Source organism: Haliotis rufescens, unplaced genomic scaffold, assembly GCF_023055435.1.
Source record: "Haliotis rufescens isolate VD_foot unplaced genomic scaffold, xgHalRufe1.0.p SCAF_7, whole genome shotgun sequence".
Classification (NCBI taxonomy): Eukaryota; Metazoa; Mollusca; class Gastropoda; order Lepetellida; family Haliotidae; genus Haliotis; species Haliotis rufescens.
In genome coordinates, this window is record NW_025964361.1 from 23,264,624 (window position 1) to 23,508,416 (window position 243,793).

Here is a 243,793-nt window from a genome sequence, read left to right on the forward strand (position 1 = left end):
TTCCAGGAGTTAACGTTCCTCTGTTTGTCTGACACACATATCAATAATAACAGACAATGAAAACATTGTGTACCTGTACATGCTTCCAGGAGTAAACGTTCCTCTGTTTGTCTGACACTCATATCAATAATAACAGACAATGAAAACAAAAATAGAATAATTGTGCAAAGGGGCATCGCAAATGTAACTTCACGATCTAAGCGTGAGTGAGTGAGTTTGGTTTTACGCGGCTTTTAGCAATATTCCAGCAATATCACGGCCGGGGACACCAGCAATTGGCCTTACATATTGTACCTATGTCGGAAATCGAACCCGGGACATCGACGAGCGAAAGCTTTAACCACAAGGCTCCCCGACCTCCCTCACGATCTAAGAACCATATCTAAATTCTAGTCAGATATCATAAAAGATGTATTTAAAAAAATAAAATAACATATATTGACATACTCCTAATTAAGTTAAATATACTTTTCATGCCGTAAAGGCACACACGCATAACGTGCATCTTCATTGTATCCCATTGTCAATATCTGTGTACTTATTTGTTTTCACATCGGGACACATGCCGTCCAACTATAGTCCCCATTACAAATCACACAAACCGTTACTTTCCATGTATAGGCGAACAGGCAATGTGTCCATGTCCCGAAGTCGACCTTGATCGATCGCTACACTTACTTTAATGCTACAGAACGAGTCCGCTACAAACTTGCATCGTGTTCTGAATGACTCGGTCTTTTAATTTGGAAAATTGCATTTTCTCATTGCGCCGAAAGCGTCGGTGGTTGGATCCCATTTCGGCTAACCATCGTAATGTGCCAGTAAGGTGTGACTTATTTAGGCCAGCATTCATACGCGTTAAGTCAGACATTCATGTTTCATGTACTGTTCTTTTCTGATTAGATTGCAACGGGTCGGGATGGATTGTCGATGTGTCTTGGCTTGGTGTGCATTTGTTCAACAAAGAAAAGAGACACCTGGTGTCTTAGAATACAGAAGATTGCCGCGTGGCAATGTCTTGGCCTCTGTTCTCCCCAGTTGGGGTCAGCCAATATGGACACGGTAGGATAAGGGCAAGATTTGCGGGATTTCCGTATAGAATACTCGTATAATATAAAAACCGATATAGTCACCAATCCCGGTACTTTTATCATAAAAAGTTCATTTAGAGCTTTAGATCTCGGAACGTTGAGTAATTGCATTGGTATCTGGCACATGTCATTCATGGTGGTCATTCGTGCGGAATTCGAATAGGAATGAGTATCATTAACATTTGCATCACAAAAAAAAATATCAATGTTATCTATATTCACCATACTTTTTTGTAGCACAAAAGAACAAACACTTTGTGAAAGGTTTCACTGATTCCTCGATACACAATTACAATGATGACACCTCTACCATCACAAATTCATGATTAGTAATTAGCACACTTACAATATTGGCAACAGATGTTTGTGACACGGCCCTGTCCCATGGATAGCGTCCATCGTGTGAAGGTCGAGGTCTCTTTCGATTGTCCCTACAGTACATCAAAGTCCTGAAAATAGTGTGTCTTATGTGGATGACGACCTTTCGCAAAGAGTGGCAAACATGTGGACTTAATTGGCAGAGGTGTCCTTTGCCGTTGAACAAAGCAGTTCTCGCACCAGCTGAAGGTCAGACCTTGTAATGGCACACTACACTACCCTACATGTACACATAACGGACACTGCAAATGGAATGTTCAGTAGCGTTGACGATCATTGCTCACATTCATTGCACGCAGGAAATTGACAGCGAAACACACTGAACAAGAAATCCATGACGCGAGGCAGGGTCTATGTTATAACCTTGAGTTACCCATGCAGAGTCAGCTGCGATCAAGTGCTCCAATACGATGTGTCACGTGACGATGTAATCCGGGTAATGTCATTCCCGGACTCTCACGGGTTGTGTTTTCTGGCTCGACAACAACACATTTCACGTTAAAACAACAGATAAACAAATATGGTTTGAATATTAACCTCAAATGCACTATTTTCATATGTTCCCATCGATTTTCTTTCAAAATAAGAGTCACAAATAGAGTACAGCACTTGGTACGACTGCTGATATTGCTTGAAACAAATACCAGGGGAGAGAAACTTGGTTTAAGAGAATGCGAGAATGCCTGCCGTGATCAAAACTACTGATTACTTTCTATAATAGATGTTAGATGTAACCATACGTTATAATGCCCTTAAATAACATTCTAATAAAGATATGCGCTTGATGAATTTAAATATGAACAGGAGTAAGTGTAAGTGACAACACAAAATACTTTTGAATATTGAAGATTGAAGGTATCCCGTCGTCCTGACTCTTTGTGCAGGTATATCCACAATCGAATGACCCTGAGGGGTCCGCAAAAAGATAAATATCCTTCAACCTGGTGAATGTGGTGAATGGCGACGACTGAACGGATCTGATGGACAGGATCGGTGTATTTGTTGATTTCCTGTCAAAGCACCAGGACTGCTTGGCAAGCTGCTCATGATATTAATCACTGGTTTGCTCGGTTCAGACTCGATCTGTTTAAAAACTCTAGACAATCTGCTACGTATTGTTCTGATATCGTTCTTTGTCACAGCATGAAAAGAAATCAAGTTTATACCAGATGTATGTCTCTACACATGTATGTAAATAGTCACAGTGATTAATGTCAGTACATCGTCGTCATGTACGAAGTTCTGTATGACGCTGCTTTGATCAACAATTCAGTTAGTTCGCGGCGTGTCAGCCTTCAGGCCACGACATGACGAGCGTGCGCTGTATACCACTAGGCTACACCACCGCTAAGTCAAGCCTAAAAGCATAATCAGAGTAAATCAGGGATATCAACGAAAGGAAACACAGAACATTAATAACCTCATCAGCATATGATGTCTTTTCAACATAATCGAATTTTATAAGTATTTTCATTCACCGAAATAAATGGGACAAAACCCTTTCATATTCATAAAAAAAATATTGAGTGTGCGAATGCGACTGTATCACGAGAAGAACCTTTAGAAACAACGTCTGGATTCAATGAACCGTTGTCTGGATAATGGCTCTCATTACAGTTTCTTGTACATCGTCAAATGATTTTGATTTCAGAAGTATCACAAAACAAAAACATCGGAAACCCCCATCTAAACACAGGCATCAGAGTACTGAATGCGGAACCCTCGCATCGATGTATGGAACTCAGTGACAGGTTTTCCTGGCGTCCTTGGCATCTCTGACAGATTGTGATACGGTTACTTTAAAGAACATTGCGGCCACAACACGACTTCCCAGGGAATATTTATATTTCCTATAATGCCTCCTGATATATCATCTGTGGCAGATCTCTCAAGCCTATGAAACAAGACCCAAATTTGACAAAAACACAAAAACTAATGAAATATGTATATATGATAAACAAAGTTTGTGTTTCAAACAATAATAAATATTTAACGAACCTGTGATAGGAAATTAGTCCTGATTTTTCGTAAGACCGGGTACTCATGTGAAATTATTTCAATAAAATGTCATGGATGATACATGGTGCTGTTATATTCCAACAATAATGAATGATGGAGTATGACAAAAATACAAAACACAACGTAGTTACAGAGGAATACGTACAAAGAGCTGTCAAAAACACGGGTGATTCTCCAGTGTGTCAAATGAAATTGGAAAACATAACCAACACCAATCCATCTAGTGACAAAACATGGAAATTGTTTACTCACAAACGTTATACTCTTTTGGCAAGACAGTTCCTATAAAAAATGTCCGAGGAAGATGAAATACTATAATAATTCGAATCGTGATCGCCCACCTAACCTAAGTTAAATGATATTTAAACATGCATTTAGACAAAAAGTACCCATCACAAAGGGCACTAACTGTGCATCCTACTTACTGATCTGTTCCTTCAATGTACCGTCAGATGTTTATGTTTAGCGTTGTGTCATTCAAACTGGACCAAAATCAACATATAATGACAGACATATATTGAGATACATGAATATTGTATAATCGAGGATATTATATTACTGAAATATTGCACACAGGGACGTAAAACCTTACTGATTAAAATGAGCTTTCCTACGTTCTTCTGTTCCACCGGGACCTCTGAGCAAATTACTCTCAGAACATGCACCTCATAATTACATAACGCCGTGTTCAACGGCCTACTTATGCACACAGTCTCTACTCACGAAGCCCTGCTGACAATTCATGGCAAACTGGAGAGTGCTACCTGACAAATCCTTTTGGATAATAGCCAATACATCTTTATAACCACGAAACATCTGCCATGGTAGAGAACAATAATTTTCATGCTGAAATGAAACAGTTGAGGATGTCGGCAGAAGATGGCATGATGTTGTCGTTTAGTGTTGGATGGCTCTGCCTTCAACGTTTCAACAGATGATTGATCGCAGCCTCTCTGATTCAAAACAAATCTGATAGCGTTTCATCCTGTTTTCCTTGTCTGATGACTTGGGGACAAACAATTTAATCTTTGACGTCAGTGGCACTTAATTATTCACTCAATTGAAATTGTTAATATTTGATTTTTCTGAACGAAACATACACTTTGCACGAGTTCGTATAATGTTTTATTTTAAAGCTGTCCAACATTTCAAAATATCTGAATGCAAACACGGAAAGTAATCTCGTGTACATTTCATAAAGACTTTGAAGTCTTTGACAAGTTGTCATACCTCTTTAATGTTTGGGGTGAGTGAGTGTGTTTGGTTTGAATTTTTGCAATATTCTAGCTATGCCATGGGTCGAGTGACAATAATCAAAGCGGGCAAGAAAGTAGTGTCGTCTATTTTCGTTAGTTTGTCATGTTCCCGTAAGCACTTTAATAAAACGATATTTAACATGAAGAAACGATGTCAATAAACACGTATTTGCACCACAAGTATTAAATATATAAAGATTGATACCAGCATGTGAGCATAATTATATTGTATGAATAATATCCTCAATACCCTTTCTAGACAACATCTCAGAACCTAACACTAAATTTCGCTACAGCAGAGAGAACTGATCCGTCAACATGGATATCTTACTTTGCGTACGCGTTGTACTTACAAACATTACAATTTATCAAACTCATAGTAGAGAACGTTGCAAACCATACACCTTATCAATCTCGAATTGTACGTGTACTCAAATGCAAAGTGTGCTATATATACGATGTTTACAGTTCGTAGTGATTCGTAGCAATTGTCGCCACCGCCGTGACAGCGCTTTGGCGCGAGGTTTCAAATGTTTAAATAAGAGGGTTTTTTTAACGTCTCTTGTTGTAGTATTTTTTTGTCCCTAGTGTCCATCAAACAGGCAAATGTGGCAGTAAAACATTAACCCATCCCCCCCTAACCTTTATCATTTCGTAGTACTACATGCATTTACCTTTCAATGTCCTCTTTGGAGTTTGCCTCTCATGGAACACAATTGGTCCTCGAGGGCCGCCACATGTCGTAATGTAAAAATTGTTGAATACCACAAATCCGTTAACTAAATCATCAAAAGAATCCTAATGTACAAAGTGCAAGCGAATACGTTCAGTATGACTCTCTTACATGGAGTCTACATTGTGTCTTACTCGGCATACTCGTGGTCAAATGTGACGCGTGTGTGTTTATGTGTCTGTGTGTCAGTCTGTCTGTGTGTGTGCCTCTGTGCGTCTGAGTCCACGCAGTGCAATATATGCAACAGGGTGCGTTGAAATTATATATATTGTTTGCGGAAACGAGAAATGTATTATTTTTCCGTTTCATAAATTGTATCCCAATAATAAGCAGCAGAGACTGGAAAAACAACAAATGTTTATCCGATTGATGAAACCCAAATTGAACTCTAGAATGCATTAATACATTTGTCATTTCAATCGTAAATGTTACACTGCTACTTTACAAATACTGTAGATTTTAATTCAAATGTCTCTCAACAATTGTTAAATGACGTGGTGTCGTCGCTGGAGTGTGTAAATACATTACGACGTCACAACTGTAATTTATGACATCATAAGTACGACGTCATTCATTGTCAGTTTCACTGAAGAGTTGTCATGAGACAGTGAAAGTACTATGTCTAAAATTGATATTAAAAGGATGTTTGACTAACGTGGACTAATGTGGACTTTATTATATATATATATATATATATATATATATATATATATATATATATATATATATATACTCACCGACAAAAGTAACGCGAATACCATACATGTTGGTTAATTTATGAAGAATTACTCATATTCAAGAGATATTAGAACGGTTCGATGCACAAACGAGCATAGTGGTATTTTGTGTGAACCGACGCTCATGAACGCAGTGCAGCATATCGTGATAAGAATAAAGCCGCTCTGTTGTAACACTTGACCTATTGTAAGTTTTGTCATTAAGTGATACACATTGGAAACATCTCTTCCTGACGTACATACTTCTCTATATGTTTCTGTGGTTCATGTTTCTTTTAGCGGTGAGTACATGTGTGTGTGTGTATGTGTGTGTGTGTGTGTGTGTGTGTGTGTGTGTGTGTGTGTGTGTGTCATTAAATCCATGCTTGTGGAATCCTAGCTTACTCTTCCTGCAATGCTTGTAACAGCTGCTGAAGCGTCTGATGTGGCGGTTGTGGTTGGCGTACGTGACCGTCAAGGTCATCCCACAAATGTTCTATGGGGCTAAGATCTGGCGATTTGGAAAGCCGTGAGAGAACTGTAATGTGTCAACAGTCGCACGTGCAGTATGCGGCCAGGCATTATCTTGCTGGAACAGTACCAAATTGCACGTGGATATTGCAAACAGATCTTTCTCCATGACATTTTCATGCAAATTGACACTACCTTTTGCCGAAATGCATCATATCTAAAATATGACCAGCTGAATCTTTTCCATGTACATAAAAGAGCATTTTTAATTTTTTTTTATTGAAATTGCCTCTTTCCATCGCACCAATTCGATTCCTTTTTGGGAGTGTATGTTTGTTACTTTTCTCACTACCGGAGACAATTTTTAAGAATGTTCAAAGGTAGCTGAGTACCGTTTTCAACAAGTTCTACACAAGTGTTTGTACATATACATTTTGATTTTGCTATTCAAAGACGCAATATGTAATCACTGTCCATTATGATTGAATAATTTAATAAATCTGTGCATGAACTACACTTTAACTGTCAAGTGTAAAGCGCATTCTACAGTACTTTAAAACGCCACATTGATGAAGAACGAACATGTCAATACAAAAAGCATGCTGATTCTTCGTGATAAGTGCTCCCCATCAGCAGTAGCACGAACGCTAATGAATGTAAGCCTCATCCTCTCTTGCAGTCGTTGGGTAAGGTATTATCAGAAGTCAGACTAACGTGATTGCAACCATCCATAGGATACCCAAGAATCTTTTATTGTCAGAAATGGTTAAGTTGAGTGACTTCCCATGCCAATGTTATAGTGTTACCGTTGAAACCGTGCTGATAACGAATATAAAAATGAAAGAATTGCACCCTTTTTAACAGTGTCGAAGTCGATTAATTGCCATATCCATTTTGTTGGTTGAACATTTGAATATAGTTTTTCATCCTTTGCCGAGATGGAAAGCTCCAGTCTATCAGGTCTTGCCTTGCTTTTGTTCTCCAGAGACTACACAGGGTTTACACGCACACTTGAGAACTTAATCTCGACAGGTTTGCCTCAGAAGAAACGTCTTGAGTAATCAGTAAACAGATAGCCCTTCTCCCGTCACGTTGTTTTTTTGTGTGTGTGTGAATTGAAATAATTGGATGGTCTCGAGGTCATGTCACGTGATGGAAACCAGCTTCATGTGTATATCATAACACTTGTGTATTGATCATTTGAAGAATTCGTATTGATATTCATAGTTTATTTCCCTCTAGGACGCCCAATACGTCCAGTGCCATCATGGTTTCTTTCAACGCTTCTGGAGATACAATGATCACATGCTAACGTACAAAAAACTACAAAACCCTTTTCATATTCACAAGAAATCTCTGCTAAAGAGTCGATTGTACGATTCCGACTATATCATGAGTATGTGTTTATGAATCACTTTCAATAGTCACTGTGTTAGAAACGACACAATGATATAACCACTTACATTCTAACCTGCCTAATGCACCAATGGTGTCATCACTGTCATCTGTGCAAGCAGGTTTCGTTATTACTTTCTTTGTACTTTGTTCCTGTTTTTTTTATAGTAACAGAGAAACGAATATGAACAAGCCCAATGTGAATTGTAACATATGCTATATTTGGGATAACACCTTCTTAGCGATTAACCTACTCAGCCACCGATTTAGTGCTTCACTCTGGGAGTGTGGGTTCGAATCCCGGATGGGACTCAACCAAAACGGTATTAGAATCTGTACTTTACGAAGTAAGTGTTATACCAAATATAACATTTGTTACAGTTGACCACTTTCTAAATGACATTGTGAATCCAATGTGAATTGTATCAATGTGTGCGAATTTCACATATGTATCATGTATTTCAAGTCATTTAATGCAAAACACAGTTGGTTATATGAAATAGCAGTTGTGTCTGTGTGTCTCAAGATATCATAATGGTTATCGGTAATTAGTACCCTTTGAGCATCAAGGGAACACTGCGGATGGTCTGTTTACGAGTCCTGATACATGGGAGGCGGCAACGCAATTTGCTTTTTTCAGGAATCGACGGGTAACTTGTTATTTAAGTGGAGGCCTAATTATAATATTGTAATGAGGCCCCGCATCAGAGATTGAAATAGTGCAATTTACAAGCTAAATAAAGAAAATCGAGAACAAGCGAAGATGTCACGCCTGATTTTGTTGAAGTCGTGTTATTATGCTGTTATTTGAATTCCTTGAAGTGGTTTGCATAAAACTAAAACATATTGCAAAGATGATCTTTATCTAAATTTCAATTATTGCAACAATCGTTAAAATAAAATGATTATATTGAAGTTTGGGATTTATTGGCATTAATGTTTTATGCATTCGAAATATTTTTGTAGTGATATAATAAATTAATAATAATTAATACACTCAAAGGAAAAACTTAAAGGGTTATTGACAAGTATATTACTATACGTGTAGTAGCATCGATAATTGATTTAGTTATGTAATTAAGTCACAATAAGAAAGGTAATTGTCAACCACAGTATTTTCGCATATTCTGTCTCTAACATATATTATGTCTTACACCGCATAATATAATAACGCCTATATTTCTAATATATCAATCAATGCTCAGTTAAATGTTTATCTTTTCTGTCTAATATGTCCCTTGACAATTGATATTTACAATTTCACTATTAATCCTCATGGCTATAGCACTGAAACAATTAACCTTCCACTTTAACTCAATTAATTGTACACATAACTGTATGGGCACTGATCCTAGTTACAACTGGTGCTGATTATATATTTTATGAGAGCTCTTCTGTCCCTGCATTGCTGTGTACTCAGTCAAGGCCGAAACGATAAACATGTATTAAGGTAGTCAATTACACCAATCGATCAATCTGAATGGCAAAATAACCTGCGGGGGGTTCTCCTGCGAAATATATCTCAATAAGTGGCACTTTTAGGCGATTGAATACGTCATGACCTGTAAAGGGCTCACTGGTTCCATCATTATACACGACGCCAACTGCAGCAGCTGGTGATGAAAAGTCTGCATAGAATAAAGTCATTTTCAACAATGATGTACATTTTGCCTCCGATTCCATGTTACGAAATGTTCATCTTGAAACGACAAATTCGCCTAAAGAATGGTAAAAGGACCTAACAAAAACAGGACCTGCTTGAGTCCACGCTTACATTGTATCCACATACAGTGTACTACCGGCGCCAGTTTGTTGTCTCTGAGTATAACAGATTAACTAGGATTCATGACTGTTCCTTAGTGTGAATAGTATTTCAGTATTAGAGGGGATTTCATAATAGGCGCGCAGAGCTTAACCCAGAAATCGGTTCGTACTAAACTGTGAAATCGGTCCATAAACATACAAGATAAGATCAATGATTACTTAACAAATTATATCGAAACACACACTTTTAGGTTTCAGTCAGAAAAGGCAATACAATCTGTGGCAGCAGCAAGAAACATGCACTATAACAGATATCACTGCACTCTCTTATGGCGAGAATTTCTCACACAGGTGAGAAGTCGTTTCTTCGATGGGTTTAACGTCCGCACTGGACAGGTAGATAATACATTCGTCAGGCCGTAAAATGCCTGGACACGCCCTCGTCGCGCTTTTATACAGGTACAAGCAGACTTCTAGAAGCTGTCCCTCACGAAAGCTATCACGATATAGTCTGTCTCTGTTTATTGACAAACAAAGTACTCGTGATCGCCACTAAAAAATCTACAAACAACACACTCGACATATTACGAGCGCCTCATCTGCTGCCACTTACAGTGAGTCAGTGTGTTTTGGGTTACGCCGCGTTTAGCAACATTACATCAATAACAATGCGACGGACAATAACTATGGGTAATGGAACCCATACCCGAACCCGAACGATCGAAGCCTTTAACCACTATGCTACCCCACCACCCGAGCTGCAGTTACAAACTACTGCCTTGACAATAGTAATATGGTAATATAGGCACTATTTGTTTTCAATGTATGTAGAGGAGAGATTTTGGTTTGTATGATGTTTGTAGAAATGATTAGCATTCCATATAGTATCGATTAATTTAATATATGATCAGTTCAAATTCATCAAACGTGTCAGTATTACGCAAACATGAAATCATTAATGATAATAATGTGTCTAAAGCACTCTTTGACGGATGGACATGATGTGCATCCAGTCCAGTGTGCTTGTGAGGCTCAATTAGGCTGCAAGTATATATCAACTTTTATCATCATCTACTTTCCTGTCAATTATATTCGTTTTTATTTGAACTATGGAACTTTCACGACGACTATCTATCGATATTGGTGATGTGATTGACATTAGCTTGACATTCATCCGTAAACCGATACCGTATCCATCATCTGTGGTATCAGTCATCTTACTTTGGATCGCCAAAGGTCGGTATGATTAACGTGCTACTTTCATCAACGAATCTTCCTGAAATATTCATCACGCAATGAACCATGAGAGTTACAACAACTGAAGTGTCTAAGAAAATGCACAAGAAAACATTAGTGTAGATTACATTGACATTAGCGCCATAGATGAAAGAGTCGCGGCACTCTCGTGGAATGGAAGTCCTATTGGGAACAAACCATAGGCCACAGCCTTGAAGACATCTCGGATGAAATATCTGCTCCTCGTAAGTTGGTAACAATTTAGGTGTTAGTAAATTTCATCTCTGATCACATCTCTGATTCATCATCCATGAGGTGCTAGCGTGGTCCGTTTGTCCGCCTTTTGGTTTGTGTCTTTATTGATCATCGCCAAAACATGTGAACGGAAAAGATGAAACTAAATGTCAGTTCAGATTCTCATTCTTTCAAATAACAAGACCTACATCTGTTCAAACGGTTCCAATCTAGCAGTCAATGTGGCCCTGTCATCTCACATACTGAAATATTTTTTTTGCAAATAGTACTTTTGAAGATCATTTTGTCAGAAAATGAGTGAGCGATTATGGTTTTACGAATTGTTTTTATCAAAATCCCTGCAATATCTCATGGCGAATAAGTCAGAAAATGAAATATAGTGTATAAGTTTAATGAAGTTGGTACACACTGTGTGTTCCGGGTTTGGCTGTGTTTTGTTTCACTGTTTTCGTTCCCATTATGTTTTGTTTGTTTGTTATTTCACTCAGCCACGTCACTGAGCCTGGCCGCCCGATTCCTTCGGTCGCTTCGACCAGCACAGATTGTACGGGACCAACTCAAACCCGAAATCCCAACGGAGGTCCAAATTATATGATTAAGGAAGGAATCTATAATAGTTTGCTCGGATTAGCAAAGTCAAAAGAAGGTCATTTGGCCTAAAAGTTTAACCTAAGCTTCAGATACATCGATGATCTTATATCGTTCAAGAACCATAAAATAGTCAATTCCCTTCCACTGATTGTTTTTGTCACAATTTTTATACATAGATAAAAATATGAAACAGGTGAGGCGGTTTCACTGGCCCCTTTTATTTGACTATGTGATTATTATTGAACGATAACAGATCACCGATACACCTGGAGCTTTCTTTTAAGTTGGTCTGATTCATTCCTATACTTTTCAGAACTGTTTTACCTTTAACGCCCAATGGAATATCTAGACTGATCTGATGTTCATCTGCTATATTTATCTTTTTGTCCAAATTCCCTTGTTCTGATGTTGCAGATCCAAATAGAAATTACGATTCATACGCATAAAGAAGCAGATCAACATGTAGGGCAGCACAATTGGCGCCGATGATGATGCCTACCTCTTGCCTAATTAAATGTCTTACCCCCAAATTTCACATGTTTGATTTCATTTTGGACAAATTGTCCCGAACATTTGAAGATAGAGATGTAACTATATCTATGGTCACCATGTTTAGTGACAAACGCACCATGAATCAAGGAATGTAGTTTTTCCTTAGGATTTTCGACTGGGATAGTGGTGTACACTCAAACACATTCTGTGATTGTATTTAGGATTATGGTTAATCTCTGAGAAAGGGATCTTTTGCACATTTGCTGCACCAAGTAATACATCTCTCTTTGTACGGAGTTTATTTAGCTTTAGAATCCAATGCAAAACAGGAATGGTTATGTCAAGTTTGAGAGTCAAGTCAACGATTTTGGCAGATTTCTTCCTGTTACGCGTCGATTCCAAAATTGAAAGAGTTGTAAACCCAGAAATCTGCACATAAAATAACTTGGTGTGAAACCAACAAACAAACAAACGAATGGTAATATACAATTAACAATTTTACAAATCAACACAAAATACTGCACACCAATTACAATGGCGTTTCACAATAAAGTGGTGGTACAATTTTCAATGGCAGTATATAATATCATGGCAGTGTTCAGTATGAAATATTAGTGATAATAGTACATTCACCCAGCGGCGAGGGTGGTCAACCTTCCGAAATGTGCCTCGGCAGAGATTCCGGGGTCATCTTCAAACGAAAGCTGGCTCGTGTTGTCTTATATAGTCTAACTAACTCCTGGAAAGTTCTACAGAGTGTCCTCACCAGTCTAGCGGCACTAGAACATTACGGAATATTCTGTGGCCCATCGGAAGTTTACACGCCACACTAGCATCATCTGAATATAGTAACTTTCTGACGACTGTTTACATTAAATAATACTACATTCCTGACGACTAATCATTGTCCAAATCCAATGCAATGAGCGTCTTTCGAATCTCAACAGAAACAATGTAACACATTTATAATCGTTGTTCAACAAAAAATACATTGCCATACAACAGTTCCTCAGTTGAAAAACTGGCCTTAAATGTAATATTATTTGTAATGAGTGATGGTTACCTATAATGGTTATTTGAGGCCTTGTAAGTTGGAACAAATACAAACTTTTCATGCAGAGTAGCCTGACATAATCACGCACTGACACAGTCTGAAACACGTTCATGGGCATTCAATTCGAAAATATCCTCAATGATTGTGATCCTAATTGAAAGGAGGTTATTTTTGGCCAGAGTGTGTAAGATATTGACTCGTCCACTCGTGTAGTAAATATGGTATCTGACGAGTGTAGTATTATCTTTATATCCAGGTAAGCTACATCGCCATGCTGCTGTATTTCCGTGTGCGTGCATGATGCCCATATAAACGTTCACAGATATAAAGATGAAAGAAACATGTGACAAATATGCAGTACATAAACAGAACTAGAAACACGTTTTTCATTAATGTATTTCTTTCATGCACACAATCAGTATTAACGTTCATGTTTAGACACACTGCTAGCAGACAGCAGGTATTTTCATTTGTAAAATTGAATTACCTCATCAAATCAATAGCATCTTTTGTGTGCCAGTGAGGTGTGACGTAATTAGGTCAGCACCAATGCTGCATTCTGTAGGTCAGTGAGTCAAACAACGATTCCCTGTTCTTTCTTTGTTTGGTCTGGATTGCCCTCACTTAAAACCATCTGATTCAGAAATAGAGGTTTGAGAGTCCTGTGAATATCAACTGCGGATGCATCATCCCTTCCCCGGTAATCAGTACTGAAACTTCCATCTCAGTTTCCCAAACACACAAGAAAATATTTATCAGTAAAAAAATAATTACTCTTGATGAGGACAATATGCGAAAGCAAGGACCCGAGGATCCGACCCCTAAGGTTGTCTCACCGGATAGAGGCCGCATGCAGGCCGAGGTCCGATCAGAGTGGTCGGACCCGAGTAATCTTTTGTTAAAACTTTTGTTATACCGAAATTCTCATTAAAGTTTAACCGTGGCATGTTAGTACCAGACGCCATCTTGTTTTTTCAGCAGACGAGTCAATATTCATCACGTGTCCGGTAAATACTGATCATGTAACGAGTCAATATATGAGGTCAGTGTCAGATTTGGGGGTCTACATTTAAATGTATTGTACGGATTAACCAATGGGATTTCAAGATTTGTAATAGATGTATAACAATTGATTTTAGATGCATTCTGTTTGTATGTCATTTGGGCATGAGATATTACGTCATTCATTGTATTATGACGTCATATATGTCCAGAGTGACGTCATGTTTATTACCCACGTGGTGAAGATACGCGTGGTGAGATACTAAATCCGTACGCCAAACGTGTGTCGTACAAGGTTGACCTCGTTTTACGCGTTTTGGTTGGATAACCGTGACCTCTGTTACACCGGAACTACCTCTTTGATACATAAAAAATCACTTTCACTTTCACAAAACGTTAACGTTACGAAACAGAACTAAAGGAATCTCATGACGAGACATTTACAAACACTCCATTAAACCAAACAAGATAGTCACACGCATCAAATTCCCTTTGCAGTCTATATAAGTTATGAATAGAGCTACTACAAACATTATATAAACGAGTTGTATCAATTTGCAATGTACGAATATCGATAGATCGCGTGTTTAACGTAAAAGGTTACGCGTTGTAAAAATAAGTCAGTTTCAACTGTCTCGACAGATATCTAGTCTTACGTTGGATGCTCCGGTTGTGCCATCAGTGTCCTCTTCGAAGCGTACTTTGTTACATTGCTTTCGAATTAAGTGTTTGTTCATGAATGAACATACACGACCACACGACCAGATCACTCAAAGTGAACAGTTCCGATACAAATCATTTGAAAACTCTAAATGTGAACAATAACATTTTCCTATTGATCTCTAACGTAAAACGCTGTGAACAGATCACAGTTGTCTTTTCTTATTCCGATGGTGACCTTGTCCTACGTTCGAAACTGTCACTAACATGCAAGTAGACTAAGTTTTGTTGATTTTCACGTCTTCAGTATTGAGTTTTACAGTTAACATAAACGTCTCTGGTGAGCACTCTGGTTACCCTCTTCCAAAGCGGTACTTACAGGATATAAATTAAGCTGATAGATCAAAGAAACCGCCCCAATTTAAATGAGCAGACGGGATCCCAGTGGTGCGAGTGACAGACTGTTGGTCCGAGATCCAAAGCGCCGCGCTGTTTGACGTTTTAAGTTTTCTTACAGTTGCCCTGCGAGCTAACAACAATGCGCCTGAATTACCAAAAGTTCTAAAGAAATTCTAAGATAAAGATTTTGAGCACTGGTGCTGCCAGGTTTGCACACAACAGAAGGAACATGTTCTTAATGCGTATGCATAGAAATGTCAACAATGCCCATGTTTGAGCATATATTAATTTCAAGCGCACCTAGATTTGCAACCGCACCGGTTTCAATTTGGCCTGTTGACAAACAATAAATTGTTATGTATTTACACTTAATTACATATTTAACGTGGGTAATAAATAAAATACCACACCACAAACTCGTGAACTTTCTATGGTTCAGAGAAAGTCAATTCGTTTCGTAAAAATGGTATCTAACGAGAATGAATGTTCTCTATATATCTGTTTGGGTGTACGTACAGATACAGTGCTACTGAAAATGCCCAAAACTTTCATGAGATTTTTTTTAAAGGGACACCGTCTGTTTCAAACGAAAATCCCAAATAACAAGACCGATCTGAAACATTTATTGCTTATCTCCTAATTAACAACCGCCATAAACGACAATTGCTTGAATTTGATGAACGCACATTTACAGATAGTGATGGGTCGAGATCGCATGTTCGGATGGCGTGCTTCATGTTTTTCTTGGAAGGCGGTTGTGAAAGATGCTTAATCGAAAATGCCACACATTCGAAGTAACACCAGGGAGAAGCCTATTTTCGACAATTGATTCTAAATTGTGTAACCTTTTGGTGAAAGGAAGGACTTGTGCCGTCCGATTTTCCTAAATATTACACTCTTCATTAGATAGTGATTACTGTCTTAACCTTTAAACACCACCTGGGAACTATATAATCAGTGACGATCAATGCAGCGGAAGGATATCCTTTCTTTTGTGGTGCTGGTAAATGCTGTAATGAGGCTTAATTCCCTTGTCAAAGATACATGCCTTAAATCGGACATAGTAAAGAAAGATCTTCCGCCAGCGAGCTTAAGTGTGGCCGGTTTCTTGGTCAACCCAATTGCAAATCAACGTGTATTTGCGTTCACTAACAACATTACATCTCAACATCTACGTTTTCAGTCCAACGGGAGACGTGTCTGAAACACCAAGCACACAGATTGAAATGTGACAGTAACTTCACAGATGTAAACTTACAGTGAAACCACATTAGTTCGGAACCCAGACTGTGTGGGGACATAACACTAAACAGTGATGCGTTAATCAAGATGTTTTTATTATCCGGACGATTTCACTGGAGCCCGTTAGAAAAAGATGATTGCAGTTTCTCTTGTACTTGCTTGTGAAAGTTTCATCTTTTCCTTCACAGGATGTACATACATGCCCATCAAGAGCCGCAGCTAAATGACACCGTATGTTAAGCGCACATACATTGACCTTAAGGAATTTTTTGTTATCAGCTATTATATTAATATGAAGGGAAACTACAAACAAACGTCGACCGACTGGTTGGCTCTTCTATAACACTTACACGAACTATCAACATATGACTTGTGAACTTTAATACATGTTTTGTCCCATGGGGATTCCGAATGTAGGTCCCTTGTACATCAAGACCACTCTGATGGGGATCAGGTGGTCAGGCTGTACTGTGATCTGACGGATTGTTTGTCATCGTTGCTCGTGGTCTCAATCCCTTGTTGTTTGGGACGCTAGCATTAACAGGTCGCCCTGGCATCGACTGCGTGGCTTGAAATAGCTGATTTGCCTTGATATAATCGTAGGTGTCACCAAAACGGTAAACGGCTGAGAGGTGCATCACTTCAGTCTTTCCTTCCACAAAGAAGTGGGACATAAAAGAAATACAGACAATAGTTCAACCACGCCTCAAACACACTCACAAAGACACAGTGTACCATTATCATGAACATAAGACCCAACTGAGAGAGAAATGCTGTTGAAAATGTATCGTTGGAAACATCTCGGTAACACTATGTGTCACTGTCATCAGCAGGTAATGTTTTCAATTCATTTGTTATTCTGTTTCACTTAGTATAAACATATAACATCGCTCGTTTTACATGCCTCACCTGTTTTAACATTATCGCATATGATACAAAATATACACCTTGTATAGCTTTATTAACATAAATATGCCACATGACCTGTTTCTGCTCTGTTTACAGGACTTTTGTGTCCTCAATGTGTTAAGATGACCTTCTTTCAGTTGGGTGAACTTATTTTGCCCACTTCAGGTATAGTAAGATGGTACAGTATAACTCGTTTCCTCATACTGTTAGAGCCGTATTTCGAATGATTGTTTATCCTGATGGCTGGAGCGTAGATCAGATAACAAATGCAGTCATTTGTGTCCTGTGCAGAAGAGTTTGATAAATTTACCAATTCTCATACTTGATTGAAGTCATGACAATAAAGTCGTAATTTGTCCCTCATAATAATTGGAACATATAACACGGTGCTTTCAACTGAAGAGGATATCCCGCTATATTGTGAGGCACAAGTAAAATTCCACCATATTGATCTCAACATCATCCAACTTACAATATGACTATCATCAAAAAGGATTGAAAAAAACAGTAGTAGCATATGGAATGGAGGTACCAAAGATCATTGATGGGATCATTCTGCTCGTTTCAGCCAGACAGCTATCAAATATGATGATATCATACGTCGGTGATGGTTGTCAAATGTAAACATTAAAAGTGCAAGATCTGAAAGTTAAAAAAGTTTGTATTCGACATATGAGAGACACACACATCAAGTACAAACTATACCATGTCTCAGTGCTCCTGTAATAAAGAACGTAATGTCGATTGACCTCAAGGAAGCAGTTGATGAGATAGTCTCGAAGACCTCAATGACATTGTTGAAGTTGAGACATAGTCAGACTTTTCACGTCATGCTGTTGCCATAGCGTGTGCGTAGCTTCGTGTGCATGTCAAGTCCATAATGTTTCATCACTACAATCACGCGTGTGTCAAGCGGGGCTATTAACCCATAATGAGTCCAGAGTTACCCATTTCCGCTTCAGTAGCGATGTCTCCGTGAGTTTCCTCATCCCAGTCCGAGGTTCTCCTTGCCACCAACCGGTTTTAGCGTGGGTTGTCAGCAAGGCCGCCCGAAGCCAACTCTTTTTACACGCAAATCACAACTGTGTACAATGATCTATGTTTCGCGCAGTATATATCTCGCGGCATGTATGCATGTATATAGTAGTGGGCGTTGATGTCAAGCATTTTTACGCTCATCTCGCAATATACCTTTATCTCGAATCGGAAACGTTAATCTGGCAGTAAACACACTTCATCACGATATCCATGAGTGTGCATTTGTGTTCATCCAGCGGAACGTTAAGGTATGCATACTTTGCGGGGTGTACACATTTATCTCGCAGTATACATACATTTATCTCGTAGTATAATACATTTATCTCGAAGTATACATACATTTATCTCGCAGTATACATACATTCATCTCATAGTATACATACATCTATCTCGCAGTAGACAAACATTCATCTCGCAGTATACACACATTTATCTCGCATTATACATACATTCATCTCGCAGTAGACATACAGTTATCTGGCAGTGGACAAACCTATATCTCGTAGTATAATACATGTATCTGGCGGTAGACCTACATTTATCTGGCAGTAGACATACATTTATCTCATAGTTGAAATACATTTATCTCGCAGAATACATACATATATCTCGCAGTATGCATACATTTATCTCGCAGAATACACACATTTATCTCGCAGAAGACATTCATTTATCTCATACTATACATACATTCATCTCGCAGTATACATACATTCATCTCGCAGTATACATACATTTATCTCGCAGAAGACATACATTTATCTCATAGTATACGTACATTCATCTCGCAGTATACATACATTCATCTCGCAGTATACATACATTTATCTCGCAGAAGACATACATTTATCTCATAGTATACGTACATTCATCTCGCAGTATACATACATTCATCTCTCAGTATACATACATTTATCTCGCAGAAGACATACATTTATCTCATAGTATACATACATTCATCTCGCAGTATACATACATTCATCTCGCAGTAGACATACATTTATCTCGTAGTATAATACATTTATCTGGCAGTAGACATACATTCATCTCGTAGTATACATACATCTATCTCGCAGTAGACAAACATTTATCTCGTAGAATACACACATTAAACTCTCAGAAGACATACATTTCTCTCATAGAAGACATAATTTATCTCACAGAATACACACATTTATTTCACAGTAGACATTCATTTATCTTGTAGTATAATACATTTATCTCGTAGTAGACATACATTTATCTCGCATAAGACATACATTTATCTGGCAGTAGGCATACATTAATTTGACAGAAGACATAAATTTCTCTCTCAGAAGAAATTCATTTATCTCACAGAATACACACATTTATCTCGCAGAAGACATACATTTATCTCGCAGTACACATACATTTATCTCGCAGTAGACATACATTTATCTCGCAGTAGACATACATTTATCTCGTAGTATAATACATGTATCTGGCAGTAGACATACATTTATCTCGCAGTATACATACATTTATCTTGCAGTAGACATACTTTATCTGGCAGTATAATACATTCATCTTGCAGTATACATACATTCATCTCGCAGTATACATACATTCATGTCGTAGTATACGTACATTCATCTCGCAGTATACATACATTTATCTCGCAGAAAACATAAATTTATCTCGCAGAAGACATATATTCATCTCGCAGTATACATACATTCATCTCGCAGTATACATACATTCATCTCGCAGTATACATACATTCATCTCGCAGTATACATACATTCATCTCGCAGTATACATGCATTCATCTCGCAGTATACATACATTCATGTCGTAGTATACGTATACATACATTTATCTCGCAGTAGACATACATTCATCTCGCAGTATACACGCTTTTATCTCGCAGAATACACACATTTATCTCGCAGAAGACACAATTATCTCGCAGTATTAATACATTCATCTCGCAGTATACATACATTTATCTCGCAGAAAACATATATTTATCTCGCAGTATACATACATTCATCTCGCAGTATACATACATTCATCTCGCAGTATACATACATTCATCTCGCAGTATACATACATTCATCTCGCAGTATACATACATTCATCTCGTAGTATACATACATTCATCTCGCAGTATACACACTTTTATCTCGCAGAATACACACATTTATCTCGCAGAAGACACAATTATCTCGCAGTATAAATACATTTATCTCGCAGTATACATACATTCATCTCGCAGTATACATACATTCATCTCGCAGTATACATACATTCATGTCGTAGTATACGTACATTCATCTCGCAGTGTACATACATTTATCTCGCAGAAAACATAAATTTATCTCGCAGAAGACATATATTTATCTCGCAGTATACATACATTCATCTCGCAGTAGACATACATTTATCTGGCAGTATAATACATTTATCTTGCAGTAGACATACATTTATCGGGCAGTAGACATACAGTTATCTCGCAGTAGACATACATTAATCTCTCAGAAGACATACATTTATCTGGCAGTATAATACATTTATCTTGCAGTATACATACATTTATCTGGCAGTATAATACATTTATCTTGCAGTAGACATACATTCATCTCGCAGTATACATACATTTATCTCGCAGTAGACATACATTCATCTCGCAGTATACACACTTTTATCTCGCAGAATACACACATTTATCTCACTGAAGACACAATTATCTCACAGTATTAATACATTTATCTCGCAGTTTACATACATTCATCTCGCAGTGTACATACATTCATCTCGCAGTATACATACATTCATGTCGTAGTATACGTACATTCATCTCGCAGTATACATACATTTATCTCGCAGAAAACATAAATTTATGTCGCAGAAGACATATATTTATCTCGCAGTATACATACATTCATCTCGCAGTATACATACATTCATCTCGCAGTATACATACATTCATCTCGCAGTATACATACTATCATCTCGCAGTACACATACATTCATCTCGCAGTATACATACATTCATGTTCTAGTATACATACATTTCTCTCACAGAAGACATTCATTTTTCTCGTAGTATACATACATTTATCTCGTAGTATGTATGCGCCTATCTCGCATTATGCATAAGTTTATGTCATAGTATGTATCAAAATTAGAACAAGCGCCATGTGCGAAACGTGCTGTCGAAGAAATCACCCAATGGGTCCAGAACGTCATGAACATCTGGCATTGACAAGTTGTTAGAAAAGCCAGACCCGACATTCCTTTGTGCACACCACCACCTTTGCCGTCTGTGGCCGTCTCTCTACAATCATACAGAAGTGTTCATTACGGTGTGTAAATGTCAGAAGATGTCGTCCACAGTTCCAAGCTCTTGTTGTTATTGGGCGACGTTTCTCACCGAACACCTCAGTTCGTTCCAGCTGCTAATGAAATCCGTTTTGTAATATTGCCAACATGCACAACAGTAAACGTTTGGCCCGTTTCCAACGGGTGAAAGGTGGTTTGCATAATATTGCCGTCTCATAATTGTATGACGTCTTTACATGTTCTATTAACTCAAGGACAATACTCATTGTGTTCGTCAGAAGCAGTGTTAATTGATTTGTATTTTTGTAAGCCTTAAGAAAGATAAAATTGACATTTTGGTTGTGATCATTATTCTGGTTTTTTTTTTTTATCAGAATGATATTCAATCAACAGAAAGCTTGTGCCAAAGGAAATGGACACTAGATACATAAAGACATACCCTGAAAATGTATTTTCTGATGAGTTTTTTTAGTCACGAGCTCGTAAGTACACCAACAACATCATCCCAGTGCATCATCCCCAGGAGGCATGCACCAAGTCCATATCATAATTTCTACACCTGACGTTCAATTAGTGCTTCTTCTTTTATCTCCGGCAGCACGCGCAGCGACACCGTACAGGAAACAGAGGTACTTTAAGTTACCATTAGCAGCAGAAGTATAAGACATAAACATCTTCGTCACCCAAAGTGAGTGAGTGAGTGAGTGAGTGAGTGAGTGAGTGAGTGAGTGAACTCAGCGTTCATAAATATTAGCCATATCACGGCGGGTCCACCCGGCATTGAACCCGGCTGTTCGGCCAGTCAAGCAAACGCCTTTACTACAAGGCTACCCCACCGACTCCTTACAGTGAAGACATGAGTTTATGGAGGAGAGCTCTGACATGATGAACCCTACAATATCATATTTTCAAGTTTCGACATTAAAGTTTCGATTTTACGTTTTAAGCCACTAATGACTATTGGCACCCACGCACGCACTATTCCGCATAGACCCATATAGTAACCGAACCGGTATTTTCACGTCTCAGACTCCTTCACCACATCTGAAATACATGGTTGGCCCAGTTGTCTAGGAAGCCATAATTCGATGTGTTTCTATTTAATGGGTTTGAACCCCGTTCACTCTGGTTGTATTGTTTGTCAGTTCCATACCCATGATCATAGGTTTCGCAAAAGTGGATTTCATCTCCGTCACATCCGACTTTCCTCCCACATCAAATTGACACGCCGTGATATAAATGAAATGCTATTCAGAGCGACGGTAAACCCCTGGCTTACTTACTCCTTACGATTGAGATAATACCGCAGACACTGCTGTCATAACGACAGCCTATAGGTACATCTTTAATTATGTGTGTATCCTGAGGCTTATACATTTAAATCTGTATCCTCTCTGGAAGACAATATTTGATATCTTTGTCAACAGATGGATAAAAGAGCTGTGTGCATGCTCCTCGTTTCCAAAACCCCAATACCTCCAACTACATGTACTTCCTTACACCTAAAATTCGTTAAGGCAGTCTCTGTATTCAGATAAGACGACGTACATGCAGACGGAGTTCCCACAAGCTCCGTCAGACTGACGCACGTTGCAATAATTTGTCGCTCTTGAAGAAGGAATATTCCACCTAAATAAGCATGCTGTGACCATAAAGTCAGCTTGGACCTATCCAACAACCAATAATCAAATTACTAACAAATTGGCATCGCCAGGTCCAGACGATCCAAAGGGCAGACCGCGGCACAAATGACCCCTTATATGATAAACTGGAACCCTGAGTGTCTTGTTAACAAATATATGGCATTCCTGAGTGCTTGTACTTATAATGACGAATGGATGGACATCGTTCTGGTTTTCGTCCAAGACCCTGTACCGTCTCATAGATTTACATGCGACAAACATACACTCTTCAAAAACGCACAGGTAGTATGTAATTCAGTGAACCTGACTACACACAAAATCCGGCATATAAATTGGATATATGTTATTGGAATGTTGGTGGCCTGTCAAAACGCAGCCATTGTCGATTTGCAATGTCTTAAACGGCATTGTTTTCACACTTGTTCAAAAATGTCATGGAGGAAAACAGTAAAGCAAAATGCACGTGCTATAAAAAAAGCAAGCATAAGCCAATAATTTGTCATTCAATTGTCAACATATTTCAGGTTCGAAAGTGCCGAGACTCAGCACTGCCGATCGGAACATCGCCATAGGAGGGGAATCGCAGTCTTCTGTTGCACGCCACTTTAATATCCACCACAGCATCATCTGCCGCCTTTGTGACCGACACACACAGTTCAATTCCACTGCAGACCGTACGAGAACCGGCCGATCAAGAGTTACCACCCCTGCACAGGATCGCTACATTCGACTGTTCCACCTATGTCATCGCAATGCCACAGCTTCGGAGATGAGTGTGGCTTAGCAATGAATCACGATTTCTTCTTCACCGGCGAGATGGAAGACAACGTGTTTATCGACGTCGAAATGAGCGTTTGCCCCACATTGTGTACGTGAATTCGACAAATTCGCTGGCAGTAGTGTCATGGTGTTGGGGGCCATATCCTACACCTAGAGATCTGACTTGGCTGTGGTTCAGGGAGATTTGACAGCAAATCGTTATATGGATCAAATTCTTCAACCTCACCTTCTTCGAATCATTGAGCACCAGAGGGAGCTGTTTCAACGTTCCACCGCACACAGCTCGTTTCACGGTAGACAACCTTCATATTGCCAACATCAACGACTCGCCCTAGCCGTCGAGATCTCCAGCTCTCAACCCAATCGAACTCCTCTGGGATGAACTCGATCGACGTGTACGTTAACGTCAGAACACGCCGCAGACACTCTGGCCAACGCGTTACAAGCAGAATGGCGCAGAATTCCGCAGGAAGAATTCGTACTCTTATCCAGACAGTGCCGAGGAGATGCAGAGCCGTGATTGCTGCCCGGGGCGGTCACACGAGTTACTGAGTTCAGCGCAACCTTGTGGCCTTATGTGAAATGACAATGAACAGATTTCAATGCTTTTATACAACCACAACATTTTACTATCGAGCTCCAAAATTTCATATGTGTATCGATGATATTAAATGAAATATATTGACTTTATTACGTACAATAAATTTACTAAAAATCTACCTGTGCGTTTCTTTTTTTGAAGAGTGTATATGCCATCGTTTCAGTGGGGATTTTTGTTGTCAGAAAAAACGCCGTTTGCGTTTTCGTAATTACAACTGTAATGACTCAATGAAGTTGTGCACATATCGCATTAGCGTGTGGATTTTTGTCTTTCGGACCTCACAATAACAAAACGGTACAGGATGTGTCTGGAACTCTTTGTGGAGTAATTTGTCTTTGAAGATGAACAAACGCGTGTCTCCCTGTGTGCCGGTGCAAGCCGAGAGGCAGGGAGTGCATATGTGGAATTCCTTGGGAACATTGTCATACATTGTCCCACGACATTATGCATTGTGCATTATGCATTATGAAGTGACGTCATTGTATATTGCAACGTCTAACATAAATATAAGGGTTATGGGGTATAGAATAGATAAATCATTCTGTGGTGACAGGTTAACCCGCACTGTATTTCGTTACAAATAATCGTTATTCGCAACCGTTGGGAAATACATAGCTTGGCCGAACCACCGGCCTTCTAACTGCGTTCTAACACGCTCACCAAGGCCACCGGCTTGATGGCGTTTTAATGCCCACCGGGGTCTAAAAAACTCAATTTTTCTTACTCCTGACATTGCAGCATAACCTACAAAAGAACACACGATAGCAGAGCAGATTTTTTATTTGACAAATGTGTTTAAGGTTTTTTTAATTTTTAAATCCGACTGTTTAGAAAGCGAATGGATTTCTCCTAAATCCAATGAATGTATAAAAACCTAAAATCGTCAAAGAAAAAAGTATTCAGTTCCAAACTTCTAAAACATCAGGATCAAAAAGAGGGAAATGACAGTTACCTTTGCCTCACAGTACGTTAAACACCTTGAGATTCAAGGGATAATTCGGTTAACTTTTTTACGCTCTTTTTAAGTCATATAAATCTCAAAATAAAAACTTAATAAAAACAAATTCATGAACAATCATTGTTCCCGGAATATAATGAAATGTCATATCATGACAGAAGGAGAAATGTAGTCTGTCTCCTAGACTCTAGGGAATATAATAAATTAAGGAAGAAACTCAAACCTAGAATGAGTTGGCAAGTCCAGATTGCCTCAGATGAAATTAAACATGTTTCTAGGTTCCATGTGGATTTATTTTATATTTTTGTAGATGTATAAGACTCATGTATACTTTTAAATAAGACTCATGTATACTTTTAAATAAGACTCTAGCTCTGAGACTAAATGCTAGCCTGGTGACTAAATGCTGGTCTAGAGGAAATGTAGTGTAGTCATTCCGTACGACTTGATGCAGTTACCCGTGCATAGTGTAACCATATTAACGTGTATAAACAAAAGAAATGTTGAACGAAGTAATCAAGATAAACAACATAAAGTGCCGGACAAAACACAGCATACACCCATGTTAGATGATGTCTAAATATGAAACAAACAAGAAATGTTTATTCAAATCTCGTGTATATGATAAGGGTATCACAGTTGTGGTTTAGACTTTAAGTTTACAGTGTTGTAATGTTTTACCAGTAATTTTTGGGTCAAATCCATCAAGTGTATACTTTCTTTTGCCAGGCAGTTTATTTGTTAACTACTTTTATCCGTTGTTCTTTTTTACTGATATAAATTCCATAACAATATTTTTCTTACAAGTTCACTTATTTTTGAAACAGTATTCGTACATTCAGACATGTCGAACCTCCAGTGGCCGGGTGGCATGTATCAAGGCAAGATTTCTTCAAATGCAAAAGAAATAATATTTTGGTGGTTTCGCGTTTTATATATTTACTACATTATATTAGTTTTACATTCAATTGAAGAAACATATCATGAATAAAAAAGGCAACCATTCGTATGATCAGTGTCCTCCCCCCTAACGCCAGCCTCGATCTATTCTCCATGGTAACTCTTTTGACTGTCCCGTTATGCGCATATATCTTTTGGGGTAATATTCAGTTATTTCATTTATTTCATGCAATTGTTTTATCTGTTGTTGCAGTGAAACAACATCAACTTGCTTTTCATTAAAAAAACGCTTAAAGTGAGTTTGGTTATTTCTGTTAATATCAGGACTACCGTGGTACATACATGACTGGTTCACCTTCAAAAGTCCATCAGCGCCCCATATACATGACGTCATTAATGCAATGAATACAGTGACATCACGAGATGTCCGAGTAACTCTCCATCAAAATAATCGAGGCCCCGCAGGAGGTTACGGATACTCCCTTTCTTGGAACAAATCCCTACTTTGACACTTTGACACAACATTCTCTTGTGGAAATAGTTGAAACCTAAAGAAAACATCTTTGTAGCCTGTATTTATACTGTGTGACTCGCAATGTGTCATGCACGGGGACATGTTCTTTGTCGCACGTGCACCCAGCTCCTTTGTGAGCGCCTCTTTACAATGTATGGCACATATTTTCATGGGATTCTAGATGGTTACCCTATTAAGCACTAACACGTTTTAAACATGCTAACGGGAAGGTGTACATTCAAAAATAGGGGAGTATATGTGTATCTGGGTGCTGTTGTACAAAACAAGCTCAGCTCTCCAACTGCAAAACCCTTTCCATGCTCATAAGAAATCTCTGTTGTCCGTTTCCGACTACATGTACATCATGAACATGTGTTTATGAATCACTAAGAAATGGTGATGGTACCTGGTGTTCACGAAATGATGTGCGTATCCTGACCCACAAACCTGTCACAAACGCATGCAAAGGCAAGTCAAAGTACTGAAAAAATACGTTTCAATAGCAGGGTTACGGGATCGTACTATCCTGTACACCCCTCGACCTCAGACAGTACTATCCCGTACACCCCTCGACCTCAGACCGCACCATCCCTTACATCTCATGAAACCCCTTGACCATAGACCGTACCATCCTGCACACCCCTCGACCTCAGACTGTACCAACCTGGACACCCCGCGATTCTCAGACTGTACCATCCTGCACACCCCTCGAACTCAGACCGTACCATCCTGATACCCTTCAACCATCGTTTAATAACATCTTTCGGTAGGACGCGGCCGGGGGTCGACACACCGACCTTCCGCTCTCTAGACAGACGCTCTATCCTAGATCACGGAGGCGGTCTACAACTCGGCATCTCATCCTCCACCCCTATATTTGTTTTTGTAAATGGTTTAGTATTTGTAGCTAAACGTACTTAGGCGTCCCTCGTTTGTCTGTTAAGGACTTGCTGGTTATGATACCACGTGTCGGTAGCTCAAGGTGATTGTCCTGGGAAACATAGAAATACCAGTACCAATACTCGCTGACAAGGACAGCCATTCAGTATTTGACTCTCCAGTTCTTTCTGATGCAGTGACCTATTTTCTAAGCCGACTTGTGACAATATCTCTTTCTCAAGTAGAGACATATGGCGTCATTTTGTCGCCTTCACAATCGGGGATGGAGTTGGGTCGGAGTCTAATGTCCGCAACAGGAGACTATTTACCTGGATGACTTAGTTTGATGCATATATGTAAAAAACGGTATGTTGAAAATGATGTTGTCGTAGTCAAAGATTCGCTAACATGGTTTTGCACTGTCACCTGTATACATTTAATCTCGCACGATAAAAGAAAGCATATTTATGGATCGAGTAATCTGTATTTTTAAACGACACATTTGTCAACACTGTTCTGCTGATATAGTAGGCAATTTCATATTAACTAAGTGAAAATATCATTCTTGATAGTAGTAATTTTTACCAGCATGTCTATTATTTCATAATAATTATTTCACAACACTTCATAACTTCATACTGTAAAATCAACAGAGACCAAATATGTCAGAGATTCTCGCCCTTTATATGTTTACCAAACCTGACTTTTTAAATCTAATTTTGAAGACATTAAATTAAAACTTGATTCAAAAGATTATTTGCTTTTATGCACAGAAACAGAGTTGTTGCCTTGACCATCCCCCGGATGCCAGTGCTGGGGAGTGACCCAGTGTCCTCAATCATGATGCAAGCCATGACCTATCCGTTCCTCCGTCCCTGGGGTAAAGCGTAATAACCCACTCAATCACATATTTGCAGTCCATCATGTCCAATACTTGTAATGTGGCCAGAAATCCATTCTTGTTCTGATTTTCCATTACTGAGCATTCTTGAGGTGGCGCCATGCTCGACACTAAATCACACCATTGCTACTATGTCGTATTCGTTCTTTTATTACCTTATGACAAAGAAGAGTGTAGCTAACTGTACTACTAATAAAGAGTGGCCTTGAACGAGCAATCAATTAATCGATCAATACTCAGTGAATCGTAACACAAGATCTGCCGTTAATCACCAATATACCCGTTCTCGTTGGTTTCACATCAGGTTAACACGACATTTTACATATTGACTGAAATTCTGACAGTTCAAACGGCGTAACATGCAGCACATGCAGGTCATCTCTCGGCGCAACAAGGAAACTATGGGTACCGTTCACAATGTTGCTGCTTCCCAAAACCAAAACCTGTTATTTCGATACCACGTAGTGTCAGTGAAAACTGTGTACATGTATGTTCTGTACTTGGCTTGAGCACTCCTATACTAGATATATTGCAGATGTAAAATAATCTCACACAAACATCCCCTTTCGTGTCAATTTTACAAATACAGACTAATAAAAGCCTTTTTTGTAGCATTTTCTTACATGTAATACCTGAGAAGCGCATCAAGTCGGCATACGTTAATGACACATAAACAAAAACAGAAGAAGATTGACATGACAAGTTTATAAAAATCCCGAACCGTTTCATACTTTACGTGTGGCCCTGTCGTCGAAAGCGCAGCAATTCGCTGTACAGAATGGCGTTCCAGAAACCTATGATTGTGGATTCGAATCCCTGTTCGCACCGATTATATTTCCAGTTTCGTCAGATTCAAGTGTACATTAACTGAATTGCGTGTTCAATAAAATGCAATCATGAATATGTGACAACCAACACTCCATTCCAGAAAGTACCCGTAAAGATCCGGGGTAGAATAGGACTTCAGCAACCCATACTTGTCGTAAAAGGCGACTATGCTTGTCGTAAAAGGGGACTAACGGGATCGAGTGGTCAGGCTCGCTGACTTGGTTGATGCATGTCATCGATCCGAATTGCGTGGATCGATGCTCGTGATATCAATCCAGACTCGATTATTTATACAGACCGCCGTCATATAGCTGGAATATTGCTGAGTGTGGCGTTAAACAACAAACCAACCATTCCAGAAAGCAATGGAGTGATAAAACAATAGAATTACGCCAGAGATGTACTTTTAAACATCATAAAACCTAAACACATACCTCAAGTGATTGCAGAAACCAACGGATGTGCTTAGACTAGTTCGGACTCGGACTTATACTGCTAACACACCGAGATACCATGACGCAGTTTAACATGTTTAACAGACGTCGTGGGAGATTAATGGGTCCCATTAATGTTGTAAACCTCAACGACCTTCTTTACTTTGTACTCTTCTGATACAATTGAAATACACTTCAACGCGGCATTCATTTTACACTCAAATGACTAGCACACGTCTTGCCATAGGACTGCCTGATCAATTGTCGACAAAGCCAACCTCTTGCTTGAGAAAATGAATAAGAATAATAATATTGGTAATGCATCAAGCTAAGTTTTTCAAGACCATGATCAAATCACCTATGACAAAAGAGAAGCAAGCTGTGCCGTATTTAGAACATATAATCCTAAGTGATTAAATAATTGATCCGTTATTCGTTCGGTCATTTATCCTCAATAATGAAATAAGATATCTCATCTGTTCTACACGCTACTAACGATGAGAAGGCCGTCTTTTCAGATCTTCGTTACAGGGGAACGGAAGATACTGAACCAAACATTTCATTCATTTCAATTAGATATTTTAATAAAGGATCTACTTCCGAAAACAAAACTAACATAGTTTTATCTGTTGGTAACAAATAGAGCATAGCGGCATTGCTTTGTCAACTCCCTTGAGAGGGATCGACCTGCCATGATAAGTGAGTGAGTGAGTGAGTGAGTGAGTGAGTTGGGTTTAGCGCCGCCTTTAACAGGATTTCAGTTATGTCGCGGCGTGTCAGCTTAATGTGGGAGGAAAGCCCGAAGTGATGCAGGTCCCGGAAGTTTACCACTTCGGTGAAACCCACGAGCACGGGTATGGTGCTGACAACATAATCGGGGCGAACCGGGATTCGAACCCACAATCATAGGTTTCTGGCTTGCCAAAGGGACGCAACAGTCGCGGCGCCTTAGAGGACTGGGCCATCCGTGCAACACACCCCCCCCCCCCCCCCCCCCCATGATAAGTGAATAAACCCTGCTCCCAACCCCCCCAATCCCCATGAAGAAATCGGTAATCAGTAATTGATATTCGTGATTCACATGCAAATGATGTAGTTGGAAATGTAAAGAATACTTCTTATGATTATGGAAATGGTTTCACAGAGAGTATAGGTGAATAATGAGTTATGATTATCTGGCGTACTATGGCGAGAAAGACTTTCAAATACCCCTGTTGTTATCGATGTAAACACAATGACCGTGTTACACCTGAAGCTACTATGATGTTTTTCATCCTTGTATCAACTGTCTGTGGAACCTTTCATAGGTTTGCCTCCCGTGAACGGAGCACGTGATGCAATTATGCTTGCATCACTGAATCTCTTTGAAATGTTATTCACTCGACTTCCATGGTCTGCCCAGCGGGATCATTAATTTACGATCTGTGTAGTTTGAGAGAACTTGACATTAACACTGTAGATGAAAAGCAAAGCAACACTCCTATTAGTATGAAAGACCCGAAGGGAGCATCATCAAGGACAAAGGACACCTTAGAATACTCTTACTTTACACAGGGCCATTGACCTTGACCTTCACGAAAGGTCGGTTGGTGAGTACAACGTGTTATCATTTTTATTTCACAATTACTATATCAATGTATCATTTTCTTTTTGTTTGAAAAGTATGTTTGTCACATGACTGAGATCCTAGTTTTGTCGCGATCCCAAGACACACCAGCGTTATAACCTCTTGGTTACATAATGTCATTCTAATTATGTCGTCGATAAACCTATTCTCGTCTCATTGATCTTAATCACAGGATTGTCTGGTCCAGACTCGATTATATACAGACCGCCGTCATATAGCTGGAATATTGCTGAGTGCAGCGTAAACGACAAACCAACCACCAACTAATGCAGTTCCCCTTGCGTATAGTGACGTTTAACCATATTAACGTGTATAAACAAATGGAATCATTAGCTTGGCGGTATCCACAAGTCAGCAAGTTCAAGTCCACATGATCGATACAATATAGCTCCTCCAATGACGCAGGAAAGATCGGTTATTCATACATCTCCTATCCTGATAGATTGACTTATATGGTTGATAATTGGATTTACTCGTCAGCATATCGTAAGAAGAGCCTTCTGCCGTCTTGAAGAGGCTTCATTCACTGATAGTTTATAGAAGATTGAAGAGGAGTTAACTGAAATGTACCGTCATAGGCTTCATGCACTGATAGTTAATAGAAGATTGAAGAGGAGTAAACTGAAATGTACCGTCATAGGCTTCATGTACTGATAGTTAATAGAAGATTGAAGAGGAGTTAACTAAAATGTACCGTCATAGGCTTCATGCACTGATAGTTAATAGAAGACTGAAGAGGAGTTAACTGAAATGTACCGTCATAGGCTTCATGCACTGATAGTTAATAGAAGATTGAAGAGGAGTTAACTGAAATGTACCGTCATAGGCTTCATGTACTGATAGTTAATAGAAGATTGAAGAGGAGTTAACTAAAATGTACCGTCATAGGCTTCATGCACTGATAGTTAATAGAAGACTGAAGAGGAGTTAACTGAAATGTACCGTCATAGGCTTCATGTACGGATAGTTTATAGAAGATTGAAGAGGAGTTAACTGAAATGTACCGTCATAGGCTTCATGTACGGATAGTTAATAGAAGATTGAAGAGGAGTTAACTAAAATGTACCATCATAGGCTTCATGTAAACATGTATATATGGTCGAAATGCATAAAAGGGATACTGCGATATCTCAAAGAGATGATAGTCCGTATGTGTTTTGTGCTGCCTTCATAAAGCGTCGTGATGAAATGTTTCTCGAGTTTCGGCACGTCATTTTAAACCGGTGTGTCAGGCCTGTCTGTTTCTTCTTATAAAAATATGTTTCATTTCGGGCATGTTTATGTTTCTGTTTGTGTTTCACTCCCCGTTTGCTAGGCTCAGTAGAGAATTGATTATATGCTGCAAACGTTTCAACTTAATATGTACTATATATGTAGAATACGTCAACCTCCATCGTTGCGTTTCATTTCAAAACATTTTCTTGAAGTCATTGAAAAAACAACATGTCCGAAACACAGTCATGACATCAATAACTGATGCAGTCCTCGAAGAAGTAAATTTTCGTCTCAAGCGAATAAATAAAACTAAATCTTGTAATGGAGATTATATAATAATTATTTGATACTGATTATGATAATTATGGAATATATCGATAAATGATTTATCTGTCTTTTACATGAGGGGGCACGGCTGGCCCAGTCGTCTAAGGAGCCGCGATTCGCTGTGCAGAGTTGCGTCCCTTGGGCAAGCCAGAAACCTATGATTGTTGGTTCGAATCTCGGTTCGCCCCGATTATGTTTCTAGGTTTGTCAGCACCATACCTGTGCTCGTGGGCTTCACCGAACGTCTGAGACCTGCATCACTTCGAGTTTTCCTCCAACATTTACCTGACACGCCGCGATATAACTGGAATACTGTTAAAAGTGGCGTTAAACCCAACTAACCTTTACATGTAACTATGTCCAAAACTTCCAAAGGCAGCCCAGGAAGCCTGGGTATGCCTGATGCCATTTTTAATGAGAATACACTGAAAACCTGAAATTGATTTTTTAAACTTGAGTTCATCTTCACAATAAACATCAATACACATTTAATATTAAAAAAACTATATAGGCCTTGAGCTGTGTGCTCCTAAAACACCATATGATAAACCATAACACTTCGACTTTATTGTATCTATTTTTGATTCATACATTATGTTGACAGATCACCAATGGATTGGGTGAAGCCTACATGGTCGTCCCTAATGTGCAAGTTTCTAGATGGTGGACCTTCATCGCATGCCAAGACGCCATCAGGAACACAGCAGCTAATGCCCGATCATCCGAATGGTACCGCACACCAGCTTATGACATTGATTAAATCCGAATGAGCTATAATGATTTTTGTTACTATCATTGTTGCACATGTTCGCAAAGGTGCTTAAGTAAAACATTCTGCCCGTTCAATGTTGTATTGCGTGAGTACAGGTACATAAGGTGCAGCTGATCTTTTGAACAACTGCAGGACATTTATTGTCCAATTTTCCAAATATTTTAGACAGTGATTACGAGTATGACCTTTACACACCACCTGGGATCTTTGTGACAGTCAGCGAACCAGCGGACGGATATCCTTTCTTGTGGTTAACAGGAGTAATGAGGCTCAATTCCAATGTCACGAAGAGGACTGTGTGACGCTTACTGGTGTCTACTTACATTGCAAATGTCGTTGGATCGCTACATCTTTGCATGGGTATCTTATAAGCGAACTGTTTTAACATTGTTTCAAAACTGTCACTAAAATGGTTTGCTAACTTCTAAATGTGCACATAGATACATGGACGTTTTTGGCAAACTTATGACGCGTTTAATTACTTGAGGAAACGGTGTGGGTTAGCAACAAAACGTTGAATGATGCCAAACAATAACGGGAACCACTGTCTGTAAACAGGTCATGACACAATAGCACTTACAGCTATCTTTATACAATAACCTTCACTTATGCATTGAACAATCTGTGCCAAACCATAATATTCTGTCTGTGTAACACTCTGAGCTGAATAATAACCTTTGCTACCGTCTTTCAGCAGGTTTCCAAACAGTCAACGTCATCACTACCTTTCAGCCTGTGTCACTAAAGAACCACTTCTGAACCCTGATGCCCCGAATTTTATTCACCCTACGTTTCCGCCTTCTGTAATTCACTTGCAATGGTGTAACTGTGGGAAGATAACATCTGTGATTTCCTTCTGAAGACATAGCTCCTTAAACCGATTACATGAAAATTACCAAATAAGAAGTTTAAAATACCTAATTACAAAAGATTTGAGTGATGCTTTGTCTCTTCCAGCTTCCATTTGAATTCATTTCCTGACACATGCTATGCTCACCTGCTGAGGAAGAATGGTGTTCTTTATGTATAAAAGCATAGCAGCTGCTTGTTTAGGAAGTAACACAAGTCAGTGTTGTACAGAAATGGGTAACATTATCCACTTAAGTTATCATCGGGTCAGATGACAATCACAATCCCAGACTAGAAAACATGATGTGCCTAGGAGTATTGCTAGATGCGGCGAAAAAGAACCACCAAATACTTTCTGTGCACATCGGGTGTGCGGCATGTACTACCAGTGGAGCAGGACATTTTGACCATCTTCGAAAACAACTGGTGTTATTACTGATTTTCAGTGATCCATTCATATAATTTTCATCACTTTTTTGCCTTTTACGCTCATGAGAATCTGTTTCGGTAGACTAAGAACTGGTTATTTTGGGGCATTGACGTTTTGAATTGATGTCAATCTGTCTTGTGACCTAAAGCTTGTCTGCTGTATTATGCATACAGCGAAAGATGGAACACATTTCCCGTGGTATTTATACCCTCACTGCTGTTTGCAGGGTCATGCTGCATGATGCGCTCAGACTGGAACCCCAATCCCTACTGTAATCATGTTTACACTACACAGGCCCATGTATAATTGGTACGACTAAAGGGCCGACACTTGGTGATTTTACAGTTTTGTTTTTGCGCTCATGAAACGATTGATGTCCTTTTCCACAGTTCCTGTCAGTTCACGGCGTCATCATCCCATCTGCTGACCCCTAGGCCCTGGACGCATAACTACATTTTCGTTGGCTAAAGAAAGCCTTCATCCTGAGGGGTTGTGTGACCGAACGTGCGAAAAAACAAATTGTGAACAAAAAAAGTTCTTATTGTCTACAAAGCATGCAATTGCCTGAGGTCTTTTCGTATCTACCGTAGATACGATAAAGTATTGATCGTCTATAAATACAAGCAACAAAACTCCATAATCATACGAAAGAAATCGTTGATAAAAGTCCATTATACGATTCCGACTATGTCGTAAGACTGCACATGTATGAAGCACCATCAAATAGTGATGATACCAGGCTGATGGTGGGTGAGTGACTGAGAGAGTTGGGTTTAACTCCGCTTTGAACAGTATTCAAGTTATATATCAGGGCGTGGGAAAGCCCGAAGTGATGCAGGTCTCAGTCGTTTAGCACTTTGAATAAAACCCACAAGCACGGGTATGGCGCTGACAAACCGAGGAACATAATCGGTGCAAACTGTGATGCGAACCCACAATCATGCATAAGTTCCATTAGCTGTGTAATCTCTATGCTCAAGGAAATGAACACTTTATTTCAGCTTCGTTATATACCCTCATTTATTTAAAAACACAAGAAAAGTACACAAAGTAGCAGGGAAAGGGGCCCGGGAAACATGACTCTTGACCACTGCTTGAATTTATTTATTTATTAGCATTTCAATTTATGTCAATAACTCATGTCATTCATGTTCTGTTGTAATAACTTTTCACTTCTATATGTCGATTTCGAATCTAGGTTTACCCTGGACCAATAATTAATTTGTAGCCTGTGTGGAACTAAGACATTGTTTCTGCATGGGTACGGCAATCATTGACTACAGGATTGACCTGCATCATAACATCAGGCAAAACTTGTTTTAAATGACTTGACCCAAACATGTTACGACTAACAATTGGTCTGTCCCTCCACCTCTTTGGTTCTCGTGTAGTCTGGGGCGTGCACTTCCTCATTCATTAGGCATGGTAACGGTTCTTTGTCTACACGTAATGGCTGAAGAGGCAGGATAAACAACCGCATTTATACTTATTTTGTTGGCGCAGTTAATACTGCATTAACTATATCCAGTTCAGGTCTAGACGGTGTTATTGGGTCCCTGTGAAGATGAGACATTGTTTCTATGCATTTAGAGTAACCATTAACTGCTTGAATGGTCTCGAACATATAATTTCACTTAGCACCAAGCAAAGTAGGATTTTAAGGAATCAAACTTGATCTGCAATGTATTACAGTGCCCAGTCTTATTTGATCCCTTTACAGAGAATGAGATTATGTTTACCTTTATTTAGAATGTACACGAACTGTACATTACGTGATGGTGTACAAGAAGGGTATTGTCAAGAGTGTGGTAAACAGTGAGAGGTGAACTGGTGACGTGTGCCACCTTTATCTGGTCTTACCTTCACACGACAAAGTAAAACCCCGTTCCCCATGCTGTTTGAAGTTGCATTTGAAGTGAAAATGGTACACCACTGGTTCAGGCTTTCCCTCAACACGCTGCAGATGAAACAGCTCTAGATCTTGCTTTTTTGTGTGGTGAGTTTGCCCAACCATTTCTTACGAATTGTGATAATACCAGCTGTTGACGAAGGTGAGCATATGCTGCCCCAATGGTGGCACCCATCACAACTATATTTACTCACAAGCAAATTTAATTACTGAATCACAGGAAATAATTATTATTTCAGATAAAGGCCCCCAACGAATATAGAAACAGTGGTACAAACAAAATTAATTTTGACCGGGACTGGGAGGAATCAATGTTGAAAATTGTGCAATCATGTGACTATCACTTGACATAACCCACCACAGTCGCAGCTGTGACCCTTGTGTAATGTTGGAGGCACTTCTACTGGTGTCCACGTCGAAGTGTTCACACAATGTCTGATAGCATACATTATTGTCGACTGGTTTAGTTTTTCCCTCAACACGCTGATGACCCGGGATCCAACCGGAGATTGGGGTTTCATGTCATTACATTATTGACCATGTATGTTCATATATTTTCATTCTTTTGTGTGTGTGTGTTGCATAAGCATTGTATTGAAAGGAGATTGGGAAGGAGAATGATTTACAGGTAGCAAACTGACTAAAACTGTTCATTTGTTTCCCAAATGCTACTGTTTATACATACTCCAGTATATTCCTCCTTATTTTAACGGGCACAAAACCGTCATACATCTGATTCATCATAAACAGTTTATTAAATATGTAATAGAGTACAGACACGCATGGATGATGAATGAATGTGTTTTTAACAAAACTCTAATTAACTCCCAGATATTTGCATGCCATGGTAAAGTATTGTTGCTACAGTTACAATGTAAATGGAAACTTGTTACACAGTGTCCATCTCAGATGAACAAAACCTTAAGAGGATATAGAAACTGTAATGACAACGCTTGAAGGATCCGCCCATGTTGATGTCTCCTACAGACGCCTCCTATATTAGAAAGTGTTCAAAACACGTGACTACCGCGTGACATAAAACTACTCAGGTGAACGTTTCATTGTTTCACTTCTCCAGGTAAAAGTGTTTCCCTGTAGCTCACGTGTGTGAGGGGCACAACTGACCTCTATGCGGCACGTTCTGGTAATCAACGGATCAGAGTTGTGTATTCCTACGCCAGTGCCTCTCGACTTGTAGATGATGTAGATAGCGAAATAAACCGAGTGACATCGATGTGGAGGACGTAAGGGAGAATCTCTGCAGCCCAGTCATGTGACTGGCACAAGGGACTGCATATTCGTGCAGCCCTTGGTTTCTGCGGTTCAAATTTCCTTAGACCTTTGGTATTGCCCTGGTCAAACCACCAACAGAATATAAATTGTCAATGCAAGAGAATAACCCGTCTACACTACAACGTAAAGGTTTGTTATCGTGTTCTGCAGTAACATTGCGAATAATTCGCGAATAATCCGCGGATGTCCGCGAAAACTATTTTATTGTTTTCTGGCACTAACTATTAATTTTATGGGACCATCACGCCGCTACGCGGGCAGGCCCTGGCAATAACCTCCACACATGGACAATGTATAGTATGATGCTACGCCGTGAATGGATTGCAGGTACATTTGATAAATACATGTAAACACCAGTTTGTAAAATATTCCTGCTATAATAACGATGTCATTAAATATTCTTGTCTTGTCTCTTGTCTTGTATAAATCTGCATGTATACATGTATGCACTAGCATATACTTTTGTCTATTAAGTTCCATACAAGGGTCAGATAAATAATCTTTATGGTTTTGTCTAGATATTAAACAGCGCAGTATGTTCAGAATGATCACTTCAGTGTGGCAAAAACAACACAAACAACATGTATAATGTGTACAACTCTCATTTGAAAATAATTGTATAATGATTAAAATTAAATGTGCGAGCAAAGTTTGTTAGTTTATCATAATAAAAAAGGTTTGATTTTCTGGCCATTTATCATCACCTCCCTTATATGAACATTTGATTTCCATCCATGTTCATTGTGCTGGAGAAATTGCGCACTAATCATGTGTAACCGAGTCCCAGACGCAGGTGATAAAAAAAACTCCAACAAAATGTACACTGGGGTTTTGAGGAGCTATGAAATGTGAGTGAGTGAGTGAGTGAGTGAGTGAGTTGGGTTTAACGCCGCTTTTAACAATATTCCAGTTATATCACGGCGGGTCAGCTTAATGTGGGAGGAAAGCCCGAAGTGATGCAGGTTTCAGACGTTTACCAATTCGGTGAAACCCACGAGCACAGGTATGGTGCCGACAAACCTAGAAACATAATCGGGCCGAACCGGGATTCGAACCCACAATCATAGGTTTCTGGCGTGCCCAAGGGACGCAACTCTGCACAGCGAATCGCGGCGCCTAAGATGACTGGGCCACCCGTGCCCCCAGCTATGAAATGTAGAACTTTAAAGATAAAATATATACCATGAACATCGGCAATGTTCGGGTGCGGGGATGCTCGAAAATGGGTCACATGATATTCCGCAGATTGATGAAAACTTGAATGAATACATACTGTGACACGAATGCAACTTTAAATGCATTGCCACTTTTGGTTTGAACTCGGGAACAGTTCGGAAAAAACAACAGCCTTCTCATGATAACCCATATTATCCCAATTACATTGTATAATGTCTATTAAGTATATGCCCTGTTGCTATTAGAACATATAGAAACAAGCTCATTAATTGAGATCCTTAAGAGTCGATATTAGTGTATATATTTTTTAATTTTGTTTACGTTTATTTCATTTTTTCATGAATACACGTACATGATGTTAGTAATCGCAATTCAGTGTAACTGTCCCTTTTTATGCGGATTTAATAATACATTCAGTACAATCTCTTCTTATATAACTCTCAAATACACAATGTCACTCGCCCGAGAGAAAGTTGTATCTAATTACAAAGTCGGCCTAATTTACAGGTGAATCCACAATACCTCCTCTCGTTATCATAATGTTCAATTTCAACCAACCACACAACCCGAGAATAAACAGTTATGCAGGTGTTGCTATAGGCAAATACTTAGATGACAATAAAACCGATCGCCCAAACGCATCACGGCAAGGGTTACCCGATGCACGTGAATTCCGTGCAAATTGAAATGCACATGCGTTCCCCCCTTTCTTGCCCTATAAACATCTTCCTAGATCGAAAAACATTCATTCGTTATTGAATAGCTACCACATGCCAAGATTAACAAGAAATCAGCGACACCAAGCCCTTGGACGATTGCAAGCTGGACAAACCGCCCGGCAAGTAGCAAATGCATTTCAAGTCCACGTAAGTGATTGAGTTAAAGTTAAACGTCACATCGGCAATATTTCAGCCATATCGTGACGAAACAAAATTGGACATTAACAATATATATTAAGCTGTATAAAATTCTGCCGACGAAGGGCAGTATAAAAACTATCATATCGCCGATTTTCCTAAAACTAGTTTGAGAACATGTTAAAATAGATAACTTACTTAATCATTCGACAACACATTATAAAAACGGGCTATAGATCGCCACCAACTGAAGGTTGATCACCGCGCTTGGGACCAAGGGGATTTACAATACCTTTGCTACCTGCATGGACCTCAGTCGGATTTACATCATCCCTCCAGTTGTTAGCGACGACTGACATAATTTAGCCAAACATTAAAATAACATATATGCTACGATTAAAAACGTAGAAGAAATAAATATATACTCACACGCAAAAGAAACGCAAGTGGTTTTAAGCAAATAGGTAACAAACACGGAACCATAAAGTGATACGAGTTTTAGTATGTAGTGAAGCCTGTTGGTGTTATGGATATTTTTGGTTGCATTTTGGGTAAAACGCAACATAAAAAAAAAAATCGCAAAAACGCACCATTTCAATGAATATGTGGGTATCATGCACCCATTTCTCGCAAAATCGAAAATGCACGAACTGTCACGAACTGTCACGAACTGTAGTGGGTATAAAACTGTGGCCGATTCTTGGACCTACCACTCCTTGGTCAACAATGCCATGCCTAACTCAAATTCAGAGAAATCGGGCTATCGGACGTTTGGAAGCTGGAGAGTCTGTCCAAGATTTTGCCCGTCATTTCAACGTTAACATAACCACAATTTACCGTCTCCTGCATCTATACAATGCTACAGACCACAGATGACCTTCCTCGGAGCGGTCGTCCTAGGGTCACCACACCTCGACAAGATCGGCAGATTACCCGTCAACACCGGCGACATCCGTTCCTAACTGAAAGTGAAAGTGCTCGACAGACCATAGGGACACATAATCGACACATTAGCCGGGACACTGATCCGACGTCTCCGTTCCAACAACCTCAGATGTCGCCGACCAGCACGTCGTCCTGTTCTCCAACCACGGCATCGACAAGCACGACTTCAGTGGGCACAGGGTCATAGCAATTGGCGTCATTTGATGAAAGTCGCTTTTGTGTCTCTCCAGTCAGAATTTGGCGGCGTCGAGGTGATCGTTTCGCTGACAGAAACGGTATGGAAAGGGATCCATGGGGTGGACCTAGCGTCATGATATGGGCAGGGATTTATGCGAGACTTGGACCCATGTGCTTTCTGAATGTTGGTCAAGGTCGGGGACACGGCGTCACTGCTCAGCGGTATATCGACCAAGTGATCAGACCCAAAGTTGTTCCCTAGGGCCTTCACAAACAGTCTGATCCACTCAATGTACAGGAGATGTGTGGCAATGATCAATGCTAATGGTGGTCACACCAGGTATTGACTGACATTTTGTGTATTGGCACGAATCTGTAAGCCCTTAACATATGAAAAAAACAATTATGCCATCTGCCTTTTAATCCATTAAACTGTCTTCAGTCAAATTTGTCAATCTAGCCCTATTAGTATTTCTTGTCTTCACTGTTGAAAATACATAACATGTATACTGCATACTCGACTTGCGTTTCTTTGTATACTTTGAAAGAAGTGGTCTTACATACCCTCTCAGGGGGACAATAATTTTACACTACTTTAACCCCTTTCGAGGATATAGCCACTAACAATCTCAGTTACTGATTTACTCAACCAATTTATAAAAAAAATATTTATTTACAAAACACAATCAAAATTTATGGATTAAGTGAATTTCTTTTTTATAAACCCAACAAGAAATAAATGAGAACTTACCTGCGTAAAAAGATCCTTGATTCCTGAGACTTTAAAATATTGATTGTTGTGATGGAAAAATCAAAGCAGTCAAGCAGGACATGCTTGACCGTGATTCTTTCATCACAGGGGATGCAGAATGGAGGATCCTCACCTTTCAACAAATATTCATGAGTATATCTAGAATGGCCTTAATACGACCTCTTCAAATATGGACTGACAACCCAAGTAGGTATAACCGATATTTGCTTTTATTGCATGTAATTTATTTATACCCACTTGGATGTCCCACTTCTGCATTAGATCTCTGAAACATCTAATAACAGGTTTATAACCATGCTATGGTCCATTGGGACTAAAAGTACTTTTGCTACCTGCATGGACCTCAGCCGGATTTACATCATCCCTTCAGCTGTTGGCGATTAATGACAAATTTAGCCAGATTAAACGAACATATATACTACGATTAAAAAATGTGGCAGAAATAAACATACTTTGAAAGACGTGGTCTTACGTACCCTCTCCGGGGGACAATAATTTTACACTACTTTAACCCCCTTCGAGGATATAGCCACTAACAATCTCAGTTATTGATTCATACTACCAATTGTAAAAGTTATTTATTTATTTACAAAATACAGCAATCAAAATTTATGAATTAATTTAATTTCCTTTAAAAAACTAAGAATAAAATTAGTGCTGTCTTAGCAGCAGCATCAGCCATTGTGTTACCAACGATCCCAAAATAGCTGGGTAACCAACAAAAGACGATGTCGTATTGGCCAGTAGCAAGATCATTAAATTTTTTTTTTTGTTTAACGCCGCACTCAGCAATATTCCAGCTATATGACGGCGGTCTGTAAATGATCGAGTCTGGACCAGACAATCCAGTGATTCACATCATGAGCATCAATCCACGCAGTTGTTGTTGGTTTGTTGTTTAACGCCGCACTCAGCAATATTCCAGCTATATGACGGCGGTCTGTAAATAATCGAGTCTGGACCACGCAATTGGAATCGATGACATGCGTGAAGATTCCGCGTCAGAACAGGTCTTCAGCAACCCATACTTGCCGTAAAAGGCGACTTTGCTTGTCGTAAAAGGCGACTAACGGGTTTGGGTGGTCAGGCTCGCTGACTTAGTTGATACATGTCATCGATCCCAATTGCGTGGATCGATGCTCATGATGTCAATCACTGGATTGTCTGGTCCAGACTCGATTATTTTTCAGACCGCCGTCCTATAGCTGGAATATTGCTGAGTGCGGCGTTAAACAACGAACCAACCGAGATAGGATTTGGTAAACTGTCCATCCAAGAACAGCATCTTGTTGGTAATGGTGAAGAATGGCGATCCGTCGATTCCCCGGTTGTCTACGATCCAACGAAGGATGACAATCTTGTCGATTCTCCGAGGTACGATATGGTGAACTGTCGACATGGTAGTCCATCGAAGAACGTTAACATGTCGATAATGGTGAAGCATGGCGATCTGTCCATCCCTCGATCACTCGGTCGTTAACGATCCAGCGAAGGAAGACGATCCTGCGAGTGAAGGTCCGTCCGTCGTCAGTCGGCTATCTCTTACTTGCCGACGATTGTCCTGTTTTCGGTCAGAAGGGTTGTAGCCCTTAGAAAGCCGGAGAGGTGTAGCTGTATCATCAGAGCGCTGCAGAAGCGATGACCCGAGTAACAAGCGTGTTGGGGGAAGAGGTAACGCTCAGTTGACGTTTTGACTTCCCCGCTGAGTAAAGGGCCGTAGTCCTGCACGATGATTGTTGAATATTGTTATTGTATGAGAGGAAAAAACAACAATCAAGGGCAAAAGTGAGCGTGGCTCACTAATAACCCCGACCCGCCTAGTGTGTCGGTAGTTTCAAATTAAATAATGGATAGCTAAAGGGTTAGGGTTTGAAAAAATCATTAAAAAAAATGGAAAATTAATAAAAACATTTTTCTCTCTTTTTGACTGCACCCCTCCATATGACACAGATTATATGTACTAAGTTTGAGCTGAATCCACTGAATAGTTAAAGAGAAATCGCGCGGACAAAGTTTTCGGACGGACAGACAGACGGGCGGAACCTTGGTATAACTATATACCCCCGATATAAGCCAGGGAGCTGACACGTGCACGGCGTGGTCCGCACAGAGGCGGGAATCGCGGCAGTCAAACGAGACGGAGGGCGATCCTCCTCAACGGTTGGTTGGTTGGTTGGTTGGTTGTTTAACGCCGCACTCAGCAATATTCCAGCTATATGACAGCAGGTCTGTAAATAATCGAGTCTGGACCAGACAATCCGGTGATAAATATCATGAGCATCGATCCACGCAACTGGGATCAATGACATGCATCAACCAAGTCAGCGAGTCTGACCACCCGATCCCGTTAGTCGCCTTTTAGGACAAGCATAGTCGCCTTTTAAGGCAAGCATGGGTTGCTGAAGACCTATTCTACCCCGGAATCTTCACGGGTTAAAAACTTAGGATTAATGTTTACTTAATGTCTATGTTTCTACACAAATGTTTGGCAATACTTATATGATAACCCTTTCATTTACTTAAAAAAATATTTGACACATAAATAAGCAGATTTGGGACAGTAGTATACTGAGGACTTGAGGTACTCATACTATCTTTACATATGACTTTTTCATTAAGAGCATTTACAACCTTCTAATGTTCATTTACGTTTAAGTATATACATAATCTTCTGTGATTTTCTCCAGGACGTAAAATTAAAAATATTACTTTTGTTATTTCATAACAATAAAGATGAAAATCAGTACATAAATTAGCAAAACACCACCTTGCAATTATTGCTTTGGAATATGACTGAAGCACTACTGATTTCGGTATAAAAATCACTTCAAATCTTAGTAACAAAATCACTACCAGTACATTTCCCCACACCCACATAAACAAATGATAATCTTGCTAATATTTGTCAGAGTATTAGTTTAAAGTTTGCGTCCAAATTCTATTTAGTCCAGTTTAATCTACATGTAACCTAGCTCTTCGTTGAAATCACAGTATGTTTATCATGTATGTACTTTTAAACTTTGATACAATACAATACGATATGATACAATATGAAATACTTTATATGGTGATATGAATTACACATGTACGTATACATGCGTTAATTGAAACTATACAAATAATATCCAATAAAATAAAATCGTGACGTATAGCGTTCCGGCTCTTTTACATATTTAGCGTCATGATATCAATCACTGGACTGTCTGGTCCAGACTCGATTATTTACAGACCGCCGTTATATAGCTGGAATATTGCTGAGTGCGGCGTAAAACAACAAACCAACAAACCAGCATATGTAACTACCACGAAAATAGGTGACGTGACGGACAGAACGACGAGCATAATATTTCATGTTGTGATGAATCAAATCTCGTAGACGGCGATGCTTGAGGTTAGTCATCGCTGCTGCAGAGTGTAACAATTAAACTCAAATCTTTAACATACGACATTTTAAACCTGGAGAATCTTACCTTTCTAAGTCTTAAACGTCCTTGCAATGCTTCTCTTCTCTATGGGCTTTGTTGGCGCTGTCTCGCTGTTAGAGCTCCTCAAAGTTATATCTAAGCTCCTTACAGCGATAGCGCGCAGCTGCCACGTGCTGGTAAGGAGCTTCAGTCTACATGTTTACTGAGCTCTCCGTGGTTTGATGGAGCTTTGTGGTCATCCGTGGATGACGTTAGAAAACAACTCAGATTTCGGTAACAATGTTTTTATTTATCGGATGCAGCTTACTGTAGTGCTCATTGGCTCAAACTGCCGACTATGGCTCTCGCTTCATAGATTCCACGAAATAACGTTAATATGTTCAAAAGTTTATTAATAATTGCTAAGTGTACTAAAAGATGACAATAAAACTATCAAATAAACCAAATGTGTGCTGACCAAGATAACTGATTAACTAAATCAGAGCAAATACACATGCGGCTCAGGCCACATTTGTTATATTTCTTGGTTCATGGATTTCAAACTCAATTCAAAAGTGAAGATCCGGGGTAGAATAGGTCTTAAGCAACCCATGCTTGCCGTAAAAGGCGACTATGCTTGTCCTAAAAGGCGACTAACGGGATCGGGTGGTCAGGCTCGCTGACTTGGTTGATGCAGGTCATCGATCCCAATTGCGTGGATCGATGCTCATGATATCAATCACTGGATTGTCTGGTCCAGACTCGATTATTTACAGACCACCGTCATATAACTGGAATATTGCTGAGTGCGGCGTAAAACAACAAACCAACCAAACCAAAAGTAAGGTAGGCACACACAAAAAAAAAAAAAAAAAAAAAAGAACTATTTTTTTACTTGACTTTTGTCCTGAAATGTTTGGAAGGTATAAAAAAATATTCTGAAGTAACAAAGTAAAACGAACTCAATTTTAATTATATCACTGGCACACAGCATGTGCAGAAATGGCAATATAACAATGCTCGTGTATTTGCCATTTTCGCAGCATGGGCGACGATTAAACTGGTCACTACTGCGTTTTGCGTTGACTCGCTTAGTTTGGATAAGCGAAGGATCCCAGCGAGAAATATCAAAGAAACTTCCCTTTGCTTTACACTCGACTAAGAAACGAAATGTTTTATGTTTGCATTTTCTAAAATAAATATCGGCAGTAATAAAAAAGGAGTAATTTTTATTTTGGACTTTGAAAGAGCGGCGCATCCGTAAACCAAGAAACAAAAAAATATGTCGCCTAAGCTAAGCTTTGTTTGTTTCTACATTGTTTCTATGATAACTTTGTGGAACGGACGCCTGAATTCTACAAGTTGGCGGTTGTAAGGTATACAATTAATATGTGTCAACGTTTTACGTGTTTGAAGTTAATTCTGTTAAACTCAATTGGACTACGTTATGGATTGTGAAGGTGTCTGCCTATTCATACAGGGCAGTGAAATTCTAAAAAAAGTTATAAATGGCAAGTAATAAATAAAATACTAAACGAGCCCCAGTGTGATGCCAATTTTTTTAAACTCGTGAATAGTTCTGGTATCTGACTCGCTTTCGCTCGTCAAATATCAGAACTATTCACTCGTTTCATAAAATTGGTATTGCACGGGAGCTCGTTTCGTATTATATATGTATTACAGTTGTAAAATGAGAGAAGATAAAAGAACACTTTGACAAGATACAGACAAGATGCATAAGTATCCAATTAAATCGGTTGCGACCAATTAACACCTGAGTCTAATGAGTGAGTAACCTCGGCTGGCTTCAATAACTATAATGTTCAGACGTGTCAGTTTCCCTAACATTCAAAAGCAGTTTGGAGCGAAAAGGCGTGGCAGCTTCCCTCTGACCCATGGGGATTGGTCAGTCGAGTGGACCGTGAGCCACGGTAACGGTATAGCGAGACAGTGATAGAGCTATAGCGCGGTAATTGAGCGGCTGGTAGCGTGCTGCGCCCGGTACATTGCCTTGTTGCCAAAGTAGTGCGTAACCACCCACACACTAATTCCTTCAACCGGCACTGAAAATAAGAAAAAGATAGGATAGGTAAGCAGTGTTCTCGGCTACAGCTGTTGATACTGTCGGGTAATGGGTGCTCCAATATTGCCAAGGGGGCAAATAGAATGACCTCCCTCAGTAATGCTTAACTGAATAACCGCCAAAACGGACCATTGAAAATATCATATTGTTAACAATGATCATATCATGTTTAGTAGTGCACATATTATTCCTGACACCGCATTAATGTGACTTATAACACAACGGGTTTAAGCACCTTAATGGTAATCCCCTAGGGACATTCAGAACTCGGTTCCTTTTTTTTAGTTATCTGTGTAACCAGAGTGAGAGATTGTGAATAGACCTTCATGAATTTAATCCAGGATCCGCTACTTTATCTCGGTATGGCATGGAGCCCTACATCGCTTCTCGCATCTATATTTCAAATTGTAGTTGATGTACTATTGAATACAACTTGATTACTAAAACTGGTTGATATGACTGGCACTTAATTGAGAGCTATTTGCAGCAAATTGTAGTGGTAGTACTATTGGATACAACTTGATAACTGAAATTGGTTGCCTCCTATTAATATGATTGGCAGTTTATTGACAGCTTTGATTTATAGAGATGACATACATGTAGTCAGTTTCTCTAATTTATCTGCTAGTTAGAATTTTCAATTGTCATGTAATAGCAGTGTTACTAAAATCTGGCACTTTTTTTTCATCGGGTAAGAAAAGTTGATTCGTCTCGTCAAACATTTTACGAGTCTTACCCCATCGAATAATTGGCACCATACATTCCGGCAGAGAATTTTGTTTTACTTTAGTATCTACATGTACTGTTAATTGTAGTAGATACTTACATCACTGTATCTCAGAACGAAGAACTGACAACATCCAAACATGTAATAAGTACACAGAGAATTGTTACATGGCATTTCCTGTATATTCCTGCTTGAAGAAAGAGCCTACATGTATGCTGTATGTATCGGTGCAATGTGTGTCCAAATGTACAGTCTCAGCTGGCTAACGGCATAAAAGGGGCAATTGGTTTCGTATATACCCCGCAGTAGCTCCAGAATGTGTTCCGAGCTACGCAAAAGCTTTTACAAACGTTCTACGTAGTCATGGCGTATTACGCACAAAAATTACAAACATTCTGCGTTGTCACTGCGTAGCTACGCAAAATTTGTACAAGCATTCTGCGTAGTCACCGCGTAGTCCCCGCAGAAATTTTGCGAAATAAAGTAAAAGATTTTAGCGTTTTAGTGTATATGATCCGCCGAAACAGATTCCATTTGGCGTAAAGGGAAAACTAGCTGTGGAAAGTATATGAAAGGACCACTGAATATCAGTGATGATGCCAGGCACACCCAAAGGCATCCCAACAATGGAAGAGGTACACGTTTTTACCCATAAGATCTAAATCCATAACAATGTAGATTTCTCATAACTCCCGAAAACTTTCAAGTCGAAGGTGTGTCAGTCCTCACTCACACACTTGCTACCGTTAACCACGCGGATGATGGTTTCCTGGTGGCGAGCTTAAACTTCCGCCTGTGTGTGTTGTGTGTGTTGTGTGTGTGTCTCTGTGTGTATGTGTCTGTGTGTGTGTGTCTGTGTGTGTGTTCATTGCGTGAAAGTATGGCTGGTGTTGTGTAAGTAGTCTCAGCAGTGTTGAATCCTGCAGATGGAACCGTTCTTAGAAGTTGCAATGGAAAGGAATACCATCGTTTGCTGACTGGAAGGGAAGTCGATGCTGTGACATGTGAATCATTGATAATCTCAGTGCCTAAGTTATCCATTTTACGCATATGAACCTGTACGAATATGAGTATACATTATATGTCTGGGAGAATGAAAGGTCCGAGTTACATGGAACAGATATGTGCCTTTTTAAACACGTCTACGAAAGTCACGCCTTACTGACACATCACCTCCACAGGCAGGTAACTTTTCACCCTTTCGGTGCAATGAGGAAATTCCATTAACCAGATAAGAAGAATCCTTCAGATCGAGACGATGCCTGTATCATGTCCAGATCTGGTGCTACTACAACATCCACACAGGAATGTTACATGCCGTACGTCCTTTATTGAGAAGTACTAAACTTTCATATTTGTACAATGGTAAACCTTATTTCAATGAGGTCAGTTAAGAGAAGTTTTTTTAATATTGACTACCATACCTAAAATTATTATTTATGTTAGTGTAAGTGCATGCTGTTTTACGCTGAAGTACCTGATATGACAGGTACATTAATATCACGGCTGCGTGTAAAACTAGTCTGTGCCAGACAGATCGCTGATTTAAATTAACGATCCCGGGTCGTGCATGGCGACATACATCGCCCTCAGCAGCCTGCTCCTTACAGATGAGGTGCTGGGAACCATATCTGTCGTGTATACTGTGAGAGTACATGTATATTTCTGATTGTAGCTGAATAAAGAATATATTGATGGGATCAAGTATCAGGGAAAACAGCACGAGATTTGATTTACGAGAACATGGGGGTTTACATAAGTTTTCAGATTACTTAGTTTATTTGTGAACCAGTACTTAAGTATTATTTATTTTGTTTTATTGTCTCTAAATGTGAATAGGAGTTTCGTGCAATCAGACAAATGTAAACACAATCAATTTTGACATGTGATTCCTGTAACTGATATCACAGATGTGAACACAGTTACACATTCTCTAAATGCCTATGCACGGAGGTCCATGCTGTCCGCAGATATCGGATCTCATACGAACTCTCATAGGATCTGAAAACGCCGTGGCTGAATTATCTAAGTGTTAATGTTATTTGTTTCATGGGGAAGGTATTGCTATCGAAATCAAATATCAATGTATAGTTTTCTTTGAAAATATGTGTAATGTTATGTATTATTTCGTTAATGCTGTATCTCATGATATATTATGTTATAATATCCTAGGATATCTAATTATCGAAATGTAACATGATGTGATGAATGTACGTATGATGTTATTCATTACATTAACGAACGAAAAGATGGCTTCCTGTGGGAATCATTGTCGTGACGCCACGAATGACATCTTGACACATTGTTTAAAACTTTTTTCGTGAAGCATATTTGAACAACCATTGATCAACACTGTTCGAGCCATTATAAAAAAGATATATATCTAGGCCTCCAGTTACTGCTGTTTCTCACCTATATGGGAAATATGTAACAATTCATGAACTCTCAAATGAATGTGGGTTTGTTGTGTGTTAGCGCGGAAATTTAAAACTAAAACTAAATAAAATACCTGAACCTTTGTTTATTAATCGTTGAATACATATTCATATTTTGATATATGTAACGTTTTCTTATTTTTTCTTATAAATGCGCTATAGAGTGACTGGAGTTCTGGTCCATCACTTAATTTAATGTCTTGTTTGGTTACATGCTGCTGTCCCATGGCAGGCGTTCTGCTGTGCGATGTCATACAACAAAACGTACATTTTTATGCAAATTGTGTGAGTGGCACCGGAAGGACAGAACATGCTTAACCTTTTCGCGAACACCTGGTGTCATCACTGATTTTCGCTGATCCATTCACATTATTTTCACCAACGGTTTGCCTTTACGCCCAAACGGCTTGTGGATAACCGAGACTGATTTTTCTCTTGCGAAGACGTTGTATATTACAATATGTATACAACTAACTATCCACAAGACTACAAGACAAGACAGAGAACTTAAACCTTCGAATAATCAACTTTACCTTTATGTCGAGCAATAGTCTAGACGTTCAAACCTTTGGTCACAACATTTCACAACCTTTGCCCTTTCTAAGACGATTTCAAAGACCATTAGACGACTCTCTCTCAATAAATCTTTGATAAGGGTTACAGATTTCAAGGTCTCAGTGAGCTTTTTATACGTTTTATGGTTAACATGGGGGAGGACATTTCCATATTTGACCCATCGGTGACCAAAGTGATGTCCGATGCGTTCGTAGTTTGACTGAAGTTCTATGCTCCCGTATTGTTCATGTGAACACTTGACTTGCCTTTGCATGTGTTTGAGACGGGTACCGCCGTTTTGGCAGGATAGGCTCATCTTTTATCTATTTGATAGTGATTCTTATGATGAAGTCGGAACCGTACATTGGACACTGGTTTTAGCATCTATATTTATTATGACCATTGAGAGCGTTTTGTCGCTTTTATTAACATGTGCATCCTCTATTGTTTTCAGACTTAATATAATCAAATTGTATGGATAATGCTGTTTTGGTAACATGTTAACAAAGAAGTTGTCATACTTATGCATTTCAACACATGATCAGTAAGAACAAAACTATTCTTGTATATGCCAGTCATATTTGAAATGCTGCATCACCATACAGCACGTCCATTCAGAACAAAAGTTCAAGTGTGCTCACAGTTCCAGTATTCACAGCACGAGATAATATTTGCCCGAGGTTTCAACATATTAACTGGCTCTTGGTCGTAAGAAATTAAGCATCGCCGTGAAGCTCGATTATGCCTGCTTAATGTTCATTTCATTACTTAAGAGATCACATCTCGGACCTACGAGGAAAATGTGTACTTCGTGAAGCATGTGCGTGTGCTTAGTGTCTGGAACATCTCTCTGAAGGGAAGATCTTGTAGTTCTTTGTCACATCGCCTGAAAACATAAGACCGAGCGCAAATCAATAACATATGATACATCTTTGCTTTTGCAAAACTTGTCATCTTTTTGTGATTTTTGTGTCCATGTGTCTCAATAGTTGTGTCTTCAAAATTGCGCCTTTTGAGACGTGAATCAAGTCGCTTAGTATCGCCGTCAGTCACTCCATAACTACATGTGAGAATATGCCCTCAAACCAATGATTTCGCAGAGTAGTTCAGAAGACGAACAAAACAAAAGTGTCGTTTATTGAAGATTAAGTCTAATGGCCATGTTCAGAGAGGGTACATCAGTTGCAAGACACTTTCTTTATTCAAGCAGCATTTAAGTGCAAGAATTACGTGAATGCCTGAAGTACAAAGATCATCATGAAAGAATAAAAAAGAATGAATAAAATAGATTGCATATTTAGTCAATGTTCTACTGAACTACAAATCGAATTCATTGATAGTGAATGTATTTATATATCCTGAACGGTTTAACATTACAAGTGTTTTGTATCAACTGAACCTCCCATTACCCAATACAACTTAGCAAATAACCCACTGTAGTGAGTGAACCACTTCAATATTCAGGCAATATCGCGATGGGGGACACCAATAATTCGATTTGGCCCTACACATTGTACCCATGTCAGAATCCCGGGTCAATTTGGCTCCGCACGTTGTATCCATTATCAAGATCCTAGGTCGCCCATGCAACGAGCATTCGCCTTAACTACTCAGCTAACCCACCGACTTTGGCACATCGGAAATGACGGTTCAATTAGGAGATCACACCTGTGTTTTTAAACTTGAGGTAGTCTCACTGTTAATTCGATACCGCTTTTATCGACTTCTTTAGCATCAGTATTTCTGATGAGCTATCAACAGCCAATGCTAGGTGTATTGACGAAGTCATACGCACGGGTTTTCTGTGAAAAGGCTCGTCAAATTAGAGGCATCAAAATTTGTTACAAAATTCTAATCCCGTCAGAATCAAGCATTCTTCAATGAATGTCATGGTAGAATTAACTATAACAACAGTCATATACATCTGCAGTGCTGTAATGCAGATACAAATATTCGATATGCATGTTCTCATAACGTGGAATGTGTACAAATACATATATCTGCAAGCCAGTGGTCTACAACCACTGCGTCATGACAGTTATGACTAATTTCATTGACATGTAGTGGCTCAGACTTTGATATGCAGCTTATGAGTACGTGAGTGAGTGAGTGAGTGTGTGAGTTTAACGCCGCTTTTAACAGTATAACTGTTATATCGCGGCGTGTCAGCTTAATGTGGGAGGAAAGCCTGAAGTGATGCAGGTCTCAGAAGTTTAACACTTCGGTGAAACCCACGAGCACCGGTATTGTGCTGACAAACCTAGAAACATTGCCCAAGGGACGCAACTCTGCACAGCAAACCGTGGCGCCTTAGACGACTGGGCCACCCGTGCCCCTTATGCGGCTTATGACAGAAACCAATCCGACAGGGGAAACTAGTGATAACCGATCATCGTGCAGATCATTCATCACGTTAATTATTGATATACTCTCAAAAAACAGTAGAAGAAAGATCAGCATCGAAAAATGCTAAAGATAGAACCAAAACCTAACGCCCCAACACACCCGAGATATTGCACGTGCACCATGCAATTCCTCCGTGAACGTAGGTGGAGAGTCATTCTTGATTTTGACACTTCGGTGAAAGGTCATCGTTCTGAGCCATAAGTATTGTTGATTTTCATTATCCACAGTAACACTAAAGCTCTCAAATTTGGGTTTAATTCAGTATTTGGGGATCAGAGTCGGAATAGTTGTTTACAATGCAATGGCCGCCTTTGCGGATTGGCATGCTTTAAACTGGTAGAACTGGTAGAGAGAGGTAGCCAGTATCGCCAATGTGTCAAAGTCTGTGACTGGCGAACAGGTTTCTGGAGACACACAACGTTAATGTTCGGCCCTGTAAACAGCACAAGTCTGGGGTCGATTAATCAGAAACCGGGCATAAGACATCGAGCCCAAACAACCAACCACATCGCTGTTCATTTACGTCACCTGAGTTCACGTTACTGACTCGACGATAAGAAATCGTCTGCATGCAAATTCACTCTAGATAGACGTGGGCGTGTCTTCGGGCTTCCTAACAAACGGCAACGTAAAGCAGCATGACAGGTTTGGGGTGGGTCCGTAATGATATGGGGCGGGATCACTATGACTGCCGGAACGCCACTGGATATTGTCCAGGACCACTTAACATAACCACGGAGATAACATACTGATACGAGTATTAGCGCCGTTTGCCCGCCATGCTGGTCCACGTTTTGTTTGTCAAGATGATAACGCCAACCGTGCACATATCGTAACTGACTACCTCCAATTAAAAAGACAACACAAGAATGCAATGGCTAGCCATGAGTCCTGACCTTTCCCCATTGAGCATGATCGGATGACGTGTTCTCCTACGCCAAAGGCCTACATGCTACGTTAGGAGCGGACAAAACACCCTTGTCGTCTAGGGATTGATTCGAACCATGCCACGCCGTATAAACGAATGTTTGACCAATGTTGAATTATTTATTAAGTCATCTCAAACGTTCATTTTTTTCTATACACCCCTGCCACCCTTCTTGGTTGTTGGCACATTTACAATAGTTTGTGTACGGGCTTACCATAAAGGGAGACAATTTGCGGGGAGTTAACTCTTGTATGAAAATGAAAAAATAACTTTTCTCAACCTCGTAAAACTCAGTCTTTATCATTGAAGTATATAATAAATCGGACAGTCTTGCATGTGTACTCAGAATACATCCATGACGAACTGAAAATAGTAAGCTTTTTATGTTCGTTTTAGACATCACACGTAGGTTGATTAGATCTATCTCTTGCATATCGTGAAACATATAAAGAAATGTGTCGAATGAAAATCATCAGGCGGAGCCAACTGTAGAATTCTCCATTCACAAAAACATCTGAAAATTATGATGAAAATTATGATGAAAATTATATTCAATTCTCTACACATGGTAACACGTAACAGAAACATGGATAAATGATAGTGGAGACTGCCATTGAAAAATTGAGACAGTAAATAATTCTTCTCCCAAGAAGATTAGGGAATCAGTTTAACTGACTCCGACTTCTTTAGCGCTTCCCCATCACCTTGAGGGGTTTAAAGGCGCTCTGAAAACGTCAATGCCTGTCACTCCGATCAGTGCATCTGACACGAAATCCCAAGACTCTTCCTGTCCTTGCTTCTATTGGATTAGTGGAATAGTTTCTAAAACACTCGACACATAGCAATAAAATCTCCAAATATGATAGATACGTCTGTCAAACCCCTTGCTAAGGCATATGATGAAATGTCTTGAAGTCGTGTTACATTTTATTCCAACTGCATCCAAATATCCCAAGTGAAATGTCTCGACTGTGGGACAAGTACTGTCAAACGGTAGCGGTTACAATGAGACCTTGGCGGGGCAGGCCTACAAAAGGACATCAAGATAAGTTCGTCTCATTACATTAACTGCACTAAGCACTAAACCGCCTCCTATTATTCCCTTCGGGCGATTTCAACATCTACCGCTTAAAAGCGGCCTGAAAGCAAGGTGTCCTGTGAAACTTGTGACCCAAACAGCTTACCCCAGGCAGAAAAGATTGGGGTGGGCTAGGCAACACCAATGACAGGCTGTGCTGTGTCGTTACACCATGTATATAGACTATTAAGGCTTTGCCTCCGATTCGTAGATGGCACAAAACGTTGTTGACGACGTAGCCTCGGGCGATATGCAAGGGCAACAGTTCTTGACCATGATGGGTATGGAGGCAGTAGTGTCATGGTGTGGGTCGGTATCACACATTACAGTAGCATGCAGTCTGGTGGACAGTAGCATGCAGTCTGGTGGACAGTAGCATGCAGTCTGGTGGACAGTAGCATGCAGTCAGATGGACAGTAGCATGTAGTCAGATGGATAGTTGCAGGCAGTCTGGTGAAAAGTAGCATGCAGTCTGGTGGACAGTAGCATGCAGTCAGATGGACTGTAGCATGCAGTCAGATGACAGTAGCATGCAGTCTGGTGGACAGTAGCATGTAGTCTTGTAGACAGTAGCATGCAGCCTGATGAACAGTTGCACGCAGTCTTGTAGACAGTTGCATGCAGTCTTGTAGACAGTAGCATGCAGTCTTGTAGACAGTAGCATGCAGCCTGGTAGACAGTAGCATGTAGTCTGGTGGACAGTAGCATGTAGTCTGGTGACAGTAGATTGTAGTGAAGTGGATAGTATTTAACAGTTGGGATGAGAGTAGAGTGTAGTTTGCGGACGGTTAACATGCAGTCTGAAGCACATATTGGCATGCAAACATTCCGTTAGTTTCCCTCATCTATGGCACACTACGGCGGATGCGATGAACGTACACACGTTTACATTAGCGCATTTACAATGCAACAGTAGCACGCTATCGGGCATCAATTTATCAGTTTGTCAATTATGTTTTTAATCCTGTGAAATACGTTGACAAGAACTTAATCACGTGTTTTTGTATGATCCTGGTAAAAGATGTATTCTGTGACGGGGGAGAGATGGTTTCAATATTGTACTACTTAAGAGAGTCGAATTCCTGTTTGATAACCAAACCTGAGACGTGCTCGCTCCTCATCAACCCCAAAGACTGGCACCTTGAAATGATTGGATTATGGAATATCCAATAGGCTCTGAATGTCAATTAATAAAAAGATAATACAAAAAGTTATCTTTGCAGTTGATAACCAAGTCCAAAAATATATGTCTTGCATGCAAACAGACAATAAGAAGTCAACGCTGATTCATATCTGAAAAATAATAATAATAACAAGGGTCTGATGATGTACGCCTCTCCATGGTGGGCCTAGATAGGGAGGATTTATTCTCCTGAACATCACCCAGTTAGGGCTAACCCCGCGAAGCTGGTCAACTACTGGGTTACAGAACGCCAAGAAAAAAACATTGTTCAACTCCACAGCCCAGTCAGCCTCCCTCCGGCATACAAACCAACCAAACTGGAGATGGGACTTGCCCCAGGGTGAGGCACTGCTCTTTTCATGACATTAACTGTTGCGTTAATGCTGCTGCTGCTCGCACACTGGAGGAACGCCATACAGTTTCCAAAGAAAATGAACAACAAAAGGGAAATAAACAACAACAACAAATACAATAGAAAAACCGCTTTCAAATTAAATTGAATGAAATTAGGAAAGATGTGTCCTGGAAAAAAAATTGCGTTCTTCAGGACAATCTATGTCAAAATGCCAGAGATCAATTTGGAAAATATTAAAAACAAAACACAAGACAACAAAGGAGAAAATTCTCAATCAATTTATTTATTCTCTAAAGGCAAAGTTAAAGGTTTGGTCAGAGAGAAAAAGAAAGTGGGATAAGGAAAATAATTTCATGAAACAAAATAAATTGTTCAAATAAAAAAACACAATTTTACAGGCAATTAAATGCAACGAATGAGAGTGATGAGAAAAGACCCACCATGGATTCCAGTGAAAGGTTTTGGAAACAGTTGTGGTCTCTACCCGGCAACTGTAACCCCGAGGAACCATGGGTAGAGGATTACAATAACAGTGTACATGAAAAAATCATTGGTGAAAAGTTGTCATTAATAATTCCAAATCTAATACGGCGCCAGGACCTGATGGTATTCGAAACCGGTATTGGAAACTGTTCCCTTGTGTCCAAACGCCATTACTTCACTGTTTTAATTCTCTTGAGGATGCAGGGGATGTTCCGCCTTGGTTCTGCAAAGGGCAAACAATACTTCTCCCAATGAAAGATGATCTGACTGACCCTAAAAACTCTCGCCCAATTACTTGTTTGAACACACAGAACAAACTATTTACAGGGTGTCTTACAGATTTCGCGCCATTGCACTGCGCTTCGAATGACATTATCTACATGGAGCAGAAAGGAGCCAGAAAGGGATGTTGGGGCTGTAAGGATCAATTGCTGGTTCAGAAAATGATCCTTGAAGAGGCTAAAACTTACCACAGAAACCTCTAAATGTGTTGGATAGACTACAGAAAAGCTTATGATTCTGTACCTCACGAATGGATTTTGAAGTCACTGGAATGTATAGACCTCCCCGAGCGACTACTTGTTTTACTCAAGTCATTAATGAATTGCTGGTCAGCTCAACTTGAGATGTCTTCGCAGGGGCGGTTGGTGACTTCGGAACCCATTTCTATTAGAAGAGGAATATTTCAGGGCGATTCTTTCAGTCCTTTGCTATTCTGTTTGTCATTAAATCCTTTAGGCGTTTTGCTTACTGGCAAAGAGGAAGGTTATCGTCCTGGACCTCCTAAGCACAGATCCCCAACACCCCTTACTCACCACCTTTACATGAATGACCTTGAACTTATTGCCAATGGAGGATCCACAGTCACATCCACATCTTATCCTTACCGTTTGATGAGTACTTGGGTCTAAAGAAATGACTTCTCAAAGCTGATTTCACTTTCAAATGTCTGTGCAATTCTAGTAGGGAATGGATTTTAAAATATTTTTTTCAGATTCGACCTTTCACGTTTGAAACGTCATCACTGATTTTCAGCGGTCGATTCATAACATTTTCACAGCTATTTAGCCTTACACCAAATAAAATCTTCTTCGGCGGATAATCTAGATTGGTTATTCTCTTGCATGGACAATTTATGATTAAGGTGACCATTACTTATCACAAATAAGACAAACACTACTTGGCAGAATTTGAATTTGTTATTGTTATGTGGCAGTATATTAAGTTTATTTCTGATGATTGTAATTGGCAGCAAGGTGACTGAGGCGCTCGTATAATATCGAGTCTTGTAGTGACCTGGAGACCCAGTAATTGAGAGTTACCTCCCTTAGTTGTGGTTGTTTGTAGTCCAAATTCAATCCTAGCGCTTGACACCTTCGTAATACATTTACATCAAGTACATGACGTCAAATGGCAGCAAATTGACCGAGGCTCTCGTATAATGTCGAGTCTTGCAGTGACCTTGACGCCCAGTAATTTAGAGTTACCTCCCTTAGTTGTGGTTGTTTGTAGTCCAAACTCAGTCCTAGTGCTTGACACCTTCGTAATACATTTACATCAAGTACAAGACCTCAAATGGTCGACACAATAAACGTGACAGGAGAAATTTACGAAGTTGTTAATGAACCTGTGGCTATTACAAGTGTTAGTCATCACTGGTCAATTGGCCGATCAATGAAAGATGATTGTACAGATGTGTCTAATAGACACTAAGGTAAATTCATAGATTACTGTAGACTGCCACTGTAGTCTAGAGCCGGATCAAGTCGATACTACGATAGTAGAGATGTCCTTTTCTTCGTTTTGTTCTATTGGATGGGCTGTAAAGAGGATATCCTTGAACGGACACGCAATCAAACTCTCTGACTTATCCTAATGTATGCTAAAACGCTAAGGTCAAGGTTAGAGGGTCTAAATGATGAGAAGCAACGCTTCTGAATTTATTTATGTTAGGGAATTCCCCGGGGCTTTCCAAGGAAGGTGGAACTAGTACGTCAGTCTTCACGCCGTTTCAAGAATACAGTCTCGTGAAAAACGTATGAACGTCAAAATGTGTCGTTCATTCAGTTTTGCGGCAATGTGACCGAGCTCTCGTCCAATGGAAACGCCGTTTATCGTGTAAGCTTCAAATTAAAACAATATTCTATTTTATACCTGCATATCTGCTTACAATCTTGACACTTACGAGGAAGTGATTGTTTCAACATCTCAAAGATTTCAGTACTTACTTCTCGTTTGATTTACATATCCTATCAGCTGCCCTTTCCTTCCTGTTTTGTCTTCAATTTCAAATATTTAGCAACGCCGTGTCATTAGTTTGCTAAATTGCTTGTGAAAAAATGAAATATTTAACATGCCAATTCAAAATCGGTCTGATCCATCATCGCATCTCAAACCGCTTCCATTTACACCTTTGAAAACTAATAAGAGACAGAAGATGCATTAGGAGATGAAAGTCTAGACATCAAGTTGTGAAGGCGGTTGGCTGGTCACTGATTGATGCTGGGAGTGGCAATGGCTTTTCCTCGTCTCACGTTGCTGGCTAGGCTTCCGCAAGTACTAGGTGTAAATACGGTTCTCACTGCGCTGCATCGGGCAATGAATAACTAATAATAACCTACACTCAGCATATGGAGACACGTCATTGATGCCAATCGTACACAGTGAGCAACATCACGTATCACTGACAAACCTATTACCTCCTCCGTGGTCACACACACATACGCACGCATGCACGCACACACGCACGCACGCGCACACACGCGCTCACACACACACACACTAATGCGCGCGCGCACACACATACACACGCACGCACGCACGCACGCACGCACATATAATAATCTTGAACGCGACGTTAAACTCCATTTCACCTTGCTTCACCTCCCCTTATGTACACATTTGGGTGGCATTTTCAAATTTGACGCATACATGTCAAATGGAAATCATCGCTAACTAACGAAGGAACTAACATAGTGATCCATAAGTATATGTTTATTATATAGTCGGTATCGTATTGTAGACTCAGCTATCGGAAGAGATTTCTTATGATGATGAAAATGGTTTTCTTCGTTTTATGTCCGTTCCATAATTTGTCTCCTACGTCTTGAAAATATGTTTATGATGTAAGACATAGGACAGAAAGACAATATTTGGTTGATCAGTTGGGATATAAGAAATATTATATTTGGGATCACACTTACTTAGTAAAGTACGAATGCTAATAGTTTTTTGGGGGTTGAGTCCCGTCCGGGATTTGAACCCACACTCTTAGAGTCCCGTATTTGACTCAACCCCCAAAAGTACTAGAATTGTAAAGAAAGTGTGATCCCAACTAAACTAAAATAAAGTTTTCACTTTAAAAATAGTTGTATAAAAAGAAAAAAAAGCTGGTACAGGTTTGAACCCCCGCTGAAAACATTCGCCCAAATGCAACATGACCACAACCACAACGCAGATTTTCGAACGCAGCTTTCCAAATCATGCATTGTTGAAAACGTGCAAAACGTGATTTTGAGACATTGGTCCAAATGCACGTGCGTGATTGTGGCATAAATACCGACGTTGGGCAGAGCAGATATTCAGTAAGCAAAAACCACCAAGAATATGCTCAGACTTACACAAGTGCAACGAGACTATGGGGGTTACTCAACGTCAGCTAGCCAGAACCTTCAACTGTTCCCAGACCACCATCAGCAAGTTGATAATCCGCTACCAACAGACAGGACAGACTCAAGACCGGCCAAGATCGGGAAGTCCGAGAGTGACAACACCGGCCGAAGACCGCTAAATCCGGCAGATTCACCTCCGAAACAGATGTGTGACGGCGACGTCAACAGCGGCAACAGCACTAGGGCATGCCATCAGCAGACGAACAGTCTGCTGACTTCGTACGGCTGGTATACGAGCCTACCGACCCTTCCGTGGAATGGCCTTGACCCGTCTACACCGTCAACGCAGACTGCAATGGGCACGAACTGTATGTCGGTGGCAGCGACGTGACTGGGCGAGAGTGCTCTTTACAGATGAAAGTCGGTTCTGTCTGTTCAGGAACGATGGCAGAGTTCGAGTTTTTCGACGGTGGGGAGAGCGACTGGCGCCAAAATGCATTAGAGAAGTTCACCCGTTTGGAAGTGGAGGCGTCATGGTATGGGGTGGCATTTGTGGTCAGATTACAACACGGTTGGTTATCATCTGAAATCTTAAATGCTCAACGATACAGGGATGAAGTGTTGAGACCTGTTGTGGTGCCGTTTATTCATCATCATACAAGAGGATTAATTTTGCAACAAGAAAACGCAAGGCCTCACACCGCCCTAATTGTTCAAGACTACCCGAACAACGTTAACGTCATAGTATTGCCCTGGCCACTTTGTTCTCCAGACATGAACCCCACTGAACATCTCTGGGATCATCTTGATCGTTAGCTGAGACAACATGTACCGCCTCCAGCGAACCGACAGGAACTTGAACAGACTCTTTTGAACTTATGGAACAGGATTCCTGTTGACGTTATCCGCCGACTGACGACGTCAATGAGGAGGCGTGTGTTGGCGTGCATGGATGCCCAGGGTGGTCACACTCGCTATTGATGACGTGTTACCTGACTACTGTGTCATTAATGGACTCTTCATGCACTTTTTCAATGAACTCTGATTTGTGTAATTTAAAATTTGGAGCCCTTGTCTCTTTCTTTGTGTATTGCGGAGAATGCAATTTCGGCATTACAATGCATTTTCATTTTAATTCATGGAAAATGATTTCTGTTTATAAATTAATCATCATAAATCTCACATATGCCTTTGTTTTTGGTGTTTGGTCAAGTGAAGTCGGTGAAAACTTTCTTTTGCCCGGTAGTTTATATAACATTTGTAACACATGACCACTTTCTAAAAGGCATTGTATGTTCACCGTTGGGATTATTTGTGTAATCGCTCTTCTTCCTTCCTGTGTCCTAAGAATCCATCACAATATTTAGAGGCACTCGTGAAGAGCAACCTCCCCGTGGTGAGTGCTGGGTAACGCTAATAGCTACGGGGGGTAGAATGTGTCCACAGCACCTTATTGCTGGTCGTAAAAGATTACCAAATTGTGCAACCTGTTTGCCGTGGGTTGCGCCCCTGTGTCGGCGGCGGACGGGAGTCTGGTGGTTGAGGGCATTGGTTCCAGGAATAGCGTTCCTTTGCCCAATACACCACATTGACCCTTACTTCGCCTAGACGGGTGGTAGGATGGGCCCGGTCCTATCAATTGGCTGGTCATGTCGAGCCCTGTGCATTTAATTTCATTTGCACATTTTTGGAAAGTATGTGATGAGCTATATTTAATGCTTTTGACTTGATCAATTTATTTCTAAAGTTATTTGATAAACAGAACAGTGATATTTATTACACTCATACATGTGTAGACTTTTGAAATGTATTGTTAACTATTACTGAAACATTTCTATATTTGCCTAGTATCCCAATGCCCAGAAGGCAGTGGCTCATGGGCCAATCTGGTGGAACATTTTTTATGATGTTTCTGCTTGAATATACTCTCTTGGTATACTTGGTGTCGCCTGTCGGAGGCCCACGGGCATATGGCATTGTCCTTGTTGACACTCCATGGTGGGCAGGGAGCCAAGAGGGTTAATCACAATTACTACCCCTAATGAAAAAACGATCTCATGAATCGCATGAATGTTTCGATAATGAAAATGATAGTCTGAGGACACCAACTGTAACATTCGAAAACTGGCCCAGATTCCTGGTATTTTCAACTTTGGATGGCACTCCTCTGAAACTCAATCCATTTGCCGTTGAAAAGGCTATACAAGGCATAGCAGGGGATGTTGAAGATGCCAAAAGACCACGCAGTGGATGTTTGTTGATAAAATGTAGGCGATACAAGCAAGCCGTTAGCCTTCTTTCAATTACGACCCTTGCAAATGTCACTGTTGTAGTTTCCCCACGCAGGTCCCTGAACAGCAGCAATGGTATAGTGAGAGATAGAGGTCGTTTCCTTGCTGATATGACCGAGGATGAAATTTTGGAAGAACTACAAAACCAAAATGTCATATCTGTGAAACGCTTTTCCTCCAAGAGCAATGATGAGGTCATTAAGACCAATACATACCTCTTCACTTTCGGCCTCCCAAAAATCCCAAACTCAATCAGAGCAGGATATTGTAACATCACTGTTGATATGTACATCCCTAACCCACTGCGATGCTACAAGTGACAGCAGTATGGTCATGGTTCAAGATGTTTGTCATAGATGTGCTGGCAACTGTGTGGACAGTGCCTATTGTAACAAAGATCCTCTAGTTGTCAACTGGGGCGGAAACCATTTTTCCTCGTCCAGAGAATGTCCTACATTCAAACGTGAATCAAAAATTGTAAAATTGAAACATGAAAGAAATATTTCATTTCAAGATGCAGAGAAGATTGTTATTGATGAAGAACAGTCTCCTAGCGGTTCTTACTCCGCAGCCGTTTCCAGAACAATCTCACAACCTGCTCCTCAACGTGTTAAACAAGCTGTTTCATGCGTAGATGTTGGATGTCAAACGGACTACACCTGGACCAAAACAGATTCTCCTGAAGTAATTTCCCTATCTGCGGATTCCACAACCGTTTTAGAAACCGCCGGTTCACAAACTTCTCACGACCAATCACCATCTCAGCCGCCTCCAACACTGCAATCAGAAACAAATGTAAAACAAGTGGTCAAAAACAAGGCTTGTCACCCATAAAGAAAGGGCGGGGTAGATCCCCAATTAAAATTCCAAATAGATAAATGTCTTCCCATATTGTACAATGGAACTGTAGAGGACTGAATTTAATGATTTACAACTTTTAACTCAAGATTTCACTCCATCATCATCATTATCCCGAAACCCTGCATTATCATGGGAGATTTCAATGACCACAATCCACTTTGGGGCAGTAATAACATCAACACAAAGGGTAAGATACTCGAGGATTTCTTGTCAAATAATGATTTATGCATTTTATATGATGGCCCTAACACATATCTACATCCTGCAACTGGCTCATACTCTTCTCTGGATTTATCAGTTACAGATGCCAATCTCTTTTAATGAATTCGAATGGTCAGTCCACAATGACCTTTGTGGAAGCGACCACTTTCCCGCGGTAATTTCAACCATAAATCCAACTGATGCTCCACCATCATCTAGATGGAATTTTACAAAGGCCGATTGGTCTTAATTTCACACAATTTGCACTGAAAGATTACTGCCTGAATTATTTCTAAATGTAAATGATCCTATTCCATTTTCTGATGAATTAAACATAATTGCTGATGAATGAAGCCCAAAGTTCTCTATGGCTCCACATATCCGTAAACCATGGTTTAACACTGATTGCAAACAAGCTAGAAAGGCTAGGAACAAGGCAGAAAAATATTTTCGTCGCCACCCCACTGTCCATAACTTATATCAGTTTAAAATTTCAAATGCCAAGGCTCGTCGCGCCTTTATGCAAAATAAACGACAGTCATGGCAAACATATGTTTCTAAATTAATTCACGTACACCTATCTATAAGGTTTGGAATATGGTTCAGAAAATTAAGGGAAAAGGGTAAAAATCCAGTGTTCGCCACTAAAGGAGGGTGACACTCTTCTAACAGATAAATCTGATATTGCTAATAAATTAGGTGAAACATTAGCTCAACATTCCTCATCATCCAATTATGTACCTAACTTTCAGAAATATAAGTAACAACAAGAAAAAAAAGAAACTTAATTTTAACTCAGATAATGTTGAATATTATAATGAAGTATTTCCCATTCATGAGCTCCATACTGCCCTTGGGCAAGCTCATGATACTGCTTCGGGGCCTGATAATATTCATTATCAGCTCCTTAAACATTTACCTTAACCGTGTTTAGAAACAATGCTAAATATCTAAATATTTGGACTTCTGGTAACTTTCCATCATCATGCCAAATGCTACTGTCATTCCTATACCTAAGCCTGGTCGAGATCATACTGATCCCTCGAATATAAGACCAATATCCCTACTAGATGTGTTTGTAAGACCATGGAACGTATGATAAATAATCGTTTAGTTTGGTACTTGGAAACCAACAATTTCATTACTAACATTCAATGTGGTTTCCGCAAAAATCGTAGTACCATCGATCATTTAGTACGTTTAGAATCTTTTATAAAAAATGCCATAATAAATAAACAACATGCTGTATCAATATTTTCGATCTCGAAAAAGCATATGATACGACATGGAAGTATGGTATTTTAAAAGGTCTACATGATTTTGGTTTAAGGGGCCGTTTGCCTCTATTTATATCTCAGTTTTTAAAAAATAGACAATTTCAAGTTCGTGTGGGTTCAACCCTGTCTGACCATTACAATCAGGATCAGGGTCTCCCACAAGGCAGTATCTTATCGGTAACATTGCTTAGCATAAATATTAACAATTTGTCGAAGGTTTTAAACGATTCACTTGATGGATCATTATTTGTGGATGATTTTAATATTTCTTGTCGTGGTAAAAAGATGCATACCATTGAAAGGCAACTACAATTGTGGTTTAAACAAAATCCATAAATGGTGTCTTGAAAATGGCTTTGAATTTTCAAAAGCCAAGACCAACTGCATTCATTTTTGTAGAAAGTATAAGCAACATAAGTGCCCTGATCTAGTTTTGGATGGTGCTCCTATCAAAGTTGTCAAAGAGATTATTTTTGACCACCACTTGACCTTTATGCCACACATTAATTATTTAAAAACTAAATGCCTGAAGGCTCTTGATATAATAAAAGTAGTTTCAAACGCAAAATGGGGAGGGGATCAGAAAACTCTCCTCCAACTGTACAAAACCCTCATCCGCTCTAAACTTGATTACGGCTCCATCGTCTATGGTGGAGCATGCAAAAGTAATTTAAAAGAACTGGATTCTATTCATCATCAGGGCCTGAGGCTTTGCCTTGGAGCCTTTAGAACTTCTCCAATTCATAGTATGTACGTGGAGGCTGATGAGCCTTCACTTAAACAACGTCGCGTTAAATTATCTTTGCAATATATTTTTAAATTACGTTTTTTGAAATCCAATCCATCCTATGACTGTGTTTTTAACCCTCTTTACGAAGACCTCTATACAAAAAAATCATCACTTATTCCACCACTTGGCCTAAGAATACAACCTTCTATTTCGGTTGCTAAAATAAATCTTGAAGATATAGCCCCCACCCTACTTTTGACTTCTCCGCCATGGCAGTTAGTAAAACCAGAGGTAGATCTAACCTTAACTAAATTTAAAAAATCTGTAACAAATCAACTAATTTTTCAACAAGAATATAATCATTTGCGAAACAAATATGATACAAGTCTATATTTACAGAGGGATCCAAGGATGGTGACGCAGTTGCTAGTGCCATCGTCATTGGATCCAGGACTATATCATCTAGAATACTAGATGACTGTTCCATTTTTACAGCTGAATCACAGGCCATATTAACAGCACTAGAATACATTCATAAACAATCAAAGCATAAACAATTTATTATATTTTCCGATTCTCTTTCCTGTCTTCAGGCAATTACAAATCAATCTACCAAACATCCACTTTTAATCGAAATTCTTGAATTATATAATGAACTTGCTACTGGCCAATACGACATAGTTGTTTCCTGGTTACCAAGCCATGTTGGCATCATAGGTAACACAATGGCCGATGCTGCTAAGGCAGCACTCAACAAATCTGTGACACCACTTCTTATTCCATACACTGATTACAGGCCTGTGATTGGATCATATATACGAGATGCAAAAGAAGTGGGACACCCAAGTAGGTAACAATAAATTACGACATTAAACCAAATATCGGTTACACCTACTTGGGTTGTAAGTCCAGATTTGAAGAGGTCAGTTTACGACGATGTCGTATTGGCCGTTCGCGTTACACCAATGAATATTTATTGAAAGGTGAAGATCCTGCTTGACTGTGTTGATTTTTCAATCACAAGGGATAAATATGTCAAGGTTAAATCTATGAAGGATCTTTTTAACACCATAAGTTCTCATTTAATTATTTGCTTTTTTAAAAGAAATAGAGCTGTTTAATAAATTTTGTTAATTTGCTTTGTATACAATAAATGACTTTTTAGCATTAGTGGAATAAATAAATATCTATGATTGATCGTGGCTGTATCCTCAAAGGGGTTTAAAGTAGTGTAAAATTATTGTCCCCCTGAGAGGGTATCGTAGGTCCATATCATTCAAAGTATGTTTTTCCAACTACAGTTTTAATCGTAGAATAGGTGTTCTTTTAATTTGGCTAAATTTGTCAATAATCCCCAACACCTGAAGGGATGATGTAAATCCGGCTGGGGTCCATGCAGGAAGCTAAAGTACTGTAAGTCCCCATGGTCCCTAGTATGGTAATCTACCTTCAGTTGCTGGCGATCTATAGCCCGTTTTTATAATGTAATGTTATGTATAGTGCCATTGTTTTTATGATTACATATTATTTTACTGTCCCTCGTTGGCAGGTTTTTATATAAGTTTCAATATATGTATTATATTTAACTATTGATAGTCACGATAGTGCTGAAATATTGCCGATGTGACTTAAAATTTTAACTCACTCACTCACTCTACTAAATTGAACAACCACATTCAGTTTTCTGCTGAGTAGATCATGTCAAGTAAATGTTTCTGTCTTCAGCTCTTGGAGAACTTATTTCACAAACAATGCGGTCGTCATATATGTTAACTAGTGTTATAAACTGACGTCCAAAAGAAACTTTACCAGAGTTTGAAATCACTCTTGCTCAAAAACAACAAAACAGACATGCACGAAGTAATGTGTATTGAGAAGTTCAATATATCAACATAATCAACACTGAAAATGACAATCATAGCGCGACCGAGAATGACGCCAGAGCCCCCGAAAGTCGGGTGTGGTACAAAACTCGAGCTTTCAGAATCATGGACAATAGGCAGAGTACATAAACAATCGCTCACGTTCAATAACGAGTCATTAGTAGCATGTGTGACCACCAAATGCCTCAATACACGCAAAAACTCTTCGACGCACAGAAAAAGTCAGTCGTCTGATGAGGTCACGTGGGATTTGACGCCATTCGTCTTGGAGGGCCAAGATCAGTTCTTGCCGGTTGGCTGGAGAGTGTGGTCGTTGTCGAACACGACGATCCATCAAGTCCTTGATGCGTCTATAGGGGACATGTCGGGTGAGCGTGCAGGCCACGGCAGGACGTTGACGTTGTTGGCTGCGAGGAAGTTAGTGACAATTCTGGCTGTATGGGCTCTAGCGTTGTCATGCTGATAAATGACACCACGTGGCTGCTGTTGGAGAAATGGTAGGACAACCGTACCGCTCAGCTGTCAAGTTTCCGTCAACGATGACCAGCGGTGTCCTCTCCTGCCCACAGATCCCTCCCCACACCATGACACTCCCTCCACCATATGGTACGACCTCCTGCACGCAACACGCCGCCGTTCGTTCACCCCTTCGGCGGTAAACACGTTGTCTTCCATCAGCCGTAAACATACAGAATCGACTTTCGTCAGTGAAGTCAACCCTCTGCCAGTCACATCGTTGCCAACGTCGTACAGTCCGGGCCCATCTCAATCGCAGACGACGATGTTGCGCTGTCAATAGCTGTCCTCTGTATGGCCTAAAAGCCCTGATTCCATGAGCCCTGAGTCTCCTGGCCACTGTCTGTCGACTAACCCTGTGACCTAAGGCATTTGTCGCCGATGACGTCACTGTCAGGAAGCGATTTTGGAGGTGCACGGTCATCATGGGGCGTGGTCACCCTGGGTCTGCCTGTTCTTGGCCTGTCAGCGGTCCGCCCTGTCTGTATGTAACGTTGCATCAAGTTGGTAACGGCAACACGGGAGCAACCGAAGGTTCGTGCAATATGGGCGTGGGTGGCTCCCCTCTGTACCATACCCAAGGCTCGTTCACGTTGTTCGACTGTGAGTCGTGGCATTTCTTTTGTGTTTTTTTATCGCTGTGGATGTCTGACTTGCCGTTGCAATCGTTTTATACCCTTACCCGCACGTGCATTTGTGTATTTCACTTTTTCGCGTGTTATCTCGCAAACATGTAACAGACGATTAACATTTTCTGCATACACTATTGTTGTATTTAGGTTATGTGTTTTAGACAGACTTCATCGGAAAAAAAATTATACTTTGTCGGAAATTTATATTTTCAGTTGGTAAAGTTTCTTTTGGACGTCAGTTTATTTTATTAATAGCATACAATGTTTTCTTCAGGCCCGACACATCGACTCGTGTTTGTGGTGTACTTTTCAAAAGGCTGTTTGAGAAACGTATTGTAATAAGTGGCTAAATAATTGTCAAATAAGATCAAACGAATATTTACACGATGCACTTCGAAATCATTGCATTCAGCTGATAGGCGGGTGAGTGATGAGGGTGATGTTGCACCGCTATTAGCAAGAAGGAAAATCGAGTGCATGTTGATCAAATGACCAGGGCAATAATGTAACGCTTGGAGCATGCTTCAGGGTGTGGATGTGGCGCATTATAGATATCCACATTATTAACAGTCGAATACCAAAATACCATGGCGGGGGGACCAGAAATGGGCATCAAATGATGTATCCATGTGGAGATTCGAGCCCTGGGCCTTTGGCGTGACAAGTGTATGGCGATTGCTTAAGTCACTACATCTCAAAAAAGTTGTGTCCAAGGTATATACGTGCTTAGAAACTATGACCTGTTCTACCAAATAATGATAACACTATTGTTGGTGTTTTCACCGAGTCCTGGACAAGGGAGACTGATGACAGCATCTGTTATGGATTACCGTCGTCACATAGATCTGGACTGACTGCAGGTCAGCTCCCATCAGCTTCACACTACTATAATTGATGATATGTTTAACGTCAACACCACGACAGGGACTTGGACGCCACTTACTGTTTCTATCGGCCGTGACAAAACCAGTCAGCGAAATGTGCCAAACATGTCAGACGGGCGTGACAAGGATGAAGGGTTACAACACGCAACAATTGATTACAACATACAACGTCACCATCATGCTGCCAGCTTCCTGGATCCTTTCTTCAGCATAAATATTACGATATAACAGTTTAACACAATCTGCCAGACGGAAAACCTCTGGATGGGCTTATTCCATCATGCCACAGGAAGCAGCAAGCTTTCAGAAAACGCATGAGAAATGTCAATATTGTTTACATAGTCGTTAACTTTCATTCCTTTATTATGGAGTCGCTATATGACTGAAATAAAGCTGATGCGACGGTAAATGTTAACTCACTCACTCTATGTTGTGGTTTGGTTTTTGTAGAACTATATGATGAACTGTTCATTGATGGCTGGTTCTGTGGAAGGGCAAGTAACCCAGTCTCCTGATGTATTTCAATTCTCTGCGCACAGTTAAGTGGTTCAGGACCGATGGTGGGTTCGAATCCCATAAGCGACTTGATAATGTTTCTAGGTTTGTCGGCACCATACCCGTGCTCGTGAGTTTCACCAAAGTGGTACATATCTACTTTCCTCCTACATCAAGATGACACACCGTGATATATCTTGATGATCCAAACTCACCCTCGCTGTGCGCTGTTCGCTTTGATCAAAGGCCGTTTCCTTTTTTCACGTAAGGATAATCAATTTCAGACAGACCCAAAGAGGTAAACCTGATAACTTCATAAACGAGCGATAAGCATCTCATGCAGGACAAAAACCAGCATCCCATTAACACCAATTGTGTCTTCATGTACTTGACCCGGAATACAGACTATATGGAGCTTCCACTCACAAAGAGCTGTGACTTTCATCTTCCGCTGTCTTAGCATTATTTTGTTCTCGTTCCTTTGTTGCCATATAGTAATTACATTGTTCATCTAGTAATTACTATTTTATAGAGTGTGCGGAAACAGAATTAAGTAGTGATGATTGGTTTTAAGGAGTAGAATATTAACACACAATTCGATGTAGAAAGTGGTCAAATGTAACAAATGTTATATTTGGGATAACACTTAGTACAGATGCTGGTTCTTTCTGGGTTGAGTCCCATCCGGGATTCGAGTAGAATATTATATATTATTTCAGTACAATAAAATTTCTATTGCAACAGTCGATTAGTACTAACATATGGAAAATAAGTAGAATATGACATTAAAATATGTGCATAAGAAAATAAGACACTAATATAACCACGGGTAAAGGCATGTGGAATTAGACATTATCATAAGGAATGGTATTTAATAACAAATGAATTGGAAGATGTTTGTATATATTGTTGAACAGTGTAAGAGTGGAAGTGGGTCAAGTCTTAAAAGTCATTTAATAAAAAAAATACGTATCAGGCATTTCATAGGCATGGTCGTCAAAGCAATGGCTCGGTAATCGTTATTAACAAAAAGATTTGGAATTTTGAGTGATGATAAAAGGACCTCAGTTACATTCGGAAGTTTAATTTCCAATGCTAGACTGAACCTAATTTAACATATTTGAAAATAGTCTACGTCTGTATTGAAATTAATTAAGACTAAGATACAATTTTCATTTTGAAGCTTGCGTGACGTCATACACGTAACCATAGCATAGCCCCTTAGAAATAGTAACAACAAATTATACGATGAATAAACAATTAATGGTATGAGGATGTATATACAACTTTCAGGAATGATATGAAATAGTAGAACAGTAGCGGCCAACTTACGTATGTGGTTGATACACGAAGATGTAGTTATTATTGATTTATACAAAGGTACAATGTGATGGTGGTATATAGCCTCACATCTGATACATGGAGATGTAGCTATTATTGATTTATACCAAGGTACAATGTGATGGTGGTATATTTATACCAAGGTACAATGTGATAGCAGTATATAGCCTCACATCTGATACATGGAGATGTAGCTATTATTGGTTTATACCAAGGTACAATGTGATAGTGGTATATTTATACCAAGGTACAATGTGATGTTGGTATATAGCCTCACATCTAATACATGGAGATGTAGCTATTATTGGTTTATACCAAGGTACAATGTGATAGTGGTATATTTATACCAAGGTACAATGTGATAGCAGTATATAGCCTCACATCTGATACATGGAGATCTAGCTATTATTGTTTTATACCAAGATACAATGTGATAGTGGTATATTTATACCAAGGTACAATGTGATAGTGGTTTATGTATAATTAGGTACAATGTGATATAAGCCTATAGCCTCACATCTGATACATGAAGTCATAGTTACTGTTGTTTTATACAAGGTAACGATAAATAACATCACATCTGATACACAGAGATGTATTTGTTTTACACCAAGGTATAATGCATGTCAGTAATTGAAGTCTGGAAATATTGCATAAATGTACACGTATGGTCATTCAAGATTTGGAAGCACCTCAGGTGTATATTCACTCCTTGGAAACGCCATAGATGTCCATTACAGAGTGGCATAAAGACGGAAACGTGACATGGAGAACATCCAAATGAAATGGTTCTTTAAATTTGGTTAACACTCATTTTTTCCGGCATATTTCAAAACTGTTTCACGATTTACCAATCTGTCTCCGATCAATATATCCTCTTTCTCTTTGGAAAACGAAAAAAGTTCAAATCATCTAATATTTTCATTATCTCCGACCGTAACTGTGGCGTTTTTAAAATGCATTATTTGCAAACAATCAATACTCAGGATTCATGTGATAGTTCATATGCAGTTATGGTATTTCCATGTACGTCTCTGATTTGTCGTTGTCAGGCTTAAATCTCTCTGCTTCTCGAGTGTTATAAGTTGACTTGCAGCTCCAGACTGACACATACACTATTCATTACTTCAGAGAGCGCATCTATAACTTGAGCGATAGAGTGAACGATCAGAAGCATGTTTAGCCGTCATGGTCTACGATGTAATATGCAGTGTTAATTCTGGCATCCCCCGAGATGTTAGGGCGAGCTCAATCAATATAATATCATATAAGGGCATCTATGCAATGGGCATATGTCGTGACTCATTATGAATTCATTATGAAATATAACAGTTCTTTGGTACAACTAATTTTGTCCATTGTCAAAATTACTAACGACATTATTAGATTTATCGTATTCAGGTTGCCATAGATAATATTGTATTGACGATTACATCAGCTGCCTTTCCTAGACACTGTATGGTTTGTTTGGTATGTTGTTTAACGTCCATATTACGGCCTAGACACTGTAACTATTTGATGGCGAATATGAGTCGCAACAACGTTTTTTAGAGTATAATCGTCAACTTTTATGTTTTACAGGAAGGTTTCATCGTGACGCACTGGTTAAATGATCAGAAGTGAGTGAGTGAGTGACTAAGGTTGTTATTCCGCTTTCAGCAATATTCAGAACTACTTCACAGCGCTAGAAATGGGCTTCACGCAGTGTACCCATGTGGGGAATCCAACACGGGTCTGTAACCAGTAGCCTACGCCAGCTCCCCTGAAAGGTACATGAAGTATTGCTGGTTTCCATCCATTTGTATAGAGTACTGCTATGTATGTTCATCAATCACTGTCGCTACGACTCTTTCAGATTTAGTGTATTAGATGATATTGTTGACAATTAAAGGGTGGATCTGTTGCCCTTCCTAGTGACTGGGCAGGAATTAAGAATGTAGATATCTATAAGTTTGTAATGCCTACATTTGTTACAAACATAAGGGAGATTCGTGTATGCATTACAGAAGGTGGTAAGATGGCGTCGTGTGGGGCTATATTGCGACTTTATGTGTGTGTACGTGTTAGCGGGCGTGCGTGTGTGTGTTGTTTGTTTGTTGTTTAACGCCGCACTCAGCAAAAGTCCAGCTATATAAAGGCGGTCTGAAAATACTAATAATCGAGTCCAGTGATTGACATCATGAGCATCGATCTACGCAAATGGGATACGATGACATGAAACATATTTTTATAAGACGAAACAGACAGGCCTGACACCCCGGTTTAAAATGACGTGCCGAAACTCGAGAAACATTTCATCACGACGCTTTATGAAGGCAGCACAAAACACATACGGAATATCATCTCTTTGAGATATCGCAGTATCCCTGTTATGCATTTCGACCATATATACATGTTTACATGAAGCCTATGATGGTACATTTCAGTTAACTCCTCTTCAATCTTCTATTAACTATCAGTGCATGAGGCCTATGATGGTACATTTCAGTTAACTTCTCTTCAATCTTCTATTAACTATCAGTGCATGAGGCCTATGATGGTACATTTCAGTTAACTCCTCTTCAATCTTCTATTAACTATCAGTGCATGAAGCCTATGTTGGTACATTTCAGTTAACTTCTCTTCAATCTTCTATTAACTATCAGTGCATGAAGCCTATGATAGTACATTTCAGTTAACCCCTCTTCAATCTTCTATTAACTATCAGTGCATGAGGCCTATGGTGGTACATTTCAGTTAACTTCTCTTCAATCTTCTATTAACTATCAGTGCATGAGGCCTATGATGGTGCATTTTAGTTAACTCCTCTTCAATCTTCTATTAACTATCAGTGCATGAAGCCTATGATGGTACATTTTAGTTAACTCCTCTTCAATCTTCTATTAACTATCAGTGCATGAAGCCTATGATGGTACATTTTAGTTAACTCCTCTTCAATCTTCTATTAACTATCAGTGCATGAAGCCTATGATGGTACATTTCAGTTAACTCCTCTTCAATCTTCTATTAACTATCAGTGCATGAAGCCTATGATAGTACATTTCAGTTAACTCCTCTTCAATCTTCTATTATCTATCAGTGCATGAGGCGTATGATGGTACATTTCAGTTAACTCCTCTTCAATCTTCTATTAACTATCAGTGCATGAGGCCTATGATGGTACATTTTAGTTAACTCCTCTTCAATCTTCTATTAACTATCAGTGCATGAGGCCTATGATGGTACATTTCAGTTAACTCCTCTTCAACCTTCTATTAACTATCAGTGCATGAAGCCTATGATGGTACATTTCAGTTAACTCCTCTTCAATCTTCTATTAACTATCAGTGCATGAGGCCTATGATGGTACATTTCAGTTAACTCCTCTTCAATCTTCTATTAACTATCAGTGCATGAAGCCTATGATGGTACATTTTAGTTAACTCCTCTTCAATCTTATATTAACTATCAGTGCATGAGGCCTATGATGGTACATTTTAGTTAACTCCTCTTCAATCTTCTATTAACTATCAGTGCATGAAGCCTATGATGGTACATTTTAGTTAACTCCTCTTCAATCTTATATTAACTATCAGTGCATGAGGCCTATGATGGTACATTTTAGTTAACTCCTCTTCAATCTTCTATTAACTATCAGTGCATGAAGCCTATGATGGTACATTTCAGTTAACTCCTCTTCAATCTTCTGTTATCTATCAGTACATGAGGCCTATGATGGTACATTTTTTTTAACTCCTCTTCAATCTTCTATTATCTACCAGTACATGCTGTCTATGATGGTACATTTCAGTTAACTCCTCTTCAATCTTCTATTAACTATCAGTGAATGAAGCCTATGATGGTACATTTCAGTTAACCCCTCTTCAATCTTCTATAAACTATCAGTGCATGAGGCCTATGATGGTACATTTCAGTTAACTCCTCTTCAATCTTCTATTAACTATCAGTGCATGAAGCCTATGATGGTACATTTCAGTTAACTCCTCTTCAATCTTCTATTAACTATCAGTGCATGAAGCCTATGTTGGTACATTTCAGTTAACTTCTCTTCAATCTTCTATTAACTATCAGTGCATGAAGCCTATGATGGTACATTTCAGTTAACTCCTCTTCAATCTTCTATTAACTATCAGTGCATGAAGCCTATATTGGTACATTTCAGTTAACTTCACTTCAATCTTCTATTAACTATCAGTGCATGAAGCCTATGATGGTACATTTCAGTTAACTCCTCTTCAATCTTCTATTAACTATCAGTGCATGAAGCCTATGATGGTACATTTCAGTTAACCCCTCTTCAATCTTCTATAAACTATCAGTGCATGAGGCCTATGATGGTACATTTCAGTTAACTCCTCTTCAATCTTCTATTAACTATCAGTGCATGAAGCCTATGATAGTACATTTCAGTTAACCCCTCTTCAATCTTCTATTAACTATCAGTGCATGAGGCCTATGATGGTACATTTCAGTTAACCCCTCTTCAATCTTCTATAAACTATCAGTGCATGAGGCCTATGGTGGTACATTTCAGTTAACTCCTCTTCAATCTTATATTAACTATCAGTGCATGAGGCCTATGATGGTACATTTTAGTTAACTCCCCTTCAATCTTCTATAAACTATCAGTGCATGAAGCCTATGGTGGTACATTTCAGTTAATTCCTCTTCAATCCTCTATTAACTATCAGTGCATGAGGCCTCAATTAACGGTACATTGCAGATGATACCAGACGGCAGATGGCGCTTCTAACCATAAATCCTGACGAGTAAATCCAATTATCATACATATAAATTAATCTATCAGGAAAGGAGATGTATTGATAACCGATCTTTACTGGTCATTGGAGGAACTGTATTTGTATCGATCATGTGGACTTGGACTTGCTAACTTGTGGATTTCGCCAAGCTATTGATTGCTAGCTGATGTACAGGGCTTGACACAATAATAATTCTGTTGACAGATGTGTGTTTGTACTTCAAATGTCAATGCTTGTTATGTTTGTTTGTTTTGTTGTTTAACCCGGATTTAGCAACAGTTAAGCTATATGATGGTGGTAAATGATCGAGCCAGACATTCATTGACTGAAAGCATTAGCATCGGGTCGTGTGTGTGTGTGTGTGTGTGGGGGGGGGGGGGGGGGGGGGGGGGGGGGGATATGTGTGTGTACACATTATACTGATACATTAATGTAGAGGCCAGGCAGGGTAACAACGAGTTCATGTTGAGGATTTAACCTGTGCTTGCTGTGCTAAATAAATAAAGATGAACATATGACCATGATAGATAGCCCTTGGGTGATAAGCATACATAACTCTTAAGGACAGATCACTGAGGAATAGACATTTGATATTATCATATAATTAATTACAGATCAAGGCCACATTCGAGTCACATATTCATATCATGAATCAATTCCGCATATAATATAGAAGAATGTTGTCTTGGGAGGAACTACTGTCACATTATGTTCATATAGGACAACACTGACTTAACCAATATACTAAGGTTTGTGTTTTTAAACTATACTGAACAAAAAAATTAGATCATTAACATGCTTTGATATATTTTTTATGAAATTGTGCACCCAGTGTTCACTATTTCACTGTTTGTTTGTTCACTGTAAAAAAAGGCATATGATGAAACATGCAGCTCATTTAGTATTTACTACGGGGCGTGTCCAATTCGTCTTGATATGATGAAGAAAGAGTTCTTAAAAAGCTACAAAGCAAGACAATATGAACACTAAACGGCCATATCACGGGTAGATACGTACCTACAGACGCATTATATATGTGCACAGTATTCGGCAGAATTGGTTACTGGAACTAAACATATATTGTATATTTTGGGGGATTATTATCGCTACCATCTGCTCAAATATGACAAACAATGGTCAATGATCAAATATTGAATAGTTTGACTACGTTTTCACACAAAAACTGAAATTTATACAAACAATTTAACTTACAGACCAAAAACTCAACTTAGATCTCTGGCTGCACTATGGACATTCTTCATTAATAATAGCTTGTGTTCAAGAAATAACACTTATACACTGAGCTCACCTTCGACTGTGAATATGTGAAAATTACATCAATTCCTTCAAATGTATACAAAACGTCAACGCCAGATGACAATAAGTCTCATTTTTTTAACGAAACAGAAAACACAATGGAGCGGTGAAAATGATATGAATGGACCACTGAAAATCACCAGGTGTTCGCGAAAAGGGAAAACAATTCTGTCTTTTGTTATTGCATGTGCTCAATCAAACAAGGCTACATGAGTTATCTCCCCTAGTCTTGAGCAGCACAAATGGTCGCTTCCAATTCGTTTACTTTTGTTCAGTTTAAACAGTTTATTGACTCAACAAAACAGGATTGGACATAAGTAATTCACATACGAGATCCTCTCCTTATTGTAATATCAAGACATTGGCATAAATGAAATGTACATGTCTGGCTTCATTTCATAACTATCAAATATGTGCAACTGTGCACAATATGGAACTGATATGTAACAATTTGAAAGCTATAGCAGCTATTTGTTAAAATAGCATATGTAACATTATGTCTGCATCCAGCAACGTGTCACTTCTTTTAATGATTTAATCTGAGAAAATATTGCCTTCAATTATCTTTTTCTATTCTTTGCCGAATTCAATCAGCATTTCAAACCACGCGAGACATTGTGTCATGCCAAGAGTCTTTGGGGAAGAAAAACAGATCCTCACAGCCATCATTCCACTGGGATACAAGACCAAATGTAGTACACGAAGGATGCGGAGTGACTTGTGACTTGTCTATCGGAGCAATCTGACACTTACGATGGGAGCTAAATGGGTTTACTCCCAGGGCATTTGAATAATTGAATCTTATGAGTGCATTGAAAGAAGTGCGTATGATATATCTGATAAATCCTCAACATGGGCTTCCACAACTAGTAAAGATCAAAAGTGACTTGGTTTGGTTGAACGTCGCTTTCAACATTATTCAAGTTATATCATGGTGTATCGGCTTGATGTGGATGGAAAGCCTCAAGTGATGCAAGTCTGAGACGTTTACCGCTTTGGTAAATCCCACTGGTATAGTGCTGGGGAACCAAGAAACATAATGAGGAAGAACTGGGATTCGAACTCACTATCGACCATTAGAACAGGCCTAAGGGAGATAGCTCTGCACAACGATGTCAGGCGTCTAACACGACTAGGACACCCGTATCTGCGTAAAGATAAAATGTGTGTATATATGTATATGTACTAGTGTGTACATGCGTACACATATAAACAGATCCAAACCACTTGCGCCCTACACCATACACTAGCAGTGTTGTTTATTTTGTTCTGTGTTTGTTTGTTTGTTTGTTTGTTTATTTGATTGTTTGTTGGTTAACCCCACACTGATCAATATTACAGCTATATGACGGCGATCTGTAAAGAAATCCAGTTTGGACCAGACAATCTAGTGATTGACATCATGAACAATAGGGATAAAATTGACCTGGGAAAAGAGCCTGACCCCCCAATCCCGTTAATCGTCTCTTACAACAAACATCTTACAACAAACATGACCCGTGAAGATCCGGGGTAAAATAGGTCTTCAGCAACCCATGCTTGCCGTAAAAGCCGACTAACGAGATCGGGTGGTCAGGCTCGCTGACTTGGTTGAAGCATGTCATCGATCCCAATTGCGTGGATCGATACTTATGATATTAATCACTGGATTGTCTGGTCCAGACTCGATTATTTACAGAGCGCCGTTATATAGCTGGAGTATTGCTGAGAGCGGCGTTAAACAACAAACCAACCAACCAACCAATACAACAAACACGGGCTGCTAAAAAATCAGTTCCACCCGGATCTTCACGGGTGAGTGAGTGAACAAACTTTCGTCGCATCGGCATTGTTTCAGGCAAAGAGAGACCTGTCAGGTCTATGCACTGATTTGGTCAAGTGAGAGCTCTTGTGTTTACTACATCCACTTTATTTTGATCTTCAGCTCAAGTCTCAAGACTGAAATACGACACTGATAAGCATTGCTGTACATGTGTAATGGTACTTCTGATTCTGGTCTAACGTATTCCCTGTCTGGTGTTCCTGAATAAGCCCAGGGGCGTGTGATGTTTATGTGTATCTACATCAGATGTGCAGTCACATTTCTGCCAATCGACAGGAACCCGGATAATATCCTGACGTGCAAACGTATCAAACACAGAGCTGCATAGACCATCATTTCAGCAATTCGAGCTCGCTGTGCTTCTATTACATCATTGCTGTGCTTATCGAGTCACAATATTGTGCGCATGTACTTTAACGTCTATTTCTTCAAAGGCAGCAATTGCCGAACTGTTGGAATTAAACTTGCTACGTACAACCCGCAATTTTGTATCTCGAATTAATGATGAAAGACGCCATTCTCCTGACATACATGTACTCCGAATTCAATAGATCTAGGGGAATAACATTTTCCTGTCGACTGTTATAAAAGCCTAACTGTGGTATTCCTACCTATTAGGCCCGAAGCATACATGCATAAGACATACCTGCGATATACTTAGGTGTGCGGTAAGATACATTCGTTGTCCGCCGGTCACTCGGGTGACAACTTATAATGTCCACAGATGTCAGTGAAACCCTCCATTCTTTAATTCTTTCATTCTGAAATCCCGCTTTTCGGCTAATTACTGACAGGCACGCCAGTCAACATGACGTTGTATACAAAATAATAGTGTTACATACGCCGAAATTCTTTACCCTTGTCATTTCACTGTGAGAATATTATTTCAAATTGGCTCAACATAAGAAACCGTGCCCGGGTTTCAGTGAACATAGTTCTTCCATTGCGGGACATTCTGAGTGAGTGAGAGTGAGTGCGTGAGTGCGTGAGTGCGTGCGTGCGTGCGTGCGTGCGTGCGTGCGTGCGTGAGTGAGTGAGTGAGTGAGTGAGTGAGTTAGCAATATTCCAGCAATATCACGGCGGGGGACACCAGAAATGGGCTTCACACATTGTACCCATGTCGGGAATCGAACCCGGGTCTTCGGCGTGACGAGCGAACGCTTTAACCACTAGGCTACCCGACCGCCCCAGGGTCATTCTGAAGTAAATATATTTTAGCCAATACCTGCGCATATTTCTACGACTGATATCAGATTCACAAACGTCATATTGAGTTAAATGAAAACAACACGTGCACTGGTATCGCGGTAGTAGGTCACGTGTTTTACCCTATGGAACTGTGGAAATATATAACGTCAACGCTAGGGAATAACAAGTCTCGAGGCGAAACAGCGGTGGAATGTATTTGAATGGATCACTGAAAATCAGTGATAACACCGGGTGTTAAACAGGTGAAACAAAGCCCAAACAACCATCACTGATACGTCACAAGTCCGCCACTGATTCGTCATAAAACGTCCAAGTTGCCACGGTGGACATTTTCTTCGTTATCGATTGGTATGTACTTACAAGTATGCGTTTTCATCCATAATTTTACACTAACTGACTACATCGATCACTAATATCTGGAACCGAACGATTATTAAGAACAAATATCACCTGCTCACAATCTGAATAAATAAGCAAGTATTCTTTTTTTACTGGAATGTGTTCTATGAATAGTTTATAAAGTAATAACTAAGTTGATTCTTAAAAGTGCGTTCGAGACAAAATAGTGTTAAACTTGTACCTTCTGTCCAAGGCCATATGTGTACGTTTTGCCCTAGGATAGAAGCTCAGGGTGGAGATGGTTTGTTCTATAAGACTACTAATAAACAACCCCTTGCACATGATGTATCATGAAAACTCGCAACTTTGTTTCAAGCCAAGAATAGGCTTTTACCACGTATTTCCTTATTGAAGAACACGTGTCCTCAGACGAGGAGATACAACATTGTACGATTTGGCTCAGAACAAGTTATGGAAGCTTAATGCAAAGACGCTGGTTGTATTTATTACATAGTTTTCGGATCTGCAGAAAATTAAGATGTCAGATCATTCGTTTTTTATTCCCAAAAGAGGCACTCATACCAGTGTTGCGGACAAAAGCCTATCGTTGATAGTACGTAACAGTTGTTGCCTTTACTGGTTGGCACGGCAGATGTCTCAGCTCAGGAATGGCTGTCTTGTAAAACTGGCCATGCTTTTACTCATTCCACGTGCGGACCCGTGAAGATCCGGGGTAGAATAGGTCTTCAGCAACCCATGCTTGCCGTAAATGGCGACTATGCTTGTCGTAAAAGGCAACTAACGGGATCCGGTGGTCAGGCTCGCTGACTTGGTTGATGCATGTCATCGTATCCCAAATGCGTGGATCGATGCTCATGATGTAAATCACTGGATTGTCTGGTCCAGACTCGATTATTTACAGACCTGCTGTCATATAGCTGGAATATTGCTGAGTGCGGCGTAAAACAACAAACAGACAAACAAACATTCCACGTGCGACGCCTACCTCTGCCGCAGCCTTGTCAGCTTTGTTTTTGGCTTTGCGGTGTATCAGAGTGAGTGAGTGAGTTGGGTTTAACGCCACTCTCAACATTATTCCAGTTATATGACGGCCTGTCAGCTTAATGTGGGAGGAAAGCCCGAAGTGATGCAAGTCTCAGACGTTTACCACTTCGGTGAAACCCATGAGCATGGGTATGGTGCTGACAAACCTAAAAACATAATCGGGGCGAACCGGGAGTCGAACCTACAATCATAGGTTTCTGGCGTGCACAGCGAATCGCGGTGCCTTAGACGTCTTGGCCACCCGTGCCACCGTGGGTATCAGAACATTCCAAGACCTATAGTCTGAAATCTGATTCATCCTATGGGAAGACAATCATTAAGGCTTATGATGGTTATAACCGTTACTGACATTCGTTGCCCTTTCTTCACGTGTCATTTGTTGTACACCGCCTCATCCCTTTGTAATCTTAAATTACATGTGTAACAGTGCTTTGCTTGCGCTAATAAATAAATGAAAAAAGATCATTTATGGGTTTCTTCTTTTTGGAGTAGTATATTTTGTGATTAACACACATTGTTTATTGGTTTAGGTTTGGTTTATTTCGACACATTCCATGTGTTTGACGAAAACATCGTAAGCCCAATAATAAAATAGGCCTAATGAAAAGTCATTTGCTGAAGCTGCAGCTGACCCGATCCCAATTAGATGCCTTTTTAGTGAGGGGAATGCGGTAATGCCTTGTTGGCATAGATTTTGGAACTCATCTCTCATTGACAGATTTAATGTTGAATAAAATATTAATAATAATTCCCTTTAATCTTAAAAAAGAAAAGTTTTGAACACAAGTCAAACAGCGCGTGTAACGAAATCAATAGAAAATTCTACAAAATTCATTGTATGTTTCACTGTCACGGGCCTTCCTGAATTATTAAGTGAGTTATCTTAGGAGTGTTTTTGAAATAATTGTTTTACGGTTAAACCGACCGTAAAAATCAAGAATGTACACAGAAAAAATATAAGTGTCATATTTTTTATTACCACCATTTAGCTTTAAAAAGCTATAAAAAGCTATTAACTCTACACGGCCTACAAAACGTGCACACGGACTCTTTGCGACAGGCGATTTTCTTCGTTATCGATTGGTATGTACTTACAAGTATGCGTTTTCATCCATAATTTTACACTTATTTACTACATCGATCACTAATATCTGGAACTGAACGATTATTAAGAACAACTATCACCTGCTCACCATCTGCATAAATAAGCAAGTATTCTTTTTTAACTGGAATGTGTTCTATGAATATTTAATAAAGTAATAACTAAGTTGATTCTTAAAAGTGCGTTCGAGACAAAATAGTGTTAAATTTGTGCCTTCTGTCCAAGGCCATATGTGTACGTTTTGCCCTAGGATAGAAGCTCAGGGTGGAGATGGTTTGTTCTATAAGACTACTAATAAGCAACCCCTTGCACATGATGTATCATGAAAACTCGCAACTTTGTTTCAAGCCAAGAATAGGCTTTTACTACGTTTTTCCTTATTGAAGAACACGTGTCCTTGTTTACTCCCGCCCTTACAAACCTCAGACGAGGAGATACAACATTGTACGATTTGGCTCAGAAAAAGTTATGGAAGCTTAATCCAAAGCCGCTGGTTGTATTTTTTACATAGTTTTCGGATCTGCAGAAAATTAAGATGTCAGATCATTCGTTTTTTATTCCCAAAAGAGGCACTCATACCAGTGTTGCGGACAAAAGCCTATCGTTGATAGTGCGTAACAATTGTTGCCTTATGGTGGCACGGCAGATGTCTCAGCTCAGGAATGGCTGTCTTGTAAAACTGGCCATGTTTTTACTCATTCCACGTGCGGACCCGTGAAGATCCGGGGTAGAATAGGTCTTCAGCAACCCATGCTTGCCGTAAATGGCGACTATGCTTGTCGTAAAAGGCAACTAACGGGATCGGGTGGTCAGGCTCGCTGACTTGGTTGATGCATGTCATCGTATCCCAAATGCGTGGATCGATGCTCATGATGTAAATCACTGGATTGTCTGGTCCAGACTCGATTATTTACAGACCTGCTGTCATATAGCTGGAATATTGCTGAGTGCGGCGTAAAACAACAAACAGACAAACAAACATTCCACGTGCGACGCCTACCTCTGCCGCAGCCTTGTCAGCTTTGTTTTTGGCTTTGCGGTGTATCAGAGTGAGTGAGTGAGTTGGGTTTAACGCCACTCTCAACATTATTCCAGTTATATGACGGCCTGTCAGCTTAATGTGGGAGGAAAGCCCGAAGTGATGCAAGTCTCAGACGTTTACCACTTCGGTGAAACCCATGAGCATGGGTATGGTGCTGACAAACCTAAAAACATAATCGGGGCGAACCGGGAGTCGAACCCACAATCATAGGTTTCTGGCGTGCACAGCGAATCGCGGTGCCTTAGACGTCTGGGCCATCCGTGCCACCGTGGGTATCAGAACATTCCAAGACCTATAGTCTGAAATCTGATTCATCCTATGGGAAGACAATCATTAAGGCTTTTGATGGTTATAACCGTTACTGACATTCGTTGCCCTTTCTTCATGTGTCATTTGTTGTACACCGCCTCATCCCTTTGTAATCTTAAATTACATGTGTAACAGTGCTTTGCTTATAAATAAATGAAAAAAGATCATTTATGGGTTTCTTCTTTTTGGAGTAGTATATTTTGTGATTAACACACATTGTTTATTGGTTTAGGTTTGGTTTATTTCGACACATTCCATGTGTTTGACGAAAACATCGTAAGCCCAATAATAAAATAGGCCTAATGAAAAGTCATTTGCTGAAGCTGCAGCTGACCCGATCCCAATTAGATGTCTTTTTAGTAAGGGGAATACGGTAATGCCTTGTTGGCATAGATTTTGGAACTCATCTCTCATTGACAGATTTAATGTTGAATAAAATATTAATAATAATTCCCTTTAATCTTTAAAAAGAAAAGTTTTGAACACAAGTCAAACAGCGCGTGTAACGAAATCAATAGAAAATTCTATAAAATTCATTGTATGTTTCACTGTCACGGGCCTTCCTGAATTATTAAGTGAGTTATCTTAGGAGTGTTTTTGAAATAATTGTTTTACGGTTAAACCGACCGTAAAAATCAAGAATGTACACAGAAAAAATATAAGTGTCATATTTTTTATTACCACCATTTAGCTTTAAAAAGCTATAAAAAGCTATTAACTCTACACGGCCAACAAAACGTGCACACGGACTCTTAGCGACAGGCGATGGACCTGCTGCCGAAACTAGTTTTATTGATACTCTCGGCAGTGTGTACATATTTTCGAGTCCTTGTATCCAGCAGTGTATGTATTACCTTGTATTCAGTAGTGTATAAAATACCTTATATTCAGCAGTGTATAAAATACCTTGTATTCAGCAGTGTATGAAATTCCTTGTATTCAGCAGTGTATGAAATACCTTCTATTCAGTAGTGTATAAAATACCTTGTATTCAGCAGTGTATGAAATATCTTGTATTCAGCAGTGTATGAAATAACTTGTATTCAGCAGTGTATAAAATACCTTATATCCAGTAGTGTATAAAATACCTTGTATTCAGTTGTGTATAAAATACCTTGTACACAGCAGTATATAAAATAACTTGTATTCAGCAATGTATAAAATACCCTTGCACGAACGAAGTCGTCAGTTCTCAATACCAGCTCTTTCAATAATGTATGTTGGCCTTTTGCCCCACTCATATTTGTTACTTGCCCTCAATACAACTGGCCCCTTGACCTTTTGCGATTTGTTGTACACTAAAACGTATAGCAAGGAACATTAAGTATGCATGCGGGAAACGAATATCAATAATCTTTTTTTTAATGTATCAATTTTAACCGGAATCTACAAATCGTCGTACATAACTACACAATTCACTTCAATATTTAGCTGTTCTCTGTCAACGGGACAATTATCTTTCCAACGAGTATAGCATCTACTCGCCGTTCCATAGTTAAACTAACAGGCTGTCGCTACAGCGTTTTACAACAGCATTTAAGGACAGAGATATTACCACAGCTAAATCAAGTGATTATTTGATGAATTGACGGGGAAGGAAAGTAACTCGTCCCGATAAGTAGGATAGCTGCAGTTGTTCAAGTGTTCCGCTCGTCACAAACAAGATTCAAACATGACTGACATTGCTGAAATGTTGCTGAAAGCGGCAAAAACCCACAGACACTCACCAATATAGCTGGTTCGACAGTTACCCCGACGGTTCGAAAGTAGGTAAAATATTTTTGTTGAGCCACTCACTCACTAATATGATTCCAGTTTGTGATTAGTAGATAAAATAGTAAAGGAATTTGTCCTGAGATTTTAAGAGTTTCTCATGAACTGACATTACACTTGTTGGTCGAGTGGTCTCATTGTGTCTTTAGTTCCAAACCTTACAAGACCGCCTCCGTAATCTTGGGGATAGAGTGTCTGCCTGGAGTGCGGAGGGTCGGTGGTTCGGTCCCCTGGCCGCGTCACTCACTCACTCACTCACTCACTTTCGCACGCACGCACGCACACGGACACTAACGTCGCTGTCTAAGGGCAATAACCCTGAACGCGACGAATTTTCACCTCACCCAACCTCCAAAGTCAAGCTATGTTTCACAATTCAAAGAACTTTACACACACGTGTGTACTTATTTCAAGTTTACATCAACCTCCTACTGTGTGAGTTCAGGGTTTATACGCCATAAGCATAGGTTTGAAAGAAACATTTAATTAATCTTAAAAAAGTAACAAATCCATTTGAAATTTAAGTGCCACAGAGTGCTAGAGAGAATTCCCCGTGTGGAGACCGTCCACATGGTAGAATAGCCGCATGGCGTCAGTGAAGAATACCAGGTTCATCTTGATGCAGGTGAATGTCGGAGTCTGGTGGGTAAAAAGACTGATGAATACACGGGGGGAACAAATACTCCATAATTCGTTTACTAGACATGCATATACCGAGGAAATGAACATAATGAAGATTAGATGGAGATTACAAAATAGCATGCACCAATTTACATCCAATGCCAGTGGTTTTAATTATAATAATATTGACATATAACTTTACAGAGAACCAAATTACACTACAAAGGAATTATTAATAAAGATAAATAAATTTGCCTCGGGTTGATTTAGAATTATTCCATTTAAATGTCAATGATACGTTTTTTCTTGATACATTTTAATGAATGTCAGAGGCAAGCCCCTACATGTGTTTCATCATATATTATGACAAAACAAGTAGAGGATAGTAGAAACCATCAAGACATATCTCCTGATCTATATGGTATTGGCAAATGGAAATGATATATATTTTTAGAGGTTGTAGAAAGAGGGGATATATTGTCACCATATCTCTTCCTTCTCGTGGCTGAGGTTCTGGGATGCATGATCAGAAATAACGACAAAATAACAGGAGTAGTAATAAGAACATGAGAACATAAGAACATAAACTAGGTCAATATGCTGATGACATTCAACTCTTCTTAGATGGTTCCCTCGAAAGTCATTACGCCACATTTGATACTTTAAATATATTCTAAGAGTCAGGCTTGAAAGAGTCAGGAAAGCAATATTGATAAGCGGGTAGCTTAGACAAAAAAGGTAACGATCTGAAAATTGTATGGTGTAATGATGAATTTGAGACACAATGAATAAGGATGAAACCAGATCTAAACAACTCAGGTGTACCAACATTACGGGGGGGAAGGGTTTTAAAAAGTGCCATTCTTGTCGCTGTCCATGACGGTGTGGACACGTGTTCATGCCATCAGTCTCGTGGTTGTCTTGTCGTGTATATGCGGACCGCCGAGTTATAACTGTAATATTACTGACCGCGTCTTAAACCAAAATGTAGTCACTCAATCGCTTTAACCAACAATGTAGATTTTAGACCCCCGCCGCCCTCACCCCACTGACCCACACCTAACTCCACACAGAAACATCCCCCTCCCCACACCCTATCCTCAGCCCGCACCCAACCCCACCCCTCTCACCGCATACCCAAGCACCACATACATCCGATTCCCTGGGGACTACAACTATATTACACGCAAATGTCAAGATTTAAAGCTACTTGGTAGGTTCATGATAGTTATTAATACAGAATGAAGTAAGTAGTCATATATACAGAATACAATCTGAAGTCGAATTATCTGATTGTGTATATCCATAGTTATATATAGATGTATAATCCCTGTTATATCTTGATTCATTGATTCACTGTTCATATTTTTATATATCATAAATAATATTGTTGCTTGTGTACCACTGAAGGTGGTAAAAAGGGAAATAAAAAATCTGAAAGAATCCGAACTTACCATGCATTACACCATCGGTATTAGTATTGCTTATACATGCTACAGTTACCAGGAATAGGAAGAAAATATAGCTCGATGGAAATATCCTACAACTTTTAGAGTTTGGTATGTAAATTGGAAGCGACAAAGCTAAATAGTATAAGCAGGCTGTGACAAAAAGTAATTGCAGCGTACAGACGACTAACCGCTTGCCTTCAGTTGAATGACAGCCATGTCAAGTGGGAAATAACCGCGGATACCCTACACTGTTTTTCAAAAGCTTCGAAGGCGGCCATGGAGCCGCCTGGGAGCATTCTAACACCAGGAAGTCTCGATATCTACTGAAATATATATTACTTTTCGCGTTATTGCTCAAACGTTTAGTTTTTTTAAAGAACGTATTACCGGCATGTCAGATGCTGCTAAACACAGTTAACTAAAGTCACGCATACATCGATATATGATTGTGACACCGCCACTGCAGACGTTACTGTAGGCAATGAATGTTCATGGGAGAACTACGTCCCCATCTACGAGGAAGTAATGCTTGAAGGTAATGTGTCGGATTACATAAACATATTAAAAACTGAAAAATAACTATTGTTATGAGGGCGTGGACTGCATGACATCTCTAATCGATCTGTCTTCTAGCTTGCGACAGTGTACACAACATACCGCTTGTAAAACACACTAGCTACATTGTAGCATGCTCAGTCTGGTCAAAAAGCTCTACAACTCTAATGGTGGGAAAGCAATTTTCAAGACAGTTTACTACAACTTGTTTGTTGCCGTTTTTAAATGATTGTGAAATTGAGGATAAGTGAGCGTGTGAGTTAAAATCTAAAGCCACTTCGGCAATATTTCAGCCATATCGTGACTTTCGAAGGTTATATATAATAAATGTATTTCAACTATAAAAGCCTGTCAACAACGAACAGTAAAATAACTAGGCTTATCACAAAAGGATATTTAAAACTGGCATGGAACCATAAACATACATTACTATACACGACATTACATTATAAAATGGGTTATAGATCGCCAGCAAGTGACGGTAGAACACCATGCTAGGGACCATGTTTACCTGCTACCTACCCCAGCAAGATTTACATCATCCCTGCAGGTGTTGGCAATTACTGGCAAATCTAGCCTAACATTAAAACAACACATATTCTACTACTTCCACCCCCTTCGAGGGTACAGCTACTAAAAATCTCAGTTATAACATTTATTCTGCCAATAATAAACAATCCTGTATGTTATACACAACATATAATTCAAAATTTATGAAACAATTCAATTTCATCTAACAAACAAGTAACTAAATGAGAACATATATTAAAAAGTACCTTGAAAAATTTATCCCTAGTGATAGAAAAATCAATACAGTCAAGCAGGACATGCTTGACTGTGATTCTTTCATCACAAGGGATACAGAAAGGAGGATACTTACCTTTCAACAAATACTCGTGTGTATATCTGGACTGGAAACCCAAGTAGGTGTAAGCCATAGTTTGTTTTATTTCACGTAATGTATTTATACCTACTTGGGTGTCCCAGTCCTTCTGCAATAGATCTCTGATATAACATCTGACGACAGGTTTGATATTGCTGTGGGGGAAAAGAAGTGGTGTCACAGATTTCTGGAGTTCAGCTTAAGCTGCAGCATCAGCCATACCTGTGGTTCCAACAAGGCTGGGTAACCAACAAAAGAAGATGTCGTAATGGCCACTAGCAAGTTCATTACATAATTGAACAATTTCGATTTAAAGTGGATGTTGACATGACATGAATACACAATGCCATGACATGTTATGAATAGCCTGTAGGTACAAAAGAGAATCGGAAAATATTATAAAATTTATCATATTTCGACTGTTTAATGATATATTTGAGTGCTGTTAAAATGGCACTGGCTTCTGCTGTGAAGATTGAACAGTTATCAGATAATCTGGACGAGATAGTCCTGGATCCAATGACAGCACCAGCATGCTTGGATACATCTGTAAATATAGATTTGTAAGTATCATATGTGGGTTTCATAATAAAATATATTGTTGTTGAAACATTAGTTGATTTCTTTAGTTTAGTTATTGTTAGGCCCACCTCTGGTTTTTCAAACTGCATGGTGGAGAAGACAAAAGCTGAGTTGGGCCTATGTTTTCAAGCTTTATGTGAGCAGCAAAAATATCAGATTGTATTCTGTTTCCAAGTTGAGGAATAAGAGATGATTTGTTCCTTATAAAGAGGATTAAAAACACAGTCATACGCTGGATTGGATTTAGTAGAACGTAATTTAGAAACATACTGCGTAAAGATAATTTAACGCGACTTTGTTTTAGCGACGGCTCATCAGCCTCCACATACAAACTATGAATCAGCGAACTTCTGAAGGCCCCTACGCTAAGCCTAAGGCCTTGGTGATGAGTAGAATCAAATAATTTTAAGTTGCTTTTACAAGCCCTCCTGGAAATGATGGAGTAGTAATCAAGTTTAGAGCGGATAGGTGCTCTGTATAGTTGGGGGAGGGTCTTTTTCTTATCCCCATCCTACTTTGCATTTGAACTTTCATTAGGTCCTTATAGCCTTCAGACATTTACTCTTTGAGTATTTAATATGAGGAAGAAAGGTCAATTGATGATCGAAAATTATACCTAAGAATAAGGTTTCCTTTACAACTTTAATAGGATTGTTATCTTAAAATCATTCTGGTTATTTGTGAGGTTTATCGTTTCTGACTTTGAAAATTTAAAACCATTTTCTAAGGACCATTTTTGGATTTTATTTAAACAGAGCTGAAGTTGCCGTTCAATAGTATGCATGTTTTGCCACGACAGGACAAATTAAAATCATCCACAAAACATCCATAAATTGAATTATGTAAAACTTTTGATAAACCATTGACTTAATGTTGGATATAAGTTGAGGCAAACGGTCACGCAACCGAAAGTTGTGTAAATCTTTTAAAACACCGTGTTTCCAGAGGATGGCGTCGGAAATATTGTTCAGCCTTTGTCCTTGCTTTCCTAGCTTCTTTGCAATCATTGTTGATCCATGGTTTACGTGTGTGAGGATTTGAGGAGGACATCGGAATTCATTCATCAGCTATTTTATTGAGTTCATCGGAGAAAGGTTGTTTAGAGTCAGGAACATTAAAAACATTACATTTTAGTTTGTTAGTACAAAGGACTTCATATAAAGCCAAGTTGGCCTTAGGAAAATTCCATCTTGATGACGGAGGAACATCAGATGGTGTCACAGATTGTAAAATTGTCTGAAAATGAGTAATTTCACGGAATGATGTCATCGTGGACTGACCATTCAAATTCATTAAGTAATAAAAAGGTCCAGACAAGAGTAGGTACCAGTTGCAGGATGTAGATACGTGTGAGAACCATCATTAAAAATGCATAAATCGTTTTTTAAGAAAAGAATTCTCCAGTAATATCCCTTTAGTATTGGTGTCACGACTTCCCCAAAGTGGGTTATGGTCATAATCTCTTATAACACAGGGCTTAGGGAGTTAATAATACAGTGCCTGAAGATCAGACTGACGAAAAGAGGAGAACGGTGGTGCATACAAAGAACACAAAGTAGAAACACATACTGCAATAGCTTGAAGAGGTGTATTGAGAGGAACAGGCCTGTGAATGACGCCCTGCCTCATTATAACAGAGGATCCTCAAGTTGCTTTATCACCTGGAAGGGGAAAGCAATGGTAGGAATCCTACTATCATAGATCAAAATTATCTGTTGTTTTAAGGAAAGTTTCTTGTAAACAAAATGCTGATGGTCTTAAATCCTGAATTAATACCTGAAGGTCATTAAAATTGCTCCGAAGCCCTCTACAATTCCACTGTATTAAATTGGGAGAGCAACTCATGGAGACTCAATTGGAGATCGTGATCGTATGCTGTAATGGCAGCGATGGAGTGACCTCCAAATCTAGTGGTTCAAATGGGATGTGAACCTCCAGAAGGACTGTACATGGTGAAGACACATCAATATGTTTAAGGGCCTTAGATTCTTTTCTCCTTTGTTGCTTTCTTTCTCTTTTAGTAAGGGGTACATTTCTTTTCATTTCGTTTGCAGGTTCAAAGTGAGTTTCGGGTTGAACCGGTAGGGGTTCTGTTTGTTAGGGTGTTGAAGAAGATTTGGATGAAGTGCTGGTGTCTTCAGCATTAATTTGAAACAATTTGTTTGTTCATTTGACACCCAGCTAATAGCTGTTTGGCATCCGTTTTCAACTTTGACAGAAGAGGAGACTGCATCAGGGTAGGTCAGTGAATGATCAGTTTCGTAACATCAGAGAATGATATATTATTGGTATATTTTTTGTCTGAGTCACAAAAGAGGGGCATGGATTAGAAGAGGGCATGCGGTCACCGCTGCAGTTAGCTTATTTGATGTTATCTGTGCAGTTAGTGCCATCATGTTTCTTACTGCAGCGGGAGAAAACTGTTGGGTTGTGACAGGATTTTGTTTGCTCCATATCCGAACTGCTGACATTTAAAACATCGGAGTAGATTTGGTATATACACATCCACACCGATGTTTAAATACCTGGCTTTCATTGATGAAGGATCTTTAAGAGGGCAAAAGTAAAAAGGTATGTATTGGTTTAAAAAAACCTTTTCACTATCTTTTCTACTGAAACGTTTGACAGATGTAACACCCTGAGGCTTCATTTTTGCTACAATCGCCTCTTCAAACATGCCTGAGAGGCAATTTTTTCACGATCACGTACAATGCCTCTACATGGATTCAATGTATTATTTTCTGAGAAAACAATCTCAGTATTTGCAAAATAATGTGCTTGTAGAAAATTGAAAGATTGTCTCTTGGCACATTCCACAATCAGGGAAACGGACCGGAGACGAGCAACGTTTTTAACAGTACCACATATTCCTTGAATAGATTTTGAAAACGAAAAAGTGTCTCTCCGTCAACATCCAAAAATAGTGGCCAAGATTCTACATTGAATACTTATTCATCATCAGAGGACACAACAGTATCTGTATCAATTAGACTTCTTTTTGTTATTGTGAACTGTGAGGTAGCAATAATGAAAAGAAAAATATTCAACATTGAGGATAAGACAGTTAGGCATCCCCATGGGCACCAATTGTGCTCCCATTCTGACTTATCTGTTTTTTTTATGCATCTGAATCGGAGTTTCTGCTCGGTTTGGCAAAAAAAGCGAATTTGGCCATGATGTTTAAGCTTTAAGTATATCGATGTGATATCGTTCTATAATGATCAAATAACCGTTTGCCTTCAAATGATTTACCCACCTGAGCCAGAAATAAAGGAGACTAGTGAGACTTCCTCATCTGTTGCATATTTACTCGTAGATCTATGCGGGACAAAACACTCTCCACAAGACTGTATGACAAGACGGACATCAACCTTCCAGGAATTATTTTTCTCTTTATGGCGAGCAATGTTGCAGCAGCTCCACCTTTGATGTATACATATCACAATTTTTGAGGTTCAATTGAGCACGCTCTTTCTACGAAGAACGCCATACAATTCTTGCTCAAAGTTGTTTGATAAAAGTAACACCATCCAAGGCCTTAGTGAAGCTTTCAAAATGTTGTAAGGTAGACACATTGAGGATGTCAATATTTACGCATCATTGACAAAAATTATTTCCGAAGCAATTCCTTTATTTTGACTTGTACCAAGTGTTCCCCTGATCGCCTTTTCGCTAACAACTGGTGTCATCACTGTTTGATAATGATTCATAAATACATTGTTTGTAACGGTTTTGTGTGGTTGTTGGTTGCTGTTAGTGATTGTTTGTAATTGTGTGGTTGTTGGTTGCTGTAAACTAGTGATTGTGATTGTGACTGTTTGTGTGTTTGTAGGTTGGCGTTGGTGATTGTTTGTAACTGTTGGTGTGGTTGTTGGTTCGCGTCAGTGATTGTTTGTAACTGTTTGTGTGTTTGTTGGTTGGCGTTAGTGATTGTTTGTAACTGTTTTTGTGTGGTTGTTGGTTGGCGTTAGTGATTGTTTGTAACTGTTTTAGTTTTGTTGTTTGTGTTCTTGGTGTCTTTGTGATATTGCTGGAATATTGCTAAAAGCGGCGTAAAACCATACTCACTCAATCACTCTTGGTGTCTTTGCTCAAGGCGTAAGGCTGTTTAATAGTAACTCATTAGACTTCATGACTATATAGTGGACAAAGGAAAGCCTCGTGTATATGTATTCATCTTGTATTCACTGTTTCCCGTCACGGTTATAATGTATTTATTGTACTCGATAGATTTGATTTACTATTCATACAATATATGAGTTTCACTGAAGCAATGAAACCTATTTTCCCATGTTTCAAAGTAGATGTTCTGTGTTCACTGGATTTCATTCTGGTCCCATTCATCAGTAAATGTCAAAACGAGTTATTACCTCCCTCATTATCATGATGTTGATGAAACACCGTGGACATAAATGTCTACTTCATCAGGAGTACCAGCTGTAGCGACAGAATGCACACAAATATACATTTACAAAGATAGAATCTTAGAAGCTGCTTTCGGAAGCAGACGTCGTAGGGTAAAACTAAAGGACGCTAAAATTATCAGTTGTTCATGTGGAACATGGTATAAGTTGTTGGCAATATCAGTGGAATCAGCTGTCAAAGGTATATTCGCTTGCCAGAAACCTATAGTCAGTTTCAACATGGGCTCCGTCGTCTCATGTCTAATGGACAGGGGATCTGCCTCGCGAGCGGTGGTTCGATCCTAGTGACGCGCCATACCATTAAACGTTATTAGATGGGATTTATAGGGATTAAACAAGGACTGTCTCTTCTGTTCCATCGTAGTTGCCTTATTCGACAATCATAGTGCACTACGGTGTCTTCTGCTCCATCGTGGTTGCCTTATACGACAATCATCGTGAACTACGACCTTGTCTTCTCCATCGTGGTTGCCTTATACGACAATCATCGTGAACTACGTCCTCTTTTTCTCCATCGTGGTTGCCTTATTCGACAATCATCGTGAACTACGTCCTCTTTTTCTCCATCGTGGTTGCCTTATTCGACAATCATTGTGCACTACGTCTTCTCCTCCATCGTGGTTGCCTTATACGACAATCATCGTGAACTACGACCTTGTCTTCTCCATCGTGGTTGCCTTATACGACAATCATCGTGAACTACGACCTCTTTTTCTCCATCGTGGTTGCCTTATTCGACAATCATCGTGCACTACGATGTCTTCTCCTCCATCGTGGTTGCCTTATACGACAACCATCGTGCACTACGTCTTCTGCTCCATTGTAGTTGCCTTATACGAAAATCATTTGTACTACGACGTCTTGTGCTCCATTGTAGTTGCCTTATTCGACTATCGTCGTGCACTACGTCTTCTGCTCCATTGTAGATGCCTTATTCGACAATCGTCGTGCACTAATTCTTCTGCTCTATTGTAGTTGCCTTATACGACAATCATTTGTACTACGACGTCTTGTGCTCCATTGTAGATGCCTTATTCGACAATCATCGTGCACTACGACGTCTTCTGCTCGATTATAGTTGCCTTATTCGACAATCAACGTGCAATACGTCTTCTGCTCCATTGTGACTGCCTTATACGACAAACATATACACTACAAGCATATATTTCCCATAGCCAACGACCCCTTCTGTCTCCTCATATATGCTACTACAATTTTGAGAGGGATATGTGTATCTTACATTGATACACAAAATGATTCTCATCATATGCCAAGTATATATTGAAATCGAATCACGTATATAATTATCCCTGTTAAAGATTGAGTAGCAAATTCTCTTCACCGCTATTTTGGGTCCGTGACTTATTTCAGTGTCGTCGATATCTTGTCCAGGGACTAGAACGCCCAGAGAAATAGAAGGTAGATCATTATCAACCTATAAATAGCTTAAGGAAGCCAGTAAATGATTTATCATGTTTATGTGCGTACATCCTTGTCAGATAAATATTTAATATTTACTCAATATTAGGGGAAATATTGAAACGAGTTATAGTTTAAACAAAGGCACGAGGCAAACATTACTATTCTGTGTACTACGTTGCAGCCCAGCGTTAGTATACCACAGAGACTATCGTTCCAGTCAGTACCAAAGAATAGTTGTAAACAACAACATAAATGTGCTTGATTTTCCATATGCTATGCAGATATCAGGTAAGGATATGTTATACGTATTTTGTTTATACCTGTAGACTATACATTGTTTTTCATTGTTGATGCGATTATGATATCCTATATTGTTCAGACGTCGTATGATGTTACAGTGAATGTAGAAATTTCACTAAATGCAATTTACAAAACGCCTAAATATTTCTTTGACAATGACTGAAAAAATTCCCATTTATCATTTACTTTCCCGTGGTTGCATATGGTTATTCTGGGATTCTTTGTGGATCCTATGCTTATTTCGTACGATTTATTGGTATTGATTTCTAAACCAGAGCATAATGCTTAAACGTCTTATATTTCTGAGGTCTTCTGAAGACATTCTTGTGTGCCGTCAATGATCAGACTTGTATCTTGTGCAAATTGCGATACTAGATAATATTTGTCAACTATACAAATACCATTAATTTGGATAAACCCTTAACATATTGTACAACCATTTCGGCACATAACGAAAACGTGTAGGGGCTTAGAGAGTCACATTTGCCTAAAGCCTCTGTTTCTGCTGAAACATTAATAAACTATGATAATTATTGTTTCGAAAAGTTAAAGATGCTCGTTTACGATGTTTGGTAAACAGGTTTTATTCTATCAATGGGAATCAGCTGGGGAAAGGGAGAAGTTGGAATCGGAATCGGCTGGGGAAAGTGAGAAGTTGGAATGGGAATCGGCTGGGGAAAGAGAGAAGTTTGAATGGGAATCAGCCGGGGAAAGAGAGAAGTTGGAGTCGGAATCGGCTGGGGAAAGAGAGAGTTGGAATCGGAATCAGCTGGGGACAGAAAGAAGTTGGAATCGGAATCGGCTAGGGAAAGAGAGAAGTTGGAATCGGAATCGGTTGGGGAAAGAGAGAAGTTGGAATCGGAATCGGCTGGGGAAAGAGAGAGTTGGAATCGGAATCGGCTAGGGAAAGAGAGAAGTTGGAATCGGAATCGGCTAGAGAAAGAGAGAAGTTGGAATCGGAATCGGCTAGGGAAAGAGAGAAGTTTGAATGGGAATCGGCTGGGGAAATTAGGGAAATAGAGAAGTTGAAATTAGAATCAGAATTGAGATTTCGAGAGAATAATAAGAAAGCCTAAGAGTTGAAATTAGAATCAGAATTGAGAATGCGAGAGCAAGAAGTAGAGCAAGAAAGGCAGTTAGAACTAAAACAGAATGATTTGGAACGGGTCAAACTGGAAAAAAGGGTAAAGCCGAGAGGGGGTCACGATTTGATGTGACAAAGTTTGGCAAGTTCGTGCCTCGCTTCACTGAAAGTTCAATGGATAGTTATGTAACCTCAATTCGAGAAGGTTGCAAAAAATTCTAAAATGGACGACAGAATATATTGGACTACATTATTACAGAATGCACTGACAGGGAGAGCACTTGGGGTGTATGCGGCTATGCGTATAGAGCAGAATTCAGAGTATGAAGATGTTAAACAGTCCGATTCGAGGAGTTTCTGTATCACGTTGAGTATTGTTACTACGTGGAGCTAAACATATTTTCTTACTTTATTGATTCGCTTATCATTTCTGATAAAATGTCTTTGTTTCGTTCATAAAGTCATCGTCAGAACTTAAAGTTTCTTCTTGTTTTCCCAGTGTTCTTATTGCTTCATTAAAATGTTGGTTTGAAAAAAATGTATTATGTCGGTTTGTAACTTTTTTCTTTCCGATCTGTCATACATAACATTAGACCTTCTATTTAAGTAGTGTTTTATGTTCTCAAGCTTTATATTTTTCTCTTCTTATCTTCATCAGTTTCATCTTATTTCATATTTAGATTGTCAATTGTGACTCTAGTCTGATTTTAAGTTTTCTCTATTTCATTTCTTTTCTGGTGAATACTTAATCGTTTTCCTTTAATCATCACTGTTTAGAAAAAGGTTGGTCATCTACTTCAAACGTTGATTTTTTCCAAATTCATTACGGTCAGTTTTTATCTTTTGTTGCCATTCTACATATTTCTCATCTGTCATAAGATATCTTTTGTTTCTACCTTTAAAAAAAGACTCGTCTATATTTTCGTACAAAATTGGCCTGAAAGTATTAGATGCTCTCACTTACTTTTATATTATGTTTCCATTAAATCTGTGTTTAAATCTCTGCATCTCAGATCAAGGTCAACCCTAAGATCGTTTTTGATTTCAAATAATGGACATCATCATGGATGGACTTGCTGCCTTAGCCACCATCAAGCGTTGTCCTGGCTCGCTGACATTTTAAGTGATCGACCTCATAAAGGTTTCAAGTTTGATGGCTACATTATTAATGTTCTCAGTGAACGTGTTTCGATGTTCAGTCAATTCTTATTCATTAGTCATGACAAGTTTCAGGTTAAATCTTCCAGTTAGTTTCTGTTTTTCATTGTCCGAAATGTTTGTTCACCAATTTGAAATATCACTTTTGTCTATTATACAGGGCAGTACATGTATGTTTGGGTTTTTTTTAAAACAAATACGTTCTGTTGTCTCACGCATGGTAAGTTTACTTACCAGATATAAAAGCAGAGTTGGTGTGAGCTATTGAAAAGCACATTCCCTCCAACCCACATCTCATCTGGAGGAATTCGCATATCTTATAATTCATATATTATAGAGCTAGAGATCACCAGCAACTTAAGGTAGGTCACCATACTAGGAACCATGGGGTCTTACGGTACTTCTGCTACCTACATGGTATCCAAGCAGGATTTACACCATCCCTCTGGCTACTAGCGATTGTTGGAAGGTTAAGCCAACAATTAGAATTACAAGTATACTACGATTAAAACTATGGTACAAATAAACGTATGATGTGGTCTTACATATACTCTCACAGGAGGACAGACTCTACGAACATTCAAAGAGCGTCACACGGCTCTTGCGCAAAAGTTGTTCTATCAAGGTTACAACATTCAAGGTCACAGCAAAGCTTTCAAAAGGTGTTATGGTAGAAATGTGGACACATAATTGACAAAAATTATGTCCGATGTAATTCCCTATTTGATACGCTTATCTTCTCGAGAACACTTGGTATCATCACTATTTGATAGTGATTTATAATTATTCTTATAAAACATTCGATATGATATGTTTTTCGTCGCTATTTTTTACAGACGAAAACTCACATTTTTAGTATTGACTTATTAAATACACATTTATCGCCAAATTTAATCATGAATGAAATAGTCCCCCCTTTCTAGTGCGTAATGAACGTGGACAGGTGTTGGCAGATTTTTTTTCATTTGGGAATGCAATGTCGTCGTCATTTAAGAATTGACTGTCACTTTGTGTGAGTTCATTGGAGTATGAACCTTCATAGAGTAGAGTGAAGGCCAAACTGTATAACGTCGGCGCTTCATGTTTACACTGACAGCCACACAACAACCAGCTGTATCATTGAGTAAAATAGTTCCCCCAAGTGGAGACATGAGTGTATGTATGTTCAACTTGCTTTATAACTAGCACTAGAAACATATAGGTTGTAGTTTGTTTACAAGAAATGTACTCACATAATATCATCATTGGGTGAGAAAGGTCTGTTAAGAACTACCTCAATAAGTCAGTCACAATGACAGCGCGTTGTAATACATTTGCATCAAGTACAAGACGTCGAAATGGCCGACACGATAAACGTGACGGGAGAGATTTCCGAAGTTGTTAATGAACCTGTGGAGGTTACATGTGTTAGTCATCAGTACAGTTGGCCGATCATTAAAAGGTGATTATAAAGATGTGTCAGATAGATGCTGAGGTAAATTCATAGATTGTTTAGACTGTCACTGTCAGTCTAGACACGGATCGAGTCGATACGACGATAGTGGATGTGCATTTCTGTGTTTTGTTTACTAGGATGCGTCGTAGCGAGGATATTCGTGAACGATCATGTATTTTTTGACGTTCATCAATGTATACCAAACGCTGCGTTCAAGATAAAAGGGGCTAATTGATCAGACGCTTGTGTATGTATTCGTGTAAGGGAATTCCCTAGGGTTTCCCCGGGAATCTGAAAGTAGTCCGTCAGTTTGACGTCATTTCAAGAATACAGTCTCGTGAAAAATGTATGAACGTTAAATTGTGTCGATCATAGGCTTATGAACGTCACTTTTGCGGTCAAGCCGTATATCGTGTAAACTTCACTTTTAAAAAAATATATATCATTGAAGGGGCCGGGTACACGGACGGAGCAAGGCCTTAAGAGTCGCCAATTGCTGTGTAGAGTTGCGTCCCGTATGTAGCCAGCATCCGCTAGAATACTTTGTGATCCCGTGCTCGCGCTCCAATGTATCACTCTGAACATCTCCCTTATTAAACTGCAGCTGATACGTGGTAATGTAACTATAACGCTGTTGAAAGCGACCTTGTACCTTACACTCACTGACTTCATTTCTAGACACCGTGTTGATCTGTTTAAAGGTAGTTGATAGATATTAGAACAGGTAGATATTAGAAAACAGGAAGTGTTATAACACAATAAGGTTAGCTACGGTGCCGCTGCAGTATTGGAACGTTAACACAATACCAGCACACGTGACTCTATGGCTAGGCTGCCAGATTCAGTATACACTGTTGGCATCCCGTGCCAGTACCTAGGTACCCAGTCCTTCATACTTCAAGTATCAGCCGACTAATATGGGGAGAGGATGTTTGGGTTTTGTGACCTGGCTATTTATGTGTCATTGTACCCCGATAGCGTGGCGTGCTGTTCATGCCTTCTGTCATTGGTTTGTCTGGTCCGGATTCGATTATAACCGGATATTATATTTCTCAAAACCTCAGTCAGCGCCAGGCCTGTACAATGACTCGTACAATGACGAGTTGGGTTGGGTGTGAAGACGTGAAAATATGTTACACAGGCATGACACTGAAATGACCTGTGACTAACCACTCCCATTGTGGAAAGTACAGGAGAGCCTGTGATTAACCGCTCCCATTGTGGAAAGTACAGGAGAGCCTGTGACTAACCGCTCCCATTGTGGAAAGTACAGGAGAGCCTGTGACTAACCGCTCCCATTGTGGAAAGTACAGGAGAGCCTGTGACTAACCACTCCCATTGTGGAAAAGTACAGGAGAGCCTGTGACTAACCACTCCCATTGTGGAAAGTACAGGAGAGCCTGTGACTAACCACTCCCATTGTGGAAAGTACAGGAGAGCCTGTGACTAACCACTCCCATTGTGGAAAGTGGAGGAGAGCCTGTGACCATCCGCTCCCATTTTGGAAAGTACAGGAGAGCCTGTGACCATCCGCTCCCATTGTGGAAAGTACAGGAGAGCCTGTGACTAACCACTCCCATTGTGGAAAGTACAGGAGAGCCTGTGACCATCCGCTCCCATTGTGGAAAGTACAGGAGAGCCTGTGACCATCCGCTCCCATTGTGGAAAGTACAGGAGATCCTGTGACCATCCGCTCCCATTGTGGAAAGTACAGGAGATCCTGTGACCATCCGCTCCCATTGTGGAAAGTACAGGAGATCCTGTGACTAACCACTCCCATTGTGGAAAGTACAGGAGAGCCTGTGACTAACCACTCCCATTGTGGAAAGTACAGGAGAGCCTGTGACTAACCACTCCCATTGTGGAAAGTACAGGAGATCCTGTGACCATCCGCTCCCATTGTGGAAAGTACAGGAGAGCCTGTGACTAACCACTCCCATTTTGGAAAGTACAGGAGAGCCTGTGACCATCCGCTCCCATTGTGGAAAGTACAGGAGAGCCTGTGACTAAACACTCCCATTGTGGAAAGTACAGGAGAGCCTGTGACCATCCGCTCCCATTGTGGAAAGTACAGGAGAGCCTGTGACTAACCACTCCCATTGTGGAAAGTACAGGAGAGCCTGTGACCATCCGCTCCCATTGTGGAAAGTACAGGAGAGCCTGTGACCATCCGCTCCCATTGTGGAAAGTACAGGAGATCCTGTGTCTAACCGCTCCCATTGTGGAAAGTACAGGAGAGCCTGTGACCATCCGCTCCCATTGTGGAAAGTACAGGAGATCCTGTGACCATCCGCTCCCATTGTGGAAAGTACAGGAGAGCCTGTGACCATCCGCTCCCATTGTGGAAAGTACAGGAGATCCTGTGACTAACCGCTCCCATCATGAAAAGCACTGGAGAAAAGCACTGGCGAGGACATCTCCTTACCCCCGTCACTCGATGAGAGGATTATGATATTTCACTCGACACTTTGAATATACTCTATATATTCATGATCCATTACTATTTGGGGCACTGGGGTAGCCTAGTGGTAAAAGTGTTAACTCGTCACGCCGAAAGCCCGGGTTTCATTTCCCATATGGGTACAATGTGTGAAGCTTCTTTTGGTGTCACCAACCGTGACATTGCTAGAATATTGAACAAAGCGGCGTAAAACCATACTCACTCACACACTAATTTGCTTTTTAATTTTTTTGAATATATTTTTGTTAATCAAATTAAAGACATTGTTGTGTGGTACGTGTCGCTTAATGTACTTGTGTTTACGTTATAGCAGTAAGAACTGTGTGGTGCAAGTATTTGATATATTTCCAATATTCACATGCTGTTAGGCGGTTGAGAATTTCACCAAGTGTGTTCAGATAATAATAGAAAATTTGAAACTCCTCGGCATTATCGACGAGTGTTGGTATGTGTGATATTAAAAGACACGAGGGGCAGATTCTGTTTGACATCAATAATCATTCTTCCAACTTTTTCCTCTTGGAAGCAGTACTAACAAGCGCCTTTAGTGTTAAACATAGAGCTAACCAGCCTCAATGGCAGAGGAATACATTACGTCATTTGATTGTGACCACATGATAACTGATGACGTTAATAAGGCTTTTATTACGGATGATTTGTTCCATTTCATCTGGTTGGTGATGAAACTAATAACAGACATAATATTAAAACAAACAATTTATGTAAATAAAAAACATAAAGCTTTCTAGAAAATCAAAATAACCCTTCATGTGTTTCTTGAAAAGATTTCTAGAAATATTATACTTTTTATTTCGTTAAATTGTTGAAATTTTATTTCTGTTTTATCACCATCGACCAGATGAAATCGAGCATATCATCCATAAAAAAACAAAACACCTTGTTGCTTAAGCTTTTTCCATTGCAGACAACCAATCGTGTGTCGTTTATTGATTTAAACATGTTCTAATGTCGAGTGCAAATGAACTTGGCCTACACGCAGACTGCTTCTTAAGACTGCTATGCACACAGTAGACCTCCATAATCTGTGTCACCGTCTATCATCTGTATCATCGGTTTCAGGTCTGGTGACCAACATGTGGCGGAGAGTTGAAAGCACCCGACAAGTCAGCACCCGTGTGAGGAAGATGAACGGAAAGCAGTTCTTCAAGGAACAGCCAGAGGAGGACAGGATTGAGGAACTATCTACCCGGGGGGACGAGGAGGAAGGGGTGGTGCCGAAACGCAAATCAAAGACATGCACCATTCTTTGACTGTTAAACGTAGTGTCGTTCTCTTGTGTTGTGAAGCCAGAGGAACACTATACAAACGGTACTTAGAATCTGTGGATTCTAAATAGAACCATCAACAGTTGGCAATGTACCCAAGTCTAAGACCTGCATTATGTGCCTTATATCACAAGAAGGTAAACTCAAGTTCAATCTTTCTCTTGTAAAGGGATTATGAAGACTGTACAAACAATTCATGGAGCATCTGGTTCCGTGAAGAGGTGCCGTCTTGCCATCTCGGGGAACTCCAAAATTGTCCTTCTCTCGGTGGGTAATTAGTGGAGATTGTAAAGGTGAGGTAAACAGCTCTTGGAGCATCTAATTTCTGTGAATACGTACATCAAGATCGCAACGAGGGATATTAAGACTTAACCCCAAACTGATGACCATTATTCGGGATTTATTCTCTATGTTATTGGATTTTGAGCCTACATAAGTAGTTCTTCATGAGACATCTATGTTCGCTGGAGTTCATAAAGGGTCAAATGAGTCCTTGACACCCAAATCAGTGCACTGTGTGTGTTTTTTCATATTTCTTGCATCAGTGAACGAAATGATGTCATGCCATTCCCTATTTTGTACCATATGTTCCAATGTTTGTCCAGGTGAACATTTGACTTGCTTTTGCATATGTTAGTGACGGGGGCCACTTGTGTAAAAGATTATGCTCGCGTTTTCGCGAACACCTGGTGTCATCACTAACTGATGACGATTCATAAACTAATGCTAATCATAAACTAAGTCGAAATCGCACAATGTTCCTTGCAGAGATATCTCATGATTATTTTGTCACTTCTGAAGGTATTCGACTGACGTGCATTGTCACCACAGTGTGCGTTTCCTTAAGGGGGACTGGGGATAAAAGATCAAAACTGGAGCATCTCGTGTAACGCTTTCTGTTACCTTATGGAGAACTTCGGGAACAAGATCAACACTGGACTATCACGTGTAAGTCTGTCTGTTTTCTAATGGGGAACTGAGGAACAAGATTAACACTGGAGTATCACGTGTAAATCTGTCTGTTTCCTAATGGGGAACTGAGGAACAAGATCAACACTGGACTATCACGTGTAAGTCTGTCTGTTTCCTAAAGGGGAACTGGGGAACACGATCAACTCTGGAGTATCACGTGTAAAGTTGTCTGTTTCCTAATGGGAAACTGAGGAACACGATTAACACTGGACTATCACGTGTAAAGTTGTCTGTTTCCAAATGGGGAACTGAGGAATAAGATCAACACTGGAGCATCTCGTGTAACGCTTTCTGTTTCCTTATGGGGAACTTCGGGAACAAGATCAACACTGGACTATCACGTGTAAGTCTGTCTGTTTTCTAATGGGGAACTGAGGAACAAGATTAACACTGGAGTATCACGTGTAAGTCTGTCTGTTTCCTAATGGGGAACTGAGGAACAAGATCAACACTGGACTATCACGTGTAAGTCTGTCTGTTTCCTAAAGGGGAACTGGGGAACACGATCAACTCTGGAGTATCACGTGTAAAGTTGTCTGTTTCCTAATGGGAAACTGAGGAACACGATTAACACTGGACTATCACGTGTAAAGTTGTCTGTTTCCTAATGGGGAACTGAGGAATAAGATCAACACTGGAGCATCTCGTGTAACGCTTTCTGTTTCCTTATGTGGAACTTCGGGAACAAGATCAACTCTGGAGTATCACGTGTAAGTCTGTCTGTTACCTAAAGGGGAACTGGGGAACACGATCAACTCTGGAGTATCACGTGTAAAGTTGTCTGTTTCCTAATGGGAAACTGAGGAACACGATTAACACTGGACTATCACGTGTAAAGTTGTCTGTTTCCTAATGGGGAACTGAGGAATAAGATCAACACTGGAGCATCTCGTGTAACGCTTTCTGTTTACTTATGGGGAACTTCGGGAACAAGATCAACTCTGGAGTATCACGTGTAGGTCTGTCTGTTTCCTAAAGGGGAACTGGGGAACACGATCAACTCTGGAGTATCACGTGTGACGCTGTCTCTTCTGTACACGATTGAAGGAGTGGGTGGGATGCAAGCAAGCCGTGGAGGGGGCAGAGGCGGGGATGTCAGAGGACTTTCCATCCACAAAAATAGAGAACAGTGGATGATTTTATGGGTTTTAATGGACTTTTTAATTCAGCTTGGCTGTAGTCATGTCAACAAGAGGGTCTAGCAAAGCAGACAAGGGGTTAAATTAGAGAATATTGAACTTTTGAGATTGTACCATTATCGGGGAAGGATGATTTCACAAGAGTGACTATACAGCATGCACATCCGTCCTTCTAGCATCCAAGCAGCCTAGAGGTGGATACACATCAGCAACCTCCCCATGTTCACGTTCCTATCCTGTGCTGTGATTTATGAGAGCACGCAATAGTTTGAAGGTTCAAATTCGCATGTAATCCTCGTCCCAGAGTATTAATGGCGCGAATGTTCACAGATACGTTGATATATAATGCAATATTGTTTTCAAAGATGAACAGTGATAGAAAAAGTCTATCCGCCTTCGATAACATCCATCTGAGACGTGTTTGTGTGACGTATTTGACTCCAGTTACACGTGAACGGTACATCGATTGCGGATTCCGCATCCAGGTGGAATACAGGTTTGCAATTATACTTACAATTAATAGTGTAAGTTGTGCAGTTTTTAATAAAGTATGAAACTTGGCATGATGATTGATATGGACGTTACCATCATTTCTTGATATGTGGCCAAATACAAAAATCCAATATGGCCGCCATTTTCAAGATGGCCCCCAGACACTAGTTTTAGGTCATATGTTTTAAATATATATTGTTATTTTTCGTTAATTTAAAAAATGTTGAAATGGTGTAAGACAAACTATCTTCATGCAAAATATGTGCCTTAGGGTTAAAAGCATAAAACGGCTTAGATAAGGGGCCATCCCAAAGTATTTTATATGGCCGCCATGATCCCCTACGATCATGACCGGCATCCTAAATATGTTATGGAAAATTAACATTTTTGAATGTATTTACATTTGTAAAGTACAAAACTATATCACAATATATTTTGTTTTAGGTAATTTATAGTGTGAATATATGAAAAAATATGCATTTCTTTCTTCTTCAGCATATCATTATGCCTTACAGTCTATCAAGTATGGCAGCAAACACTTGCTTTCTGTGTCAATTGTGTAAGGCGCAGATGCTACCGGTAGAGTGGGACATATATCAACCAAAGACTTATTTTTATGGAAATTGTGTGACAGAAGGAAATGTTTACCCTTTTCGCGAACACCTAGTGTCATCACTGATTGTCGGTCCATTTATATCATTTTTCATCACTATTTTGTCTTGTACGCCCAATGGTATCTGTTTCTGCAGATACTCGAGATAATTCTCTGGCGTTGACGTTTTGAATATAGGTATTGGAAATAAGGTTAGCCAAACTTTTAGTAGAAGACGGAACGAGATGATGGAAACCTAGGTGAGTGGATTGACTCTGTTGATTGTATACACATTGGCATAGACATTTTACATGCTGGGAAGCAATACTCAGGGTACTCTGTATTATTTATGTGCATACCTACATGATGAATGCCAAACACATAACTTCCCCTCGGTGGCTAATTGATGGGGCACTCCACGGACGCTTGGGTATCACATTATTACTAGGCAGACTCTAGGATTTCAGCTCCTGAAACAGAATCCACAGTGCCTTGACAACCTAGCCCTCAGACAATTACTTGCTCCTTCAGCTAGCTTTTAAAATGGCTTTAAACTATGGTAGATAAATAGATTGCAGAACTAATTACGAAATTGAGAGGATGTTAGCAGCGAATATGATGATTTATCTTCTACGGCAGTACTGGAATTTATTCATTGTTGATCAGTGTATTTTAAGAAATTTGTTTTAACTTGGAAGTATTTTATCAATAATCTCTTGTGCATTGTGATATCGTTGTGATAAAAGTTGTTTTTGTCATATGTCATGTCTTGAATTTATTTTAATAATGTTAGTTGTTAATTTACAGGTGCCTTCAATCACAGGAATTGGAAATTCTTATTTCGATGATGAAGTAATTTTATTTTAGAACAAAACAGGTAGAGAGGGGTGGTTGAAACTAAAATATATGTTGTGAAACAGTGAATGGGTCTTTATACGTTGTAATGGTGAAAACAAGATATATAGAAACACTTTACGAAATACCATCAACAATTATTCTGATATTTGTGAACGTTTAAGCAACAACCTTCTTATGCTGTTTCTGCATACAGAGGATAATGGTCCAAAATATTGTGTTGGAGGGATTGTTTGAAAGTATGGTGGGCAGAAAAGGAAACATACAACTTTATGGATTACAAGTTCTGGTTTATTGCATATAGCAACATTTCGAAGTAGATTCTTATACCGTTATCAAGCTGGATAAAAGTGTAAGAATCTACATCAAAACGTCGCTATATGCAGTGAACCCAAAGTTGTGATCCATTAAAGTGTACGTTTCCCTATTAACTCACCAACATCAATCAAACAGCTGTGGTCCGTGGGGTGAAGCAGTTTCAACGTACACCAGTATCATGTGACATTGTTATGAAGTGCAGTTGTCATTATTTCACATATTTTATTGTTGTTTTATTATTACTGATATTTTCTTGGACCGTTAAAATATAAATTATACAAAAAAGTTTTTATTAATTCCAAGCCTGATTAACGCCCTTATGAATGGAACAAACCACATTGTTTCGCCGACGGAGCCTTATATGACTAGTTCCCTTTGTGGAGTCATTCCTATATTCAATGAGCTATAACTTACTGTCTACATTGTAAGTAACATTCCTTGTCCGTGTCCATAAAAGTGCAAGATTTAACTACCGACACACCTCAGTGGCTTTTGCCAATGCTGGATGTCAGTTTCACAATTTTTCTGGTCTGTCTGTACATAATATATGGATTTAAATTGCATTACATATATTTTAGATAATTTTCAAAATATAACAATAAATGCTGTGTTTTAGATACATAATGACCTCTGTTATAATTTCTTGAAGGCACAGGTGTCCAAGTTGTCTATGGCGATGAAATTCAGTGTGCAAAATTGCACCACTTAGGTATGCCAGAAACTTTAAACTGTTTTATTGACTATGTGAATATTGCCTACTACAGCATTAAACAAGAAGCATATAAACAAACTATACATGCATCGATCAAGCTGTCACTACATCGGATCTGTGAGGGACAACATTCTGCCTGAGGTCAAGGTCAACGTGTATTCCAAACATGGATGCAAATCCCTCGGATTGTTTCCTCCCACATCAATCTGAAACACCGCAATATATCTGAAATACTGTTCAAGGTATTATTAAACCCACTGTGTTAATCATTGGTTGTTCATCGTTCAACACTAGTTCAATGAAACTTGGGACATGCATTTCTTATCAGCTTCACTGGTGCCTTTTGCTATTTTGAAAATTCTGCTAAATTTTCTTTTCTTATGTTTCCAAGATAAGCAATTATGACTTAGTCTCAATTAATAGTGGATCACGTGGTCATTGCATAGTTTCAAACAAAAACAGTTATAGCTCGGAAAAGAAGCCCAGCGTTGTTTGACATTAATTCCAAATTGTTTCCATAGAAACGTAACAAAATAAAATTTAGAACAATTTCTAAATAGCAAAAGGCACCAATTGAGCTGGTGAGCAATAATATGGCAAGTGTGGTTGAAAAACATTGAAGGGTTTTCAAGTTATGGCTCGAAAAAAAATGGAACGACGTCGCCGACGCCCATGCCAACGCAAACACAAACGCTAACGGGAACCGAGCCAAAAAGTATATGTCTCCACTCCCTTTTGGGTGAGACAGCGTCACGTCTAAGATCAATTCCCATACCGGAGTTATACTGACACTCATAGCGGTATGTTTGTTTTGTTAAATGGGTCGAGGTCAGATATTGTGATCCTTATCTTAGTCGTCTCTTGTGTCAAACATAAGGTACTGTGGACTCTTCTGCCCCGGAACCATCACAGCGTGATATGCATGAGGTACTGGGGACTTATTCTGCCCCGGAATCATCACAGGAAGACATGCATGACGTACTGGGGACCTTTCTGCCCCGGAATCATCACGGGGAGATATGTATGACGTACTGGGGACTTATTCTGTTCGGGAATCATGACAGGGAGATATGTATGAGGTACTGGGGACTTTTCTGCCCCGGAATCATCACGGGTAGATATGCATGACGTACTGGGGACTCTTCTGCCTCGGAATCATCACAGGGAGATATGTATGAGGTACTGGGGACTTATTCTGTTCCGGAATCGTCAAAGGGAGATATGTATGACGTACTGGGGACCCTTCTGCCCCGGAATCATGACAGGGAGATATGTATGAGGTACTGGGGACTTTTCTGCCCCGGAATCATCACGGGTAGATATGCATGACGTACCGGGGACTCTTCTGCCTCGGAATCATCACAGGGAGATATGTATGAGGTACTGGGGACTTATTCTGTTCCGGAATCGTCATAGGGAGATATGTATGACGTACTGGGGACCCTTCTGCCCCGGAATCATGACAGGGAGATATGTATGACGTACTGGGGACTTTTCTGCCCCGGAATCGTCACGGGTAGATATGCATGACGTACTGGGGACTCTTCTGCCCCGGAATCATCATAGGGAGATATGTATGACATACTTGGGACACTTCTGCCTCTGAATCATCACAGGGAGACATGCATGAGGTACTGTGGACTTTTCTGCCCCGGAATCACCATAGGGAGATATGTATGACGTACTGGGGACCCTTCTTCCCCGGAATCATGACAGGGAGATATGTATGACCTACTGGGGACACTTCTGCCCCGGAATCATCACAGGGAGACATGCATGACGTACTGGGGACTCTTCTGCCCCGGAATCATCATAGGGAGATATGTATGACGTACTGTGGACTTATTCTGTTCCGGAATCATCATAGGGAGATATGTATGACGTACTGTGGACTCTTTTGCCCCGGAATCATCACAGGGAGATATGTATGACGTACTGTGGACTTTTTCTGTTCCGGAATCATCATAGGGAGATATGTATGACGTACTGTGGACTTATTCTGTTCCGGAATCATCATAGGGAAATATGTATGACGTACTGTGGACTCTTCTGCCCCGGAATCATGACAGGGAGATATGTATGACGCACTGTGGACTTATTCTGTTCCGGAATCATCATAGGGAGATATGTATGACGTACTGGGGACTCTTCTGCCTCGGAATCATCACAGGGAGATATGTATGAGGTACTGGGGACTTATTCTGTTCCGGAATCATCATAGGGAAATATGTATGACGTACTGGGGACCCTTCTGCCCCGGAATCATGACAGGGAGATATGTATGAGGTACTGGGGACTTTTCTGCCCCAGAATCATCACGGGTAGATATGCATGACGTACTGGGGACTCTTTTGCCTCGGAATCATCACAGGGAGATATGTATGAGGTAATGGGGACTTATTCTGTTCCGGAATCGTCATAGGGAGATATGTATGACGTACTGAGGACTCTTTTGCCCAGCAATCATCACAGGGAGATATGTATGACGTACTGGGGACTTTTCTGCCCCGGTATCATGACAGGGAGATATGCATGACGTATTGGGGACTCTTCTGCCCCGGAATCATCATAGGGAGATATGTATGACATACTTGGGACACTTCTGCCTCTGAATCATCACAGGGAGACATGCATGAGGTACTGTGGACTTTTCTGCCCCGGAATCACCATAGGGAGATATATATGACGTACTGGGGACCCTTCTGCCCCGGAATCATGACAGGGAGATATGTATGACGTACTGGGGACACTTCTGCCCCGGAATCATCACAGAGAGACATGCATGACGTACTGGCGACTCTTCTGCCCCGGAATCATCATAGGGAGATATGTATGACGTACTGTGGACTTTTTCTGTTCCGGAATCATCATAGGGAGATATGTATGACGTACTGTGGACTTATTCTGTTCCGGAATCAACATAGGGAAATATGTATGACGTACTGTGGACTCTTCTGCCCCGGAATCATGACAGGGAGATATGTATGACGCACTGTGGACTTATTCTGTTCCGGAATCATCATAGGGAGATATGTATGACGTACTGGGGACTCTTCTGCCTCGGAATCATCACAGGGAGATATGTATGAGGTACTGGGGACTTATTCTGTTCCGGAATCATCATAGGGAAATATGTATGACGTACTGTGGACTTATTCTGTTCCGGAATCATCATAGGGAAATATGTATGACGTACTGTGGACTCTTCTGCCCCGGAATCATGACAGGGAGATATGTATGACGCACTGTGGACTTATTCTGTTCCGGAATCATCATAGGGAGATATGTATGACGTACTGGGGACTCTTCTGCCTCGGAATCATCACAGGGAGATATGTATGAGGTACTGGGGACTTATTCTGTTCCGGAATCATCATAGGGAAATATGTATGACGTACTGGGGACCCTTCTGCCCCGGAATCATGACAGGGAGATATGTATGAGGTACTGGGGACTTTTCTGCCCCAGAATCATCACGGGTAGATATGCATGACGTACTGGGGACTCTTTTGCCTCGGAATCATCACAGGGAGATATATATGAGGTAATGGGGACTTATTCTGTTCCGGAATCGTCATAGGGAGATATGTATGACGTACTGAGGACTCTTTTGCCCAGCAATCATCACAGGGAGATATGTATGACGTACTGGGGACTTTTCTGCCCCGGTATCATGACAGGGAGATATGCATGACGTATTGGGGACTCTTCTGCCCCGGAATCATCATAGGGAGATATGTATGACATACTTGGGACACTTCTGCCTCTGAATCATCACAGGGAGACATGCATGAGGTACTGTGGACTTTTCTGCCCCGGAATCACCATAGGGAGATATGTATGACGTACTGGGGACCCTTCTGCCCCGGAATCATGACAGGGAGATATGTATGACGTACTGGGGACACTTCTGCCCCGGAATCATCACAGAGAGACATGCATGACGTACTGGCGACTCTTCTGCCCCGGAATCATCATAGGGAGATATGTATGACGTACTGTGGACTTTTTCTGTTCCGGAATCATCATAGGGAGATATGTATGACGTACTGTGGACTTATTCTGTTCCGGAATCATCATAGGGAAAAATGTATGACGTACTGTGGACTCTTCTGCCCCGGAATCATGACAGGGAGATATGTATGACGCACTGTGGACTTATTCTGTTCCGGAATCATCATAGGGAGATATGTATGACGTACTGGGGACTCTTCTGCCTCGGAATCATCACAGGGAGATATGTATGAGGTACTGGGGACTTATTCTGTTCCGGAATCATCATAGGGAAATATGTATGACGTACTGGGGACCCTTCTGCCCCGGAATCATGACAGGGAGATATGTATGAGGTACTGGGGACTTTTCTGCCCCGGAATCATCACGGGTAGATATGCATGACGTACTGGGGACTCTTTTGCCTCGGAATCATCACAGGGAGATATGTATGAGGTAATGGGGACTTATTCTGTTCCGGAATCGTCATAGGGAGATATGTATGACGTACTGAGGACTCTTTTGCCCAGCAATCATCACAGGGAGATATGTATGACGTACTGGGGACTTTTCTGCCCCGGTATCATGACAGGGAGATATGCATGACGTATTGGGGACTCTTCTGCCCCGGAATCATCATAGGGAGATATGTATGACATACTTGGGACACTTCTGCCTCTGAATCATCACAGGGAGACATGCATGAGGTACTGTGGACTTTTCTGCCCCGGAATCACCATAGGGAGATATGTATGACGTACTGGGGACCCTTCTGCCCCGGAATCATGACAGGGAGATATGTATGACGTACTGGGGACACTTCTGCCCCGGAATCATCACAGAGAGACATGCATGACGTACTGGCGACTCTTCTGCCCCGGAATCATCATAGGGAGATATGTATGACGTACTGTGGACTTTTTCTGTTCCGGAATCATCATAGGGAGATATGTATGACGTACTGTGGACTTATTCTGTTCCGGAATCATCATAGGGAAAAATGTATGACGTACTGTGGACTCTTCTGCCCCGGAATCATGACAGGGAGATATGTATGACGCACTGTGGACTTATTCTGTTCCGGAATCATCATAGGGAGATATGTATGACGTACTGGGGACTCTTCTGCCTCGGAATCATCACAGGGAGATATGTATGAGGTACTGGGGACTTATTCTGTTCCGGAATCATCATAGGGAAATATGTATGACGTACTGGGGACCCTTCTGCCCCGGAATCATGACAGGGAGATATGTATGAGGTACTGGGGACTTTTCTGCCCCGGAATCATCACGGGTAGATATGCATGACGTACTGGGGACTCTTTTGCCTCGGAATCATCACAGGGAGATATGTATGAGGTAATGGGGACTTATTCTGTTCCGGAATCGTCATAGGGAGATATGTATGACGTACTGAGGACTCTTTTGCCCAGCAATCATCACAGGGAGATATGTATGACGTACTGGGGACTTTTCTGCCCCGGTATCATGACAGGGAGATATGCATGACGTATTGGGGACTCTTCTGCCCCGGAATCATCATAGGGAGATATGTATGACATACTTGGGACACTTCTGCCTCTGAATCATCACAGGGAGACATGCATGAGGTACTGTGGACTTTTCTGCCCCAGAATCACCATAGGGAGATATGTATGACGTACTGGGGACCCTTCTGCCCCGGAATCATGACAGGGAGATATGTATGACGTACTGGGGACACTTCTGCCCCGGAATCATCACAGAGAGACATGCATGACGTACTGGCGACTCTTCTGCCCCGGAATCATCATAGGGAGATATGTATGACGTACTGTGGACTTATTCTGTTCCGGAATCATCATAGGGAGATATGTATGACGTACTGTGGACTCTTTTGACACGGAGTCATGACGGAAGATATGTATGACGTACTGGGGACTCTTCTGCCCCGGAATCATCATAGGGAGATATGTATGACGTACTGGGGACACTTCTGCCCCGGGATCATCACAGGGAGATATGCATGAGGTACTGTGGACTTTTTTTCCCCGGAATCATCATAGGGAGATATGTATGACGTACTGGGGACTCTTCTGCCCCGGAATCATCACATGGAGACATGCATGAGGTACTGGGGACTTATTCTGTCCCGGAAATCCCACAGGTTGCTATGAGGAAACAGAATTATGTACAACCAATGATTAACACAGTGGGTTGAATAATACCTTGAACAGTATTTCAGATATATAGTGGTGTGTCATATTGATGTGGGAGGAAACAATCCGAGGGACAATCTGACAGTTTTAGGTCTCTTGCATACCTAAGGGGTGCAATTATGCACACTGAATTTCATCACCATAGACAACTTGGACACCTGTGCCTTCAAGAAATGATAACAGAGGTCTTTTATATATCTAAAACACAGCATTTATTGTCATAATTTGAAATATATCTAAAATATATGTCATGTAAAATTTAAAGTCATATATTATGTACAGACAGACCAGAAGAATTGTGAAACTGACATCCAGCATTGGCAAAAGCCACTGAGGTGTGTCGGTAGTTAAATCTTGCACTTTGTAGACACACAGAAGGAATGTTACTTACAATGTAGACAGTAAGTTATAGCTCATTGAATACAGCAATGAATCCACAAAGGGAACTGGTCACATAAGGCTGTTTCGTATCACTTGCTTTGTCCCTTCTTTCTTATAAGTTGGTTTACAGATTTCATTTTTCAAAAACTTTTGACAGTGTTTGAATAAAAAATAGAAAGACTCTTCAATTCTACACAAAGACAAGAGTTATCATGGGCTTTATTCGTACTACTGGTACTGTGTCCATTGAAATTACATCTTCTGAAATGCCTCTTACAGGTGCCACTTCTCCAATTATTTTGCTTCAGTTTCTGTTAGAATATATGGCTGGCTGCATGAGAGAAAATAATTCAAATTACCTTTTTCCCTTTTGGTATTTTGTAAGATATGACATAATGTTAGATATTTTAGTATTGGCGTTTACAAAGGAACATTCAGCAAACACCAATTGTCTCCTTCAGAGAGTCAATTTGTCATTTGTTTATTTCATAAGCGAGATTATCAGGCTTGGAATTTTAAAAAAGCTTTATAGTAGAATTTAAATTTTTCTACTTCCTGATGTTTAAAAACTAAGTAATGAAAAATAGAAGGCCCAACAAAATTTCAGTGATAATAAAACAACAATAAAACATGGGAAATTATGACAACTACACTTCATAACACTGTCACATGATACTGGTATGTGAAACATACCTCCTCATGGATTACAACTTTGGGTTCAGTGCATATAGCGATGTTTTGATGTAGATTCTAACACCTTTATCTCACACCTTAATCCAGCTTGATAACATTTCGAAATGTTGTTATGCACTAAACCAGAAGTTGAATCCATAAAGTTGTACGTTACCATATTTGCCTAATATACTTTCAAAAGATCACTCCAATAGAATATGTTGGACCATTATCCTCTGCATGCAGAAACAGCACAAGAAGGTTGGTCCCTAAAAGTTGCATTATGAGTTATTATTCATAAAAATCATCAAAATTGTTGATCACATTTCGATAATGTATTTCAATATATCTTGTTTTCTCCATTACAATGCATAGAAACTGTCAATACATTCACTGTTTCACAACTGAACATGTCCCTGAATTTGCTGCTCTCAGTTAAAGCACAGGAATCAGAAGATGTGATTTTGATGATTTTTACGTATTATTTAGTATAAAAAAAACCTCCCAATGTTTTCTTCTAAAATAAAATTACTTCATCATCAAAATAAGAATTTCCAATTCCTGTGATTGAAGGCACCTGTAAAACACACTCAACAACTGACATAATTCAAATAAATTCAAGACTTGGCATATGAAAAAAATAACTTTTATCACAACTATATCATTCATAATGCACAAGAGATTATTGATAAAATACTTCCAAGTTAAAACAAATTTCTTAAAATACACTGATCAACAATGAATAAATCCCAGTACTCCCATAAAAGACAAATCATCAATTAAGATAGTGTGTACTATTTACAATCATCATATTCACTGCTAACTTCCTGTCAATTTCATATTTGTTCTACAACCTGTTTATCTACCATAGTTAAAAGCCATTTTAAAAGCCAGTTGAAGGAGCTAGTAAATGTCTGAGGGCTAGGTTGTCAAGGCACTGTGGATTCTGTTTCATGAGTTCAAAACCCAGGGTCTGCCCTTTAGCATCTATGGTTTGTCTGCACCATAACCATGCTCTTAGGTATGATCCAAATGGTAAAAGTCTGTGACCTGCATCACTTTCCTCCACATTATGCTGCCGTGATCTATCGAAGTTCAAGTGGCATTAAACTCACTCACTCACTCATTCACTCTGAAGGTAACAAGCAGGCAATCAGAAGCTGGGATTTATCTTAGAATCCAAACTAAGTGCCCATTGGATTTTGTTTCAAAGTTATATTTTCTTCCCAAATTCAGAGGTATTTTCAACATCTTTCTTTAACACTGCGTCCAATGCATTAATGTAAAACTAACCTTTAAAATCTTTTTCTCTGTACTGACTCATTACAAGTGAAGTACAAGTCGGCACTACAAAACTTAAACACTAGTCAGATCCATAATAGCATGAATTGGGAACTTTTTAATTTCAAATTGGGAATTAATACTGATATTTGCTGCAGATTTGATGGCAAATATTGGGCTCTGAGAAGGCCTAGATAAATCCCTGATAGAAGGCACCAGCTGGTCAATGTGATAACAATATGATGATAACACTGACACTACATGGAATTAAAACATGGGAAATTATTACAATGAGTATTGCACAAAGAATGATCCTGCTGATACAATGCACACACACACACATCTATATGTACCGTTAACGTGGCAATGTACCCTCCTGCATCATGAAGCACTACAAGCAATCACTGACATCAACCAATAAAGAGTCAACATTTAACGTGTTTCCAAAACTGTTTCAGTACAATGAAACAAAAACAAAATGCATTATTTTCTATTGCTACCATAACACATCATCAAAACTATCTCTGTTACAGGTATCTGTAGGTAGGTCGGAGTTTTTAGGATGGACAGAAAAACGTGACTAAATGGGGCACATATACCGTATACAGCTGTCAATAAAGGGACCCCAGGTACAAGGCAACCCCACTGTACAAGCCTTCAAAATCCATGCTACTTTATATATATTCATCGATAAAGCGAATCGGAATGAAGCATGTCACCAGCTCATATGCAAAACAACATGTTTGTCTTCCACAGAAAAAAATATGTGGTATTTCTGGTGTTACGTGCTCACAGTGATGTCTTTGAGTTGGCGGGAAAAAACATCAAAACTCTTCAAAAGCCTTTTGAAAGCCCCCTAATTCTAGGTACAAAAAACTTGCCTTACACACAGCGATAAAAAGTATTTTCTACAGCCAAACACTATGTTAAGTCATTATGTTACACAAAACAAAGGCTTTTGTTTTTTATTATGACCAGTGTAGAGAAACTGCTCAAACGTTGTGTTTAAGCCAGGTTACAATTTGGGAAAGTATCAACATAAATCTTATAAATACAGCTTGCAAAGTTTGAATCATATTACAGCTACATGATGCTCTTCTCACTCTGATGTGTCGTAGGGGTCAGTTGAGTGTTATCACCAAGGAATGCATGCATTGTGCCTGTTATGGTGAAGTGAAGGCAATGTCAAGCATTGTCAATTTTTGGGATAATGGAATAAAATGCCAAATTTGATCTGTTACAAAAATGTAAAAAATGAATCAAAATACAATTTTCTGAAAATTCTCCTTTCAAAACTATAAACAAGAAGTTTTCCTTTAAGTACATCCATGGCATATTTTAAACACACAGAATTTGAACATAGAAAACATGAAATGAATAATTACAAATACTTATATACAGATAAACAAACCAAAGCAATGATACAAAACAAATGACAAGCAAGCCTGCACCATACTTAAGAATGTTTATAGCAAGTATGTATAACACTCGTATCGACCTAACAGTTTCTGACGAGACAAGTTACAGATGAACAATATAGAAAATATCACATTTATTAAAATGTATTCTAAATCTGCTGTTAAAAAGTTAATTTCTCTTAATACAGCAAAACTAAATGCCATCCGTTAAAGCATTTTCAACCTTGTTTAGTTAAGTATTGACATCATCAAGTTTGAATTAAGGAGATTAATTGAGAGAAAAAATAGAAATTTAACAGAAAGAAATTTGAAATTTCAACATATTTCGCTGAATGAAAACATACATGTTTAATCCAAAATATACAATACTCTAAACTTGATGAACATGGCTTGAACAGCATGAGGTGCAGGTGGCAATATTTTGAGGAACAGAAACAAATATTGTCTGTCGGTCCCTCACTGGAACTTTCACAAAAAAATATAAGTTGAGAATAAATGTCCCAGTAAGATAGAACTGCAGAGGGTTGGAAATATGGGTAAGCTTTACATGATAATTAGAGTGGAAACACTTGGCATCTTCATGAGAACAGTTAGTGTTGACAGGCTGTTTGATACTGCCAAAGGTTTGCAAGGAAGTGAAGTTAAACAAATAATTTGAGATCACTGACATCCCGCTACCAAATTTTCAACATGAAGTTACACACATCGTATGTTGTATGTGTGTTGTGTGTAAATATTGTGTTTTGTGTGTAAATGTGTGTTGAGTGAGTGTTGTGTTGTGTGAGTGTTGTGTAAATGTTGTGTGTATGTGTATGTGTTTTGTGTGTTGTGTGTGTTTTGTTTGTTGTGTGAGTGTTGTGTGTATTTTGTGTGTGTATGTTTTGTGCGTTGCAGGTATGACATGGTTGATATTCCACTGTGTCATTATTAGGTCAGGAATGTGTTAACAACATGAGGTAACATAGTCTTGTCAAAATACACCAATAATTTTTTTGCTGCTTCTATTCCGGAACCATATGATAGGGCATACACAAGAACTAGGGCAACAGTGTTGGTATCAAGTTAAGATCCAAGTGAATTACCTACTGATTTATTCATATTGCAAACACAAGATTGAGGTTGATACACAAATAGCTATATCTTTATTTCAATTTTTAAAAACATCCATAGAAAATATTCCTGTCACCAAAATATCTACTTTGAAAACTCTTGAACTTTGGTTAAATCATGTATTTGGAAGTCAACACCAACCTTTGACCTCTGCACATCCATCCTCAATTTATCATCATTGTCATCTTGTATTTAAGTTTGTTGAAGTTTAGATTTTGGTAGAATGGTATAAAACCTTTGACCTTATTTGTCTTTGTGTGCTTTAATATATATATTGTAATCAATCTGCCAGGTCACCCAACCTGTACAGTTGAAACTAGTTGAAAGGGGAGAAAATTCACACGGAAACTGCAACAATTGTTTAAGGATTCTCCTTCCACATTCACACTCTCACGGACACAAGCACCCAACAACTGATGAGTATATATTTCTATCAGAATCTCCAAAAACAAAAAGCAACAACTCAAATTTTCTTTGTGAACAATACGATTTACATTCTACAAGTCACTACAACACTGTTAGCTACAAGTCCTGCATCAGTGGCCAACTTTGTAACAAGCTTGTAACTCGTATACAAGGAGGTCAAAGTCAGGAGATATTTACACACATATGAAACCTGCGTTTCACTATCCTGTCCACATGTTTTGCGCTGGCCCTGATGTTGTATATCAGACATTGTATTTTGTAGCCTGTCCACTCCTCCTCGGTCACTTGCAACCAAGGCATCTGATTAGTTAATCTACATAATCTACTTGGCTGGATCTTTACCAAGGATCTGATTTGCTGGTTGTTTCATTGTATCTGATTGGTTGTTCTTTTCAATGTTTTGGAGTGGCTGCCTATTTTTAGTGTTTTAATTATCAGCTGTCTCTTAAATACATCCAATAAGATAGCTCCTCTCAAAGCATCTGATTGCCTGGTTCTTCTCAATCTATCTGGTTGGCTGGCTCTTCTATATCCATCTGATTGGCTGGCTCTTCTATATCCATCTGATTGGCTGGCTCTTCTCAATCCATCTGATTGGCTGGCTCTTCTATATCCATCTAAATGGCTGGCTCTTCTATGTCCATCTGATTGGCTGGCTCTTCTCAATCCATCTGATTGGCTGGCTCTACTCAATTCATGTTATTGCCTTGAAGAACTGACAAGAACCACCAAAATAACAGCTAAAATTCAACCACTTTGGGAGGTTGATTGTATTTCAATTCTTCCTTAGTCTTTGACAGGTCCGTGACTGTCATTGTTATTTAACCACAGGATCAACCGATGGTCACTTCTTATGTACAATTAACATGTCATCATCAGGATGCACCGAGGAGTTGCAGCTTGGATCAGTGTAGAGGATGCCTTGGCACACAGCAAGATGAGCAAAGTCACTTTGTTGTGTTGTGATGATTTCCATGAATGAATGAATGAATGAATGGAATGACTTTTGGTTCTGTGCTTCAGGAGTCATACCGCAACACATGATCCGCTTTGTATTATTAATATGCATTCCTTGTACATATTACTTAAGCATGGCCAGTTAATTTCATGAATGAACGGAAAGACTATTGGTTGTGCTGCAGATTGTCAGGGGCCTCATCATACCAGTAAAACACATGACCCTCTTTCTTATTAATATGCATCACATATTTCTGAAACAAGGCCAGTTCTTTCCATATGCATGTGACTCATACATAGTCAAATCAATTTGAAATGCATTAACCACATAACTGTGGCCTCTAGTTACTACAACTGGACAGGGTTCCACTATATAGACACACTACACGTCTACACGGGCTGGAGGAGCATTGGGCAAGTCCTGCAGGGTCTCCAGCAGCTGTAGGCTGACCACTGGCTTTGTAGTCCAGTGTGAAGCAGGCTCACAACTCTTCACAGTGTCCAATGATTCACTGGCAAGGTTCCCAGATGGAAGTACCGGGATGAGCTTCAGGAGAATGATGCCAGAATGCCTTCAGGATGCTGAAATGACATTTAGGAATGTTGCTGTAACTGACAAATCTCAGATTTCAAGGAACCATTAAGCGAAAATGCACCAAAATATATTTTGGGTAATGAAGTTTTGCATTGAAAAAAGAGGTCCTAATGAGGGGGGATGTGATTATATATTTAATGACGTGTCCCCTGAAAGGTTACTGTGACAGTTAAAGTGTTTGTCTTAGGCTTAAAAAAAATAAAAGGCTGGTTCTCAGGAAATGGTTTTTGAAATATAGTGCGGGCGGGCAGGCAGTGTCTTTTTTATTTCTTTTTCTTTTTTGTTATTGTTCAAACCAGTATGTAACTAATTAAACAGATGTGTAACCAAATAAACAGTCGTGTACAATCAGCCTGGGAAAGGGCCTCCCTACAAAATGTATTCCTTGATGAGTAAAATACTGGAATACAGTATTTGAGTACCTTTGGACTTGGAATATTTAAGGATTTTTTTTTTTTTTTTTTTAATAGAAATAAAAACGAAATGTGCATTGAACCTTATGATGGTGCGCACGGTGCCTGAGAACCAAGACTGTTATTTTTTTTAGCCTTATATACAAACCTTGGCAACAAGCAATACAGATGCCCACTTCAACATTTCAATCTCGGACGTGAAACACAGACTCCGTCCGAAGTAGCCCCTGTGGAGGAATGAATGATGACATGAGGAGGACGTGCTTATCTTGTGTTTTCATCTTGGAAAAAGAGGCAGGATACAGGTGTATACATCATTACATATACAGGTATACTCCCTTTTTCTTTCATATAGGAACTATTTTTTATTCCAACCACAACCAGATGTATACTCTGTTTGCTCCATGTTCACTTGGTTATTTTGTTTGATGTTTAACACTGCACGAAGCAGCATTCCAACTATATCCAGGGATTGACAGCATGAGCATCAATCCACACAATTGGGATACAATGACATGTATCAACTAAGTCAACCTGACTACCCAATACATTTAGTCGCCTCATATGACAAGCATAGATAGCTGGTGCCCTATATTCTTACCCAGAATCCCATGGGTTTCAGCTGTATGCCCACATACAGACATATTTACTTGACCCTTATCTACACGTCTGTAAAATCTCAACATAAACATTACTTGTTACGTCAACAATTTATATCACTGAAAAGTTTGAGATCATAACTTTCAAATCCTAAACACGAACATTATCAACATGAAGATGATTTTACCAGAACTGAACCCAGAGTTGTTATTCAAAGTCACATGTACCAATACAAACACATGATGGTGTATCAATGACGATCCGGAGTAGAATTGGTCTTCAGCAACCCATGCTTGTCGTATGAGGCGACTAACGGGATCAGGTGGTCAGACTCGGTGGTTTGGTTGATGCATGTCATCCTTTCCCAATTGCGTGGATCTATGCTCATGATGTCAATCACTAGATTGTCTGGTACAGACTTGATTACTTACAGAGTGCCGTCATATAGCTGGAATATTGCTGAGTGTGGCGTTAAACAACAAACAAACAAACAACAACAATATTTACTTTAAGAAGGTCTTTAATGGGGTGGTGGGATGGCCTAGTGGTTAAAGCGTTTGCTCAACACACCAAAGTTCTGGGTTTAATTCCCCACATGGGTACAATGCGTGAAGCCCATTTCTGGTGTCCCCTGCCATGATATTGCTGGAATATTGCTACAAACTGTAACACCAGACTCACTCCTGACTTTACCACACCACCTGTACACTGTTTGCTACTCACCGGACACACTTTTCCCCCTTCACAATGAATGTCAACCCATGTGAGGACCTGAAGCAGAGAAGCAGTACAACCTCAACTCCAAAACTTGGATCACTTCATGATAGATTAATCATTATGAGCAGGGTATGAAACTCCAAAAAATTTCAGCCAGACCACAGGACTGGCTAGCTGAAATACTTGCCAGCCCTGACCAAAACCTGCCTGCCCACTATAATCATATGTTTCTCAGGATAATTTAATTAAAACTTTAAATCGAATTCATTGAACATGAAGTAATGCAAGAAAAGAAATAGCAAACACTTTTTAGGTTAGATTTGTATTTAATATCCTAGAATACATCATGTAAATAATGCTTATCATCCGGAAATATTTAGAATATTTTTACATATGAAATATAACCCGACCGTCGGGCAGGGGGATTTGAAAATCTGGCAGCCCGAGTTGAAATCAACCCGTCTCGGACGGTCGGGCAGGCAGGTATTTCGAACACTGTTATGAGGTGATCATCTTGCTAATGAAAATATCTTGCATAGAAAATAATGATTCCTGATCATGTAATATCAATGAACATTAATCAGTGTTGGTCTTAATGATTCATTTGCAAAATAATGTTGCTATACACACTTTAAACATGCACACAATTGTTTACACAACACTCCTTATGTTTTTGACAAACTTGACACAAATAACACATTGAGAAATAAATGTCTTACATTTGCTGTCATTCATTTCTACTGACAGATATAGCTCCTGGTTGTGCATGGAAGATCTGTTGGAAGTAGCACAGATTTACAGCATGTTTCATCTGAATAAATTTACTTACGGCTTCCGGTTGTGCATCGATGATCTGTTGGAAGTATCACAGTTGGACTGCATGTTTTATCTGAAAAAACTTACTTACGGCTGCTAGTTGAGCATTGATGTTCTGTTAGAAGTAACAGTCTTACTGCATGTTTTATCTGAATGAACTTACTTTCCTCCGGACCTGCGGCTGTCGATTCCCAGGTAGATAACCATATCTTCTACATTCCAGGAGTGCAGCTGATGTGTACCCTGAAACATATTCCTCAAATGAAGTGACCATTGCTTTATAGAACACACCCACATTATCTGTGTGGGGATGTTGTCATGCTTTAGTCATAAACAGGGTTTGCACATGCTTTGTTAGGCCATGAACTATGAGGTCGGTCTTGAAAAGGCCTTTTGCCAAGAAAATGGAAAATGTGCCTTGAAAATTGATTTTCTGTTTTGTCTGTTTGTTGCACTCTATTGCACTCTAATGTTCCAGCTATTTGACAGTGGTCTGTAAATAATCAAGTCTGGCCAAGACAATTCATTGATTGATATCATGAGCATTAATCTACGCAATTTGGACATGCATTAACCAAGTCAGCAAGTCTGACCACCCGTTAGTCGCCTCTTACGACAAGTATAGTCGTCTTTTAAAGCAAGCATGGGCTGCTGAAGACCTATTCCTCCCAGATCCTCAGGGGTCTGATTTTCTGTACTGAAATAATGGTAGACCTCTTATTACATGCAAGATTTTACACCACAATGAGACAGGCTCAAAGTGCATGACATTCTTACTTCCTTCAATGGACCAGTGAGCATTCAAATTGCATTCTCAACCCCCTGGGGACCATTCAACCCACACTGCCTGTTAGGGTCTAGGGGTTACTATCTCATCCTACCTGGTACCCATTTGGTGTTGAGTGAAGTCACTGAAATTTCTTGGAAATAACCTGTTCTTTTGAAAGGTATTTTCTTCAACCTATTAAATGTAATTTGATGCAAGAGAAACATTTACCTTTGAATCTTTGAAACACACCAGTTTCCCCTGTTTTAACTGAAAGAAAAACTTGGAGAACTTTTTTTTTTCACTGAACCTGACCTCTCCAATCAAGGCTCTAGATGGATCCAGCTGGAAATAGTCAAATGAAGTCAGATGATATAGCATAGATGTGTCAAATCAGTTTTCAGTATCCAAATGAGCCAGTGGTTATTTTGAATAATTGACAAATTCCTCATAAGGCCAAAGAGTTTTAGCCCAAATAACTAAATGCAAGAGGGGGAAAATGCCGGTCACTGATTTTTATTCTGCATTATGCACAACCACATTTGATGATTCATTGTTTTTTGGGGAAAATGGTTGGTTGGTTTGTTGTAGATAATTGAGTCTGGACCAGACAATACAGTGATTGATATCATGAGCATCGATCCACGCGATTGGGATACGATGACATGCATCAAACAAGTCAGAGAGCCTTACCACCTGATCCCATTAGTCGCCTCTTACTATAAGCATAGTTGCCTTTTACGGCAAGCATGGGTTGCTGAAGACCTATTCTACCCCGGATCTAGACGGGTCTGGGGAAATAGTATACTTTAGCTTCAAGAAATACACTTGAAGAGGTATTTTCTGTGTTAAAACCAATGGTTAAACGATATCTTGGGATGAAGCAGGGTAAAACTTATGCTCTCTTCGTGGAGTCAAAGAAAGTGTTTGATCTCATGGATGGGATAAGCTATGGTCTGTGCTTAAACGGAATGCCATGTCTTCAAAGATGTATGAGGCATTAGAGTCTATTTATGATAGCGTCAAGGCTTGTGTAAGGGGTAAGTGGGTGATGTCAGACCATCTTTCAGAACATCTTTCTTCAATAACAGCCATATCTGTAGATGAAGTTCCAAAGCGTGGAACATTGGCAAATAATCTAGCAATAGTCTGAAGGATGTCAGTCATATGATTTATGTAAACTGAACAATGGGGAACACTGGGGACCCCCTGTTTACTCTAGCTGCTCAACATGTTCTTGACATCAGTTGTGTTTCTGATCCTGGTCCAATCATGACTAACTGTGCCAACAATGCTGTTGTCATTGTTGCTGACCACACCAGTTTTATAGTGAGTAAGTGAGAATGGTTTTACACCGCTTTAAGCAATATTCCAGCAATATCATGGCGGGGGACACCAGAAATGGGCTTCACACATTTTACCCATGTCGGGAATCGAACCCGTGTCTTTGGCGTGACGAGCGAATGCTTTAACCACTAGGCTACCCGACCTCCCCACTAGTTTTATAAGATTACAATCTCTGTACAGATGTTCACATTACTAACCGCTGACTGTAGTTTCTGCAGCGTCTCCAAGTTTTTCATGCAGATTTTGGCGTTTGTGCGGATGTCTTCTTCCAGGGTTCCCCATGTTGTCACAACAGGAAGTACAAGTTCCGACAGAGGTAGGGGGCGCTCTGGAACATTTCATCTTTTATTACAGATGTGTGATCAAGTTTGTAATGCTTACAACTATGTATCCTAAATCAGCATCTCTAAAATCATAATATTTACCATTAAAATTTCATTGCCTCATTAAATATGTGCAGAAATTCCACGCAAGCATATTTACCATCCTGAGAGTGGCTTACCTAGTGAGCCCTCCAGGATCATCTCGCTCATCATGAACTGGCCATTCATATTCTTCTTGCTCTTCACAGCCGCCATCAGGGATTGGACGTCATCACAGCTGGATACCTGCAACAACCCAGTCTGTCAGTGATGTTTAACACCACAGTTGGCAATATTCCAGATGCAACAACCCAGTCTATCAGTGATGTTTAACACCACAGTTGGCAATATTCCAGTCATACCATCACAGCTGGATACCTGCAACAACCCAGTCTGTCTGTGATGTTTAACACCACAGTTGGCAATATTCCAGCTGCAACAACCCAGTCTGTCAGTGATGTTTAACACCACAGTTGGCAATATTCCAGCTGCAACAACCCAGTCTGTCTGTGATGTTTAACACCACAGTTGGCAATATTCCAGCTGCAACAACCCAGTCTGTCAGTGATGTTTAACACCACAGTTAGCAATATTCCAGCTGCAACAACACAGTCTGTCAGTGATGTTTAACACCACAGTTGGCAATATTCCAGCTGCAACAACCCAGTCTGTCTGTGATGTTTAACACCACAGTTGGCAATATTCCAGCTGCAACAACCCAGTCTGTCAGTGATGTTTAACACCACAGTTGGCAATATTCCAGCTGCAACAACCCAGTCGGTCAGTGATGTTTAACACCACAGTTAGCAATATTCCAGCTGCAACAACCCAGTCTGTCAGTGATTTTTAACACCACAGTTGGCAATATTCCAGTCATACCATCACAGCTGGATACCTGCAACAACCCAGTCTGTCAGTGATGTTTAACACCACAGTTGGCAATATTCCAGATGCAACAACCCAGTCTGTCAGTGATGTTTAACACCACAGTTGGCAATATTCCAGTCATACCATCACAGCTGGATACCTGCAACAACCCAGTCTGTCTGTGATGTTTAACACTACAGTTGGCAATATTCCAGATGCAACAACCCAGTCTGTCAGTGATGTTTAACACCACAGTTAGCAATATTCCAATCATACCATCACAGCTGGATACCTGCAACAACCTAGACAGTCAGTGGAGTTTAACACTCCAGTTGGCAATATGATTTGATTACTCAAGCACAGCTGACGCAGACAACTACTCACTTTGAATATCTCCTCAGTATTGTGGACGTAGACTGAAACGATGATACTGTCTATCACAGCAGACTGAAACAGTACACATCAAGATAACATCAAGAAAACATCAAGTACCCCATCAAGTACATCATCAAGTACAAGCTTGCAGTAGTAGAGACATTGTGACCATCTGAATACCATTATTGGCAACTCTAGTGACAAGCTTGCAGTAGTAGAGACACTGTGGCCATCGGATCACCATTATTGGTAACTATAGTGACAAGCTTGCAGTAGTAGAGACATTGTGGCCATCGGATCACCATTATTGGTAACTCTTGTGACAAGTTTGCAGTAGTAGAGACATTGTGACTATCGGATCACCATTATTGGTAACTCTTGTGACAAGTTTGCAGTAGTAGAGACATTGTGACTATCGGATCACCATTATTGGCAACTATAGTGACAAGCTTGCAGTAGTAGAGACATTTTCAGGCCGATATTTTCATAAAGTTGAATTATTTGATAAAATTTGCATGCTACTAGCTATTTCAGGACAAAATATTGTGAATACTAACCATCCTCTGTTTCTTCAGCTTCTCTCTTATTTCATTTTCTGCCATTGCCATTCTGTCATCTTTCTGCCGTTCTTGTTCTTGGACCTACCCAAACAGACAAATGTGGCATTCAGATCAGGCCAAAAAGACTGATGTCACATCCATGGGCAGACAAACTGTTGACAGGCCTACTGTTGTCAGATATTTAGAAAACCTATGAAGATTTTGACATAAACTGCAGATTAGAAAGAGCTGTACTTACAATCACTTGTGGACATGTCCAGCTTTAAGCTAGATATGTTTGCAAGCACCTGCACAACCAGACAGCATGACCATCAGGTCACATTCTGTAGTTACTTGATACCTTACCAGTAGAAAGTTGGAAATACCCAGACATTATCAGTAACAGACACATTTTGTGCTGAAATGAATTGTATGCAAATACTCTAAACTAATAATGATACAAACCAAACACACACAGAAGTACAGGTTGTTGTTCGGCAAACCTAATTGTCTTGCTATCGAAATTGTCCAAATCCGATTACTTTCCTGCTGGCCTACTATGAGCATCTGTTTTGAGACTGAACATGCTGAGCAGAGTTTCCTGAATAAAATTCCCATATGATTTGTTTGTTTGTTTTTTAACGCCGCACTCAGCAATATTCCAGCTCTATGACGGTGGTCTGAAAGTAATCGAGTCTGGACCAGACAATCCAGTGATTGACATGATGAGCATTGATCTACACAATTGGGATACGATGACATGCATCAACCAAGTCAGTGAGCCTGACCACCCGATCCCGTTAATCACCTTTTTCGATAAGCAAAGTCACCTTTTTGGGCAAGCATGAGTTGCTGAAGACCTATTCTACCCCGGATCTTGACGGGTCTGGAGAAAATGGTATACTTTTGCTTCAAGAAATACACTTGAAGAGGTATTTTTTCGCCATCTTGGGAAGAAACAGGGTAAAACTTATGCTCTCTTCGTGGAGTCAAAGAAAGTGTTTGATCTCGTTTATGGGGTAAGCTATGGTCTGTGCTTAAACAGAATGTCATGTCTTCAAAGATGTATGAGGCATTAGAGTCTATTTATGATAGCGTCAAGGCTTGTGTAAGGGGTTAGTGGGGGATGTCAGATCAGTCTTGATTTCATGGATCTTCACGGGTTCAATTATGAAACTTACTAACAAAGATGATGCTTACCTTCAGAAGGTACTCATGATTCTTGATGATGTCTGTCAACACACCCATTTCTAACGCCAGGGCACTCCCCATGCCAGTGACACACTCCTAAACAGATGCATAAGAAATGAATTGAGTGTGAGTGAGTGAGTTGGTTTTAACATCATTTTGAACAGCTATATCGCAGCATGTCAGCTTAATGTGGGAGGAAAAAGCCCGAAGTGATGAAGGTCTCAGACCTTAGCCAATTCGGTGAAACCCACAAGCATGGGTATGGTGCTAGAAACATAATCGAGGCGAACCGGGATTGGAACCCACAATCACAGATTTCTGGCGTGCCCAAGGGATGCAACTCACAGTAAATTGCGGCGCCTTAGACAACTGGGCCACCCGTGCCCCCTCATAAGAAATGAATCCTGTCAAGATAAACTGATAAGGGATTAACATTTGATATTATTGGTTGCCAGCAACAACTTCAGCCCGAACACAAGCCATTATATATGCCAAAATTAAGTATCATGGGATTGTATCCTGACTCTAGTATCTCAAGAAGCCCTGGAGAAGAAACACTTCCATTAAGACTACACATGGTGGCTGAGACTTGACAATCAAATTGTCTTCCTACCTGGTACCCATTAACTGGCTGGTGTTTGCTTATTGTTTAATGCTGCACTCAGGGGAGGTGAGGTGAAATGGGGTTTAAAGTCGCATTCAAGATTATTGCAATTATATAGTGACGTGCATGCATGTGTGTGGCTGCTTGTACTAGTCCGGAGTAATGCTGTTTTTTACGACCGGCATAGGTTCATCAGAGTTAATGTTATTGTAAGGGTGTCTAGTGGAGATTCTGGGTTAGAGTAGTTGACTGTGTGTCATCATACCCTTACAGCGTGGATTGTTGATCACCATATCGATCACTGGACTGTCTGTCTGACACTTGATTAATTCAGGCCGCTGCCATATAGCTGTGATATTGCTCAGTATGGTGTTAACCAACAAACAAATAATGCTATTGTGCTATCAACACTATACAGATGCTTCACCCATTCAGCCAACAAAAAAACAAAGCTTGCCTAATTATGAACATTGCACAATTAGCTTTTGATCAAGACAAAATGTCTACAGCTATTTGGCACAAACTGACACAAAACCGCAGCCATATTATTTCATATGTGTGCAAATCCCAGAAGGAACAATAAATCATTTTTGCTTGTGATTAAGCCACACTTTCACAGGAAATCAAAACTCTAATTTGATGAACACACAATTTTCATGAATGACAGTACAACATAACATTCTCCTGAAGGAGGTTCACTGACTCACCATATTGTCAGTCCTCATCAGCGACGGGGCGAAGCATGTCGCCAGGTTCTCTTGTGACATACGGTTCTCACTGCTGAACTGAGACACCCTGGAACAGACAATCAGGAAACTAGATCTCACTGAGACACCCTGGAAAAGTCAATTAGGAAACTAGATCTTACTACCACACCCTTGAACAGACAACTAGGAAACTAGATCTCACTGGGACACCCTGGAACAGACAATTAGGAAACTAGATCTTACTGCCACACCCTGGAACAGACATTTCGGAAACTAGATCTCACTAAGACACCCTGGAACAGACATTTAGGAAACTAGATCTCACTGAGACACTCTGGAACAGTCAATTAGGAAACTAGATCTCACTACCACACCCTGGAACAGACATTTAGGAAACGAGGTCTCACTACGACACCCTGGAACAGACAATTAGGAAACTAGATCTCACTACGACACCCTGGAACAGACATTTAGGAAACTAGATCTCACTGAGACACTCTGGAACAGTCAATTAGGAAACTAGATCTCACTACCACACCCTTGAACAGACATTTAGGAAACTAGAACTTACTACCACACCCTGGAACAGACATTTAGGAAACTAGATCTCACTAAGACACCCTGGAACAGACATTTAGGAAACTAGATCTCACTAAGACACCCTGGAACAGACATTTAGGAAACTAGATCTCACTGAGACACTCTAGAACAGTCAAATTAGGAAACTAGATCTCACTATCACACCCTGGAACAGACATTTAGGAAACAAGATCTCACTACGACACCCTGGAACAGACAATTAGGAAACTAGATCTCACTGAGACAGCTGCGAATAGACAATTAGGAAACTAGATCTCACTGAAACACCCTGAACAGTTAATTAGGAAACTAGATCTCACTAGGACACCCTGGAACAGACAATTAAGAAACTAGATCTCATTGAGACACCCTGGAACAGACAATTAAGAAACTAGATCTCATTGAGACACCCTGGAACAGACAATTAGGAAACTAGATCTCACGAAGACATCCTGGAACAGACAATTAGGAAACTAGATGTCACGAAGACATCCTGGAACAGACAATTAGGAAACTAGATCTCACGAAGACACCCTGGAACAGACATTTCGGAAACTAGATGTCACGAAGACATCCTGGAACAGACAATTAGGGAACTAGATGTCACGAAGACACCCTGGAACAGACAATTAGGAAACTAGATCTCACAAAGACACCCTGGAACAGACATTTAGGAAACTAGATGTCATGAAGGCACCCTGGAACAGACAATTAGGAAACTATATCTTACTACCACACCCTTGAACAGACAATTAGGAAACTAGATCTTACTGCCACACCCTGGAACAGACATTTCGGAAACTAGATCTCACTAAGACACCCTGGAACAGACATTTAGGAAACTAGATCTCACTAAGACACCCTGGAACAGACATTTAGGAAACTAGATCTCACTAAGACACCCTGGAACAGACATTTAGGAAACTAGGTCTTACTACCACACCCTGGAACAGAAATTTAGGAAACTAGATCTCACTAAGACACCCTGGAACAGACATTTAGGAAACTAGATCTCACTAAGATACCCTGGAACAGACATTTAGGAAACTAGATCTCACTGAGACACTCTGGAACAGTCAATTAGGAAACTATATCTCACTACCACACCCTGGAACAGACATTTAGGAAACTAGGTCTTACTACCACACCCTGGAACAGACATTTAGGAAACTAGATCTCACTAAGACACCCTGGAACAGACATTTAGGAAACTAGATCTCACTAAGACACCCTGGAACAGACATTTAGGAAACTAGATCTCACTGAGACACTCTGGAACAGTCAATTAGGAAACTAGATCTCACTACCACACCCTGGAACAGACATTTAGGAAACTAGATCTCACTACGACACCCTGGAACAGACAATTAGGAAACTAGATCTCACTGGGACACCCTGGAACAGACAATTAGGAAACTAGATCTTACTGCCACACCCTGGAACAGACATTTTGGAAACTAGATCTCACTAAGACACCCTGGAACAGACATTTAGGAAACTAGATCTCACTGAGACACTCTGGAACAGTCAATTAGGAAACTAGATCTCACTACCACACCCTGGAACAGACATTTAGGAAACGAGGTCTCACTGAGACACCCTGGAAAAGTCAATTAGGAAACTAGATCTTACTACCACACCCTTGAACAGACAATTAGGAAACTAGATCTCACTGGGACACCCTGGAACAGACAATTAGGAAACTAGATCTTACTGCCACACCCTGGAACAGACATTTCGGAAACTAGATCTCACTAAGACACCCTGGAACAGACATTTAGGAAACTAGATCTCACTGAGACACTCTGGAACAGTCAATTAGGAAACTAGATCTCACTACCACACCCTGGAACAGACATTTAGGAAACGAGGTCTCACTACCACACCCTGGAACTGACAATTAGGAAACTAGATCTCACTAAGACACCCTGGAACAGACATTTAGGAAACTAGATCTCACTGAGACACTCTGGAACCGTCAATTAGGAAACTAGATCTCACTACCACACCCTGGAACAGACATTTAGGAAACTAGATCTCACTAAGACACCCTGGAACAGACATTTAGGAAACTAGATCTCACTAAGACACCCTGGAACAGACATTTAGGAAACTAGATCTCACTGAGACACTCTGGAACAGTCAAATTAGGAAACTAGATCTCACTACCACACCCTGGAACAGACATTTAGGAAACAAGATCTCACTACGACACCCTGGAACAGACAATTAGGAAACTAGATCTCACTGAGACAGCTGCGAATAGACAATTAGGAAACTAGATCTCACTGAAACACCCTGAACAGTTAATTAGGAAACTAGATCTCACTAGGACACCCTGGAACAGACAATTAAGAAACTAGGTCTCATTGAGACACCCTGGAACAGACAATTAAGAAACTAGATCTCATTGAGACACCCTGGAACAGACAATTAGAAAACTAGATCTCACGAAGACATCCTGGAACAGACAATTAGGAAACTAGATGTCACGAAGACACCCTGGAACAGACAATTAGGAAACTAGATCTCACGAAGACACCCTGGAACAGACATTTAGGAAACTAGATGTCACGAAGACATCCTGGAACAGACAATTAGGAAACTAGATGTCACGAAGACACCCTGGAACAGACAATTAGGAAACTAGATCTCACGAAGACACCCTGGAACAGACATTTAGGAAACTAGATGTCATGAAGGCACCCTGGAACAGACAATTAGGAAACTAGATCTTACTACCACACCCTTGAACAGACAATTAGGAAACTAGATCTCACTACCACACCCTGGAACAGACATTTAGGAAACTAGATCTTACTGCCACACCCTGGAACAGACATTTCGGAAACTAGATCTCACTAAGACACCCTGGAACAGACATTTCGGAAACTAGATCTCACTAAGACACCCTGGAACAGACATTTAGGAAACTAGATCTCACTGAGACACTCTGGAACAGACATTTAGGAAACTAGATCTCACTGAGACACCCTGGAACAGTCAATTAGGAAACTAGATCTCACTACCACACCCTGGAACAGACATTTAGGAAACTAGGTCTTACTACCACACCCTGGAACAGACATTTAGGAAACTAGATCTCACTAAGACACCCTGGAACAGACATTTAGGAAACAAGATCTCACTAAGACACCCTGGAACAGACAATTAGGAAACTAGATCTCACTACCACACCCTGGAACAGACATTTAGGAAACAAGATCTCACTACCACACCCTGGAACAGACAATTAGGAAACTAGATCTCACTACCACACCCTGGAACAGACATTTAGGAAACAAGATCTCACTACGACACCCTGGAACAGACAATTAGGAAACTAGATCTCACTGAGACAGCTGCGAATAGACAATTAGGAAACTAGATCTCACTGAGACACCCTGAACAGACAATTAAGAAACTAGATCTCACTCCCACACCCTGGAACAGACATTTAGGAAACTAGATGTCATGAAGACACCCTGGAACAGACAATTAGGAAACTAGATCTCACTACCACACCCTGGAACAGACATTTAGGAAACTAGATGGCATGAAGACACCCTGGAACAGACAATTAGGAAACTAGATCTCACTGAGACATCCTGGAACAGATAATTAGGAAACAAAATCCCACCAAGACATAGTCACTTCTTAAGGCAATAATGTGTTGTTGAAGACCTATTCTTACCCGGAATTTTCACAGGGATCACTATTTTGATTTTCATGACACAAGGGATAGTGATGATTTGTGCTTTAACCAACAGTGACTTACATGCATTTCCATTGGCATCAACATAAGAGAGATACAAGCAACTGTCAGCAGTTAGAATGATATCTTTACCATAAACTGAATAAAAACTGAAATAACAGTAAATAATACACTTTGTCTCTTTCATGATGATTAGATTCGCCAGATAACTTTCCAAGTTGCACCCAGACTTGACAAGGGCCACAAGGAATACCATTCTGATAACACCTTAGTTGGAGGGTGACCATTACATTACTCTGCCTCTTTCATTACCTCTTCAAGTGCCTTACTGACCAATGACTGGTAAGAACAAAAACAGTGAGTCCACCCACCATTTGAGATGGATGGAACCCACATATTTCTGGAGAGTTTCGCCGTTTTTGGAAACTGTGTTGTCACATGACTACATCTGATGTCCATTTACCCACCACAGAATTGAATTTAACTTAATATCAGCCTACAGCAGTTGGAAATTGAATAAGGAATGTGTAGGTAACCATGGATATAAAGAATGCTATATTATTTTCTACATATCAACCCTTTAGGGAGGTAGACCAATGACAGATATAGCTGCATTTTAATGGCCAGAGGATGTGACGTCATGGCCATAGGCTTCAGCACTGAATAGCACATTGTGTACGCTGCATGGACAGTTTCTGCAAACTCACCTGTGTAGATGCATCACAAGTTTCTTGAGAGTGTTGTAGTTGATCATGGGCAGTTTCTCCAGGTGAAAGTGGTACCAGCCTAGCTTGTGAGAGTGGTCGCTAACAGCTGTAACATACACACGTGATCAGTGAGTGGACCAGCTACATTGAACGAAACATGCTGATTTACATTTAGTCTCAAGAGAGACAAGTTTTATATCAATGTTATACACTGAAGCTGACATCATGTGCAACGCATAGCTTGAATCACTCTACTGATTCGCTGGCATGATAATGGGGCTCTTGGCAACATTCAACACTTGACCAATGACAACATATAACCCAGTTCCACCATCAGTTAATCCACACCATGACCCACTAACAGGTCACCATGACCCAGCAACAGGTCACCATGACCCCGCATCAGGTCACCATGACCCACTAACAGGTCACCATGACCCCGCATCAGGTCACCATGACCCAGCAACAGGTCACCATGACCCCGCATCAGGTCACCATGACCCAGCAGTGGGTCAGGGGTCGCTAATAGTGTTCAACCCCACATACCCAAATTTTTGAAAATGGACCCCCAATGACAAAATACAACTTAACTTCCTTAATGCCTGTCTTGTTACAGTTGTGTTAATAGTCAAGTTGAACACGTACGTAGCAACATGGCAGATCAACACATTGTCACAAATAAAGATTATAGGGTTATGGTGTCACATACAGTGTCCGAAGTAACTGCCTGCCCGTGGCTGGTAGCTCTTACTGTCGGGCAGCATGAAACTTTCCTTCACTCAGGCAGCTAATTTTAAGATTACTTACGTATTCACTTTTACTATAACTCCTTGTAGATTCTCAAGAAATTGTTCGCATTATTTCAACTGAATCAAGATGTGATTTGTCTCTTATATTTTGCTATTTTTCAACATTTATGGGTCACCTGCCCAACTGTCTTGTTGGATCTTAAATTCTTTTCAAACACTGTTCACATATGGCTTCATGGGATGGCGTTCCAACAATAGACTGACTATGCTGTCTTCACATTGTTCTTCATGTTCTCAGGCAAAAAGAGCACAGCACATTGGATACCTACTCACAACTCGAAATTACTGATTATTGTCTCTCAGCAAGACTTTCAATGGATTCGCTTTGGACAGAAAAATGGTAAACTCATCACTCATTAAATTTTTGATGTTGATTTGGCACAATGTAGAGGTAGAAATTAACAGCATTCAAAAGTGATTTGTACCTGCTACAATGACCTCATTTCTGTGCACTTGTGTAGTCCCTATCGACATGCGACCTACCCCACCAGACTATAGCCCTTACCATTTGAAATACCATCACGAAATATTGCAATTATTAATTAATGAGGAAAGCTGCATGTGTACAGGTACTTATGAAGTAAAAAGGAATATTACTTACTGTTGACAAAAAATGCAAAGTGTGGGTGAGGATCATCAGTCAGGTGACTGTGAGCTATATTTAGCAGCACATCCATCTCAAACTAGGTCAATAGCGAATACTCACATTACCAGTACAAACGGATTAATAATCACGATATTTCATAGCGAGGACTACAGTTAAGTGTTATTTGACACCATCACTGACAGGTAATACTCTATTCTCTAAATGGCACATTCATCATTCTGTTCATCATGCACATCCACAGGATTCAATGAATAATGCCCAAAGACAAAACATCACAGAGCTCATGTACAAAGACATACTTGCAAACCCAGTCAGGAATTAACGAGCATGGAATTTTCAGTGGTAGTGAAAAGGCATCAGGACAAAATCATCTGAGAAATTCACCTCTAATGCACTATATTATAAGCGGTCTGCTGCAGTTGTGAGGGAATGAAAGTTCCACCTTACAATCAACAGTATCACCTCATGTCATGATGTGCTGTATTTGATCAAGTCTCAGATAGACCGGAGGTTGATAGCAGTGATTAACACCATTATTTAAGGATTGACTGTGTTTTCGGTTCATTGAGGTATGAATAAAAAAACAACATGCAAACTGTATGAATCCGCGTAGTTTGAAAGTTTGCACATTCAGACTGTAGCAGATTCTTACTAAAGTTTGCACATTGGTTTTTCAATTCATACCTCAATGAACCGAAAAAAATACACAGTCAATGCTTATAATTAAATTCGACAACACAAAACATGTTTTATCAACAATAGTTTAACCAAAAACAGTTGTATATATCAAAACAGACAAAAATAACGAGATTGATAAACATTCCAGGTGTAGGAATACATACTGTGGCGTGACATGAATCAGGTGATCGTTTAATTTATGCACATAACTTGACACGCCTACGCAGTCAGTAGCCAATCAATGGAGAGCAGGATCAAAACAATGTTCATTGGACCTGTCAATTAAGACAAGAGGCGAAAAGAACTGCAACAGTCAGACTGTAACGAACCGGAAGAAATATGTCCGGGAGAAGGCGGCTGTTTCAAAATACTTGGTCAGTTACCGCCAGATTCAAACATTACTTCCCTGATTACGGTAAAACACAGTTGGAAAAATGCCAGTTAGAAATGAAACCCGAAGACATGAAAGTTGAACCGAGGCGAGCAGAAAAAAACCCAGGCGAGCGAGCCTGGACGTTTGCTGTTTCATTCATTCTCAGCCTTCGGTTTCAAAGGTTTGTTTGGACAATGAATATGCATGAAAGTCGCTAAATGTCCTGTGCATGACGGTACACATGAGCAGAAAGGGAATTCCCTCGACTGTAATATTGGGATTCCCCGACATTCCGAAGTAATAAAAGTAGTGTGCCTCGGTGGGTGTGGCTTAATTTTTTACATTCATTGGGAAATGAATGCAATAACACGTGACCAATTCAGCTAATGAGAATACAGGAATTTCAAGGAACACAATGAAATTTTAATTATTGTACAATTACGCACAATGAGTCAAGTCACACATTGAAACCATTGAATTCTCTTCTTTTTTTTTAAATATGAGGACAAGAATACAGCTCAGGGCTGCCTTCCACACAACAATCACATCATTAGAACTATTGCAAGTCTTTCTTAAAGTAACAATAGTTGTAGTGTTAGGAAACACTTTACATTTATGTTTATTTGGAGATATTTGATGGATTAGAAAAATAATATTTACAATTACAAAAATCATACAAAATTAAACAAACTAATAAACTTAATAACTGATCAAAGTCAGATTACGTAGTTAACTTCTCACACAATATCAAACCCTTCTCAGACGTAAAGATAAATACATATTACCGGTACTGTAAACTTTTTTGTTTATTTGTATGTCTGTTTATTAATGCCACACTCAGCAATATTCCAGCTTTATGATGTTGGTCTAAAATAATTAAGTCTGGACCAGACATTCCAGTGATTGACACGAGCATCGATCTATGCAATTGGGATACAAAGTCATCAACCAAGTCAGTGAGACTGACCACCCGATCCCGTTAGTCGCCTCTTACGACAAGAATGGGTTGCTGAAGACCAATTCTAACCCAGATCCTCATGAGGCATACAATCATAAACATACTGCACTTATTTCATACTGCATTTATCTTTTTCCACCAAACCGACCAATCCAAACAACATGCTGAAAAAATAAGAGAAAATAGTGTGATACAAAGCACCCATCAACCATAAAATCTGAGGCTGTTCTGTGAAACAAGGAGCGGGGACTCAATCGGTTGATGTCTTACAAATGTACTTAAAGTATCCGGGGCGAGGGAGTAGCCTGAAGGCCCGGGTTCGATTCCCCACAAGGATACAATGTGTGAGGCCAATTTCTGGTGTACACTGTACACTACAAACATATCCCTCATCAGTCTACATACACAGTAACTACGGATGCTAATAATGCTGTCAGGAAACTAGAGGGCTTTGTGTCAAGCTTGTTCTTCTGCACATGAAGCTGGAGCAAACACAACAGCATAGTTAGAAATTAGAGCCAATCAGAGACCACTCATCCAGCTAAACAGACACCAACAAAAAACACATAATACCAAAGAATTTGCTCCCAAAGAGATGTTAATGTTATAAATGATCCTGATAAATCTGTTAAATCACATATCAATAGCATACACAGGAATGTATCTAGGATTCCAAGCTAAGTGCCCTTGGCAGATAAATGGGGGGGGGGGGGGGGGGAGGAAATGCTATTTTGTTAAAAAAAATGTTGAATATTTTCCTATTTTCAGAGGCATTTCAACATTGAAATCCATTATTATAATCATTCAGTCAATACAATAATATAAAATTAAGCCTCTTCCTCTATTTTAGTTGTGTTATCAGTGGTATACAAGACACCTCGAACAAGCCATCACATTAGGAATAGGAACTTCTTAATTCCCATTTGGGTATTTACATTGACAATTACAGCAGACTTAGGGCTGAATATCAGCTTCCAAATCCCTGATTCAGGTAGTTCTTTATTTGAAGATAATCCATATGGATGTACAACAAGGTTGTCAAAACCAAATTGCCTCCCCTTGTGGTGACCTTACCAGTACTGTTGCTCACTCATCAATATGGTGGATACAGACTCAACATGCCCTTCAACTAAATAAGCGTTAATAATTATTGAGATATTAACAAAAAAGAAACCTTTTTGCCCAAGAAAAGTAGAAGCACATTGAGATGTTTCACCCCAAGCCAGATAAACCCAAGCTCATACTCACTCTCTTTAAACATACGTTAAAAGAAATATACACCAATGTTAACAAATGAATCATCACGTTACAGTTACTGTAAAATAATGCACAATGCTCAATTAACTCATTACAAATTCAAAGAATGCAGAAGAAAAATTCTTCTTTAATTCATCCTGATTAGCCTCAATCCATCCCATCCTCCATTATCCAGGGAACTATAGCTCCATTGTATCATGACAAACACCTGGACCCAAATGCCACCATAGCATCATATTCAAAATGCTTAAAATAGCCAATCAAATTACCCAGTTCTTTCACATTAAAACCATGTGGACATGACCAGCACAGGACTCGCCTTGTTGCTGATTGTCCAAGTACAACTGGTAACATCTCGTAGCAAAAAAACTTCCCAAATTGTCTTAATACCCAGGGGAACCTATGTATCTATTCATAACAGTCTTCTGACTTGATGAAATATATCGGGAGTTCCATTGTACCAGTCAGCAAAATGTTCCTGTAAATCCACAATGCACACTTGTCCAGAAGACACCTTTGAATTTTTGTTGATTTCATGTTCATCAACGAGAGAAGTGATGTTTCCCAGCATTGTGAATGTGCAGTTGCTAGGTTGATGATAATATCTTCCACACAACTTATCGGATAACCTGACAGTGAAAAGGACTGTCCGTTGAAAATCTCTATATTTTCTAATGTGATGACAGCCAAAATTTGGATTTATGTCTTCAATGTAATAGAGGTAAGGTATGCAAAGGAATTATGCTATTCCATCTTTGTGACAAGAGACATGGCGATGGGACAAAGCTACGGTGGTGAATGGGTCCAGGGTACATAGCGGAGTTGAGACACAATGCAATGGACAGTCATGATAATCTCATCCCCAAATGCAACATTCACCAAGATTAAAACCATTTGATTTGTAATTTCTCAGCACTGATATTTGAAAAGCTATTAAATGATTATCATTAACATCCAATTATACTAGCTGACTCTGAACTTTATGTTATGTATCCTTGAAGTTTTGCACAGAGCCTTTGCCATTACATGTGACCATGAAGACAGTCTGTACCTGCAATATTTATCCAATCTCTGTAATTGTCACTGGTGAAGAGTGAGTCATCCAGACCTCGGAAGAAGCGCTTCAGTGCATTTGCCACTTCATTGCAGGTGAAGTCTTCCATCTTCACGCCCCTCGCATCTGCAACAATCAATGAAAGACTAAAGCAGGTGCCAGTACAATCGATCAATCATGAGATAAACCAACTGTATTTTTTAATTTGTGGTATATGTCAATGATTTGAAACCTCTAAATTGTATTTGGGACCAAACATGTTAGCTTCAGGTCACAAATACATAATTTAGAGGTCTCAAAGCAACAATAACACAACTAAGCTTATCTCCAATTTACCATGACAGAATTTCTTTGACTTCATTGGTTTGAAGATGATAAGTGAAGCTTGCCCACTTTGATACCATGGCTCATTTAAACATGGATACCTCAGTCAGACACAGTATACTGACTCCGAGTCAACCAGTCCTTGTTTTAGCCCCTTTGATGCCAAGATCCTACAGGGAAACAACAAGTACCATCTCTTAACATCTTTTACTAGGAGATCGAATCACCGACCTTCTGCTCTTCACATGACACAATAATCACCTTTCTTCAGCTCGTCCAGTAGTAGCTGTATGCGAGAGTTTGTTGCACTTTCCCTGTAGATACCCGTGGACTTCAGACCTGCAAGACAATGCCGAGAGTCAGTTCACAGATCTTAGCAACAACGAAACGCAGGACAGACTGTGGACAAGCCTTTTTAAATCAGTTCTACAATTTTAAGGAATTTTAAGGAAAACCAGTGACTGAGAGAATGAGCAATGATCCACAATAGGTCATGATGACACAATCCTCCAGGTCACAGCTTTCTTCCACCCAGTGCTCATTGTAATCTGTTTTTATGACAGGCATGAGGTGCTGGAACAGATTGTATTTTCTTGAGTATAATACACCCCCCTATTCTTGGGTACAGGTTTTGGTGAAAATATGTCTATCTTGTGCATAAGGCGCAGACAGAAAATACATCATTTTGGCTGTCACAAATAGTTGAGTTGGTGAACAGATCTGTTGATCAGTTCACACACGATTTCGTGGAAATTCCTATCTACACATTATTAAACTAAATTTTTTAATAAACTTCATAAGCTTAAAGTGACAGTACGTCGACAGTTTGGTGAAATAATTTCTGAGATTGACATCACGCCTGATTCAATTCTCAAAACAAAACAATAGAGATCCGCACAGCGAAGCCGACAACACAAGCATTACGCAGAGTAAAACTGGCTTCTGTCACATCGTCACATCTTACACGGCCCATTCATGTGTTTTCATCTGTTTTATTTTGGACGAGTCTACACATTTAGATTACTATAACTTTCATTGAGAAGATATCCTAAAACGTGAGGGACCTCTCAACCTCTAACTATTCACATCAAGTTATAACAAGGATCCCTTGACGTTCATGCTTATTTGGAACACTGGTGTAATAATACGACGAGCATGCTTACTTCACAAAGAATTTATTCACATGCTTTCTCTTGTTACATGCAATTAATCTGTTTAAGTTTCACTTTTGAGAAGAAAAAATTAAAAATGAATTTTGTATGTATAATTAAGGTTATGACAATACACACCTTATTTCTTTTTCTAACGTGTTCTTTACCCAAGAACATACGGTATTCTACCTCTGAATCAAACAGAGATGCGATGCCGGCAAGACATAGAGTGTATTCAAACTACTGTGAATACAGGGCATATAATGCCTTAGAGTGAATGAGTGTGTTGGTTTAAAGCCGCTTTGAACAGTGTTTCAGTAATATTGTGGCGTGTCAGCTTGATGTGGGAGCAAGTCCAGGTCTCACACATTTACCACTTCAGGGAAACCACGAGCATGGGAGTGCTGGGGCCAGTCCAAATTTACTCCCCAGGTACCCGACCCCTATTACCCGACCTTACCCGGTACCCACTACAGGTCTCAAGAGTTGGGAACAAAATGTCTGATTAGGAATTGTTTTACGCAGCCCTGGCAAAAACTATTCAGATACATTTATCAAACGATCAGATCATTTGTTCACTGAAGCTGACTGAAGCTTTATCTTTACTTAAAGTCAAAAGGAATGTGTGCATCGTCAGAAAGAAATGTGAATATTAGTGACTTGTAGTAACCACTGAGCTATAGTGAGTTTTCGTCATTAAACAATATATCAAGTGACTAACCACGGGTCCCAGTAGTCCTCTGGGTTCCCGGGTCCTACTCAGGACCCACCCGACCCGGGTACCCGAGTTACCTGTCCCAGCCCTTGAGCATGGGTATGGTGCTGACAAACCTAGAAACATAATAGGGGCGAACCAGGATTCGAACCCACAATCAAAGGTTCATGGCATGCCCAAGGGACACAACTCTGCACAGTGAATTGCGGCACCTTAGACAACTGCGCGACCTTGGCCCTACAATGCCTGGAAGCATCACAAGGCACTTGTGTCAGTCACAAGTAGTATCTCCAGGAGGTCCCCTTACCTGACATAGTGATGAAATCAATACACCTGTTGACGATGACAGGGACATTGTCTGACGTCAACTGCTGATCCTGGAGTGTCCTGCCGCTTTCCTGTATCAACAACAACACTACAGTTGGCACAACAGTCTACATGATGTTTGTTTGTTGTCAACACTGCACTCAGCAATGTTCCAGCTATACGATCACTGCCTATAAAATAGGGCTGTATTTTGAGCAACGGTCAACCCTGTTAGGGAATGACAACATGCGGTCAGACAGGGCTGACCATCCGATCCATTTAGTCGCTATTGAAGTGCAAGTATCATGAAAAGTAGAAACAGATTTTCCTTACACCATTATGTAGCCAGTATGTTATACAAAATAATAGCTAAGAAAAATAGTGTGGACTGTAAACTTAGCGTTGCTGCGCTTAATCAAAAGTATGTGTTTTCAGGTCTGTATTTGTAACAAATCTTAACGAGGAGGCATGCCTTAATTATCATGGCCGATTAGGCCTGCCATCTGATTGGGTATCACAGTGTATGTCAAGAGTATGGCTAGTGGGGGCGTGTCAAGTATTCTCGATTTAACATCAGTTATATAATATCTTAACATTGTAAAATTATTTTTTAAATTTTAAAGGTACAGCTTTCTTCCCTCCTCCCTCAATCCATGTCGTTCGAAAGATAAACATTGATTGATCTTTGTAGCCAATTAACCAGAATGGAATTTTTCTCCTCTACAGTCAATATCTCACAACACCATGCATTTTAGAATTGGAAGTTTACACCATATACAGCTTTTCCGTTGGAAGAGAGGATGACATGGTTGTATGAGGGGCTGGGAACTGACCCTGAGTATACAGTCACTGACCTTGATTGCCTGCTCACAGACTGCATACACTCTCTCCGTGTCCCGCACTAGATCCGCTTGGATGTACAGGGCCCTGTAACAAGAACAAGCACTACATAAACACAGTGCATACAGTCTCTCCGTGTCCCGTACTAGATCCGCCTGGATGTACAGGGCCCTGCAACAAGAACAAGCACTACCTACACACAGTGCATACACTCTCTCCGTGTTCCGCACTAGATCCGCCTGGATGTACAGGGCCCTGCAACAAGAACAAGCACTACATAAACACAGTGCATACACTCTCTCCGTGTCCCGTACTAGATCCGCCTGGATGTACAGGGCCCTGCAACAAGAACAAGCACTATGTACACACAGTGCATACACTCTCTCCGTGTCCCGCACTAGATCCGCCTGGATGTACAGGGCCCTGCAACAAGAACAAGCACTACATAAACACAGTGCATACACTCTCTCCGTGTCCCGTACTAGATCCGCCTGGATGTACATGGCCCTGCAACAAGAACAAGCACTACGTATACACAGTGCATACACTCTCTCCGTGTCCCGTACTAGATCCGCCTGGATGTACAGGGCCCTGGAACAAGTGAGTGACAGATGAGTGACAAGTGACTGAGAGGCAGGTGACAAATGAGTGACAGGTGAGTGACAGATGATTGACAGATGATTGACAGATGATTGACAGATGAGTGACAGGTGAGTGACAGATGAGTGACAGATGAGTGACAGGTGAGTGATAGGTGAGTGACAGATGAGTGACAGATGAGTAACAGGTGAGTGACAGGTGAGTGACAGATGAATGACAAGTGACTGAGAGGCAGGTGACAGATGAGTGACAGATGAGTGTCAGGTGAGTGACAGGTGAGTGACAGGTGAGTGACAGATGAGTAACAGGTGAGTGACAGATGAATGACAAGTGACTGAGAGGTGGGTGACAGATGAGTGACAGGTGAGTGACAGATGAGTAACAGGTGAGTGACAGATGAGTGACAAGTGACTGAGAGGTGGGTGACAGATGAGTGACAGGTGAGTGAGTGACAGATGACAGGTGAGTAACAGCTGAGTGACAGCTGAGTGACAGTATCTCCTCATCATCATGCTGATACTTCTCACTGTGGAAGATGATGCTGAGTGCATGTGAAATGTGTATTTCTTACAAACCTGTTTGGGGCATTTATCACAAAATGTTGACCAGTTTCAGTACACGCTCTACAGCCTCTCTGAATCTCCTGGTACTCTGCAATAAAAGTATTCCACATTAGCAACAGAAACATCCAACTAAAGATCACATTAACAGCTTGCAAACCTTACTAACATTATTCCAGTAAGATAACTATCAACTTAAATTATGCAAACAGTTTCTATTAAAATAAAAGTGGAATTCTAATGAAAATCAAACACATCACATTCATGTATGACAAAAGGTATGAACTTATCTGGCTCCACTAAGTCTAGAGCTGTTAATCTCCTACAACAGTCCACAATGTGGAAATGTCAGGAAATGTCAAATTCTTCTATATGTCCATACTTTGATCCCACATTCTGGTAGAATTAAACTTAACACAGCAAACCTTCACATATAATAAATATGTATCTTGTGTACATTACGTAGTACTTAATATCACGTATAGTCCCATCATTCTATCAAACCCAGACGCTGCTGATCATGCTTTATAACTGACCACCAAGCTATTTTTAGTGTAAATATTATGTATACACCTTGACGATCTTTGTTACTTGATTTCTATATAGGGAGAGGTATTAAAATAAGCACTGTCTTGTTTACTGATCCCAATTTTCAGTTGAAATTAAAATATGTTTAAACTAAATGTCAGTTGCTCTGCCCCTCATATACAACTCCAGGACACTGATTCTACTTACTAATACTGCTTGCTTTTCTCAAATCCACTGTCTCCAGTTTCTGATTCTGAAAGACAAACAGTGGGCTGTTATCATGCTTCACATGCTACAGTTCTATAGTTGGTGAAAACCACACCCATAGGTGTTATCCAGTCAGTCCAACTTTACATAACTGAACATGGGAACATTACAAATGTAAATTGGGTGTGACTGTAAACCGTATCCCAGGATCACTGCAACTATTACATCAAGGAGTAAACCATAGGTTTCCTTGTTTTTGATGCTCAGAAACTTGTATTTGACACTGAAGGTGTAAATCAAATATTTCAAATGTAAAAATTTCTAGTCATCAAGTATATTAATAACCCCAACATACTGGAAACATAATATTTATCAAAAAAACAAAAAACAAAGTCAGCAGAAATTTGCTGCAGGATGCTTTCTATGAAACGATATTTATCAAGAAAGGTATCCTTACGCATCATCATACACAGCAGTTTAGTACTGGCTCACCTGGTCCATGTAATACAGAAGCCTCCAGCTCAGCATCAGCCATGACTTCCGCCAGTCCTGACAACACAAACACTGTATTACTGGACACATGGAAACCTGAAGCATGGCAGCAACAGAAGAACGGCTGCACTAGGACAGAGTAAAGTTAATGTTTGGCTGTTTGTGGTTTATTCGCAATTTAGCAACCTTATTCAGCAATATTCCAACTTTGTCACATTGGCCTGTAAACTGTGAAGTTTGTGCCAGAAAAACAATTGTTGACAATATGGGCAACATTGCACGTCATTACCATTGTCATCACATGAAGAGAACATGCCAGACAACTGGATGTTATCAACAAATCGTAAATATTCAAATGATGATTTATCAATCACTTTTCATTATGACAAACTGTAATCCTATTTTCTAAACTGACTGAAAAGATACATGGCTTATACCTCGGAAATATTGTCTTTGACGTAGTAGTTTCCTCCAAGGGAGAACTCCATCATTCCAACGTGTTCCATTATGCTGACTGGGCAGATTAACTGAAAGAGCAAGAAACATGTTATAAAACTACCCCTTAGTCTAAAGGAACTATAGCACTTGTTGGAAAAGTTCCCATGGTCAGGTATTAGAAAGGCAATCACACATGTGTCCAACAACTGGGGGAGGTGATGCTGATCAGATCTTGACCAGGGAATACTGAAACATCCCCTGGGTACAAAAGGTAAATCATTTCGATCAAAATATACCTTGAATATGTCCAGTGTATGCTGGTTTGAGAGAATAGGGTGATTGCTGTAAACACTACTTCTTGGTCATAGTCACCCACATCAATAACCACTCAACAAAAATACACGATTTATTTCATTAATCAACAAGTTTTTGTTGCTATGCAAGACAATCACTGTTGCCCTCACTATTGTATGTGGTTTGTGATGATATGGACAAAATGAGATGACCTAAGATTTGGACCAGGTGTAATGGACATTTAAGATACAGTTGGAGGTTTGTATCAATAGTACCCCTTTGATAAGATACCTATGAGCATGTGTGTTCTGAGTACCTTAGATAGGGACTGCATCCACATGTTCCTCTCCCCCGCGTTCTCAGCAGCGAACAGATACATCCGGTTACTGGCCTTGTTTGTGCTGATATCAAATGCATATTGTTGCCTGAAACGGAAGTGGTAATTGTTTATCTGCATACAATATTGCTCCATTAGAAGTCTCCATCGCACACTTTAGACCCTTTACCTCCACTCTGAGTGAATGTTGTTTTGAAGCCAGTCAGCAATATTCAAGCAATAACATGTGGCCTGTGAACACCTGCAGCTTGACCTGTCCAACCAGTGACTGAACGTACAAGCAACAACCCACTTCCGGGTCCAAACGACACATAAACAGCCAACTGACAGAGTCTGACCACATGATATTCCTAGGTCGGCTGCAAGGACAAGCATGGAATACTGAAGATCTACTTGTTCTTGGAATTTTCTTTTAAACATGCTTACAGTCTTACAGCACCATAGAGCCAAGCTGTTATTCATTCGAGTGAGTGAGTGAGTGAGTGAAATTTAACGTCACATTGGCAATATTTCAGCCATATCGTGATGAAACCGTTACAATAATTATATTTAGATGGAGTAAAAGGCTTTGTTTGAGTGACATTGTACTGCAAGAATTGACCTGAGTAGCTTCATGCATACTTACTTCTCAACACTTGTTTCCTGTATACAGTGTATGCTCTGACGGTCAATGCTGTCCTTGGCTGTTGTACTCTGCAACAAAACACCATCAATCCCTTCAGAACCATGAAACAAAGACTACTATTTCCTTCAGCTTTTCTTAACAGGGCAACTGAATAAACACCAGGTTCTGTAGCTCACCTTAATCTTTTCTCAAGATGAGATCATGGAGGTAGTACAAGGGTATAAACAGGTATGTGAAGGTCAAAGGTTGGTGCAAAACAAATTACAAAATGGGTCAACTGGGATCAGGGTCATTTTCAATATGGCTGACATTGTGGCCATATTTGAAACTGCAGATTGGAATTCTATGAACAGTTCTAAAGGACACTGTTGTTGGGATCCTCCATGCAGAGGTGCAGCTCAAATTCCATCAATAGGCCTGATGACTTCAGCAAGATGTTCAAAATGAAAAGGCTGAGGACAAGACAACAGATAATGACATGCTCTTAATGATTCGCACTTACTTCACGCACACCAGTGTATTGGTTATGGCATTTTTTACGTCATGCAAATCTTATTGTGACGTAAGTTTGAAATCATATCACACTTGAAAGGACGTCTTAGCTGGAGACTGTTGACGTCATTCAACAATCGTGGTTTTCTAAGACAGTGGACGTGATCAATGCATTTTTCTAAAGGGGATCGCAACATCAAGAAATAATGGGTAATAAAGAAATTATTACACTCACATGTGTGTCATACTGATTTTATGAAACTCATGTAAGAAATCATGAATTACCATCGCTCGCGCTCGGGAAATACAAAAATACTGACTCTCGTTTTATAAAATCAGTCTGACACACAAGGTCATGTAATAATCTGCATGAAAGAAATGCTCCCATGAACTTTCAGTTCAGGTAAAGTATTAAGGATGAAAATCAATAAAACATTTTTTTACAAAGGTTAGCAAAGAAGAATTAATTGTAAATTAGTGAAAATCATAAATATTTGAAAATGCACATAAAATGTTAGAAAAGTAAAATAAAATATGAATACTTATGTGGGACATGTTGATAAAGAAAGGACAAAGTAGAGGAGGGCTTCATGCCATAAGGATTGTGCCTCTGAGAAGTCAATTGGTTAACATTTTTCTGGTAATTTCAAAATTGAAACTCTGCACCCACATCGATATGTTTATCTGTGCTGAATGTGCATGACTTTTCAGAGTACTGTGGATGAGGATGGGATCACATGCAGGGACTCACTGTGGATGAGGATGGGATCACATGCTGGGACTCAATAAGGTATGAAACAGCATTTATTATCACTGAACCGAGTTCCGTGTCAAGCAAGAATTGTGAAAACACAAAAACAATAGCCATGCAGTGGAATGGACTCAAAGTCTTATTTATGTCTTTAAATTTATTGAAACTTTAGGCATTAGAATATAAACACAGTGTTCATCACAGCATCATCACAGAAGAAAACAAGAATTTTACAGCATACAAATGATGAACCAACCAGACACATACAATGTTTAGTCAAAACACATGCTAAGCGTTAATTGTTTGTGCAGTTCAAGGGAGGCAATCATGCAACAAGTCATGCACCCGGTCAATCATTAGTAGGTCTACACTAGGCTGTACCCTGGCCTAATAAGGTATGTCTATGTGTACTCAGTACGTACATGGCTCTGTGCTGTGGGTACACACTGCAATAGGGACAATACACAATGTATTCCAGTCAGGATTTCAAACAGTTTCATTAAAATGTGAAAAGTGGGATATTTTGCAGTCCTAGCATACTGGATTGAAGTCCCTGATACACCTACTGCCACGCTTGTCTGTTGTATTGTAGATGTCTTACTATCTCAATGTAACCTTGTGAGAGGTACTACTTTCAAGTGAGACCTACTGAGAGAATTTACATTTGAATTGTAAGACCTGCTTGGAGGTTTTACATTTGAATTGTATAAACATTCTTTTAGTATGCATCTAATGTTCATTTTTGATTGGTTAAAAGTCACAATATCACAAGGAAATTCCATGACTTGAATTGAACCTGCAACCTCACATATGTTTATTACTGCAGGTGATGAAAGGGTGTTCAATCTTACATGTCACTGACTTCAGTTGTCTGCATGCTGCACATGGTCTTTCTTTCACTGCTATAATCAAATTTGTTTTAAGCTGCATCTACTGTATTGTTTCACTAAAAGGTAGGGTAACAACAAGTACCATCTTTAACATCTTTAGTATGATGTGTCCAGGTGATCAAACCACAGACCTTTGCTCTCCGGGCAGAGGCTCTATCCACTAGACCATCGAGGCGATTGGTCAGCTCTCATATTAACATGGATGAACCTCTGCATGTTCTCACTCAGTGACTTAGTTAAAGGGAGTTCCTGGTTCTGAGAAGTACATAGCACCTTGGACTGCACAGTAAAGTCAAGTTGAGCAACACTGAATAACTGAAAGTCTGCTACTCCATATTATTACTGTAATTTAAAAAAACCAACACGAATATATCATTTTTACAAACTACAGAGACAGCACTTTGAATTATGACCTATACCCTCTTGAACAATTGTTAACCCTGGGGAAATAACTGTCATATACCAGGCAGTGTCAACACGGACGTGTTCACATAAATATTCTTAAAATGGATGAAAACGTGATCATGGATTTTCTTGAGTTGAATTCTAATTTAAGATTTGTGGAATAAAGATTATATTTTTCAGACAACATTGGGTCAGTGGCCATGAGAGGTCAGCAGATCTGTAAACAAATGACTAGAAATGCCTCACTATCATTGACCTTACAAACATTGTGAAAGCCTCCTGTGTTAGAGTTGACTAGAACTAGAAGCTAATTTTGGCGCTATGTATAAAACATGTATCCTCATTAATGTCATATTCCCAAAACTAACAGCGAAGCAAAGTCACCATGCTGTAGATTAATCGAATAAGTAGCTAAGAAAGCAGCAAGAAAACTTCAAACTTAGCTTGATTAATAGATTGCCATTAAAAATTAAAGGACACAACAGGGAGGGATAAACATAATGTCAGTCCTGACATCAGTGGGGTGAGTGAGTGGTTATTAGAAGTCAGCTGTTGTATTCCTGCTGTATCATGGCATCCAGGGACACGGTGACACACAAGTCACGTTGTGGGGGCACAGTGAAACACAAGTCATGTCATGGGGGCACAGTGACACACAAGTCATGTTGTGGGGGCACGGTGACACACAAGTCAAGTTGTGGGGGCACGGTGACACACAAGTCACGTTGTGGGGGCACGGTGACACACAAGCCACGTCGTGGGGGCACGGTGACACACAAGCCACGTCGTGGGGGCACGGTGACACACAAGTCACGTCGTGGGGGCAAGGTGACACACAAGTCATGTCGTGGGGGCACGGTGACGCACAAGTCATGTCGTGGGGGCACGGTGACACACAAGCCACGTCGTGGGGGCACGGTGACACACAAGCCACGTCGTGGGGGCACGGTGACACACAAGTCACGTCGTGGGGGCAAGGTGACACACAAGTCATGTCGTGGGGGCACGGTGACGCACAAGTCATGTCGTGGGGGCACGGTGATGCACAAGTCATGTCGTGGGGGCACGGTGACACACAAGTCATGTTGTGGGGGCACGGTGACACACAAGTCATGTTGTGGGGGCACGGCACACACAAGGCATGTCGTGGGGGCACGGTGACACACAAGTCACATTGTGGTGGCACGGTGACACACAAGTCACATTGTGGTGGCACGGTGACACACAAGTCACGTCAGAGATACAATGACACACACGTTATGTAAAAAACAAGTCAATTTGTCGGGGCATGGTAAAACACAAGTCACATTGTCAGGGCATGGTAAAACACAAGTCACATTGTCAGGGCATGGTAAAACACAAGTCACATTGTCGGGGCACGGTAAAACACAAGTCACATTGTCGGGGCATGGTCAATCTCATTATAATCAGATCTTAGTTTTCGCTACCGCTAAAAGATCTGAGGACATCCCATTACGGGTCACGTCAGAACGACCTTTCGCGAATTCTGACTGACCAATGAAATGACTGACAAGTAATCGACATTGGCCAATCAGAAGGTAGCTTTCTCGAGCTTTACGACACTAGTTTCAAACTGGCAACTACGCTTCAAAACATATTTTGACATATTCTCGATTAAAACTGATAAGAAGAACATTCTGGAATGGTTTATAGATGGCCTAGATTGTATGGATATAATCATAAAACCCGTAACTGTTGTTCGGAATACACCGTGTTAAATATATCGTGGTTGCATGATTAGAAAACACATTCCGACTGTCACTTTCATGATCTGGTAAGCGACGCTCTGATTGGTCGGATGAAAGGTCGTTCTGACGTGACCCGCAATGGGATGTCCTCAGATCTTTGTTTAGCGATAGCGAGAACTAAGATCTGATTTTAATGAGATTGGGGTAAAACACAAGTCATGTTGTCATGGCACGGTAAAACATAAGTTATGTCTGCGGTATGGTAAAACACAAGTCACATTGACGGGGCACAGTAAAACACAAGTCACGTTGTAAAAAGACAAGTCATGTCATTTGGGCATAATAAACACAAGTCACGTAGAAGGGGCATGGTAAAACACAAGTTATGTCTGGGGCATTGGAAAACACAAGTCACTTTGTCAGGGCAGGGTAAAACACAAGTCACGTTCATGGGGCACGGTAAAACACAAGTCACGTTCATGGGGCACGGTAAAACACAAGTTATGTCTGGGGCATTGGAAAACACAAGTCACGTTCATGGGGCACGGTAAAACACAAGTTATGTCTGGGGTATGGTAAAACACATGTCATGTTGTCGGGGCACGGTAAAACTCAAGTCACGTTGTTGGGGCATGGTAAAGCACAAGTTATGTGTGGGGTATGGCAAAACACAAGTCATGTTGTCAGGGGCACGGTGACACACAAGTTATGTTGTCAGGGGCACGGTGACACACAAGTCATGTTGTCAGGGGCACGGTGACACACAAGTTATGTTGTCAGGGGCACGGTGACACACAAGTCATGTTGTCAGGGGCACGGTGACACACAAGTTATGTTGTCAGGGGCACGGTGACACACAAGTCAGGTTGTCAGGGGCACAGTGACACATAAGTCATGTCTTTGGGATACGGTGACACACAAGTCACGTTGTCAGGTCACGGTGAATGAGTGAGTGAGATGGGTTTCACACTGTAGTCACCAGTATGATCAGCCATTGAGGAACCTGATTCATAATTGACTTGCCTCAATTTGGATCCAAAAACTTCTAAAAGGGATATAGAATAGAAAATGTAGATATTGTAAAGATATGTACCAGGCTGATACCGCAATTGAAAATGGATCATATTGACAAAATTAAGCATATCATTTTAGAAAGCAATTTTCTGACAAGCAAAACCAACCATGTTTGATCAGGATTCACATGAAGTGACCTACCATGGAATGCTTGGCAGATCACTGATGGAGGGTATCAAATTAAAGTAACAGATCTGATTTGAATGAGACAGAGAACTACTAGTTTTTCACATGCTTTGAAATGCAAAGGATTTCACTGAATTCGAAAAACTGGAACTGCAGCAATCAACAATCTTGCTGCACAGTGAAACCCAATCTATGGGAATTGCAGCTCATGACTTCTGACCTCACCTTGTCCGTCAGGTAGTAGGTGAGAGAACCATGCTCCAACACACACCAGCGCTTGTCGAAACCTACAAATACAGTCACATACACGCATATAAAAAGGAGCTATGTAAAGAAGAATCATCAACAAGTAGCTTGAGTTTTGGCAGACTGTTATCATTTCGTGAACTTATTTTATTTATTTTAATTCTTTTGTTTAACACCAGAAATAATTGCTTTCATTACAAGATGGTTTCTTGACACAGACTTAGACATGCTGGCTTCAAAATTATGATTTTATACTTATTTTACTCAACAAAACATTCTGTTTTTATGATTACACATTAATGTTGGAATGTCCACTAACTCTTGTGACTGGGCCCCGTCTTAAACAGGTATCCCTGGTGTCTGACATCCTCCCTCAGTCGCCCCTGGTAACAGATGTTGATAGTACTGACAAGCTCACAAATATTGAAAAACAAATTAATGTGGTGCATCATGTCTGGAAAAATATAAATGTATTACATCATGTTTTGAAAAGTATTACTGTGGTACAACATGTCTAGAAAAAAAATAATGTGGTAGGAACACAGATAATAATGTGGTACATGTCTAGAAAAAAATAATGTAGTACATCATGTTCGAATCACAGATATTAATGTGGTACAACATGCTGGAACACACAATATTAATGTGGTACATCATGTTTGGAATGATATGAATATGGTACATCATGTTTGGAAAAATATGAATGTGGTACATCATGCTGGAACAAAAGATATTAATGTGGTACATCATGTTTGGAAAAATATTAATGTGGCACATCATGTTGGAACACAGATATTAATGTGGTACATCTTGATTATATCAATCAGTGGAAACACAAAATCAAATGTAAGGAGAGATCTGTCCTACAAACTGCTCACCTCATTGTTTTCACCCATGTCTGTTGATGAGGCTGGGGAAAAGAATAAACATATTTCAATATTCAGAATTCAACGATTAAGCAAGAGCACCGAATGAATCTTATATCAAAGTTTATTATTCAGGGCCATAAACATTATAACATTGCCATTTTCACAGTATACCTTTGGCTTTGAGAATGTTTAGTTACTTTTTTAAAAGGTATGATGTTGTAAGTACATGTATCAGTAAATAATTGCCTGAGACCTATGACATATTTGCTGATAAATTCAAAGAAGCTGCTTTGAAGAGTTTTTCAATTTTGTCGCGTCAGCATAATGTGGGAGGAAAGATTGAAGAGGGCAGGTGATGAATGTTTCCCCCATTTACCACGATTGATTGTGCTGTCCTACCAATTCAGGGTGATAATCAGGCTGTTTCTGGGATTCAAACCCTCAAACAACGGATCCTGATCAACTAAGGGACACGATTCTGCACAGCAAAACTACAGGGCCACCCCTGCCCCTGATATAGATTTACAATAAAACCATGCTCTCAACAACATACCATCACCTCCATTTTGAAACAGGAACTCCTGAAAGGGAAATTTCAGGGGAGTCATCAACATGTGACAGATACAAGCCAATCTTATTAATATCAGCTCTTAGTGTTGCTACCGCTACACATAGATCTGAGGACATCCCATTACAGGTCACATCAGAACGACCTTTTATCTGACCAATCAGAGAGTTGCTTACGAGATTGTGAAAGTCTGAATGTGTTTTCTAATCATGGCACTTGAAAAGGTTAACACGAGGCATTCCAAAGCCAGTTACAGGCTGTATGACTGATTCCGTCGAAGTCATCGGCTATGTCTTGCTTCAATGTGATATATATTTTAAACAGAAGAGATTTTCGTAGCCTGTGGGATGTACAGCCATACAATCCTGGTAATCTATTAGACATTCTAGAATTTTCTTTTGTTCAATATTCACATTTTGAATTGAGAAATTTGTCAAAATATTTTTCAAAGTGTAGTCTGGAATGGAAGTGGCCGTTTGAAACTAGTGCTGTAAAGCTCAAGAAAGCTGCCCTCTGATTGGATGATGTTGACTTCCTGTTCGTCATTACATTTGTGATGCTATATGCGATGTCTGTAGCGAGCACAAAAATCCGATTTTTAATGAGATAGGGCTTGATGTTACATAATGTATGTGAGGGGAATATACATAACAGATACTAATATCTCACATGGAGTATGAAGGCATATAAAGAAATTATTTAAGAATTTAATTTCAGTTTGTGTGAGTTTATTTGAGTATGAACCCTCAGAGTGAGGGCAAAACTGTATGGACGTAGAACACACTGTTAGTGTACTGAATGTTTTCACTGGCCTCAAGCGTGTTGATGTACCAAATGATTATTCAGACAGATTTATTTTGTCTCCAAATGTTGCAATTGCCACTTACCATTAACAGCCTCTGCCCTGATGATTTTGCAATTTGGTATGCTGAAATGTTAAAAACAAACATTCCTATCATCAGGCTAAAACACCTGTATTTGTGGTTCAACAGTGTTGGAGCAGTCAAGGATAATACTTTTGTATGAAAGGAATCTAACTTCCCTATTAAAACTGGAGTCAAAGCGGACCCAGGAGGAAGACATATGCAGTCATGCATTCTTATCGTTCAATATTCAGAAACAAGAGTAAGTATGAATATGACCAACTAACCTGTTTGTGCTTCCCCTCCAACTTTGCGATAGTGAATCTGAAAATGTGGACATAAACCATATATATTATATGTGCTGAGTGCAGTTATGAGATGAGATGAAAGTTTCAGCAAGATAGGTAGAGCAGCAATAAGCAGTGATTAAAAGCAGGATAAGCAGTGATTAGGACAGGATTAAGCAGTGATTAGAAGCAGGTTTAGCAGTGATTAGAAGCAGGATAAGCAGTGATTAGAAACAGCATCAAGCAGTGATTAGTAGGGTCAAGCAGTGATTAGAAGCAGGCTTAGCAGTGATTAGAAGCAGGGTCAAGCAGTGATTAGAAGCAGGGTTAAGCAATGATTAGAAACAGGCTTTGGCTGCTATGTACATATTTATGCAGGTCATGCTGGTCTGGCTTGTACCAGCTGTCTATTTCCCTTCTCTAAGATGCACTGTTAAACTTTACTGTTTATTGCTAAGACAACGGCTTGTGTCCATTGGTAAACAATGATAAGCAGTTTCATTGCTACAGCTCAGTGCAATATTGCTCGTACTGAGGAGCCTGATTATCCATGGTTAGTACATTGTTTTTATATACTTTTTGAAGTAGTTTCTATGCTGTCAACATTTTGCTTCAGCAGTCATGCAGTTATCTCCAGTCAAAATTTTTGGATTGATTCTAGTTTTCTCTGACCATGTCTACAGTCTTCCTATACAGTGTAAGCCTTGGCGTTAACTTTCAGCCAAGCCGTTTCATTCTCAGCCAGCTGTATCATTGTATTTACCACATCTGGCTTGAATTGTGGCCTTACTATCCTACTCAGCTTGCTTTGGATAGTTCCCCTTAAAGTTCAATAATCCGTATCCAACTTGTATGCTACTTGTATCCTCATTTATTGCATCATTTTGTACCGTTCTGTGTAGTCACTCGCTGTGCTCTGATGCTCAGAAATATAGCCAGCGTTTGATCCCAATGTTTGGGCATGATCGATGCTCAATCATGTACACACTTATTCTTGTGCCAACAATTTAGCCGTCCAGTTTTGCTTTGTCATGTTATTATTTGCAAGTGGCTAAATCCTTTCCAATGTTTGGCATGATTGATGCTCAATCATGGGCACCCTTAGTCATACCTGAAAATTCCCCATACGCCAAACTTTACCATAATAAATGTTTGAAACTACTTGGTGTTTGGTTGTCATTATAAATTGATGTTTATACAAGGTTGATGTTTACACAACAGATAACATTGATGTTTATGAGCATATTATGTTTGATTGTGTCTATGCCAAAACACTGCATTCATTGTAACAAAGAAGCTGTATATCCATAGAATTATCTCCCTTGTTCATCATACCAACTTGTAATGCCACCTAAAGAAGTCATACAAGCAGAGTTTAATATTCAAATGCATGGATGAGCAGTTAATTACAAGAAATGCTAAGCACTGATTTACATGTAATGAGTGCATTGATGAACGAGAATCATCAAGCATTGTATCATAAACCACATGGATCACAACAGTTTCCAGATCAACATGACACAGACCGGTCACAAGAAGAAACAGTAAATGGGAAACTTACATCTGCACCAGAGAAGACAATCTTCACCAAGTTCATGAGTTCATCCGTTGCCGATACCCTGAGCAGCTCCTGCAATGAAATAATCCGGGCATTAAGACTGCATGCCTTTCATTCTGCAGTTAACAAACATGTTACTTGACTTTTTCCTTCTGTTTTGAAGGAGAATTGGTCAGTGCTAACAGACAAATGGACAGACAAAGACTAAACATATTTAGATCCAATCCCTTTGAAGATGTCCTGACGGCCTCCATGGTCTAGTGGTAGAGCATCCATTCGGAGAGCAGAAGGTCTCGGGTTTGATCCCCCGGCCGTGTACCATACCAAAAGATGATAAAAAATGGTACTTGTTGTTACCCTGCCTGGCGTTCGACATTAAGGGGCTTGAACAAGGACTGGTTGTCTCACAGTCAGTATAAAGAGGGGTATTCATGTTAAACTGCGGCATGGTATCTCAGTGGGATAGCACTATAAAATTGGCATCAGTCCAGACTAGTGCAAGTAGCAACACACACACATATATATATATTATATAAGTGCAATAATCTTGGATGAGACGTTAAACTCCATTTCACCTCACCTCATCTGAAAATGTCCTGAAGAGCTAAGAAAACCACCTCATTCTTGTTAAAATTGGTCACTAAATGTGACCAGACAGGACTACCGATCAAATGACCCCCAACTCACCTCATTGAGCAGCCGGGTGTCGGCACTGGACTGGTGTCGGCGGCAGTGCGCCTTGTCCTTGTACTTAGTGGTGATGAATTGTTTCCTTTCATCCATGGAGGACTCAGGGACAATCTTTTCTTCCGGCGACAGGTCAAACTCCCAGAACACATTGGAGTTGTCATTACCAATAGCCTTCATAAGCTGGAAAACAAACAAAAAACTCATATCAAGGATACAGCTTATGTATTGGGAGTTTCTTGAAAATGTTAACAAGCATCAAAATCAGACTACAGTGAATGTAGTTTAAAAAGGAGAGTCAGTTGTCATGACATAGCTCTAAAATTAGCCTGCGTTGCCAGATAAACCAGTGGTCAGGCTATGATTGCTTACAACCAGCCAAGTCATATATATAAACAAGGGCAAAAGTGAGCATGGCTCACTGATACCCCCAACCTGCCTATTGTGTCAGTAGTTTCAAATTAAATAATGGATAGGGTTAGGGGTTGGAAAAATTCATAAAAAAATGAAAAATTCATAAAAACATTTTTTTTCTTTTGACTGCACCCCTCCATATGACACAGATTATGTACTAAGTTTGAGATGAATCCACTAAAAGGTCGGGGGTATAAAAAAACCTTGATCCTTGCAACCCAGCTCTTGAGCCAAGCATGGGTCACATGGGACCTGTTCTGCCATGGAATCCACATGGGGCTATATATAGAAGACTATCCACACAGTTGGGTAGGACACAACCAGGTCTCCCTCTTGTCAACCCAGTCACAGATGTGTGGTCGATAGGGTTGCGACGGGTACTCGAGTACCCGATAACGGGTCGGGTAGCTTAGGACTCGAGTACCCGTTCAGGGGAGATAACTCTAATCGCCTTTCATAACTCGTAAGTCACTTCAAAATGGACGACAAAGCGGACAAACGTTCAAATGTTTTAGGTAAGCCATGCAGGCATTTAATAAAAAACATAATACCTTTGAATAGATCAATAGATGTTTGATGACCTTTTATTCGCAAAAGCATTACAAACAAGTGGGACAACATTGAACTACAGGTACTCGAGTCCGGTTCGGGTATTGTCTGCCGGGTACTCGAGTTCAGTTTTCGTACCCGGTTGCAACCCTAGTGGCCGATGTATTAGATGAGAATGAACAGAATGCGGGTCTCACCTCAATCAGACTTGGTGTCCACACTCGTGTGTCCATACGGAGCGACCGGATCTTGGAAACATTGGCTTCAAACATCCGATGTATTCCTGAAGCAAGACAAACATGCACATTGGACATCAATACTTCACAGGTTGGCATACACTACGGTCCTCCACCACCTGGAATACACGCATCCACTAGTGAATCAATACTTCACAGGTTGGCATACACTACGGTCCTCCACCACCTGGAATACACGCATCCACTAGTGAATCAATACTTCACAGGTTGGCATACACTACGGTCCTCCACCACCCGGAATACATGCATCCACTCGTGAATCAATACTTCACAGGTTGGCATACACTACGGTCCTCCACCACCTGGAATACACGCATCCACTAGTGAATCAATACTTCACAGGTTGGCATACACTACGGTCCTCCACCACCCGGAATACATGCATCCACTAGTGAATCAATACTTCACAGGTTGGCATACACTACGGTCCTCCACCACCTGGAATACATGCATCCACTAGTGAATCAATACTTCACAGGTTGGCATACACTACGGTCCTCCACCACCTGGAATACATGCATCCACTAGTGAATCAATACTTCACAGGTTGGCATACACTACGGTCCTCCACCACCCGGAATACATGCATCCACTAGTGAATCAATACTTCACAGGTTGGCATACACTACGGTCCTCCACCACCTGGAATACATGCATCCACTAGTGAATCAATACTTCACAGGTTGGCATACACTACGGTCCTCCACCACCTGGAATACACGCATCCACTAGTGAATCAATACTTCACAGGTTGGCATACACTACGGTCCTCCACCACCTGGAATACACGCATCCACTAGTGAATCAATACTTCACAGGTTGGCATACACTACGGTCCTCCACCACCTGGAATACATGCATCCACTAGTGAATCAATACTTCACAGGTTGGCATACACTACGGTCCTCCACCACCTGGAATACATGCATCCACTAGTGAATCAATACTTCACAGGTTGGCATACACTACGGTCCTCCACCACCTGGAATACATGCATCCACTCGTGAATCAATACTTCACAGGTTGGCATACACTACGGTCCTCCACCACCTGGAATACACGCATCCACTAGTGAATCAATACTTCACAGGTTGGCATACACTACGGTCCTCCACCACCTGGAATACACGCATCCACTAGTGAATCAATACTTCACAGGTTGGCATACACTACGGTCCTCCACCACCTGGAATACATGCATCCACTAGTGAATCAATACTTCACAGGTTGGCATACACTACGGTCCTCCACCACCTGGAATACATGCATCCACTAGTGAATCAATACTTCACAGGTTGGCATACACTACGGTCCTCCACCACCTGGAATACATGCATCCACTAGTGAATCAATACTTCACAGGTTGGCATACACTACGGTCCTCCACCACCCGGAATACATGCATCCACTAGTGAATCAATACTTCACAGGTTGACATACACTACGGTCCTCCACCACCTGGAATACATGCATCCACTAGTGAATCAATACTTCACAGGTTGGCATACACTACGGTCCTCCACCACCCGGAATACATGCATCCACTAGTGAATCAATACTTCACAGGTTGGCATACACTACGGTCCTCCACCACCCGGAATACATGCATCCACTAGTGAATCAATACTTCACAGGTTGGCATACACTACGGTCCTCCACCACCCGGAATACATGCATCCACTAGTGAATCAATACTTCACAGGTTGGCATACACTACGGTCCTCCACCACCCGGAATACATGCATCCACTAGTGAATCAATACATACAGTAGATGGCTGCAAGGCTATGGTTACTCATCACGTTTCAACTGGTTAGCCAATTACTATACTGTCCTACACTGGAGGTACAAAGATGTGTGTTTTAACATCAGAATCTTTTACTAGCTTTATACTGAGGACAGTCTTCAGTATGCACCATGTTAAAGCCTGATAGGTAATCAAGAAATACCAACCTGCACATTTCTTGCACACAACAACTCCCAAATTGATGGACGCCCAATGGGGATCTGTAAAAACAATTGGTACTCAATACTTTGTATCTGACAGTGACTTTATATAAGCTGAAAACTATACAAGAGACACTTACAATACACGACTATGCTCACTACACCATACACTGTTTCCAGGCTGGTGACTTGACATCATCTCGCAGGTGTGCGACACTTTCCTCCGTAACTCATGTCTGTCTCAGTGATTCAAGTCGAGCAAACATACAGATGTTATCATAACTGGTAACAAAATCTTGCTCTCTGATTAACATCTTGCCTGTACTTATGACATCATAGTGTTTCCTCTGATGTCGTCTACATGTTGCGTCCTAACTGACCCTGTCTGCATCTTCAGTTGCCATACCTTACCCACTTATGTGCATAATGCAGATCTGATATCGCCAATGAAACATGTTTCACTGTACTTAACATGTTATGAAAAATTTGTTACATGGCGTTACCAACAGGCGACAAGATATTACAAGGTGAATGTTTTGTGTACAGCCCACAAACTTCAGATGTGTGTACCGCTCGCGACTTTCAGACTTACTGTCATCCTCACAGTCCGCGCAGATCCTGTTGCTGTCGTTCTCATACACCTTCAAGAGAACCTGTAGGCAGAGAGTGAGTGAGTGAGTTATATTGTGTCAGCTAGAGAGACAATCAGTGCAGCCCTCATGTCATTACCCCCAAGAATGTCAATATCTAACAGAGATGTTCATGGTTATTGTGACACTGTTTAGTTTAATCATTATTCAAACATTAAATGTCAGATCATGTGTTGTTTTTAAAATCCTTGTAGTAATTCACACTGCATTTCACCATAGTGCTTGATTTACCCTCATCTAAGTCACTTGTGTTTTCTTCCTAATCCAAGCCCCTGTATTACATGATCACCTGTCCATGCAGCCATCCATCCTCATAGACAGAACCGATACAGTTGGACCCATGTCTCTTTTACGTTAATGTTCCCCTTATCATAATTGACAGTGCCTCTTCATTAAACCATACCACAGCATTATCAAGTTACACTTAGCCTGATAACTTTCAGGCCATTTTGTTATAATGCTATGCTATGAAGTACTTACACTGTCATCAGCCAGCCCCTGGGCTATGGCATCCTCAATAGCCATCTTCCACACCTGGGCCTCCACTGCACTTTCAAACCCCAGCCTGAAACACACATGTAGAACATGCAAAATTACTTTTTTATTTAATTTATTTTAAATGAAAACAACATTGCAGAAGTAGATACTTTAGTCACAAATGTTTAGGATGAGTGAGTGAGTGAGTACAGTTTTACGCAACCTTTGGCAATATTCCAGCAATATCACAAAGAATTGGGCTTCACATCATTGTACCCATGTGGGAAATAATACAATAGTGAAGTAAGGCTTGCATGAAAGGACTTGTGTTTGCATGTTTCTAACACTGCTTTGCTGCAAGAGTAAGTCACCTTACCCACAGAGTGACTCCGAACAAAGGGATGTTTGTCCTTAATATCCCGACAATGTACTCCTACAAATACACTTTATACAACAGCACCACTTAAGACAATTGTAACTCAAGATATACACAAACACCATGAGCTGGTAGCCCCAATCTCAACTTGTATGCTGTCAGCTACTCACACAAAGCATGCATAGTGTGTAGAAAGTTGCAGACGACACTTGGACAAGTCCTTCACAGATGCTAGCTCCATCTTGATCTCGTGTATCGGTGAAAACATCCGATAGTCCTGCAATGGGAAAGAGCAAGAAAATTATACTGTCAAGATGGGCCCCCAGGGAAAAACCATCCTATCAAGAAGGACCCCCAGGGAAACACATCCTGTCCACATGGACGCAAGGCACCACATTCAAATTTTGATTGGAATGCAGAACAACTCACAATGACATTAGAGAGAGTGAGTGAGCTTGATCACTAGGGTACATGACAGATTGAGTGAGATGAACAATATATTCAGTTATCACTGGTTATCGGGCTGCTGCTTACTGCTTGAGTTCAGTCTGAAGTGACACAGGCAAAAAATGTACTCAGCTTTGGTGGGATTCACAAGCATAGGTACATTGCTGACAAACCAAAGGTCATAATTCGGCTGAATCTGGGATATGAACCCAAAGCCCTGTAATAACCAAGGGACACAATCCTGTCATGACTAATGGACACAATTCTGCTGCACAGATACATTTACAGTGCCTTTGATCACTGGCCAATCATGCCCTCTAATGGCACCATGCCCTCTACTGACACAATGTAATTTAATGACACAATGCCCTCAAATGACAGAAGATCTAGAATCAAATAATACTGCAGCTTCATGGGTTTTAATGGGGATCAACAATTCAGCGAAAAAAGGTTCTTTGACAAATATGTAACCATGGTAACAGATGGTGCCTACCTCTATATTATTGTAGTAGCACAGGATACTGCCTCGTATTGACACATAATACTTCTTGCCACCTGGTCCATTCTCAAACTTGATGTAGCCCTGTAATTGAATGAGATGCTCAGAGAACTTTGAGTACTGTCTTCGAGAAAGTAACAACACAGTTTGACAAATGGACTTTCTTCATGCAGCCAACAGGACCAGTGGTAGAAACAGTAATATTTCTGGTCCATAGGCCAGTGTCTCCAAAACATATTTGTTGAAGGCCAGTAAACTGTACAATGAAAGCTGGGTCTGAGCACATCAAAAACAAACCAGACACATGGACAAAACTGAACAGACATCACACAGACATTCCAGATAAATAGTTACATAGAATGTTACACACAGTTTCACATCTCCACAATGTGGCTACATTATAGAATGTTACACAGTTTCACATCTCCACAGTGTGGCTACATTATAGAATGTTGTACACAGTTTCACATCTCCACAGTGTGGCTACATTATAGAATGTTACACACAGTTTCACATCTCCTCAGTGTGGCTACATTATAGAATGTTACACACAGTTTCACATCTCCACAGTGTGGCTACATTATAGAATGTTACACACAGTTTCACATCTCCACAGTGTGGCTACATTATAGAATGTTACACACAGTTTCAAATCTCCACAGTGTGGCTACATTATAGAATGTTACACACAGTTTCACATCTCCACAGTGTGGCTACATTATAGAATGTTACACACAGTTTCACATCTCCACAGTGTGGCTACATTATAGAATGTTACATACAGTTTCACATCTCCACAGTGTGGCTACATTATAGAATGTTACACACAGTTTCACATCTCAACAGTGTGGCTACATTATAGAATGTTACACACACTTTCAAATCTCCACAGTGTGGCTACATTATAGAATGTTGCACATTGAATAAACATCAAACAGTGAGTGAGTGATTCACCACAGTCAGCACTATTTCAGCAACCCTGAACATGATCACGTGTACGGACAACCCAGCTACTAGCCCCACCACAGGGCAAGACGGCACGACTACCCCCACGACAGGGCAAGACGGCACGACTACCCCTACCACAGGGCAAGACGGCACGACTACCCCTACCACAGGGCAAGACGGCACGACTACCCCTACCACAGGGCAAGACGGCACGACTACCCCTACCACAGGGCAAGACGGCACGACTACCCCTACCACAGGGCAAGACGGCACGACTACCCCTACCACAGGGTAAGATGACACAACTACTCCTCCCACAGGGCAAGACGGCACGACTACCCCTACAACAGGGCAAGACGGCACGACTACCCCTACCACAGGGTAAGATGACACAACTACTCCTCCCACAGGGCAAGACGGCACGACTACCCCTACCACAGGGCAAGACGGCACGACTACCCCTACCACAGGGCAAGACGGCACGACTACCCCTACCACAGGGCAAGACGGCACGACTACCCCTACCACAGGGCAAGACGGCACGACTACCCCTACCACAGGGTAAGATGACACAACTACTCCTCCCACAGGGCAAGACGGCACGACTACCCCTACAACAGGGCAAGACGGCACGACTACCCCTACCACAGGGTAAGATGACACAACTACTCCTCCCACAGGGCAAGACGGCACGACTACCCCTACCACAGGGCAAGACGGCACGACTACCCCTACCACAGGGCAAGACGGCACGACTACCCCTACCACAGGGCAAGACGGCACGACTACCCCTACCACAGGGCAAGACGGCACGACTACCCCTACCACAGGGTAAGATGACACAACTACTCCTCCCACAGGGCAAGACGGCACAACTACCCCTACAACAGGGCAAGACGGCACGACTACCCCTACCACAGGGTAAGATGACACAACTACTCCTCCCACAGGGCAAGACGGCACGACTACCCCTACCACAGGGCAAGACGGCACGACGGCACGACTACCCCTACCACAGGGTAAGATGACACAACTACTCCTCCCACAGGGCAAGACGGCACGACTACCCCTACCACAGGGCAAGATGGCACGACTACCCCTACCACAGGGTAAGATGACACAACTACTCCTCCCACAGGGCAAGACGGCACGACTACCCCCACCATAGGGCAAGACGGCACAACTTCCCCCACAACAGGGCAAGACGGCACGACTACCCCCACCATAGGGCAAGATGACACAACTACCCCCACAACAGGGTAAGACGGCATGACTACTCCTACCACAGGGCAAGATGACACGACTACCCCCACAATAGGGTAAGATGACACAACTACTCCTCCCACAGGGCAAGACGGCACGACTACCCCCACCATAGGGCAAGACGGCACAACTATCCCCACAACAGGGCAAGACGGCACGACTACCCCCACCATAGGGCAAGATGACACAACTACCCCCACAACAGGGTAAGACGGCACGACTACCCCTACCACAGGGCAAGATGACACGACTACCCCCACAACAGGGTAAGATGACACAACTACTCCTCACCTCCTTGTCCGGGTCCTCCATCCAGGGCTCGTCACTGTTGTCCATGTGGTTGTTCTGTAACATAAAACAGCTCATCACAATCTGTACAGTATAGACTGTCAAGACATGTCAGCTTATCACCAATGTACCTCCATCATACTGACAATCAAACCCAAGAAAATACTCCATACTACTTTTATTTTTCCCTGAAATATGGATCGCTTCTCAATGGAAGCAACTCTTGAGTGAACACAGAAAATATGGCAGTTACCCCATAAATCAGGAAATACGGCCTTTACCCCATAAGTCAGGAAACATTTTACAATGTCAATGTTGTTATTTTGTCCTCTGTCCAACCACTTTAGCCTCATAAATCTGTAATACTGTTATGAACAGTTTTTATTGATCCAGCCTTATATCCTCCTTTGATTTGGCTCCATCAAGCCAATTTGATCCAAAGAATACGTAATAAAACAAAGAAACTTGGTCAGGCCCAAACAATATTTTCAAATAATGAGGTTTCATGGTTTGGAGGCCAATAAGAGAGTGACAAACAAAGTTGGACTGAACTCTCCAGTCCTCCTCCCCAGTGTCAACTCACATTCCTCTCGTGCAGGGATATAGCGGCCATCAGGGTTTGGGCCCAGTTTAGACAGTCCTCTGTAACAGGAGAAAACTGAACACTTAGGACATATGCACAACAGATGTTTACTGAATCTGAAAACAAATTTTAATTGAAGACACCAACAGTAATACATGTTCCTACTGGGCTCTTAAATGGAAACATATGCAAACACTACCCAAGATTTGACATCTGTATTAATCACAAAACATTCACTACGACGTTATATAACCACTTACACCTGCAGGGATGGACATAGCCACAAGCCCGTAAGTCTGAGACAAGTGAAGATCTACAGGGACAAGTGGTTTTCTCCCAATATATATGTATTTTACATAACTCAATAGGAAATAAGCTGAGGACAAGTTGGGTATAAACCATTGTCTACCCCTGATATAGGGTGAGTGAGTGACCTGGGTTTGCTTTGAACAGTATTTCGGCTATATCATGGCATGTCAGCATCAAGTGGGAGGAAAGCCCGAAGTGATACAGGTCTGAGACACGCATCCCTTTTGCTACTTGTGCTAAATGTCAACAAACCCCACGTTCTCCTCTTAACATCATTTTCTGTAGATTAAGTGTTATGATGTGGAGTATTACTGAGATGAGTCTTCTAATTTGAACAGTATTTTACGTACTTCCCAGACCACTTTGGTGAAACCCACGATCATGGTTATGCTGATGACTAACCTACATACATGATCAGGGTGAACCAGGATTCAAACCCATAATCCCAGGTTTCTGGGACTCTGCTGTCAGGTGACTGAGCCACCTCTGCCCCTCCTCCACATGAAGGGTGATGAAGAGAGTGGAACATCTCCAAGTACAAATTGACTTTACAACAAGGAGTACCTACCCAAACCTTCTGCAGCAAACAGAAAGACCCGATCGTTGAGCGTTGTTGTTAACCGGAACTTAAACCTAGTTCTGTCCCCATCCTAAAACAGTGAAAACAAGTATAACAATGTAACAAGATGAACACATCAATGAATGTGTGATGGCACAGAGAGTCAGATTGTAAACAAAGTGTATACACATGTGAAGAATCAAACCCACACAGTTGCCAAGTTAACGCTTTTACCACTGAGTTACCTGACATTCCTTGACCGGGATTTAGAAGAAGTTGTGACAGGTAGTAACCATATTCTACAACATTACAGAGCATGTGCTAATGTTTTCCTCCTTGATAATCTTCCTGAACGCTTAATACAACCAGTCAAATATTGACTTTCACCTGGGGCAGTCCTGGGTTTGGCAGATCTGCTCGACTGATCTCCATTGGTCGACTGGCTGTCGTCACGCTTTCGCTTCTTGTCTGAGGTTACGTATCGTAGCATTGTGAGGATAATGATGTACGTCGATGATGCAAGGTATTTATGTACAGTTGTAAACACCTTTCACTCAGATTAACAAGATGTTTCTCAGTAATTAATCCTTGATTAATCAGTGTCAACTCAGTTTATTGCCTATTACAGTGATTGACCGATTGGACTATCATGTAGGTACGATGTATTTACAGCAATCAAAACAAACAAAGCTTGTCAGTGTAGATAATCTTCATTGTGTTACAACTGCAGACAGAAACTGCTCAGTCCTAACTGTTGATCATGTCCGGTCAAAATTTAAGAATGTCCGGACAATACTTTTTAAAATGTCCGGTCAGGAAAATTTAAATGTCCGGTAAGAAATATTTTAAACCGGACATTTGAGATTCCGAATCGGACATGTCCGGCGCATATGACGGTTTCCGGACCCCTGGGATTACTCACATACCTTGACATCAGTGTCAACCTTCTTCATACAGGCAAGGGGGATAACTCTCCTGGAGATCTGACTCTGCAAGGACAAAACAAATAACAATCCTCATTAGGATAGGAAGACACTTTATGTCTGTATCCCAGACAGTTAAGAATTATGATTGAAAAAAGTTTATCATCCATAAATGTAGGTTTAATACCTAATAAAAATAAGGTAAAGGCTGCATAAGAATACTTAAATGTTTCTCAGGCATATTTTCAGGAGGGAGGCCAAACTTTGTGAATATTTACACAAGAGTAAACCAGTTTAGGCATATCTTTTAAACATCCTTGGTGCTTTGATGGTCAATATGATATTTTCCTGAAACCATTTCAACTATTTAAGCCAGACAGTAGTCTGTGAGGGATAGATAACATACACATTTTGTAGACATAAACTATAAAGGCTTAATATGACTGCCAGAAAAACATTTATTCTTGTGCTGCCTAACTGCTTGATGTGAGGCGATCACCAGGCACTGGTCCTGCTTATTGCTATTTTAGGACAATCGCCTATCTCCACTTCCTCCTAACTATAGCTAAGCACACCAAAAGAGTTCACACAGAACAGTTCCAGGTCACTCCCCATTGTCTTCAATCTATGTCATTGACAGCTGTATTGATTTAATCCTTGTCCACCAAGGACTTGACAACACAGGATCACCTACAAACTGTGGACCTGCACCAAACAATGGCCTATATATACCAGACAAGTAGCCTAGATGTCTTTTCCAGTTTTATTAACAAAGTTACAAGCATAACCCTCGCCGTTACTAACAAAGCATCTGAGATACTGTATTTTCTTGTATATAAATGCACTAGAACATTATGCACGTGCCCTATTCTTGGATACAAGTTCCTGGAAATATTGCCATTTTGTATATTGCACGCAGTGAAAAAGTACCTTGTATCCAGTGGTCGCAAAAAGCACCTGCCCATAGGCCCATGGCAGGTAGATCTTGTGTTTTGCTCGTAGTTTCAAGTTTGTATTGGTCTAATCGCCTTCAGTAAAATTGTTTGTCATTTATTTGTCAAAATAAGCCTCATTTATTTTAATGAGGGCCTGAAGAGTTTAGTCATGGCCTGCAGTTTCTACAGTCTGTGTGTCCTGAAGACAACCTGGTAATATTTTTAATTTCAAACACTGCTTGTAATCACTTCAGTGATCAAACAGAGGAAACAATCTCGCCCAGTGGAAATGTGAAAATTATGATAACACTGGACATGATGGTCTGCACTTTCATCTGTATTTCCTGTTGTGCTTGGCATTGTTTTGAATGCAAAGATTAAGATAACTGTGCATCATTTTCTCACTAAATAAGCCGGAAATAGCAACTAACTGTACACAGATCCCACATATCAACTGGTCTTTCAGTTAAGAACATGTCAAATATTAAATCCAAAAAGATTTTAATCCAATGATTGGAAGGAGTGAGTATGGTTTTACTGTATAGAACAATTTAACAAGTGACTGTTTGCAGCTTCCCAGGGACTTTCTATTTCCACCTCACTCTGCTAAAAACAACATAGCTATGATAGGAAACAAACTATCAAGTATCCAACATAAGTCACTCTGCTATATACAACATAGGTACGATAAGAAACAAACTATCAAGTATCCAACATACCTCACTCTGCTATATACAACATAAGTACGATAAGAAACAAACTATCAAGTATCCAACATACCTCACTCTGCTATATACAACATAGGTACGATAATAAACAAACTATCAAGTATCCAACATACCTCACTCTGCTATATACAACATACCTACGATAAGAAACAAACTATCAAGTATCCAACATACTTCACTCTGCTATATACAACATAGGTACGATAAGAAACAAACTATCAAGTATCCAACATACCTCACTCTGCTATATACAACATACCTACGATAAGAAACAAACTATCAAGTATCCAACATTAGTCACTCAGCTATATACTACATAGGTACGATAAGAAGCAAACTATCAAGTATCCAACATACCTCACTCTGCTATATACAACATACCTACGATAAGAAACAAACTATCAAGTATCCAACATAAGTCACTCAGCTATATACAACATAACTACGATAAGAAGCAAACTATCAAGTATCCAACATACCTCACTCTGCTATATACAACATAGTCACGATAAGAAACAAACTATCAAGTATCCAACATAAGTCACTCAGCTATATACAACATAGCTACGATAAGAAACAAACTATCAAGCATCCAACATACCTCACTCTGCTATATACAACATAGGTATGATAAGAAGCAAACTATCAAGTATCCAACATAAGTCACTCTGCTATATACAACATAGCTACAATAAGAAGCAAACTATCAAGTATCGAACATACCTCACTCTGCTATATACAACATACCTACGATAAGAAACAAACTATCAAGTATCCAACATTAGTCACTCAGCTATATACAACATAGGTACGATAAGAAGCAAACTATCAAGTATCCAACATACCTCACTCTGCTATATACAACATAGGTACGATAAGAAGGAAACTATCAAGTATCCAGCATACCTCACTCTGCTATATACAACATACCTACGATAAGAAACAAACTATCAAGTATCCAACATAAGTCACTCAGCTATATACAACATAACTACGATAAGAAACAAACTATCAAGCATCCAACATACCTCACTCTGCTATATACAACATAGGTATGATAAGAAGCAAACTATCAAGTATCCAACATAAGTCACTCTGCTATATACAACATAGCTACAATAAGAAGCAAACTATCAAGTATCGAACATACCTCACTCTGCTATATACAACATACCTACGATAAGAAACAAACTATCAAGTATCCAACATTAGTCACTCAGCTATATACAACATAGGTACGATAAGAAGCAAACTATCAAGTATCCAACATACTTCACTCTGCTATATACAACATAGGTACGATAAGAAGGAAACTATCAAGTATCCAACATACCTCACTCTGCTATATACAACATACCTACGATAAGAAACAAACTATCAAGTATCCAACATTAGTCACTCAGCTATATACAACATAGGTACGATAAGAAGCAAACTATCAAGTATCCAACATAAGTCACTCAGCTATACAGTTAATACTAGGTTACTTATCTTTTTATTCATGAAGTATCTATGTGGTATTCAAAATAACTCACTCTTAATAACAAAGTAACCACAATAACATATATCAATGATGAATGTTTTGTTTATTTGTTGTTTATCACCGCACTCAGCAATATTCCAGCTATATGACGGCAGTCTATAAATAATCAAGTCTGGACCAGACAATCCAGTGATTGACATCAAGAGCATTGATTCATGCAACTGGGATACAATGACATGCATTAACCAAGTCAGCGATCCTGACAGCCCGATCCCGTTAGTCGCCTCTTATGACATGCATAGCAGGCTTTTATGGCAAGCATTGGTTGCTGAAGACCTATTCTAAACCGGATCTTCACGGGTGCAATGAAGTATGCGTTATTCAAGACAACACACAAATATATCCACACTGAATTTCAGCTAAATCAAATTACTATTCACAAAGCATCCCAGATGACCTGCCGTCACAAAGTGCCAAGGACCACCTACCCTGTTATTCACGTAGTACCGCAGGTCTCGGCCATTGAACACCACCCATCTCCTCCTCCACCCTCTGTTGGCTTTCACTCTGCAACAGATCAGGGAAACAGTCAGCTGTGCTACCATGGTATCACAAGCAGGTGCTGGCCTTTAGTATACAGGAGACAATAGTCAGGGAAACAGTCAGCTGTGCTACCATGGTACCACAAGCAGGTGCTGGCCTTTAGTATACAGGAGACAACAGTCAGGGAAACAGTCAGCTGTGCTACCATGGTACCACAAGCAGGTGCTGGCCTTTAGTATACAGGAGACAATAGTCTGGGAAACAGTCAGCTGTGCTACCATGGTACCACAAGCAGGTGCTGGCCTTTAGTATACAGGAGACAATAGTCTGGGAAACAGTCAGCTGTGCTACCCTGGTACCACAAGCAGGTGCTGGCCTTTAGTATGCAGGAGACAATAGTCTGGGAAACAGTCAGCTGTGCTACCATGGCACCACAAGCAGGTGCTGGCCTTTAGTATACAGGAGACAACAGTCAGGGAAACAGTCAGCTGTGCTACCATGGTTACCACAAGCAGGTGCTGGCCTTTAGTATACAGGAGACAATAGTCTGGGAAACAGTCAGCTGTGCTACCATGGTTACCACAAGCAGGTGCTGGCCTTTAGTATTTAGGAGATAACAGTCTGGGAAACAGTCAGCTGTGCTACCATGGTTACCACAAGCAGGTGCTGGCCTTTAGTATACAGGAGACAATAGTCTGGGAAACAGTCAGCTGTGCTACCATGGTTACCACAAGCAGGTGCTGGCCTTTAGTATTTAGGAGATAACAGTCTGGGAAACAGTCAGCTGTGCTACCATGGTACCACAAGCAGGTGCTGGCCTTTAGTATACAGGAGACAACAGTCAGGGAAACAATCAGCTGTGCTACCATGGTATCACAAGCAGGTGCTAGCCTTTAGTATTCAGGAGACAACCGTCAGGGAAACAGTCAGCTGTGCTACCATGGTACCACAAGCAGGTGCTGGCCTTTAGTATTCAGGAGAGAACAGTCTGGGAAACAGTCAGCTGTGCTACCATGGTATCACAAGCAGGTGCTGGCCTTTAGTATTTAGGAGAGAACAGTCTGGGAAACAGTCAGCTGTGCTACCATGGTATCACAAGCAGGTGCTGGCCTTTAGTATACAGGAGACAATAGTCAGGGAAACAGTCAGCTGTGCTACCAAGGTATCACAAGCAGGTGCTGGCCTTTAGTATTCAGGAGACAACAGTCAGGGAAACAGTCAGCTGTGCTACCATGGTATCACAAGCAGGTTCTGGCCTTTAGTATTCAGGAGACAACAGTCAGGGAAACAGTCAGCTGTGCTACCATGGTATCACAAGCAGGTGCTGGCCTTTAGTATTTAGGAGAGAACAGTCTGGGAAACAGTCAGCTGTGCTACCATGGTTACCACAAGCAGGTGCTGGCCTTTAGTATACAGGAGACAATAGTCAGGGAAACAGTCAGCTGTGCTACCATGGTATCACAAGCAGGTGCTGGCCTTTAGTATTCAGGAGACAACAGTCAGGGAAACAGTCAGCTGTGCTACCATGGTATCACAAGCAGGTGCTGGCCTTTAGTATTTAGGAGAGAACAGTCTGGGAAACAGTCAGCTGTGCTACCATGGTATCACAAGCAGGTGCTGGCCTTAAGTATTCAGGAGACAACAGTCAGGGAAACAGTCAGCTGTGCTACCATGGTATCACAAGCAGGTGCTGGCCTTTAGTATTTAGGAGAAAACAGTCTGGGAAACAGTCAGCTGTGCTACCATGGTATCACAAGCAGGTGCTGGCCTTTAGTATACAGGAGACAACAGTCAGGGAAACAGTCAGCTGTGCTACCATGGTACCACAAGCAGGTGCTGGCCTTTAGTATACAGGAGACAACAGTCAGGGAAACAGTCAGCTGTGCTACCATGGTACCACAAGCAGGTGCTGGCCTTTAGTATACAGGAGACAACAGTCAGGGAAACAGTCAGCTGTGCTACCATGGTACCACAAGCAGGTGCTGGCCTTTAGTATACAGGAGACAACAGTCAGGGAAACAGTCAGCTGTGCTACCATGGTACCACAAGCAGGTGCTGGCCTTTAGTATACAGGAGACAACAGTCAGGGAAACAGTCAGCTGTGCTACCATGGTACCACAAGCAGGTGCTGGCCTTTAGTATACAGGAGACAACAGTCAGGGAAACAGTCAGCTGTGCTACCATGGTACCACAAGCAGGTGCTGGCCTTTAGTATACAGGAGACAACAGTCAGGGAAACAGTCAGCTGTGCTACCATGGTACCACAAGCAGGTGCTGGCCTTTAGTATACAGGAGACAACAGTCAGGGAAACAGTCAGCTGTGCTACCATGGTACCACAAGCAGGTGCTGGCCTTTAGTATACAGGAGACAACAGTCAGGGAAACAGTCAGCTGTGCTACCATGGTACCACAAGCAGGTGCTGGCCTTTAGTATACAGGAGACAACAGTCAGGGAAACAGTCAGCTGTGCTACCATGGTACCACAAGCAGGTGCTGGCCTTTAGTATACAGGAGACAACAGTCAGGGAAACAGTCAGCTGTGCTACCATGGTACCACAAGCAGGTGCTGGCCTTTAGTATACAGGAGACAACAGTCAGGGAAACAGTCAGCTGTGCTACCATGGTATCACAAGCAGGTGCTGGCCTTTAGTATTCAGGAGACAACTATCAGGGAAACAGTCAGCTGTGCTACCATGGTACCACAAGCAGGTGCTGGCCTTTAGTATACAGGAGACAACCGTCAGGGAAACAGTCAGCTGTGCTACCATGGTATCACAAGCAGGTGCTGGCCTTTAGTATTCAGGAGACAACTGTCAGGGAAACAGTCAGCTGTGCTACCATGGTACCACAAGCAGGTGCTGGCCTTTAGTATTCAGGAGACAACAGTCTGGGAAACAGTCAGCTGTGCTACCATGGTATCACAAGCAGGGGATGGCCTTTAGTATACAGGAGACAACAGTCAGGGAAACAGTCAGCTGTGCTACCATGGTACCACAAGCAGGTGCTGGCCTTTAGTATACAGGAGACAACCGTCAGGGAAACAGTCAGCTGTGCTACCATGGTACCACAAGCAGGTGCTGGCCTTTAGTATACAGGAGACAACAGTCAGGGAAACAGTCAGCTGTGCTACCATGGTATCACAAGCAGGTGCTGGCCTTTAGTATACAGGAGACAACAGTCAGGGAAACAGTCAGCTGTGCTACCATGGTATCACAAGCAGGTGCTGGCCTTTAGTATTCAGGAGACAACAGTCAGGGAAACAGTCAGCTGTGCTACCATGGTACCACAAGCAGGTGCTGGCCTTTAGTATTCAGGAGACAACAGTCAGGGAATCAGTCAGCTGTGCTACCATGGTACCACAAGCAGGTGCTGGCCTTTAGTATACAGGAGACAACAGTCAGGGAAACAGTCAGCTGTGCTACCATGGTACCACAAGCAGGTGCTGGCCTTTAGTATACAGGAGACAATAGTCAGGGAAACAGTCAGCTGTGCTACCATGGTACCACAAGCAGGTGCTGGCCTTTAGTATTCAGGAGACAACAGTCTGGGAAACAGTCAGCTGTGCTACCATGGTACCACAAGCAGGTGCTGACCTTTAGTATACAGGAGACAATAGTCAGGGAAACAGTCAGCTGTGCTACCATGGTACCACAAGCAGGTGCTGGCCTTTAGTATACAGGAGACAACAGTCAGGGAAACAATCAGCTGTGCTACCATGGTATCACAAGCAGGTGCTAGCCTTTAGTATTCAGGAGACAACCGTCAGGGAAACAGTCAGCTGTGCTACCATGGTACCACAAGCAGGTGCTGGCCTTTAGTATTCAGGAGAGAACAGTCTGGGAAACAGTCAGCTGTGCTACCATGGTATCACAAGCAGGTGCTGGCCTTTAGTATTTAGGAGAGAACAGTCTGGGAAACAGTCAGCTGTGCTACCATGGTATCACAAGCAGGTGCTGGCCTTTAGTATACAGGAGACAATAGTCAGGGAAACAGTCAGCTGTGCTACCAAGGTATCACAAGCAGGTGCTGGCCTTTAGTATTCAGGAGACAACAGTCAGGGAAACAGTCAGCTGTGCTACCATGGTATCACAAGCAGGTTCTGGCCTTTAGTATTCAGGAGACAACAGTCAGGGAAACAGTCAGCTGTGCTACCATGGTATCACAAGCAGGTGCTGGCCTTTAGTATTTAGGAGAGAACAGTCTGGGAAACAGTCAGCTGTGCTACCATGGTTACCACAAGCAGGTGCTGGCCTTTAGTATACAGGAGACAATAGTCAGGGAAACAGTCAGCTGTGCTACCATGGTATCACAAGCAGGTGCTGGCCTTTAGTATTCAGGAGACAACAGTCAGGGAAACAGTCAGCTGTGCTACCATGGTATCACAAGCAGGTGCTGGCCTTTAGTATTTAGGAGAGAACAGTCTGGGAAACAGTCAGCTGTGCTACCATGGTATCACAAGCAGGTGCTGGCCTTTAGTATTCAGGAGACAACAGTCAGGGAAACAGTCAGCTGTGCTACCATGGTATCACAAGCAGGTGCTGGCCTTTAGTATTTAGGAGAAAACAGTCTGGGAAACAGTCAGCTGTGCTACCATGGTATCACAAGCAGGTGCTGGCCTTTAGTATACAGGAGACAACAGTCAGGGAAACAGTCAGCTGTGCTACCATGGTACCACAAGCAGGTGCTGGCCTTTAGTATACAGGAGACAACAGTCAGGGAAACAGTCAGCTGTGCTACCATGGTACCACAAGCAGGTGCTGGCCTTTAGTATACAGGAGACAACAGTCAGGGAAACAGTCAGCTGTGCTACCATGGTACCACAAGCAGGTGCTGGCCTTTAGTATACAGGAGACAACAGTCAGGGAAACAGTCAGCTGTGCTACCATGGTACCACAAGCAGGTGCTGGCCTTTAGTATACAGGAGACAACAGTCAGGGAAACAGTCAGCTGTGCTACCATGGTACCACAAGCAGGTGCTGGCCTTTAGTATACAGGAGACAACAGTCAGGGAAACAGTCAGCTGTGCTACCATGGTACCACAAGCAGGTGCTGGCCTTTAGTATACAGGAGACAACAGTCAGGGAAACAGTCAGCTGTGCTACCATGGTACCACAAGCAGGTGCTGGCCTTTAGTATACAGGAGACAACAGTCAGGGAAACAGTCAGCTGTGCTACCATGGTACCACAAGCAGGTGCTGGCCTTTAGTATACAGGAGACAACAGTCAGGGAAACAGTCAGCTGTGCTACCATGGTACCACAAGCAGGTGCTGACCTTTAGTATACAGGAGACAACAGTCAGGGAAACAGTCAGCTGTGCTACCATGGTACCACAAGCAGGTGCTGGCCTTTAGTATACAGGAGACAACAGTCAGGGAAACAGTCAGCTGTGCTACCATGGTATCACAAGCAGGTGCTGGCCTTTAGTATTCAGGAGACAACTATCAGGGAAACAGTCAGCTGTGCTACCATGGTACCACAAGCAGGTGCTGGCCTTTAGTATACAGGAGACAACCGTCAGGGAAACAGTCAGCTGTGCTACCATGGTATCACAAGCAGGTGCTGGCCTTTAGTATTCAGGAGACAACTGTCAGGGAAACAGTCAGCTGTGCTACCATGGTACCACAAGCAGGTGCTGGCCTTTAGTATTCAGGAGACAACAGTCTGGGAAACAGTCAGCTGTGCTACCATGGTATCACAAGCAGGGGATGGCCTTTAGTATACAGGAGACAACAGTCAGGGAAACAGTCAGCTGTGCTACCATGGTACCACAAGCAGGTGCTGGCCTTTAGTATACAGGAGACAACCGTCAGGGAAACAGTCAGCTGTGCTACCATGGTACCACAAGCAGGTGCTGGCCTTTAGTATACAGGAGACAACAGTCAGGGAAACAGTCAGCTGTGCTACCATGGTATCACAAGCAGGTGCTGGCCTTTAGTATACAGGAGACAACAGTCAGGGAAACAGTCAGCTGTGCTACCATGGTATCACAAGCAGGTGCTGGCCTTTAGTATTCAGGAGACAACAGTCAGGGAAACAGTCAGCTGTGCTACCATGGTACCACAAGCAGGTGCTGGCCTTTAGTATTCAGGAGACAACAGTCAGGGAATCAGTCAGCTGTGCTACCATGGTACCACAAGCAGGTGCTGGCCTTTAGTATACAGGAGACAACAGTCAGGGAAACAGTCAGCTGTGCTACCATGGTACCACAAGCAGGTGCTGGCCTTTAGTATACAGGAGACAATAGTCAGGGAAACAGTCAGCTGTGCTACCATGGTACCACAAGCAGGTGCTGGCCTTTAGTATTCAGGAGACAACAGTCTGGGAAACAGTCAGCTGTGCTACCATGGTACCACAAGCAGGTGCTGACCTTTAGTATACAGGAGACAATAGTCAGGGAAACAGTCAGCTGTGCTACCATGGTACCACAAGCAGGTGCTGGCCTTTAGTATACAGGAGACAACAGTCAGGGAAACAGTCAGCTGTGCTACCATGGTACCACAAGCAGGTGCTGGCCTTTAGTATACAGGAGACAATAGTCAGGGAAACAGTCAGCTGTGCTACCATGGTACCACAAGCAGGTGCTGGCCTTTAGTATACAGGAGACAACAGTCAGGGAAACAGTCAGCTATGCTACCATGGTACCACAAGCAGGTGCTGGCCTTTAGTATACAGGAGACAATAGTCAGGGAAACAGTCAGCTGTGCTACCATGGTACCACAAGCAGGTGCTGGCCTTTAGTATACAGGAGACAACAGTCAGGGAAACAGTCAGCTGTGCTACCATGGTACCACAAGCAGGTGCTGGCCTTTAGTATACAGGAGACAACAGTCAGGGAAACAGTCAGCTGTGCTACCATGGTACCACAAGCAGGTGCTGGCCTTTAGTATACAGGAGACAACAGTCAGGGAAACAGTCAGCTGTGCTACCATGGTACCACAAGCAGGTGCTGGCCTTTAGTATACAGGAGACAACAGTCAGGGAAACAGTCAGCTGTGCTACCATGGTTACCACAAGCAGGTGCTGGCCTTTAGTATTCAGGAGACAACAGTCAGGGAAACAGTCAGCTGTGCTACCATGGTTACCACAAGCAGGTGCTGGCCTTTAGTATACAGGAGACAACAGTCAGGGAAACAGTCAGCTGTGCTACCATGGTTACCACAAGCAGGTGCTGGCCTTTAGTATACAGGAGACAACCGTCAGGGAAACAGTCAGCTGTGCTACCATGGTACCACAAGCAGGGGCTGGCCTTTAGTATACAGGAGACAACAGTCAGGGAAACAGTCAGCTGTGCTACCATGGTACCACAAGCAGGGGCTGGCCTTTAGTATACAGGAGACAACAGTCAGGGAAACAGTCAGCTGTGCTACCATGGTACCACAAGCAGGTGCTGGCCTTTAGTATACAGGAGACAACAGTCAGGGAAACAGTCAGCTGTGCTACCATGGTACCACAAGCAGGTGCTGGCCTTTAGTATACAGGAGACAACAGTCAGGGAAACAGTCAGCTGTGCTACCATGGTACCACAAGCAGGTGCTGGCCTTTAGTATTTAGGAGAGAACAGTCTGGGAAACAGTCAGCTGTGCTACCATGGTACCACAAGCAGGTGCTGGCCTTTAGTATTCAGGAGACAACAGTCAGGGAAACAGTCAGCTGTGCTACCATGGTACCACAAGCAGGTGCTGGCCTTTAGTATACAGGAGACAACAGTCAGGGAAACAGTCAGCTGTGCTACCATGGTACCACAAGCAGGTGCTGGCCTTTAGTATACAGGAGACAACAGTCAGGGAAACAGTCAGCTGTGCTACCATGGTACCACAAGCAGGTGCTGGCCTTTAGTATACAGGAGACAACAGTCAGGGAAACAGTCAGCTGTGCTACCATGGTACCACAAGCAGGTGCTGGCCTTTAGTATACAGGAGACAACAGTCAGGGAAACAGTCAGCTGTGCTACCATGGTATCACAAGCAGGTGCTGGCCTTTAGTATACAGGAGACAACAGTCAGGGAAACAGTCAGCTGTGCTACCATGGTACCACAAGCAGGTGCTGGCCTTTAGTATACAGGAGACAACAGTCAGGGAAACAGTCAGCTGTGCTACCATGGTACCACAAGCAGGTGCTGGCCTTTAGTATACAGGAGACAACAGTCAGGGAAACAGTCAGCTGTGCTACCATGGTACCACAAGCAGGTGCTGGCCTTTAGTATACAGGAGACAACAGTCAGGGAAACAGTCAGCTGTGCTACCATGGTATCACAAGCAGGGGATGGCCTTTAGTATACAGGAGACAACAGTCAGGGAAACAGTCAGCTGTGCTACCATGGTATCACAAGCAGGGGATGGCCTTTAGTATACAGGAGACAACAGTCAGGGAAACAGTCAGCTGTGCTACCATGGTACCACAAGCAGGTGCTGGCCTTTAGTATACAGGAGACAACAGTCAGGGAAACAGTCAGCTGTGCTACCATGGTATCACAAGCAGGTGCTGGCCTTTAGTATACAGGAGACAACAGTCAGGGAAACAGTCAGCTGTGCTACCATGGTACCACAAGCAGGTGCTGGCCTTTAGTATACAGGAGACAACAGTCAGGGAAACAGTCAGCTGTGCTACCATGGTTACCACAAGCAGGTGCTGGCCTTTAGTATACAGGAGACAACAGTCAGGGAAACAGTCAGCTGTGCTACCATGGTACCACAAGCAGGTGCTGGCCTTTAGTATACAGGAGACAACAGTCAGGGAAACAGTCAGCTGTGCTACCATGGCACCACAAGCAGGTGCTGGCCTTTAGTATACAGGAGACAACAGTCTGGGAAACAGTCAGCTGTGCTACCATGGCACCACAAGCAGGTGCTGGCCTTTAGTATACAGGAGACAACAGTCAGGGAAACAGTCAGCTGTGCTACCATGGTACCACAAGCAGGTGCTGGCCTTTAGTATACAGGAGACAACAGTCAGGGAAACAGTCAGCTGTGCTACCATGGTACCACAAGCAGGTGCTGGCCTTTAGTATACAGGAGACAACAGTCAGGGAAACAGTCAGCTGTGCTACCATGGTACCACAAGCAGGTGCTGGCCTTTAGTATACAGGAGACAACCGTCAGGGAAACAGTCAGCTGTGCTACCATAGTACCACAAGCAGGTGCTGGCCTTTAGTATACAGGAGACAACAGTCAGGGAAACAGTCAGCTGTGCTACCATGGTACCACAAGCAGGTGCTGGCCTTTAGTATACAGGAGACAACAGTCAGGGAAACAGTCAGCTGTGCTACCATGGTACCACAAGCAGGTGCTGGCCTTTAGTATACAGGAGACAACAGTCAGGGAAACAGTCAGCTGTGCTACCATGGTACCACAAGCAGGTGCTGGCCTTTAGTATACAGGAGACAACAGTCAGGGAAACAGTCAGCTGTGCTACCATGGTACCACAAGCAGGTGCTGGCCTTTAGTATACAGGAGACAACAGTCAGGGAAACAGTCAGTTGTGCTACCATGGTACCACAAGCAGGTGCTGGCCTTTAGTATACAGGAGACAACAGTCAGGGAAACAGTCAGCTGTGCTACCATGGTACCACAAGCAGGTGCTGGCCTTTAGTATACAGGAGACAACAGTCAGGGAAACAGTCAGCTGTGCTACCATGGTACCACAAGCAGGTGCTGGCCTTTAGTATACAGGAGACAACAGTCAGGGAAACAGTCAGCTGTGCTACCATGGTACCACAAGCAGGTGCTGGCCTTTAGTATACAGGAGACAACAGTCAGGGAAACAGTCAGCTGTGCTACCATGGTACCACAAGCAGGTGCTGGCCTTTAGTATACAGGAGACAACAGTCAGGGAAACAGTCAGCTGTGCTACCATGGTTACCACAAGCAGGTGCTGGCCTTTAGTATACAGGAGACAACCGTCAGGGAAACAGTCAGCTGTGCTACCATGGTACCACAAGCAGGTGCTGGCCTTTAGTATACAGGAGACAACAGTCAGGGAAACAGTCAGCTGTGCTACCATGGTATCACAAGCAGGTGCTGGCCTTTAGTATACAGGAGACAACAGTCAGGGAAACAGTCAGCTGTGCTACCATGGTACCACAAGCAGGTGCTGGCCTTTAGTATACAGGAGACAACAGTCAGGGAAACAGTCAGCTGTGCTACCATGGTACCACAAGCAGGTGCTGGCCTTTAGTATACAGGAGACAACAGTCAGGGAAACAGTCAGCTGTGCTACCATGGTACCACAAGCAGGTGCTGGCCTTTAGTATACAGGAGACAACAGTCAGGGAAACAGTCAGCTGTGCTACCATGGTACCACAAGCAGGTGCTGGCCTTTAGTATACAGGAGACAACAGTCAGGGAAACAGTCAGCTGTGCTACCATGGTACCACAAGCAGGTGCTGGCCTTTAGTATACAGGAGACAACAGTCAGGGAAACAGTCAGCTGTGCTACCATGGTACCACAAGCAGGTGCTGGCCTTTAGTATACAGGAGACAATAGTCAGGGAAACAGTCAGCTGTGCTACCATGGTACCACAAGCAGGTGCTGGCCTTTAGTATACAGGAGACAACAGTCAGGGAAACAGTCAGCTGTGCTACCATGGTACCACAAGCAGGTGCTGGCCTTTAGTATACAGGAGACAACAGTCAGGGAAACAGTCAGCTGTGCTACCATGGTACCACAAGCAGGTGCTGGCCTTTAGTATACAGGAGACAACAGTCAGGGAAACAGTCAGCTGTGCTACCATGGTACCACAAGCAGGTGCTGGCCTTTAGTATACAGGAGACAACAGTCAGGGAAACAGTCAGCTGTGCTACCATGGTACCACAAGCAGGTGCTGGCCTTTAGTTTACAGGAGACAACAGTCAGGGAAACAGTCAGCTGTGCTACCATGGTACCACAAGCAGGTGCTGGCCTTTAGTATACAGGAGACAACAGTCAGGGAAACAGTCAGCTGTGCTACCATGGTACCACAAGCAGGTGCTGGCCTTTAGTATACAGGAGACAACAGTCAGGGAAACAGTCAGCTGTGCTACCATGGTACCACAAGCAGGTGCTGGCCTTTAGTATACAGGAGACAATAGTCAGGGAAACAGTCAGCTGTGCTACCATGGTACCACAAGCAGGTGCTGGCCTTTAGTATACAGGAGACAATAGTCAGGGAAACAGTCAGCTGTGCTACCATGGTACCACAAGCAGGTGCTGGCCTTTAGTATACAGGAGACAACAGTCATGGAAACAGTCAGCTGTGCTACCATGGTACCACAAGCAGGTGCTGGCCTTTAGTATACAGGAGACAACAGTCATGGAAACAGTCAGCTGTGCTACCATGGTACCACAAGCAGGTGCTGGCCTTTAGTATTCAGGAGACAATAGTCAGGGAAACAGTCAGCTGTGCTACCATGGTACCACAAGCAGGTGCTGGCCTTTAGTATACAGGAGACAACAGTCATGGAAACAGTCAGCTGTGCTACCATGGTACCACAAGCAGGTGCTGGCCTTTAGTATACAGGAGACAACAGTCATGGAAACAGTCAGCTGTGCTACCATGGTACCACAAGCAGGTGCTGGCCTTTAGTATTCAGGAGACAATAGTCAGGGAAACAGTCAGCTGTGCTACCATGGTACCACAAGCAGGGGATGGCCTTTAGTATTCAGGAGACAACAGTCATGGCCAGGAGGACACATCCTGTGCAGCATCACTAATCCAAACTAACATGCAGGCTGCCACACACATGCTGTCCACTAGACAAGCAGTGACTGTCACTCACGACAAGGCATAACATATGTGGGTTTCTGGATTCAAACCTACCCTGTTCTGCAGTCCCCAAACCTAATGTTTGTCTTGAGTATTACATGTCACTTGCATAAAACTGTTGCTGTTCACCATTACTACACCAGTCATTATCTTCATTTGAAAGATGCTGCTAAATAAGGCTTTTACTGACATATTAAAGTAATCACAGTTTATTAAATGAATCCGACGTAACTACCCTAAATTTGGGATGGACTGAAACCGGACACACATTTTGGTGGGTCTTATTATATTTTTTTAGGTGGTCTGACTGACTAGTGAAAATATGAAACATAAAATTACCTTCCTTTGCTTAATTTTCTTCAACAGACGCCCACAAAGAAAGAAAGAACAAATCATCTGACTGTTACTTTAAGACTAACTTGATGAGAGAATGTTTATCTAATCTGTGTGTCCGTATACAAGAGTAGTTATTGAGCAATCAAAACAATACCATGAAATTCGGATTCAGAACTTTGTATTTCTATGTCAGGTTCACACCAATATGAACAGAGTCAAAGTCAATTTTGTTGCCATGGAAACAGAAAAAATATAAATTCTAAAAATCCCTAAATAGCAAAAGGCACAAATTGACAATGACAACCTGGTCTTTATGTGTGCACAATTTCAAGAAATAATACCTATAATTTTTTTAGATATGGTCATGACAAACACACCACCATGAACAGAGACAAAGTCAAACTTGTTGCCATGAAAACAGGGAAAAATATAATTCTACAAATCCCTTAATAGCAAAAGGCACCAGCAGACAAGCTGGTCTTTGTGTTTGCAAAGTGTCATGAAAGAATACCTTATTAGTTTTAGATATATAGTCCAAACAAACACATCAATATGAACAGAGACAAATTCAAACTTGTTGCCATGGAAACAGAAAAAATATTAATTCTAAAAATCCCCGAAAAGCATAAGGCATTATTTGAGAACCTGGTCTTTGTGTGCAAAATGTCATTAAAAAATACTTATTAGTTTAAGAGATATGATCCGGACAAACACACCAAAATGAACAGAGAAAAGTCAAACTTAGTGCCATGGAAACAGACAAAAATTGAAGAAAGAGTACCTGTTGGCTAAGTTTAGGAGATATGGTGAGCGGGTGAGTTGGGTTTAACACCGCCCTAGGAGATATGGTCCTGACAAACACACCACTGTCAATGAACTAATAATACCAAATTTGTATAAACAGGGAGTAATCAACTAATGATGCATCTGCAAGGAGATAACATCATCTATCAGGGCCAGACCTTCCCTATCTGTGCTGAGTAATGCACTCAGTGATATTTATCAATGTTGATGTACACTTACAAACTATCACTGTGAGTTAACATGGTTAAGGAAACACTATCAGTTATAACTGATGATTACAACATGACTGTTGGAAGCTTGTCTGATAACGGAATGTCACTAAACTAAATTAGTCTAAAAAAATCATCCTACACATTATGTCTCAACTTGATCAGATTAATAAATCAGATTAATTAACAAGAAATGACAGAACTCCATATTGACAAAATGTAACTGAGATTGAGTGAGAGGGTTGTGTTTAACACTGATTCGAGTCACAGCATGTCAGCTTGATGTGGGAGGAAAGTCTGAAGTGATGCAGGTCTCAGATGTTTACCACTATCATAAGTTTCTCACATGCTTAAGGGAAGGAACTCTGCAAAGCAAACAATGGTGCCTTAGATGAGCGGGCCATCAATGCCCCTGATAATTAATTAGAAAAAGTTGACAGAACTCGATACATAGTCTGTGAGATTCATCCAGTTCAGGGTTAGAAAATGGCACTAGTCTTATAGTCCTTATATTTGCCATTATTAAGGGTTTTGCTATATATGATCATTACAAGGACTGGTGGACCAAAAATGTTAGTTTCTACCGCTGCCGTTCAGTGCATAGACAACCCATATCCTTGGTCTAGTGGACAGAGCATCACACGTATGCATGCACACATAATAAGCATAATCTTGAAAGCGCCGATAAACCCCATTTCACCTCACCCCAACAGTGTATAAACATTCACACATGTAGTACACTCATTTAGTCAACTGTCAAGGTGAGCTGATGATCACGGCTTCCATTTCCTGCTGCACTTGACCGACAATAAATGAATGTACAACTTCACAAAATGCACTTCCCATATATGAAATGACCTATTTAGAGCCTCACATATATTGCACAGTTGGAATACGTCCCCAGCAAGCTGGTTATATGCAGCAACTACATGAATCGGGTGGTCAGTCTCAGTGACTGGGTTAAACAGGCAACAATGGAACATGTCTCATTAACCAATCATCCTTGACTATTTACACACCGCCAACACATAGCTGGAATATCCCTGAGTGTAGCATTAAACAACAAACAAACATATGACATTTTTAAAAAAAAACACACACCATAATCACCGTAACAAGCACTCTGGGTACTTTGAAAACTGACACGGGCATGTTTATTTAAATCATATACAACCAGTTATATTTGTTGTCAGAGATGGAGCAGTAGAGAACAAGCTCAGTTCAAACATCAAAGAAACCAAAAGTCATCAATACTAGTTACATGGCAAACATATATACCCCTTCCATAGTGTGGGTTTCTGTATAAAGTCTGAAATCTGCACAAGACAATACAGATAGTACATTTCTGGCCAGACAGAGTAATATAAGGTAGAAAGACTGATTACAACATGGTCTAGAAGTTGGCTAGGGAGTGCTTTTTGGAACAGGGGGCTGAACATGGGGAATATAGTCTATGTATGTATGTAAAATGAAATGTTAAGAAACTCCAAAGCCACTCTTGTGTAATTGAGGTCAGTAATTGAGGTCATAAAATAAATCTTCCAACTTCAATTGTCCAGCCACAGTTACAACAACTTAGCAATACTGTTACAATAATAATGGGTACATCTGGCTCAATATTAAGGAATGATAAGATGGATGAACAACTTCTTCATTACAATCAGGAGCCAGTGTAGGTTACCATTATCATCTATCTTGATAACCACTTGCTTGATAACGGTGTTAGAACCTACACCGAAATGTCGCTCCTAATTGTAACAAAGAGGTTGTTCATCCATATATCTAAATCCTTTCTTAGTATTCCACCTTCTAAATGCCTCTCAAAGTGAGTTACATTTTGGCTGGACTAACAAGTCTATGCATAGTCCAATCAAAATCGTGCAACGAAATTGAAATCCGGTTTGTTAAATGTCGTGCAGATTTCAGTCGATTGCAGGATTTGCAAAGCATGTGTACCGCCAACTTGGTGTCAACAGATATTTTACAAATCTTTTCATGTTTTTAATCAAGGTGCTGACGTGATTTGATCCCTACATGATGTAAGACCCGTTTTATCACAATATAGATCTTGATTATCGATCAGATCGTCTTGACTGGGCGCCGACATTTTGTTTGAAACAAAGCAAGTGATATGAGAGGTGGAATCTGATTGATCCATAGGACATAACTCGTAATAACAACTGGTGGCGCTACGATTGAGCCCAGGAATTCCAGCCTAGTCCGGCAAGGATGGAAACTGGACTTTTAAAGTCAGTTAACTCTCTTGTCTCAGAAAGATATAAACAACAGTCTGCACTGTTGACAGTATATACCCTCTCCTATCATAATGTATATTTGTACTGTTATGTACGTGGGGAACAGCCTACAAACACTTAATAACTCAGAACTCCTCAGGGCTGTTCCATAGATTATGCAGAGAACAGACATGGGAAGTGAAAGTGAGGAATGATCCCAACTGGCCACAACTGAGTGAGCACAAGCACCAGAGAGATTGTATATATGTGTCTATTCATCAAAGGGGTGCTTGTCATTACCCTAATAATAAATGTTAAAAGTTTTTAGAATCCCTACATTCCAACACTGAAGAAAAAAATGTCACAGACCCCAGGGCTGCCTAAATTAGCAACACTAATCACAGACCTCAACACCAACCATTTCTCCATGAAAGCCAGAGCTCACCATGCAAGTCACACCCAATGATTGGGTGTGTACATGATGTCTGGTTTTACTGTCTGAACATTTTACAGGAAAACATCACTGCCACACGATCTTAATCCCCACAAAAAGCCGCTTTCCAGATACACAAAATGACTATCACCGAGAAAAGTTAATCCTTGACTATTTACCTTCTGAGATTAGCACACTGAGCACAGCACCCTCCTCATCCACTCCCACATAGGAAATAGTGGCCCTGAAAAACCTTCAATTACCAGCCGCCAAGCTAAAGTTCAGGCCAAGCAGTTGTAACTCTGTGCAGTGGTCCTGGCCACATATTCATCTTCTGTCTTTTACAGTTCCTTATCCTTGACAACCAGAAACTGCACCTGCAGTATTTACTTAGGGTCATATTTAGTAACAGTAACAATTGATAGAAAGGACATCCTCCATTTCACGTTCATGTGAGGATTTAATTTCATGTGAGTGAGTGAGTGAGTGAGTGAGTGAGTGAGTGAGTGAGTGAGTGTGAGTGTGAGAGAGTGAGTGAGTGAGTGTTCACTTTATTCCATGATTGAAACATATTTTTATTCAATAAATGAATCTGGATTGGTAAACAAGTCATCTGACTTATGTTAATACCGCTCCAGTACAAAGTAATAGAAGTAAAGTTATATTTGTCAAAAGTAATATTGATACATGTTGGTTATATCTATATACATAAACATTAAAACCAAACAAACACAAGTGGTCAACAGTTTGGTGCAGTTGATAGAAAGGTGTTTTGTTACTAAGAAAAGCACGTCTTTAGATATTTATTACTTAGTACTTATATTAAAATATGAATAAAGTCATAAGTTATAACATCAGTGCAAATCTACCAGAACGCAGGATGCAGTACATTGACCAATATTATGTTGTTATTTTATACAGCATAACATTTACACCACTATATATATGAAGCACAGTTACTTTTTTCCATTAGTATAGGAACCTATTTCACAGTTCGAGGAGGACAGATCACAAGTGTAGGAGATTAGTCTGTACCAGCAACAATTTTGTCTACCAGCCATAACTTGTCTTTTAGAGATGTTTCAGTAGAATTTAGTCTGAACACATAACTGTTATTAGCTGAGCTAACAAGACCAAAGTAAATTTCCCGAGTCTTGGACTTCAGACTTGTAGCTTAAGTCATAGACTGCAATAAAAACATTTTTCAATGAAAAACAGAAACTTGATCTTTCCTTTGTGCAACATGCAACATTAAAGCCTTATTGATTAAGTTTGATCGTCATCTGTTGTACACTAGTCAGCAATATTCCAAGGGGGCTTGTAAGTAATCGAGTCTGGACCTGACAGACCAGTGTGACAGACCAGTGTGTCAGCTTAATGTGGGAGGGAAGTGATGCATCCCTAGGACATTTTCAACTTTGGTGGAATCCATGAGTACAGGTATGGTGGTCACAAACCTAGAAACCTATCTACACATAATCTGGGATACAAACCCACGGTCATAGGTTTCTGGTTTGCCTCAGGGACCCAAGCTTGCACAGCAAATAGACACACCCAAGATGACTGGGCCACCCCAAGGAAGAAACATTCCCCCATCACAACAGACAGCAGGGTTCACCCTAGGAATTTTCTTAGGTAAGGTAAGCTCATACAGCACAATGTTAAAATGCCCCATTGTATTTGAAAATGTGGGCCTTCTTTTCGAATGTAAGGGCTAAAAGCACAAGGCCCCACCCTTCAATTATCCCTGCAACAGTATAGGCTCACCTGTGAAGGTGGCATTGTAGATAGGAATCTATCACTTCTGCTACAGCAATCATCCAAATGAATAAACACATTTGTCAATTCATAAATATTTTAAATTTCATCTTAAGATTTGACCACATAGGTTGTCAGCCATTATCCAACCAAAATATATATATAAGAACAACAGGTTCTGCCCACAGCAGATCCAGGAGTTTGAACAAGAGGAGCTACACACAGGAGCCACGTCTTGAAGCCAACAAAACACAGGGCAGGCTGGACATGTACGGCAGTGTTCACAATACAAGGGCTTCCTCAGGTCCTACAGAATGTACATGTACGGACCCCAACCTCTAACTTGTAACACCAAGGTTCTCACCAGACATTCATGTTCAAGTTGGACCACTATAAGGTGTGTGGCAGATGAGGGTGGGGCACGTGATTATCCTTCATAGGTCTGCCAAATATTTCAATGAAGAAAAGTAAACCAACACAAAAAATAACTAAAATAATTTCTATGTAATTCTTAACATTTTACTACATAAACTGCCAGTTGTGGTCTACACGCTGTGGCAGATAAGCACATATCTAAACAAGCTGGCCTAATTTATGCTACTTCCTCAATCCATGCCAAAATAGGAAACGTATATAAGTGCTGCACCATATCCCATTGCCGGAATAAACGTTTCAACGACAGCCACTGAATTGTGGGTCAGCTTTGTGGCAACCTTCACACATCCCTGTCACTATCAGCATACCACTAACAAAGGTGGTAGTCATAAACCAGCGTTTGAAATTGCTATACGTTATCATTATAAGGACTAGTGGACTGAAACTGTTAGTTTCTAACGCTGTAAACCTGTCTATATCTAATTGTTGTGTGAAGGATTCTCATACTGAACTTAATAATGACAAAGAACAATGAGATGATGTATATCTTCAAGCCTTTTTTCCCAATCCAGATAAGCCACAAAGTTTTGAAAACACTTAATCAATTAATAAGGTTGTTGATTTCAATGGCTAATCAGTCTGTGCCATGCACTTTCAAGGCTATTAGCCCGAACTTGGCTCTATCAATTTCAGTATAACTTGTGTTATTATAAGGACTATTATCAGCTGAGCTTACGAGGTCAAACAGAATTTGACTAGACTCACATTTCGGACTAGTGGCTAAAGTCACAGACCGCAACATTCTGATCATTGTGATCATATTTGTGTTGTGACATTGATGTGACATTGATGTGACGTTGATGTGACGTTGATGCATAATGAAAGCGAAATGTTGATCAGAAATACTTATTGAAGATAAGCAATAAGGTGAAACTGAAAATCAGGAGAAGGTGAATACATTTCCTTGTAACATGGCCACAAAGAAGCTGACAGCACGTCTGAGTCAACCTATTGTTCTAACAGTAAAACTGGTAACTGCAGTTGACACGGTGTGTGATGCCTTTGAACAATGGATGACATCATTTCATAATGTCATGATTGTGATATTCTACAGTTTTGCACCTAACCAAACAACCCTAAAAATTTAATTCATACATGAAAATATTAACACGTCAATAAACAATGTTTAAAAACGTTTGGGTAATACTTGATATTCATACTCTTTTGCATTCTTTCAACAATAACACACACATGAGGTAAACAAGTGATAAACTGGATGAATATTTCTTATGACACGGTAAATTATTTTGCTGATGCTTGGTGAACTAATTACTGGGATGTTTGTTTGCCTGCCTGTTGCTCACATTGTCCGTGTCGTGTGCAGTGTCAGCCATGTGGTAAACTATTACCTGACTTTCACCATCCGATAAATATGCAAATGAGGTCACTATCTTTCATTAGCTCTATACATCGATGATCTGCCTACTTGCTCGAACAACTATTGCCGTACATTCCCAAGGCCTCCCTACTGACCAAATGTATATGTACATATATACACACACAGGTTTCTGTTATCTACAGTCAAATCACAAGTTTACAAATCCAATATACATAATGAATGTAATGAAATGTGAAACATTGTGACCTTGACCTTCACTGACTCCAACCCAACCAGGTGTCGAAATATTACTTCAGTGAGTGAAAATATGTCCTCAACTTTATTTATTTTAAGAATCCAATATGATAAAGAGATTATTCACCTTTGTGTGTTTCCGTATCATAAATATCATACATTAGGAATATAAAATATGTATTAAGCTTGCAGAAGATTAACATAATAACATGTTTATTCCCACAAATGATGATTATGACAGAGAAACCACTTGGGTAATAATCTCCACATGTGCTCACGCAGCAGAGGCAGAAACATTTCACTGTTAGATTAGGAAACCTACCTCACAGCCAACTTTACAATGTCAGTCTGTGCCATAATATATTGGACTACCAGTGATACTTTGCTTTTCAGAGATTTTTCAGTTGTCGTCACACATCAACATTACCAGGATTAGCTGAGCTTAGTAGACCTAAATACATTTCACGAGTCAGGCTTAAGACTTGTGATTTCAGTCATAGGCTGCAACAAAACTATAAGTAGTGAAAAAAGCAAACACGATCCATCCTGCCTGTAACAATGAAGTTATGTGTTTATCAAGTTCAATCATCACCAGTTTATCTACATATATACATATTATCTATGCTTGCAGGCCATAACACAATGCGTAGTTGTTTACGTATCTTATCAATCAAAACTGATAAAAAACTGTGTGAAAGTGGAATGTTCGTTCGTTGTTTAACGCCACCTCAGCTATATTCCAGCTATATGACGGCGGTCTGTAAATAATTGAGTCTGGACCAGACAATCCAGTGATTGACATCATGAGCATCGATCCACGCAATTAGAATACGATGACATGCATCAACCAAGTCAGCGAGTCTGACCACCTGATCACGTTAGTCGCCTCTTACGACAAGCATAGTCGCCTTTTACGGCAAGTATGGGTTGCTGAAGATCTAGTCTACCCCGGATCTTCACAAGCGAGTTCAGTATGACTACTGGGTACTACTTACCCCCCTTGTTTGTAGAGGTAGCCGAATCTCTCTGTCTTTCTTTGCTGAAAACAAACAAATGTACATACAAGCTCCATGATAGCAGTTGCAGGAAGGTATTACCTTTCACAAGGTACCGTCAACAGTGGTCATCTACAATGCAATGGTTACAGTAACAGGTTTAGGCAAATAAATAATGTGTCACTTTCATCCACACTCCATCATCAAGTCAAACAGTTAAAGAGCTGTCCTTTTTCTTAGGAGACATGCTGACCACCTAACAGCCAGTGACCTGATGTGGATGTGGAGCTTGGGACCGAGGTCTCCACAGCTGGCACACTGGCACAACGTCATCCTACGACTATTGTAAGCCTGGGTTAAAGGATACGACAGCAGTATCCTCATTCTCTTGGCCCAAAGACACAGGCATGGTGTACTGGGGACCTATTCTACCCCTAGAGTCTAAACAGGGGGACAAGCATGAGGTAGTGGGGACCTATTCTACCCCTAGAGTCTAAACAGGGAGACAAGCATGAGGTATTGGGGACCTATTCTACCTCTATAGTCTAAACAGGGGGACAAGCATGAGGTACTGGGGACCTATTCTACCCCTAGAGTCTAAACAGGGGGACAAGCATGAGGTATTGGGGACCTATTCTACCCCTAGAGTCTAAACAGGGAGACAAGCATGAGGTACTGGGGACCTATTCTACCCCTAGAGTCTAACCAGGGAGACAAGCATGAGGTAGTGGGGACCTATTCTACCCCTAGAGTCTAACCAGGGAGACAAGCATGAGGTAGTGGGGACCTATTCTACCCCTAGAGTCTAAACAGGGAGACAAGCATGAGGTAGTGGGGACCTATTCTACCCCTAGTGTCTAAACAGGGAGACAAGCGTGAGGTAGTGGGGACCTATTCTACCCCTAGAGTCTAACCAGGGAGACAAGCATGAGGTAGTGGGGACCTATTCTACCCCTAGAGTCTAAACAGGGAGACAAGCATGAGGTAGTGGGGACCTATACTACCCCTAGAGTCTAAACAGGGAGACAAGCGTGAGGTACTGAGGACCTATTCTACCCCTAGAGTCTAAACAGGGAGACAAGCATGAGGTATTGGGGACCTATTCTACCTGGTGAAATCCCACATGAAGGTAAGAACTGGTCCTTCAACCCAAACATAAATTCCCAATGTTCCAGTTATCCACAGGATCAGTAGAAAGTACCAAATTATGCCCGAGTAACTACCAGGTTTAAACATCCTCTCAGACAAAGTCATCAGAATTTCTTAGGGTGTTACTTCCCCAACCAGAAACATTCCATGTACCAACGAACATGAGATATCTCACCATTCTGCTGCGTACATCCATACTGAGACGTCAACAGCCCCACTGCTGCTACACCAGTCACAAGGCTATGGTGTAAGGTATTTCCTGACTCATACAGTCAGCAGGAAACGGTGATGGACCCTTATTCACTTATTAGCAAAACAATGCCACCACAAGTTCATCATCAGATATACCATCGCAAACTAACATACTAAGTTCATACTAGAGTGGGATTTTGAGTTATGTTTCAAGTTAAAATTAACAGTGTCAACTTGCCCATTTTACAGTAAGGCTCCATTTGTTGAAGAGTGAAAAAAAGGGGAAGAATGACACTCTGAAGACTATTTAACCTATAATACAGGCTGTAAGCATTGGGTGTGGGGGATGATGGAAGCATGGGTACTGGTGGGGGACGAAGGGAGCGGGATGGAGGTGGGGGGGTGGTGGATCATGGGAGGGGGTGGGGTTGGTTGTGAGGGTGAGATGCCTGATTATCATCAACTAACACACATTTTACCCAGTGACTTTGCACACTGCAAAAAGAGATTCTTCTTCATGTTCAAACCTGATATTTGAAACATCCTCTTATCATTCAGCTGTTTCTGGAAATTGAATCACATAGCAGCAGCTGTCATGATTCTAAGGCCAAAGACAAATAATTATACGTTAAGTTGGAGTGAGTTGTGTTTAACGCCGCTTTGAACAGTATTCCAGTTATATCACGGCATGTCAGCTTAATGTGGGAGGAAAGCCCGAAGTGATGCAGGTCTCACGACGTTTACAACTTCGGTGAAACCCACGAGCATGGGTATGGTGCTGACAAACCTAGAATCATAATCGGGGCGAACCGGGATTCGAAACCACAATCATAGGTTACTGGCGTACCCAAGGGACGCAACTCTGCACAGCGAATCGCGGCGCCTTAGACGACTGGGCCACCCGTGCCCCCACGTTAAGTTACACGTTAAGTTTGTTCAGGCATACCAGCACTAACAGACTAAAAAACTAAAGCCAAAAGTTCACAGGACCTCAGACCAAACAAAGGTTAACTTACTGATGACTGTCCAGAGATGATAGGTACTGATGCCATGCTAGAAGTTCCTGACTGCATGGACAATCCGGAACTGTCGGATGTCCGGGTTCGACCGAGCGTGTCTGTACTGAACGGTTCATCGGAACTGTCACTGCTGTCCAAGCTTTGCTCTGTAATCAACAAAATCATCAATGACACTAAGGTTTATGTCAATGTAATAACAACAGAGAGTTGTAGATACACATGACTCTACTCTACATCATCTACAACCCTGGGACTCTCACATCTGGCCTCAGACCACAGTTATCCCCCTAAGTTTTACCATGAACTGGAAGGATAATAGGAGAATATATTGCCCTGTTCAAATGGGCTGTTCAGCTTGTGCCAATTTTTTTGGAGTGACTTGTGATAGCTTGTATGTTGCCAATTTTGTTAGCCACAATCTGTGAAGGTATTGATTCCAGCTTCCCATGACTTGACCCCAAGTTGAAAGCCACTCTGTGTGTTTCGGCTTGAAACTTCCGGTGAGCACTGTTTACAGGGGACCTATTCAGACATGGAATCCCCACAGGGAGACAAGCAAAGGCACTGGGGACCTTTTCTTCCCTGGAATTCCCGCAGGGAGGGAAGCAAGCATGGGTACAGGGGGCTTATTCAGACCTGGAAACCCCACAGGGAGACAAGCATGGGTATTGGGGACCTATTTTGACCTGGAATCCCCACAGGGAGACAAGCATGGGTATTGAGGACCTATTTTGACCTGGAATCCCCACAGGGAGACAAGCATGGGTATTGAGGACCTATTTTGACCAGGAATCCCCACAGGGAGACAAGCATGGGTATTGGGGACCTATTTTGACCTGGAATCCCCACAGGGAGACAAGCATGGGTATTGAGGACCTATTTTGACCTGGAATCCCCACAGGGAGACCAGCTTGGGTATTGGGGACCTATTCACATCTCGGGAGAAGCATCAGGTACTGGGGACCTATTCAGACCTAGAATCCTCACAGGGAGACAAGCATGGGTACAGGGGGCTTATTCAGACCAGGAATCCCCACAGGGAGACAAGCATGAGTATTGGGGACCTATTCACATCTCGGGAGAAGCATCAGGTACATGGGACCTATTCAGACCTGGAATCCCCACAGGGAGACAAGCATGGGTATTGGGGACCTATTAAGACCAGGTATCCCCACAGGGAGACAAGCATGGGTATTGGGGACCTATTCAGACCAGGAATCCCCACAGGGAGACAAGCATGGGCACTGGGGGCCTACAGGGAGGCAAGCATAGGTACTGGGGACCTATTCAGACCAGGAATCTCCACAGGGAGACAAGCATGGGGTACTTGGGACCTTTTCTTCCCTGGAATTCCCACAGGGAGGGAAGCATAGGTACTTGGGACCTGTTCAGACCTGGAATCCTCATGTTTATCAACATTTAAATTGATTACACTTTGGGTAAACAAAATATCTTCTGAATGATGTTATGTAGGCTTAAAAACAAATACCATAATCCATCCAACTTTTGAAAAGCATTTACTCCACCTTTAGTAACATAAGAGTATGTGACCAAGTGCATACTCCCAGCACTAGTAAATTATCTTGTGTGTTACAGACAGTCATGTCGGCTCTGTCTCGCCTGTTACTTGTTAAGATATACAACAATGAGATCGTGCTACGCAGCTTATATTTCCATCACAGTAGGTCAACACACAGCCAGACCTGTACCTACCAACAAGGAAGTCAACCAAGAGGTGAGATAAGCAACTGAATGTATGTGAGCATATACCATATTCACCATATTAAATGCCCTACTCCAACTTCGGCACCACTCCGTAAGTAGTCTTTATGAGCACCCCTTACTTAGATAAAAAATGTACACCAATTTCCACAAAATAGACACCATTCTTTCTGTTTATACTTCCACAAACGCAAAACATACTGAAGTCCATTCTTAAATACCTAACTCATATGGTAATATGCTTTCAATAAAATTACAAAACTAATTGTTGATTCACAAAATGCACCTCTTCTTCTCCAAAATGATTTATCCATGCTTGCACAGTACTACCATTTAATATGATATAGGCGTGCAGACAACATCTTTTGAGGGCACGCAAGAAACCTATGATCATGTGTTTGAATCCTGGTTCACCCTGATTATGTTTCTAGTTTTGTCTGCACCATACCCATGCTAATGGTTTCACATTATGTCTGAGACCTGCACCACTTCGGGCTTTCCTCCCACAGTAACTGTGAGTTAGTGAGTGAGTAAGCCGCTTTTAGCAATATTCCAGTAATATCTTGGCGGGGCACACCACAAATGGGCTTCACACATTGTACCCATGTCGGGAATCGAACCCGGAGCTTCGGCGTGACAAGTGAACACTTTAACCACTAGGCTACCCGACCACACCACCCCACCCACAGCCAGCCCCCAGTAACTGTGATATAACTGGAAAACTGTTCAAAACAGCATAACATCTCACTCACTCACTCACTCACAGGGGTGATTCTAAAATTGGTATGGAGTGGTGATATAATGTGTGACTTCCCCATGTCAGTTTTACATTGTATGGCTTTAACAGTGCTGATTGCAGCCAAACTCAACCTTCGCTCACTGCAGCACCCAACTGTTCTTTCATGACCTAAAACATTCCAAAATTTCACATCTGTCTCCTTTAAAAAAAATGTGTACAGTTAACATCAACCTTGTTTCAAAGTTGGAAATCACTCAAATATTGGGACACCTATATTGCACTTTCCGGGCTGATGCTCTATTCAAGCCTGGGTATGCATGGTGGAGACACACTGAGAATCAAATCTGAATTCGAACATGTTACCATTGGATCTATGTAGCTCAATTAATTGTTTGTTTCTTGTTTTGTTTTTCTTAAACGCTGCACACAGCAATATTCCCGCTATACGACTGCAGTCTGTAAATTATCAAGTGTGGAACAGACAATCCAGTGATTGACATCATGAGTATCAATGCAAGCAATCAGGACAGATGACAGGCACTAAACCAAGCCTGGCCACCTGATCCATTCAGTCACCCCTTACAAACTATATTCTTACCTGGAATCCCCACAGGCGTAGAGCTTCAAGAGTACTCGAGTACTTGGGCTCGAGCCAAGTTTAGTGGGACTCAAGTCCAGTGTGAAAGAGAGATAACTCTAATTTTGTCGACTTTCAACAACTTAATAGAAACCTGTCTTTATGTTACTTTCTTTTTTACGAGTAATCAATTAAATCAAATAAAATTATCAAAAGCTTTTCTTTTAGTTCTTATTCGAAACAATACACTTATTTACAATCATTTCATAAGGATATTTCCTGGTTTTAAAAAGTACTTTATTCCTTGTTTAAAGAGATGTTTTACGAAACTATTAAACTGTCACAAGCAGTAGACCTATTCATTCTAAATTAGCATTGTAACGTTAATGATTATTAATTCAATATTTTCATAAGATATTTATAAATGGACATCAGTTTATTGAATATTAACATTGTGTTACTGTATCTCATTCTTATTATCTCTTCAAATGTCAGGAAAACATCTTATAGAAGTCAACTATAAATTTACAAGCCAAATAATCTTTCAATGTTTTGTTTTCAATGAAGAAAAAGGTAAATACTGACTTGTGAATTTGTGATCACATTGAAAATGTTACTTTTAACTTATCTATATTTTGTCATTTATTGACCATTTCCTTCGGCGCTGGCATCAAATGATCTTATATCACATATAAGGTATACCTGAGCAGCCAACCCGCCCAAATCCAGCTAATCACCAATCAAAACATACAACATGAGAGCATGTTGACCCGTTGAAGACCTAGACAGGTGACTGAGGTTGCTATGCTTGGTTCGTTGGTTTGTTGTTTAACGCCACACTCAGCAATATTCCAGCTATATGACGTCAGTCTGTAAATAATCGAGTCTGGACCAGACAATCCAGGGATTAATATCATGAGCATCGATCCACGCAATTGGGATGTGATGATAAGCATCCACCAAGTCAGTGAGCCCGACCACCCGATCCCGTTAGTCGCCTCTTACGACAAGCATAGTCGCCTTTTACAGCAAGCATGGGTTGCTGAAGACCTATTCTACGCCGGATCTTCATGGGTTGTGGTTGCTATGCAAACACAAGCAAAATGCAGTCCCCTGACACGAGCCATCACACATACCAACCTGCAACCACGATGATAGTGTTGGGGTGGTCATCAACATAAATACCGAAAGTATAGGAGAGGTCATCATCGCTCTCAGGATCTGTCTCCATCTTTTTGAAGCTTGAAAATCAGGGAAGTTTTCACATTATGAAACCAATCTTCAGCAAATTTATTTGCCCTCTTGCCATTACAGGCTATCAAGCAATGAACATCCGTGTTCTCAAGTGTGTCCCATCAGGACTTGATTGATAACTGAATGCTGTTTGCATATCATATCACGAATCAGGTGTACTTTCGTCCAATGTTTTTCATATCACAAACATTCAAATGCCATTACAAAAACAGATTACCTTTCACAAAAATTACAGTGTCCATATCATAGGTTATAAAAATGATTTTTCACTTAAACAGTGAAGGTAAACAATAAACTCTCAACAGTGTTGTCGTGTTGTTCACAGGAAAGTGGTAACAAAAACCCTTTAGTTGTAACCATGACACTGATCCGATGCTGAACTGTTCATTGTGGCCTGTATGGTGACCGTCTGCCTGCTCTGTTTTTATAAACACGAAAAGTCACACACTGTATCAATTCCAAATGGAATATGTTGCAGTCCTGTTTTCACTGATGGCTACTATTTTAAAGTACCACATCACAATACTGACTGTGTGGTGCACTGTTGCACCAACCTATAAAAGCATCTTCTATTGCATGCCTCAGCAGAACATACTGGTCACACTGCATGTTGCTGCCATGGTGTCCCATGGATTAGACTTGACAGAAGGTGGTGTCCTTGGCTTCCACAGGCACGGGAAATATCCACCTCCACACAGTATGTATACACATAGAAGAATAACTGCTGCTCCTAATCCTCCTCCCAATCACAAATACAAGTATCGTTGCTAGAAAGTCTGTCTTAAATCTGGATCATCGGTTTGACTGGCCTTGAAGACCTATTCCTTATCCAGTCCACCAGCACAAAGACAAGTTACCATGGTTACTGCTGACCAAACTAGTTCCTTTGAAAAATCTTTCCTCACAGCCATGTAATATACTCTAACAGTTTCACAACAAAATCGCTACACACAACATTCAGATAAGCTACAACACTTTTGAGCCACAATCGAAGCTGTCAAATCAATTCTTGACTAGCGATCCTTCCCGAGATAACAGCGACCTCCAATGTACACTTTCAACAAGTCCTCAACTTTGTCCTACAAACAGATTTTAAATTTAACCAACTGTTCACAATAGTCCTGGGATCCTTTCCACAACACAGTTTCACTGCACTAAATCCCATCAAGTTTATCTTCCTGTTAGTTTATAAATACCTGCGCCAGGCATCTCAATGATAATATGATCCCTTCATTGTTAACCACGACTCGTGTTACACAGGCTATATATATTATGTCAGAGGCCATCAGGGCCTGCCTATCAAACAAGCACCTGCTGGTGCCGTGATAAAGTCCAGCTAACATATACTACCACTGCATACCTACACCATGCATACCTTTCATATCAGTTACAGTAATAATGTCTCGGTAGGACTGGTATGAGCCAGTCCGGTTACCCTTGATGATCTGCTGAAACCTGACAAGGATGAACTTCCCAAATGTATCACTTGCGATGAACTGTTCACTGCAAAGCATACTTTACAAAACTACATAGAATTTGCACAGATTCGTACTATAAAAATGAATGAGTTGGGTTTGACACTGCTTTTAACAGTATTCCAGTTATATCACGGCATGTCAGCTTAATGTGGGAGGAAAGCCCGAAGTGATGCAGGTTTCAGACGTTTACCACTTTGGTCAAACCCATGAGCACGGGTATGGTGCTGACAAACCTAGAAACAATTTTTTTTTTCATGAGTCTGAAATATGTAAAATAAAATCAGTAAATTATGATCATGTGTTGAAACAACATGATTTATTGCAGTTCAATGTGGTTGTCTGGATCTGTTTTACTTTTGAGTATAAGGTTTGTTTATTACACCTGTGATATTTACCCTACTATTTACTGTATATGTTTCTGATAAATGTATAATATGCTCCTGTCACTACATGGCAGAGATATTGTCAGAGTGACTTTAAATTTTAACTCACTCACTCGTCCTTGGAACTATTATAGAAAAAAACGTTTGATAGATTCAGTGACATAACCACTCGATCTCAAACTTGTGTATGGTTTAATAAGGTCTCTCTTTTGTCAATTATCAAAGAACCTGGGTGATTATTACAGCGACTACAGTATATTTATTGCAGCTCTGAAAGATAATTTAAAGAAACTTCTGTTGTACAGACACATTAAACATTGTTTAATGCATATCAAATCCTTGATCCTTAAATCAGATAATGCAGGGGCTACACCATGACGTAGCAACATTATTTCATAAATCTTGAGGTATACACCATGATACACTATAACTGGGTTTCAGTGTTGGCAGAAACTCAGTTTCCAACTTCCTTCTCTAGCAGTATGAACTGAGACCATGTATGGATGATAAAACCAGTGATATATAGTTCCTGATGTCATGTATATCCTGCTTGGGGACACTCAATATACAGGGCCACCAACACAGCTTATCAAGTCACCAGTACCAGGTAGACAAATGCAGCCCCTGCACAAACCTCAAACCATGCATGCAGCATAAGTTCTACAGTGAGGCAATGGAGTAGATACCTACACAGTTCTATATCAGGTATATGTTTGTGAACACACAGAAAGGATTGAACACCATTCACAATAAATAGCATACCATGATAACCTGATTGAGCTGCAGTCAGGAATATAATTAAGTCATACTATGCCAGCAATATACAAGTCATACCACACCAGCAATATGCAAGTCATACTACACCAACAAGATACAAGTCATACCATGCCAGCAATATACAAGTCATACCATGCCAGCAATATACAAGTCATACCATGTCAGCAATATACAAGTCATACCACACCAGCAATATACAAGTCATACTACGCCAACAATATACAAGTCATACCACACCCGCAATATACAAGTCATACCATGCCAGCAATATACAAGTTGCTTCATGCCTGCAATATACAAGTCATACCATGCCAGCAATATACAAGTCATACCATGCCAGCAATATACAAGTCATACCATGCCAGCAATATACAAGTCATACCATGTCAGCAATATACAAGTCATACCATGTCAGCAATATACAAGTCATACCATTCCAGCAATATACAAGTCGTACCATTCAAGCAAAATATACAAGTCTTACCATGCCAGCAACATACAAGTCATACCATGCCAGCAATATACAAGTCATACCAGGCCATTTTTTCTTATTTATTTCTTCTTATTTGCATCCCTGCACCTTCACCCTCCCCTCACTGTCTATATTTGGTCAGCAATTGTGACACTGTGGCACTGCTGTGAATCAGTAATATCTGCCATGTGTCAGGTATCACATGGACAACTTAGTGACCTCTGACCCACGTGACCTCCACAGGAAAGGGAGAGGAAGATGGCTGACTCACCACTCCATGTCCTGCAGATGATGACAGGAATATTTCTGTATGAATGAAGAACTCATGGAGTCACATGCAACAAACAAACAAAATACAAGCACTAGGATGTCCTCCTCTCGAGTTTCATTTTACATCCCAGCCTGTGGATAAATCAGGAACATCAGTTCTCAGTTGACTGAAGCAGGCACTTTGTGGTTCAGGGCCTGAAAACTTTGTATGATATTTTGCTTGGTGTCATATTTTTTTCACAGACCCAAAATTGAATACCGTGGCGCTCCACCTACGTGACATATTCCACAGAATCATGACTCATATCATTCCAGAATAACATCATGTCTGTAGTATAGATGCTTCAGCACATGTTCAAGCAGAGTGTTGAAGAGAGAAGTTTAAACACGCATAGTAATTCCAGGCACTGAATATTGGACAACATCCGGAAACTAGTAACACAAAATGTATCTCTAATTGTATCACCATCTCGTGCTCAGCATATAGGTTTAGTGATAACCAAGGTAACCACATGTTAAGCAATGTCAGGAACATGAACACTTCCATCCCCCATCAAGTGTGTCGAAACAGAACAAAAGTGAAAACTTGCGATAAATTTAATGTTTTCCTCTACCAGGCCTACTGATCTCAGGGTTACACTGGCTGGGTTTCTGAAAAAGACTTGCATCTTTGAGTTTTATCAAATTAGTTAAACATATTCCACATGTTAGAAGTATTCTAAGTCAGTCTTTTTTATACAAGTGAGTCAGTGAGTATGATTTTTGTGCATTTAACAATATTTCAGCAATATCATGGCGGGGGACACTAGAAATGGGTTTCACGCATTGTACCCATGAGGGGAGTCAAACCCGTGTCTCTGGCATGACAAGCGAAAGCTTTAACCACTAGGCCACCCCAACACCCCTGAATACAAGTAGTCACGAGTAAGACAAACATTTGTGTAAACAATCAGAGCTGTAATAATACAACAGAAACAGAAATTTAAAAAAACAAATCAGGTGAAACAATCTGAAAAAAAGCAATGACTCACCAAAATCTTGGAATGCTAACATGTTAAACGACCAATCAAGTTCCTTAATCTAAGAAAACTTCTGTCTGCAATCCCATATCAAGCATAACATTATTACATACAGAACCATCACACGCATTGGAATCCATTGTCCTAAATAGCACTAAAGATTAATCCAATCTGGTACAAGCTTCTTTTTTCAAAGAACTAACTTCACAATGACGTACACATAGTCACTATTGCCATGTCAACTGATGAAGTCCACCTATCCTGCTGTGACAAACACACATGCTGATGGTGGTCAGCAAGACATCTCTCACTTTGTATCATCACACTCATCATGACCACCTTACAGTCTTGTCAGTCATAAACTCAATCAGCAGGTATTCCCAGATCCAACTGGCTGATAATTCATCTCACTCTCGGCCTCAGCTCTTATGGCCATATGGTTTCAGAAAGGGATATTTTAACAATGTCAGCATTTTTACAAGATTTCTTCTTCTTCACAATGATGAGGTATTGAAAGAATCTTAATCTCCTTTATACATGTTTGAGAGACATATATTCCTCGTGTACATCATGTTCATTCTATTCATCACTTTCATCATGCTCATCATGTTGATGATGTACATCTGTGTTCATGATCATCTGTTCTTGTTCATTGTGTTCACAAGTCATCATATTCATCATGTTCATTGTGTTCATAAGTTCATCGTATTCATCACATTGAATGTGTTCATCACTTTCATCGCATTCATCATGTTGATTGTGTTCATAAGTCCATCATATTCATCATGTTGATTGTGTTCATAAGTTCATCGTATTCATCACGTTGAATGTGTTCATCACTTTTATCGCATTCATCATGTTGACTGCATTCATAAGTTCATAGTATCCATCATGTTGAATGTGTTCATCACTTTCATCGTATTCATCATGTTCATTATGTTCATCACTTTCATCATATTTATCAAGTTCATCATGTTCACATAGATCCAGTCTACATGATCAGTGATGATTCTGCAGCAGTGTCTCTTGTAACATCATGGCTGAAGTGGTTACCCATCAAATGGCTACAAACCTTGACATGCCTACAGGTAAGTTAAATATCATTCAACTACATGTTTCAACCTAAAGGTCTCAGAGAACATACTTAGAAAATGACTGTGACCTTTTTCTTCTCAAAGGACCTAGTACGACATTCAAAGACCTCTCTTGGCCCAAACAGTTGTTGTCCATTTATTTGGATGCCTTGAAAGAGTCATATCTTTGCTCCTCGACATCCAGTGTCTCTTGCCAATTTCCTGCCTAGGTCTAAGCATAGCCTGCACATCAAGGTGTCCTTTTCATAACCCTAATGTTAAAAGTTGCAAATTTACTTGGTCCCAAGATTCAAATACTACAGGAGCAATCCTCAAGGACCCCAGGAACAAACAGAAAAAACTTTTCATTTGCATTATTTTATTTTTAATAGGTCACATATTTTTAAACTCCTTTACACTAGCAGCATCCAGGCTGTCAGTGTTCGATGTCACGCAATAAACCAAATCACCAACTTGTCACCGGGCATGACCACCCAATCCATTAACTCGCTTGTCAAAACATGCATAGATTCTAGATAAACCTCTAGTGACTCCATCCTATTGTTTTTGGGTGCCTTCATTTATTGATAAACTTAGAAGGAAGTCAATATCCTAGAGACCCTGGGCATTCTGTTAAAACCCGGGCTTTCCATCAGAGAACCCGGATTTCCCAGTGTCTCCCTTTAATGTTCATCAACATTTTGAAGAATCTCTCATGACAGTAGAGTTACATCACCAACAATTTATAAACATCATATATCTTGTTTACACACTGTCTTCCCACTGAGCAACCTGGGCAGGTGATGATAAGGTGTTCAATCTTACACTGACTGACTTCAGTTGTCTACATGCTGCACATGGTCTTTCCCTCACCTGCTATCTTCGATTGACGCAACTATGCTATTGTTTCACTATTTGGTATTCTTTCTGGTATCACTTGCATTTAGATGGTTAAGTTAGTTAAAACACACATCCTTGGTTTTAGTTGAAAATGTAGAACCTCGAGTTCAGGAAACCTCTCTCAAGATTTTACATTTTCACCCAAAACCTTGGTGTCATGTTTTAACCTACACATACCAAAATGACATCTGGTATGCATACAAGTTTCATCAAGAAATATTAAATGGTTTTTGAGTTATACTTCGCTCCAAACTCCTGAACAGTAAAAGTCACCAATTAAGAACCTTTTCATCCAACAATAATGAACGGACAATGAGTCCTGCTCCAGAAATGAATCCAACCCTCACCTGAATACAGTCAAGTCCTGTTAATCCGAAATGGTTGGTTGCATATGATCATGTCGGATTTACAAGTACTGATGAATAAACCAGTGTAAGTATCATAAATGTTTGTGATCGACAATTGGACAACTACACGACAAATGATCCATGTATGTTTTAATAAAATAATTAGAAAGGATATATATATGCATATTGTTAAGTTATAGTGTCAGCAGAAAAGGTTAACACAGGGTATTCTGAATGACAGTTAAGAGCTGTATGACTGATTCAAAATACTTTTCAAAAGCGTAATCTGGAATGGAAGTTGCCAGTTTGAAACTAGAGAACCTTAAGATAGCTGCTTTCTCATTGGTTAATGTTGACTTCCTGTTAGTCATACCATTGGTCAGTCAAAGTTTGCAAAAGGTCGTTCTGATGTGACCTGTAATGGGATGTCGTCAGATCTTTGTATGGCCAATTTTAATGAGATTGAGGTTTTCTTAATTAATCTAAACATGTGGTTAATCCTGTTTGGTTTATTTGAAGGATTAATTGTTTATTATTGTACAAGTTTATCTCTGCAGCAATTGCAATATCCAGCCACTTGGCTTGCATAAATACATGGGGCTGGGTACTCACTGGCAGATGTCCACAGAGTAAGTTGATCATTTTCGGATTAACAAAACTGATCAATGAGTGGTTTCAGCAATCTGTTGCAAATTAGGTGTGTCGGAATCGGAGAGCAGGACTGTCGGATTAACTGGTCTAAATAGCACTGATTTAATCGGTTTCCATCAATAGTTTTGGAAAAGCTGACTGTCGGATTTACAGGACTTGACTGTATGTTGCCAATGTGCTGCCTTGGAAACAAAAGCATATACCCATAGAATTGTTTTTCAGAAACCATAATAGCAAAAGGCACAGATACAGTGTGTACCATGTCTTGTAAATGTAGCCCAGGTTGTTCACAAAAATTAAGTCCAAATATCATATCCATGGAAACAGAAGAAAAAAATACAAACACATAGCAAACAATAATAGCTTAATTACCATTTTTGTCAAATGTTTGTACTAAGTTTCAGAAACATTGCCCTAATCATGCTGATAGTTTTTTTAATTCATCTGCGGAAATAATACCTTTACCGAACTCAATTTCAGTGACAAAGTCCAAACTCATTGTCATATCCAAGGAAACCATGGCATAAAGAAAAAAAAATATTGAGGAAACAATACAGCAAAATGCACAACTACATTTTTTTGGTGATTATAAAAAACAAATTTAGTAAATGAAGCCCTCATCATGCGCATAGTTTTCGAGTTCTGCTCCAGAAACAATTTTGGGACACACTGACAGACACACAGACAGCTCGGATCCCATTTGAGTATGCTCGCCCCCAACTCCATCGTGGCAGGGAACAATAAAGGGAGATCATAAAGGGGTGTGAAATCATGTGCAGCCTTGTGTTTGTGGATAAGTAGTCTTGACAAAGATGAAGTTTACTGTGAACAAAGGGAGATAACTCCTCAAACTCTGTCAGTGTGTAATTTGTTCTGATGTTTTAAGCTCATATAAATGAATTGCAAGTGTTTCCGTTGCATTTGATTGGCTGACAATGGAATGGGCAGTGTTTGTGTTGCATTATTATCAAGAATTAATTATTAATTTCGTATTGTTGCGTACATTTATCTGTAGTGATGATTCTGTGAGAGAGCCTATATATAGATATATATATAAGAAGGGACTTCAGAATGTTTTGTTATATGAAGGTGTAAAGAGGTGCAGGCTTTACACATTTACAAAATTGAAAAAACCTACCAGCACAGGTATGGTGCTGACACACACAGAGACATAATCAGGGCGAATCTATGTTTCCAAACCGACAAAAATTCTGCACAGCGAATTGCGGCACCATAGATGGCAGCCCCCCCTAACCAGGGGTCCGGAAACGGTCAAATGCGCCGGACATGTCCGTTTGGGAATCTCAAATGTCCGATTTAAAATATTGCTTACCGGACATTTAAATTTATCTGTCCGGACATTTAAAAAACAAACAACGCTACCTTCGGGGTCCAAATAATTGATGAGCGTTATCGTATCCCTTCAACGTATAAACAGTCATAACAAACTTGGTCAATAAAAGTATTTAATTTGATATAAAACATCACTAAACATGATGATTTTACCATTTAAAATGTATTTCCTGCTCTCAAAGGCATTGTTTCATATGCAGAGATTAAGATTACCGTGTGTATTTTCTCGTAAACTAAGCCGGAAATAGCAATCAGCTGTGCACACGTTTCCTCCCAATCTACCAGTGATTCAGTTAAAATGTACCCAGTGATACCACTTTAAAGAATTTTGATGCAATGGTGGGAAGAAATTGTATCTGAAAGTATTATTTTATCTGGAAGAATATATTCCAACATCGTGTTATTTGAGTTGAAACTTCCACCAAATATATAAGAACCATAAGCGTAGCACTTTGGTACAGATGGTATGCAGGATATTTTTTGACGTATGGAACAATTTTGACCAGTCACAACAGGGACTTCTCGCGCTACATGTATTTCGATTGCGAAAACGTTATGTTGACATTTAATAGTCAAACTGCCTCAAATATGACTTTTAGCGAGTCATGGTACTGCATTTATGATATGTGTATCCATTCTCTTGCAACTAAAGTTCGTTTCAAGGCGTCAATAGCGGTAATCTGACTGTGGTTGCTGTAAATGACGGTGAGTTATGCGATCTACCGATCACTTTCGCCGAAATTATTGTAAACATTATTATAATTATTGAATGAAATATTGAATAATATTAATCAATATATTGCAAACTCTAGTCCAGATAAACAGTGAACAATTTTTTTTATTACCAGAGATTATAATGATAGGATTAAATTGCGTTCTTCAGTTCGGATTTGTTGACTTGTATTTCCGGTGTTACGTGATCGCAGTGATCAGCTGATAATGTTTTCTGAGATGGGGGAAAACATTGTGTCATTGGAAAACTTGAGTTTACTAAATATTTTAGTAAAATTTGGGAGCCATGCCTACCGCGCTATAACCGAAACGCTCAATAACGAGGGAACACTGTACGTAACAACTTGTAATGTGTGTGAAAAGTCGCACGAAAATACGCTATTTGAAGGGGGCATGGCCTAAATGCAAATGTCCGATTGGGATTTTAAATTTTCCGGACCCCTGCCCCCAACCCATATGTACAATGAATGTACCTACCCATGTCTTGCGCCACTGCGTAGAGGTTTTCCGGAGGTACAGCTCGCTTGTTCACTTTGGTGTACATGTCATCCTTGAAAGGTGGTGGTGGTACTTGTGACAGGGAGAGCCTGCTTGGAGACTCGCTTCTCACTGCTGCTGCTGCAGCTGGTGCTGTCGCTGCAGCTGCCCACTGACTAGAACTAAGTGGCTGGTTACTTTGGAGACCAAGGCCAAATGGGTCAAAGCTGTCCTGCTGACTTTCAGGAAATGGTTCATACACATCCTCCGACTGAACCGGCTGAGCTGATGCAGATGGCCAGCCACCTTCAGTTTTAGTCCCAACTTTGTTAAACTCATAACACTCATTGGCAAAGTCGGAGTACTTGAAAGGGTCATCTTCAAGAGGCACAGTTTTCGGTGTCTCCAGATTGGCAAAAAGTGCTGATGGTGTGGGTGGGGCATTTGCCTTGTCGTCAGACGACCTTTCGCTTGGTCTGGGAGGAACGGGTGGAGCACTGGAGATGATGTGTGTGTCGGCTGGAAGCGGCGGAGGGGGGTGTTGAGGCGGGGGCTGCTCGTATACAATTGAGGCCCGAGGGTCAAGGGATGCATATTCCCCCCACCGATCCTTAATGTTCAGCTTGGCCATTAGATCATCAGTACTGGACTCACTAGTTGCAGAAACATCAGTAGTCTTTCCTGGAATAAATTTCAAGAGAAACGTGTCTTTTGGGTTGTCCAAAGGTCGCTTCTCTGCTGGAAGGGCTGGAGGTGGAAGGGGAGGTTTTGATTTGGCGCTTCCCATCCACACGGGTTCATAAACAGACTCATCCTCCTCCCCATCTGCATTGGCCATCAAGTCACCTGTCTGGGAACTGTCAAAATTGGTATACAAATCACCACCCACAGCCTCTGGCATCTTGGCTGCACCCCTCATAGCACTAAATGTATCAACTTCTTTAGAGGGACCTTGCATTGCATGATGTTGCCATCCAAACAACTGATCATCATTTACAGTTCCATATTTGTTCAGTACAGCAGCTTCAGGTTGAACCTTCTGATGTTGTCCATCAGAGATGTTGGTAGGTTCTGTAGCTCCATCAGGGTCAGATCGTCGCAGCCCAAACATATCAGAGCCAACATTATAGTAAAGGTCTTCGGTTACAGCTGCAGGACAAGGTTGGGGTGCCGGACCACCATGTGATGCAGCTGTTGTATCAGCATTACTGACAACTTCAGGTTTGAGAACACTCTGTCCAAGAACCTGCTTTTCAGGTCTGTTGCCCACAAACTCCTCAAAGTCATAGATTGGGTTCTTGTCAATTGGCTTCAGGGCATCCATCTCAGCCTGTACCATGTCTTCCACCATTCTGGCTGCCTCCTCTGCATCTGGGGGCAGCAGAGACTCATCCAAACTGCCCGTTCGGCCTTTGGGGTGGTCAGGAAGATCCGAGAGAATTTTCTCCTTTGACATTGTCCTAGGCCTCGGTTTGGGAATTGGTCTTGCAGTTGGGTCAGAGGTGGTTGGTGACAGTGCCGTCTTCGAGACATTTCTACGAGGTTTGGGTACAGGTCTGCTGTTGGTAGATGGGCCTCCAAGTAACTCTTCCGACTGTCGGAAAGACCCACTGCTGAGTTTGGGCGGCAATGCTGGTGGCCCACCATGAGCACCCCCACTTGCACCACCACCAGGGTGCTTTGACTTGTCCGTCATGGTTCTTGCTTTAGTCACATGACATCATGACTTCACGAGAGTCCACAGCATCTGAAACAATATAAAACTGTTACATATTCACACAGACATTTCATTAAACACAAGGGCAAAACACAGTCAGTGCAAATGACTTACATTACTGGTTTAAAGTTTCAACAATTTGTTTACTTGATGTAACCATAAGGCTGTTTAAAAGTGAGTGAGTGAGTGAGTGAGTGAGTGAGTGAGTGAGTGAGTGAGTGAGTGAGTGAGTGAGTGAGTGAGTGAGTGAGTGAGTGAGTGAGTGAGTGAGTGAAAGAGCTTGACATATTGTACCCATGTGGGGAACCAAACCCGTGTCTTCATCGTGACGAGCGAACACTTCATCCACTTGGCTACTCACCGCCCCATCTGTTTTCCACATAACAACCATGTTTAAGAGATATGTAAGTGTATGAAAGGTGTATGTCTCTTTAATGAGCTTAGAAATATACCCTGTCCTCATGTCTGAGTAATGATCCCAGATAAAATAGAACACGCATTTCATTTTCAACATAGTGTAAGCCTTCAGATTTACAATGTCAACACAGGCTCTGGAAACAGGAAGAGATCAGGCCTTGGTTCAACCTTCCCCCTCTTTCGTACAATATATATCTTAAACTTAAAGGGGGGATTATCTGGACTAGTGAAACTTCAAGTAAATGTTGTTATTAATAAGCATTGTTCCCAGTAACTGACACACATCCTTCCAACCACTTTCACACATTACCATCACAACACATCAGTATCAATCCCAGACTTACATCTGACAATAACATTGATCAGATTCTTGTGTAACCATAGAATAAGCACTTCCGTGAATTAGAGTGATCTCCCTTACATCACATGGTGGGGAAGAACTGACTGTAACTTAAACATGTTAACTGTTTCTTACCCGAATACTGAAAAGCCTGAACCATTACTTCAACATTAGACCAGCTGACTCATGCTATTGCGGCAGCGTTAGAAATTGGCACTAGTCCTGTAGTCCTTACCAAACTGACCAGGCTTTTGCACTAATGCCAGTTTGCACCCCTAATGAGACCAGCTGACTCATGCTACTGCGCTACCGCCAGTTTGCACCCCTAATGAGACCAACTGACACAGGCCATTGAACTGGTGACATCTGAACATGAATCACAACAAAATATAGTTCCTGGGACTGCCAAATTAGGAATGTCCCACATCAAGGCGGCAGCTTGTGGTAGGGCAGCCAAAGTCATACAGGAAGTAGATAGTTGTTAACTGCATCAAGTTGTAGATATGTTATAAATACAAATGAGTAGACAGGCAAGTTGTACTCAGATACATTTGCCATTGTCCAGTTACTGAGGCTGAAGGAAGTTACATCTGACTGACTACAGCATCACCAACAGTTGAAATGGCTCCCCACACAAACACTTAGTCATGCTCATAGGCACGATAGGTTCGGCACTTGAGGCCAAGTCACAAGCCTGAAAGAGAGAAAACAGCTTCAGTTTCAATTTAAAACAGGGCAAAAATACTGAATCCCACGACTTTGTGTATATCTGTGACTCTCCAAAACTTGATTGTTTCTTATGAGTTTAGAAGTCTTCTGTGAATGTTATCTCCATATTATTTTCATCCATCCCATTTTCTATTCCATCAGCATAGGCATGACAACATGCCATAGTTTTTGCCATAGATTATACTTCAGTTTCAACTGTCTGAGACTTAAGGTTAAATTTTCAAAGATTGTTTATCTTTTTTTATCAATCATGATGCTTTGAACAAACCTGAAACAACATATAGCCATCAAAAATCACACCAAGGCACAGCTCTCTGGCATACATTTTTTCTAAGATGTTGGAAGGATTTTTTGTAACTTGTTCGATTGGCAAACAAATGTCACTCATGACAGAGACCTGACATGTTCTGGCCCATTCCGAATCTCAGTCAATTGTAGCTATAATACTCGCTGCAGCTTTTTAATGCCTTTCTCTCTAACAACTCTCAAAATGTGAGACATATGTCTGGTCCATGGAAGACCCATTCAGAGTTTTTAAGGCCCCATGATGAATCAAACTGAAATGTACTCTCGGGTTTGGACCGACACATTCAAAGTATGTTCCTCCATTTCAACAAGAAAACAGTGTTATCATTATCTCCCACCCAGGGGCACATTAGAATTTTGTTTGTTCATATGATAGTGAATAAACACTGAGATGAGAAAGGGGAGGTAACTCCTGAACAAACCTATTACGGCATCAGTCTTGACAAGTTCACTGGAACTTTTTGTGAATGGCCTAAATGCTAATTGCAAGCACTAAAAGAATTATTAAACCAACTGTGAAGAAGTAGGGTTGTTCGTGTGCCACTTGTAAATTGTGACTTGTGTTTATTTTCACCATTCACCATATACATTGTACAAGTTCATATATCGCAATTTTCCTTTGTCAAGTATGATATATCTCAGCTATGCCCGTGAAGATCTGGGTTAGAAAAGTGCTTCAGCAACCCATGTTTGCCGTAAGAGGCGCCTAACGAGACCGGGTGGTTATCCTCTCTGACTTGGTTGATGCCTGTCATCGTATCCCAGTTGTGTAGGTCAATGCTCACGATGTAAATCACTGGATTATCTGGCCCAGACTTGATTTTTTTACCGACCGCCATCATATACCGTAGCTGGAATACTGCTGAGTGCAGTGTTAAAAAACAAACAAACAGACAATATCTCACTTAGGTAATTATGTAAGCTCTCAGATAACCCTGTGTAGAAAATTTTGTAGAAAATAAAAAAAAGCATGACAATTTCGGTACTCATGTTAATAGTGCCAGTTTGCACCCCTAATGAGACCAAGTGACTCTGGCTAGTGCGCTACCGCCAGTTTGCAACCCTAATGAGACCAGCTCACTCATGCTACTGCAAGAAGTTTCATGGAAAATATATGTAAATAAATATGGATATATGTGCCAGAAAAGAACACTAAATGATAGGAACCTGTCGAACTTGTTGCCAATGACTAAGCAAAAGGCACCAGTTCAGCCTGTTTGATATATCTGCCAAGTTCCATAATAAAATATTAAACGTTTTCCGAGTTATGCTCTGGAAACGAATTTTAGTCGTATTTTTGTATAAGTCCGGTTTGTTGCCTAGGAAATGCAAGAAATATATTTTTTAGAAATACCAAAACAGCAAAAGGCACCAGTTCAGCAAGTGTTTGTTACATGTGCAAAGTTTCATAATAAAACATTGAACGGTTTCCTAGTTCTACTTCAGAAATGGACGCTACTCGTATTTGAGCCTAAGTACAGAACCTATTCCTATATTCCCCCTCCCGCTTTGTGGCAGGGCATAATAACACAATCGTTGCTTTCATTACTATAGTCCTAACTGCCCAGAAACAGGAAGTAGTAGGAACTAGGAGTACTACAGTGGCAATCCAGGCTGTCATCTCTTGCCGATCACACTGCATGTGCCACTGAAGTGCAAATTCATCCACTTCACCAAGAAACAATTTCTTGTGGCACAGTATGCAAATTTTGCGATATCCCATGTCTCAATTTGTGTATAACCAACCCTCCCTAACCTCCCAGTCATATTTCTCCCCCTCTAAGTGTTGCAGACAGTTTTACCCTTTGCCCATCTCATATGCATCTGGCAGTGGCTGCCCTTTAAATCATGCATTCCCACCAACACAGCAATTACAATGTCCATCAAAGCCAAGTCACAACAATACGGTGGCACAGGCCGAAGAGCTACACAGAGTTGCCCCTCTCAGCCAGGCCAGGATCCTGTGATCATGGGTTCAAATCCCAGATTCGCCCTGATTATGATTCTTGGTTTGTCAGCACCATACTCGTTGAGCGCTTGTAGGTTTCAGTGAAGTAGAAAATGCAAAAGACCTGAATTTTGTAAGCCACTGAGGATGGTTTTACGCCGCTTTTAACAATATTCCAGCAACATAACAGCGGGAGACTCCAGATAATAAGCTTCATATATAGTACCCATGTGAGGAATCCTACCCAGGCCTTAAGCGTGATGAGCTAACGCTATACCCACTAGGCTACCACCCAATCAATTCGTAAGAGATCAAAACTACATGACAAGACAACAACAAATGTCAAACAAGTGAAACTGACAAGGTCATGGTGACCTAGGGTGTGTTTGACGACCATGATGTGATCAAGTGGAGGAGTAAATGTCATCCCCACTGCACAGGCTCAGAAACTATGTTTCTCCATCATCTATGACTGACGATGTGGTCATGGTAGCTGTGATGGAACATGACTAACAGAAGAACTGAAAACAAAGCAAGCAATAGGCATGACAGGTCAAGGGGCAGAGAAGAAGGAAGTTTAACTTTGGCTTTACAGATAAGTTATGAAAACACCTTCAGCCTCGATGTCAAGTATTGAAATATTACCAGCAATGCAGCTAGGGTAGGCTGATTTAACATCCATCTTTTTTCAGTCTCTTTTACTACTAGTTTCAAACATCATCTCCACATAAAGTCAATATACCATTGATATCATAGCATTACTTACAGGAAGAATAGTAAAATAAAAATGATAAGTTATATTTATTACACTATGTAGTACACATAGCGTATTCGACATAATAAGCGCCCAGGGCGCTCTCAAAATTAGAAATAGGGGGCTCTTATTAGAATATTATTTTGGTGAAAAAAACCGGGGTTAAAAGATCGCAAATTTCGTGGTTTATGCTGACAGCCTGTATATATACGACAGATGTATTTTTCCAGAATCTAATTTCCCACAATTAAGGATGCATATAACACACGTATTATACACGAATAAATAAGTCTTGTGTACATTGATAACTGCATGCCGAGGTGCACAATTACACTCGGAATGTTTTACAAATTGCAGCACCATCTGGCGTTCTTTATTGAAAACGTCCTTTCGTGCTCACTGACGTTCTTTATTGAAAACGTCCTTTCGTGCTCACTGACGTTCTTTCGTACACATTGTTCTTTCTTTTCTTATAACGTCTTTTCGTAACATTTGACTATTAATATTGTATTTTGACCTTTAGTAGTAACATTTAGTTCTTTATTCGTAATATTTGACCTTAATTGCATACTTTTGTCCTTTTTTTCAACTTTGTATTTTTTTACCGAATGGCCGCCCATGGACTGTCACCTGCTGGTTGTGAATCACTTAAACTCAACTCTGTTATTGAGATAATTACTTTCCGTTTTGTGTAGCCCAAGGTGTCACTATCTAGCCATGTTAACAGTTCACCTTAAGGGGTCACTGTTGTGGCGTGTTAACAGTTCACCATAAGGGGTCACTATTGGGTCATGTTAACAGTTCACCATAAGGGGTCACTATTGGTACTTGTTACCAGTTCACCTTAAGGGGTCACTATTGGGGCGTGTTAACAGTTCACCATATGGGGTCACTATTGGGTCACGTTAACAGTTCACCATAAGGGGTCACTATCAGGGCATTTTAACAGTTCACCTTAAGGGGTCACTATTGGGGCGTGTTAACAGTTCACCATATGGGGTCACTATTGGTACATGTTAACAGTTCACCTTAAGGGGTCACTATTGGGGCATTTTAACAGTTCACCTTAAGGGGTCACTATTGGGGCGTGTTAACAGTTCACCATATGGGGTCACTATTGGGTCATGTTAACAGTTCACCATAAGGGGTCACTATTGGTACATGTTAACAGTTCACCTTAAGGGGACACTATTGGATCATGTTAACAGTTCACCATAGAGGGTCACTGTTGGTACATGTTAACAGTTCACTATATGGGCATGTTAACAGTTCGCCTTTAGGGGTCACTATTGGGGTATGTTAATAGTTCGCCTTGAGGGGTCACTTTTGGGGCGTGTTACCAGTTCACCATAGAGGGTCACTGTTGGTACATGTTAACAGTTCACCATATGGGGTCACTATCTGGGCATGTTAACAGTTCGACATAAGGTGTCACTATTGGGGCATGTTAACAGTTCGCCTTAAGGGGTCACTATTGGGGCATGTTAACAGTTCACCATAAGGGGTCACTATCGGTGCATGTTACAGAGCTCCAGATAAGCTTTTGGTGTTGTGATTATTTTACCCATGCATTTACCCATGCATTTTAAAATCATTGGGTATCAGTAATTCTATCTGGGTATTTAAATTTCTGTTACCGACTAGTTTTTACACATGTGGGTATTTAAGTTAAATATTTAAAAACACTATTCATCTAGTCCCTGCAAACTGGTGTCGTGTGGGTTCGAGAGCTTTATAGGACTCAAAAATACCACGATACTTCAACAAGAAAGTGTCATGGCAAATGATCATGATGTAACTGTCATCGTGGAGTTTGGCAAGGTTGACGGAATGCCCGTTTATAATTTCAAAATAAAGTTGCTGATTTGCTAATCGAATACGCAGGGTTACTTCACAATATTTTGATGATACGCACACGTTTTATTTTTGTAGCGTATCTGTAATGTTCATTGCGTATTTCATACACTTGGATTTTATTTTACTGCGTATTTCTGCGTTTCTGATGCGTATACGCAGATACGCAGCTTATCTGGAGCTCTGATGTTAACAGTTCACTATCGGTGTATGTTTACAGTTCGCCTTAAGGTGTTACTATTGGGGCGTGTTAACAGTTCACCATAAGGGGTCACTATTGGTGCATGTTAACAGTTCACCTTAAGGGGTCACTAACGGTGCATGTTAACCGTTTACCATAAGGGGTCACTATTGGGTCGTGTTAACAGTTCACCTTAAAGGGTCACTACCGGTGCATGTTAACAGTTCACCTTAAGGGGTCACTATCGGTGCATGTTAACAGTTCACCATAAGGGGTCACTATCGGTGCATGTTAACAGTTCACCATAAGGGGTCACTATTGGGTCATGTTAACAGTTCACCTTAAGGGGTCACTATCGGTGCATGTTAACAGTTCACCTTAAGGGGTCACTATTGGGGCGTGTTAACAGTTCACCTTAAGGGGTCACTATTGGGTATGTTAACAGTTCACCTTAAGGGGTCACTATTGGGTATGTTAAAAGTTCACCATAAGGGGTCACTATTGGGTCATGTTAACAGTTCACCATAAGGGGTCACTATTGGTCATGTTAACAGTTCACCATAAGGGGTCACTATCGGTGCATGTTAACAGTTCACCTTAAGGGGTCACTATTTGGGCGAGTTAACAGTTCGCCTTAAGGTGTCACTATATGGGCATGTTAACAGTTCACCTTTAGGGGTCACTATTGGGTCATGTTAACAGTTCACCATAAGGGGTCACTATCGGTGCATGTTAACAGTTCAACATAAGGGGTCACTATCGGTGCATGTTAACAGTTCACCTTAAGGGGTCACTATTGGGTCTCGTTAACAGTTCACCTTAAGGGGTCACTATTGGGGCGTGTTAACAGTTCGACATAAGGGGTCACTATCGGTGCATGTTAACAGTTCACCTTAAGGGGTCACTATTGGGTCTCGTTAACAGGTAGACATAAGGGGTCACTATTGGGGCATGTTAACAGTTCGACATAAGGGGTCACTATCGGTTTTTGGGACCACCTTTGACTCGGAATCCCACATATTTACAGACTCTTGATAGTAATAGAATATTGCTGACTCAATAAAATTAACTCCCACCCCATGAACAATCAAAATGCAATGACAGTCAGCTAATAGTGATATCAATTCACATTAACATTCAAGACTGTCAACAGAAAGCCAGTATAGCCATTAGCATGAGATGTTCAAATGATTAAGCATTGGGCCATAATCATTGATAATTAGATTATAATTTACAGCCTCACACCATTTACTTTGGCATCATCCTGATAATTGCACCAACATGGAGAAGGGGAGCACCAATACTGGGAGTCAAACCCAGGCTCCAGACACACAAGCCACTTTGCTATATCTGCATGCTAATAAGAAGAAATATTTACCAGCCCATAAAAACATGACCTTGAGCCTACTCTATTTCTGCAAGTGGAAGCTGTCAAGTGAGTTTTTCCTATGTTCACTTAATGAGCACTGGCCATGCCAACAAACACTTAGGATTGTGAATCATCAAGATTTGCCAAAATTAAGACATTCAGTCAGGAAATTCACACACAGACAGTAAAATCCCCTTGACAGTGACCCGGCAAGTCATGCAAAGCAACCGTCAACATTCCAGTAGCTCTTGAAATATTTACAGGTATTTTTTATTTCTGCTCAGGGGACAGTTATATCGTAAAGCTGCAGGTTATTACATAATCTACCGTATCACCATGGTCACTGTCAAAGTGGGGAAGAGACAGCACTGTCTGTGTTATATTAGCTTTAGAAACTAGCACTAGTCCCAGATTCCTAACTACAACTCATAATATGGTATCAATAGGACCAGTAGAATTGGAATCTTTTCTTATATCATCCCAAAGGACTAAAAGGAGGTATGTCCATATTCACAGTAACAGTATCTTGGGCATTAATTGTCTACTGTATTCATTGGATCATAAGTATAGCCTACATTTTCAAATACCTAAACATTATGTTGTGTATCGATTAGACAGACCAACCAACAACCTGGGTAACCAATAACCTTGAACAACCAACAACCTAGGAAACCATTAACCTTGAACAACAAATAACCTGGGAAACCAAAACCTTGAACAAACCACAGCCTGGGGAAACCAATAACCTTGAACAACCAACAACCTGGGAAAACCAGTAACCTTGAACAACCAACAACCTGGGAAACCAATAACCTTGAACAACCAACAACCTGGGGAAACCAATAACCTTAAACAACCAACTTCCTGCGAAACCAATAACCTTGAACAACCAACAACCTTGGGAAACCAATAACATTGAACAACCAACAACCTGAGAAACCAATAACCTTGAACAACCAACAACCTTTGGGAAACCAATGACCTCAAACAACCAACAACCTGGGGAAACCAATAACCTTGAACAACCAACAACCTTGGGAAACCAATAACCTTAAACAACCAACAACCTGCGAAACCAATAACCTTGAACAGCCAACAACCTGGGGAAACCAATAACCTTGAACAACCAACAACCCGAGAAACCAATAACATTGAACAACCAACAACCTGGGAAAACAAATAACCTTGAACAACCAACAACCTGGGGAAACCAATAACCTTGAACAACCAACAACCTGGGGAAACCAATAACCTTAAACAACCAACAACCTGGGAAAACCAATAACCTTGAACAACCAACAACCTGGGGAAACCAATAACCTTGAACAACCAACAACCTGGGGAAACCAATAACCTTAAACAACCAACAACCTGGGAAAACCAATAACCTAGACCAACCAACAACCTGGGAAACCAATAACCTTGAACAACGAACAACCTGGGGAAACCAATAACCTTAAACAACCAACAACCTGGGAAAACCAATTACCTTGAACAACCAACAACCTGCGAAACCAATAACCTTGAACAGCCAACAACCTGGGGAAACCAATAACCTGGAACAACCAACAACCTGAGGAAACCAATAACCTTGAACAACCAACAACCTGGGGAACCAATAACCTTGAACAACCAACAACCTGAGGAAACCAATAACCTTGAACAACCAACAACCTGAGAAACCAATAACATTGAACAACCAACAACCTGGGAAAACAAATAACCTTGAACAACCAACAACCTGGGGAAACCAATAACCTGGAACAACCAACAACCTGGGGAAACCAATAACCTTAAACAACTAACAACCTGGGAAAACCAATAACCTTGAACAACCAACAACCTGGGGAAACCAATAACCTTGAACAACCAACAACCTGGGGAAACCAATAACCTTAAACAACCAACAACCTGGGAAAACCAATAACCTAGACCAACCAATAACCTGGGAAACCAATAACCTTGAACAACGAACAACCTGGGGAAACCAATAACCTTAAACAACCAACAACCTGGGAAAACCAATTACCTTGAACAACCAACAACCTGGGAAACCAATAACCTTGAACAGCCAACAACCTGGGGAAACCAATAACCTGGAACAACCAACAACCTGAGGAAACCAATAACCTTGAACAACCAACAACCTGGGGAACCAATAACCTTGAACAACCAACAACCTGAGGAAACCAATAACCTTGAACAACCAACAACCTGGGGAACCAATAACCTTGAACAACCAACAACCTGAGGAAACCAATAACCTTGAACAACCAACAACCTGAGAAACCAATAACATTGAACAACCAACAACCTGGGAAAACAAATAACCTTGAACAACCAACAACCTGGGGAAACCAATAACCTGGAACAACCAACAACCTGGGGAAACCAATAACCTTAAACAACTAACAACCTGGGAAAACCAATAACCTTGAACAACCAACAACCTGGGGAAACCAATAACCTTGAACAACCAACAACCTGGGGAAACCAATAACCTTAAACAACCAACAACCTGGGAAAACCAATAACCTAGACCAACCAATAACCTGGGAAACCAATAACCTTGAACAACGAACAACCTGGGGAAACCAATAACCTTAAACAACCAACAACCTGGGAAAACCAATTACCTTGAACAACCAACAACCTGGGAAACCAATAACCTTGAACAGCCAACAACCTGGGGAAACCAATAACCTGGAACAACCAACAACCTGAGGAAACCAATAACCTTGAACAACCAACAACCTGGGGAACCAATAACCTTGAACAACCAACAACCTGAGGAAACCAATAACCTTGAACAACCAACAACCTGAGGAAACCAATAACCTTGAACAACCAACAACCTGGGGAACCAATAACCTGTGCTGGTGGTTCACTTGTAACTTTCAAGGATTAAATGATTCACTGAAGCACAGAATCAATAAAATCAGTGATACAATACCAGATACACTACATTCTGTATCAGTACATATTATTTCACTTCATGCACAAATAATATAATGATTTCAACACCAACAGTTCAGCTAACATCCTGATCACTGGAAAGCCATTATTGAAACTCAACATCCTGAGCACATACTGGTGCTATCTGAAAAAAACCACCATGATAACAAAACCAAAAGGGATGTTTTAACAATGTTCATGAGCAAACTTTGCAATCCATATAAGTTTGTGTGTACTGTGCGTCAATCCGATCTTAGTCATGGTCATGATGGTGATACTCATTGTATCCAAAATATGCAGATCAATAACTATGATAATACTATCAATGAATACACAATCAGTGTTTGAAATTAGAGGGGTCCTGGGGTACTTGAGGATATTCCTAGGCTCCCTAAATCTTTACCTGTTAACATCAGGTTCATGACAAGACCCCCAGAACCCGTCAATTCAAGCAAAGCACCAAGGCTTCCATAGAAGGTGTTTTGTTGGCTGCATGATTTTGACTCATCCCAGAAAGCTTTGATGGGTACACAGTTTGGCCTAAAACCCTTAAAAAAACTATCGTAAAGGTAATATGATTCAAATTGATAAACATAAAAAAAAGCTTGGCAAAAATTAAAACCTTACAGTTTATCGTAATCATGCTAAAATTTCCTTATCAGTGTTCAGTACTTGCAAAACATGAAATGCAGTAAAGAAACAAAAGCAGAACCAGGTGGCCCCATGTCTCCCTACAGTCAGACAATCTGCATTCGTATAGAGATGATTTTGCAATTAAGATTCAACACTTGGTATTTTTTACTGACTAAAGGACCCCCACTTAACTGACTTCAGGCCCTTGTGACTCTCTCCCCAAACCCTCAGGACCCCCTTCACGGTGACTTAGATGAGCATTTATTCCCAGAAACAAAGGTATCTTATTTAAAAACGTATATCCACAAACCACAAAATATAATCCAAATAGAGCCAAGAACAATTCTTAATTTCAGAAGCTGAGACAGTTTCGACTTGCCAAATCATTCTCAACTTCAGTTTGGATATATTTATTAATTTATTTTCTAGGGATAGGGAGACGTTGACTGTACACCTACACAAATTCTTACTAACATCAACAAAACATGGCCAACATGTACAATCACAGTTTCACATTAATGGATTCGGATGACAGCACATGGGATTATCAAAGCCTGCATAGAAACATCCGGGCAATGCTATGCAACTAGTCCAGTAGGAAGTGGCATGACTCAATCAGTCTGAGTAATTCACCCTTTCCCACTCTGAATAAACTGACTTCAATCAACGAGTCTCAAATAACAGTTACTGCAGAGGTCAAAGTTAACCTGGGGACAGGTCAACCATAAATATTACTAACTATGACACACTTTGAAATCTGACATTCAGCACGTAATTTTTTTCAGTTCACTACACCCCACTGTTTATAAAGGTTCCTAACACCAAATGCTCACAGTCAGGATAATAATGGTGAAGTATTTATAAATTGGATAGCAATAACTACCAAAACAATGTGAGGAAAACAGTACTTAGATGTGTAGACCTCGCTCCATCCACGCAGAAAGAACAAGCTCTACTGTAGTGTTATGATCTCTCCATTGGCTGACTTCAAGTTGCTAACCCTTATGTACAAGTGTGTAAATGGAAAGCTCGGCCTAATCCCAAGGACCTTGTCCATGTGTACAGCCATCTAGGAACTTGTGGTCTGGTGACAAACTTCATCTTGTCATTCCCACATGGAAACTTAAATTCTTTAGTGCTCAAACTTTAGAAGTAACTGCTACACAGATATGAAATGTTCTTCCCTCAGAACAGCCCCCATCACTTGATATTGCTCAAGTCAAGACTTCAACATTTTTCTTTAACAACTCCACCACTTAACACTAATTTACATATGTATGTGAGTTGTCAGTACTTTGAGCATGCTTTGTTGCGTGAACATTTGAGCTTTATATGAATTCTTTTATTATCTCATTATTATTATACTGCTGAGGACCTATTCTAACCTCGGTTCCAACAACGGGGAACTGGGGACCTATTCTAACCCTGGTCCCAGAAACAGGGAGCAGGGACTTATTCTAACACTGGTCCCTGCAAGAGGATGCTGAGGACCTATTCTAACCTCGGTTCCAACAACGGGGTACTGGGGACCTATTCTAAACCTGGTCCCTGCAACAGGGTACTGGGGACTTATTCTAACCCTGGTCCCTGCAACAGGGAGCAGGGACTTATTCTAACACTGGTCCCTGCAAGAGGATGCTGAGGACCTATTCTAACCTCGGTTCCAACAACGGGGAACTGGGGACCTATTCTAACCCTGGTCCCAGCAACAGGGAGCAGGGACTTATTCTAACACTGGTCCCTGCAAGAGGATGCTGAGGACCTATTCTAACCTCGGTTCCAACAACGGGGTACTGGGGACCTATTCTAACCCTGGTCCCTGCAACAGGGTACTGGGGACCTATTCTAACCCTGGTCCCTGCAACAGGGAGCAGGGACTTATTCTAACCTCGGTTTGAGCAACAGGGTGCCGGGGACCTATTCTAACCTCAGTTCCAACAACAGGGTACTGGGGACCTATTCTAACCCTGGTCCCTGCAACAGGGTGCTGAGGACCTATTCTCACCTCAGTTCCAACAACGGGGTACTGGGGATCTATTCTAACCCTGGTCCCAGCAACAGCCATCCATGCGGACATGGTGTCAACTTTAGGGGATGATGCGCCTTCCCTTGCTGCTCTTAACAGGTGGGCAGTGGAGTTCAAGAGTCTGAAGATGATCCAAGATCAGGAAAACTTTCAACTGCTGTCATTAAGGAAATTGTCAATAAAATACATGATACAACTGAGGACGATCACACATCACACACCCAGTACAGAAGAGATCCCTCATGAGAGAGTTGAGAACATTCAGGGGAATGAACTGGGCATGACAACGGTTTCAGCACGTTGGGCTCCAAGGCTTCTGATTAGAAATGCTCCAGCTTTATCACCTCTCATGAGAATGATGTTTTCTTGCAGACTCAGCTGATTTTGTTGAGCAATTTGTACCATTGGATGCGTCTTGGATTCACCACAATCAGGCAAAGAGGACTGCTGAAGAGGTCTTTTTAAACGAGTTTGGTTGGTTGGTTTGTTGTTTAACGCCGCACTCAGCAATATTCAAGCTGTATGACGGCAGTCTGTAAATAATCGAGTCTGGACCAGACAATCCAGTGATTAATATCATGAGCATTGATCCTCGCAATTGGGATCAATGACATGCATCAACCATTTCAGTGAGCCTGACCACCACTAGCAGGATCCGAGCACTCCAGCATCATTTTTATGTTGAAAAATATTTATGACAGCCAACTCCGTCACAGTCGATGAAAGTTAGGCTTAAAACGTTTCAGCCACCCCTCATATCTTTGAGAAATCTCTACATTAATACAGCATTTACATGTATTCATAAATTTAAATAGTACAAATATTTTTTAACAAACAAGTTGATGAAAAACACAACTTGAGTGAATGAGTGAGTTTGGTTTTACATCGCCTGTAGCAATATTCCATCAATATCATGGCGGGTGACACCAGAAATGGGCTTCACACACTGTACCCATGTGGGAATTGAAACCCGCATCTTCACACCAATTTTGGACAAAATGGTAACACACAAAAATAACTTATAAAATATCAGCCCAACATTCATTACAAAACAACTGTTCGGAACCTAAGGGGATCCTAGGGTCCTTGAGGCTTGTGTAATATTGGATTCTGGGAACCCCTAATGGCCAACTAAACATGAGGGCTGTGACCCCTTGACGTTCATGCTTAACCTGAGTAAAACACGTAAAACACTGAAACCCATCGTAAAACCAGTGCCCATCCTAAACACAAGGTACAGGAACTGTGTATGATGTACTTGCACAAACATGAGCTTCCTGACCCTTGAACAAGTTCCCCCACGCGTCACCAATTACACACTCACCATGCTCAGTGGGTCAAACCTGTTTCACTGACTCTCTGGTATGTTACCCTGCCAAGTAGTGAGATTGTAGGACTGAAACTTCCTTGTGAGTTTTGTGGGAAAGTATAAATAACACTGTCAAGCCAATACTGTCAAGCCAACACTGACAAGACAACTAGACAAGCCAACTCTGTCAAGCCATCACTGAGTCAAGCAAACACTGACAAGCCAACAAACTAATATTGTCAGGCCAACACTGAGAAGCCAACACTGTCAAGCCAACACTGACAAGCCAATACTGTCAAGCCAATACTGTCAAGCCATCAAGCCAATACTGTCAAGCCAACACTGACAAGCCAACTAGACAAGCCAACAAGCCAATACTGTCAAGCAAACACTGTCAAACCATCACCGAGTCAAGCAAACACTGACAAGCCAACAAACCAACATTGTCAGGCTAATACTGAGAAGCCAACACTGTCAAGCCAACACTGACAAGCCAATAAGCCAACACTGACAAGGCAACAAGCCAACACTTACAAGCCAACAAGCCAACACTGAGAAGCCAACACTGTCAAGCCAACACTGACAAGCCATCACTGAGTCAAGCCAACACTGACAAGCCAATAAGCCAACACTGACAAGCCAATAAGCCATCACTGACAAGCCAATAAGCCAACACTGACAAGCCAACAAGCCAACACTTACAAGCCAACACTGTCAAGCCAACACTGACAAGCCATCACTGAGTCAAGCCAACACTGACAAGCCAACAAGCCAACACTGACAAGCCAACATGCCAACTCTGACAAGCCAACATGCCAACACTGACAAGCCAACAATGACATTCCAACGAGCCAACACTGACAAGCCAACCTCAGGGATTGACTTAGCCCGCGATTCCGCGATATTCTCGCATTGTTGTCGTAGATATCGCATCAACATTCAATCAGCGCGATTGAAAATTGCGAAGAGCTTTCAATAGCTTTATCTGCAGTAACACTCTCATTTTCACCAACAAAAATCTAAAATGTCGTATTGGTCGAATAAATTTATCTACGGTACCTAAAAATGTCAATACAAAACTTACACACTTGTTTATTCAATCGTCAAATGTTGTCAATCGAAACAGCGATTGGCATACTCGCAACATTGCATGCTACATTTGTATCTCTTAATACTGTGCATTACCGATTCCTATATCACTGCATGAAGCTTTGCATCAGCTGACAATGGCGGAGTGCGCAACATTTTTTTACCCCCGATTGGCAAACAAGTGTTTGTTTTTACAAACTAAACACTTTGGTAGCGCACAAAAATGTTATTCCGTGATCTACAAATCCAAGTCATTAAACATATTTTTTTAGGACTTAAATCCTAGCAGAAATCAAAGACGTTGAACTACATGTATGTGCGTCCGTGCAGAAATCAAGAGAAAAAAAGGCAATCACGGGTAAAGTTTCAAAACACGAGCAACTTTCAATTTTGGAATGACAGCAAAACAAAAACTAAATGAATATAAATACAACTCTTTCTCCATAATAATCTACAAATTGCAGATGAGAAACGATTGTATTTTAGATGAGATCTGCCTAGCCAGTGACGGCACCAGTGGAAGAGCTTTCATGAACGTACCCTCGTGCAAGAATGGCCACCGTGCGTGAATTACAAATTTTGAACTTTTTCTAGTAGCCCAACACGATACGATACGTTTGCTTCCAAATTTGTCCATACAAATTGAAAACTGTGACTTAATCATTCAAATGTAACTCTTAAACATTGTGAATGTCAACTGTCTTTTCAACTTCCGGTTACTCGTAAACATTTTCTGGCTGCTGCACATGGCAAACACGCCGCCTTCTGTGTGAAATAAATGACTTAATTGTTGCTAATTAAACAAGAGGGTGAACCTGGACATTGCTGGAGCAATAGTCGTTGTATAATGAACTGATTAATTGATTAATTAATTGAAAAGTGCATATTGATAAGATTTCATCTGATACGCTCAGAGACCCGGCCTCTGATATGGTACACACTTCAGACGGAAATAAGACGGCGAAATTGATGAAAGCACTGCAATGTAAATAATATATTTTTTGCCAACAAACTGTTATACCATTCAACAGTCGCTATTTCATGTCGTCGCTATTTCATGTCATCACTCTAAATATATTGAATTACGATCTAAACACACATTGTCCAAATTTGATAACTGCAGATTGTTGTCTCCTGCATGCCAACAGCTGATGGTAGTAAACATGCCTCCTAAACGATCTATAATTGTCCTCGCGAATAATTCCCTATCAAGTCAACAATGAACAGAAATAAATAAATATTAGTGTAATTTATTCTTAAGTAGAACAGAAATGTAAGTTGAATGTAATTTTGTGTTAATACGAATGATAATATTTTTAAATACATGTTTTCGCAGTGGAATAATTAATGTTCGAAAATAGGATATATCTATATAATCTAGTAATATTACTTGCAATATTATTTGAGTCACAAGTACCAAAAATCAAATACAGTTTCCACACTGTGTGAATATGAAATATCTCTGAAAATTAGCAAAATCTCATCACACGCCAAAAAATCTCATTGCTTTTGGACCAGGGGAGATTTTCTCTCATAGGTAAAGATTTCCAGGATAATCCCTGCAACCTGTACATCCACTACATTATTTGGGCCTGCCATGATGAAAACTTTAGGGTTTGGACTGGCTTGTTTTCATGTTTCATCTCCTGCATCCTGATATTCAATATATTCAATGGCGTGGATACTCACATGGCTTCACTGCAGCGCTCTCATACTGTACACTGAAACATGAAACAGAAACATAATGCTGAGAAATCCATTTTTGACACAATTTTGAAAGAAAAAGTGATCTTAATTACCGTACTTGAATAATTGAAAATACCAGAATTTGCCAGTGAGTGTTCCTGACATTTGACAAAGGTCAATTTCAATCATGTTCTACACATTTTACCATTTGTTTTTTAACATGTTCAATCAGAGGTGAGGGTTTAATGTCGACTTCCAAGATTATTCCACTCATATAGTGCTGCTTGTACTAGTCCAGTTTTACAGAGCTAGCCCACTGAGATGCTATGCCTCAGTTTAATGTGAACACTTATTGCCACCCTCACACACAATGACTCAGAGCCGACCAGTCCTTGTTTTATCCCTGTAATGCCAAGCACCAGGCAGGGTAACAATATGTACCTTTTATGTCCTTTTGTATGATGCGGCCGGGGATCGAACCCCTAACCTTCCAAGTGTCTGTTACGGGTTATGTCTCTCCTATTGACCAATCAGATTGCACCTCTCATATCATTTACATTTGCTGCAAATAAATTGGCAGTGCCCTGTCAAAATGATCTGATTGATAATCAAAATGCATCAAATCACGTGTGCAACCTGATTAACAACATGAATGATTTGGAAAATATTTGTGGCATCAAGTGAGTGAATTCTGTATGGTGGTTTACGAACCGGCTGTCAAATTCATTACGTGATTTTGATTGGACTATGCATAGACTCAGTTAGTCCAGCCAATATATAACTCCATTAATGCCAGCCTAGTTCAGCAAGGGTGGAAACTGGACTTTCATAGTCAGTTAACTCCTTTGCCTTGGGAAGATGCAACCTTCTACTTTGCGGGCAGATGCTCTATACACTACACCCTGGAGATGCTAAGTCAGAATAATGTTTACAACATACATCCATGTCAGCCATCTGTAGGCACTCTGAGTTAGATTTGGTCCCCGGTACATGCAGTAAACTATGCTTGTTGTAAGAGTCGGCTAAACTAAGGTGATCAGGCTTTGTGATTTCGCTGACTGCATATCATTGTGCCATGATGAAGTGGGTTTGGTTGGTTGTTAAACGCCGCACTCAGCAATATTCCAGCTATATGACGGCTGTCTGCAAATAATCGAGTCTGGACCAGACAATCCAGTGATTAATATCATGAGCATTGATACACGCAATTGAAATCGATGACATGCATCAACCAAGTCAGCGAGCCTGACCACCTGATCCCGTTAGTCAACTTTTACGACAAGCATAGTCGCCCTTTACAGCAAGCATGGGTTGCTGAAGACCTATTCTACCCCGGATCTTCACAGGTCCCATAATGAAGTGGATCAATGCTCATGATTTCATTCATTGCCTTACAGTAGTCAATAGTAGGGTAAGTATTGCAATATTATCATGATCATGATGATTATTACAATATGTTTGCAGTACATGTAGTTGAAATTCACCTTGATAATCATCCCGACAATAATATATCTGAAAAACCCATAATCTGACTTACATAGTGTGAAGGTATCAATGTTGGGACTGAGACCAGAGGACATGGAACAGAGATCAGAGAACAGGGATCAAAGAACATGGAACAGAGATCAAAGAACACAGAACTGAGACTAGAGAACAGGCAACATAGACTTATGAAAATCACAGCACAAAGATTGCTTGTGCAACTGGCCCAGGTTACAACAACACCCTTGGCAGGTTGTGAAACTGTCATTTTAAGAAAATGTGAATACACAACTGTAATCATGATAATGCCTCCAACACACACTTTAAAAAATTTTAATGAAAATCTAACAATTTTTGGTACCTTCAAATAATCCCTCCACTACCTGCTACATGAGTGTGTCTGATATCTGGCAATGCAGCACAGACTCGAGTAAGAAGTCACCGTTACATCATGTCACAACATTGAGCGGAGCTGACTCAAGAGTGAACCGTGAACTCTCTGCCTGGCCTTAGGATGCATGCTTACATCAGTTTATGTTGCAATGAAATAAACACTAGCCCATGGCTTGTAAAGGTTTCAAGGGCTAGTAGAATGTAGAGCATGTAGACGCAACATTAGAAATTGGCACTGCACCCAGCATATAGTAAATTCCTTAATTGTGATACACCCTGCATATTGTCAATACTTAATTGTGATACACCCTGCAATTTGTAAATACTTAATTGTGATACACCCTGCAATTTGTAAATACTTAATTGTGATACACCCTGTATATTGTCAATACTTAATTGTGATACACCCTGCATATTGTAAATACTTAATTGTGATACACCCTGCATATTGTCAATACTTAATTGTGATACACCCTGCAATTTGTAAATACTTAATTGTGATACACCCTGCATATTGTACATACTTAATTGTGATTCACACTGCATAGTGACAATACTAAATTGTGATATATACTTAACTGTGATGCAGCTTGCATAAAGTAAGGAGTTAATAATGTTATTTGTGATACACCCTGCAATTAGTAAGTACTTATTATAATACAATGTGATACACCCTGCAATTAGTAAGTACTTATTATGATACAATGTGATACACCCTGCAATTAGTAAGTACTTATTATAATACAATGTGATACACCCTGCAATTAGTAAGTACTTATTATGATACAATGTGATACACCCTGCAATTAGTAAGTACTTATTATAATACAATGTGATACACCCTGCAATTAGTAAGTACTTATTATAATACAATGTGATACACCCTGCAACTAGTAAGTACTTATTATAATACAATGTGATACACCCTGCAATTAGTAAGTACTTATTATGATACAATGTGATACACCCTGCAATTAGTAAGTACTTATTATGATACAATGTGATACACCCTGCAATTAGTAAGTACTTATAATAATACAATGTGATACACCCTGCAATTAGTAAGTACTTATTATAATACAATGTGATACACCCTGCAATTAGTAAGTACTTATTATGATACAATGTGATACACCCTGCAATTAGTAAGTACTTATTATGATACAATGTGATACACCCTGCAATTAGTAAGTACTTATTATGATACAATGTGATACACCCTGCAATTAGTAAGTACTTATTATGATACAATGTGATACACCCTGCAATTAGTAAGTTCTTATTATTTTACAACGTGATACACCCTGCAATTAGTAAGTACTTATTATTATACAACGTGATACACCCTGCAATTAGTAAGTACTTATTATAATACAATGTGATACACCCTGCAATTAGTAAGTACTTATTATAATACAATGTGATACACCCTGCAATTAGTAAGTACTTATTATAATACAATGTGATACACCCTGCAATTAGTAAGTACTTATTATAATACAATGTGATACACCCTGCAATTAGTAAGTACTTATTATTATACAATGTGATACACCCTGCAATTAGTAAGTACTTATTATGATACAATGTGATACACCCTGCAATTAGTAAGTACTTATAATAATACAATGTGATACACCCTGCAATTAGTAAGTACTTATTATAATACAATGTGATACACCCTGCAATTAGTAAGTACTTATTATGATACAATGTGATACACCCTGCAATTAGTAAGTACTTATTATAATACAATGTGATACACCCTGCAACTAGTAAGTACTTATTATAATACAATGTGATACACCCTGCAATTAGTAAGTACTTATTATAATACAATGTGATAAACCCTGCAATTAGTAAGTACTTATTATGATACAATGTGATACACCCTGCAATTAGTAAGTACTTATTATTATACAACGTGATACACCCTGCAATTAGTAAGTACTTATTATGATACAATGTGATACACCCTGCAATTAGTAAGTACTTATTATTATACAACGTGATACACCCTGCAATTAGTAAGTACTTATTATGATACAATGTGATACACCCTGCAATTAGTAAGTACTTATTATTATACAACGTGATACACCCTGCAATTAGTAAGTACTTATTATGATACAATGTGATACACCCTGCAATTAGTAAGTACTTATTATTATACAACGTGATACACCCTGCAATTAGTAAGTACTTATTATGATACAATGTGATACACCCTGCATCTATGCATATACTTAATTGTGATGGACAGTGTATACAGTAAGTACTTACACAACAAAGACCTGGATCTCACAAGACAAGTTTACACCAACATACATAATAGACTATAGAATACCCACGTCACACAGTTACAAAGCAAGTAGAGGGACTGGAGTGGAGGCATATCTCATGTTTGGTCTGGGGGACTAGTAGATACAGTGAGATCAACTCACCCATGGTTTCGTGTGGCATATAGGGACACATTATGTGTTTTGAGAAATTAGTTAACACACACACACACACACACACACACACACACACACACACACACACACACACACACACACACACACACACACACACACACACACACACAGCTGTGTTGTAGTTGGTTTGTGTGTAACACTATTCACATCAAGCATTGCCTAGATTAACAGGCTGCACAAGGAAGTATATCTAATGTGATCAAATGGCTCTATTGACTATTTAGGCGAACACTTTTTTTCAATACTATCTGGCCAGTATCTAGCCACTAGACAACTTATTCTTATATCTTTCCAAGTCGATTGCATGTGACTACTTTATTGAAAACATCACGAAACAGAATACTTTATTTTCTATCAGGCTGCTGATGCCTTTCAGTAAGTCTGTATAAGGTCAAAACTGCCCTAAGCCTACTTGCGTATGTACAGTTTGTTACACAACCTATGTCCCTGCAGCTGTTAATCGTGTCTTTAAGCAGGACAGGATCACCGGGTCAAAGACATAACACGAGGATTAAAGTCACTTCCACATAAATGTCTGTCCACCTAAGGTGTGACTTCCCTAGGTTCAATGCAGTCATTCTTGTTAAGGCTGTGACATCAAATACTCAACATAGACATTGAACAGGACGATGCAACCAAATATAACCAACATTGATAACACACTGGAACATATACCAGGCTACTTGTCCATAAATCCGTAAAATTTACCTATTTATTACTTATTACTGATTACGTTTCTAGGTTTGTCAGCACTATAACCATGATAACCGTGGGTTTCACCAAAGTGGTACCCGTGATATAACTGGAATACTGTTCAAAGCAGCGTAAATCACTAACTCACATAGGACATGAAGATGTCTAGGTGTTCCCATTTGGAATTTAGTGGCAGACTGTTACCAATCTTGTTCTACTTTGCCAAATGTAGGGATGACTTGTTTGTAAAACCAGAGAGTTAGTATTAGGAATCACCACACACTTCCTCAGTGCTACAGCAGGAGGCCCAAAGGCTTTACCCGAGCTCAAGGTTTTACATTTTCAACCAAAACCGAGGAGGCATGTTTTATCCTATACTTCCAAACTAAGAGTCCTTGGCAAGCAAATTGGGATAAACAACTGTTATTTCGTCAAAAAGAAATCTTATGTTCCTGTTTTCTTAAATCCTGAGTCTTTTCAGACTTTACAATAACATTACATTCAATAATGTGAAACTAAGCATTAAACACATGTAAAGCCTCTTCCTCATGATTCGACGTAATAAGCGCCCCGCTCTAATAACGCCCACGGCGATATTTGCTCATATATTGGCTAGTGAACAATACCAATTAACCTTCTGATTGATCAATGTACACAAGACTTATTTATTTGTGTATAATATGTGTGTTATATGCACCCTTAATTATGGGAAATTAAATTCTGGAAAAATATATCTGTCTTACATAAACATTTCAGGTTGTCAGCATAAACCATGAAATTTAAGATCTGTCAACTCGGTTGTTTTTCACCAAAATAATATTCTAATAAGAGGCCCCTATTTCTAATTTTGAGTGAGTGAGTTAAAGCTTTACGTCACATCGGCAATATTTCAGCCATATCGTGACGAGTCTAATTTTGAGAGCGCCCTGGGAGCTTATTATGTCGAATACGGTAAGTGAAGTACAAGTAGACCCGGCCAAGACTAGATACACACACTAGATATATCAATACTAACATGAAGGGGAATGTTTTAATTCCAATCTGGCTTGGGTTACTGACATATTCTGCAGATTGAACTGAACACCAGCCTCTGAGCAGGCCTCGATAAAACCCTGCAAGTCAGAAGCTCCCGTGGAGCTTAAACAGAGGATTAGTCCTGGTAGTAAGAAGATAAATACAAGCTATGGTAGAAACTTCCAGTTGCAGTGTGAGTGTGTGTCATGCACTGGCCAACTGATAACACTGTTTGCGACCTTAGCCAAACAACTGCACAATCAATAGGTATGATTGTGTTGTAGATAGGTTTTGGGATGAATGCTGACTGTAACGTTATAAATTTTATCATATCTTTTAGCTATTATGCTCATTATAGTTTATTATTCCATGTTTTTGTATAAATATGGTTACAAAAAATCGGGCACAACTACAGAAAATGATTTGGACAACGCGACCAGTATTGCTTAGAAAGCATTGAAATGTAGTTCTCAAAACAGATTATACTATAGTCTATGAAATACAAAATAAACATTACAATCTTGCAATGATTCAAACCTTGGTGTGATAAGTAAACATTATATCCACTCAGCCACTAACACAACCAACCAATGACTGACACAGGTACAGTAGGTTTCTGGGACAGGGAGGAAGAGGAAGTTCAACCAAAGTACAAACTGTGTTGTCCATTTTGAAAACAAGTTAGATGAAAATACATTGAATGAGAGAGTCAAAAGCAGCTTTCGACAGTATTTCAGCGAGATGTGGGAGGAAAGCCCAAAGTATTGTAGGTATATGCAGAGCTACAGATAAGCAGCGTATTTGTGTAAAATACCAAAAAACATATTCAAAACGCAATTACTTTCAATTAACTTGAGTACAGAAACGCATGCATTAAATGAAAAACTCAAATGTATAAAAACAGCTCACTTACATACCCAAAGGAGCTAATTTCCGAAACATAGTTACGAGCTAATTTACTTTCCAAGTGAAACCTATATATTTAGAACAGTTATATACATCAGTGATACATCTAAAACTTTATTTCATTTTTTTTAAATCTTAAAATGTTTACTTATCTTGGGAAATACCCAATAGAGTGATGAATAGATGAGTGAAAAAGTACTGGTTACCCAATGAATGTAATAACCCAATTAAAATAGAAACCCTAGAGTAAAAACTCAATTGCTCAAAAAGTTATCTGGAGCTCTGTGTATGACATTTACCATGAAACCCACAAGCAGTGGATGGGGCTGATGTACCAACGATCACCACCAGGGCCAATCTGGTCAACTGAGGCACGGTGGGGTAGCCAAGTGGATACAGAGTTCGCTTGCCCAGGTTCGATTCCCCACATAGCCATTAGGTACAATGTGTGAAGCCCATTTCTGGTGTCCCCCGTCGTGATATTGCTGGAATATTGCAAAAAGCAGCGTAACACCATACCCTCTGGTATAACCAAAGACGTATATATACGTCTTTGGTTATATACGGCTTTGGTGGTATAACTGAGCATGAGAACGGCCTGACATTGCTAAGGGAGACAACTGTGTATAGAAGACACTGGTGTAGCACTGAATAAATAGGTCTCTTGTGTTGGCTATTTTACTCTGAGGTCATTTAGGCCTCAGGACCAACAAATCTGAGAGTATATCACACATGCATTAACAGTTGCAATAGTATAAAACTAGACAGCCGGGATGTATCCAGGATTCCACACTGAGTTCCTTTGGGAAGCAATTTGGGGGAAATGTCATAAGTTTGCTCAAATTGGACAGTGAACTACAAATCACTTCTACAAAGCCAAAGTAAAAGTTAATAACTGTGGTTAATAACTGAGGTTGCTGTTAATAACGGTGAGTTGAGCAATCTTCCGGTCGCTTCAAACACGATTTCGACGAAATTAATAAAAACAATATTTAATGGAATTTTGAATAAAATTAATGAAATAAGTTACAAACATAGGTCCAGATATACAATGAACACTTTTTATAACCAGACAGTGTAATTATATGATAAATTTGCGTACATCAGTACGGATTTGTCGGCATCGTATTTCCAGTGTTTCGTGTTCACGGTAATGTCTGTGTTGGGCATGTTGGGGGAAAAAAACATCAAAACTCATTATGACGTGTATAATGCACACCCCACTTCTACACAGCTGGGTTTTTTTAAAGAAAAAAGTGCACACTATACTCAAGAAAATATGGTATATAACATACACGCCGGTAATGGGAAATTTGTGAATCCACTTTGGGAACTTGCAGAGACATTTGCTGCAGATTTGAAGCTAAGCACTGACCTCTGAGCAGGTCCAGGTACATGTCTTCAGCTGCAAATGCACAGAAAGTCCAACGTGATAACATGAGGGAGCTCTGAAAGTGTGTGTTTGTTTCTTATTCAGCCATTAGTGTTTCAACATCAGGACTGATGAAAAGTTACCAAAATGGTACATTTATTTACTGCCAGTCCCTTATACCAGAAGCTCTACAAGTCATGGGCAACACTGACTACACAGCCTTCGAAATTCATGCTAGTCTGCTAGCTCGAGGCTACTAATTTGTGCTGCAGATAAGTAAAAATCCAATATAGTAGTCTTCACTGACTAGTTGCAAGAGCCATAATTTTGAACCAGTTCTCAAGGCTTCTTTTTTAGTTTTTGCTATAAATTGAAACTGAATAAAAGTGACACTGGCAGATAATGTAAACACTGTAAACAATTGTGTCTCATTCCAGGACAAGGTACAGACTCTGAGAGCAACATTCAGGGGAATAGAATCAACAGTGATTCAACACACTTTGAAATGCAACATTTTTATGAACTGCAAACGCATATATATAACAGGAACATGTTTAACATAATGGCTAAGGTTTAAACATATTAAAGCTGACATGAAGGTTAAACAAACAATGAACTGTTAAGATAGTTAACATAATGATTAGGGTCTAAAGCTGACAGGAAGATTAGCAAACAATGAATTGTTAAGATTATGGTCACATGAGTAATGCTAAGTCTAACACAGCTCAAACTGAGCCTATTCAATGAAGACTAAGATTCAGGTATTGTGTGAGTTTATCATTATTACCACAGGGCCATAGTCAGACAATACATTGTACTTAATTTGATAGTAATACACATATATACTGTACTTCAAGTACTAATAAATGCTTAAACATAAACCATAACTAAAGATGACTATTCCCATATTACGTAAGAGACTATCCTGAAACATATTGTGCATTTGCCATGACTAGTGTTGTTTTACATGAATAATAATTTGTTTTGAAGTCAGAAACAGTATCATTTATTATCAAAAGTTGTGGTTGTGTTTACTGATCTTTCTAAGCCAAACTAAAAAAATACATAATTTTAAACATTTCCTTTTCTTTTCCTAAATTACAGTATATTTTTCTTCTTGCCTCACGGTCTGCAGCCAGTAATGTGTAATTACACTTCAATTAGAACCATGCATGAAACTGAGGCATTAAAATGTGAGCTAGTAGACAAAATGGCGTTTGAGGTGCTGCAATCAAATGAGGAGAAGGACTACCTATAAACCCAACTCTAGTCCACTTTAAATACATTTGCATTGTACATGGTTTTCCGCATAGGATAAAAATCATTATTCATAATTTAATATTACTGCCAATATTGTCTTTATTCCTGAGTAGGGGTTGTGGGGTAGCCAAGTGGTTACAGCGTTTGCTCATCACACTGAAGGCCCAGGTCCCATTCTCCACATGGGTACAATGTGCTAAGCCCATTTCTGGTGTCCCCGACCATGATATTGCTAGAATATGCAGAAAGTGGAGTTAAATCACACTACTAGTCTGTAATCATGGTTATACAGACCCTGATACAAACATATCCAACACAGCCCATGCAAGTCTATAATGTTTGGCAAGTCTAGATTACTGCAGTATCAGGAAAATAAAGAAAGACTCTGGTCTCCTTTTTATTATATTTTATTAAGATAATTTAACAACTGTTTTTTTTTTGTAAAATATGTTCATTTCAGGTGACTAGATGTTAGTCTATCATACTACATGTACCTCAACTCTATTCCTAAGTAAGAATTAACATGATTGAATACACATGAATACGGCAGTGAATGAGTATGGTTTTATGCTGCTCCAAGCAATATTCCAGCCTTCACACATTCTGAGAGCAGTGACATTTGTGGGCATTAATTCATACCAACATCTCAGTCTCAGTCATAAGCAGATCAGATACAAGATACAAATGAAACATATAGTAGTATGTAGTATGTTGTAGGTAGTAAAATTGACTGAGAAAGGATTACATAGTTCAATCATGAAGAATAGCTATGAGAATAAATATCAGGATAAACACCTTATTCAAACATTTGGTCTAATAAAAGACATAATGTAAAAAGGGGTATACACTTCTCAATGGTATTAGGCACTAAAAGTTACCAACCTCCTGAATGAAATTAAATAGACATGACAAATTAACCATACCTTTTAAAGCTTCGCAGAAATAGATGCAAACTTTCTGTAAATGTTTTAACCATGAAAAAAATACAGATATTGTCTGTCAGCATAGCACTTCCTCACAACAACATCATGCCCTACCACAGATCAACTGAACAGGAGGCAACCTTACTGTAAATGGTATGAATCACCCTCATTTACATAGCCTATTGACCATATAAGTCCTGACAGTAGCAATATACTGGAAATACAAACGTAGATCTCCAAGCCAAACGGTATATTTTGCTATCAACTCGTACGACAACACCGTGCCTGTACCTTTCATCACCAGCATCATTATCGATCTAAATCGCCATCAGTGTTTCCACTTCAACTAACGAGTCTCCCAAAGCCTGAAGTCGAAAAGCTCACAATAATAACTGTCTCGTGAAAGTATGACGGTTGGTTATAATGAACACTTGAGTTTATCTGATTATTGTACATTTAGCTGACATGACATCGATATCAATGCTCATATATCTGAGAAGGTTTGATCTTTGCGTGTCCACTTCATTATCACATTCATTCACTCACTGTCAACATACAGTTTGTCATCAACAAGTTAACGAGGCCACAGACGACAGCTAGCCCCTGCGATCGCTATGTATATATGAGCTATTCAGCGTTGAAACAATACGACAATCGTGTGTGTGTGTTTGCGTTACCTGTTGTTAAAGCCACAGTCCGGAAATAAAATCTTGACCAACAAGAAGTTAAAGACACACACTGTTGATTAAAACTTCGTATGACATCCTGGACAATGTGCCCAGCTTCCGGGTTTCTGCGCACCTGTTGATGTACGGACTGTACGCCCAACAGCTGTTTTGATTGGACAATATAAGTATTTATTTCAATTATTTGTGTTTATTTATTTATCATTTATTTTTTTATAAATATTTTCATCTTCAACACGGACGTATAATAAGATAATAGATCTAGTCAAATTCATTTTAATTATTTGCAAGTTGTGAAATTAATAAAGGTTTTAAGTTTTAATATTTTAAGTATTTTCATGATAT

At 40.5% G+C, this 243,793-nt stretch overlaps 1 protein-coding gene and 1 long non-coding RNA gene across 5 annotated transcripts in view; both read right to left on the reverse strand.

The window, feature by feature from the left end:
* Window positions 1-1,780, reverse strand: part of LOC124137521 — a 6,205-nt gene extending 4,425 nt beyond the window's left edge. Inside the window, exon 1 of the long non-coding RNA XR_006861533.2 lies at window positions 1,438-1,780. This is a non-coding gene — a long non-coding RNA (uncharacterized LOC124137521). The remainder of the gene's footprint in view (window positions 1-1,437) is intronic.
* A 115,239-nt stretch (window positions 1,781-117,019) lies between these two features.
* On the reverse strand, window positions 117,020-243,560 carry LOC124137455 (arf-GAP with Rho-GAP domain, ANK repeat and PH domain-containing protein 2-like). Of its 4 annotated transcripts, XM_046503745.2 has the most exons (48): window positions 243,440-243,560; window positions 232,246-232,277; window positions 212,930-214,676; window positions 198,703-198,851; window positions 196,346-196,389; window positions 175,772-175,850; window positions 172,141-172,203; window positions 171,224-171,305; window positions 170,347-170,405; window positions 169,767-169,820; window positions 167,259-167,348; window positions 166,489-166,595; window positions 165,946-166,030; window positions 165,408-165,468; window positions 164,822-164,875; window positions 162,810-162,895; window positions 161,650-161,832; window positions 160,966-161,034; window positions 159,405-159,441; window positions 159,142-159,182; window positions 158,240-158,267; window positions 157,696-157,727; window positions 157,137-157,200; window positions 156,797-156,858; window positions 152,790-152,813; window positions 151,125-151,192; window positions 150,479-150,587; window positions 149,868-149,957; window positions 149,431-149,487; window positions 148,939-148,984; window positions 148,219-148,294; window positions 147,058-147,130; window positions 146,205-146,295; window positions 144,293-144,370; window positions 143,705-143,833; window positions 142,645-142,647; window positions 137,972-138,077; window positions 132,971-133,058; window positions 131,669-131,755; window positions 130,487-130,570; window positions 129,939-130,001; window positions 128,828-128,933; window positions 128,523-128,653; window positions 127,210-127,323; window positions 126,376-126,455; window positions 125,403-125,450; window positions 124,228-124,306; window positions 117,020-123,653 (listed from the first exon to the last, which is right to left on the reverse strand). In XM_046503745.2, the coding sequence occupies exons 3-48, from the start codon at window positions 214,623-214,625 to the stop codon at window positions 123,621-123,623; spliced, it is 5,088 nt and encodes a 1,695-aa protein (XP_046359701.2). In that variant the 5' UTR covers window positions 214,626-214,676; window positions 232,246-232,277; window positions 243,440-243,560; the 3' UTR covers window positions 117,020-123,620. The 4 variants fall into 4 exon arrangements, with proteins under 4 accessions (XP_046359701.2, XP_046359703.2, XP_046359702.2 ...); XM_046503747.2 differs by lacking the exon at window positions 152,790-152,813; XM_046503746.2 differs by lacking the exon at window positions 142,645-142,647.
* Between the last annotated feature and the right edge of the window lie 233 nt (window positions 243,561-243,793).

Coding starts and splice junctions, on each gene's coding strand:
- LOC124137455 (XM_046503745.2), bottom strand. CDS start 214,625: ATGACGGACAAGTCAAAGCACCCTGGTGGTGGTGCAAGTGGGGGTGCT. Junction 133,059..137,971: donor CTTGTGATGCATCTACACAG/GTGAGTTTGCAG, acceptor TGTCTGTTCCAG/GGTGTCTCAGTTCAGCAGTG. Junction 127,324..128,522: donor TGCAGAAACTACAGTCAGCG/GTTAGTAATGTG, acceptor GACTATTTCCAG/CTGGATCCATCTAGAGCCTT.